The sequence below is a fragment of the Delphinapterus leucas genome, chromosome 14 (assembly GCF_059928025.1).
Source record: "Delphinapterus leucas isolate spDelLeu-1000000601 "Yukka" chromosome 14, BTC_Dleu_Yukka2, whole genome shotgun sequence".
NCBI classification, from domain to species: Eukaryota; Metazoa; Chordata; class Mammalia; order Artiodactyla; family Monodontidae; genus Delphinapterus; species Delphinapterus leucas.
The window spans coordinates 17,704,983-17,923,596 of NC_143142.1; the positions used below are offsets into that span (position 1 = coordinate 17,704,983).

Consider the following 218,614-nt stretch of genomic DNA (forward strand, 5'->3'; position numbering starts at 1 on the left):
AAGGAGCATTATAACAATGTAGATAGCCATACCAGCCGAGATCACCCAGCTTTTTAAAATATTTTTATTCTAGGAGCCTGTTTTAGTCTCTAAAGTCTTTGGGGTTTTTTTTGTTTATTTTTTTTAGCCTTTGTGTTTTTAAACTGAAGCCAAATAGAAAGACAACAGGCCAATAGTTTCGATGTGGTCACTGCCAAGATACGTACATTGAAATTGATACCGGATTTTAAGTTTTTTTTTTTCAAAGCATTTTATTTTTTTACTCTGAATTATCACGATTAGCTGTAATTAAATTTGTTAAAACAACAGAAACTCGCTTGTCCATGTTCAACAGAAAAATTGCTACTTGTGTACATGGACTTGGCACTGACATTCTAGGATGCGGTGTAGAACTCCATGGAATTTCGGCACTGGGTGAGCCTCAGAGCTCTAATCCGACTTGTCTCTGGTTTGTGAATCCCCCTTCACCTCTTCTTAACCTTTGCATCAGCAGCTGGGTCAAGGGCACTTTCTACCATCAGAGGAGACAGGCCAGCCTGGGACTGCTCTTAGTGTTAGCAAGTTTTTCCTTATCCGGGTTAAAATAAGCCCTGGAACCTACAACCCAGTGATCTCAATTTGGCTTTGGGGAAGTCGCAGACAAAAAAAGCCTCTGGGTTTTATTCTTTCAACACTCAAATTCTCAAAAGAAAAGAAATTAATAAAAGGAATGCCTAGACATTGCCAAAACAACAACTGAATTATTATAAAGGGGAGGAGAAAGCTCCAATAACCTGCTTGGAGCACATTCAAGGGTCCCACTCAATAAAAGGCTGAATTTATTAGCTACGAACCACCTTTCTGAAGAGTAGGACAGGGTAGTGATTGAACTAGCGGAAGCAATAGGGTACCATCAAGATATAAAAACCTTAGAGTACTCCCTTCCTGGAAACCTCCAAGGGTTTAGCATCCTTTTATTAAATAAGACGTATGCCAACAATTATAAGTGGCATTAGCCTCTACAGGCGCACTCCCAAAGAACCATAATACACATATCAGTCATGCTAACAAGAGCAAAAGAGATCAACGGCCAGTGTACTTTCATGATCTCCCAAAGAAAAAACCCATTCTGTCCTCCCATCTGCAGAAGCTGTGTTTAGACATCAAACAGGGGCTTCACAGCACCGTGGAACCGACATCTTAGGAAATCAGAAGTTACTTTTAGAGGTAGCATCAACCTTGGGGAGTGAATACTGGGTGAGCTTTCTGTTGAGAACTTTCTTATGAGAAAATGCCACCTGACTAGATTTTGCAATTGACAAAGCAAGAAAAAAAAATTTTTTTTAAACCTGTAAGTCTCCTGCGTGCCAGACACAGTCCAGGGTGCTGTGGCCTAGACGGGTTGTTCTAGTATAATCATTCGTGAAAAAGCACCTTGACATTTCTGCTTCAAAGATATGCCCTGTGGTTCACTACACCAGCCAGTGAATCAGGGTGGGAGAAAGAGAAGTGATTATTTATTGCTACAAATCATATATTCCTGACCATGCGCCCTTTGCCCCCTCACTACCGGAAAATTAGAACAAGCAAAGCAAAAGTCAAGAACTTAGGAAAAAGAAGAAAGAGTCATAGCCTGTAATAATATCAAGCTGCTTTCTGGTCAAACAAAGCCTGCTTTAAACTTGCTAAGTGAGTGAGTAGTTTTTAATCCTTCAATAGCAGCACAGTTCCTACACACTGCCTATGAACTGGTCTTCCCAGTTATGACTGAGTTGGTTTTAAGCTCATCAACAACATCCCAAACAAACATTTCTTACATAGCCTTGGGCACCCTAGCTCTGAACAGACCAGGCAAATAATCTACTGCTTAACTCCCAAAACTTCAGAAATACCAGCCCAAGTTGGAACATTCTCTGCTACATCAAACCAGAGAGCAAGCAGAAAAGCCATATACCTATTGTTTTTGCTCCTTTCTGCATTTCCTTTATAACCAGAGGACTGAGGAACTGTTGAGGCTTTTGGAAATCTTGCTAGCAGGGAAGCATATCCATTTGCAAAATCAGAATCGATCTGAGGCTCTCCGTAGCCAGAAGCAAATGATAAGGTGCTATATAGCCATGGAAACAGGTGAATTTCACATTCTTTCATTTAAAAAAGAAAAAAGGGTAGTATTGGCCATCTTTATGTAATTCAGTAAGATCACCTGGTACAGGTGCCCATATTTATTCAATCAGAGAATTGCCGGAGACTTGTTACAAAACAAGAATTCCCCAGCTCTTCCCTTTTATGGTTCTAATTTCACCCCAGGTGACTCTTATAATTCAGCAGGCTTGAGAAATACCATACATTTATAAAAGGGAAAATACATTAACCTAACAAAAGAAGGATTTCTGCTAAGTTACCTGGGTTTTCTGAATAACTCTAACAGTAGGCGTTTGAGTGGCAATATTGTCACCAACCAACCCTGAAGCAAAGAACTCAAAAGCTCAACTCTTTAGGGAAATGATACAGCTGCTAACCAAAAATCCCTGCAGAGAGGCCAAGTTCCTAAGGAAAAAAAGGGGGTTTTGAGGACTGCCCAGGACAAACTGAACCTCTATTTTTAAAAAATGTTTTATTTTAGTGAAAGGTCTTTGCTCTTTTTTCTCCATAGCGCATGAGTCTACAGAACTCAGATTGTCTGCCTTTTATTTTAAAAGCTTTACTGACTCCACCAGGCTTCAGAAGGGAGACTTTCTTTCCAAACCACTCTAAAGATATAAAATTATACCTGGATGAAAAGGACTGTTACTTCAAAAGGAGGTTGTCACGTCAACCCCCCACCCCTCCCACACTATTTACTGACAACTCCATTAAGGATTAACAGAAATAAACCCAAATGCTTTGAATGCTTACAACTTAACCTCTGAATTAATTGGAGGTCATTCGGGGACATTCAAAGCAATGTAAACTACACTGCTACATTAGTGACGTAGTAAACTACATTACTACAGTGTAAACTAGAACCGGTCAAAATACACATTTTCAATATATGCAGGTCGCAGAGAGATGAAAACTGAGACGTTTCATGACCATGACCTTAACTAACATCTGTAAATTACATTTTCCCCCCTAGAGACTGCAAGCTGATCTATTTTCTTCTGGCAGAGAAGAAAGGAGCGAGGGCGCCCAGGTGCTACAAGAAAACCATTCGGGACATGGATCCATGCAACGCCAAGGTCACAGCCCACCTGAGTGAAAAATGAAATCCAGGTACTGTACACTCAGCCTAGGCAGTCCCGGCTCCTTCTTGAAAGTACACAGTAGGTCGGAAAGGCTTCCCAACCACAGGTGCGGAGACGCGGTTCCCCTGCCCGCTACGGGATAAATAAACAACGTGAGGACAGCCTGGAGAAACCCAAGAAGCACTGGATGCCCGGCCTGACTCGGCCAGAGGCGCAGATTTGAGTCGAATATCCACACGCAGGGGCAGAGGCTGTTGGAGTCGCCGTGGCCTAGTTCGAATCCCCACTCTGCTCGTGCGCCCTTGTCCACTCATTACCGCCCAGGGCTTCAGTTTTCCTCTGTGCCAAAAGGGGACCATCCTCTCCCCTAAGGGGATGGTGTGAAGGATAAACGAGGCGGCAGAAATAAGCAAATAAAGGATGACTGTGACTATTATTGCTGTTGTTATTTCAAACTATTCCAATAGAGGCTCAAGAGGGAGGGAGTCGAAAATGCAAGCTTTCTCGGGGGATCAAACTAACTCAAGCCCCACTTCTAAAGCGTCTGGGGAGACCTTTGTCCGCGCTCGACCCCGCCGCCGCCCGCGGTCCGCGCCACCTTTCCCGCGGCGGGCGCGGGGCGGGGCAGCCGGCGGCGCGGGCCGGCGGCGGGGAAGGCGGGAGCGCGGGCGCACCGGCGGGCCGCGGCTCCCAACGGCTCGGCTGCGCTCCGCTGGCCGCGCGGGACCCCGAGCATCGCAGCCTCTACCACAGCCGCTGGCCCAGCCGCGCTCGCTCCGGGCCGACTCACTCTCCACGCGGGACAGGGGGGCGCGGCGCGCAGACCCGAAACGTCCCGCGCCCGGCCACCGCGCCCGGCCCACTCCCCACTCCCAACCCCCATTGGTCCCAGCAGGTGGAGGCACCCGGCGCGAGCGCTCCCGGCTCCGAGGGCTCCCACCGGCCACGCGCCGCGCCTATGCGCGCGGGCGCAACTTTCTTAAAGAGACAGGTGGCCCGAATCCGCGTCTACCTGGTGCCCCGACTCGGCCTCCTGGCCCGTCCCTCCTTTGGGGAAGAGAGGGGGCTGCAACAGATCTCCACACCACCCACCTCCTTTTCCCCTGGGCAGTGACGGATTGCAAATTTTAATGCACCCAGCATCCTTTTGCAACTTAATTCTTTTGGCCTAAATCACCCTCCCACTGCTCCTCAACGCATGCTCGCAGGCGTGCAGCTGGGGCCACTGCTGGCAAAGTTTGACGAGGGGTGTCCCTACCCCTGCACCATACCCCACCCGGAGCCACGGGGCGTGCAAGGCTCGCTGCTGCTGGGAAACGCCCGTTGCAATCCCCTTGACCCTGCCCTGTAACTGACCCTTGGGGAAAAGCCCCCCGCACAGCTACTGCGCATGCTCTGAGCTGGACAGCTCCAGAGAGGGAAATTTAAAAACGGTTCGAGCTGCGACGGCGGCCAAATTGCAGAACGCGAGGGGCGAGCGCGAGGGAGTCCCCCTCAGAAACCCCATCCCGCCCCAGGAGCGCCTGCGGCGGCGGCCCAGCGAGGATCGGCTCCAGGTACCGCCTTGCAGGGTTGGCTTTGCTCCCTCCTCCCGGGCAGTGCCCTGCATTGCGTTTCCTGGGGGGAGACCCGGGTCAGGGGCAGCGGGGGTCTGCCTCTCTTTGCCCCCCTTTTCTCCTTTCCAGGGGTCCTTGATGACTTTGGGGGCGGATCTGAGAGTCTAGTGGGTTTCTGTGTTCGTTTCAGCCTCAGAGTTTGAGAAACTTAGAGAAGATTTCTTTTAAAGGTTAAGTTTGTGTGCAGCGGGGGCTGAGGAGGTGGAGTGGGGAGTTGGATTGGGTTTCCAGCAAGGGCATGTGGCATTTTTGAAGGCATTTCCAGGGCGGGAGCCCTGCGGAGATTATTCCCTTTGCAAGTGGGAATTTGGCTCCCCCAGAGAAACATACATGACACATCAAACTGTCCTTTTTTGTTTATTTTTTCCAAAGTGGTCAAGCCGAGCCGTGGTTGAAAATACTAGGCTTGGAAGGGAATCAGGTTTTTCTGATTCCTATTTTGCAAGTCCACATTATCCAAGACTTGACATTTGGATTCTAGAGCCTTCCTCTGCCCTTCCCCCATTAATTTGAAAGAACCTGGAATTTCATTCCATTCTCTTCATTTGCTTCTAAAACCCTGTAGAATTGCCCTGGGAAAGTGACCTGTGACACCCAGGAATCCTCTAGTACTTTTTTTTCATTTATCTTTATTGGAGTACAATTGCGTTACAATTTTTTTTTTAAGTGTTCTATTAGTTGTTTGAGCTCCATCCTTCTGAATTGTGGGAAAACTATGAGTTTTCTGCCCTGTCCACATCGTTGCTGATGGGAGCTTTGTTTTCTGCTTGTCTTTTCCCCAAGGAGATGATAGAAAGTGACATCTCATCCATGATGTCAGGAATTATTCGAAACTCAGGGCAAAATCACCACCCCTCTCCACAGGAATACAGGTGAGGGCTTCAACAATAACAAATGATATCTTTTTGAATTGTTTAAAGTGTTTATGTGCTGGTTATGGTTTCTGAAATTGACCAAGAACTATGGTTACAGTAAATTCTGTGATTTTGCAGGAGAGCTAGAAGATTTTGGTTTCGAAGGTGGTCTCTCTGAGGGTGTGTGACTTGTGGCGTGGGGCAATGGGACCACTGAAAGCCTGCAGTTTTTTGTCCCCTCCTGGGTGAGAGGCTGGGCAACTGGGTAGATGTTAAGAGGGCAATAGCAGTTATTGCTTCTCCTCCAGTGGTCTTAACAGGGCTCCAGGAAATGCCCCCCAAGAAAGGAGAAAGGGCTTGTCCAAGGTCACCAGCAAAGGGAGGGAGGAGGAGAAAAAGGAAGTATCCCAGCCTCTCTCCCTTGAGCCACTGAAGGGCTGCCCTGGTTCCCAGTGCCCCACCCACAAGGCAAGTACCGTGTCCATAGGTAGAGGGGGCACAGCCCAGATTGTGGAGTGGGGACAGGACAGGGGCTGGCCTGGGAAGAGCAGGCTGTCACGTCAGCTCAGCCCTGTTTCCCCAGCGGCTGTCTGACCTCCCGGAGCCATTGCAACTCACCAGCGGTGCCTTTGGCGAAGACCGAAGCCCCCAATTAGCAGGCGGCTGCTTCCCGAGGGCTGTGAGCCTGAAGGCTGCCTTCTGAGGCCCGAATGAGGCCACACATTAAAACAAATATTTGCTGAGAGACTGCTGTGGGCGGGGCTGGGACCCCAGATGTGGGCCAGGCACACAGCAGTGTGTGGGCACCTACTGTATGCCCAGCTTGGGAGGCTGCTCAGATGAGCCCCCATTGTACAGGTGAGGAAACTGAGGCTCAGAAAAGTGAAATGGTTTTCCCAAGGTATCACAACCAAAGACCTATGGGCTTCTTTTCTGCACTGAAAGGGTTTAAATTATGGCAAGTGGGCTGGGGACAGCCTAAGGGTTAGGAGCTTGGCTCTGGAGTCAGTTAGAATCCCAGCTTCTCTGGTTGTGTGGACCTCTGAGCCTCAGTTTCCTCATCCATGAAATGGGGACAGAAATAGTACCCACTGCATAGACTTGTTAGAAAGATTAAATAACAATTTTAACTCTATCACTTGCCAACTATATGATCTTGGAAAAATCCTGGGGGTCCAGCTGTTCCTTTCCACATGGATTCAGGGCTGTTTTCTTATGTTAAACAGCATAAACAAAGGGCAGAATAACAGAATAACAACAACAACAATAATAATAGCTGGTGGTTTCTTAACCCTTTAGTACCTGCCTGCCCTGTGCCACAACCACCCTATGAGAGTAGCACTCTTGTGCCCATTTGGCAGATGAGGAAACCAAGGCTCAGCCAGATTAAGTGACCTTACAAGATGATGCAGGTAGTTATGGGGACAGTGGGAACTCGAACCCTAGGCTGTCCCACCCAGAGGGTACCATGACCACCACCCCCATGCCCCCCGGTGAAGAGCGCATGGGGTTGGAACAGAGCAAGTTCCTCCACCACCTCACAGCTGTGTGACCCTGGACAAGTCACTGCCCCTCTCTGTGCCTCAGTTTCTTCATCTGGGAAATGGAGCAATGAAAGAGCCCAGTTTGTGGGTCACTGGGAGGATCCTGTGCTTCCATCTAGAAATGGTGTTCAGCCAGGCCTGGGGTAGAGTGCTTTCTCGTGGAGGGGAGATTTTATGATTATACAGAGACTCCCCCACCCCTTCCAACCACTCCCATTTTTCTCCCTGAATAATAGCCCAGGAGAAGTTTATGGGCTTCTCATTCCCCCTCCCACATCTCCAGAGAATGACTCTGAGGACCACTCAGGCTGCTAGTGCAGCCTGGTTCCAGCCCCCTTGCAGCCCTCCATGCAGCTGCCTGCCCCTCCATCCCCAGGGGCTGAGTTTGGCCGTTAAGTCTCAATGGCTGTGTGCAGGGAGGGTGGGGGGCGTAGCAGCTGGAGGCAGCTGCCCTGTCCCCAGGGAGCTGTGGAGAGTCAGTGGCCCGGCCTAGACAGCAAATGGGCAGCAGCATCCCGGCTGCCTGGGGCTGCGGATCTCCTGAGCAATGGCTAACAACAGCTCGTGCTCAACGTGGGTTAGCTGCTTTCCCCTTGGCTCAAAACTAGGAGGGAATCCACTCTTAGGAGCACTAGGAAATAACACTAGGAGAGTTATTAAGCACTTACTGTGTGCTAACTCCTTCTTTTAGAGGTCAGATCTAACAACCTCCTTTTACAGATTGGAAAACTGAGGCCCAGAGCTGCAAAAGGAGGCAGGCTGCTAGCTCCTTGGAACTTCAGCTTCTCCCAGGGCCATGCGGCTCAGTGGTTATCATTACAGAGCCTTGTGCCGGGTGTTTATTCCCCAAACCCTCAGTCCCTCCTCTAATAAAGAAGGTGACTTTGGGCAAAAACTCTTTCCCTCTCTGGACAGTGGTTTTCTCATCAGTGAACCACAGTGCCAGGCACACAGGAGATACTTTATAAATATGCATCGGATGGAGAGATGGATGGATAAATAGCACATCCACGGAAACTCAGGGAACTTTCGCTCTCAAGTGATGACAAAGTCCTGTCCTGTGGACCAGGGCAGGCGGACACCACCTGCCTTTCCTCTTAAGCCTCCCACTGCATTGAGTGTGGGGGATGGTTTACCCCCATTCCAGAGTGGCTCCACCCATAGGTTGTAATCTCCTTGGGTGAGGGGCTCCATATGGCAGGAGCAGTGACCATCTGAGCATCTTTACAACCCTGCACCCTTCAGGGTGTTCAGGGTGGCCAGAATAGCTCCTTAGCCCGCCCTCGGACAAGGAAAGAGAGGTAGCCTTCGTGGAGTGCAGTCCTCCTTTGGGGTCTTGTGTTTCCACCCCTAGAAACATGCACACAGCATGCCCACGCACACCAAGTCCTGAGCCAAGTTCTAAAAATGAAAGAGTCTCTTTTCCAAATTCCTAATCAAATCATGTCACATTACGCTCACTCTTGGCCCAGTTGGGAATTTCTAAGCTTGCTAAAATGGCATTAGATTTTCTTTTTCCTGTAAACGGTTAGGAAAGATATTACAAATGATACGTTTGCTAAATAAACAGTTCCATGAAATGTTTAATCCCTTTTGTGTAAAGGTTGGATTGTAAACAAGAACAGTTGCTAACGATGTAACAATTTCTTACTAACCATATCTCCAGAAGGCAGGTAAAACCTCCTGGTTATAATCATAGCGGACGTGCCTCTCTGTACTGCAGGGATGCTGATCTGACACCCCACTCCCGCAGAGACAATATTTTCTTGGCAAACCCCTCCTAGTAGCCATGAAAGGTCAGAGGAAAAAAGAGAGAAATGCGGTTTGAGTACCTGCCTGGTGCCCTTTCTTACAGGTTATCTGATCTTATCCTCACAATTTCCCTTTGTGGTGGGAATTCTTATTCCATTTTACAGATGGGAAAACTGAGACACAGAGATGTGAAGTGACTTGCCCAAGGTCACAAAGCTACAAAGGGGTTGAGATAGGACTCGAACCCCAAACAGGTGTTCCTTCCACTGCACAATTGCTGTCTCAACTCTGAGAATTCCCAAGATAGGAAATAAAGGGTTAAATGTGGGCTCTGCCCTGAGAAGGCAGGAGTAGACAAGAGAGTTAAAATTAATGAGTGATCTCAGGAATCTATGCCATGGGTAGATACTAATGGCACTAGTCATTCCCGTGGATGGAAACACTGGGAGATGTTGGATTGGTCTGGGAGGGCTTCCTGGGGGAGGTGGTGTCTAAGCTGGGCAGGCAATGATAGAGATTGGGGAACACAAGATGTGTTGGAGCTGAACTGGGCTGGACTGGGGGGGGGAAATCCCTATTCCCTTTCCTACTCCAGCACGTATGGAATAAATGCCCACAGGGTGCCTGGCCCTTTGGTGGGTGCTGAACAAAATAGAGAGCCTCTCCATCCTTGCCCTCCTAGAGTGGAAAGACTAGAAACATGTATAAATGAATATACCTCATGGCAAAATGCTAAATGTTCTGCAGACACAACACAGGAAAGACCACCAGGGGTGGGGGTGACCAGGAAGAACCTCTCAGAGGAGGGAAATTTTAGGCTATGGCCAGAAACATGAGAAAGAGCCAGCTGTGAATGAGTGCATGGAACAGCATTCCGGACAGAGGGAACAGCATGTGCAAAGAGAACATAGAATGTTTGGGGAACTGAAAGATGGACAGGTTTGCTAGAGGAAAGGGGAGAAGGAAGGAAATGGCCAAGGACCAGATCATGGCAAGGAGCTCGACTCTTACTACCCCGATGGATTTTAAGGACAGTGACAAGTTCTAGTTCTAATGTCCCTTTTGAAAGGTTGCTCTGAATTCTGGGTATGAAATCCATCCATTTCACAAACACTTGCCTAGCACTCGAGCCACATACTGTACCACGTCCTGCAGTGATTTACCTACCCTGAACCAGGAAGCAGGCCGGGCCCTTTTATCACCTCTATTCTACGCCTGAGAAAACTGAGGTTCGAAGGCATTGAGTCACTTGCACAAGGACCCCCATTAGGAGTGGAGCCAGGACTGGAATCCAGGCCCCCCTGGGCTCACCCCATCCAGTGCCCTACTCTCCTGGCTCATCTTCCGTCCCTCCATGGGATTAGCTAACACGGCTGATCAATTAAGGATATTGTTAATTAATGTTATCAGCTTGGTCCCCTGGCCAGTGCAGAATGGCAGCCATGGACTCCAGTTGTATCTCACTTTGCCCAAGGCTACCACAGAATCCCCTGACCAGTGGCCCCATCACCATGGAGGCACCTTGCAGCCTGATCCTTCTAAAAATAACGTGATAATGGTTTGCCCTTCCTGCTTACGTCTTGATTTGTTTCAGCCATACTGGCAGAACATCGAGTGAAGAGGCTCCAGGGTGGGTGGTTTAAATCCCAGCTCCTTTGCTGACGTGCTGTGTGGCTGAGGGGTATCCCTTCCTCTCTCTGGGCCTCAGCCATCCCATCTACGAAATGGGCATGACAAATAGCCATCCCACAGGCCGTCAGGAGACGAGGGAGATGCAGACCTAAGAGGGCTGGCAGGAAGGTGGGCATGCCATGGGGCAGACCCCCCCTTCTTTGAATCCCTAGGTCAATTAGAAAGTTCTCTCCTTGGAGAGCGGGAACTTTGTCTGTCTGCCAGAACAGGGCCTGGCAGGTAGGAGTTCAGGAAACATTTGTGGAATGAAGCTGGTGCTTCCTGAGTGTCGGGTACTCTGCACGTTGACCTCCCCACGGAGCCCACTTTACGCTGAATCCATACTCTCTGGAGGATGTTGGCACTAATCTGAACCACTAGCACGTAATACACGTTGATGGGCTGGGCGCCCTGCCTGAACTATCTCAGTCAGTCCTTACAGCCACCAGTGAGATGTGTACAGGCGTTAGCACTCCCATTTTACAGATGAGCAAACTGAGGCTCAGAGAAGCCGATGACTGCAGACAAATCTCACAACTACTAAGTGACTGAGTGGGATTCAAAGCCAGGCCTGGTGGACCCAAGAGCCTACACTCCTAACCAACTACACTGAAATGCTGCAAAAAGAGAAACACGGGAGCCAGGGCCCAGGCTTTCTAGCTGAGATGGGCTCAGAATGTAGCATTACGGAGGGCAGGCCTGGGCCTTCTGATAAGCCCAGAACCTTTAGAGCAAAACTCATTACAGGAAACACAGGTAAAGTGATAAGCATGGAGGAAGCACTTGAGAAATGGCAGCCCCATTATTGCACTTACAAGAAGGGGTTATTACTCTGATGTCGATTTTCCCGGGGTACCGCCTGGCTCCTAACCAGGGTCTGCCACCTCTCAGACACTCCATGCTGCAACCCCCTCAGAATGGGACTGCACCCTTCAGCATCTCACTTCCCGGCAGAGGTGGGCTGCCCAGCTCCACAGTCTTCCACCCCACGTGGCCCTGCAGGGGGTGTGTCCCGGTGGCCGCCCCATGGAGATGGAAGGGGTTCAACCCCCTTGTGTTCCAGATGGGGAAACTGAGGCCTGGGGAGGGTCAGGCTGGAGGTGCTGAGGCCAGTACCTGCCGCCACTGCCAAGAGGCTGCTGAGGCTTGGCCTCACCTTTCCTATCTGTGAAAGGGGATGATGATGCCCTCTAGGGGTGTGTGTGTGGGTGTGTGTGTTAATAAGGAGAAGATGGATGTGGCCGAGCTTTGAAATGAAGTGCCTCCTGTATGGGCGGGGAGCTGCGAGTGAACCCTTTTATTCAGAAGGGGACTCTGGAGTGCTACCTAGGTCTTTTTCTTTTCTTTTTGCCCCCAATTCACTAATGAGGATACCCTGCTGGTGACAAATCCTCCACTTGGTTTGAGAAGGTTGCATGGCCAGGGGTCCCCTTTGGAACCCTTGAGGTAATAGTTTAACCTGCTTTTTCAGGTTAAACTGAAAGCAGATGCTTCATCTGATATGATGCTTAAATGAACTCTTAATGTGTTCTCAACAGCCCCCTTAGGGTAGGTGCTATTATTATTATTCCCATTTTATATGCAGGGAAACTGAGGCCCAGGGCAGGTGATGGTCATACAGCCAGGAGGAGGTCAGGCCCGGGCCCACCTGTCTTGGGGTTCACACCCGCTCCTAACCTTGGGGTGCTACTCTGCCTTCCTAGAGCCCTAGGACCAGTGGGACCCTGAGGGAACTTCTACTCTGCCAGTAATGCTTTATAGATGGGGAAACTGAGGCCTGGAGAGGGAAGGGGGCTGCCCAAGATGTTAGAACTTTGGAAATGCAACCAGGGATTTAGCTGCAGACTGCTCCCCTGAGTTACAGGGTCTTTGTATCAAAAGGAACCTTGGAGGTTGCTTAAGGCTCATCTTTCATCCAACAGGGGCCTGACAGGCCATCCCTTGGCTCCTACTTGCATGCTCCCAGGATGGAGAGCTCACTACTTCATGAGTTGCCTTATATGCAGCTCCAGTTTTTACAGAGCCCTTCCCCATAACTTCCTCACTGGTGGGTGGGTGGGGTGGAGGACCCTTTTACGCCCACATCTAATAAAACTCAAACTTCCAGGAAATCAGCTCCTTAAGTGTCCAAATCCAAATCAAATGTCCAGTTGTCTTAAGGCAAGGTAGAAACACCACAGATTGTTCCATCAAGATTGAAGAATGTTCCAGAAGGCTGCCGCCTAGTAGGATGCTTGGCGATGATGGGAATGTTCCACATTTGCACGGTCCACTATGGAAGCCATTGGCCACGTATGGGCACCAAGCACTCAAAATGTGACTGGCGTGACGAAGACACTGCATCTATCACTTTATTTAATTTTAGTGAGTTTAAATTTAAATAACCACCTGTGGCTCCCTGTGAGGCAGCGCAGTGCCTGGATTTTCTAGAACTCACAGAGCACATGTCTTCAACTGTTCCTTGTAGGGCAGGGAGAGAGGACGGTGGGGCTGTAATCAACCCAGGCTCTGGCTGGGGGACCCTAGACAGGCCTGTTTCTCCTGGGCCTCAGGGTCCCTACCTGGCAAATGGGAAGGTAGTAATGGTAACATACCTCCGTCATCAGGCTCTCGTGAGGATGACGTGAGATCAGTCACTTCCATTAGGGACAAGGTGCGCCCCAGGGGCTCACTCACCGCAGCCTGTGTCCACAGGCTGTAATAAGATTCAATATTATTTAACTATAAAATTAAATAAAATTACACTGAGTCTTTCACCCCTGCCTGGGCCCTGGGGGCAGTGGGGGTGGGACATCTAGACAGCTGGATCTGTTTGCTCACTTGTCCAATCTTTGAGTAATTATTAAGCACCCACTGTATGCCCGGCCCTGTGATGGGCTCTGGGTGTATGGCTCCTGCCAGGGTGCAAGGGTCCTGCTTTAGCATCAGCACCCAGCAGTGAACTTGGCCCCTGTCCCGGCCTCCTCTTTGCCAGACCTGGGGCCCCCCAAGATCTGGGAGTACAGCCTCTGTCCTCCCTGGGGACATCAGCCAGGTTCAGAAGGTGGAGGCTTGTGGCCCACTAAGGGGCTCCCTGGAGCTCAGAGAAATGGGGGCTCAAGTGAGGGGATGATGACAGGTCCAGAGAAGGAGAAGGGAAGGCATCCTTTGTGAAAGAAGAGAAGATACGCAGGCACAATGCAGGGTGCTGGAGGAGGTGGGAACATTTGGTACCCTGGGGCCCAGGGCCCGTCACACACTACACCCGTGTCAGAGCATGGCGTCACCTGAGCTTGACAGAAGGGTGTGGCAGGGGCCATGGCTCCCCAGCACCGGGCGTGTGGGAATTACCTGGGCGCGGGAGCATGGGTTAACTGCTTTCATCCCCTGAAAGCCTGGCTCAGTGTCTTTAAATAGTGCCGACACTGGGGACACAGGAATGATGGGTGAATGAGTGTGTGGGATGGAGACGGGTCTGCAAGAGATCTGGGGACCCTGGATGCCGCATCAGAGAGAGATGGGACAGGAGAAGAGGATGGACATTTACTAAGAGCCTCTTGTGAGTGCTTTGCCTCTGTCATTGTTACCCCACTCTGCAGAGGAGGAAACCGAGGCTCAGGAAGGTTTGGAAGCAGGTCTGATGTCACCAGGCAGGACAAGTGGGGCCAGGACTTCATCACAGGGCACCACTGACGCAATGACAGAGAGAGACAGAGAGACATACACCAGCAAGGAAAGAGTGGGAGAGAGTCAGAGCAGAGGGACGGGGGTGAGATAGGAGCGGGGGCGCGGTAGGGAGAGCGGAGGGAGCAGATGGAAGGAGCTGTGTCTCTGAAGTTTCATAGTTTCGTTCTCCTTGTAGCTTCCTCTGGAGGTGACCCTGGGTGGGGAGGCATCAGCGACATGGTGACCTGGGGCTGGCTCTCCTCACCCAGAGATACAGAAAGTGAGTAGGACAGGTCTTGGGAGATCCCAGGGCGATGGGGCTAGGTTTGCCTCTTCCTTTGCATTGCAAATATCCCATCATTTTCCAGCAGATGAGAAACCCACTCAGGAGACTGACACAGGGTGTCTCTGTCTCTGTCTCTCTCTCTCTCTCTCTCTCTCTCTCACACACACACACACACACACACACACACTCCAGGGAATAATCCCAAACCCTCGCAGATGACAGGATGGTTCACAAGCCACTTGGCCTCCACACCAGCAAGCCAGTCCCAGGCAGGGTATAAGATATTACAGCTCGTATTATCATTTGTGCCCATTTTATAGGTGGGAAAACTGAGGCTAGGGATTAAGTGCCTTTCCAAGGGCCATGGCTCAGAAGCCATGGTGGCTCCTGAACCAAGAAGTCTTTCTCTTGTCACAACTGCCAAGGATCCCATGGTTTATGCCACTTAAAATGAAGTGCTAGGAGAGCGCAGGAATGGGGCACATGGGGACACCTTGAATGAGGGGATTCTAGGCATTGGTAAGGGAGAGGTTTGGGGGACCTTTACATGCCACCGTGGAGAGGGGGCTTTGTGCCTCTTTGCAAGGGCAGAGGAGGGTGGGAGAGGAGACAGAGATGGTCAAGGCCCCGGGCCTGGCAGTGGGTATGGGACACTCCCATTTAGGCCCTAGAGCATCACCTCCTGGTTCCTGTGACACACAGTGAAGAGGTGCCTGGATGCCAGGTGAGCCTAGGGGGCAGCAGGACATAAGCCAGGCTTCAGGGCCCGCAGACTCCATCACAGAGCTCCGGGGCATCCACAGCCATCTCAGGAGACCAGCAGGGCCAGCTGGGCCATGTGCCAGACACATGGAAGCAGGCATTCTGGCCTGAACTGGAGGGGGGACCAGACCACCCTGGGATGCCTGAGGCAGCAGGGGAACAGGACCTGGCTGCCCACCCCCAGAATGAGCAGCAAACCCCCAAGAAGGGAGAACGGGGGCCAGGCCTGTGCCAAAAGTTGAACACACACTGGCTCATCTGATCCCTGCAACAACCCAGGGAGATGTGGTCTGTTCCTCTCCCATTTTCCAGATGAGAAAATGGAGGCTCAGGGGCCGGAAGTAACTTGTTTGAGGTCTCACAGACCGGGGTGGGGGGGTCATAAGGACTTGAACCCAGATCCATCCAACCAGAGCCTGAGCTGTGCCGAAGCCCCTGCCACACCCCCTCAGGGCTGTCCTCCCCCCAGAGCTTAGGGAGGCACTAAAACACAGCTTCCCAGGCCCCACAGCCCCAGGTCTGGGATGGACCTTGGACTCTGCATTTGAACCAGCCCCTGGCTGATGGTCATTCACACAGCCCCAGCTGAGAGCCCAGGACTCAGGGTGGGGTATCTGCCTGAGAGGATATCAGGTTCTCTGCCTGTGGTGCTGCAGGTACAGCCCAAGATGTCAGCAGATAGACCCGAATTCGAGTCCTGGTCACAATTTTGCTTTCACCAGTCTGGCCTCAGTTTCCCCATCTGTAAAGTGGGGCTGTCTGTTCCCTATCCCTGTCCTGAGGCTGTCTCAAGGACTCAAGGGGGCAGAGGTGCTAATGTGACCGTTTGGATGTGACAGTCACTGTCAAGCAGTTCTCTGGGTTGGTGGCCTGGCGTCAGCCTGTTTCAACTGGCCAAGCAGGCATTTAAGTAGTGCCACTATGTCCTGGGCTACAGGGTGATGGGGGGGCTCAGGGCCAGCCCTCAGCGAGCCAAGGGGCAGGATGTGGGCAGAGGGATGGCAAGGCAGGACTCACTGGCCCAGGGAGCAGTCACGATGCAGAGGGGGTCCCTGAGCTTGGGGTCTGGGTGGCAAAGACTTCCTGGAGGAGAAGGTACTCCTGGGCTAGGAAAGGCCACATGGGGAGCCAGGAGCCCCTGCCCTGGTCGTTTCCTGGAGTATGACATTGGAAGCAAACTGCCTCCTTTCTCTCGGCCTCAGTTTCCCCATGGGTCAGGTGATATCTGAGGAGACTGGCATTAAGAGGCCAGAAGACAGAGTTTGAAGGGAGCCTCCAGGGATAGGCACAGTTTGGGTGGGGGAGGAAGAGCCAAAAGGGCTTTCCTAGCATGGAGGTGGGGCCATGGGGTGCTGGGGCTGCTGCTATGAGGGAAGGGGAGGCCCAACAGGGCTTACAAACAGCAGGAAAAAAAGAAAAGAACGATCAGAAGAGCACCATTAACTCAGCCCCTACCACACGTGCAGCTGTGTGCTAAGCAGTTACATTATGTGATTCTCACTCTGGGGGAAATAAGCTCAGAGCATTTGTGAGCTCGGGACCTCAGTTTCTCCATCTGTAAAATGGGCACATCATGCAGCCCAGCATCTGGCATACAAGAAGTGCTCAGTAAGTGGAAGCCACTAGTGGTAGCTGCAGCAGGGTCAGGTCTGTGTGACCCCAGAGCCCAAAGCTTTGATGTATTTCCAGTCCCCTGAGGACTTGGCTAATATTATCATTAACATTAATATTGATATTAATGACAGCAAAGTCAGACATGGTTCCAAGTCTTTTCATGCGACTATATGTTTAACCCTCAGCATACCCTATGTGATAGGAACTATTATTTTAGCCCCACTTTACAGATCAAAAAGTGAGGCTCTGTGGTCATCCATTTACAATGCTTGGTGTCAGTTTATCTCTTGTAAAAATAAAATACAGTGCGTGTGTGTGAAAAAAAAAGTGATATGAGAGAAAAGAAAAAAAAAGGCTATAAGGTCTTTCTAAGGTTACCCAATTAACACCGTCTCTCAGTCCTTGTATTAATAGTCCACCTATTTCCTTGTGCATTAAACTTATAGTTATTTATAAATTCTTAATAATTGTTTTTGTGTAGTTCACAGCTTTCACAATCATTAGTTATTGTGGCATATTACTTTTGTAGTAATAAATATACATTGTTTAAAAAAAACAAAAACAAAAACTGAGGCTCAGAGAGGTTAAGTCAGTGGCCCAAGGGCACACAGGTAAGTGAAGTTCAGGATTAGAGCCTAGAGTCCAAGCTCTTAACCAACACATAATCTAACAGATTCACCCTGCCGCCAGAGATCCTGCTCCGTGGCGATGCCCAGGAACCTGGTGTGTTTACAAGTCCCCCACCATTCAGGGGGCTCTGATGGGCCCCCCTCTTGAGAAACCTGCCACCAGGGCCTCATTTCCACTCCTCCCTGAGGCCCCAGCGCCAGGTAGAGCGGCAAGGGCACTGGGGAGCCACAGCAGGTTACTGAGCGGGAGTGGAGCTCGTACCACCAGATGCTGGGAGGTCGGCTGGCCGTGGGGTGAGGAGGGGCCTGGGTGGGGGCTGGCCAGGCTCCCCCGACAGCGACAGCGGGCGGCACGTCAAGCCCTGCCCCTCAGCCTCACCCCATGGTCTCCACGGGCCTGACGGGACAGATGGCATCGCCCAGGCCTGGCCTGTGGCTGTCACTTGTCCAGATGAGTTATGAGTGGGTCAAATGGGCGGCAGCCGGGGGGGGCTGTAAAAACAATTGCAGGGAGACCCCAGTACAATGGGAGCCACGTGCCATGGGGGCAACAGTCGTTTGTCACACAATGGGCCGCCAGGGGAAAGCAGCCGGGCCAACTGCTGCTACGGACACGGACCAGCCGAGTTTTCAAATCGTTTCCAGGCCCTGTTTTCCTACGAGGCAGCCAATCACCGGGGCAGCCGGGTGGTCACCTGATGCCAGCTTGGTGGGCTGAGGGCCCAGGCCCGGCTACAACCGAGCAGCGGGTGCCATGGCAACGCTAATTGTGGCCCTAAAACACAAGGAAAAAGAGAGCAGGAGAGATGGGAAGGAGGGGGGAAGAGAGACAGAGTGAGGGAAGGAGAGAGAACACAGGCTTGAGGCAGCCACGCAGATGGCAGGAGGGGGTGGAGGCTGATGCCCCAGCTGGGTCCACGGTCACGTGCATGAGAAAACCACAGGCTGCATCCCTCTCTCTCTCTCTCTCTGAGGCCCCAGGACACCTAGTTTTGAAACCTGGAGTTTAGAATTTGGACGATGGGCCTCTGGGCAACAGACCAGAAGGCGCCTGGCCTGTGGGGCCGCAGGTGTGCTGGGTGTGGCGTGGGCTCCTGGCCGGTTTGCAGCCACATAACACGGACAGGATGCTGCTGTGAGGCCCAGGGCCCTGGAGCTGTGGGGCGAGCATGACTTCAAGGGCACCGGGGAGCCATGGTTACCCCAAATTGGGGTACCTGCCTGCTGTCCTCGATGGGCAGACTTTTTCTTTCATAGAAAGCTATGCTTTTGCTTGTGAATCAGTTGAGGGTTGGTGGGTGTGGGTCCTAACTGGAACCTCCAGGGGCTGCCTGGGCTCCCAGCCCCACCCCTTCCTGTTCCGTGTGGCCTTGGGCAAGTGACTCAGTGCCCTGAGCCTCAGTTTGCCCATCTGTGAAATGAGAATAATTATAGCCCCTGCCTCATCAGGTGGCTCGGGTGTTCCGTGGGTTAATACCTGTGAAGGACGTGATTCAGTACCTGGCACATAGTAAGTGCTCAACAGACATTAGTGCTTATTACTTGGGGGTAGGGACTGAGTAAGACGTGTTAAGTGAATAAAGGAAGGGAAGATTTGAGGGTGTGCGATCTGGCTGCCAAAGGGGGATCTCTGGGAGTGGGCAGATTGGAGGATTAGGGTGGCTTGGGGGAGGTGAGAGGCTAAAGGGGGTGATTCCAGAGGCAGGCGAGCCCCCCAAGAGCTGGCCTGAGCTCCCCGCCCCTGCCCGAGCTCCTGCCCCTCCCCGCAGGCTCCTGGCCGCCACCAGCGATGATGACCTTCCCGGGGACCTGCAATCACTGTCGTGGCTCACGGCCGTGGACGTGCCGAGGCTGCAGCAGGTGACGAGTGGCCGTGTGGACCTGGGTGGCCCCAGTGCGCCACACGCGCACCCAGGTAGGCGCGGGGGCGGGGTGGGGTGGCGGGGGAGGGGCGATGCCCAGCACTGCCATCCACCACTGTGTGGCCGTGGCCAGGTCACCCTCTCTCTCTCTGGGCCTCTGTTTCTTCCTCTGTAAAATGGGACTAACTCTACCTTCCCCAGGGGGATGTGGTTTGTTCATAGGCTCATCACCGCTGTGTGAGCTAAGTTTTCAGCAACAAGTAAAGACAGACCTTCCCTTACCCCTGTACATCTTGAACACCTAGAGCAAACGACAGTCTCCGGAACCAAATGCAGCCTGTGGCCTGTGGCCTTTGTGTTAAGAATGCTTTTGCATTTTTCAAGGGTTATTAAAAAACAAAGAAGACAGGTCACATGGCTGGCAAAACCTAAAGTATTTGCTGTCTGACGCTTTACAAAAGTTTATTTCATTTACCTCTAAAAAGTAAAGTAGTACTTTGAGGGGGAGGAGAGATAAATTAGGAGTTTGGGATTAACATATACACACTATCATTGATTATATATAAAATAAACAACAAGGACCTACTGTATAGCACAGGGAGCTATACTCAATATTTTGTATAACCTATAAGGGAAAAGAATATGAAAAAGGACATATATATATATATGAATCGCTTTGCTGTACACCTGAAAGTAACACAACGTTGTAAATTAACTAGGCTGCATTTTTTTTTTTTTGGTTGCACCGGGTCCTAGTGGTGGCAGGCGGGCTCCTTAGTTGTGGCCCGTGAGCTCTTAGTTGCGGCATGCATGTGGGATCTAGTTCCCTGACCAGGGATCGAACATGGGCCCCCTGCATTGGGAGCGCAGAGTCTTATCCACTGTGCCACCAGGGAAGTCCCTACGCTGCCATTTTAAAAAAATGATTATAAAAAAAAAATTTTTTTTTTAAGTACTTCGACTTCTTCCAAGAAAGTGCCGAGCTCAGGACCTGGCACACAGTAGGTGCTCAGTAAATGGCAGCTAGTTGCAGTCAAAGCAAGTGGATTAAATGTTTAGAGACACAGAAAGTGTCAAAGAAAAACAGTCAACAAAAACAATCACTGCAGTGCATGCACTAGGCAGCCTTCCTTCCCCTAGACGGAGGGTTAACTGTACACAAACACTGGGTTTGCTTCTGTCCTCTTACGAGTGGTTCTCAAGTTCCTATATTTTATAAAGCTATAGTCTTAAAATAAAACACAGATGCTACAAGCAGGAATATATTGTTCTCACAGACTTCTGTATTTCTGTGCTAAAATTAATGGAGTCAGATTTTTAGATAAGTGTAATTTTCTCTCCAGCAGACCAGGTTGTTACATCTGAATTGAATGCCTGTCAGTGATCAAAAGAAACTCAAAAAATGGACCAGAGAGAGGCTTTTGGTATTTAAAAATAAATATGCCGTGGTAATTTTCAGCCAGAAAAAAAATATCACCACAGTACATTAAAAGTACCCATAGTTGAAAAATTAATGCCTAGAAGTCAGTCTTTCTTTCTTTCTTTCTTCCTTTCCTTCCTTCCTTCCTTCCTCTGTGCTGCGTGTGGCATGTGGGAATCTTAGTTCCCCGACCAGGGATCGAACCCGCTCCCCCTGCAGTGGAGGCACAGTCCTAACCACTGGACTGCCAGGGAAGTCCCCAGGAGTATGTCTTTCATTGGACAAATTGTTCTTGGCCAAGTAGCAGGGGTCAGCAAACTTTCTATAAAGGGCCAGTAAATATTTTAGACCCTGTAACCCAGATGGTCTCTGTTGAAACTTTCCAACTTTGTCACTGATGTGCAAAACCAGCCACACACAATATGTAAGTGAATGGGTGTAGTGTGCCAATAAAACTTTATATAAAAAAACATTCTGTGGGGCTTCCCTGGTGGCGCAGTGGTTAAGAAGCCGCCTGCCAATGCAAGGGACACTGGTTCGAGCACTGGTCCAGGAAGATCCCACGTGCCGCGGAGCAACTAAGCCCATGCGCCACAACTACTGAGCCTGTGCTCTAGAGCCCATGAGCCACAACTACTGAGCCTGCGTGCCACAACTACTGAAGTCCGTGTGCCTAGAGCCCATGCTCCGCAACAAGAGAAGCCACCACAATGAGAAGCCCGTGCACCACAATGAAGAGTAGTCCCCGCTCGCCACAGCTAGAGAAAGCCCATGTGCAGCAACGAAGACCCAACACAGCCAGAAATAAGTAAATTAATTAAAAAAAAAATGCTGTGGGCCAATTTGGCCTTGTGGCCAATAGTTGTCAATCCCTGATCTAGAACCCCAAGGGACAGCTGTGTGACCTTGGGTGGGTGCCTTCCCCTCTGAACCTCCTTTCTCATCTGCAATGAAAAGATAATAAAACCGCCCTCATAGGGTGTTGTGAGGACTCGGTGCAGAAAGTACCTCGCACACAGTAGATGTTCCGTAGATGTAAACTGTGAAATAAGAAAGCCCCTTCCATCACTGCACACCTCCTGCGTGCCTGTCACTATGCCAGGTGTTTGGAGCACCGAGTCACATAAAATAAGGTCCTGGCTCTCAGGGAGCTAAGGATCTGGTCAGACAGAAGGACAAGGCAGACAGACCAAAGCACAAAAGATGAGCCCGGGTGGCAGCCAGAACTGAGGAGAGCTGAAGGCCCCAAGGCAGGATCACCTTGTACATTAGCTTTGCTGGATTGGGGGTGGCTCCCTAAAGTCAGGCTGGTGCAGTGAGAATCTGTGATAGATGCAATGTCTGTCACAGGCCCAGCACAGGAGAAGGGGTTACATCTGCTATCCCTGAGCTAATGCTTGGCAGAAGAGCAGATAGGGCCCCGCAGCTGGTAGGAACACACTCTCCACCACCATACCCAGAGAAGTAATTTGTCAAGTACCTACTATATGCCGGGCCCCAAGGGTGGGGGATGGCTCCATTCTCTGGAGGTGCCCAGGGACTGGGCTGTCCCTGCCCGCAGCCACCATTCCCCCAGCCTGGGCATCTCTGTGCTTCCTTTATCCAGGTGCCTTGGCCAGGGCAGCTGACCTGCACGTGGGAGCCGCCCCAGGTGCCCTGCTCCATGGCCCAGCTGGCATGGCCCCCCAAGGCATGCTGGGTCTGGGTCACCTGACCAACCATGGAGCCAGCGTAAGTGCCACCACAGGGGTCAGGGAGGGAGGGGGGTGTCCGACAGGGCTGGAGTCCCCCTTGACCCTCTGTCTCCTTCTCTCCCGGCCCCAGCAAATGAACCAGTTCCCTGTGGGGGGCCAGCCCACATCCAGCCTGCAGGACCCGCCACAGCTGTACTCTCCCACCTCCCAACCACAGTTCCCGCTACCCCCGGGCGTCCAGCAGGTACCGGGGGCTTGGAGGGGCCCTGGACTCAGAGGCAGACACTCCTCACTTGGACTGGCGAGGGGCTGCTCTGAGCCTCAGTTTACCTACCTGGAACATGAGAATAACATGCTTCACCACGTCACGGGGTTGTTCATTCGGCTCCCCCGAAAACCCTGCGGTGGGCGGAGACAAGATGGTCTGCTGGGGTTGTAAACCCTGCATCTGGCTCTCTGAGATGGGGTGGGGCGGGGTCATCGTGAGTGACTGATGCTCTCTCTCACCGTCTCTCTCTCTGCCACTCTTCCCCGTCCCCACCCGTGGGAAGTGCGCTCCTGTGGGCCTGTATGGTTCCCCGTTTGGGGCACGGCCTCCCTACCCCCAGCCCCGCATGGCTGTGCATTCATCTCAGGAACTGCACCCCAAACACTACCCCAAGCCCATCTATTCATACAGGTGAGGTCCAGGGGGGCTGGGACTGTGGGGACCTCAGGGAGGAGAGGGGTGAGGGCTGCCTTGAGGGCACCTCAGATAGCTGGGTGTGGTGGCCCAGGCTTCCAAGGGGGAGGTTTCGGGGAGTGGGGAACCCCCAGGTGGGACCCGTTCGTAGGAAGGACCGTCATGTGGTCAGTCAACCCCCAGGGTTGAGAACCCACCCCAGACACAGAGCCCAGCACTCCACTCTGTCACTCACAAGCTGTGTGGTCTTGGGGAAGTGGCTTGGCCTCTCTGAGCTTCAGTTCCCTCTGATGTAAAAAGTCATCAAATAATAGTATTATGTACCTCACAAGATTTTGGGGAGGGGGGTAAGCAGCCTAGTGAAAGTCTAAAGGCCCATTAGTTATGGGAAATGGATAGAAAGGAGGAAGAAAAGACAAGGTTTCTCAAACCGGTACCAATGGCTGAGCTCAGGGTCAAGGTCAGCGGATGGGAAAGACATAGGGCCAGGAAAAGGTATCAAGAGCTAACACTATGTGTAGGGGCTGGTACCAGTAGGATTAAGCAGGGCCAGCTTCCTGGTAGAGGAGGCTTAAGCTGTCAGCCTGAGATGACTTCATGCCTGGCCTGCCCCACATTTTGCCTCCAGCTGTCTGATCGCCATGGCCCTGAAGAACAGCAAGACAGGCAGCCTGCCTGTGAGCGAGATCTACAGCTTCATGAAGGAGCACTTCCCCTACTTCAAGGTGAGGGGCCCAGCCAGGGTAGGGATGTTGGAGTAGCTCTGGCCTCTCCCTGGCACTGCCAGAACCCAGGATTGGCCCCGGGCCAAACGGGACCACCCTTTTAGTCCCCTAGTTATGTCCATACACACCTGCAATGTGCACTCACACAGACATGGGCCAAGAAATCCAGAAAGAGAAGGGGGCATTTGAGCTGGGCTCTGACAGATGAAGAGGAGTTCACCATGTATCCCAAGGGGCAAAGGATAGAGGGCCAACCTAGTTATTCAGCACAGATTCAGTAAAACATAATGATGCTAAACACAGACTTGGTGAGAACCTTTGCCTCTCTGAGCCTCAGTTTCACCCTCCGTGCCTCAGTTTCCCCCTCTGTAAGCCGGGGAGGATGATACCCAGCTGGCAAGGTTAGTAAGGATCTGCATGTAAAGGCACTGGCAGCTTCTGGCACCTGGTTGACCATTAGTAAGAGAGAGACAGAGAATAAAATGAATAGGGTATGAGGTGCATCGCAATATCTGGTTACCTAACAATAAAGTACAAGCATTTATAAAAATGATCAGCATTTAATGCACTCGACCAGTTATCCACATATTAGCATCATCTTGCTTGCTTCCTGAGCGGGAGAGAAAGAGCGGGAGATCCGGCAGCCCTGGGCCTTGTCCTCATGTCTTAACCACTGCCCAGAGCTAAAGTGCAGCTGACCCATGTACAATCAGGGCATGGACCCTCCCGTTTGCCACTTTGCCCCCCTGTTCTCTTTTGTCTTCCCGACTCGAGGTTGAGCATTGGATACTGACATCGTCCCCCTGCCCCTCTAGCCCTGAGTCTGAGATCCCCAAGGAGAGAGAGGGTTCAGAGGGGCGTCCCTGCAGGGGTCTCCCACGGGCCCACTTCTCCCCACAGACGGCTCCCGACGGCTGGAAGAACTCAGTGCGACACAACCTGTCCCTGAACAAGTGCTTTGAGAAGGTGGAGAATAAGATGAGTGGCTCCTCGCGGAAGGGCTGCCTGTGGGCCTTGAACCTGGCCCGCATCGACAAGATGGAGGAGGAGATGCACAAGTGGAAGAGGAAGGACCTGGCCGCCATCCACCGGAGCATGGCCAACCCCGGTGAGGCCCAGGTGCCCCACCTCACGCACACACACACACACATCCCCTCCCGGCATCCTGCCCATCCCACAACGAGCCCAGTCACCATGCCGGGGACATGGGCGCCTGGTGACCGTCCCCCCTCCCCTCCCCTGAATACGTGTCTCCTCTCCATCCCTACGTGGTGGCTGGTCCATTGAAGGGTCTGGTCAGAAACGTGAAAAGCTGTAGAATCTCGCTAACAGCCCCAGTTTCTCCCACAGACATGTCGAACGAAACACCCATGGGAAAGCACGGCTTCCTTACCTTTCTTACCACATCAGTACAGATTCCCAAAGTAACAAAACAATAACACCCAGTGTGGGCTAGGATGTGGAGAAATCAGCATCATCGTGTACAATTGCTGGGAACGTAAGCTGTGAAACTTTTCCAGGGCCAAGTAATGTAGCGAAAGCTTGCAAACTTGGTCCTCCAATTTGGTCCACTTATTCTACTCATCAAAGATTCGATCAAAAGGTTTATGAACAAAGTTATCCATCATGAAGTGATTTCTGATAGTAAAAAATTGAAAGCAATCTAGACATCCTGCAATAGGGGATTATTTAAATAGATGTAATGTTACACCGTGCAAGTATTAGAGATAAAAATATTTTGGGAATATAAAGAAATGCTCCCAATACAATAAGTGAAAAGAGGCAGGTTATGAAGCAATATACACAGCATGGTCACATTCTAAAATGCATATATATCCACACCCATTTGTGTGTGTGTGTGTGTACATATATATACATACACACATACACACATGTATATATCTACAGACATACATGTATACACACGCACACACGGACTGGAAGAAATATACCAAAATCTTTACTGTGAATGGAGAGACCACTGATAATTTTTATATTCTTCACGTTTCTCTATTTTCCAAATCTTCTACCCTGTTCGTGAATTACTTTTAGATTAGAAAAAAAAATATTGTACCCGCTTTTTTTTTTTTTACTTAAGAGATGGAAGCTGGGGACATACAAGTGACATATGAATGGAAAGAGTGACATGGGAGGCTAATGCCACCCAGCCTTAGGAATATTTGGCCTGGCCCTGTGAATGTCATCGTGTTTGAGGTTTGAGTATCAAGGGGGATGGGAGTCTAGCTCAAAGATGAACAATTCAGTAAGATGGGGAGAAAGGCCATAGCAGGATCCAGTAGGCCCTCAGCTGAGAGCTCCTGGGTCTGGTTCGAGATCCAGGGCCCATCCTGACACATATTTGGGGTGACAGCTAGGGCAGGCCACTTCACCTTCTAAATTCCAAGTGTCCTCGTTTCTAAAATGGGTGCAACCCAAATAGATCCTGGGACCCTAGTGATCCAGTCTCAAAACTGTTGTAGTCAATGAGATACAAGCCAACAACCAAAAATAATTCAAGAGTAATTTGCGTCTTGTTCTATCCAAGAGCATTAAGGAGGATCCAAGTTTCAATCCACAGCAACGCTTCATGTCTCTTTAGCAGCAGGGAGTGGCTAGGACCCCTTGTATGTTAATAAATTTTGTCCCAATCTCGTGGGATTTGTAATCTCTGCCTTACCTCCCTCTCGTAGGGCTGTGATGAGGTTTAAGTGAAGTCCTAGAGTTACGAGATTGTCCTGTAAAACACTGTCCCCGCGGGAGGAGCCCATGTTATCTGAGACTCCTCTCACTCCTCAAAGTCCCTATGTAATCTGTGATTTCATTCCACTTTCACAACCCTGTGTACCGTGTGCGGTGCCATCTCATAGATGAAGAGGCTGAGGCCTAGAGAGTCCAGGAGGCTTGCTAAAATCACTGGGATTTGAACCCAGGCCTGGGCTGGGGCCCAGAAACTGTAGGGTGGCTTCTGATGGGTGGCCTCTCCCACTTGCCTGCAGAGGAGCTGGACAAGCTGATCTCGGACAGGCCAGAAAGCTGCCGACGCCCTGGCAAGCCAGGGGAGCCTGAGGCCCCCGTGCTGACCCATGCCACCACGGTGGCCATGGCCCACAGCTGCCTGGCCGTCTCCCAGCTCCCACCCCAGCCACTGATGACCCTGTCCCTGCAGTCGGTTCCCCTGCACCACCAGGTCCAGCCCCAGGCACATCTCACCCCAGACTCTCCTGCCCCGGCCCAGACCCCACCCCTGCACGCCCTGCCGGACCTGAGCCCCAGCCCCCTCCCCCAGCCCACCATGGGAAGGGCACCTGTGGACTTCATCAACATCAGCACCGACATGAACACCGAGGTGGACGCCCTGGACCCCAGCATCATGGACTTCGCTCTGCAGGGTGAGGCTGGAGGAAGCGGGGGAGGGGAACAGAGGGGGGAGGGGCAGGCTGGGGGAGGGGCAGCCCGAAAGGTCAGGGAGGGCAAGGGAAAGGAGGGCGGTCTGCATTTACCCCACAGCGCGTCCCTTCAGAAAACACTTCCCAACCACCTAATCCTAGCAAATTACAGCAAGCATTTAGTTAGCACTTGCGGTATACCAGGCCTTGTGCCAAGCACTTCAGAGGCATCATCCTGCAACAGTCCTGGGAGGCCACTGCCATTTCATATTCCCATTCTGCCGATGAGGGAACTGAGGCCAAGAGAAGTGAAGTCACTGGCCCGAGGTCGCCCAGCTAGTAAGTGGCAGAGCTGGGATTTCAACCTGGGCCTCTCTGACCCCAAACTTTCAACCAGTAACTGCTTCAACCTGCATGTGCCAACCTCGTGCCAGGTCACACTCTGACCCACATGGTCATCCTCAATACAGGGGGAACGAATGAATGAATGAGCAAGGGGAGTTCAGGCTTCCGTGAAGGCTCATAAGTCGTCCATTCGCTAACACTGGTGCGCCTACTGTGTGCCAGCCAACGGCCGAGAAATCCTCTGCCCTCAAGGAGTTGCGTGTCTAGTGAGGGAACTGGACAAGGTATCAGGTTAGTTAGTTAGCAAGTTAGTCAGTTATAGCTGTGAAATGGGTACGTTTGAACTGCCCTGCTTCTCCGCCTGGATTATCATGCAGTTAAAACGTGCTGGGAAAATCATGGTTTTGTCCCCTGGCTTTGATCATGATGGTACCACTTAACGAGGGCCGAGCGTTTCCCACTCATCGCCTAGTTTCAGCCTCTCAATCCTAGGCGGTGGGTTCTCTGATCATCTCATTCCCTCCCGAGGAGTCCAAGGCTCTGGGATGGTAGTGACGTTCCCAAGGACGCCCAGTGGAGAGGGAAGGGCCGGGAACGCTGGCTCCTCCATGCTGTCCTGCGACGCGTGACTTTAAACAGCACACGCGGTCTCTGCCTTAGCCCTAAGACGGCCTTCGAACTCGGGTCTGTTTGACATGAATTCTCTTGTCTTTGAAAGGGAACCTCTGGGAGGAGATCAAGGATGAGGGCTTCAGCCTGGACACACTGGGCGCCTTCGGAGACTCCCCACTGGGCTGTGAGCTGGGGGCCTCGGGCCTGACCCCCGTCTCCGGCGGCAGTGCCCAGTCCTTCCCAGACCTGCAGGTGACCGGTCTCTACAGCACCTACTCGACCCCGGACAGTGCGGCCACGCCAGCCGTCACCTCCTCCTCTCAGTACCTGGGAGCCCCGGGGAACAAGCCTATAGCCCTGCTTTGAGCCCACGACCTCGCCTGCCCCAGAACTTGGGCCCAGGAAGGATGCTCACCGAGCCGGGTGTTCCTGCAAGAAAGGCCCCTCACCCTCCCACAGGCCTCTGAACGGTCGCTGGGGCTGCTGGCCGACAGGGCAGTAGCTGCTCTCCTCCCTGACCTCCACGGGAAGTTTCTGGGGCCTCCCCAAGTCAGGAGGACAGAGGAGAGCGGACAAGCATCCCCGCCTCCCCCACTCTTGATGCTTCTCCGAGGCTTGAGATGCGAGGCCTAGCCGAGCTGAGAACAAGGTCTCTCTAGACTGCTTCCCCAGTCTGGCTCCCAAACATCCTGCAGCCCGCTTTGGGACGCATTGGTGTGCCATGCAAACACCCCAGGGGGAAGGCCTTTAATTTATTATTCCCCTAGGATGAAACACCTGCCTTAGCCTCCGGCGGACAGGCCCTGAGGCTGGGAGCGGGGCTGGCAGACCGTACAACTTCCCTTGGACTGGAGCAACTTGAACTCTGAACCAGGCACCTGCCCCGCTGGCCTCCGGGCCCCCTTCTCCCTTAGTCCATTAGGGTTTCACAGAGCGAATCCCTGGGCCATGCCGGGCACTGTGACCCTGCGAACATTTATTTATATTTATTGGAGCATGTCCAGGCCACTTCTTCAAACTCAGCCCGTGGCCCCTGGCACAAGACTCTATGGTCCCTCCCTGCAGCCCAGCGATCCTAACTCCTAAATTACCCGCGCACCACGTCTCCAACTGGCTCTTAAGCTCTTTGCAGTCTTGGGCTGCTTTTTAGAACAAGCAAGCACTTTTGATACTGTGAAACATCCTATTTTTTAAAATTAGAGACCAGATATTTTTCTAACCGTTCAGTCATGATTCGAATCTCTTGCCACGTGTACCTAAAAAGAGAGACACCCTAGTTTTGAGCGCTGGGGGCTTCAAGTCAGGATGGGAATGGGAGGAATGGCAGGGGGCTTTCTGTACTGGAATTGAAGACACCCCTGATGGAAAGAAAGTAAACTGTGAACCAGGTAAAACTTGACCCACATAGCGAGTGGGGCTGTCGAAGCCGCAATGCAGAGTATTTATGGGCACTTTTTGGCCTGTCTCACTGCCCCGTGACCTTTTTTATGTTTCTTTCCCCCCTCTTGTTGCCAGTTACTGACTTTCCAGGTGGCAGGTTCTGCAGACAGTCGGGTTAGAGGGGACCCAGGTGAGTGGGCTGGGACCAGAGGAGGTAACCAGGGATCGGCCTACAGCAGGAGCTTATACCACTGTCCTGACCAACTGGATGTTGGGTTCCTACATCTGGGAGTTCCTGAACCCGAGAGCCAGAATTTTCTGATTCATCCACAGCCACCTGGGAGGCTTGGTGTTCAGGCCTGTCTCAAAGGACCATCTCTAACTTCTTCCTAATTCTGGAACTTTCCACCAAGCATCACCATCGTTACTCACAGCTCAGTGCTGCCCGTCCGACTGGCACTGCTCAGCTGCTTTGTGTGACGTGACCCGCCCCCCGCCGATAAGATGTCTGAGTCATTAAGGAAGACGCGTGTTCGGTTGATGCCAGGACTGTACCATTGTGGTGGAGAACCGTCTTCTGTCAATAAAGGCTGAACGCAGCTCTGTGGCTTGGGTGGGTGGGTGGGTGGGGTTGACGGGGGAGGGAGGGGTAAAGGACAAGAGCACCCCTCGCCCCTCACAGCGGAGACACCCCCCTTACAGATGGGAAAACCGAGGCCCAGAGAGGGAACACTGAGCCCAGGTCTTCTGATGCCAAGTTCCCATTGTGCCAGACACTGGGAGGACTTTGTCGTTATCGGTAAAATTAGCCTGGCCGCCGGTCACCATCCCATGGTGCCAGGCTCTGGATGGGCATTCGCTTAGGCAGTGATGTGAACCCCGCTTACTGTTCAGAAGGCGAGGCTCAGAGAGGTTGGGTAGACTCGGGGTCCAGTGAAGAGGCAGGACTGAGTCGGTGTGTGCCAGGTCCAGAGCCCGAGCTCAGCAGCACTCCCCAGAGCTGGCTCTTGGTGCCCGCCTGGGGTCAGAGAAGGCAGCAAGGTGGGAGATGGGGGCACCCTTTTCAGCACCAGGCCCTGCGCCAGTCACTGCTGTAAATTAGCTCATTCCATCCTCGCTACAACCCTAAGAGGCGTGTCTTACTAGTTATTACACCCATTTTGCAGACGGAGAAACTGAGGCTCAGAGGACTAATGGAGGTGACTTGCCACCCAAGGTAACAGCAAAAGGGCATGTTAATTAGGAGTTGGTTGAACTCTTAAGCCCACCCAGGAAGGGGCTTGCAGCCTCACTGGGGAGACCAGATTCACACACATGCAACGATTAGCAAGTAGGGAAGGTAGGGGATGATGGGGCTGTGGGTGGTATCGGGAAGTGCTGAATGGGGCCCCACCTCAGTGGAGAACAGGCAGGCCGCAGGGAGGGGGTGCCTGCAGCGGCCCTGGGATGCCTTTCTCTCCCCAGCACCCCTCTTCCTCAGCTTGGCTCCAGGGTGGCCCTGTTGACTCAGGCCTGACCAATAAGAGCATCACAACCCCCGGGCATCCCCGGTGACTGACTGGGGGGCAAGTGACTCAGGCCATACTGGTCACAGCCAATAAGCATCACCTGGGGGCTTTGTAGAAGCTCTGAGACACAGGGGTGCCCTCCTCCTGGGGTGCTAAGCTGGGAGGATGGTGGCTGAGTGGCTGGATCACCACGTGGAGAGGGCTGGGGAGCCCTTTCTTGAGTCACATCCATTCCTTACCACAGGCAAATGGGGCCAGGTATGTACAGAGTCAGGGCAAAAATGCCAAGGCCACAGGGTCACAGGCTCTGGGCAAGAGCCCCAGTCACAGCCAGAACCCCACCTGTGCAGGGACCACGCCGACGCCAGAAGAAAGCATAGAGGAGAGACGGAGGAATGAGGCTTAACTGAGGGTTTCTCTGCAGTTGGCCAACTAATGGGAGAAACATACTCATTCCCACCCTTTGAGGGCCTGCCGTGTGCATCGTGGAGTTAAACGCTGCTCCGGCAGCATCTCCCTGAAACAGCACAACCAGACACCCAGCCAGTGGGGTGGTCCCATTTCCCAGATGAGAAAACTGAGTCTCAGATCATGATCGTGCAGCTTTTCTTCCCCCTCCACGAGAAATCACCCACGGTCTAACAACAAAAAGACAAATAACACTGGCTTACGAGCAGAGGGGGCTTACTCCATGCTACAATGTGCACTATGACACAGTGTATCTTATCTTTCCCTCCTACTCCCCATGGTGTAAAGCCGCCACCCCCTGTGGTGGGCAGAATAATGTCCCCCAAAGGCAGCCACATACTAATCCCCAGCACCTGTGACTATGCTACATGGCAAGGGGAATTAAGGTAGCAGATGGCATTAATGATGCTCATCAGCTACCCTTAAGCTGGGGGAGCATCCTGGATTATCCAGGTGGGCCCAACGTAATCACAGGCTCCAAGTAGAAGAGGGAAGTCAATGTCAAGCTCTGAAGATGGAACGAGGCCTCTAGAAGCTTCAAAAGGCAAGAAAACAGATTCTCCCTTAGAGCTTCTAGAAGGACTGCAGCCTTGCCAGCACCCTGATTTTAGCCCAGCGAGACCTATTTCGGACTCCTGACCTCCAGAACTGTAAGAGAATAAATTTGTGTTGTTTTTAAGCCACGGAGTTTGTGCTAATTGTTACAGCAGCCGTAGAAAACAAACACACCCCCATTTTACAGAAGAGGAAACGGAGGCTCAGAGAGGCCGAGTAGCTTACCTGTGATTAGCAAGGGGTAGAGATGGGATTCCGATGACACTCTGCTTCCCCACAGTCAATCGTCAGTCTCAGAGGGCTCAGTGGACACTGTCTACTTGCTGGTTTAAAAAGGAGCCAACGCAGTGGTTGGGAGTCCGCCTGCCGATGCAGGGGACACGGGTTCGTGCCCCGGTCCGGGAGCATCCCACATGCCGTGGAGCTGCTGGGCCCGTGAGCCATGGCCGCTGAGCCTGCGCGTCCGGAGCCTGTGCTCCGCGGCGGGAGAGGCCACAACAGTGAGAGGCCCGCGTACCGCAAAATAAATAAATAAAATAAATAAAAAGGAGCCAAAACTCTGAGGTTACGCTGCTGGGATTTAACCCTGGGTCTGCAGATCTCCTGGCCCCTTCCACGGCACCATACTGCCTGGTGTAGTGTTTGCTCCTGAAGGGCAGCTGGTGGAGGTTAGAGGAAGGATAAAAGGTCAGAAGTAGGAGATGAGGTGGTGCCTCTGGAGGATGCTGGTTGTACCGATGCCGTTCCTCTGGGTACAGATGCTGAACCTTCCATCTCCAGAGTCACAGTCCCCTGAGTGCAGGGGTAGCAGGGCAAAGACTAAGTAGGCAGCTGAAACACGGGAAACTTCATTGGCGGAAGGAAGGGAGGCAGGGCATCCGCGGGAGGAGCAACTGAGTGGGCAGCGGAAGCGGAGGCAGAGGAATTGGGAATTTACAGGCTCGCTGCTGGGGTCTGTACATCCCGCCCAAGATGTCTGAGGGATGCAAGGAGAAAGGTTCAATGTCTTTTGAGTTAAAATGGCTTCTAGGCTCCACCCAATAGGATGGCTACCATAAAAAACAACAAACAGAAAACAACATGGGTTAATGACGATGTGAACACATCAGAACCCTCGTGCAGTGACGGTGGGAATGTAAAATGGTGTAGCCCCACGGAAAACGGCGACTGTTCCTCAAACACTTAAATACAGATTCGTCACAGGACCCAGCAATTCCCCTCTGGGAATATACCCAAAAGAAAAGAAGTGAAAGTAGAGACTCGAACAGATATTTGCCATTCATGTTCACAGCAGCCCAAGTGTCCATCGATGGATGATGGATAAACAAAATGTGATCTATATACACGATGGAATTATTATTCAACCTCAAGAAGGAAGGCAATCCTGACACCTGCTACAGCATAAATGAACCTTGACGACATTATACTAAATGAAATAAGCAGGTCACAAAAAGACAAATACTGTATGATTCTACTTATATGAGGTCCCTAGAATAGCTAAGTTCAGAGAGACAGAAAGTAGACAGAATCGTAGCATCCACCTCAAAAGCTCATGGGATTGCACGGGACGAGGCCAGGGCACTGGAGGTAGCCAGTGGCCGTCACCCTGAGCATTCAGTTTAGACCCGGGCTGCCCACCCAGGCCTCTGTGCACACTCAGTGGTCTGATCCTTTCTCCCTTCCCTGGAGGCGCCTGTGCTAAGTCTCTCGAGGGAAGAAAAGTCGACCCCATCAGGGAAAGTCTGTTCAGCTGCCGGCAGACAGCAGCTTGTGTCCATGTTTGAAATTGAGCTGCAAGCATGAAGTGGTCCCCCGCTCCCCCGGTGGCCTTCGGGAGGGGAAGTCAAATCAGAGCTTTGTCTTCCTGAGATGGGGGCTTGCACAAGATCTCAGTGGTTGTCGGAGAATGGGAGTGATTCCCCAGTGAGGCGGCCTGCTTTCTCTGGTCCAAATAAGCCAAGGCCAAAGTACTTCCTTCAAAAAATTATTCATTCCACACACTTCCCGGCAGGTTCCTCCGCCCACTGTTCCTGGGTAACAGCTAGTCATCGACTTATCATCCCTCCCAAACCAGCAGGGCCTCCCCCCAACAGAAAGCATTCAGTTCCCAAAGCAGCATGGACTCTTCCCTGCCCGCTCCAGTCTCAGGATGCGACAACGGCTAATTTATCTTTCTCCCACCCCTCACTGCACCCACACCACCTTCATCGGCCAGAGCTGTCATTGGCCGATGGCCTCAAACATCCTCCAGCAGCCCAGCTTGTAGGGGCTTCCCCGGGCAACCTCGCTGGCCTCCAAGTTGGACAGGTGTAATGTCTGGTGTCCTCAAACTGCCCATCACAGCAGTGGAGGGTGGCCAACTCCCTCCCATCACTGGCACCCAGGGACAGATGGATGGGCCCAGAAGGATCGCAGGTCCTGACGCTGTGCGGCCTTCAGAGCTGGGTACTGGCGGATGCAGTGCGAAGCCCTCCCTGAGTGAATCAGTGTGGTCCTCGTGCTCCAGTCCTCGGGAACCAACTGCTCTGTCCGTCAGGGCCAGATCCCACCGACGGACATTGAGGCAAGAGGCGAAAGCGTGAAGGTGACCCGAAGGGCCCTCCAAGGCAGGTGATGGCAAGCACAGCGGTAACACCTGTGAGCAAGCTGGGCTGCGAGTTTGGAGAAGGCTTTCCTTCTCTTCTTTGTCCTCCCAACCTGGGCTGGAGGATGCCTGCCTCTTCATGCACCCTCCAGGACACGGGAGGGCTCGTCCTCTCCTCCTCGGAGGGAAGGGGCAGGCAGAGGGCTGTGAATCACATAAAAGAAGTCTCCCAATGCCCTTGAACCTACGGCTATGCAATTCTCTGCTAATGAGAGAACTAAGCCTGGTAATGGGACGTTGCTAGTGATTCACTACTAGGGGCCACATGGGGAGCAAAATACCATTTTACACTCTTTATAAAAAATCATTCATACCCTTTCCTGGGTGACTCAACAGGATCCGAATAAGCACCATTACAAAAATAGGTTTTCTCTTGTCTTGTCTCTATTTTTCTTGCTTTGTTATGCTGCTATGAGATGCTTACATCATGAGCTGGTCTCAGAGTAAAAATAATAATAAAGATTCCATGCTCTGATATAAAATGAGCCTAAAAAGAACACCTGGATCCCACAAAGCAGGCACCGGAAAGTGGCTGGAAACTGGGGTGTTTGGGTTCAATTCAATTCAGTGACGCAGCAAAATGTCTTAAGAGACAAAACACAGACTTGCCAACAATGGAGAGGAGGTGATTTCTGCTTGAAAGGGGCCACTTCTGAGCCTTTTATTGAAACAGGAGCAACTTGGGGGTCAGCAGCCTTGCAGCAGTTTTAAAAAGCAAACTCCCAAGGTGCAGGCGAGGGCCTGCAGTCAGCAGATCAGTGTGGTTTCTCTTGCCCGTGGACCTGCAAGTGGCTGGCAGGACCGGGGTCAGGTGGAGGCCGGGCTGTCCATGGTGGACAGGAGGTGAATGATCTGGGCCCGCTCGGCCGGGCTGACGTGCTGACATGTGTACACCACGGAGTCCACGGCCACCTCGGGGTTTTCTTGAACCAGGCTGCATGGGAGGGGAAAGAAGGGCGAGGTCATTCCTGCCCCTGAGTTCAATGGGCCCTACGGCAGCCCCAGATCCCTGTGCAGGGCCCCTTCCCATTCCTGGGGGAGGGCAGCCAACCACCCAGAGCTCCCAACACTCTTCCTGCTGTGGTCACTGTCACACGAGTCCTGGCTTTTGCGCTCGCTGACAAGTCCAAGAGGTGGGTGGGCAGGCGAGGCGGGCACTCACCCTCGGATGGTCTTGAGGACAGAGTCTCGCTTCAAGTACTCTATGTTCTCGCGGATGGTGGAGCGCAGCCCCTCCCCCGCCTGCCAATGCTGCTCCAGCCACTGCACCGCCGTCTGGTTGTTGTCCCACAGGTAGGCCTGGGGAGCGAACAGAGGCTGCGTCAGGGAGGGACACCCTGCCGGGCGGGGCTCCCCCTCGGGCCCCCCTTGGCCCCCGCCTGCCAGCCCACCCATCTCTGCCCCAGGCCCACCTTGACGGCCCCCTCCATCTCCATGAACCAGCGGCGCAGCATGGACTGGACGTGCACGTGGCTGAGGTCGCTGCAGGCCTGCAGGACCTCCTGCTTGACCTGGTCCTCCAGCAGCAGGCGACGCAGGCGCCAGTACAGGAAGGTGCGGGCAGTCTTCCAATCCAGGATGTCCTGCGGACAAGCCCCGGACCTGAGCCCCCAGAAACGGTGGGGCAGGGGACTCAGGAGGCTGCCGGGGCCCGGCCCTGTGCTGGGGAAGGCTCTGGGACCATTCCCATTTTACAGGCCGGGAAACTGAGGCTTGGGGAGGCGGCAGAGGCAGGACACTGCCAGGTCTCTAGGCTGCCTCTCCTGGGGAACAAACCTGGCGCCCACGTCCACCTCCAGACACAGAACATGGGCTCACCAGAGGTACGGAGGGCTTAGGTGAGGTAGGAAGGAGCACGGGACGCGGGGGGAGCAGGACTGGGGATGTCCTAGTGGGGACAGGGCAATAGGGCGGGGTTGTGATGGTCAGTGGTGGGTGAATGCAGGGTGGGAACAATGGTTCACAAATCTGGACCAGCAGTTCTAAACACACACAGAGGTTAGACTGGTGGTTCCCAAACTTGGCTACCTTGGGGATCTGAAAAAAATATATACTGATGTCTGGCTTCTCCCCACTCCCACCACCCATATTCTGATTTAATTGGTCTGGAGAGCCACCTAGGCACTAGGATTTTTCTTTGTTTTAAAGCTCCCCAGGTGATTCTAACGTGTGGCATTTGACTCATCCCAAAGCCCTGAGCCCAAATATTCTCTGTGTGTTGGAAACCAGGTGACCTTAGGATGGGCCATTCGCGCCAACCCTAGAGCTGCAGGCTCTTACAGAGATGGTACCCTTCTCCAACATCCTGCTGGGCTTGTCGTGGAGGTCGGCGAACTGCACCGCCACCTGGTGGTAGATGGGCAGCAGCAGGTCCTCCCGGGCCTTCAGCTGGCCCTCCAGCTCCTTGCGGTGCTTGTCGGAGAGCTCAGACATTCCTGCAGGCAAGGGCAAGAACCAGGGTGGGCAAGACAGGCCTCAGCTTTAACTCTGATAATGCCCAGAAGTCAAGTCGCTTGTGCAGTCTCAAAAATGCATCCAGAGTTGCAAGACAGCATTCAACACGCAACTTCAAATTTATCCCCTTTTATCAGGCCTGTTGTGCTTACAGGACACTATCAGTTACCATTTTTAATATATATGGTAAAATCGAAAAAGGGAGTATCATAAACAAGTCTATGCCAATTCGATAATTCAGATGAAATAGACCAATTCCTTGAAATACACAAACTATGAAAAGCTCACCTAAGACGAAACGGATTAAACTGAACATTCCTATATATAATAAGGAAGTTGAATTTGTAGTTAGAAACCTGCTATCAAAGATTTAAAGACATAGTGCCAATTCAAACTCAGAAAATAGGAGGAAACACTTCTCAACTCGCCCTGTGATATCAGCATTACCCTGATACCAAATCAAAGAAATTATACACCCATCATCACCATCATCATAAATCCTGTGAACTTATGACACAGATCAGTTATAAAGACACTGACACCTAACATGGACTTTTAAAGAGAATTACACCTGAAGTTACAAGTGAAACAAAGCTGTCACTCAAACAAAAATATGTCTGATGGAAAAATTCTAAAGGGTAATTTTACTACCAAAATTCTAATGTTTCTTATTCGCTCGAAATACTTCAATTATTATGTCTTGTGTGTGCCAAGAAATACATTCACTAAGGCATAGTGTATATTTTTTAATGTTAAAGGAGTTGATACACTGTATGTGAACATTTAAAATATCTCATAATTTTTGCTGCTGTGTTTTGGTATGTCTTCACTATTTTTAACATACCAGAAACCTCCAGCAATGAGAGGGCTGAGCCTCTGTTGACCTCTGAGAAGTGATTCATTTCTGACCCACTCACCTAGCTGTTCCACAAGCTTCTGGTAAATTGGGTCGATTCTTCTCATGGTCTTTACCAGATCTTTCTTCCGGTACTTAATCTCAACTGTTCCCTCTGGCTCCAGAACACTCGCTCTGAAAAAAACAGCAGCGGGGGGGTGGTGTGTGAGGTGTCCCCCAGCAAGCGACAGCCAGAGGACACGGCAGGGGGAGGCAAGACAGCCAGGAAATCTGGTGTCAGTCCTCTGCTCTTTCATTGACTCACTGTGTGACCCTTGGCAAGTCACTTCCCCTCTCTGGTCATCTGCTTCTACATCCATAGAATGAAGAACTAAACCAGCTTTTAAAATAAAGTGTTCTGGGACTTCCCTGGCGGTCCAGCGGTTCACACTCCGTGCTTCCACTGCAGGGGGCGCGGGTTTGATTCCTGGTCGGGGAACTAAGATCTCACATGCCTCATGGTGAGGCCAAAAAGTAAAAAATGGAATGGACTATTCTGAACTCTGGAAGGCCCTTTCAGCTCCAAGAGTGTATGACTTTCTCCAGAACAACATAAGCCTCGAGCTCTTCAGCCACAGTCCTTTGTGGCCTTCCTAATCTCTGCTCTCCTAGGGCCAGGGTACTGTTTCTGATCTCCTTAAAGCACACAAAGGCATACTGAGGGATCCAAGGTATGAGTGACCCTCTCATTCCCAACTCTCTCACTCACCCCTCAGGCTCCCCCTGCCCCCTTTTCTTTTGATAGCATGGAAACCCTGAGCAATACTATATGTAGCTCTGAGCTTCCTGGTGGCCAGAGTGAAAAGTTAATGATGACCCCATTCAAGGCTGTTCTCGTCCTGAGTCTTCCTGGAGGGTGATCTCAGCAGCCTTCCATGAAGGTCTAGGGCCACGGAAGGCAGGGCAGGTTTGGCTCATTTGCACCATATCACAATGCCTAACCCACCGCCTGAGACATAGGAGGTACCTAATAAATATTCATTGGATTAAGGAATGAATAAGGGAATAGACACAGGAAGAAGGTGCCTATCTATATTTTGGGCAGAACTACTCTTGAAGCCTTTAGAGTCTACACAGCATTTGGCATAGTCTTCATTTTGAAGGCACTCAAACACTGAGTTGCAAGTATTATTGTAATTATCGTTTCTGTAAGAGTTCCTGGGATGAATTCCTGATTCAAAAAAAAAAAAAGTGCCAAGAAGGTTTCTCTCCCCTGAAGAACTGGTATCCTCTCATGCAAGTATTCATTCAGTCATTTGTTTGGCCAGTATTTCCCAAGCACCCACCAGGAGTCAGGCACTGTACTGGGCCCTGGCTTATATAAAACTGAAAAAAACCCAGTCTCTACAGAAGAGCTTTGGGAGAGACTCAGAGTCTAGTAAGAACTAGATGACTGGTCATATTTCCCTTTTCATCCTGGCTGCCAGGAAGCTCAGATGCTTTGGGTCTTTCTTAATTTGATTGCAAACTTCCTTGGGAAGCAGGTGAGTGTAAGTGATGAAAGAAGAGACAATTCCTCCACCACTTCTGGGCTCCAGCCACTAATTCTACTGAGACCATCCAGTTGCACACTGGATGCTAGTTTCAGATTGGTAAAACCGGAGGCTCTCTGTCCCTTCAGAAACTCAGAACACCCCTGTGATCCTCAAGCCAGTGGCTCAAAGGTGATGGGGCCTAAGGACTGGGAGTGAGAACAAGAAAAGGCTAAGGTGGGTTGGGGGTGGTGCATCCACCTGCTCTCTTTGTCCGCGTATATTTCTATGCACAGTGGGTTGATGGAGGTGTCCATGACCGCCCAGGAGCCTCCCCGGAGCTCCGCGCAGGGCGGGATGTAGATCAGGACAGGCTGTTTGTACTTCCGGAGGCCATCCACGATGTAGGCTCCAAACTTCAGCACCTGGTCGTACATGTCTGAAAGGCAAGGCAGCCGCCCGGTGAGGTGACTGCAGGCCCCGGTCTTCGCTGTCCTGGGGTTTCTGGGAGAGCGTGGTCAGCTGGGAGGCTGTACAGCGCTACGGAAAGACTCTCACTGGGCCGAGAGGCAGGAACCGGCCCAGGCACAGATTGCTCCCTAAGTGCTCACGGGACCTTGGACGGGTCCCCCTCCCTTCCTGGGCCTCAGTGTCCGCACCTGGAAGAAGAGGCACAGAACGATTTCTAAGATTCCTTCCAGCTCTGACTCCGAGATGCACCTGGCCTGTCCCACTATTCCCAGAACAGAACCCTCCCCAACAATAACACAGGCCCTTCCCTCCTGTCCACAGGCAGACGGTCCTTATTTTCTACCAAGAGGCGTCCATCCAGTACCAGGCACCCTACATGGTAACAACAGCACCATAACAAAATCCACCATAATCACACTGAGAGTAAACACCACGTGCCAGTGATGGGCTCAGCGAGTCCTCACCTTGGCCCTTGAGTTGGTCTTATTCTTACTCCCCTCATAGAGGAAGGAAACTGCGGCTCGGAGCAGTCACCCACCGAGCAAGGATTCAGACCAGGTCTGCCGGCCCCCGTCCGGCTCTTTCCTCAACATCCCACTGATGGTCACCGTATCTTGAAATGCGCTTGGTGGCTTCAAAAGCACTTGCCTGACTGTCAGGTCACTGATGCTCACAGCAGCCCCCTGAGGAGGGCAGGCGCCTTCTCCCCATTTTACCAAGCGGGGAGGTGACAGCCCAGGTCACTGGGCAGCTTCCCGGGGCCGCCCCTGCCTCCCCTGCCACTCCTGGTGTGACCGTGACCTCTAGCAAGTCACACCAGGCACCCTCAGTTCCTCAACTGTAAAACAGGCAGCGTTACCTGAATGGCTCAGGGTTGGGGGAGCTGAGCTAAAGTGATGGTGGGACCCCGAGGGGGCTGACCTGAGTGCTGACCCCGAGGCTTCAGGGCACCCACAAGGAAGGCCACTTTACCTTTCATGCCACCGGAGAACCCCCTCCAGTTGGCAAAGATCATGAGGGGCAACTTCTCCCGGTTGAAATCCTGGATGGCCTGCGCTGTCTTGTAGGCCGAGTCTGGGAACCACACCTGGCCGGCCTGCTGGATTATCTGGAACACAGAGTGGCCTGGGTCCGATTCTTCTGTGCAAGGGCAGCCCCGGAACACGGGACGGCCACACACTTCACCCCGGAGGACAGGCAGGCTGATTTGAGTTGGCACCAAGCCAACAGCTCGTCTGTAACCCTCAGACATGTGACCCTCACGCTGCAGCCCAGGGAGGTTCCCGTTGCCCACTGACAGGCACCAAGCTAGAAGAGGCCACTGAGTGGGGTCCGAGGACCTGCCCTCTGACTTCTGAACTCCTCCCAGTATGCGGTGTGGCCCACCCTAGAAATAGCAACAGCGATGGGGGCTGGAGGTGGGAGGGATTCCTAGGGACCCGTCATCCTCTGAGGAAGACAGTGCAGAGCATATGCACCCCACAGAATGTGCTGAAGCCCGCCCAGGGCCAAGGACTCCCCTGAGTCTCTGAGCGGGAAAGACAGACGTGTGACCACCTAGGACCCACTCTTGTCAGCTGAGCCAGCCAACACAGCGGCCCCAGCAAAACTACCGTGAGATGTCACCTCACACCTGTCAGAATGGCTATCATCAAAAAGTCTACAATAACAAATGTTGGTGAGGATGTGGACGAAAGGGAACCGTCGTACGATGCTGGTGGGAATGTTAATTGGTGCAGCTACTCTGGAAAACAGTAAGGACGTTTCTCAAAAAGCTAAAAATAGAACTAGCATACAATCTGGCACTTCTACTCCTGGGTATATATCCAAAGAAAACAAAAACACTAATTTGAAAAGATATACGCACCCCAATGTTCATAGCAGCACTATTTACAATAGCCAAGACATGGAAGGAACCCAAGTGCCCACCAACAGATGAATGGATAAAGAAGATGTGGTGTATATATACACAATGGAATACTATTCAACCATTAAAAAGAATGAAATTCTGACATTTGCAGCAACGTGGACGGACCTAGAGAATATTATACTTAGTGAAATAAGTCAGAGAGAGAAAGACAAATACAGGATGATATCACTTACATGTAGAATCTAAAAAATAATACAGATGAACATATACGCAAAACAGAAACAGGCTCACAGATAGAAAACAAACTAGTGCTTACCGAAGGTGAAAGGGAAGGCGGGAGGGGCATATTAGGCGTACGGGATTAAGAGATACAAACTGCAATGTATAAAATAGATAAGCAACGAGGATCTATTGTATAGCACAGGGAACTATAGCCATTATCTTGTAATAACTTTTAACGGAGCATAATCTGTAAAAATGCTGAATCACTGTGCTGTATACCTGAAATGAATATGATAATGTAAGTACACTACACTTCAATTAAAAAAAACCAAAACAACACGAAAATAGCAGCCCCAGCTCCCTGGCCCCTAACCTTGGCCTCGGAATCCAGGTTGGCAGGGTCTGCGGGCACAACCAACTCCACTGTCCGTGTCTCTGCAGCGATCACTCCGACGGGGATCCCCCCCAGCCTGCAAGGTGGAGCACAAGGGAACTGGGGCGCTGGGCAGCATCCCAGGCAGATTCGGGGACCGGTGGGTCCAGCCAGCCCGAGCTGGTATTCTATGGGCATAGGGTCTGGGTCCTGGGTGGCCGGGATGAGGGCATACAGAAGGCAGTGCTGTTTTCAGTCTGGCAGGTTATTCTACCGGAAGGCAAAGCAGCAGCCCCAAAGCAGTGAAAAGCCTCACAAACTAGCAGGCTGGCAAGGTCCTCTGGGTGCCCTTGTTGGGGCAACAGCGGCCATGTTTGGGGGGAGGGTCAGGCAGGGACGGGGGCAGCACTGTCCACTAGAACTTTCCTTGATGATGGCCACGTTCTCCATCTGCCTGACCAGTGTGGCAGCCGCGAGCTGCACGTGACCACTGAGCATTTGGAATGTGGCAGGGACAGCGGAGGAACTGAATATGTGTCACGCTCTTTCACTGTAACTCATCTGAATTTGAACTGTCACGTGTGGCCAGCAGCTACCACGGTGGACAGCGTGGGTCCAGACACCACGTCACATCTGGAAAAGGGCTGAGGGATGCTGAGCCTGAAGGAGCTTCAGTCATGGGGAGTCCGTGGCATCGGTATCTATCACCACTTACCACTGGCTGCCCCCAGCCACATGCAGCACTTAATTACTCTCATTTACACTCCCAACAGTTGTATGAGGCAGGTTTGGGGAGAGCAGTCTTCAAATAGAGAGCTTCCTTATGGAGGGAGGAGTAGATTTCATCTCATGTTTAATAAACATATTAAAAAAAATAAAACACTTATGGAGAAGCAGCTAAGTTCCAATACTAGGCTTAGTATTTTCATAGTAATTGCAGGGAGGTAAACAATAACAACAATGACAGTGATGGGAGCTGCTACCACCTGTGGAGTGGTTATGATTTTTTAAAAGCTTTTTATTATTTATTTTTTAATGTTTTGGCTGCGTTGTGTGGCATGCGGGATCTCAGTTCCCTGACCAGGGAGCAAACCTGCGCCCCCTGCGGTGGAAGCGTGGAGTCTTCACCACTCCGCCAGGGAGCTCCTTGTTTATATTTTAAGTGCCTAACGTATGTTATCTCTTCTAATCATCACAACAGTCCTTTGGGGTGGGGGAGGTGTCGAATTATTACCCCCATTTTACAGATGAGGATGTAAAGGCCCAGAGAGGGTGAATGACAGAGCTCAGGTCCAACTCCAAACCTGGACTTGAAGCAACTACATCGTGTCAGGAATCTGAGTGGTAAATTATGAGGATGCTGCTTTGGGCTCCATATAAAGAGGAACTTTTGGGCAGCTGGAGTGATCCAAAAAGATAAGAGCTACACCACTGAGGAATGAGAGGCTCCGCTTTCAAAGCATTCAAGCATTTAAGCCTTCTGCCAGCTATGGTCTACAACAGGGGTTCCTGCCTGTGGCCCTCCTGAAACGGGAATTCACAGTTCTGACTGTCTGCGCAGTTTCCGGGGGGAGTACCACCTTCTGATTCCCAAAGGGGTCCATGGCCCCCCTGGCTAGGGAGCCCTGCCCCAGGGGCAGACACGAGGGGCAAGGGTGCTGGCCCCCAGCAAGAGGTTGGCTGAGATGCCTTCTAAAGCCACAGACAAATCCAGACTTTATGAAGAAGTTCATCATCCAGAAAACCATCCCCCCTGCCCCCCACTGGTTTTTCTTTCAGAAAATCCTGGGACCAGGAAAAAAGTGTCCCTAGGGGCCACCTAGGAGGAAAGAATCCCTGGCTTTGTACCTGGGAGTCCCAATACCTGGGGAGGCCAGGTGTGTGCTGCCTGCCCCATCCTCAGGGTTACCTTGCTCGTCCCGTGACCACGGTCTGGGCCCAGGGCACCATGATTTCCTTGAAACTGCCCTGGTCGAAGAATCCACTCTGCCAGGATCCCTTCAGGGCTGTGGGCAGAAGCGCAGAAGCCCAGGTCAGGGCTGGGTTGATAAGGGCCCCCCCTCAGCGTCCACCTGGAGGAGCTGACTGCTCTCCTGTCTCTAAGGACAGCCTGACCTTGACAGCCCAAATACCTTTTTTCCTGGAAAACTACACAGATACCGACCCTTCCCCCGCCCCCCAACACACAAAACCAGGGCTGCAAAAAATACAGCAAGTCAGGAATTCAGTCCATAAGAACATCCAACTATATACATCAACTCCTGTCAAGGCCAAACACAAGGAGACCCTAATCACAGTCTCTGCCTTTTCCTCCCAAGAGGCAAAGAGAGCTGATGGATGCCTTTGGAAGGTAGGATTTCAAGAAGGGACCACCTGCCCCAAAAAACTCATCCCTGACATGGTGGCCGCAGCTTCAAAACCATTTAACTGGGAAGAAAGTGTTCAATTTGAGAGAGAGAGAGAGAGAGAGAGAGAGAGAGAGAGAGAGAGAGAGAGAGAGAGAATGAATGTGATGATGTCAATTGCAGCCATCCCTGGAGAGGACGTGGGGCCAGGAATCCACACCACGGTGTAAATGACTGCAGTTTGGACACGAGGTGCCAGGTAGCATGAGAGATCTCAAGTTGCAGGAGTGGGAGGTTGGGCTTCTGGGAACAAAGCAGCCCAGCCTCAGGGTCTGCCTGGGGGCTGGCCCGACTAGCCGGAGAAAACTGTCAGTAATGTGTCAGGCGTTTTTTAAATCAAGATAAAGCCAGTGCTCGCAGGCGAGAGAGCCCAAGAGAAATGGCAGAGGGAGAAGCAGGGCATGGGGCTTCTTCTGCTGGCAAGGCCTGGCACGCTCCTGGCAGCACGTCCCCTGCCCCACACAGCTGGGTGGGGAGGCCAAGTTCTAAAGGGGACAGCGTGTGAAATTCTAGACTCGGGATTGTGGTAACAGGGGCGGCTCAGCTTTCCTGTTCTGGTTGCTCCGAATGTAATCAAATACTTCCAGGAGGCCTACCTGTCCCTTTGAGAGAGAGAGAGAGAGAAAGAGAAAGTGAGAGAGAAAGAATTGTGTGTGTGAAAGCATGTGGGTGCACACGGGTGTGTTTGAACATGTGTGTGCACATCTATCCATGTGAATCTGCAAACGTGGGGACAGAAGAGGCTAAGTTGCTCGTCCTGAGTAAACTCATGGAGAATTACCTTATTAGGTTTAGCCAAATAGAAAAAGAAAGAGAGAGAGAGGGAGAGAGAGAAGCAGTCTTCTCTTTGAAACCCTGATGTCACAGCACCAGAGTTTCCACCTATGTAACCACATTTGGGGAAATTTGGGGAGGGCGGCCATGACCTCTGCTACCCTTCACCTCCATCCATCAGCTCCAGAAACCGGAGGCTGTTTCCACCCCTTCTTGGTCAATAGCTCAGGAAAAGCTTAGAGAAAAATCTCCATTCCTCCACCCCCTTTGCATTCGATCTCAGGTGTATCCCTCTGAGATATCTGACCAAGTAACAGCGGTTCTATCGACACGTTCCTTTATCTCAGGTGCAGAAAAGAAGCCCCAAGACCCAGGTCTCAGGCAAAGCCCTTTAGGACTTACTTGGGTGAGGCCTTCCTGCAAGCAACCACCGGGGGTCATAGGGTGAGCGAGATGGTTGGAATTCAATCTCTCTGTCAATGGGGTCAGTGGGTGTGATGATTGGGACAGGGCTGCGATTATCCTAGAAAAGAAAGCCAGGTCTCCAACTCAGTCCTCTGTGCTTGTCAATAACGTCTGCAGCCTGCTCTTTGCCCTCCTCTCCTCCTCTGGTGGTGATGCCTGGTTACGTGACAGAAGCTCAACCCCAAATAGCTCATCACCACATTTATGAGTAACATTTGGTGAGGGGCCTAGTAAGCGCCGGGCTTTACACATCATGTCACTTAACCATCATGATAACACCCTGGGGTGGGTGCTATTGTTACTCCCATTTCACAGATGAGGAAACCGAGGCTCAGAAAGATTAAGAGATGGTCCTGAGGCCTCATTACTACGGAGGAGGAAGCCAAGAATCAAATCGAGCCTTACTGCAAAGCTTGAGGATTCTCTGTTGTCCAATGTTACCTCTTTTGATGAGAAGAAATGCCACCCTTTTTTTGTTGTTGTTGTTGAACAGCCTTTTATTCTGTTTGTTCAGGCACCAACCATCGACTATTCCCTTAGAGAATTTACAATGCCACGGAAATAGTACAGAGGTGATTTTTTTTGTAAATTAAGTATAAATTATTTCCCTGGGTATAAAGAGGATATTTAGCAATTAACTTTCTGAGTTGTGGGATTAACAAACAAAGATTTAAAAATAAATATTAAAGTTGTTGATGTTTGACATTAAAATTCAAAGCACCTTGTGTGTAAAATTCTAGCTGTATTATCTCAGAGTAATTAGTTTGCTAGTAATTGTCATACAGGATGGCATGTGCATTTTAGAGGCTTGTTTCCACTCACTTACTGGCCATATTACCTTGGACAAAGCACTGCATTTCTTTAAATCTCAATTTCCTTATCTGTAAAGTGGTAATAATAATAGCAGCTCTCCGATAGGGCTGTTGTGAGCATTTAACAACACTATGAAGATAAAGGGCTTCACATAATGGCTTTAGTAAGTGCTCAGCAAATATTAGTGATGACTCTTAAATCTTGGTCTTGGTGTAGGAGTTGTAAGAACTCTATTTTGTTTTTAACTTCATTAAATACATCATTCCACATTTAACACATGTCCACCCACACTGAAATTGCCACCTCTTTCTAAAGGATTGACAGAGAGCATCCTTACAATGGCATTAAAAAAAAAGCAAAGAACAGCAAGTACAGGGCTTGGTATCAGAGAGGGAAGGAGGGAGGAGTAAAGAAAAATTAAACCCAGACACATCTTCAATGCTCCCTGTTCCCCACACCACCTGGCAAATGAACTTGACAACAGAGTCTTCCAGGCTCTTAGCTGCAGGGGCGGATACTGCACCTTTGGCATATAGGACAGCCACTCCAGGATGGTACAAACACCCTCGAAGTCATCCGGCACGGTGACATGGGAGACACCATTGTAATGCATGATCTGCACGCCGCCCAGCTGGTTGTTGGATGTGTAAACCTCTCTGCCCAGGACCTGCTTTGACATGGCAGGGTTAGCAAGGTTCTGTTCGGAAGTCATCTCCCTCAGTGGTCCTCAACCCTGGCTGCATGTTAGAATCATCTGGGAGCTTTCAAAAGTCCCGATGCCCTGGCTGTACCCAGACCAATTGCATCAGAATCTTTGGTATTTTCTTCTTTAACTTCCAGAAAATTCCAATACGTAGCACAATTTGAGAACCAGTGATCCAGCTGACTACTCTAGTCAACTCCAAGCAAGACCCTACCTAACACTTCTGATGCAGCAGGTCTGCAGTGTGGCCTGAGAATTCGCATTTTTATGTGATCCCAGGTGATGCTGTCGATTCAGGGGCCGGACTTTGAGACCGTCAGTGGGGTTTTAGCAGATATTATGTTATGGAGGCTTTACAGCGATGTGGAAAGCATTTTAATACAGTGAAAAAAGTCGAATGAAACTGCACTCATCTGGGGTCTAACCATGTTAAGATATAAGACGAGAGGAAAATACACCAAAATTATAGTCGGAGCAAAATTACTTTTGGGGGGGTCTTTTTCCAATTTTCTGCAATGTGTAATGCCATTTTAATAATTTTTAACATTTCAAAAATATTTAAAAATTTAAATTAGAGTAATACAGAGTTAGTTCCACCAGGAGAGCCTAATATATATACATATTTTGGGGGGCTCATAAGAGGCCCATATAACTGCAAAATGGAAAAACAGCTCTTACATCAGTAGGCATGAAACTGGTTTCAGGTTGAGAAAAATCCCCCATCCGGGACACTGGGAAAGTTAAAATGACCCCTCCCCCACCCCACCCCTACATGTCCACTCCCCAGTGGCCCCTTCAAGGTCACCTTGTTGAGAGCCATTGCCCCTGTCAGGATGATGTGGGAATTCTCCACCTGGATCACTCGCTGGCCCAGCCTCACCAGGTAGGCCCCGATCCCAAGGGCTCGGCAGGTCACCTGTGGAGACAGGATCCCTCCTGCATTCCCCAGGGCCACGTGCCCCACCTCCCACAGTGGGGACAGCCCAGGGACCCGCTGGGCACCAACGGAAGCTAAGCTTGGCCACTGGCAACCTGATTGGAGGCCAAACAGCGTGACACAAGCCTTCCTTCAGGGTGCCTGACCTCGGCCTCCTAACCAGAAAGAATGGGGTTAGCAAAGAAGAGTGTTGTAAAGACAGCAGAAGTGGAATGTTCTGGTTCTTGCTTCAAGAGGCATGTCTGTGGCTCTTCTGAGCTTGGTCACTCCTGAGACATTGCAGCCGTTCACACAACCAAAGGAGGCCTAGGAGGGCGTGTGAAACTGGAAAACTCCGAGCGAGGTCTGTACCGAGTTAACAGTATTGTGTCAACGTCAATGTTGATCACGTCCGATGGTTATACTGTCATGGGGGAAGCTGGGTGATGGGTACACAGGACCTGCCTATGCTATCTCGTATCTGGTGTGTCCTAAACTATTTCAAAATAAAAAGACATACAGGCAGATCTCGTTTTATTGCACTTCACAGATATTGCCTTTTTTTTTTTTTATAACAAACTTAATGTTTCTGGCAACCCTGTGTGTCAGATGACGGTTAGCATTTTCTAGCAATAAAGGGTTTTTTAATTAAGGTGTGTACATTTAAAAAAGACATTAGTGCTATTGCACACTTAATAGACTACAATATAGTGTAAACGTAACTTTTACATGGACTGAGAAACCAAAAATTCCATGTGACGTTTATTGCTATATCCACTCTATTGCAACATTTGCTTTATGGTAGAGGTCTGGAACCAAACCTGCAACATCTCTGAGGTGTGCCTGTCTGTATATATATAAATAAAAGATACATATATGTTTATATATTTTTGGAATATATAAAGAGATACATATCTTTTTATATCCTTCAAAATAAAAATATTTTCGAATATGTAAATATACGCATAAATCTTTTTATTTTGAAATATATATGAAACATATTTAAATGACATCTAGAAAACAAGCCTTAGGAAGACACTCATGGCCAACATCTTCCACCTTGGAAGCTGAAGATACAACACTGAAGGTAAAAATCGTATCTTGAGGGACAGTTTACCGTTGAAAAGTACTATTGCTACGACTCTACCAGAAACAGAAAATATTTTTGAAAAGGCCAAACTGGGGAGCGGGAAGAGAGTCATTTAGTACCAGTTACAACCAGACAAAAGTTCTTCTAAATACTCAGTACCTTTTAAATAAGAGGTGATTGGCCCCTGATTCAAACCAACCAACTCTAACAAGGTATTTTTGAGATAACACTTCAAACTGAACCCAAACTGTGTTCTGATGCTATTAAAGAATTGCCACTGATACTGTTGGGTGTAACAGTACTGTGGTTATGTTTTTAAAAAAATTAATCTAGTAAAGATCCACATTGGGGTACTTACAGATGGAAAGATATAAGTGGAGTTTGCTTTAAAATATTCCAGAGCAGGGGGGCAGAGGGACTGGGGACATAGGAACGGTTACACGCTGATAACTGCTGGAGCTGGTGATGAGTACATAGGGCTCATTAGCAATTCTCTTTGTTTTCTTGACTATTTTAAAGTTTCTATAATAAAAAGTTGAGACGGAAAAGAAAATAGGAGGGGACTCACCAAGCTGATGGTGACAATCTCATCATAATCCAGGGAGGTCTCTCCAGCAATCATGCCTGAGCCCCTCAGGTTCTCTACGCCCAGGCCATCCTCCTTCCCAATGATATCCGTGATGACATACCTTCAAGAACCAAATGCGAGTTAAACACTGAGCTCTAGCCCAGAAAAATCCAAGGCTGATGCGTTTCCCAGGGACCCGAGGAAGGAAGGCTAAGCAAGGTGAGGGATTGGAAGGCGATAAAGCAGCCAGAGGTGAGATGAAGGCGGGGGTCTAGGCCCCTGATGACTGGCCCTAAAGTTTCTAGAAGGGCAAGTACAGCATTGATAATCATCACCCCTCCAACCAAAGATAAAGTTTGCCTATTCAGAGGCTGTCCGAGTGAAATGTCACCCCACCCTGCATTCCTCCAGGAGCAATCTAGAATAGCCTTTGGTCTACAGAGACATGGGGGTATACAAGGAGAAGCCACGTGGTTCATAATCAATCAATCAGTCAAGATTCCACGGCCATATAAGTACACTGTACAGCCTAACCCATTAGGGATTCACACGGCATTTCAGTGCATTAAATGTTCTGAGAAGGCCTGCGATAAAGATGCTTGTTGGATCTCATTTAACCCAGTGTTTCCCAAACTTATTTGACTATGGAAAATTTTCACTCCCTCCCATCCTCCCAAATCACCAACTAACATTCCAGGAAACTCAGCTTGGGAAATTCTGATTTAAATCAGAATCTGATTTTAAAAACCCACAACCCACAAGCCGGTATTGCCCTTGACGTTCTCACGAAGCAGGCCCTCCCGGCATCTTCCCAGCTCACCAAGTCACCGTTGAGTCAGTCTGGCTAATTTGGTCACAAAATGTGAACCTGCAGCTCTGGGGACACTATGGGAATCCAACCTAATTCTCCTTGCATGATGTGGTATTTTTGCGAAGGGCGTGCCTCATTTGGGGATGACAAGGATGGGCTCACCCTAAAGGATGCCCCAGGTGTCTGAGCTATCAGTGCCCCCAGTGGAGCTCCGGGGTCCCATTGTACAAACACTACCACCTGCTTGATATACTGTCACAAGCCCAGAGGCGAAGAGGCAGATTCCCCTGGGAGGAGCTGAAATTAACCACAGGCAAAATGAAGGCGCTGCCTGGTCAGTTATTTACCTGGATTCTCCTTCTTCCTCCACGTGTTTACAATGCACGGAGTTCAGGGAGCTGACTGTGGTGTAGTCTTGGGGAGTCAGGTACAGGTATTTAATTCCCTTAAAAATATATACTTCAGTAAGGCTATGAGTCCAGCTTCCTGCACTCAACAGCCACTGTTTTGTTTTAATGTCAACACTGGTTTGGGTGGGTGGGGGCGGGGGTGTTAATAACACCATGTTAATAACACAGTCACCTGTCTGATGTTAATACCATGTTAATAACAGTAATAAACTGAAGGTCTGCTCTGTGCTTTCCACTGGTCCTTACAATACAACCTCACTTTCTTCCTGGGCTCTCTGATTTAATGTTTTTTAATCATCTTTTCATTCTCTTTCCCCTACGGAGCTTTTTTTTCTTAATGCCAACCCCCCTCCCCCCCTCCCCCCCCGCCAATAAAATTTTATTGTAGGTATATTGTTTATGTGTGTATGTATGTATATATATATGTGTGTGTGTATGCTTTTTACATGAAAAGAATCATTTTTGCCCCCATGGCGGGGGCAATACCACCCCCTTGAGATTTCATGCTCCGGTTGCAAAGAATGACTCTGTCCCCTGCATTTTCACATCACAAGATGTATGCTTTTCTCTGTGCATTTTGCCTTTTATGGTAGCTGGTGTCTCTAGGTCTCCTGGATGATTTTTAAGAACTTCCTGAGGCCAGGGATTATGTTGTCATTCATATTTGCATCCTCGGTGTGCACTGCGTTCCAAGAGATGCTCAGTATGTATTAACTCTGTGTTTACATAAAAAATAACTTTTTTTCATCATTGTCCCCCTAAGGATCCCATTTAGACCTTTTTTCCTAATCGTCACCCCCTCCCATGAAATTTTACTGCCTGTTTATGTACTTTATGGATATCTATGCTGTCTACACAAAGAGCAAGAAGATTTTGTCCACCCCCTTGGAGGTGCTGTCACCCGCACAGAAAATACAACATGAGCTTAGCACAGTCACACTGCCACCCCAGCTTTATGACGTACCTTGTGGGGGTCTTCCCGGTCCACCCAAGCCACCTGGAACATGTGTTTGATCTCCTCCGCAAGGCCGATACGGGCCCCACTGTTGGCAGCGAGGTAGATTTTGGGGATGCCCTCTGCCCGGGCCATCTCGGATGCCCGCAGGTACAGAAGGTCTTCTCCAAGGCCAAAGGATCCTATCCGGAAGGTGATGTCATTGCTGATGAGGATAACGTCGCGCCCTTCTGGGTACTCAAGGGTCTTAAACCTCATTTTGAAGGCCACCATGCCCACCTGGCGAGGACACGAATGCACAAGAAAACGGGCTTGTTTCTTCAGGAGGAACTTATTTATTTATTTTTGGCCTCACTGCACAGCATGCAGGACCTAAGTACCCTGACCAGGGATTGAACCCATGTCCCCTGCAGTGGAAGTACAGGGTCTTAACCACTGGACGGCCAGGGAAGTCCCCCAGGAGGAAATTTTTTAAGGGTGATTCCGGCCAGGGGCGGGGCTCTGTGAGTTTTTTTTTTTTTTTAATTTTATTGAAGTATAGTTGATTTACAATGTTGTGTTCATTTCTCCTGTACAGCAAAGCGACTCAGTTCTTTACCTCATTTCCTCCAGGAAGTCGGTTCATCTCCACCAGCTGGCCCTGTGGGTCCAGCACTAGTTCGGTGTATGTCAGGATGTCTTTGGGGTACTTGTCCGGGGAACCCCACATTTTAAAAAGAGCCTACAGAGAGGACAGGAAAGAGAAAAACCTGAAGTCATCAGTAAGGAAGTACATTTTCTACTGCTTTCTCTCTTTTTCAATCACGAACTATTTAAAGCATACATGCAGAAAAATAAATACCCAAGCATCTATCTCATGGCTCTGTCAAATCAGAATTCTTCCACAGTAGCTTAAGATTTTTTTAAAGAAATAAGAAAAATGCAGTTGAAGTCCCTGGTGTACCCCTCCCCATCCCATTCCCATCCCTCCTCCCCGCTGCTCCCCTCAGGTAACTATTATCCTGAATTACTGTCCATCAGTCCTCTGTATGCTTTTACATTTTTATTTCATATGTGCAGACATTTAAAACATAGCATTGGGCTTCCCTGGTGGCGCAGTGGTTGGGAATCCGCCTGCCAAAGCAGGGGACACGGGTTCAAGCCCTGGTCCGGGAAGATCCCACATGCCGCGCAGCACCTAAGCCCGTGTGCCATAACTACTGAGCCTGTGCTCTAGAGCCCGCGCACCACAACTACTGAAGCCCGCGTGCCTAGAACCCAGGCTCCGCAACAAGAGAAGCCACCGCAGTGAGAAGCCCACGCACCACAACAAAAAGTAGCCCCCGCTCGCCACACTAGAGAAAGCCCGTACACAGCAACGAAGACCCAACGCGGCCAAAAACAATAAATAAAATAAAAATAAACCCCCCCAAAAAACATAGCATTATTTTGCATGACTTATACTTTAAATAATGGTATTGCACTGGACACATTCTTCCACAACTTATTTTTCCAATTCTCCAATATATTTGAGAGATTTATCCATATTGATAAATTTAGCTCTGGTTTATTCATTTTCCCTGCTGTTCAGTTTTCCATGATATGAACATATCACAATTTATTTATTCATAACCCTTTTTAGGAACATTTAGGTTTCCAATTCTACACCAACAATGCTGTAATCAACATTTTTATGGTCTTTTTTTTTTTTTTTTAATAAACACGGGTGAGTGTTTCAATGGGTGTATACCTAGGAATGAAATTGCTGGGTCATAGGGTATGTGAAAATTCAGATTTACTGGATATTGTCAAATTGTTTTACAGTTCTAGTAAGAATGTGTGAGAGCTCCTTTGCTCCATATACTTGTCCACACTTGGCTTTGGCAAATATTTTAATGTTTACCCATCTGCTGGGTGTGAAACTGTACGGTGATTTTTTTTTTTTGTACTGTGATATTGGTCGGTACTTCACTGATTATCAGTGAGGTGAGCACCTTAGAATATATTGATTGATCTTGTAAGTTTCTCTTTTTTTTGGTCAATTTCCTATTTATAACTCTTGCCCATATTTTTTATGGTTTTGCTTGTTTTTTTTTTTTTCCAACTGATTTATAAATGCTCTGTAGATAATATTGCTCTAATCCCTTGGGGGAAACAGATATTTAAACATATTCTCCCAATCTGGGGTTTGTCTTTTCTCTTTTACATAAATAACTTTAAAATTTTAACATAGTCACATTTATGGGGTTTTCCTATGCTTATGCTTTCAACTCACTCCAAGCAGTTTTAATCCTCTTGAAATTTATTTTTGTACACCAGATGAGGTAGAAATCGAAAAATTTTTTTCCCAATTAGATAAATTTCTTTGTACCTTTTAGTGAAATTTATTCCCTTGATTCAGAATCCCACCTCTGCATTCAATCAAGGTTCTGTTTCTGAGTGGGTCTGACTCTAGACTCTATTCTGTTCCATTGGTCTATTTGTTTAGCTCTGTTACAATAATATTACACACTGTAGTACGTACTACTGCTTGAAAGTAAATAATGACTTACAGGATGGCTAAGACAAGTTCTCCTGATTTTGTTCTTTTTCAGAAGTGTTTTTGCTATTCATGAACTTTTGCTTTCCCTATGAGTTTTTAAGTTGCACCAAAACTCCAGAATTATACTGAATGTATTAATTTTGGGGGAACTATTACCTTTACAATATTGAATCTTCCCATCATACATAAGCATGATATATCTCTCTATTTAGGCTTAAAGTACTTCCGTAAAGTTTCAAAATTTCCTCCATAAAGGTCTTGTATGTTTTTTGTTTGATTTATCCCTAAACTTGGAGCTGATTTTAATATTGTAAATGGCATTTTTTCCAATTAGATTTTACAATTATTGCTGGTCTATGAGAGTACAATTAAGTTTTGTATATTGCTCTTGTATCTAGCGATCTTGCTGTATTATCTAATTGGTTCCATAAATTCTCTTGGAATTCTTGTATAGGCGTTTATATCATCTATGAAAAACGTTAACTTTGCTTCCTTCTTTCTAGTCTTTATACCTTTTATTTCTTTTTCTCATATTTTTGCATTGGCCAAGAACTCTAGTAAAAAAAGTTGAATAGAAGGGGTGTTAACGGATATTTCTATCTGTACCTATCTTTAAAGCGAATACTTCTAACATTTCACCATTAGCTGCTATTAATTTTGGGTGGATGTCTTTTATCAAAATAAACAAATTCGAGGCTTCCCTGGCGGCACAGTGGTTAAGAATCCCCCTGCCAATGCTGGGGACACGGGTTTGAGCCCTGGTCCGGGAAGATCCCACATGCTGCGGAGCAACTAAGCCTATGCGTCATAACTACTGAGGGTGTGCTCTACAGCCCGCGAGCCACAACTACTGAGCCTGCGTGCCACAACTACTGAAGCCCATGTGCCTACAACCCATGCTCCGCAACAAGAGAAGCCACCACAAGGAGAAGCCTGCACACCACAACGAAGAGTAGCCCCTGCTTGCTGCAACTAGAGAAAGCCCACATGCAGCAAAGAAGACCTGATGCAGCCAGAAATAAATTTTTTTAAAAAATCCCCTTCTAGTCCTAGTTTATTAAAAGCTTTTATTATAAATAGATATTATCTTTTCAAATACATTTTTGCACCTATTGAGAAATTTAAGTTCGTTCTTAATCTATTAACGTGGTAAACTATAGACTTCCTAATACCATACAAGTTGTCACAAGATAAATACTACTTAGTCTAAATTTTTTTAAAAAAATCATTACTGGGTTTCATTTGCTAATATTTTAATTATGATTTGTGTCCGTGTTCATAAATGAGACAATAAACTTCCTTTCTCCTAATGTTCTTATCTTGGATTAATATTAAAGTAATAATAACCTGATAAAATGAGTTAATAAGAAGCATTCCCTTTGTTTTTTCTATTCTCTAAACAGTTTGTATACAAAGGGAATTATCTGTCCCTTGAAGGTTTGACAACAATTGTTGTAAAACTGTCTAGGACCAATTTTAGTAGATGGGTGTTTCTGACCTACGAATTCAATTTCATTAATGCTTTTTTTCAAATTTATTTATTTATTTATTTATGGCTGCTTTGGGTCTTCATTGCGCGTGGGCTTTCTCTAGTTGCAGCGAGCGGGGTCTACTCTTTGTTGCTGTGCACAGGCTTCTCATTGCTGTGGCTTCTCTCGTTGCGGAGCACGGGCTCTAGGCACGCAGGCTTCAGTAGTTGTGGCTTGAGGGCTCTAGAGCGCAGGCTCAGTAGTTGTGGCGCACAGGCTTAGCTGCTCCGCGGCATGTGAGATCTTCCCGGACCAGGACTCGAACCCGTGTCCCCTGCATTGGCAGGCGGATTCTTAACCACTGTGCTGCCAGGGAAGTCCCTGTCTGGGCCCAATTTTAGTAGATGGATGTTTTTGAACTATTAATTCAATTTCATTAATGCTTATAATCTATTTACATTTTCTATTTCTTCTTGAGTCAGTTTTGATAAGATATATTTTTCTCAGAAATTTTCATCTGTTTTCAAATCTATGGCTTGTCCTCTGTTTCTTTATCTAAAAGAAAGTGGATGGATTTATTCCTGATTTGTCTGTTTCTTATTCTTATGGCCTGTGACTTCTGAGGCAAAAGGATACAGACAATGACATTCTTAATTATATAAGTTTCCATTTATTAAGCATCTACTGAATACTTTACATATATTTCTTACCACAACCTGGGGAAGTAGGTAATACTATTAGCCTCATTTTACAGAGGAGGAAAGTGAGGCCCAGAGAGGTGAAGGAACTTGCCCAGGGACACACAGGAAGCAAAGGACAGATTTGGAACTCAGGCCCAGGCCTTACTGACCCTAAACAGCAGCTTTTCCTACTATCCTGCATCTCCTATGCCTAAAGTACGCTGATGATTTCCTGTGGACAGTAGAAGTCCATGATCTCAGTTTCATGAACGTCATTCACAAGGCAATGGAGAAGATGTACACAGGCACCCATATCACCAATGCCAGTGTGCTCAGTCTCCTTGAAAGGCCCTTCTACGTAAAAAAAATAAAGGCATAGAAAGCATACTTGAAGGAAATACACTAAAATGGTATTGCAGTCCTCAATGGTAGACAAGTGATTACCTATGAGTGAAATTTTATTTGCTTATTCCTATTTTTCTGTATCCAGTGTATATTTAATAATCATAAAAACATAAAACATTATTTTTTTAAGTAAACCAAAAAGTCCTCAAAGGCAGTGACCCCATCCTCTTCCTCATGGTCTATCTACCCTTAGAATGATTCCTGGCATGTAGCCAGCACTTAATATAAGCATTAAAAAGACCAGAAGGAAGTGGTAAACAATTTGTCTTTAGTACGTGGAACAAGGAGTCGCTTTTTCCTTCTTTCCACTCTCCTTTACCTTCCAAAGTTTCTATATTATATTCCTTTTTATCACTGGGATGAAATTACGTTTGTTTTAGAAAAATATACTATGAAGTCATTCTCAATATTAGCTTCTTTTCCTTCACGAATACTGTGTTCTTTAGAGTGGGGTCTTCAGAAGAGTAACTAAGGGGAATTCCCTGGTGCCCTGGTGGTTGAGACTTGGTGCTTTCACTGCCGTGGGCCCAGGTTCAATCCCTGGTCAGGGAACTAAGATCCCACAAGCCGCACAGTGTGGCCAAAAAAAAAAAAAAAAGAGTAACTAAGGATGGGGGGTGTGGATGCCAGTGGAGTCCCTAAGGGGACCCTGGGCAGTGCTGAGTCTCAGCCTCAGGACTTGCCTGCCTGAACATTTCCGGGAAGTCATACACATAGGTGGTACCCAGGGACTGGGCCTGGAATCGCTTAGCCTGGAGCAGATCCTTGGTGACGTAGGGAGTATTGATCAGCATCCCGTGCTGGGGCCCTTGTTTGTTGCCGAAGGAGTGAAACATGATCTGGACCAGAAAGAAAGAAAAACAGAGAGTGAAGAGGGCAAGTCTCAGAGAGCCACACTCCTGCCCAATTTATTTCTTCCCAGTCCTCAGTGAAAATGCAATGAGGGAATACTACTCAGCCAGAAAGAGAAAGACAAATACCATATGATATCACTTATATGTGGAATCTAACATATGACACAAAGGAACTTTTATGAAACAGAAACAGACCCACAGACATAGAGAATAGACTGGTGGTTGTGAAGGGGGAGGGTGTGTGGGAGAGGGATGGACTGGGAGTTTGGGGTTAGTAGGTGCAAGCTATTATATATAGAATGGATAAACAACAAGGTCCTAGTGTACAGCACAGGGAACTATATTCAGTATTCTGTGATAAACCATAATGAAATAGAATATTAAAAAAATAATGTGTGTATATATATGTATAACTGAATCACTCTGCTGTATAGCAGAAATTAACACAACATTGTAAATCAACTATATTTCAATAAAAAATATAATGAGGGGAAGCATAGCACGTATCACATAACAAAGTGAGTGCCCGGGAGAGTAATCTCTTCTCTGCCACTGTGGGAAACAGATGTGGAGACACAGCTCCAAAGCTATAATTGTCATACTATTAACACACACACACACACACACACACACCAAACAAACCAGAGTGCATGTAAAAATTGGTGAAACCCAAATAAGGTCTGCATTTGAGTTACTAGACTTGTCAAGACAGGAAGTGGACCAGTGTCAACTTCCTGTCTTGACAATGTCTCTGGTTAAAAAAGATGCTATCATTGGGGAAAGCTGGGTGAAGGGTACATGAGTATTCTCTGTCCTAAATTTTCTCCTCTGTGCTATTTTTGCAACTTTTTGAGAGTCTTTAAGTGTTTCAAAATAAAACGATTATATACACATACATGTAATCTACTACATGTATATATAGTAGTCAATAGGAAACTTGATTCATTTTACAAAAGTCTATTCCAAAACACGGCTGGGGAAAATACCATTTCCCTAACTGAACTAACTTGGGAACTGTATTATAATCAACCGTAATACTCCACATCTTATCCCAAACATGGTTCTAGACTGGATTAAACTTTGGATTCATTCTCCTTCCCAGAGGAATGAACAACTGGGATTCAGAAGCTAACACGTTTATCATACAACTCAGAGGAGCAGCCCCAGTCTGACACAGCAAAGCTCCCAAGTGCCATTTTAATCTACGCCTTGCTCTCCGGGCGGCCTGCCTCCACTTTGACTTGACCTCTGTGAGCCAGCCCGGCCTTACGTTTCCAGATCTGGGGTCGGTCACTTCTTTGTAGAGGCTGATGTCCAGGTAGTAGCCTGACTCGTTGGTGATGAACAGGCGGGTGGGAACGGCGCGGTCGGTGGTGGTCTGGCGGATGTTGATCTTGACCTCAGCCTGGAGCACGCGGAGTTTCCACAACCGGCTGCCGTAGCGCATCACCATGGACCGCACTGACTCCTCAATCTGCAGCATACCACAGCAATTCAATTTCAGGACCCATTCCGCGCACACTCGTAATAGTTCTAGCTCTGATTATAACAGAAGGATGAGATATACTGAATGCAAAACGCACTGCATGTATATAGCAGAGCAATACGTAGCACGTATCCATTAACTCTAAGCTGATAATAATCAAAGGTATCATGCTACGCATTTAAGCTCATTATCTCACTCTGTCCCCATAATTACTCAGAGAGGCTGGTATTTTTGTCCCGCACTGACAGATGTGGAAACTGAGGCTGGTAAGAGCTAGTGCCCCTATGTTACCCTGTCTTTCTCTCCATCACGCATCCCAAGCCTATGCATTTTCTTCTCAAGGAACTATGTGAACTGGTGGAGCTGGGGAATCAGCATGGGCCTCTGCACCCCACACATGCCAAGCTGATGGACTAGAACTTCTTTCATCCAGAATCACCACCACAGACTCTGCCTGCTCGTGAAGAACCAGCCAATGGAGAATGGCTGAGCCACAGACCTCAGGTTCTCACCCCCCTTCCCCCACCCACATGCAGCCCCCAACAGAGCCTGGAACTAGGGAGAGGACAAAATTTTGTTTTGTAAAGGACATTTTGGGCATCTGTGTCTTCCGAAACGTGAAGCGTGCCCACAGAGGGGGAACATCCTTAGGGACAGTCCTAAGGGTGGTGGCTGAGAAACGGCTCTACAATTAATCGATGGAAGGTTTGTTCTCCACCTGCAGCAAGTGAGGCTCAGACATGCACATACGCATCCTGGAGCTCAGGTCTCGAGCACCAGGAGACGATACCCTGAAGCAGGAAGGTCCCAGGGAAGGTGAACCTGGAGCCTGGTGAGAGCCCCACCCCCAGAGGTGAGACCTTAGAGGGGTCCATGATGACGGTGGGCACGAAGTTGAGGAAGATGTGGTTGCAGTCGGTGCGCACGCTGGTGTTGTTGAACGCCACCTCCAGCTCGTCCATGGCCTCCAGAAGCAGCCGCTCGCCTTCGTTCTGCAGGTACTCGAAGGAGGCTTCCTGTCAAAGGGGGAGAGGGGCAGCCGCTAGGCCAGGGGCGCAGGGCCCAGAGAGTCAAAGGGAAAGGAGAGCATCCCCCTCCTCCAAAAGGCGTGCCAGGTCAGACAGCAGAGCCCTGCCTCCAGAGGTAACGGGATGTCCAAGTCTGTCTCGTGTATTCAGCGCCTCTGTTATTTTCTGTATTCTGATGCTTTGACAGCTGGGCCTTGCTGACCCTGGAGGGACTGCCCCTCCCAGGGTTAGCCAATTCCTAGAGTTTGTAAACAACTCACCCATGAGCATGCGTTTCAGGCAAACCAACCAATCCAGACCCCACACCCCAACGACCTCCTTGTCAGGCTCTCACCCTCCAGGCCACTATCCACTGGCCCTAATCACCCCAGGGCCAGGTATCAGACAACTAGAGAGAGTCCCTATGCTCACAGCCTGCTGAAATTACTCAAGCTAGCCAGTCCCAAGCCTGCTCACCCTGCCTCACCCATTCCTTCCTGAGGAATCCACAGTAAAGGCTCCTGTCCATGTATCCCCCCTCCCTCTGCCTCCCGAGCAGCCCTGGTGCTTCCCCATGTGGCCCCCACGGCTCAGCATGCCCCCTCCTCTTGGAATCTGTGATAACAAATAAACCATCTTTTCGATCATAACTGTCTCCTGATCTGTCGGCCTTACCGTACCTGGATAATCATAAAAGCTATTAAAATATCTAGGTGACAGAGGCAGCAAAATACTGACTAGCTTAACATCCATCACTAGGGGATGTGTTAAAAAACATTACACACACAAGATACACATCCATGCAAGGGAATTGCATGAAGGAAATCATCTTCATTAACATGGAAAGAGGTCTACAGTGAAAAAAAAAAAAAAAGTCTTTAAATGATTTGTCCAGCCTGAGCTCCTATCTGTAACATTACACCTACAACCCAATCCCAATACATATATGGAATTAGGCCTAGAAAGGGTCACCAACAGGGCTGACCCCTGAATGGCAGGATTCTGGTCCTTTTCCTTAATTTTTAAAAATATTTTCAGTATTTTTTGCAATCTTCACAATATAATCATGAATTACTTTTCTAAATGCAAGAAACAATGGGACATGATCACTCACGCAATGAGCAAGTACAAAAAAATCCCCTTAACAAATCAGGATATTTCTTTTCTATCCTCCCAATTCTCTCCTCATGCAGAGAGATCTCTGTGACAGAAGGAAGAATCCACATGACGCCCCATGAAAACAGACCACTTCATTTTCCACCTCCCACTCCGTCCCCAGACTGGAGTGTCAGTCACAAGGGCAGGGCTGTGTGTGCCCTGTGCACCCTGAGATCCCCAGAAGTACAGCCCAGGGCCTGACCCAGAGCAGGATCTCAATGAAGGCAAGGGCAGCACGTGAGTGACAAGTTCAGGGGGAGAAAGAAACACCCCGTGACATCCTACCTTGGTGATCAGGTCCGAATGCCTGATGATGACGCGGATGAAGAACCTGTGGTCCGTGACCTCTGCGCCCTCTTTCACTCTGGCAGCGCCCAGGTACAAATGCATCTTGTGATTGGCGCAGGGCATAGCAGTTATGTCAAAGTTACGCAACCGGCTGAGCTCCAGCTGGAAGGCCAGGGCCGGCTCCAAGTGACGGTAAATGCGATCTTCTGCAAACTGTGGGCCGACCAGAGAGAGAAAACAGATGGACACACAGACGCAGGTGGAGTTGGACACTGGGGCTGCGTGCCTGCTTGATCCACGCCCTGTCCTGCAGATCCCTGGTGTTTGCGGGTTTAGAACTCAGGAATGAAGCATTCATGATGTCCTCTAACTGGGAGCTCAAGAGATTTGGGATTTTGCAATGGTCCAGAGGAGAGCCACGAGCATGGAACCTTGTGTTGGCATAAGCCTCTTGGCCCCAGGGGAGCCTAGCTAGTCCCCAGCACCTGCTGGCACCACCAGGCTGTTCTCTATCTGCCACCACACAGAGTATTTCTCAAGAAGTCACTAAGCCTTAGTTTCCTTGTGGAAATTGGTCCTCAGAAGGAGGCGACTGACAGTGCTGGAGACTGAAGAGAAAATGAAGAAGCTGAAGAAAGGATGCGTCTTAACTAGGAAAGTAAGGCTTTGGATAAATTAAAATACTGTTTAGTGGAGACTGGATTTGTGCTGGGAACAAGCCCGCCTGTTCTAGAATAAGGATGAGCAAACTTTTTCTTAAAAGGCCAGAGGACTGATGGAGTATACGGTCGGTCACAACCGCAGTCCACCTTCCGAATCCGCGGGTTCTGCATCCGCGGACACAACCAACTGCGGAGATTCCATCCATGGTTGGGTGAATCCACGAATGTGGAATCCGTGAACACGGAGGGCCAACTGTACTCGATTCAGCTGCTGGAGCGAGAAAGCTACAGGAGACAGTAAGTGATTAATGGGTGTGGCCTCCGTCCCAATCAAACTTTGGTTATAAAAACAGGGGGCTGGCCTGCAAGCCATAGTATGCCAACCACTGTTCTGGAAAAACATAAGAAAAAGAGGTTGGCCAAATGTCCATTGACAGATGAATGGATAAAGACGGTGTGGCACATATATGCAATGGAATATTACTCAGCCATAAAAAGGAAAGAAATTGAGTTATCTATAGTGAGGTGGATGGACCTAGAGTCTGTCATACAGAGTGAAGTAAGTCAGAAAGAGAAAAACAAATACCATATGCTAACGCATATATATGGAATCTAAAAAAACAGTACTGATGAACATAGTGGCAGGGCAGGAATAAAGACGCAGACGTAGAGAATGGACGTGAGGACACGGGGAGGGGGAAGGAAGGGTAAGCTGGGACGAAGTGAGAGAGTGGCATGGACATATATACGCTACCAAATGTAAAACAGATAGCTAGTGGGAAGCAGCCGCATAGCGCAGGGAGATCAGCTCGGTGCTCTGTGACCGCCTAGAGCAGTGGGATAGGGATGGTGGGAGGCAGGCTCAAGAGGGAGGGTATATGGGGATATATGTATACGTATGGCTGATTCACTTTGTTGCACAGTAGAAACTAACATAACATTGTAAACAATTATACTCCAATAAAGATATTAAAAAAAAAAAAAAAAAAAAAAGAGGTTGGGAGAACCGTCTTACAGAGTTACACCGGCAAGTACAAAAAGTATCCAGGTGAGACAGAAACCTGTAGTGAAGGCTGAAAGGGAGGGAAACGTGAGGTCTGAGCTCCACAGAGCAACGCAGGGCTCTCACTGGAAATACCAGCCCAGAGGAAGGCTGGAATCTACACAAAAGTTGCATGTTCTAGAATATGGGGACACCACAAGGACTAAGAACTATATTCTTGCTGAATATCAAATATCCCAGGGAAGCGAGAACCAGTTCATTGCTCTTCACCATACCTCGTCTCTTGCTCTGAATGTGAAAAACTTGGGAAATTCTTTCTGCAAAAAGAAATCCATATGAAAGACAAATCAAGCAAGACTCATTTAAATATTTATAGGCCTGTTTTGTGATTTTTAACCCTACCCAGTCCACTTCTAGAATGAATCATTTGGAAAGCCATCTCTTCTCTAGGGACTGACTTTTTTTCCACCCCAATCTACAGAGTAAACATCAAACAAATGGCACCAAGTCTTGAAGAATGCGAAAAACTCAGATGTGTTGAGAATCGGACTGACCTCTTGGGCAATCAGGAACGTAATTCTTCGGAGTCCATACTCCACAAGGATGTTTTTCTGCATTAAAAACCAAAAACACAGTGGGATCATATCTGGCCACAAAAAGGAATGATATATGTTACCACCCGGATCAACCTTGAAAGCATGCCGAGTGAAAGAGGCCAGTCCCCAAAGACCTCATAGTGTATGAAATTCCATTTATCCCATTTATAGGAAATACCCAGAACAGTACAGTCCATAGAGACAGAAAGTAGATTAGTGGTTGCCTAGGGCAGGGGAAAGGGTTTTGGGTTGAGGGAACATGGGGTGACTGCTAATGGGTATTTTGGTGGGAGTGGTGAAAATGTTCTAAAACATAATGATCATAATGATGGCTACACAACTCTATGAATACATAGTAGCCCCTTCTTATCCATGAGCTATACGTTCCAAAATCCCCAGTGGACGCCTGGAACCACGGATAGTACCAAACCCTATACATACTATGTTTTTCCCTACATATACACACTTATGATAAAGTTTAATTTATAGATTAGGCACAGTAAGAGGTTAACAATAATTATAACAAAGTAGAACAATTATAGCCATATACTGTAATAAAAGTTATGTGAATGTGGGCTCTCAAGATATTTTCCTGTACAGATTTAATGCCTTTTCCGTCTTAACTAGGCACTTATCACTCACTGTGGCCGTAATGTTTGCAATTTAGGGTGTGACAGCAAAACTAGCACGCATTTCTTTTCTCCTCCTTCACAGTTTCATGGATAGAAGACTTGGTTTTACCATAGATCTTAGCAACTCAGCATACATTTTTTTTCCTTCCTTATTAAGTCAAGAATTTTCACCTTTTCATTTAAAGGAAGCACTTGACAGCTTCTCTTCGGCATGTCCGAGTTGCCAGCATCACTTGTGCTTTGGGGGCATAATTAAGTAAGATAAGGGTGACTTAACATGAGTACCGCGATACCATGACAGTTGATGGGATAACCGAGCTGACTACTAAGTGACTAACGGGCGGCCACGCTTGGACAGAGGGATGATTCACATCCGGGCAGGACGGAGCAGGACGGCACACAACTTAAAACTTACAAATTGCTTAAACTTAAAAATTTCTGGAATTTTCCATTTAAGACTGCGGTGGACTGTGGGAAACTGAGACTGCAGAAAACAAAACTGCAGGAAAGGGGACTACTGTGCTGATAAGCACTGAATTGTACACTTTAAATGGGGGAATGGATTATATTCAGTAAAGCTATTAATATACACATACATATTACATATATAGATACATATACCTTAACATTTCATGAGCTCTTTAATGAAATTGGTGTGATGGGGCACTGCTGTATTTAAAAAAAAGAAGACGACAAGCTGAATAAAAAAGCCCGACCCAAAAAAGTACAAACCATATGCTTTAGTTTATACAAAACTCTAAAATAGACAAAACTAATCTCTACTATTAGAAGTCAGGATACTGGCTGGTTATCTCTGGCGGGGGAGACGTAGTGATGGGAAGAGGCTCAAGAAGGGGCCAGAGCATTCATTTCTTGATCTGAATGTTGGTCACACTTGGGAATTCCCTGTGCAAATTCATCAGGCTGTAAATTAATGATTTGTGCACTGCTGTGTATATTCGACTTCAGTCAAAAACTGCCCAAGGAAAGTACTAAACTGTTTTTAGTTGCTCCCTAAACGAAATAAATACTATTCTGTATAGTTCTCTGGGGAAAGGAAAAAAACCCAGAAGACCAGAAAACAAGGATATTTTTAAATTCCTCCATGTGATAAGGAAAATTACTAGGAGAAATGAATAGTCGTAGCCCATTTCAGAAAGAGGTAAGGAGACATAATCAAAAAGCACTTAACAGAATGCAGGTTGCAAAGAAAACAGGATAAACTGGAAAATGAAGAGGATTCTACTGGGAGCCTGATTACTGTTCTCAATTAAAGGTGTGCGTGAGTGTACAGGTGTGTGTATGTGTCTGCGAATGTGTACGTATGTATCTGCTTAGTGCAAAAGTTTTTAAATAACATAGAAATATGTAACATTAAAATGTCTCCCACTCTCCTGGTACGTGTATATTCTGCTAACTTTCCTCTCTTTGGTATGCTGTATATAAACACTTATTTGTACAGAGACACATACGTTTAATCTTTTCTAGTTCATGCATATCCTCCTGGGTCGATATGTAGAGAACTGTCTCCTTCCCACACACAGCCACGTTGCCCCCCATAGCACGGCTGTTCACAGGTGATTCTGACACCCCTCGGGGGAAGAACCACCAAGTACCTTGAGCATCATCTGATTTGGTTAGGGGGCAGGCAAACTGCCAACAGCTCAAACGTTGCCTTATCTAAGCCATGGGATGCCAAGCTCAAAGTCCAGTAAGGACATCAGCTCTGTTAAGAAACAGGCTAGAGGGAAATATACCAGGATTCTCACAGTCACTGCCCTGGATGGTGGGGCAAGCTTTTCAGATCCATCTGCCCCTTCAACATTTTCTACAATGTACGTCATTACACTGTTGATTAATCAATCACACAAGGCTAAGTGCGTCACTAACAATAATGTCCCTAAGCGTTCATGGCATCATCCGTGCGTTATTCACCCAACACCTCCTGCCTAGGAAGGTCCAGGCCAGGTCCTCTGAGGGACGCCAAGTCAGAGGAGGTGAGAGGTGTCCCTCCCACCAGAATAACATGGGGGATACAACACATGTACAGATAAACACACTAAAAAGCGACAGCCAAAAATTTCCAAGTGTTCTTAAAGTTGAGACCAAGTCAGGAGGGTAAAGAACTAACAGCTATACAGTGTGCCTGGCAGAGGTGATTAATTTATGAGCTTAAGTATCCCATTTTACAGATGGGAAAACTTAAGGATCAGAGAGATAAAGTAACCTGCTGGAGGTCACACAGCACCTGCCCCATAGTTCTACTACCTACACTTGCCAAGCTGCTCCACATCTGTCTACAGCTGGGGTCATTAAGCATATGTAACAGCTGTCCCTACTGCTGGGTAAGAATCCATGCCGGCAATGGACACCACATGTTTATAAAACCAACCCACAGTTATATGCATACATGGTTGTTTATGTAAGTGACTTGGGCACATGGACACCTCACCAAGAGAGCCCTTCCTCCTTCTCCAGGGACCCAGAACCAGAGGCTGCCCAGCATACCTTGGACTGAACGAATGTCCGGAAAATTGGCACCAGCTGCTCGTCCTCCAGGTAGTCTGCGTACTGGATGGCCACGTTCAGGATGTGGATCGGCTCTTCTCGGAGGCTCTGGGAGAGAAAACCAAGGGTAGGCAGTAGGAGGGCCCAGGGCCCCAGCCCGCCCCCTCCTCGCCTTGCTCCCTGCTCAGACACTCACCTTGCTGTCATCCTCGGAGTACAGGGAAGTACGGGCCTTGCTGAAGAGAGGAACGTCCTTAGGCACGTTGGCAAAGCAGGAAATGACCTCATCAAAGTTCCTGGGGGCACGGGGCAGAGAGGGAGGGCTGAGGGGCCGCTGCCCCACAAGGCAATAGGTCAGGCCCGACCCTCACTCTTTCCCAACCACCACTCTGCAAGCACATCCAAGTCTGTGCAGAATTCCTGTGGTTCCTGACTAGGTCCAAGGCACCATCGATGGGGTCTTTCCCAAAAGGGAAGGATGAACCTATGTGATTTGAGATGCTGAATAAAAGAAATGATTCCCAACACTTTGGGGGCATGGCTGGGGTCCCCCTTTTACTGGCTGGTAGACCCCTGCAACCTCATCTCACTCCTCTGAGTCAACTGAGGATGACAAAAGTAACCACGACACCTCCCAAGGCTGCTGCAAACATAGATAATCCAAGCATGCTGCATAATATACAGGACCAAGTTGAAAAAAGGGCAACGATGCTGACATTTTTGAGCACGTTATTTACATATTAACTATAGTTTAAATACAATATTTTATATGTATTATCTCATTTAATTTTCCTTGTGACCCTACGAAGTAAGTCCTTCTCTTATGCCCATTATACAGATGAGAAAACGAAGGTACAGAGAGAAATCATTTGTTCAGAGTCTTATAGTCAGGAAGCAGTGCAGAGCCAGAATTCAAGAGCAGGAGGTGCTGACACAAAAGCCCACACTTTTGATGATATTATTATTCTGTTATTATTAACTCGCTGTGCCATGTGTCTGGGCCACCCCCACCTGTGTGTGCAATGAATGGGTGGGGGTCAGGGGAAGCTCACTCAACCCCTGTGCATGGGGTGTTCTGGAGAGACTGAGCCACACTGGGTACCTGGTGAAATCCTCGAATCTCTGGAAGGCAACCATGGCCCCCATCCGCTGGGACTTGGGGGAGAAGCCACTGTCCATGAAGAGCTCCGTGCTGTGCCTCAGAAGTTCAGGGTTGGTGATGCTGATGGGTACGGCCAGCCTGCAGAGGAGTGGGAAGTAGGGGGTGAGGCAGCCACCCGTGGATCTAGCCCCAAGAGCTGTTCCTGCCCTGGAAGCTTCGGTGAGCCAGCGCCACATTAGAGCCTTCTGAAAGAGGGGGGGGGGTTTAGAATCGGGGTGGAAGGGACGGGGTAGAGCGACAGGGGCTGGGGAGTCTCATCTGATTCCTCAGGGCCTGGTATAGAGCAAGAGCTCCACACGTGAATGAATAAATGAATGAACGGTACGTGCACGCATGCAAGTCCAATTCCAACATGGTCGCCTGATAAACTCATGGTAGTGAACTCAGCCACGGAGTAAGAATGCACTCAGCGCCAATTTCTCCTGGAGAGCCCCAGCCCCCGGAGGCTGGTGAAGGGCCAGCCTTGGTTCTGAAAGACATTCCAGGCCTCTGCTCCCCTAACCCCTCCCCTCCGTCAAGCCCGCCCTACGGACAGGGCCAGAAACCAAAACTGACCCCCAGGCCAGCAGCCCACTGGAGTTTAGGTGGCCATTGCCCCCAGAACTGGCTGCACACCAGGGGCAAATTCAAATGGGTCCCCCGGGGAGTTAGGATAGGGCCCTGGAATCAAGCAAAGGAGGGGTTGCTCATCAGATGGGGGCAGAAAAGAGTCAGGCCTGAGTTGCTCTCCTGAAAAAGGGACCTACTTGCAAGGCTGGCCCTTGGCTGGCGTCCAGGAACTTGGGGTTGCCCCCATTCCCTAAATGATGAGGGAGGCTCACTGTGCCCACGTTGTTTGTCGTGTGGTCTATGCTGAGCTTTCCTTCTGGACTCTAGGATTTTGGTACATGCTCAGCAGAGGGTGCCCACGTGACCAGCTCCCTGTGAAAACCCTGGGCGCTGAGCCTGTAACCAGCTGCTGGACGACACTGCACACACACCATCACAACTCCCTGCTGGGAGAGCGAAGCATGTCCTGGGTGATTCCATCGGGGCAGGACTCTTGGGACCTTGCGCTGGCTTCCTCTGAACTTGACCCCATGGCCCTTTTCCCTTTGCTAATTGGGCTTTGTGTCTTTCATTATAATAAATCACAGTCACAAGCATGAATACACTGAATCCTGGCCATTTTCCTAGTGAATTCTAGAAACCACGGATGCTCTTGGGGACCCCCAATCCAGGTGGGGCAGGGCCTGTGTGTGCCTTCCTGTTGGATACCCCTGAAACCATCCGCCAGGTCCCCTGCTCCCAGACAGCTGAATGCAGGGGTAACACACTGGCGTGGCAGCATGGGCTGAATTCGGACCCTGTGGCTCCAGACAGACGCTGGTGCACACAGCATTTTAAATATATTCCTTATACACTGACTACCTGTCCACACTGAAAAGTTGAGGCTTGGATTTTCTTTTTAAAGTCTAGCTTTCCTGCTTCTCTTGGCAAAAACATGGAAAGGTTTGGCCTCACCAGCTACTTTTCTGGAACTAGGACAACAGCCCCTCAGGCATGGCCGTGTTCTTGAGTTCCCCCGCTCTGGCCATGCTCAGCGCCCCCTGGGCCTGGACCTAAGTCCTGCTGGCCTCTCACCTGACCTCTCCTCTGGTCTCACGACCCAGTTCACAACGTGCCTGGCTCTACAGACACAGGTGTGGAGGGTCCGGCCAGGCCCTGCTGGGCGGTGAGACCTCACCCCTCATGACCTTCCCAGAGGCCTGCAAGAGCAGGGCTGTGGAGGCAGCTGAGGCCACAGGTCCCAAGTAAGCTCCTGGCCCTCCCAGCCGACAGCAATGGCAAGGGCCTGAGACAGTCAGGGAAGCCCTCTAGGGTCCTCAACGTCTCCCTGGCTGATAATAACACCCTGTGTCTATACTGAGGGTCACAACCAATAACCTGGACAGCCGTGTAGGTTCTTGCAAGAAACAAGGCGTGAGTGACCCCCAGCCTTCAGAGGGCGGCCCCCCTTTCCTAACGGGGTTGAACTGCTATGACAATGAAATCCAAAGGGAAAGAATTCCTCCTCAGGGGCGGACAAGTTCAAAAGTTCTTACACCACCCCTCCCACAGACCCCCAAAATGATTCCAGGCCCCCAAAGAGTCAGTCCCCTTTTCTCTTGATTGGGAAAATGTCACAATTCTTTTTTTGGGGTGGGGAATAAGTCTGAATGAAATAGAGTGTGGAAGCACTAAGCATAGAGCCCGACCCACGTCATGCCATCAGACAGTAATAACAGTATCAGTCGTGATCTTCAAAGAGACCCTTAATATTCATCAACTTTCTGCATGCCAGGCACAGCCCTGAATGCTGTCTTTGCCTTACTTCACTTACTTTTCATCATGGTCTTGGACAACTCTGTCCAATAGAACTTTCTGCAATGACGGAATGTTCTAGAACCACAACGTCCAACATGGCAGCCACAAGCCACATGTGAGCTTGTGGCTAGTGCACACTTTGAATGCAGCTGGTACAACAGAGGAACTGAATTTTTAATTTAATTGTAATGCATTTTAATTTCGATATCCCACAGGTGGGCAGTGGCTACCGGAGATAAGCACTGGGCTATCTCCATTTTACAGACGAGAGAACAAAGATGGGGGGAGATGCCAGGGTGGGGAAGTGGTGCACCTGACGTCTTCCCAGCAGTCCCCAGACATCCCTGCTGGGTCCCTCCAGAAACAGGGCTACAGTGGTCAGGGAGAAAAGCAGCACAAGCTGGCCCCCCAGGTGGGTACCACTCTGTACCGGTTTGGGTGGGAGGAGGGCAGCATGAACTGGAATTCCACCACGCAGGTGCCGTCCTGGAGCTGCCGGTGCTGCAGGCTGGTTAACTCGTAGGCGATGTAGCCCCTCCGCACATAAACCTAATGAAACAGAAGCACAGCTGACGGAGTGCCCTCAACACCTGAGAAAACTCAGGCTGAAGGGTCCCAGAAACAATCTTGAAATATGATCCCTAAAGTGGTAGCTAACAGCAAATTTGCTCACTCTTCAGGATGCTACTTTCTCTGCAAAGGACCAGATAGTAAATATTTCAGGCTTTTGTGGAATATATCTTTATCACAACCACTCAATTCTGCTGTTGTAGGGACTTCCCTGGCGGTCCAGTGGTTAAGACTCCATGCTTCCACTACAGGAGGCATACATTCGTGCCACTGACAATACGTAAATGAGTGGGCGTGGCTGTGTTCCAATAAAACTTTATTTACAAAACCAGGCAGTGGGCCAGATGTGGCCCACGGACTATAGTTTGCTGACCCCTGCTCTAGAGTAACACTGTCCAACAGAAATACAACACAGGCCACGTAGGCAATTTTAAATCAATTTCAGATTTTTCCAGTTGATACTTAAAAAAAGGCAAGAGGTTAAATATAATTTTAATAATATATTTCATGTCATCCCCAATACCTAAAACATTATCATTCCAACATGTAATCAATTTTAAAAAATTAAGATTTTTGCTTTCTCCATACTGAGTCTTTGGAATCCAGTGTGGATCTTACACTTCAAGCACAGCTCAATCAGACTGGCCACACTGCAAGTGCTCAAAAGCCATGCGTGGCCAGTGGCTGCCACATTGGACCACATGGTTCTAGAGTCTAAGCATTGGGAATTTTTTTAATTGAATAGGGAAGCCAGGGACTGTGCAGCAAAAGTTAACACAGCAGGCCTAATTGCTATCCTTTGAAAGGCCTGCTTGCAAGGCTGGCCTTTTGCTAGCAACTAAGAACTCAGATTTAGGGAGGATTCCCACCATTCCCAGATAAGAATGGTTGACGTTGCCTAAACTATGCAAACAGTATGATTTATGTTGAACATGTGTTTTCTTCCTGGGAGTTTAGAATTTTGGTATGTGTCAGGCAGACAGTGCCTATGTGACCAGCCCCCAATACAACTGTGGGTGCGAAGTCTCTAATGAGCTTCTGTGGTAGACAACTTTTACATGTGTTGCCATAATTTGTTTGTCAAGGAATTAAAAGTGCCTGGAGGACCACTGGAAGCTTGTGCGTGGTGTCCTCTGGCCTTCACCCCATGAGCCCTTTCTCTCTGCTGACTGTGCTTTGTATCCTTTTGCTGTAATAAATCACAACTGTGAGCACATCTATATGCTGAGTCCTGGAGTCTTCCTAGAGAATCAGTGACCCTGGGCATGGTCTGGGAGGACCAGACACATTTTAAGCGGGGACAAAACTCTACACAACTCAAGAGGCCAAGTGAAAACCTTATGTTTACAATGCTCATCTTGAGTCGTGAAGAAAAGGTTGGATCCTATTCAATAAAACTGCCCAACCAAGTGATGGAACGTGTTAAGAAAGCATCCTAGAAAAATCACTAACAGAAATAAATGGGATTCAGCACTTTATTAAGTGGGGAAGGTGGGCTGCTGCTTTCTATCTGACTTAGGACCCCTAGACTTAGGACCCCCTAAATAGGACAGGTGTTTGGATGATGGGTGACAATGGTGATCAATACTCCCATCTGATGCTTACTCATCCTGTGAGGTCAGCATTACTATTCCTATCTAAAGTGCAAGAATCTAAGAGTCCAGAGAAGGAAAGCAACTTGCCAGAGGTCACACAGCTTGGACCTTTGCACACGCCGCTGACTGGAATCTCTCTGCTTCCCCCTCCCACAAATTCCTACTTGCTCTTCAGACGCTTTCATGTCACTTTCTCATCAAAGTCTGAGTCGAACCTCCTGGTAAGGTTAAGTACTGCTGTGCAATTCTCATCACGGCCTGCATTTTCCCTCTGTGGCCCTATCACATGTATAATTAAAGAAATACTGAGTGTGTGTTTCTCCCCAGCCAGAGAAGCTCCACTAAGGCAGAGACTATGGTTATTCTCTAATGTATCCCCAGCAGCTGGAATACAGTAGGTCTCAATAATTACTGGTGAAAACTGAAGACAGGGGGAAAACACTTGGTAGCTACTTAAGAGTTGTATTAGGTCTCACTGCTGCGAACAAAGAGTGGGGCCTGGAGTGGTTCTTGGAGTTGAAACCAGGGGAGGGGTAAAAATTGCAGGCCCAGGGACAGTGGCTGTAACATGCTTACAAGCCCAAAATGGTCTCCATGGAGACCCAGTCAACCTTCTGGCATCAGGATGGGTGACCCATGGGGTCTAAAAGATGGCAGAAGAGTGGGCACCACAGGGGACTGAGATTCCAAGTTCAGAGGGTAAAGAAATGAGGAGAAATCACCAGGGGAAGACAGTCAAGTTGAAAACACCCATCATCTCATAACTCCTTGAAAGGATTCTGAAAGAGCAGATGAAACATCGTGATGTCCTGAAATTAACCGAACACCTCTCAGCCCCTGAATTCAGGAAGACCAGAGCGGAAGCAGACAACCTGGCTCTAATCCAGGTTTTGCCACTGCTCGTGTTCATCTCTGCCTGACACACAGGGAGGTCACCTTAAACTGTCACCTAGGCTCCTTCCGGCTCTCATAGTTCCAAGTGGAAAAGTCTTTCAAAGGTATCTAAGGCAGGTGAGTTGGAAAGTTTGGATGAAGTGCCTCAGGCTTGGCCCTTGGGGGTTCATATTTAACTCTGCCTGGTCCGGAGGAGGCTAGAATGGCACACAAGATAGCAGGGCTTACCAGCAAGGACTCTGGACTAAGACAGACCTAATGTGAATCCTGGTTTTGCTACTTCCTAGCTGTGTGACCTTGAGCAAGTTGCTTCACCTCTCTGAGCCTCCGTTCTCTTCTCCGTGAGACAGGTGTAAGTAACAGGACCTACCTTGTACAGAGAATGATAAGATCACGTTTGCCAGGCACGTGGCCCAGTGTCAGGCATGTGGCAGGCGGGCAGTGGATGTTAGGACCGGCATGGTCAGTACTGGTGCTGTTACAGGGGCCTCTCTCCTACTTACCTCCAAGGATGCCATGCAGACGACTTTGTTAGCATGATAGAAGAAAGTGGGCAGGACGTCAAATATGGTCGTTTCTGAGAGTATTAATTTCTACAGGAAATGGAAGGGGGAAAAAGAAGGAAAAGGGAGTGTTAACAAGTTCTAACCAGCAGTCAGATAAGCAGGAGGGATGGGGGCAGTTAAGGAGGCTGGTCGTATTGTTATCACGAAACGTTGCCCATTTCCCAGGCCCACGAGATCTGAACATGGAGGCAGTTCTGGGGTGACTGCTCCCAGGGCTCCCAGCTCCAGATGTGGAGGGGGTGCCTGGAAGCCTGTGAATGAGGCAGATTTAGCGGGTGGGGGAGCCCTGGGAAGATGAAGCCATGACCCAACCATGTGAGTGCTCCCAGCTTCCAATAAGCTCCATCACACATGAACTTTTAACATCACACCTCCTGGGAGAGCCTTGCTGCCTGAGGCCCTGTCCATCCTGCAGGACTCAACCTCTCCCAGAGCCTCCCCTGGGCAGCCCTGGCCACACTGGACTAAACCACCGGAGTTGGCAACTGTACCCTGCACCAGAGTGCCAGCCCATCGAGGGAAGGGGTAGCCCGCTTCCCCACCCCCAGGCCCCACGTGGGCCACGGCGTATGCTCTCTGCCAAGTGGATGGATGGAGGTGGCCTCACCTTGAGGTTTTCCGGGCAGAACTGGTGGCCGTACATGTTGATAGCAGACAGGAAAATGGACTCCACCTGGTTGTGCCTCAGCTCATAGGAGGGGAGGTGGGAGGCAATCAGGACCTGCAGGGGGAGGGGACAGAGGGGCTGGGGTGAGCCATCCCCATGGGGAGGAGCCAAGGAGCGGGCCCTGCAGCAGAGGGGACATGCACGGTGGGGGCCGCGGGTGGGGAAGGACGGCACCCTGTGACATCATGCACGGTGGGGACCACGGCTGGAGACCCTACCTGCCTGGCTCTGAGGGCCACTTTGCAGTGCTTGCTTTTGCTCAGCTGAGTGAGCTCGCTGAGGATGGAGGTCAGCTCATCCGACAGGGAAGGGTCTGGGCCACAGAGCTCATCCTTTGGGGGAGAGAAACAAAATCCAAATGGCTCTCTGTTCTACCAGAAGGAAACAGGCCAGCATTCACCCTTGGCCAGGGGGTTGGGGGTGTGGCTGCCCCCGCAAACCTGCCCAGTGTGATACACATACCCTTAGCCACTCTCCACCAAGTACCCCCCTATTCATTCACTCTCCCATTCATCCACCCCAAAACATGCCCTAAATTCCTGGCATGAAGAAAAAGACAACAAAGTCTCTGCCTGCACCACTGTTAATGGCCGGCACTTATCAGGTACTTACTACGGCCGGGCAAGCAGCTAGACCCTTTCCACTCATTTCCTCAAATGCCCCCAGCCCACTGACAGGTTACTATATGATTCCCATTTTACAGATGAGGAAACTGAGGCTCGGAGAGGCAACGTGCCTTGCCCCAAGGCTACCAAGCACGTGCGAGGCAGAGCCAGATTTGAACCCAGGGCTCTCCTGTCGCTATGGCCTCTCCCTCTTTCCTCTAAACGTTGTTGCCTGACTTATGGAGCTCAGTTTCAGAGAAGAGGGATGAGGGGAAACAGAGGCAGGTATGAACAAAGAGTAAGGGCCACATGGGAGGCTTTGGTGAGGGTGTGTAAGCTACCCTCCAGGAGCCCCAGTGTGAGGGGAGCATCTAGGGCCTGGAGAGGTCAAGGGAGGCTTCCTGCAAGAGAGAAGATCTAGAGGTGGAACTTGCAGAAGAGGGAGGGATGAGGGTTCCTATGTGCATCCCTCCTCTCTGCTTCTGAACAAGGGACCTTTCTGCTGGAGACCAGGGCCGCATGTGACTGGTCTTTGCAACTCCTCTTATGCCCTAAATGCAAGAAGGGCTTGGTAATGGCTCAGAGCTTATACTCCCTCAATACCCACAAAGACAGAACAATGAATGCTGGGAATCTGAATGCCTGGGCATCACACCCCCCCCTTCCTTGCAGCAGGCCGTTCTCCAAGTGGTCACCAGGTGGTGGTGGTCACCAGGAGGTGGTGCCAGGGGTCATTCTTTTCCGCATCTGCTTCTGCATTTTCCTAATTAGAATGAGGCCACACTGTTTTTACAATCAGAAAAAAATTTTAACATAGTAATATTTCACACTTGTACATAAACACACAGCATGTCAGTGCTGAAGAAATCTCGTGGGAAATTATTCTAAGCTTTCTCTCCCTCCCAAATTCTGATTTGCTTTATCAAGTGGCGGTGGCATTAGTCTCCATCATTCCACCAGCCTGTGGCTCCAAGGATAGCACAGAACGTAGGCGCTGTCCAACAACCAGGCTAGTGGTTTTCTAAGAGAGGAAAGACTCAGGAGTTCCCTGTGGCCTAGTGGTTAGGATTCTGGGCTTTCACTGCCGTGGCCTGGGTTCAATCCCTGGTTGGGAAAGATCTTGCAAGCCGTGTGGCATGGCCAAAGATAGGAATAAAAAATAAATAAGAGAGAAAAGACTCAAGACAAGTTTTGTATGAAAAATTTTAAAATCTGGCCGCCACACTCTACACACAAAAGTCTAAAATACTCTCTCTCTTTCTTGTTAACTTATGTGAAGTGGTCCCATGGTGTATATTTTAGTTCACAGCATCATGTTTTGTTTTCTTCGTTTTGTCATTAGCAAAGTCCTATGACCACTGAATTGACATTCAGAAATGAGGTTCCCTGTAAAGACTCAAAAAAATTTCATTTCCAAGTAATCACTCAATTAACAAGTCTTTGCTCAAAATCTCTAAAGCATCAAATACCGTCAAATGCAAAGAACTCACCATTTTCTAGCAAATGGAAACAAGAGAGCCAGAAGAATAATGAATCTCACATATAACCCCCAAACCACACCTGCTACAACATTTTTAGCCTCCTTCACCAAGAAGTCCCTGGCAGTGCCCTAGGTCTCTGATCTGGGGGCCATTCCACCAGGCTGTCCTCTTCCCCAGGCCATCCTCTGATGAACATTATTTTTAAGAACTTCGCGCCCAAAAGAGAGTTATTATGTACACAAAGAGTAGCAAACAGCAGAATAACCCACAGACCCAAGCCCTGGCCTATGAACAAATGGTGAGTGGGCTGTAATAAATTATAGGCATCCTCTGTTTTACAGATACTCACACTTAAAAAGACTCCATCCAAAGAAGGTACTTTGAGAAAAGGGTTATATTATTTTAGCAATGGAATTCCCCCCAAGACTAGATATGTCCTTGGTCTTAAGTTCCCAATCCTGGCTGCATATTGCAATCACTTGGGGATCCTTCCTCCCAAATTTAATTTTTTTTTTAATTTTATTTATTTTTGGCTGCATTGGGTCTTCGTTGCTGTGCGCGGACTTTCTCTAGTTGCAGCGAGCGGGGGCTACTCTTCGTTGCAGTGTGCGGGCTTCTCACTGCGGTGGCTTCTCTTGTGGAGCACTGGCTCTAGCCACGCGGGCTTCAGTAGTTGTGGCATGCGGGCTCAGTAGTTGTGGCTCGCGGGCTTCAGTAGTTGTGGTGCATGGGCTTAGTTGCTCCGTGGCATGTGGGATCTTCCTGGACCAGGGAATGAACCCGTATCCCCTGCACTGGCAGGCAGATTCTTAACCCCTGCACCACCAGGGAAGTCCTCCAAATTTAATTTTGAAGAACTTCAAAACTACAGGAGATCAGTACATCGAAAATTATCCAGATTCAGCAATTGCTAAACTTTCACATTTGCTTTTCTAGTAAGCATACGTGCATGCCTGTACACACAAACACACTCTCTCACTCTTTTCTCTTTCTCTCTTTCAGTTGCAGACACCATGATCCTTCCCACTACTTCAGAATGTACCCCCTTGAGAAAAAAGATCTCTCCCCAGCTAACTGTAGGACTGTTAAAACACTCCAAAAATTGAACACTAAACCAATATTATTATCTAATATACAGTCCCCGTTTAAACTTCCCATTGGAGAAGCTTTCAGAAAGTACTAATGCCTGGGCCCCATCCACAGAAACCCTGAGTTAATGGACCAAGGGTGGGGCCTGGGCATCTGTATTTTTTAAAAGCTCCCCCACCCCCACCCCAGGTGGTTCTCAAGTACAGCCTGGATTAAGAGAATCTCATGCTGCATTAGGAGATTTTTAAATGATTCTTTACAAAAATATCAATATTTATGAATCCATTTTGTTAGGGTGTTAACTGCCCTATAAGCCCAGGCCCAAATCTGGCCCACTGCCCAGTTTTGTAAATAAAGTTTTATTGGCACAGAGCCACACTCATTCATTCACATATTGTCTATGGCCACTTTCACGCTACAATGGCAGGACTGAGTAGTTTCAACATAGGCTGCATGGCCAAAGCCTGAAATATTTACTCTCTGGCCCCTTCCAGAAAAAAAATCTGCCGACCCCTTCCTGCTATAAGCCAAGCCCAAGTCTCTGCTACCATCTGCTGAGCCTGCATTTTCTAAGTCACGTCAAGGAAAAAAATCTTTAGCTATAAAGGATTGCTAATTATTACCCGGTAGGAGGAGAAATAAGAACAAAGACATTCCACGCTTCACCAAGAAGGCAAAATGAAAGCCCTACCAGAAGACTCAGAATCCAATACCCCTTGACTAATCATAGCTCATGACTCTGGAGCCATGCTGTGGGTTCAAATCCCAGCTCTGCACTTATAAGCTGGGTACCCTTGGGAAAGTGATTTCACCTCTCTGTGCTCTGTCAAAGGAGGATGAGAACGGTATCGACCTCCTAGGGCTGCTTAGGGAATTAAACAAGTTAGTATTGTAAAGCACGTCAGGAGTGCCTGGCACACAGTAGGTGCTTTGTGGGTTAGTCATGATCTTCCCCAGGGGTCAACAAATCCTACCTACTGCCTAGTTTTATAAGCAAAGTTTTATTGGGACACAGCCATGCCCATTTGCTTTCACTGTGCCACAGCAGCATTGAGAGGTCAGGACAGAGACCATATCCTGGGCTAAATCTAATATATTTACTCTCTGGCCCTTTCCAGAAAAAGTCGGTGGAGCCCTGAGCTACCCCCACTCTGGGTAAAGGGTGACTTTTCTTGCTTACGATCAACATGATCACCAGCTGGTTCTTCTTGGCCACCTGCGCATGGGAGAAGATGCAGTCCAACACCTGGGACATGTCTGGTTTCAGCTGCTCCCTGAGGTTTATCACACACTTGTCATAGTGGGCTGCAGGGAGACAAAAGGCCACGTGGGGTAAGGCTCAGGGCCCCTCCTGCCCCCCTGGGCTTGTCACCAATGCTTGCGGTGGCGACTCTTGCCTTGTTGGAAATGGTGCTCAACCCGTAAATATCTTCGCAGGAGATCCAACACCACGGCCTTCATGTAGCCCCGGGTCCCACTGCGGTATCTGGGGAGGAAGGGAAGGCTGGCTTAGTGATCAACTCTACTTCCTGGGGTGCCGGAGTTATCCACAGCCAGGACTTTTATGATTTGAAAAAGGAGAAAACACTAATAAAGAAACTGGAGGCTGCTCCCTCTAATCTTTAGGCCTGGGAGGGATGTGTGAGTTAGTTCATTTGTGCTAATAACTCTGCAGGCCAGAGAGAGCAGTGACTTGCCCAAGGTCACACATCCAACGAGAGGCCAAGCCTGAGCCTTTGGATGATGCCTGCCCGTCCCCAGAGAGAAGGAGAAACACTTACAGAGTTGGGATGCTGAAAGGGGTCAGCCTTGCATGCATGGTTGAAAAGCAAAAATTTTCAATTAACCACTCAATGTATAAAGACAGATTGGAAAACAAAACAAAACAAAACTTGAAGGACATTTACCAAAAGATCCCTGTGTAAATTTCACTTCCCTTTTAAAACCAAATGGTAACCTGGATGTTCCTTAAACCATTTCCTCTTCTAAACTATTTCAGAACACAGGGAATTGAGTTTTTAAGAGAATGTGATGCTGAGTTTTAGGGAAGCTGAAAGCAGCTTCACCCCAGCATCACCAAATGGCAACAAAAGAGAGGAAGAGCCTAAAATACTCTTTTATTCAGATGTGATTTTAAAAACACACACGAACACAACATAAGACAGAGCTTTGAGATTTATATTTAACACACAAAATCCTGCTATGGAATTTGATTCGTTTATCATTTGTTCATTTCTCCTAGGCATTTCCATTGCTGAAGGATGGGTTAGCGTTAGCAGTCTAAGGGAGGCAAAGTGATCCTGCAGATCCAGCTGTGACTCTCACTTTGTGGGGAATCCAAACTCAAATCTCCTTCCTCAGCTGCGATCCTATATTGTTAGTATGAGTCCCCATGAGCCAGGGAGCGCCCTGAAAAGGACGGCATTTTCCTATAGTCCTATATCCTCTGTACCTCTGATAGTTTCTGCCACGTGGCTAACATGCGCTGAATTAATTCGCTGAAGTCTGAGAATGTTTGGATTCTGTCCTTATAGGCAAAGCTTTCTTGCTGGGTGGAGTTTTCATGCAAAAGGGCAGTTCTTTTTATCATCAGAATAGTTCTCCCTGCTCAAGAACTACTTAAGATAAAATACAAACTCTTCGCCAACTCCTCCTTTGCAAGGATCCCCCAAAACCGCAAGGATAATCTGTATAATCCTTTACAGCCTATAAAGACATCTCATCCCACTGTCTCATAATCAAAGCTACCACAAGGACTCACTATGTGTCAGCACTTTACAAAAATCAATCTGCTCATAGCTCAAAATGACTTATGGTGTGTGAAGTGTTTTTATCCCCATTTTACAGACTGGCAAACTGAGATTCACGGAGGTAAAGGGTGTTGCTTTGTTCTGCTGTTAGGAAGGGCTGTGCTGGGGCTGTAACTGGGGTATCAGACCCCAGGCACTGTCTCTCAGTTTGAGCATGCCCTTAAGATAGCACCACCCTGGGGCAATACATGGATAACTGAGTGTGATAACCACACCCCAAGGAGGGCCCAGGACTCACTTCTGGACCAGCTGCACAATGCTCTGGGTGTTCATGAAGAAGACCTCCCGATCGGCCTTCCGCTGCAGGGTGGCCGCATGGCAGTCCAGGATGGTGGCTATCTGCATGGGAAAACAGGACAGGTCACAGGCCACTCAAACCACACAATCTGGTTGCCACGCAGAAGTCACCAGAAGGACCCACCACAGGCTCCCATGGGGATCCCATTCAAAATTTTAAAATTCCAGCCCCAAAGCTCTTTGGCCCTCTGCACGCCCCACTCAAGAGGACTCAAGAGCTCAGAATGACAACAATCACATAAAGACATGCACCACATCCCTCTCCACAAATACAAATGCTCTGGGGAAAGAGGAGAAGGGAATTTCCAACCCCAGGGAGCATGAGGGTGTTGGGTATGGGGGTCCTATTTTTACAGTTAGATTTAATGCGATCGGCACATTGTCTGTGGCGACAAAAGAAACATGTAATGAAAAACTTGCATCAATAACAAATTCCCAGAAGGTCCCAACATGTATTTTTCTCAACTGGGGTCCCTGAGAGCTTTGTTTTCGTTATTTTCTAGTTGAGATAGAATTCATATACCACCATCTTCCGCCCACCTTCTTTTAAAGTGTACAATTAATTCAGCGCTTTGTAGTACATTCACAGAGCTGTGCAACCATCACCGCTATCCAATTTCAGAGCGTTTTCTTCTCCCCCAAAAGAAATCCTATAACCATTAGCAGCTACTCGCCAACCCCCCTGGCCCCAGACCCTGGCAACCACTGATCTACTTCCTCTTCTCCATGGATTTGCCAGTTCTGGATGTTTCATGTAAATGGAATCAGGCAACACGTGGTCTTTAATGATTGGTTTCTTTCACTGCGCATCACGTTTTCAAGGTTCATCCCTGGGGTAGCATGAATCAGTATTTCATTCCTTTTTATGGCCGAACGATACTCCAACCTAGAGGTTGACCTCTGGGAATAAACTGACTTACACTGACCTCGGGTGCCCCAAATTGCTGACATGTGGGTGGGGTGATGGTGGGAGGCAGCCCCTTATAACCAGGCAGAGGGCATGAAGATAAAAAAGAGATGGCTCTTCAAAATGCAGATTTCCTTTAAAACGCCTGATAAAAGCGACCCCAAAAAAGAACAAAACGAGGCCATTGTAGAATTATTAGAGATTTCTGATACTACCCGGGAATGGTTTCCATTCTTAAATAATATTATATATACGTATAGCCCCAAGACTGTCACCTTACACAAAGCAGAGGGGGAGAATCAGTACGACACACTGGCAAGGACTCACAATGTCCTCTACTGTGTCAGCCAGCGTATTTCTGGAAAACGCTCACTCTGTTGGCACCAACTGCTTACTCCTGCTCCGAAGCCGAGTTATACAGAGTGAGGCCTAATAACTGTTTATGTTCCTCTAAACAACTGTTGTTTTGGGGGAAATGCTGCGATCCCGCAGAGAAGGCGTGAAAGAAAACTCTCAGTCCCCAGCATCTTGGCTGTAAGTGGGTCTCGTGAAGCCCGATTTGATCAGAGACCGGACGTCCGCACTGATGGGGAGACAAGTTCCCAGCGGGGCTGGAGTGGGCGTGGGGGGCACCCACCTGCTGGCTGGGGAACTGGCACAGCACCGAGGTGATGTTGCTGGCATACTGGGCCATCACCCTGCGGACAGCCTTCTCCACGGGGGCGGGGATGCGGCCCGACACGCTGGTCATGATCTCCTGCAGGTCCAGCAGTGGCAGCGTTGGGTGCCGCAGGGTCATCAGGAGCTTCTGCACCCAGTCCTTCAGCTGCAGCGGGGAGCACAGAGTCGGCCCAAGGCTGTGCTGGGGGCATGGGCACAGCCGCCCACCACGGGGCGGCTGACACACTCAGCCCATCCAGGCCCCGTGCACTTGAGTGGCCAAAGATCTAGACCCAGTGGCCTGTGGAACAGTCCAGAGTAGAATGGCCCCCTGACCACAGGGGGAATGAACACCCAGTTTCCTGACCCAGGAAGGCCCCGCTCCCCTCTCCATGCATCCAAACAGCCAACCTGGTGTGGGGATAGAACACCAGGCACTGGGAAAAGCAAACATTTGTGGGACACTGGCTTTGTGCCAGACACTGTTCTAGGACCTGGATTTGCATGTTCTCATTTGATCCTCAAAGACAACCCTATGAAGTAGGAATAATCATTATTTGCATTTTCCAGTTGAGGAAACTGAAACACAGAGAGGTTAATTAAGTTACCCAAAGTCACCCAGCTAGTAGGAAGCAAAGCCAGGATGCAAACTCAGGCAGACTCAGAGACTCTTGACAGCTGCATTGCACTGCTTCCGGCTCACCCGGAAGCAGAACTGTTGATGGTCTTTGAATGGGGAGGATAATGGCACCAACCCCATAACGTGGTTGTAAGGTTTAAAAATGAAACCATGCACACACAGGCAAGTGCAAAGACTTAAAAAAATGTTGTAATTCTAGCAATTAAGCAGCATAACCTAGGGGCTAAGTGCATGGACTCTGAAGCTAGGGGGCCAGGGTTCAAGTCCCCTCTTCGCCTCTTCATGGGTGAAACCAGGCAAATTTTGTAGCCTCTCTGTGCCTCAGTTTCCTCACCTGTAAAATGGAAATAATAACAGTTCTTACCTCCTAGGTTGTTGGGACGGTGAAATGACTTAATAAGGTTCAAGTACTAAGAGTAGTAGATGGCACATAGCATGTACAGGACAAGGGCTGAGTTATCACTATGACCACCAACACTGTGATTGGCTTTTCTGGGATGGAATGTGATGTAGCACAGTTTTATAGTTACTGACGTTGAGTTTAGCAGCGTGGGTCTTTCACGGAGGTCTGAAAATTTGAGGACTTGTTTCTCTACAGACAACGGGACCCTGGGGTGATGAACAGAGTTGTGTTTCTGGACAAAGCCCTTCCTCGCTGTCTCTTTAAGAGGGTGACCCACATCGACTCCTTTCTTAACTTACTATGTGAACATTCTCAGTGTTGAGCTGAACCCAACCCCAAAAAGCAATGTCACCTTTACAACAGTTTATAATCAGAGAGAAACATACACTGATGTTTACAATGAAACTGAGGAATTTCCTGAGAATGGGTCCTTGATAGAAACAACAGAGGATGAATCATTTTCTCATTTCTTACCTCAATAAAGATCTCTGGGATCTTCTGGCTCTCATACGGACCTATGCACGTGTGTGTGATACACACCTACCCTGCACACGTGACCCACCTTGATGCTAAAAATAGGCTCCGGCAGACAGTAGCCCTTCATGATGTTCCTCAGATTTTCCAGGACACTGTGAAAAACCTGGTGCAGTTTCTCTCCGAGGATGGGCAGCGTTGGTTGGGAGGGGAGCTCTCCCGTGAATGGCTCAGCCTGATGGGACACCACAGGAGTCAGAGGTCAAGGCCACTGTGGCCTCTGAATGAGACATACAAGCCAAGGGCCAAGGCAGAGCTACCAACACACAATATACACAATACACATAATGCGGTTATCCTGAAGCCTGCGGGGGAGGGGGGGTACAGAAGAAAACATTGTATTGGAAAGTTAAAATTGCTACATTCACACCCCTGTGAGGTTTCCAAATCTTCCCCTTTACAAATGTCAGAGTCAATTATGTACCCCAAATAATTTTGGAGGGCACTAGATGTGATTAAAAAAAAATGTTCACATGTTGAGATCTGGGGAAGTCATTCTGGCTTCTACATGAGTTAACTTGAATCTCATGCTAACCAGAGCAGCCAGTTTGTAGCCAATCAAACATACACTGTACATGAGCTTTAATTATTAAAGAAAAGGGCGCACTGACCAGAAGTAAAGAATGTCCACGTTAAAAATAAAGATGAAATGCCTCCCTTCCTCGGACGCCAATGCTGGTTCTCCTTTGATGATAAGATTCCCTTCCCAGGTGCCAAGGCCATATGGACTCGCTGTGTACGTGCTGATCTGTTCTATTTTTGTGTGTGTGTGTGTGTGTGTGTGTGTGTCCTGAAACCTTGAAGGAATGTATCCCTGACTTGTTTCATGTTCTTTGTTCTGACAAGACATAAAACTGTGCTGAAAAAAATGCTCCTTGGGAGCAGTTCCTCAGAGTTATCCGAAAGGTTGTCTTTCGGGCTATGGTCCTCAGTTTGGTTCAAATAAAACTCTTTTCTATTCCTATTAAAGACTGTTTATTATTTTTGTCGACAGATGTTTTTGTTTTGCTTTGCTTTCAAACCAAGATCATCTTCCTGTTTTTTTCTATTTATTTCAGTCTCACTCGAACCCCAAAGATGAATGCCTAGCAAGGTGAAAATTTAGGAAACTGTCATGCAAGTGTACGTGTTTTTTTTTGTTTTTTTTTTTTGCGGTACGTGGGCCTCTCACTGTTGTGGCCTCTCCCGTTGCGGAGCACAGGCTCCGGACGCGCAGGCTCAGCGGCCATGGCTCACGGGCCCAGCCGCTCCATGGCATGTGGGATCTTCCCGGACCAGGGCACGAACCCGTGTCCCCTGCATCGGCAGGCGGACTCTCAACCACTGCACCATCAGGGAAGCCCGTGTACGTGCTTTTTGTAAATCATAAACATGTAGCCTTAAAGGATCCCCAAATAAAAAGCTCCCCAAAGGGGCAACACTGCCTTAATGTATCTATTCGTCTGTTAATTTATTCTACAAATATCCACTCAACACCAACTGTGGGAGGCGCTGGGACCCAGGAGCTGGGGCATGCTATTCTGCTGGCCCAGAACCCTCAGCTTCCTGTCCCTCAACTCCACTCCCAACCCTGCGGGCTTCTCTCACCCTTGAAGATTAACCGGAGGGTTTCCCCTCTCCACAATCTGCTGCTGGCTTCTCCACCTGGGCCCTCACAGCCAGCGGCCAAGCGCAGTCCCTCTGACTGCACCTACTGAGCTGAATTACAAAGGCTTATCTGCCTGTCTTTCTCACGGGCATCTGTGAGCCTCCTGACCTGTGGCTGGGCGCTGTCTCAAGAACCTAGCCCGGGAAACGTTTGCTAAAAGGAATCACAAAGCAAACACAGACCTTCCTGGTGATCTAACAAAGCTCAGTCTATTTCTAGCTTTGGGAACCCTCTAAAAAGAATAATGAAAAGAAGGAGAAGAAAACAAATGAAACTAATAGAATAGTCTGAAGAAAAGAGTCGATTTGATTTAAAAAAAAAATGCTTTTCTAGCTTTTCTTTTCTCCTGGGCATATACACTAATTATTGTAGAGAAAACAAAATTACATGCATAGATGGCAAGCCAGCTCCCCGCAGGCCTGGCTCACTCTAGGAGGGTAAGTCATGTCATGTCACGGAGACCTGACAGCTCTACATAACGCACTGGGGGGATGATGTTTGCGTCAAAGTTCACAGGAAGAACCCTTCCCCTGTAAGCGTCTGGGAGAAGGTTCTTCCAGGCAGAGGGAGCTGGCCCCAGGGGGACGGGTCTGGAGCATTACATTAAGGGAGGGGTAGTGGGGGAGGAGATGAAGCCAGGGAAGAAAGCAGGGCACAGCTCAAGGGGGGTCTTGGAGATCATCGGAAGCACATGGCTTTTATTCTAAGTGGGATGGGAAGCTGCTGAGAAGGATGTGAGCACAGGCACAGTCCTACGCCCATCGTGCTGGCTGCTGGGAGCGGGTGGTGGCGGGAGAGCCGGGGCCACAAGCCTATCTGGCTCACGGGGTAGCTGTGCCAGGTGCCACATACCGGGTGCACTTTAGAAGGGTCATCGAGGTCCAGCCTGGCCACCACACAGCCTGCTTCCAACACAGCCCCTGGGCGCTTGACGTACTTCACCCGGCCACTTTCCTGCACATTCAGGGTCATGATCATCTTCATCACCTGTTTTGCAGAAAGAAGAAATTAGATGGAGCCCACTAGGACTGGCCGGTGTCACCCCAAACTAGTAACTCTGGAGCACGGACCGTGTCATTTACATTGAATGACTCCGTGGGCAGAGTTCAAGCTGAGGGGAGAGAGGGAACCAGCATTTACACAATCTGTTGCGTACCAGGCACAGTGCTGGGCATAAATTTTTTCCATCTGCAAAGCCAGCCAGAGAGGCAGGTGCTCATTGTGCCCATTTTACAGACATGGAAACTGAGCTTTATGTCCAAAGGAAGGCCTCTCTCTTAGAAATACAGATGAATCATATGATGTAGGGTGACTGACACACACATTCCTAAAATGCGGTGCATTTTGTGACCAGCTCCGGTTTTTAAAGGCAGTGAGAAAACCCTCTGGGGAATGAAGAACATGATTACAGTACAGTCATCAGCCCCTTGAACTGGTCTGAGAGTCGGGCCGTGTGGACGTAATGAGTTTTGTTATGACGTGTGGGCTGCAGACCGACAGGACTGTCCCACCCTTTGCTCAGAAGTTCACAGCTTGGGCACCCAAGTCAGCCAGGCCTGGGATGGAACCCTGCTCCCACCCATCACTCTGTGATCTCCACACGTGCTTTCCCCTCTCTGAGCCTCAGTTTTCCCAACAGTAAAATGGGAGGAAATGACAGTCTTGCCTCACAGGGCGCTGATAAGGATGAAGCAGGATGGCACATAGTAGGAGGCCGACAAGCGTCAGCTACTACCGCTGCCATATTTTCATTACAAAAATCACTATTTTCCTGGGCAGCAGAGAATGGAGGCCGGGTTTGAATCCTGGCTTGATGTGACCTTGAGTGAGTTCCTTAGCCTGCCTGGGGCCCGTGTCTTCATGTACAAAATGGGGGTCCCATTTGTGTCCAACTTATATGATTGCTGGGAAGATTAAAGAAGGTAATTAAAGACGGATAAAATGCTTACAATAGTGCTTGCCATGCGGGAAGTGCTTTGCTTCTGTTGGCTTACCACTTTTTGGTTTTTTTTTTTTTTGCGGTACGCGGGCCTCTCACTGTTGTGGCCTCTCCCGTTGCGAAGCAACAGGCTCCGGACGCGCAGGCCCAGTGGCCATGGCTCACGGGCCCAGCCGCTCCGCGGCATGTGGGATCTTCCCGGACCAGGGCACGAACCCGTGTCCCCTGCATCGGCAGGCGGACTCTCAACCACTGCGCCACCAGGGAGGCCCGGCTTACCACTTTTTAATTGTCCGCATCATGATCGTTCATCGGTTCTTACTCACTCCTGGGGAGGTATACATTTTTGAGATTTTTTTTCCCCTTTGGATATTGCAGGGAATTGGGGCTGAACCCCACACACATGGCTCTCTTAGGAATCTGCAGATGACAGCCCAGGTGAGAGGGGAGGTCTGTTGGCTTAGGTGAAGCAGCATTGGCAGATGGCCCTCCCTGGGGGAGGGGGTGTAAGGGAGACCTGGCTGCAGCCCTACCTCCCTCCCAGGGGGCTAGCTCTGCGGTTACCTCTATCTCAGCATAGCTGCCCCCAGCCTCGATGTGTTCCCCGTCCTCCACCATGTACTGTATCAGCTTCCCCGCCGAAGGGGCTCTCAGGACCGTGGGATCATTCTCCTTCTCAAACACACACGTCTTGTTGCCGATGGTGATTCGGTAACTGGAGAGAGAAGGAGTGGGGAAGTGGTGGGGAGGCTGGGGAGGACCGTCGACCCAGGTGCCCGAGTCAGGGTTTCGACAGCCTCTTCCCTTCCTAAAGGCAGCCGGGAGCATCACCCTGTGTGTGGTTTGAGGGACTTACTCCATTTTTCCCAAATGGTAGCATTTGACAGTTACCTCAGAGACTTTGGGAGTGAGCTGGGTGGGACCCTTTACTGGCTGAAAACTAGTTCCTTTTCCTGACATAATTCCACCAGGCCCTGGCATAGAGAAAGCAATCAATCACTATTATTCAGTAGATACTGACCCACTGAAAGCCTTCACCTTAGAATTGGGAAGAGCATGCCTCATGGATGGAGCTTATCATCATCTTGAACATTCTTGGCAGATAGAACACGGGTTAAAAAGAGGTAAAAAAAATACCGATCTGGGATGAATCTAGTCCACCTTCTTCCATCGAGAATTCGGAAGGGAATCTAACTGGAGCTTTTTCAGGCACGGGGCCTCTGGAACCCCACTCCTCCCCATCTTATTCTCTTGGTCGGGGGGGGGGGTCTTTGCTGCCTTTCCGTGGGGGTGGGCGGGTCTGTTTCATCGTGTGAGCTCAGGGTGGTCAGACACGCTGGACCAGGAGGACACGCGATGCCCCCGTGCAAAGTGCTTCCGGATCATCCCGCCCTCCACCCATCCAGACACAGAGCAAGCTTTCCTGCCGCCGTCTGCTCGTTCGATGTGTCTCTTCCCCCACAGACTCCATGAGTCATGACCACGGCTGTATCCTAACACCTAGCGCGGCATCCGGCGTAAGCAGATGCTCAGTAAACAGCCCCTTCCCTAATCGGACGACCTCATCTTCTCCAAGCCTTGATCTGATGGGTGTGGACACTGCAGCTCAGACCCGGAGCCTCTGGCACTCAGCACACACCTTGCAGGCCCTGGAGCTGGGAGTCACGTCCCATTCGGCTCTGAATCCTCCCAAGTCACTAGAAAAGGGCCCCCTGGGAGCCTCCCAGAAATGCCTGCCAGCTGCATGGAATTCCAGCCGAGAGATTAACCTCTCCAGGAGCCCCAGAACGTTCCAGAGAAGGTGCCTTAGCTAAGACCCTCAGACCTGCAGGGGAGAGCTGGCTCTGTGTGCCCTCCACGACCACACACCTGTCGACCTCCTCCTTCAGGTACGTGGTGTAGCTGCTGCCACTGTAGGACAGCAGCAGCCCCCCGTCGTTCAGCCGGTGGGCGTCGATCTCGATGTGACAGCCGTTCATGATGAGGACGAACATGGTTGGAGACTGCCGGGCCACCTGTGGGGACAGTTCAATGTCCCCACCTGAAATGAGGATGCCTGCTTGACCCTGTGCCCCCAGAGCACCGCCTGGCCCCCCGACCACAAGCAAAGGCTAGTGTCCACAGCGGGAGTGCTGGGGTGGACACCTCACGTCTCAAGGCCCAGCCCTCGCTCACCCCAAGGGAGCAGCGACGGGGAGGGAGCCCGGGGTCAGCGAGCCACACCTGCGCTGTGGGTGGGCTAGTGGCTGCCGGCCGCAGGTGTAGCCCCAGGCCGGGCATCACTGTCCATTGTGTGCCCTTGAGGGCTGGGGGCTTTCTTCTGATCCTGTCTCCAAGCAGGGTTGCCCTGGGAGCCAGGGAGATAGGGGTCTTGCTCTGGGTGAGGCAGACCTGGGGCCTCCATCAGTGGCCTGGACGTGGACTTGGGCTCTGCCCGCTAGACCTGGCCCTGCCCAGGGGCACACAATGGATCTGGGACACTGGAAGGAGACATATACGGCCAGGCCCTGGCCTCAGCTCTGCATTTCAATCTGAAATACCAGCCCCACCTGGCCCTCAGTTCAAAGTATGTGCTGTCTCTCAGAAAACTAACACCCTAAAGAGCCCTCAACCTCTAAAATATATATATAGTGACAAAAGATGGCAAGAAATAGAGGAATATTTATTGCCACGTTATTTATGGGAAAACCTAGAATCAAACGAGCTCTCCAACAGTGGGTGCTGCCATGGAATGTTCTAGACTGCACTGTCAAATATGGTAGCCCCTAGCCAGATGTTCAAATGTAAGTTAATTAAAATTAAATGAAAGATAGAATTCAGCTCCTCAGTTACACTCGCCACATTTCAAGCACTCCATAGCCCCAGGTGGCCCATACTGGACAGAGCAGATTTAGAACATTTCCATACCTGCGGAAAGTACCATTGGACCGTGCTGCAGACTCTAAACTGATGTTAGGAAAACTTGCTAATAACAGGGGGAAACTATAGGCCATGACAATATCAAAGCAGTAAAAACATTTGCACTATGATCTTAACTTTATAAAAGCAATGCATAAGGAAAAAAATAACTGAAAAGAAGTCTGCTAAAACGTCTGAACCCGGGCCACAGCAGTGAAAGCCAGAATCCTAACCACTAGACCACCAGGGAACTCCCCCATGGTGGACTGTTTTTCTGACGCTTCATGCTTGTTTGCTGTTTTGAAATTTTCTGCAACGGGCATGTGTCATATTTAAAATCAAGTTGAGGGGACCCAGGTCCCCAAAGGTAGCCAGGAAGCATCAGAGGCAAAAGGGAAGCGATTTTACACACGTTACGTGGATAACACACTCGTTTGGCTGAACGAAGCCTGAGAATCTCCAAAGTTGAAAGTTCAATGTATGCTCAGCAATGTTAAAAATCAAGTAAGAGAAAATAAAAATTCTGTTACATTTTCCATGGAATGTGAGGCTGGGAAGTGCTGGGGAGGCCCTGGCTTCCCAGGGACACATCGCTCCAAAGGTCACCCCAACTTGGACCCGGGGGGCTCACCCTGTGCTCACACATCTCAAACATTCTTTGATACTCTGCTGAATTGGCCTGGGACGGCTCAGGACGGGTAACTAGATATTTCCAACAGAGAAGAGCAACCCTAACAAGCTCCAGGGATGCCGGTGATAGACCCGGAAGCAGTCAGAAATCCACACATTGATTCTCGGTGCAGAGACGCTGGACAAAGCCAGTCTCACAGCCCTGGGAAGTGCACCCAGACGCTCTGCTCTTGAGCAGTGGTCTGGCTCACACTGTGTAAGGGGTTGAATTATGTCCCCCCAAATTCAAGTCCTCCCTGAAACCTCAGCTTGTGACCTTAATGGAAATAGGGTCTTTGCAGATGTAGTTAGTTAAGGAGGGGTTGTGCCGGATTAGGCTGAACCCTAAATCCAGTCTGACTGGTGTTCTTGTAAGAGAAGAGACCCAGAGAGACAGGCACAGAAGGATGAGGATGTGAAGACAGACAGACAGACACAGACACACTCAGAGAAGGTGGCCGTACAAAGCCAGAGACTGGTAGAGACTGGAGTGACAACCTACAAGCTAAGGAACACCAAGGACTGCCCACAACTACCAGAAGCTAGGAATGCATGCTCCCTGGGAGCCTTCAAAGAGACCATGGCCCAGCCAACACCTTGATTTTGGACTTCCGGCCTCCAGAACTGAGAGACTATAAATTTCTGTTGTTTGAAGTGACACCTGTTTATGGGACTTCATTACGGCAGCCACGGGAAACCAACACATGCTCTAACGTGCCTTGTGTGCGTGGCTCAAGCCTACGGGTTCTGGAATCCAAACACCTTAGATTTCAAGGTCACGGGACTGCACGGGGAGTCCTGGGACCAAGCATGAGAAAATCCACTGCAGGGATGGCCCACTGCAGAAATAAAACTCCCTTGAGCCACCAGAGTGTGGGAGACATCTAACAGGGAACTTTACCTTGAGGATGTATTTAACGCCTCCGTAGATTAATTCTACATCCACAATGTTCAGCAGAGAGTCTGCAGGGAGGACCTGGCCCCTGAGAGAGAAGACAGACCTGTGGTCAGTTTGGGAGTGACCAAGAACTCTGCAGCCATCCATCCCCTGGATATGAAAATCCACCCACTCTTTGCCTCTTCTAACTATCAACACACCTGATTGATAAAAGGCAAGGAATGGAGAGTCCCAAGGAACCTGACATCCCTTAGAACTTAAGGAAACTGCTCTTGCTACAGGATGTGACATTTCAAAAAGGCTCCTCTAAGAAGCAATAACCATATTGCTTCTTCTTGAAAAAATTCCTTATGTGGGAATTCTGCCACCCGCTTATGAAAGAAACGAATGCACGGATTGTGATTCTATTACCATTCAAAAGCATATTATCCAAGCACTAAGAACTTTCGCCCTTCTAGTTCCCTTTCAGTAGTTTCCTTTGCCTACCACAGTGGTTTTCAAGGTGGGGTCTGCCTCTACCCCGAGGACATCTGGCAATATCTGGAGACATACTTGATTGTTCTGACTTCCAGGGGGAGAGGGGATGCTATGGATGGGACCAGGGATGCTGCTAACTTCCTACCCTGTCCCACAGAACAGCCCTCACCACAAAAGATGACCCAGCCCAAAAGGTCAGTGGTGCTGAGGTTGGGAAACCCTGGTCTATCCCAAGAGGGAGCTCCTGGCCACTTCCACAGGGTCCATTTCACTGGTCATCTGATTCAGGTGAGGGTCTGGGAAAGGACCATTTGTAGAGGTGACCTACAACCTGCTTTGCTTCTCAAATCCACCTCCTCCTCTCTGGACTCCTGAGTGTTACGACGTACCTTGCACAGGTCAGCACGAATAAGCACACCGCTGTCTATAGGATGGTGGCTGCGTTGGCCTTGAGTATCCCTCCCCTCCCGCCCCCTACCCCAGCGTCTTCTAGGGCAGCCCAGGTTTATCCAAGGAATTCTACAGAGGCAAGCACGTAGGAGAGGTTCACTAATTGCTTGGTGATGGATTTACACCCAAATAAAGCGTGTTTCTGTCTTACTTGCCACCAGCACATATCCCAAGACGGGAAAGGAAGTACCCATGGGCCCCACCTTTCCAGCGAGTGTAAGAAATCCGTCATGCAGGTCCTGAACATCGAGTCGGCCACGTTCAAGGCTCCGCACACCACCCCGAGCATGATATCCGGCTTCTCGGCCTGGGAGAGACTCTGCACATCAGTATCCACAGTGACCAAAGCCACGGGGAGCCAGGAGGGCTCCAGGACCCCCAGGGGAGACACGTGCAGCTCCCCACCTGCACTTTCTCGGCGATGAGATTATCCAACCAGCTGGTGTCAATGTCGTTGTTCTGGAAGCTCTCGGTCTCCAGGACGTTGGTGAGATATTCCACGGTGGTCCTGAAGTCGCCCCGGATGGAGAGTTCCTTCAAAGCCACCACCATGTTCCTTGAGGGGAAGGCACACGGATTGTTTTCCCAATTAACGTACACGTCATCAGAGTTCTAGAGTGGTTTCCAGTGAGTCAGAACCGCACAGAAGTTTAGGGAGGGCCCTGAGTCAGACGGCTTGGGGCAATGTCAGCTCCAGCATTGACTGGTACAGCAAATCTTGGGCCAGTGGCTTACATGCCTGGGCCTCAGTTTCCTCATCTGGAAGGTGGGGGAATAACCCTGCCTTCACACAGATGCTTGGGGATTAAAATGAGACAGTCTGTATAAAGCACATGGTCACTGATCAATAAACCTTAACTGCTATGAAATGATTTATTACAGTGATTATAATTGTTATTAACCATGCCAGTTGCTCTGACTCCCTCTCCCGCTGGACCTATCAAAATCCCGCAGTGTCCCAAGAACGAGCCGCTCTTTACCTGTCCACACAGCTGTCCAGTGTGCCTGGGTTGCACAAGTAGGTGGCTAACACCGGTGCCCCCCTCTGGGCATGGCGGTCACCAGCCCACACGTGCTTGGCTGTAACCACCTCCAGTTTCCCAGAGGGGCTGCCTCCCCCCAAACAGGGTGTCCAGTCCAAAGGGCAGAAACCTCCACTCTCCATGAAATCATAGGGAGAAAGTTATGGGGAAAGGCACCAGAGGAAGAGGAGGCATAGGAACCCTTCCTGGGAGAGGAGAGCTTTCACACCAGTTACGATGCTCCTGCATGCTTCCAGCAGGTGTGACAAAGGGGCCACGAGACCCCAGCGGGAGGGTGAGAAAATGAAGACGCAGTGAGGTTAAATGAGGGTGTCAAAGAGGCTACTGCAAGTTAGGTGTGGGACCCGAACCTGCATCTACAGGCTGAGCCACTGGATTCAAAGGTGACCAACTTGTCCCGGTTGGCTCAGGACTTCCCCAGTTTTAGCACTGAGAAATCCCACATCCCAGGAAACACTCAGTCCTGGGAAAACAGGGACAGTTGATCCCCCTCTTGGACACTGACAACAATAAGAGCTGGAATTTTTCCTTCCTATTCTGCTGAAGTGATTACTGGCCACTCACAGTGTGGGACAAGCCACAGATCCCTTCACTCAGAGACAGCTGGGCTGGCTGACCACCATCCCACCTTTTATTAATCCTTATTTGCTCCAAGCGTCTCAATTTTTCACTGATTAAGATGAATTACTCAAAGCTGGCAAAGAAACTCTCTCCCTCAAAAGCAGCAAACTCCATTTAATTCATGGCTAAGTGCCCCAGCCCAGAGATTTAAATGCTTTTCAAATGAAATGTCTTTCACTCTAAAAGACACCTCCACAAGAATGTTTAATTTTACAAACTGAACTGGTGTTTACCTTTTTGTTCCCAGGTCAAGGCAGGAGAAATGTTAAGATGAGGGGGTTTTGATCGCTAATTTTTAGGGAAATGCAAATCAAAACGTAGTGAGGTACTACTAATCAAAACTACAGTGAGGTACCACCTCACATGGGTCAGAATGGCCATCATTAAACAGTCTACAAATAACAAATGCTAGAGAGGGTGTGGAGAAAAGGGAAACCCTCCTACACTGTTGGTGGGAATGTAAGTTGGTGCAGCCACTGTGGAAAACAGTATGGAGGTTCCTCAGAAAACTAAAAATAAAATTACTATAAGATCTAGCAATCCCACTCCCGGGCATATATCTGGACAAAACTCCAATTTAAAAAGATACATGGGGCTTCCCTTGTGGCGCAGTGGTTGAGAGTCCGCCTGCCGATGCAGGGGACACGGGTTCGTGCCCCGGTCCGGGAAGATCCCACAGGGGCCCGTGAGCCATGGCCGCTGAGCCTGCACATCCAGAGCCTGTGCTCCACAACGGGAGAGGCCACAACAGTGAGAGGCCCGCGTACCGCAAAAAAAAAAAAAATAAAATAAAATAAAATAGGATCTGCTCCCCATCTCCTAAAGTGCTGCTACATCTGAAGCAGCAGGTTAATTTTTAGTTTCTCAAAGGGAGGGAGGGAGGGAAGGAAGGGAGGCAGGGAGATACTGACGAAATGGCCTCTTCCCGGTTCTCTCCCCAGGAGAAGCAGTGCCCAAACTGGGAATCGGCAAATTCATGTAAGCCTCCAGTGGCAGCCACGCTGAAATAGCCCCACACGTTCTTGCTGCTGCGGAAATTCAACTCCTGGACCGTCCCAGAGCTCGGCTTAAACCCCTGGAGCCCAGGCAGAAAAAGCAAAATGGAAGAAATAGTTACTCCAAATATATTTTCATCAGAATTAAATCCTAGGAAAACCCAAGAGCCCCGCCCCCCCACACCCAAGAGCTTAGCGTGATGAATAAAACACTGATACTTCTCACTAGGGGTGCAGGTGTTTCCAGGTGAGCATGTCACTGTGTGTCATTTTTACTTAGAAAAAAAAAAAAAGTCAAAAAACCACCACCAAGTGGGACCGGTGATCACTGATGGAGCTGAGCGAAGGTACATACTGATTTTAAATGTTTGCCATTGTTGATAATAAAAAGTGTAAATAAAAGAGGAGTTGGCAGGATTTCCCTGGTGGTCCAGTGGTTAAGACTCCATGCTTCCACTGCAGGGGCCACGGGTTCAATCCCTGGTCAGGGAGCTAAGATCCCACATGCTGTGCAGCACAGCCAAAAAAAAAAAAAAAAGAGGAGTTGGGTTTCCAATTCCAGATTATGAAAATTTCAGCAGGTAAGGAAATCCAGTGTTAGCCCTTGTTGATGCTAACACACACATAATTCCCTTTGAGGGGATGACCCATCCCCTTCTGAGTATAACTGTGGTAAAGGGGGGGATGGGTTGGATCCTCTTGCTGGGATTAGAACTCTTGAAGCTTGTGATGGAGGCATTCGTTTTGGCAGACATGCCTGGAGGCAAGAGATGGAAAGTTTCAGGTGCCTGGGCTATTTCTACACGTGATCCTCCATCCTCCCAGGCACCTGTGAACAAGGCATCAACCCTCTGAAAATTTCCCCTTTTGCTTGTCCACCATCAGAACTGACTGTTCGCCTGTAGCCAAAGATCCCAAACTAATACAGTCACTGTAGTTTAAAATTCTTTCATTAAAAAGGTGGGGGTGGGGTGAGAGGACTTCCCTGGTGCCGCAGTGGTTAAGAATCAGCCTGCCAATGCAGGGGACACGGGTTCGAGCCCTGGTCCGGGAAGATCCCACATGCCGCAGAGCAACTAAGCCCGTGCGCCACAACTACTAAGCCTGTGCTCTAGAGCCCACGTGCCACAACTACTGAAGCCCGCGAGCCTAGAGCCCGTGCTCTGCAACAAGAGAAGCCACCACAATGAGAAGCCCGCGCACCGCAATGAAGAGTAGCCCCTGCTCTCCACAACTAGAGGAAGCCCAGGCACAGCAACGAAGATCCAATGCAGCCGAAAATAAATAAATAAATTTATTTACCAAAAAAAAAAAGGTGGGGGGGGGTAAAAATAAAAAAACCCAAACCTCTCTTATCCCAAATTTCTTAAATGTAGTTATTAAACAACTAAATTGTGGTAGGTTATGGAGATTATGTGACCATCAACTGTCAGTAAGCATGTAAACTTGATAGATGCCAGCTGGTTGGTATCTTAAGGCACAAGTAGGAACAAGTCACATAGGGACTCCTTAGAATGAACCAGATTGTATGTTGCAGCAAAAAGTTCATGGGGCCAGAAATCCAAGGGCCTGTGCTCTAAACTTGCCTGTTTGTCCCAAAGATGGACGTGGTCTATAAAGTCCACCAGTGGGCCTTGGCCATGGCCTCACCAAGTCCCGGGTGTGAAGGTGGTCACCCCAACCTCTCGAGCTGTAATGTGGGGTCACAATGCCCAGCGGCAGGGCTGTCATGTAACTGACATATGAAGGCATCTGCCTGGTACCTGGGACACATCACATGTGGATAAACTGTGGCATGTCCCTTCCCGCATCCCTGCGTCCTCGCCTATAAACTGTGAACCCGGATATCTCAACAGGCTAAGGTTCTGGGTCTGCCACACGCTGAGAGGTCGGAGATGGTGGAAACTCAGGGCCCTCAGACTTGCCTCATCTGGGTTTTCGCTGGTGATTCTGGCCGCAATGACGTGGCCTCGGGCGATGGGAGGGTTGGAAGGGGTCTCAAAAGAAATGGGCGTCACCCCCCATGGGGACTCTCCATACAGAAGCCGGATATCCTTCAGCCGGTGCAGAGGCACGCCCATGGCGATCTGCAATCAAGAAATCCGTCCCAAAAGAGGGTCAGTCCCCAAACGTGGAGGCCAGTGCTAGAGGCGATGCAGGTGGTGGTAGGGGGTGAATGATTTCAGATATACTGAGCTCCTCCTGTGCCCACCAGACCGGGCGACATGGTGGCAGGAGAGGCACGGAGAGAGAAAGACAGATGGCTTGACCCTGCCCCCAAGGAGTGAACTGTGTCGCTGGGAAAAGAAGCGACAGTCACAGAACAACATCGCAAGCATCAAATAAAAGTTACAGATCCTTAGCGCTGTGGAAGGAGTTGGGGAATGGTGGTGTACAGCTGCAGAGTCAAAGAAGGTTTTGTGAAGGACACAAGGAAAGCTGGGCTGGAGGACCGAGTGAAAAACAGACAGTGACGGACACCAAGTGAACCAAAAGATCAAACTGAATCTGCTGGGTCTTTGGATGTGACACACTAAAAGGGACCCAATGGCACCTGTGTAATATCCTGCCAAAGTGTTTAAGTGACTTCCAGCAGGAAGAAATGACCAGGCAAATTCAAATGGAGGGACATTCTGCCTGAACACTTCACAAATGTCAACATCCAGGACAAAAAAATAAGACTGGGGAACGGTTCCAGATTAAAGAGATTAGGAGACATGAAAATGGAAAGGGATGTATGGGTCCTGGATTGGATCCTGGACTTGAAAAACAAAGGACAGCAACAAATTATTGGGACAACAGGGAAAACTTTCATGTAGACAGTAAGTAACATTAGATAGGTAAGTGAAGGGTGTCAAAGCTCTATTTCTGGAGTGGGGCGATCCTATCACGGTATTATTCCCAGGAGGTTCTTATCTGAAAGAGTTAGAGGCAAAGTGGCATGAAGTTCAAGCCAAAACATCTCTCAAAAGGTTGAGCGAAGAAAAAACAAAAATTATACAAAAACACAAATAGAGAGAGAGGAAGCAAATGTGGTCAGATGCTAACAAGTGGTGGACCGAGGTGCAGGGTATGGGTGTTAATTGTATTATTTTTGCAACTTTTCTGAAATTTTTCAAACTGAAAAAAATAAACAAAATTAAAAATGGAATAAAAACTCTGGGAGGATTTTTAAGAAATTAAAGTTAAATTCTAATTAAATCAAAGTAAAACTAATTAAATTAAATTTTCAGTTAATTAAATTTAATCAAAATTTAAATTTTTAAAAATTTAAAAGAAATTTTCAAGAAAGAAAGAAAGGGAGGAAGGAAGGAGATATTAGTTAAAAAATTAAAGAGTTTCTATTAATGCAAGAGTTCCTAACTCTGGGTGACATGTTCTTAGCAGGGGTGAGCCCAAGAGGGCAAACACTTGTTGTTGGGGGTGAAAATAATCTTACTCTTTCTATGTACAGGCAGACCTTGGAGATATTGGGGGTTCAATTCCGACCACCACAATAAAGAGAATATTGCAATAAAGCAAGTCACACAAATTTTTTGGATTCCCAGCACATATAAAAGTTCCATTTACACTATACTGTAGCCTATTAAGTGTGCGATAGCAGTATGTCTGAAAGAACAATGTGCGTACCTTAAATAAAAAATACTTTATTGCTAAAAAATGCTAATCATCACCTGAGCCTTCAGAGAGTCTTAATCTTTTTGCTAGTGGAGGGTTTGAAATATTGCAAGAATTAGCAAAATGTGACACAGACACGAAACAAGCAAATGCTGTTGGAAAAATGGCACCATTATAACTTGCTCAACACAGGTTGCCACAAAACTTCAATTTGTAAAAAACAAAAAAACAAACAAAAAATGCAATAAAGCAAAGTGCAATGAAACAAGGTATGCCTGTATAACGCACAGCTATATCTACAGTATCCAAACCGATATACAGTATATCTGTGATATTAACATTTCATAGGGGAGAAATTAGGGGCGGAAATGTCTAACAGGGCTCCATGAGGAGGCTGTGATGATAAAAAGGTCTATGAATGGGTACTGGGGAGGTCTACAAATGCTCCCAAATTGTATAAAATAGATTTTTCCAGGGTGAAGGGCCATGGCTTTTGCCAGTTTCTCCAAGGGCTATATGGCCAGACGAAGGTGACAAACCACTGCATGGCTCTCCGTGCTACCCACACATTAAAACAGTCACTCCCCAGGACACCAGCCAAGAGACGAGCAGGGAGGTCTAATCTGAGCAGGACAGGGGATCCCCACTCTGGGCAGAAGAAGCCCCAGGGTTCGGAGCCCATTTCCTTGCCTGTAGCTGGGCGGCCGGCAGGTTGACATCGGCGATCATTTCTGTGCAGGGATGTTCCACCTGCAGGCGGGGATTCAGCTCCAAGAAGTGGAAGCTGCCATCCTGGCTGTAGAGGTATTCAACGGTCCCCGCACTCACGTAGCCCACGGTCTTGGCCAGGCGCACGGCACACTGCAGAGAGACGGAGGTGGGCGAGGGGCTTCCAGCGGTTTTCTCGGGGAAAACGTACTAGCTCCCTCACTAAAGGCAGGCTGAGGACCTGCTGTGTGTAAACTACCTTGGAACCTCTGAGATCGTACTCCAGTAACCCCGTGTGAGGCTGAAATCATCTCCACGATGGGCCCCCCCACGCCAATTGGTCTCCTCTTGGACACCCACCCCACTTTGGCAACTTGGACTCTTGAGAGCTCTTGATGGTTCTGAGCTGAGATGCCTCCCCCCGAACTCCCCAGAGCCCACCTGCTCCATGATCTCGAACACGGCTGGCGTGGCAATGGTGGCCGGCGCCTCCTCTATGATCTTCTGATGCCTCCGCTGGATGGAACAGTCGCGCCCAAACAAGGACACGGCGTTCCCATACTGGTCAGCGAGGAGCTGGACCTCCAGGTGATGGGCGTGCTGGGCCAGCTTCATGAGAAAGACTGGGGAGCCGGGGATCTCGCTCTGCACCTGGGGGGGACGGCAGGGTGGCTGGCTCCTCCCTGGGGAAGCAGGGCTGGAGCAGGAAGTTCTCCAAAGGGGGCGCAAAACGATGGCAGGGATGCCCGCGGTTTTGCCGATCTTTCAGTTTTACCTCCCTCAAAGACATTACATTCTCGTGGTTTTTAAGTCAAATATGTGAAAATACATAATGCAGAAACTGAAATTCTGCAACAACATCTCCTAAGGATAATATGCTGTTAAGAGTTGGGTACAAATTGGTTTTCTTCTATGCGTACAGAGAAAATGTTTCTTGAAACAAAAATAGAACCAAAACACACTACTCTGTAGGCTTCTCTTCCTCCCACTTAATTCACTCTCTCAGCCAGCTCTCCTCGGTGGAACCTACAGACCGACTTACTCCATACTTTTAACATCTGAAAGGCATTGTCTCATAGGCATGCTGTCCAGAGACCCTTAAAAATGAGGTAAAAATAAGTGTTCACATGGAATTATTTCTAAGACAAATTCTTTGTAAGAGCAAGTTGCAATAACACATGGGATGATCCCACCTATGTGAAAAATAATAAAACAGAATTATATGAAGGTCTATGTAAAAGTCTATACTACAGTAAAAGTACTGGAAAGAAACCCGGTGGCTAACAGGGGTTACATCTGAGAAGGGGCAAGGGGTTGAGAGGTGATGTTGCGAAAGGGACCTTTCCTTTTTCATTCGTAACGTATTACTGAATTGCCTGAATGTTGACACCGAGAATATTTTCATATCGAACTCATGTAATTAAAAAAAGGAAGCTTGGGGGAGGCTCTGCATGCAGTTGGGGAACAGGGGGGTATATGGGAACTCTGTCCTTTCCACTTAATTTTGCTGTGAATTAAAAACTACCCTAAAGAGTAAAGCCTGTTTTTTAAAAAAGAAAGAAAAAAGCTTTAAAATCTGTACAACCCCTAAATGCAAGGTAGGATCCAGGACTGGATCCTGAAACAGAAAGGGGATATTAGTGGGGAGAAGTGGGGTGATTCAAATCAAGTCTGGAGTTCACTTGACAGACATGGATTAATGAAATTAATCTCTTAGTTGTGACAATCATGGTACTGTTACAAAAGATGTTAACAACAGGGGAAAGGAGGTGAAGGGTAGATGGGGACTCTGTACTGCTGTTGCAACTTTCCTGAAAACATAAATTCTTCCCCCCCAAATACTCCCAAACCAGCACACCCCGATGGGGACATGTGGTAGTAAAACCACTACTTTATATAATACTCACACATGGCCCACAGCTGTATAAACGGTAAACCTTTAGAGAACGCAATTTACTGGTATTTGTCAGTGCATGTAAAGTACATGCTATTTAACTAAATCCTTCTTCCCCCACGGTCTTTACCCAAGAAAATAATTCAGAAGAAGGAAAAAAAGCTAAATATTATTTATAGTATTAAATACCATATTATACTATAGTGGAACTGTGCATAATAATGAAAATGGAAGCAAGCTTCACATTTCACAAAAAAGGAAATGTTTGATAAAGAAGACAATGGCCACATAGGGAATGCTGTGCAATCGTCAGAATAACTATAAGGACTGGACAGGGTAAAACTGTTTATGATCCACAATTTGAAATTTTTTAAACGTAGAACAAAATATTGTGTAGGCCAAAGACAACTCTTTAAAATATACATGTGAATATTTTGTAATAACCTATAATAGGAAAGAATGTGAAAAAGAAGAGATATATATGTATAACTGGATCACTTCGCTGTACACCTGAAACATCGTAAATCACTATACTTCAATAAAAAACTAAAAATTTAAAAAATAAAATAAATTAAATATACACGTGAGCAAGGTCTACAAGAAAGCCTAGAAATATTAAAATAGTTGGGTTAAGAACGGGAAGATTACCGGTATGAATTTTTATAAACATTGCCAACAATGGGCATAATGGGTTTTTCTTCAATCTATAGTTAGGTCACCTTTTAAAAAAATTTTTAATTGAAGTATAGTTGATTTACTATATCATGTATGTTTCAAGTGTACAGCACAGCAATTCAGTGTTTTTTGTGTTTTTTATTTTATTTTTGGCTGCGTTGGGTCTTCGTTGATGCGCACAGACTTTCTCTAGCTGTGGCGAGCGGGGGCTACTCGTTGTGGTGCGCGGGCTTCTCATTGCGGCAACCTCTATTGTTCTGGAGCACGGGCTCTAGGTGCACAGGCTTCAGTAGTTGTGGCGCACAGGCTTAGTTGCTCCGCGGCATGTGGGATCTTCCCGGACCAGGGCTTGAACCCGTGTCCCCTGCATTGGCAGGTGGATTCTTAACCACTGTGCCACCAGAGAAGCCTAACTCAGTTTTATATATACATTTTTTTCTTTTTCAGATTCTTTTCCCTTATAGGTTATTACATAATATTAAGTATAGTTCCCATGCTATACAGTAGGCCCTTGTTGGTTATCTATTTTATACGTAATAATGTGTATATGTTAATCGCAGCCTCCTAATTTATCCCTTCCCCCACCCACTGCGTATAATGTTTTAAAAGTGGAAAACCAGCTACAAATAAGTAAATATACGATTCGTTCAGACAATAAAAATCAATTGTCTAGCAATGTTAGAAATATTGAAACTGCTAAAATGTACAAACTATCCCATCTCTCGATAGACAAATATAGACACAAACAGATATTCTCACAAACAGATACCTCTGAAATCCTTTAGAGACACACTGATTCATAGAATCAAACCATCTAAAGGAAATAGTGTACAGATCAACAAAAACCTTGGACTTCTGCGAGTAAAAATGTATACATTTGTTTTGCAACACAACACAGCAATATTGCAGCTCCCGCAAGTGTCCTCTTGATTGTGACACAATAATGTTAGTGGAAAGAATCTGGTGGCCACCAACTGAATAAACACAATTCCCAAAGACACATGGAAAAATACGCAGCGCAAACAGCTCACTTGTCTGAAAAGTATTGGGAAGTCCTCAGCAGTCTCCACCTTCCGGATGCCTTTCCCTCCACCGCCTTCAGAAGCTTTGATCATCAAGGGAAAACCAATTTTTTCTGCTGCCTGGGGGCAAAGGACAAACAGACCACTTTAGAGGTTTCCGCTTCTACCAGGATGATGAGAAGGTTCTGGCACCTGACCCCCCAGGAGCGTTTACCTCCAAGCCCTCATCGACATCTTTCACGCAACCATCGTTGTAAATGTACTCTGGGACGCTGATCCTTTGCCCCTGCTGCAGACTCTCTTCTGTCCACTCCACCGTCAGACCTGGAGGGTCACAAAGAAAACTGAATCTTCCCCAAAAGAGCATAGACACAACACAGAAACACAGGGCCTCTTCCCACCAAAGCCACTCTAGACCTGGCCTCTGGACCAGCAGAATTCAGACACAGCCCTTCAGCTTCCTGCAGTGGATTTTAATTTCCTTAAGGACTGACTCAACCCTGAATGGGAAACCAAGCTTAAGAAAATTCAGACTGAGTCTACCAAGAACAGCCATATTAACCTGAATCCAAAAAAATCCCAACTCCAGCTCTACCCTATGGAGTCATTCGTATGTGAATCATTACTTTCCAAAACCCTGTGAAGATTAAAAAAAAAAAAAAAAAACAGAAACAAACTTTTCATTCTAAAATTAAAATTCAATCTTTGGAGGAAAAAAAATCAAACTGAATAAGAAACTCTTGAGATGTTTTTCCTGTTTATTTTTTTAATTTATCCTAGAAATTCCACTTTTAGGAATTTATCCTAAGGACGTGATTAAAATGGACATAGAGAGTTAGGTACAGGACTATCAAAGCTTTTAATATTTTCAAAATTAGAAAAAAATTCATCGGAAACAACCTAAATGTATAGCTATAGAGGATTGTTAAGTCAATTACAGTACATCTGTATAATATAGTCCTATGCAGGCATTTTAAATGTTGTAAAGTGTATTTACTGACATAGAAAGATTAGTGAGAAAAAACAAGTCACAAACTATTAAATGTAAGAGGTCTGGTTTTTTAAAGGATGTGCCTAGAAAAAAGGCTGGAACAATATAACAAATGATCAAAACCGGGTCAGTCGATTATAAAGGATTTCTATTTCTTTTTCTGTACTTCTCCTAGTTTCTAAGTTGTCTACAATGACATAGGACCACTTTCATGATCATTTAAAAATTTTTTAATGAAAGAATTAAAAAACTATACTCCTGTCACCCCCTCTGCTCACATTAGCAAGATTGGGCCCAGGAGTTCCCCCGAAGTGAGGTTCAGGGTCCCTTACCGCTTCCGCTCCAGGGCAGCGTTGGGATCTGCAGCGTCTGGGCCACGATGGTGGAGGCAATCTTGTCTCCTAGTGCCCACATGGCCTCGCTGGGAGGGCCTGAGGGATTGGGGCAAAGGGGAAGGCAGACTCAAGTCAGCCACAAGGCCCAGGAAGCCAGGTGCCAACCAGGTGCACAAAGAAAAGTCCCCAAGTCCCAGCTTCCAAGGATTTAACATCAAGTTGGGGAAGAAAAAATCTATTAGTCTGCTACTTTACCAGTCAACTTTCAATACATGTGGAATGTAAACATGATTTACAACCTAAGCTCTGTGGCCTATACAAAGTTCACTAGCAAAAAGCTAGACCAAGGGGGCAAGCCAGCACCCCAAAACACTAGACCATGCAAACTTTTTCTATAACGAGCCATAAGCAATACGTAAATGAATGGGCACGGCCGTGTTTCAATAAAACTTTATTTACAAAAGCAGGCAGTAGGCCAGATTTGGCCTGGGCTGTAGGTGGCTGGCTCTGCGGCTGGACCATCAATCTCCAGAATTAAACATGAGAGATAATGAGAGTCCCATGTGACAGCCAATCAGAGGTCATGGACAAAGAATACATCAGCGAGCACAGGTCACCAGGCAGACCCTTAGGTGAATATCAGGTATTGACTTAGCACCAAGCTGCTTTATATGCGAGTCTGGGTTGTGGGCCCAGAGATAAGGAGCAGCAATAGGGATTTATTGGGGATGGTAAATGATTCCCATCACACGTAACAGATAGTGTAACTGAGCAAAGTTTACAAATTTCAAATCCAAATCCTGAAACAAACAGACGCCATAGACAATAAGTATCATTTTACCTAATAAGTAGTAGAGATGATAGGCTCTGGTCCCAGGGGGTGAGGGCATTCCAAAGGTCTGAGAACAGCCCAAGAAAAGGTGTGGCCTTATCAGAAAGGTTTCCAAACCTAGTTAGAAATCTGAACATGACTGGTATCTCAGTGCCAACAGGAACACCAGCAGAGGGTTCTGCTTGCCCGGCATTATTCTGCTGTGGTAACCATGGTAATGGCTCCTATTTCCCTGGGCTGGCCGACCTATCCACGTGACCTCCCACCCCTGGATTCATTTGCTCCTGACCATGAAAGTGTGATGTGGGGATATCAAACTGGTCCCCTCCTTATAGGGCTGTATTAAAGAGAATCTGACCCACCGAGCATCCCATCAACACCCCAATTCCCACGCATCTGATGGAGGCGCACTCTACCTAAGAAAGCAATCTCGTGCTTGTGCAGGAGCTCCGGAAGTTTGGGGTTTTCAGAAGCATGGCCCCAGCCAGCCCACACCGCCTGCAAACACAAAGAGGCATGAACAAAGGTCTTTCTTCAAGAACCCACCTACCATCACACCCCAGAAGCTCTTTGCTGGGTCACGTCAGCCCGGGATTTCAGGGTCTCCTAGGACCCAGCTCCTCCATCCCTTCCAAACTGTGTTATCAGGTTGCTCCAGAGCTCAGGGCATCACCCCCGCCGTGGGTAGACTGGGGTGTCCCATCTGACTTACCTGCACGGGGATCCTCTTGGCAATGTCCACAATCAGCTCCACGTTGGCATAATTGTTGTTGTTGGGCCCTCCTGGGACGGGGACGTACTGATCTGCCATCTTGATATACTCTGGGATTAAACAGGAGAGAAAAGAAAAGCAGGGCTGGGCTTCCCTGGTGGCGCAGTGGTTAAGAGTCCACTTGCTGATGCAGGGGACACGGGTTCGTGCCCCGGTCCGGGAGGATCCCACATGCCGTGGAGCGGCTGGGCCCGTGAGCCATGGCCGCTGAGCCTGCGCGTCTGGAGCACCGCAACGGGAGAGGCCACAACAGGGAGAGGCCCGCGTAACCGCAAAAAAAAAAAAAAAAAAAAAAAAAAAGAAGGGCTGAGAGACTGAAGTCGAGGACAGAACATCTGCAGGATGCAACCCCGCACCACTACTGAAAGGATAACCATGAAGATTCTAGGGCAACAATGGACAAATGTATATGACAGCTCAAAGAAAAGTGAGTATGACTTTAATCATGTGAAAATATATGTGTATCTGGGGACTTCCCTGGCGGTCCATGGGTGTCTGGACAAGGCCTGGAAGGCAACAAAAAAGAAGGAAACAAGCTATCAAGATAGTCGGATCAGAGGTGGGTTTAAAAAATTCTTTTTTTTTTAATTTTTGGCCTTGCCACACGGCTTGTGGGATCTCAGTTCCCCGACCAGGGACTGAACCCAGGCCACGGCAGTGAAAGCCTGGAATTCTAACCACTAGGCCACCAGGGAACTCCCTAAAAATTCTTATTTAAGGTTTATTTTAATATTGTTTAGCCATTAAACAATACAATGTTTGTTTTTAATCATGGTAAAAAACAAAACAAAACAGGGCTTCCCTGGTGGCGCAGTGGTTGAGAGTCCGCCTGCCGATGCAGGGGACACGGGTTTGTGGCCCGGTCTGGGAGGATCCCACATGCCGCGGAGCGGCTGGGCCCGTGAGCCATGGCCTCTGAGCCTGCGCGTCCGGAACCTGTGTTCCGCAACGGGAGAGGCCACAACAGTGAGAGGCCCGCGTACCCCAAAACAACAAAACAAAACAAAAAAAACAACACATAACAAAATTTACCATCTAATCATTTTTGAAGTGTACAGATCAGTACTGTCGAGTATTCACATTGTTGTGAAACAAATCTCCAGAACTTTTTCATCTCACGCATCTCAAACTCGATACCCATAAAATGACAATTCCCCATCCCCCTCCCCGAAGCCCCTGGCAACCACCATTCTACTTTCTGTCTCTATGAATCTGACTACTCTCGGTGTCCCATATAAGTGGAATCATAGAGCATTTGACTGGCTTATTTCACTGAGCATAATGTCCTCAAGGTTCATCCCTGCTGTAACATGAGACAGGATTTCCTTCCTTTTCAAAGCTGAATACAATACAATGTTTTGATTTAAAAATATTCATGTTCTTTAAAACCAGAATCCCACTTCTAGAAATATGTTCTAAGAAAACACTCATCGACGAGGCCAAAGGCTGATGTAAGAGGGTGTTCACGGGGCAGTGTTTTGAACTGTGAAAAGCTAGACTCAATCAAAAGTCGGGAGTTGGTACATCTGTACTATGAAATTCTTGAAGACCTGAAAAGAAATGATGTCGAACTTTATGTGCAGACTTGGAAAGAAACTCGAGAGCCATGCTTCCTTCCGGGCCCACCGGCCTCTGATGTTTACCCAACACGTTGTGCTGGTGACTGGAGAGGTCCCAGAGATTATAAAGCGAGAAGTCAGACCATGACCCTCTCCTCACTGAATTTTACTATCATGTTGGAGAAGATAAACAAGAGACAGACATGATAACTACAGGGTGTGAACAGCACCGGGGCTCTCTGACAGGGCTGCCCCGGAGGACTATGAGACCCAAGTCATGCGTGGAGGGGTGGAGACCTGCTGTACAAAGAGCTTCGGGGAAGCACTGCCAGCAGAAGGTCCAGAACATTCCAAGCCTCTGCAACAGGAAAGAGCGAGGCCAAAACTGATGAGGCCAGTGTGACTGGACCCAGGGATGGATGTCTAGAGGCGGGAGATGGGGCTCCAGGAGGCCAGCAGGGGCCAAGTCATGTGGGCCTTAATTGGCCTGAGTGAGGTTCTGGAATTTTAGCCTGAGCACAATGGGAGACCCAACAGCCTAAGGCTGTGGACTCAGCCCAGGGTTTCAATCCCGCCTGCATCACCTACTGGTTGTATGACCCTGGGCAAGTGAGTTACACCCTCATGCCTCGATTATCTCATCTGTAAAATGGGGCTAACAAGGAAACCTGTCCTCACTGTAGTGAGCAAAAAGGAGGCCACGTCTGTGCAGAGCAGAGCCGAGGGCCTGAACTCTGGGGAGGCTCGGGGGGCTGAGATAGCTGGTGCTGGACACAGGAGGGGGCTGATGGGACCTGAGCTGTGTTTTTAAAAGATCTGTTTGGCTGCTGTGTGCAGGGTCTGTAAAGGGATACAATTGTTCAGAGAAAAAAGCAAATTGTCCAATAGTTATTAACAGAATGATCAATGGTAATAGACATGGAGAGGTAAAGAAATAGAAAAATGAAGGAATGATTGAAAAACAGTACATACAAGTGCAAGAAGAAAACATATGGAGGAAGAAACACCAACCTACTGTAAACGTTTCTCAAAGGCGAGATTTCCGCTTTGCATGTTAACCATTGGCATTTTTATAAGACATATGGGTCACTCTTGTTGTCAGCAGAAATTTTAATTAAATAAAGAAAGGGGAAATAAATACGAGCTCAGGAGAGGTACCCTGCAATGTTGTTTGGGGTCCAGGATGGACTTGGCCCAGGTGGGGTGAAGGAGGTGAGCGCAGGTAAGGACGCGGGGACGTGGCAGAGGGGAAGAAAGTCAGGGCCCAAGTATCAATACCTGCGTTGGCTTTGAGGTCCTCGGGGGTTACCAAGACTACAAACCGGATGGCCCGCTCATTTCGGAACATCTCATAGGCCCACCTGCGGATGGAGCGCATACATTTCACGGCGGCGATACCATTGTTGGCGATGAGCACCTGGACAGGGGAAAACGAGGGAGGGGCCAGAGTTGCACATCTACCTGTGCTGGAGGCCAAGTGCTACCCCAGGGTTCATCTCACCTCTGTGAGCCTCCCATGGCACCTCTTCGTAGTTCTATGGCACTCAGCCCAGCACAGAGCAGGTACTTAAAGTCTGCTGGATGCATGAATGGATGACCCAATGGATGGATGGTTGAATGGATGATGGGAGGATGGATGACCAGGTGGATGGACGGATGGATTAATGATTTTTGATTCCTCTGTTTGGCACCATCATGTTCATGTAACATTTCTTGAGCATTTAGTATGTACCAAGCTACAGTACAGTGTATTTTACCAGCACCATTTCATTTCAACCTCACAACAGCCCTTTGAAAGAGGTTGTATTTGTATCACTATTTGGGGTTAAAGACACTAAAACCCAGAGGAGTTAAGGCACTTGCCCAAGATCAAACAGCTAGTAAGTGGCAGAGCTGGCACTCGTGGGCCCTCCACAGTATGACCTATGCTCTGAGCTGTCCCCGGTGGCTGCTTCTGTGTCCAGAAGGTTAAAGGTCCCAGATTTGGGAAGGAAGAAAGGCAGTGAGGCTGGCTGTCCCCAGCAACAGAGGGGTCCTAGTTTCAGTTCTCACTGTGTTGTGAACTTGCTGTGTGGCCTTAGGCAGATCCCTTCCCACTCTGTGCTTCATCTTCATATGAGGAGCTCAGACTGGTAAACCTCATGGTTTGGTCTCTATAAAACCAAGCTCTAGTTTTCTTGTTAAAAAAAAAAAAATTAGGTGTATAGATTCAAAGCTCCAACTTCTGTACCAAGTCCATAATTTTAAGGTCCTTCCATCTCTGACTAATCTTCATGATGGCCCTGAAGGACAAGTCCCATTGGAGATTTTGGATGTGATCGCCTCTATTTTACAGAAGGGAATGCGAGCCCAGACATCACATCCCGCGAGTGGCCACCGTAGTTTTTGCGTTCCTTTACCCCTTTCAAAAATGCCTCCCATGAATGATGATAGAACGGCTGGGCTATGGCTTCCTCAACCTAATTATCAGATCAAGGCTTTGGGGCGGGGCGGGTGGGGGTCGTGTGGGTGTGTGCATTTTCAGCCAGGGAGACTGGTGGCAGCCAGGTTGGGGGACCTATATGAGTCTCTGTGGCTCAATGCCGTACTTAGGATGCTGGGGTGAGGGCATGGGCTCTGGTTTCAAATTCCAGCTCTGCCACTGATTAGCTGTGAGACCCAGGCAAGCCACTTCCTCTGTCTGGGCCTCAGTTTCCTCATCTGTAAAGTAATACCCACTGACAACGCTGTGGGGATGGTTAAATGAGACACAACAATGTAAGCAGTTAACAGGATGCCTGGCCCAGGGGAGACCCTCAGTCAATGGTAGCTGCCGCGATTGTTGTTGTTATCATCATTATCACCACCCTCGAATAAAATGGAAAAGCAAAAGGCTTTCAGTCAAACTGAGCTGGGTTCAAGTCCTGACTTCAGCACTTACTACCTACGTGACTTTGGACAACCAATGTCGGATCCCTGAGCTCTAGTTTCTCCGTGAATACGACGGGAATGATCAAACAGCACGAGGTCAAGGGCCTTTACCAGCTAGAACAGGAAACAGTGTGAAAAGCCTTCACAAACCACCAATTTTAGCTGTTTCCTTCCGTCCCTGTCATTCTAGTATCTGGGTCTGCTCTCCTGTAAGGAGCTATACCCCTCGAGAGGGCAGGGCTGGGTTTTAGGCTCCCCTCCTAGAAACCCAGAAAGCAGCCCCCTGCACGAAGGGTCTTTGCCTCCCCACCCTTCTCAGAGGCCCCAGTCTCCTCCTCTGTGACGTGGGGTCACGCACCTGTCACTTAAGCTGTCATGAGGGTGAAAAGCTGATGAACCCCAGCGCCCAGCCCTTCGCAAGCGCTCACAAAGGGGCAGGACTTTTTCTCTGCAGCCTGAGGCTGGTTGGCCCACCTCACCCCACACCGAGTGCCGGGATCCCATCTGTACCTTCTCGATGACCCGATCCCCCCCAAAGCGCACGACGAACTCGGCAGGGGAAGCCACAGTAAAGTCTCTGTGCAGGTCCGGCTTCTTCTGTTCTCGGCCTCTTCTCACCAGGTGGAGTCCGGACATGCTGGGCCTGCCAGGGAACAGGACTGACGCATGAGCAAGCAGGTCTGGGATGCTCGGGGAGGGGGTCGGGCACCCGGCAGCTATGAAATGCACATCCACAGAGAAGCTAAAGCCCACCAGACCCCTGCTGCTTTGCAGTCCCTCTTCGGGGAGCCTGAAACACTTTACGAGGAGACTCGAGAGGTCAGATCACAAATGAAGTAGGAACGACGCCCTGACCTGCTCCAAGCTGCACGATCAGATTTTTCATCTTAGAGTCATTCTTACTTTATACGCCCATAATTTAGGAGCTCAAATAATACAAAAAAGCTTAGAACAGGGGTGCAAGTTTATGATCAGGGAAGTTCCCACATTCTAATACTTTACACTTGTTAAACAGTTTGTAACTTTCATGTGCTTTTCTGTACGTGTATATCAAATTTTTTGAAAAAACTGAAAACAAAAAAATGTATAACAAATAGAGGGTCCTTGCCCCATCCCCCTCTAGAACCCCACCCCAGAGGAAATCACGTTTGACTCTTTCTGGCATTTACACATCTCCACGGTTCTGAACAATATGTGTACATTACCTCGTGAGTCATCCATTTAAGACACCATCCATCTATGAACTTCTTATCTTGACAGATGTGGAATTAGTGCTCTTAAGCAGCCATCCCATCTGCTCCCCTTTCCCCAACCTCTCAATACAGGTATACTGCAATTTGGTAAATTCAGTATTTGGTGTTTTATGAGTCTGGGATCATTATTCACAGGTGAGGGGCTGTGGTATACCAGATGTTCCTTTTTTTTTTTCCTGTAGTGATTTTTTTTCATTGACTTGGTTTTCCTTGTATCTGTCGCTAATTCATCTCACTCCTCAGCCTCTTAGTACACGTAAGATAATTGATCAGTTCCATTGTTTTCCATGGACCACATCATTCCTGAAGGCCTCGACTCTCCTTTCATCCAGACGCTGTTCTCTAAACCCCTAGGCAACCATCAACTGGGACTTCCCTTCACTGGCATCCTTAGGATTCCCTTTGCCTTTCCTTGGGGTTTGATCCTGAATGAGGGACCACATGGCTCCCTCTTTCTTGATGGACTCCCGTGTTTTGCTGGGGTATATCTGCCAGTAGTTTCATCCAGTTAAAAAGATGGTACAATGGCAGGACACATGACAATAACGCCCCCAACATGCCTGTCTTATCCTGACTGCATAGGGTTCCCTTGCCACTATCACCTCGGAGACTCCTTTTGGCTCTCTTGGATCCCTTTTTTCTGTCCTCCATGTCTTGCTCCTCTTTGGTTTACTCTCTTGTTTCAATGGAAGACATCCTTCAGTAGCTTTCTAAGAAAAGGTGTTCAGGGGAGTAAACGTTTTGTGGCCTTGCATGTTCTAAAACTGTCTTCCTCTGCCATCACATTGGACCCGATCATTTGGCTGTGCATGGAATTCTAAGAGGGAAAACCTTCTCCTTTAGAATTTTGGAAGCCTTATGTCACTGTTGTTGTGGCTTCCAAGAATGCTAGAACCAGAGCCATGATGATCCTTGATCCTTTTGTAGGTGACCTGTTTTTTCATAACCAGAAGCTTATAGGATCTTCTCTTTGCCCCAGTATTCTACAATTTTAGGGGTGATTTTAGTGATGCGCTGAGGTGTGTGCCTACTTCCATCAGTAAGGCTGGGAAGCTGTCAGGCTCCTTCAATCTAGAAACTGAGGTCTGGGAATTTATCTTCAAATATGTCCTTGGTGGGCTTCCCTGGTGGCGCAGTGGTTGAGACTCTGCCTGCCGATGCAGACGACACGGGTTCGTGCCCCGGTCCGGGAAGATCCCACATGCCGCAGAGCGGCTAAGCCCATGAGCCATGGCCGCTGAGGCTGCGCATCCGGAGCCTGTGCTCCGCAACAGGAGAGGCCACAACAGTGAGAAGCCCGCATACCGGGAAAAAAAAAAAAAATGTCCTTGGTGACTTCCCTGCCTCTTTTTTCTCCATTCTCTCCTATTACCTGGATGTTGAAATTCCTGGACTGCCCACTAGTTTATGTATTTTTCCCCTCTCCTATTTTCTCTCTCTTTTCTTCTACCTTCTGGGTGATTCCCTCAGCCTTATCTCCTAACTGTTCAGTGGAGTTTTTAACATCTAAGAGCTTGGTTTTGGTCTGTCAATATCCCCTTTTCTATACATCCTGTTCCTATGTGTATAATATCCTCCCTGCCCCTGATGAGGGTATTTATGATAGCTTCTCCAAGTTCTCTTCTCCTGATGTGGTTTCTGTTTCTCCCACGTTTCCTGTGTCCCCTTTGTTGGTATGTTTGGGGCCTGCCTTCCATCTTAGAAACTGCACCCAAATGTTTCATAAGCTATGGTTGCTTCCTCATGACCAAGAGCAGGAACTAGAGGGCTGATGAGAAGTACTGAGCATGTGCTGGGGTCACTAGACCCTGACCTCAATGCAGGGTGATCTGGGAGGACTGTGTGTTGGGGAACCCCAAGTATTTTTAGAGTCATCCTCCCTGGCTGGTCCAATTCCCCCAGTAAGGAAAAGTTTTGGGGTCTTCTGCCTGGAGGATAAAGGTTGGCCAGGAGCCTAGGGACCAGGGGGAAGTGGGAGAAGTGTTGGGACAGGTCTGGGGGGCAGGGCAGCTTTCAGGATTCAGCACGCACACAGCACCCATCCTCCGGTTTGGGACACTGGCTCCATAGTGCCCATCGGTCTCCAGCCCAAAGACCCTCTGCCTTTCCCTCTCCAGAGATCAAACCGCCTGCCTGCTACTGGGGTGGAAGTGGGAAGCTCCCAGCCACCTGGAGCAGATGGGGGGTCTGGGATTCTTTCACCCAATCCTTCTCATGTAGATGCTCCCAGACGTGGAGGCACCCAATCCCTGCGCCTTCTGGGGTACAGGTTCTCAGCTTCCCTCACTGCTGCCTTACGGCTCAGCCGTCTTGGTTCTGCTCAGCCAGTGGCTGCTTGTTCTTCTGCTTTTCTGGCTTCCAAAATGTTGCTGCTAACTTCCCCTCCTGTTCTTCCAGGGCTTGATGGGTTTCCAGCTCTTTAAGAATATCTCTGCTGGGCTTCCCTGGTGGCGCAGTGGTTGGGAGTCCGCCTGCCGATGCAGGGGACACGGGTTCGTGCCCCGGTCCGAGAAGATCCCACATGCCGCGGAGCGGCTGGGCCCGTGAGCCATGGCCGCTGAGCCTGTGCTCCGCCACGGGAGAGGCCGCGACAGTGAGAGGCCCGCGTATGGAAGAAAAAAAAAAAAGAAAATCTCTGCTGTCATTTGGTGGGGTTTTCACAGGTGCAGAATCAGGCATTCAGCCCACTCTCTCAACCCGGAAATGGGCTATTCAAGCAGGGAGATAGCCACCTGCCAAGCCACCTGCCAGGCATTAAGTTAGAGGTTCGCCACCCAGGGGTGCATCCAGCAACTGTGTCACCAGGCATTTTGGGAGGCTGGGGCTGAGTGGGTTTGGGGGGCCAAAAGTTTTGGTGAAGAACTGATAGACCCAGGACTTCCCTGGTGGTCCAGTGGCTAAGACTCCGTGCTCCCAATGCAGGGGGCCCGGGTTCGATCCCTAGTCAGGGAACTAGATCCCACATGCTGCAACTAGGAGTTCGCATCCTGCGACAAAAGATCCCACACGCGGCAACGAAGATCCCACGTGCCGCAACTAAGACCCGGCGCAGCCAAATAAATAAATATTTGGGGAAAAAAAAAAAAAGAACTGATAGACCCTAAGGAACACTGCCAGCATGTCACTGGGAAAAGCAAAGCTGGAAGCCAATAAGCCACTGTAGGGAGAGAAAGCCCAGTTTACAGATGGGCAAACTGAGGTCCCGTCAGCCAAAGGGAATCACCCAGCAAGTCAGCGGGACTGGGGCTCTTTCCATCACACCAGGAAATGCTGGGTGTGGGCATTTTCTGTTGTATAAAGTCTATCCATGCAGGACAGTTCCCCGTGGGAAAAGCCTTCTACAAACCTGCAGTCTGTCCCTCTCACCCCCACCCCAACCCAAGCCCTGCCTATCAGAAATGAAAAAACGGACTTGTTGGCCAGGAAACAAAACCAGAAATGAATGACAGAAACCGATAATGATGCTATGCCACCACAGGATTTGTATTTTCAATTAAGACTGTCTCCGTTCAACAAGGCTTATGCATGTTGTCCGAAAGAACAAACAAATGAACAAATGATTTCCAGCCCCTGAACTGGCCTTCCTGCCTCCCACAAACTGCAAGCAGCTTTTCTTCTAAAACCTCCTAGGACTGAACTGCTGAAACGAAACAGGACTTAGCAAAGGACTCTGAAAGTCAATATCATCTTACAAATATGAACAGTGCTTTCATTATAATTACATTCCATTAACCAACAAGCAGTTCAGTTTGTTTTTAAGAACTTTCTTTCTTTCTTTTTTTTTTTTTTGCGGTACGCGGGCCTCTCACTGTTGTGATCTCTCCCGCTGCGGAGCACAGGCTCCGGACGCACAGGCTCAGAGGCATGTGGGATCTTCCCGGACCGGGGCACGAACCGGTGTCCCCTGCAACGGCAGGCGGACTCTCAACCACTGCGCCACCAGGGAAGCCCAAGAACTTTATTTTCGTTATTTCTTTAGAAAACAGGCATTCGGCCTGAGGGCCATCGTTTGCAGACCCCTGATCTAGGGAAATAGATACCAAAATGTTAAGAGCAGCTTTCTCAAAGTGGTTGAATTATGGGTGGTTTCTGTTTTCTCCTCTTTGCCTATCTTTGTTAAATCTTCTGCCATGATATATTATTTTCAGTAAGAAGAAAAAGCTATTAACTTTGTAATAGGGATGCTGAAAGCCATGGTCATTTTGGTATCCATTCAGTAAGGCACTCAGTATCCTCCACTGTAAAATGAGGATAATAACATGTACCTCATTGGATTGAGAGGATTAAATAAGCTCATATCAATACATAGAAAGTAAAAGATGGCATGTGGCACACAGTAAACTCTATATTATTTCAATGCAGTGATTCCAGGAGGATCAGGGGCTACTGATCTCCCAATCTAACCAAGAACGGCATCAGGCCACTCCTCTGCCCATGGCCTCCTCCCCAACCATCCACCCTCCCCACTCTGTCCGTGGTCTTCCCCAACTGGCTGGCTTGATCCTGTGGCTTCAGAAAGTCTGAGACATCCCACTTTTATACACGCAACATTAAAACTCAGCAATTTGACCTAAAGAGCAACAAAGAAAAACTCAACCATTAGACAAACACCATTCTGTGGCCTGGGAAAAACCATTCACGGCGCCATTTTGACTTCAAAACTGGTGACACAGCCCCTCCACCAGAAGGGTCCCAAACCCATCCCAGCAAAGTACACGGGTGAACACACAATGCTGGTGTGGCTTTGCTTCAGTGGGGCCAGCCTGAGGCTACTGGCTATTTTTATCTGTTTTTGATGAAGTTGGAGGCCAATCAACATTGGCTCTGGGGGACTGACCTTTGGCTGGTATTCGTTCCAAGGCAAGTGTGGAGGCTGAAATATTCCACGGTGACTGGAAGTGGCTTCAGGTGCGGTCAACTACACAACAGAGCTGTCAGCCAAACACCCAACACCATCAGCTGCCCAGGCATGAGACCAGGCAGGACTGCACTGGGAAGGAAGGAATAAACATCCTCAAATGTCACCATAGATTGGGCACAGGGGGGCTCCTCCCTGAATCCCCACAGCCTTATGCAGGGGAGACCATCATCTCCTGCTCACGATGAAGAAACGGAGGCTCAGAGGGGCCCACTGACCTCAAGTCACACAGCTGGCAAGTGGCAGAGCTGGGCTTCCAATCCAATTCTATCTGACCCCCGGGATCTAATTTCAAGGCACAAAGCTATCTGAGATAAATGGAAGTAACTCTGTGGTCTGGACTTTCAAAAACAAGCACTTAACATTTGAGAGACAATATGGTAATCCGGGGTTCTCAACTGGGTGCAACTTTGCTCCCTTGGGGACGCACAGCACTGTTGGCAGCCATTTTTGGTCATCACAGAGTGGAGTGTACTCCTGGCATCTAGTGGATAAAAAGCCCGGATGCCACTCAACACCCTGCAAAGCCCAGGACAGCCCTCAACAAAGAATTACAGGGCCCCAAATGTGAACAGTGCCACAAGTGAGAAAGCCCAGTAGACTAGAACCGTCCTCCCAGGCTTTGAATCCAAAATCTACTACTTATGACCTGTGTAATCTTGGGAAAGTTGCTTCAATATTCTGTGCCTTGCCTCCCTGATAGGATGTGAATATTTATAATATGAATAGGATCTGCCGCCTAGAGCACGTGTCCAGGGTTCACCACTGGGCCCGGCCTGCAGGAAAGAGCTTTAGCTGAGGTGCCTCTCTGCACGGGAGCCAGTATAAAAGCCCCAGTGTGAGGCCACCAGGCTAGGGCCCTGGCATTAACCAGCTCTTAAATCACTTACCCTACCATTTATTTCATAAAACAGGGATGGTCACTGCTCTGAGCTGATGCCCTGATGGAAGTAAAGGCCTTACTATTATCACCCAGCAAGTAAGCAAGAAAGGACATTGCATAGCCCAGGAAAGGTCGATAGCTTTGAACTCATCTTTGGACCCCCAGATAAGTGGATGCTTGGAAATTTCTCAGGCCAACTGCCCCCTCGGTGCCTCCAGAGATGGCCACTTTGGCTGGGCCAGGGGTCAGCAAACTAGGGCCCAAGGGCCAAATTCAGTCTGTCACCTGCTTCTGTACCTCCCACAAACTAATAAAGGTTTTTACATTTTTGAATGGTTGAAAAAGAATCGTACCTTGTGACATGTGCAAATTATATGAAATTCAAATTTCAGTGTCTGTAAATCATGACTGGAATACACTCAGGCCCATTCAATTACACATTGCCTGTGGGAGCTGGGGCAGTAAAAGGCAGGGCTGAGTAGATGTGACAGAGACCATACTGTCACAATGCCGAAAAGATTGATTATTTGGCTCTTTATGAAAAGTTTGCAGGGCTTCCCTGGTTGCGCAGTGGTTGAGAGTCCGCCTGCCAATGCAGGGGACGTGGGTTCGTGCCCTGGTCCGGGAAGATCCCACATGCCACTGAGTGGCTGGGCCCGTGAGCCATGGGTACTGAGCCTGCGTGTCCGGAGCCTGTGCTCCGCAACGGGAGAGGCTACAACAGTGAGAGGCCCACGTAACGCAAAAAAAAACCAAAAACTTTGCAGACTTTGGTTTTTCAAAAGCCCCTCAGGAAATTCTAATGTGTATGACATAGGAGTGAGACTACCCACAGATCAACAACCAACATTTCAACATGGGCAGCGGGCCTCGGTCCTGAGCAGGATTCCCTCGGCAGTGACATCATAACGGGATATTGTGGGGCTCACTGAAGACCAGACTCTTCTGCCTTCCGGTCCTCAACTTTATTTCATCCCAACAGAGACTCAAGTCTCTTCTTGAGCTGTCCTCCAACCACTCCGACCCACATTCACTTCTCTGTTCTCTGAACTCTGGCCCTGTTTGCACACCAAGGAATGCTGGCCAGCACTTGGGACCTTGCCTTCCTATTATTTCTGGTTCCTTAGTAGATGGTCCAGGCCTCCAGGATAGGATCCCAAATGCCTCTTAACTGCATAGGCCTCTTTTGCAACAGAATTCTGTCATCACTGTTATCACTTGTGCAAATGTTTGTGCTGACTCAGGACCGCACCCACGGCCCTGAGTGTGAGGCATAAGAACCCCTGGAAAGGCCAATTAGAATCAGCCCCATTGACAGAGGAGGAAACCGGGGTTCAAAGGGTTGATGGCACTTTTCAAGGCTACAGAGCTCAGCGGCAGAGTGCGGCTGTCTATCTCCATCTTTTTAGCGACTTTAAGCTAAGAGAGGAGCCATGCAGTGACCCAATAAAGCATCTTCATATTATTATATATACAGTGATCACATGGTCTGAACTTGCCGGGACAATTCCAATTTCATGCAAGTTCATTCTTTTGGATTACAGTGGTTTGTGTCGGGGCTTCCCTGGTGGAGCAGCAGTTAAGAATCCGCCTACCCATGCAGGGGACATGGGTTCAAGCCCGGCCTGGGAAGACCCCACATGCCGCAGAGCAACTAAGCCCACGAGCCACAACTACTGAGCCCACGCGCCACAACTACTGAAGCCCATGCGTCTAGAGACTGTTCTCTGCAACAGAAGAGAAGCTGCCGCAATGAGAAGCCCGCGCGCCACAACGAAGAGCAGCCCCCCCTCACCGCAACTAGAGAAAGCCCACGTGTGACAACAAAGACCCAATGCAGCCAAAAATAAATAAATGAAAATAAATTTTAAAAAATAAAGTGGTTTGTGAAAGCTATTCTTTTGGATTAAAGTGTACAATTAAATGTGATTCAAGAGTTATAGGTTAAACTTTTTGTGTTAATAGTTTTATAGATCAGAAAAAATGTATCCTTTGTAGACCACGTGGCCTGCTTTCGTTCCTGTAAGACTTGAGGGTTTTGGCCAGATGGGTTAGATTAAGGCTCCAAATGTGGAAGGAATGTGACTACCATGCTCCACAAAAAACTTAGTGCACAAGAATGACTGTGATTCAAATCTGGGACCCCTATCCTTCTGTGGGCCCTTTGCTCAGACATGCTCTGAGCACTCCAAGGAGGGTGCCCCTGAAGGCTCTGTTAGTCTCCTCTGCGGAAAAACCAAAAACACTGGAGGGTCAGCCTCCCTCCTGGTGGGCTGGCCACACATCTGGGTCTCTTGCCCTCTCTGAACCCTGCATCCGAGAAACTAAACAACCACTGAGGCCCTTCTGGCTCTAAGAGTCTTCACTTCCCTGGCACGCTCACCAGCCACAGTAACTAGTTACCAGTCGAGTCCTTTAGTCTTCTGACTAGTCCAACATTAGGAAGGGCTTACATTTTGAAAGAGTCTATTCAAGCACATTATGCATTAAAACCTGGCTGCCCATGAAGAGCCCTTTGGGCAAGAGCCTGAGCGGAATCCCCGTTACGCTATCACCAGCACTGACACCCTCAGTTTCCTCATCTGTAAAATGGAGATGACAGCACCCACTGAGTGTCCCATGGTGCTGTCGTAAATATGGCATGAGATCACACGTACAAAGTGTTCAGCCTGGCATCCTGAAAGCACCCCATGAAGGGTAGCAGTTAATTACTGTTACTCCCATGGGCCTTGAATTTGAATTACTAAGAAAACACCTGCTTCCCCCATTAGATCAAGAGTTCCTAGGGACTTCCCTGGTGGTCCAGTGGTTAAGACTCCATGCTCCCAATGCAGGGGGCCCAGGTTCGATCCCTGGTCGGGGAACTAAGATCCCACATGCCACAACTAGAGAGGCCCGCGCGCTGCAAAAACGAGCCCACAAGCCACAAAAAAAGAGCCCACAAGCTGCAACAAAGACCCAGCACAGCCAAAATAAATAAATTAAAAAAAAAAAAAAAAAGAGTTCCTAAAAGGCAGAGGTCATGTTTCCCAAACAGTTCTGTGTCCCTTTCTGGTTCCAGATGCAGGCCTTACACTCAGGAGATAGTCAGGTAATGTTTATGGACCAGATGGATACATCCTGGGAAAAGAACAAATGATAGGGAGAGGCTTAGCTACAAGGCTGTTCTTCACTGTGTTAGTTATAATAACAAAAAGGGAGAAAGAGCCCAAATATCCACTCTCTGTAGGAGACTGTTTATCAATTTTAAAGTGTATCCATTTAAAGGAACACTATGGACCCCTAGAATGCACCATGTGGAACAAGCGTTGGCAAATGCTTTCTGTAAAGGACCAGACAGTAAATACTTTAGGTTTTGGAGTCCATTCAGTCTCTATTCCACTACTAAATACTGCCCTTGAAGCACAAAAGCAGCCATAGATGATACATAACGTGGCTATGTTTCAGTAAAACCTTATTTGTAGACATTGAAATCTGAACTTCATGTAATTTTCACATCTCACTAAATAGTAGCCTTCTTTTGAATTTTTTCAACTGTCTTTTTTCTTTTTCTTTTTCCGCCGTGCCGCGCTGCTTGCAGGATCTTAGTTCCCTGACCAGGAATTGAACTCAGGCTGCTACAGTGAAAGCGTCCTAACTGCTGGACCGCCAGGGAATTCCCTGATTTTTTTTCAACCATTTAAAAGTTAAAAACTGGGACTTCCCTGGTGGCACAGTGGTTAAGAATCCACCCGCCAATGCAGCGGACACGGGTTCAATCCCTAGTCCGGGAAGATCCCCCATGCCGTGGAGCAGCTAAGCCGCTGCGCCCAACTACCGAGCCTACGTTCTAGAGCCTGCGAGCCACAACTACTGAGCCTGCGCGCCTAGAGCCCGTGCTCTGCAACAAAGATAAGCTGCCGCAATGCGAAGCCCGCGCACCACAATGAAGAGTAGCTCCACTCGCAGCAACTAGAGAGAAAAACCTGCGCGAAGCAACAAAGACCCAGCACAGCCAAAAAACATATAAATAAGTAAGTAAGTTACAAACTATTCTTTGCTTGCAGGCCACACAAAAACAGGCTGTGGGCCACAGTGAGCTGAGTCCACTGGTAGACTACTTAATGCCCAGTGAAAGAGCAAGTTACAACATAGTATGTTCTGTATGATTCGAGTTCATAAATTAAAGCATACCTGCACCAAAAATAAAAAAAGGCTGAAAGACTATACAGCAGCTGTTAATAAAGATCAAATGGAGGAGAGGGGTATGGGTGAGTTTGTTCTTCCTTTTTGCTTATCTATAATTTTCTGAATTTTCAACAACAAACACAGTTAGCAACACTTCGGTAACCTTAAAAAATGCAATAAAATGAAGACAAAAAAAAAAAAAAGAAATGAAATGAAGCAGAGCTAAGAAGGGCTCAGGCACAGAAATGCCTACACTTAAACTGCTCAGAAAATAACCGTAAGTGGGATGCCTGCCCAAGGGTACGTGGATTCGCCCCGGGCTTCACGATCACCAGGCTTCAAAACGACCTGCCATCAGGCAACCATCACCTTTATCGAGGCTAAGGGGAGGAGGAGGGGGAAAGCGCGGGCCCAGCCAGCCAGCCAACCTTGAGGCACCTGTGCGCTCCCGAGAGGACTTCTCCAATCAACATCACTGCCAAATCTGGCAACCACCTGCACCGTCAAGACCAGCTAGAGTTTGTGAGGCAGGCTCCATCTCCCCAGCTGCCAAACTGAAGCCGGCCTTTCTTCGGCTGGGGGCGGGGAGTGGCGGGTGGGAGGGACCCTGCAGGAGTTTATAAAAATAACTTGCTGTACACCTGAAACTAACACAACATTGTAAGTCAATTATCCCCCAATAAAATTTTTTTTAAAAAAAGATAACAACGGTCATTAAAGTTGAAGTCTTACTTACTTTACTTTGCGATCGGGGAAACAGACCTTGCCCTTGGCGGGACTCATGTTGACCCTCCCGCCGCCCACCAGGCTCCTGCTCGGATACACAGCATGCACCCCCTACCCCTGTGAGGCAGACCCCTGTCCCGGGGCCCAGCCAGGTAGCGACAGGGAGGCGGAAGCGCGGTCCTAGAGCGCCTCGGGCCGGGCGGCGCACCACCCTGCAGAAGCCCAACTCGGCGCAGGTCTTCCTCCATCCCGAAAGGCGTCCTGGCCTCCTGTCTCCGGAGCAGACGCGCCCGCCCAGGCCCCGCCCCGACCAAGCGGACCCCGCCTCCCTAGAGGTCCCGCCCCCTGACCGGGCCCCGCCTCCTGTCCCGGGACAGGACACGGACCCCGCCATCTCCCACACCGGGTCCCGCCTCCCCCCCACCCCGCCCCGGACCAGCCAGTAGCGCAGCCACCGCTGACCTTGGGCGCCGGGAGAGTGTGGCCCGAGACTTTAAGAAACCTCTTGGCACCCCAGCTCCCCGGACTGGAGTAGAACAATTCCAGGATGGCATACCCCCCTACAGACTGGCAGCTGGGAAAAACTTGCAAGCAATTCACGTGCTGGAATACGCACACAATAGGGAAGTGGTGGAAAATATGGGTTATTTAAAATGTGAGTCAGATGTCACCACGGTGCCTGGTAAAAGCCCCTGCAGTCAACTTTTGGCTTCCAATTTCCGGTTTTTGCTTATTCTTTCACCTATACTTCCAGGGACGTGTCTGCTCCATGCCTCCCCTGCCCTCAGTGAGCTTCTAGCACACACTTGGAACCACCTGGGTCCCCAGCTAAAATAAGGGCCTCCAAGACAGGAAAGACGCAGCTGCCCTGTGACCCTAAGTAAGTTTCCTTCTGATAAGGTATTTACAGAGTGTTCTTCGGTGCCTCTGTCTCATTTAATCGTCGCAGCAGTCTTACTGTTTTATTTCCGTAATACAGATAAGGAAAGAAGACGCAGAGATGTCTATCGCCCAAGGCGCCACAGCTGGCGACTTGAACCCAGGCAGTCTGATTCCAGTTAGAATGAGTGAATGAATGAATGCTTCTCCAAGTAGTTATAATAAATAAAAAGGACCCGACACACTGCCTAGCAAGCATTGCAATAGTAGTAAATGTAGCTTATGTGGATAGCAAACCCGAAAAATCAGAAATAAAATAAATGCAAAGGAATTCTCTTCTAAAGGCACAGCTAGGGCCACACATCCAGGGGGCGCCATCCAGGCGGCCACAAAGTGAACAGTAACCTTTCCCTGGAGTCGTGTAAGCAGCCTTGCCTGAGGGCACTGGTTAGCTGGTTAGTCCTCTAACTATACATTCAACAACATTTCAACAATAATTTTAAAATATATATATTCAATATCTTGTAATAATCTATAATGGAAAAAATACGGAAAAGAGTATATATATGTATATGTATAACTGAATCACTTTGCTGTACCCCTGAAACTAACATAATATTGTAAATCAACTATACTTCAACAACAACAAAAAATTTTTTTCATAAATAAAACAGATGAACAAAATTCTTAGTTCTTCAGAGTTTCCAGAAGCTTCTTCATGGCTTTATCTTTTTTATTTTTGCGGTATGCAGGCCTCTCACTGTTGTGGCCTCTCCCGTTGCGGGGCACAGGCTCCGGACGCGCAGGCTCAGCGGCCATGGCTCACGGGCCCAGCCGCTCCGCGGCATGTGGGATCTTCGCGGACCGGGGCACGAACCCGTGTCCCCTGCATCGGCAGGCGGACTCTCAACCACTGCGCCACCAGGGAAGCTCTTCGTGGCTTTATCTTTAGTCCCTCCAAAAAAGAAAAAAACCTGCCGTAGGCTGATTTTTTTTTTTTTTTTTAAGTTTCAAATAAAAACCCAAAAGTACTCATGACCCAAATGGCCCACACTTCCATGTAACCACCTCAAAACAGGAAAAACAATTAAAATCAGGAAATGAAGGTATTTCAAAACACCCTACCCTACCCCAAGTCAGTTAGGCTCTTCAGTTTACTCACGTTTTTCTAGATATTTACTCTCTATTGACAAACCCGAATACTCATTGACACTGGATATTTCAACTTCTCTGCTTTGCATCGTATCCTTCTATCAGAGAGCTTGACCTGCCTCTTCAGTCCATCTTCCTCTGTGGACACAGGTTGCTATATCTTAAAGGTGTATGCCCGGTGGGGCTTGGAAATAGCCGTGGCCACATATAAGAACTTTGGGAGATGCCCATTCAAATGATGGCAACTGAAGGATGGACTGGGAGTTTGGGATTAGTAGATGCAAACTATTATACATTGAATGGATAAACAACTAGGTCCTACTGTATAGTGCAGGAAACTATATTCAACATCCTGAGATAAACAACAATGAAAAAGAATGTATAAATATATGTATGAGTCACTCTGCTGTAGAGCAGAAATTAACACAACATTGTAAATCAAGTATACTTCAATTTAAAAAAGAAAAGCAAATGATGGCAACCGAGGCAGCCTCTGGGCTGTCCACTCCCAGCACTTCTGCTCTCATGATCTCTGCACCCTTCTGAGGTAGACACTGATGTTATCCCCCTTCAACAGAGGAGGAAACTGCAGCGGAGAGGGCATGGGACTGTTCTGAGATCTGAACCCAGACCTGTCTAACCCTCCACACAAAAGCAAAGACTATGAGAGCCACAAAGGACTTAGAGCATCCAGTCCAGCCATGGAGAGGGTAGGTGACAATCCCACGAATGCACAGCTGAAGGCTGCCTGATAAACTGCCTCATCTCCTCACGCTTCCCATTTATAGAAAGAACAAGTTAGGAGGAGGGCGGAGGTACTTTTTCTGGGGCCCAGGTTAGGCGGCAGCATCAACACTGGGAGTTTGAAGACCACTTCCTGATCTGCATCTGCTGAGGGTCTGGGTTTGAATGGCTTAAGGGCCTATGATATCTTGTTGGGAGGCCTCAGACAGACCCCTGCACCTCTCTGGGTTTCAGCTTCTTATCTAGGAAGTGAGATGACTGATTTGCTTTTTCCTCCCCGTAATTTTTATACTGTTTTATTATTAAACATTGTTAAAACTTCTTATAACAATGATATTTACAGCAGAAAGTTAGAGAATGCAGAAGAAAATTTAGATGACTCATAAGTGTACCACATAATTAGACAACTATTACTATAGTTAGACAATGATTACTATTTGGAGACATTCCTTACAGTCTCTCCAGCCACACACACACACACACACACACACACACACACACACACACACATTTATTAAGGATGAGTATTATGCACCAGGGAATATTCTCAGCACATGACATACATGTGCCCACAATCCCTTACTAGAAATTCCCAGGGCCCAATGTATTTTAGAATTTGGAAATTTTTCTAGGAAGGTAAAGCCTTATGTGGCACATTATGGGGTTAATATTTCACCAGCAGAAGGCATAAATATTCACACAAAATGGGACAAGACTATAAATAACTTTGCATCAAGGCAGGTTTTGCTAGTGAGGTCACTGCCAACTTACAAACTTAGGTTTCAGAACTTTAAATTTCAGGACTGCAGTTGCGTGATCCTGAATGCGTCCCATCCCACTCGATCCACATACGCACCCCACAGGGTAGGATTATCAGGGTTACGGGAGAGTAAGAGGCGGCTTTGAACCTGGTGTCTTAGCCCAGGTCCAACGTGTACTAACCACTTGGCTGCTTGCTAAACGTGTGGGATTGCCGTGTAACCTTCATTTCACAATACGTGAGCAGCTATTTTGCTATTATACATCATGGGATGTTCTCATCCGCTCTGTTTTGAAAGGTTGCATGGAAATTCCCACCCTGGGGGACTGCTTCCAAGTCCAAAGAAAGACCAAGTTCCAACTCCTGGTTTGAGATGAACCCAAAAGGAAAGAGACGGGAGGGAAGCCCTGAGCAGACAGCACAGTCACTGAATCTGTAATCAATCTATAATCGTAGCCAGCCCTTGTCCAGTTGGAAAATGGAAGGGAAGTGTGAGGTTGCATAACTGGATTAAAGGGAGAAGAAACATTTGAAATTGGAGTTTCACCTCAGAACCAGTCTACAAATCACAAGATTTATACAAAAAGGATTTTATGAAAACAGAAATTCTACTGCTTCTAAAGAGGGACAACAAAACGCCTAGTCATCTGTTCATCCATCCATCCATCCACCAACCCATCCGTCCATCCACCCATCCATCCATTTATTCATTCATTCATTCATTCATCCCCAGACTCATTCACAAAGTGTCTTGCTTGCCCCAGGAATTCAGAATTCTGTCTTTGGCAGGTTTGGGTTGCTTGTTTCATTCACGCATTTGGTGAGTATTTCTTCAAAGTCTACCATGAACCCACACTAGGCTAGGCAGTGGAGAAAAGCGGAGACCCCAAAAATATGGCCCTGTTTTCATGGAGCTTGTGGTCCAATGCAGGAGACAGGTAACAACCAAGTAAACAAATAAAGAAACTAAAGACATGATCTCAAGGAGCGATTAAGTTTTCACGACACATCAGGGTGATCGATCAAGAAACTAGGGGCACGTGGGCAATACTGTAAAGGTGGGCCTTGACTCCCTGGAGATCCTTCCACATGGGATTCTTGTGCCAGGTCATTAGAAACAGCGAACACATGCGAGTCCCCTCCATCAGAGGCCCCTGACTCGGGGACTCAGCTAGGGCTGGAAATGTTCTAATGGAAATACCAGGATTTTGGGAAGCACCAGCAGAACCACCTGAGTTGCCCCGGTACTAAAGTTCAAAATCCTCAACTTTGAAAAGCACATGTATTGGGGGCAAAAGAACTGTGTGCCCTGTGAGCTTTCAGGGGTCTGGTCCAGCCTCCTCATGCTGCAGATGAGGCATTGGAGGCTCAGAGAGGGGAAGAGGCCTACCCAAGGTCACACAGCACATTGGCCCTCCCTGTGCCCATCACCCCACAATGCACCTTCATCTCTATGTTTCGGTGCCTCTGGTTTATAAAATCCAAGATCCTTCTACCCCTCCCCCAGTCCTTTGCTGGGACAAGGCAGGAAAAATGATTCACCTACAATGCTAAGTTTTATGCAATGAACATACAAGGGCAGAAAACTCACTTCTTGTTTTGGCCCACAGCCATATGCAAAGATAGGCTCTCAGTTAAGTATCGTTTACCTTTATAAATTTGCCAGTCCAGAAAAGCTGTTTTTTTAAGAACAAACCAGCAAAGACCCCTCAAAATAGTAGTGGAAGACAGGGAGAAGAAACTTGGGAGTCTTCCCCCCGCCCTACCATTTTAATCTACCATTTATTAAGTGCTTTATTCTCTTGCTAAGCACCTTAGAAATATGAGTTGATTTAATCTTCAGAACTTTCTTGGAATCCAAGACTCAGGAGAAAATAATAATGTAACATTTATTATTTTGGCAAGCCTATTTGCTTGATAAGTTCTTAATTAGCACCAGTAGGAAGAATTCACACAGTTGTTTCCTTTTTATCAATTAGGGCTGGGTCTGTGCCATACAAGACAACAGCCACCAGCCACGAGGCTATTTAAATTTAAATTAATTAAAACTTAAATTTAAAATTCAGTTCTGGGAATTCCCTGGCAGTCCAGTGGTTAGGACTCTGCACTTTCATTGCTGAGGACGTGGGTTCGATCCCTGGTCAGGGAACTAAGATCCCACAAGCTATGCAGTGCAGCCAAAGACAAACAAACAAATAAATAAATAAATAAAATTCAGCTCTTTAGCCACACTAGCCACATTTCAAGTGCTCAATAGTCACATATGATGAGTGGCTGCCATACTGAACAGCAGAGTTCTAGAACATTCCATCCTGGAACATCCCAATGTGGCAGAGAGTTCTGTTGGACTGCTCTGTTCTGGCTTGAAAGTTGCCTCTTCCAAGAGCTCTTCCCTGACCCGACCACATCTTTCTAAAACATCCCCACAGGTATTTCTTCTGTAGCCTGTTTCCTTCCTGGCGTTGAACATACTTGGAAACTATCTTATCAGTTTACCTGTTTATTTGTACATTTCCTATCTCCCTGCTAGGACTCTGCATCTTGTTTCTTGCTGGAGCCAGTGTGGTAAATGTATCTCACCATTCCTCCTCCTTAGATGCCACTTAGCAACCCCTCACTGGACATCCACATCTAACATAATTTCTGATGCTTTTTCATTTGGGTGAATTGGTTTAATAAACTGTTTTTCCCTAATCCCTGCTGAAACCGTCATAATGAGGGAAAGAAGGGTCTGGAAGGAAGAGAACGTTGGAGATTACTGGAGAACACACTGTGACACAGTGGAATGAATCCTGCTGTCCAACAGATCTGGCCTCGAAACTTCGCTCTGCCACTTCCTAGCTGCATGATCTTGGAAAAGGTACTTTGCCTCTTTTTTTTTTTAACCATTTTTAAAAATTGAAGTACAGTAGATTTACTGTGTTGTGTTAGTTTCAGGTGTGCAGCAAAGTGATTACACACACACACATATATATATATTCTTTTTCAGATTCTTTTCCATTATAGGTTATTACAATATACTTAGTATCATTCCCTGTGCTATACAGTAGGTCCTTGCTGTTTATCTGTTTTATATATAGTAGTGTGTGTATGTTAATCTCAAACTTCTAATTTATATCCCCCCCGCTATCCCCTTTGCTAGCCATAAGTTTGTTTTCTATGTCTGTGTGTCTGTTTCTCTTTTGTAAATAAGGTCATTTGTATCATTTTTTTAGATTCCACATATAAGTGATATCATATGGTATTTGTCTTTTTCTGTCTGACTTACTTCACTTAGTATGATAATCTCTAGGTCCATCCATGTTGCTGCAAATGGCATTATTTCATTATTTTTTAAAGCTGAGTAGTATTTATTTCACCTCTCGGAGCCTCAGTTTTCTGATCTGTAAAATAGGGATCCACCACCAGCCTTGTACCATTGTTATACAGGATAAATGGGTAATTTATATAAACTGTAGGTAGAAGAGGGGTAGGTAGAAGTGGGGAAGCTATGGGTGAATTCGAGTGCTGGGTGAAGTGGGTGCTGGTGGGAAAGGAGCTGGGGAGGAATGTACTGCTTACTGAGCACCTACTGTATACCAAGCTCTGTGCATACTTTATAAACATTATCCGATTTAACCCTTCAGAATTTTACAGATGAGGGACCGGGGCCAGGAGAGGCGATGTGCCACGCCCAAGGTCACACAGTGCGGGGTGGCAGAGCCAGGGTGGTACTCAACTCTGACGTCTGACTGTTCCTTTAACCCTTCCAGAAACTCAAAACAGTCTTCCCCTAAAGATCATCAGTATAGGGAATATCTGCATTTTTCTCTTTTTTCTATCTCCAATTTCCAGTAACCAGGGTTAAAAATGTTCCAGCCACCATGGTCACCGGGAACATGGTGCCTTTGTAAGAGCCCATGTCCTAGTCCAGGTTTTCCTCATTTTAGCAGAGAGCGTGCAAGAGCTGCTTAAAGGAAGAGACAAGATTCCACTCCCAGGGCAGAAGAACAGACTGGAAGCAGGAACAAACACTAGAACACAGCAGAGGTTCTTTCCCGCTGGCAAAGTCATGGTTGGTGGCTCTTTTGTACTCTCTGCTCTCCCATATTTTCCATGTTTTCTACCCGGAATTACCGTATTCCATTTGTAATTTGGGACTGGGGGGTGGCAAAGTCTGATAACAAGAACAACAGAAATGAAGCCACTGACTACACTCCTGGGACAGTCCCACCTGTGATGGACCTGTAGGTATTTGTTTCCAACAATCAGTCTGATGGATGTGTAATAGTATTTGAATTTCTGCCCTTTTTTTTTGGCCGTGCCGCATGGCTTGTGGGATCTTAGTTCCTTGACCAGGGATTGAATCCAGGCCCTCGGCAGTGAGAGTGCAGAGTCTTAACCACTGGACAGCCAGGGGATTCCCTTGAATTTCTGCTGTTAAGGCATCACTGGGGGAAGGCATGTTTTACAGTTGTTAATTACCTATTGGATGAATGAACAAATGAACGAACAAGTAAATGAATGTCTCATCAGGAGTCAGGGAAACTGTCCCTCCCTTTGGGTTCCCATCATTGCTCTGGCTCTTGCCAACCTGAGCTCATTCTGCTTAAATTATAACTAGTTGTTGCATACAAGGTCATCCTCCCCAGCCAGACCGCGATCTTCTAGAAAGCCAGTTTCCTGGCCTGGGGCCCTGTACACGCAGTAGATGCTCAATAAATGACTTTGATAGGAGGGAGGGAAGGAAGCAGGGAGGCTCATGTCTTCTGCTTGTCACATAGCTACCCTCGCAGGTAGCTTGGCTGAGCAGGGAAGGGTGTGGACCCCACCCTAACTCTGCGCCTCCTGGTTACGAGGACAGAGGGTACGTTACCTTATAGCGGGGACAGGGGTCTCAGTCTCGCTTGCGGTCTGAGCAGCCTCCAGGGACAGTGTCCCCAGGCTGGCTCGGCTGCCCTTCCGGGAAGATTCTCTGAACGAGCCAGTGCCAGAGTCCTCATCGGAAGAGTTGTCGTCAAAAGAGCCCAGGATGAAGTTGGTCATCAGTTGCCTCTTGATGTACGCCCGCCTCCTGTCTTCTTTGGAGAGGGTCCTGACTCGCTGGCCCTGGGGTCTGGCTAGCACGGACGGGCCACTGGTATTTGGGGTCTCCAGGCCTTCGTTCTCTGTCCCGTTGGCTTGGCGTGCTGGGAAGGGGTCATTGGAGGAAAGGGGGTTTCCTTGGGGATTCTGCAGCAGGGGTGGCTGGGAGTTTCTTTGCTGGCAGGCGTCTTTGGGACCTTTGTGGGATGCTGGCTCAGCCTGGTCAGGGGTCTCTGGCAGAGAGCTGCTGCTGCAATTTTCCTGCAGTGGCTCCCTGGAGCTGTCTGAGGCTGGAAGGGGCTCCTGACTTGTGATGAAGCTCACCTTCAATTTACTCTTGGTGACTTGCTTGGAGTCCGTCATTTTCCCCCAGCTTTTTAACCAGGAAAAGATCAGGCAGGAGAAAATCAGATAAGATAGAAAAAGAAGCAGGATCATTCACAAAATCTGTAAGGGAACAAGAGAGACGTTTTAGGATTTATGTAATCGTGTTATCTAGCTCTTAAAGGAGGTGGTGGTGAGAGCCAGTTAAGGTTCTGTGTATTCGGCTGAGAGAGCTGGAGGGGAAAAGCACTAGACAGGGAGCAGAGAAGGGGTGCTCCTCCCGGCTTACATGCTCTGTGGTCTGCGGCATGTTTCTTTTTTTTAAGATTTTTTTTTTTTTGATGTGGACCATTTTCAAAGTCTTTATTGAATTTGTTACTATATTGCTTCTGTTTCATGTTTTGGTTTTATGGCCACGAGGCATGTGGGACCTCAGCTCCCCGACCAGGGATCAGACCTGCACCCCCTTCATTGGAAGGCAAAGTCTTAACCACTGGACTGCCAGGGAAGTCCCTGGGACATGTTTCTTAACCTCTCTGGATCTCAGTTTCCCACCTCTAAATAAACTAACACACACTCACCATAAATCATAAACATGCATGTGAGAGAGAACTAAATGAGATCAGGTACATTAAAAGACTCTGTCAGAGCATCATTAATCATAATATCCCCAGAGCGGAAACAATCTAAATGCCCAATAACTGATGAATGGATAGACAAGATGGGGTCTATCCATACAGTGGAATATTGTTCAGCCACAAAAAGGAATGAACCACTGGTACATGCTACAACATGGATGAATTTGAAAACACCATGCTAAGTGAAAGAAGCCAGTCCCCAAAGACCACATATTGTATGATTCCATGTATTTAGATAATATGCCCAGATTAGGCAAATTCATAGAGATGGAAAGATCAGTGGTTGCCTGGGGCTAATGGGATGGGGGTGAAAGCTAAAGGGTACAGGGTTTCTGTCTGGAGTGATGAAAATGTTCCAAAACTGATTGTGGTGATGGTTGTACAACTCTTTGAATAGACTAAAAACCATTGAATTTTGCGCTTTACGTGAGTCAAACAGTATATGAGTTATATCTCAACAAAGCTTATCTTAAAAAAAGACTTCATTATATTCCAATTTGTAGATGAAAAGGATTGTTGGCTTCTATGATCGTCATCTCCATCACTACCAGGATCATCAGTGTCACTGTATTATTATCACAATCATCATCACGGTCTTGGAAAGAGGAATGGGCACCTTGTCGTATTTTCTTTGTAGCGCTAGTACACCTGATGCAGGTATGCTCATAGCTAGAATGAAAGTTCAGCAAGACCAAGGAGGGTCTGTTCTGTTCCAGGGCCTAGAACAGCACCTGGTACAGAGTGAGAGCTTAACAATGGACAAAAATTCATTTTGTTGAATACATGAATTCAGATATTCCGATTTCTAACCCATGCCTCTGACCACCACACTAACTCTACCCTATTAATGAACAGGTAATTATTATTTGCAGGAAATAGTTTAAAAAGCAAACAAATGAAAACGCAACCTGAACGTATTGAGATTTCTGACCCAATTTTGCCATAATTATCCAGTAGAAGCATTAAAAAAGCGGGACCAGGGCTTCCCTGGTGGCGCAGTAGTTAAGAATCTGCCTGCCAATGCAGGGGACACGGGTTTGAGCTCTGGTCTGGGAAGATCCCACATGCCGCAACTAAGCTCGTGCGCCACAACTACTGAGCCTGTGCTCTAGAGTCCGCGAGCCACAACTACTGAACCCACGTGCTACAACTACTGAAGCCCACGCGCTCTAGAGCCCGTGCTCCGCAGCAAGAGAAGCCACCGCAATGAGAAGGCTGCACACCGCAACGAAGAGTAGCCCCCACTCACCACAACTAGAGAAAGTGAGCGCGCAGCAACAAAGACCCAACGCAGCCAAAAATAAATAAATTAAAAAAAAAAAGGAGGACCACAAAACTCAAGCTTATCACTTTAGTATCTAAAAGGCATTTTCTTTTTATTTATTTATTTATCTATTTATTTAGTTGCACCGGTCTTAGTTACGGCAGGCGGGCTCCTTAGTTGTGGCATGCAAACTCTTAGTTCCAGCATGTGAACTGTTAGTTGCGGCATGCATGTGGGATCTAGTTCCCTGACCAGGGATCGAACCCAGGCCCCCTGTATTGGGAACACAGAGTCTTAACCACTGTGCCACCAGGGAAGTCCTGCATTTTCTTTTTAAATTTCAATACAACACTCTTAAGGGAAGTGGAAAGTTCTCAAGATTTCCCAGAACTACATGATCCAAGTACTTCTTGCACAGTTTGGGCAACAGAATTTGCTGAAATGTTGTCAGGGGTATTTTCTAGGTAATACACAGGGTCAGGAGATTTTTTTCTTTTAAGATCATCAAGTTTCCTTTTAAAAAAAAGTCAGTCAAGGGTTTGTTCAGTATCAATGAACAAACCACATTAATAGAACAAAGGGTCAGGAGATTTTTTTCTTTTGAGATCATCAAGTTTCCTTTTAAAAAAAAGTTAGTCGAGGGGTTGTTCAATATCAATGAACAAACCATATTAATAGAACAAAGGGAAAAAACACATGATCCTCTCAAAGAACACAGAAAAAGCATTTGACAAAAATCCAACACCCTTGGGAATTCCCTGATGGACCAGTGGCTAGGAACCTGCGGTTTCACAGCCAAGGACCCGGGTTCAATCCCTGGTTGGGGAACTAAGATCCCACAAGCTGCACAGCACAGCCAAAAAAAAAAAAAAAAAATCCAACATCCATTAATAACAACATTCAGAAAAGTAGGAATAGGAAAGAACTTCAAAAGAATAAGGCACATTAATGAAGAAAAACCACAGAAAATATATACTCAATGTTGAAAGATGGGAAGCTTTCCCCTAAGATCTGGAACAAGACAAGGATGCCCACTTTCACCACTGCTATTCAACATCATACTGAAAGTCCTAGCCAGAGCAATTAAACAAGAAAAAGAAATAAAACGCATCCAAATTGAAAAGACATAAAATCATTTCTATTCACAGGCGACATGATTCTTTATATAGAAAATCCTAAAGGACCACCAAAAAGCACTAATAGAGGTAATAAATTAAGTAGTTGGTGGCTACAAGATCAATATGCAAAAATCAGTTGTTTCTATACACCAACAATGAACAATCTGAAAAGGAAATTAAGAAAATAACTCCATTTATAATCACATCCAGAAGAATAAAATATCTAGGAATAAATTTAATCAAGAAGGTGAAAGACCTATAGACTGAAAACTATGAAACATTGCTGAAAGAAATTAAAGAAGACCTAAATAGGGGCTTCCCTGGTGGTGCAGTGGTTGAGAGTCCGCCTGCCGATGCAGGGGACACGGGTTCGTACCCCGGTCTGGGAAGATCCCACATGCCGTGGAGCGGCTGGGCCAGTGAGCCATGGCCGCTGAGCCTGCGCGTCCGGAGCCTGTGCTCCGCAACGAGAGAGGCCACAGCGCTGAGAGGCCCGCGTACCGCAAAAAAAAAAAAAAAAGACCTAAATAAATGGCAAGACATCCCATCCTCATGGATTGGAAGACTTACTATTGCTAGGATGGCCACGCTACCCAAAGCAATCTACAGATTCATATGGCACTGCAAGGGGCCCCAAATAGCCAAAGCAATGTTAAAAAAAAACAAAACAAATTAGAGGACTCACACTTTCCAATTTCAAAATTTACTACAAAACTATAGTCAGTGTGGTATTAGAATAAAGACAGACATATAGGGGCTTCCCTGGTGCGCAGTGGTTGAGAGTCCGCCTGCTGATGCAGGGGACACAGGTTCGTGCCCCTGTCTGGGAAGATCCCACATGCCGCGGAGCGGCTGGGCCCGTGAGCCATGGCCTCTGGGCCTGCGCATCCAGTGCCTGTGCTCCGCAACGGGAGAGGCCACAACAGTGAGAGGCCTGCATACCACAAAAAAAAAAAAAAAGGATCAACGACCTAAATACAAGAGCTAAAACCATAAAACGCTTAGAAGAAAACACAGGGGTAAATCTTCATGATCTTGGAGTTGGCAATGGATTTTTAGATATGACACCAAAAGCATGAGCAACAAACTTAAAAATAGATAAATCAGACTCATCAAAATTAAAAACTTCTGTGCACCAAAGGGCATTATCAATAAAGTGAAAAAACAATATACAGAATGGGAGAAGATTTTTACAAACCATATATCTGGTAAGGGTCTAGTATCCAGAACACATAAAGAACTCTTACAATTCAGCAACCAAAAGACAGACAACCTGATTTTAAAACGAGCAAAGAACTTGAATTGAAATTTCTCCCAAGAAGATATACAAAGAGCTCATGAAAACATGAATCCTTAGTAATTACGGAAATGCAAATCAAAACTACAATGTACCACTTCACACCCACTAGGATGAAAGAAGCAAGGGAGGGAGGGAGGGAGGGAGCGAGGGAGGAAGGAAGGAAGGAAGGAAGGAAAAGAAAGAGGGAGGGAGGGGGGAGGGAGGGAAGAAGGGAGAAAGAAAGGAGGAAAGACAATATCAAGTGTTGGTGAGAATGTGGAGAAGTTGTAAGTTACTAGGGGGAATGTAAAATAATTCAACTGCTATGGAAAATGGTTTGGGGGTTCCTCAAAAAGTTGACCATAGAATTACTACACAACCTGGGGATTTTACTCCTAGGCATATCCCAAAAGAATTGAAAACAAGGACAAACAAATACATAAACACACGTGTTCACAGCGGCACCCCAACTTTCTGACGCTCAAGCCTTGTTCCTACTTCTGGGTTTCTCAGTCAGTGCACTACTGACATTTGGGGCTGGATAACTCTTTGTGGTGGGGGCTATCCTGTGCATTGTTGGATATCGAGCAGCATCCCTGGCCTCTACCCACTTGATGCCAGTAGCACCCTCCCCCCTCTCAGCTGTGACAACCAAAACTACCTCCAGACATTGACAAATGTCCCTGGGGGGTAAAATTGCCCTCATATGAGAACCCCTGGTCTTAACTCCTATACCTCTGCACTCCTTCCCCCCTGCTTCTAGACTGTGAGATGGAAGCTTCTGGGGAAAAGGTGTATTTCTTACTCATCTCTTGCATACAGTAAGTTCTCAAGACAAGTTTAAAAAGCACCAGCAAGAAAGGTCAGAGTCCTGAAATTACTGACTCACACGTGTTCTCTGGTAATTGACAGATGGCATTGCCAAAAATGGTGCAAAGGCTATCCTGGCTTTACTGGAAGTTCGAAAGCTTAAAGCCCTACATCCTCCCCAAGCAGGAGGTTATGGTAGTGCATAAAGTTATTCAAGACTGTGCCAACTAGCCACTTCCCCCCTCACACCCTCTGCTGGCCACATGGGCCAAGTGCTTTCACAGCTCCACTGCCCACCCCCTGCAAGTCAGCCAGTGGGTACAGACCTCCACCATGGAAACAGCCTGTTCACTGGTCTTCCCTGGCCAACTCAGAGACCTTTGGAAACACAGACCAATTGTCACTCATTTCTGGATCCTTGTGCCCAGGCTAGTAGTGCTTGGTGCATAGTAGGTGCTCAAAAAGTATGTACCGAATGAATGATAAATCCATGCACACCCACTGAGCACCAACAGATGGCTTGAGGCAGGCAGGAATTTTGGTTTCAGGATCTCATTTCTGAAGCTGCATTCAGGAACACCAGGGGAACAAGCTGGGTGTCTCCATGGCAGTTCTGAAGTAGAGTGCCAAGCAGAAGACCTCATACAAATGTGGCCAATTTTAGGTACACTTTAAATGTACACATTGGAAATTCTGAGAAATAAGAAATACTAAGTGCATTACATTGAAATGCTGAGCTTCCCCCTACCCTAAATAGAAAAATACTTGAGTTATTGCTGAGGAAATAAAAGAGAAAAAATATGCTACAGTGGTTCAGAGTTTGGGAACCCTGAGAATGAATACTTTACATTGATTTCCATTGGAAAACCAATCAAACTATGCGGTTTTGCATAACACAAGCACTTTGGGAACTTGCTGGCTGGATGAATGGATGGCGGATGGGGACTGTGGGTGGAAGGATAGATAGGTGGTGCTTGGAGAGGGGTTGAGTGGATGGCCAGGTGGGCAAGATGGCGAGACACATGCATGGTAAGCAATTGAGGGTTGGTGGGTGAAGTTACCAAGCTCTAAATTGGAAGTTTTAATGAATGGAGGGACTGGCAATTCTCCCCAGTTCAGCCCCCTCCCTCACTCGACAAATCCTTTATGATCTGCTGTTATTCTGATAGGAGCCAGTGGGTCAAACATCCCAAACCTACCTTGCAGAGGTTACCCGCACAAAAAACCTCAGGGTCTTTCCCTTTTCTTGGCAATGTGATGATGGTGGACCCACAGGCCACCACATGAGAACTTTTCCCAAGTAAGTACATAGAGACAAATGGGGAACTCTCTGAGAAAGCTCCCAAAGAAACCCTCTGAGCCTCAGTTTCCTCGTCTGTAAAATGGGGATGCTGAGTCTTGCCCCCTTTACCTGTCTCACAGTTGCTCTTCAAATAACCTATATAGCATTGTGTCAATGCTATCAGAAGCATCAAAAAGCCACCAAGTGCCTTCAAGCTTCCAATCCTCAGAACAACTTGGTGGATCTTACGATTGCTATGGTCTTTATTACAGTCCCATTTTACAGTTCGGTAAACTGTGGCTCAGAGAAGTTCGGTTCCTTGACTTTGCTCACATCCAGGCCCAGTGCTCATACCTTTCCCACTGCTCCACCATTGAAACTGGATAAAAATAAATTCCATAAAGCGGAGGGCGTTCCCACAAGCACCTGGCTACGACCCTAAAATCAGATACCTGGCTGTGTACCTGGAGGGTGGAGCCAGATGTGCACAGTGGTCTAGAAGGAGCACTGTGCATGTGGTTCAAATCCACAGACAGTCAAGGCCAGAGAAGTCCTTCCAGTGAACCCTGTGGACATGCCATGCTGAGCTGCTGCCCTTTGCTGAAACAACCCAGCTGACCTGAAAACCCAGCGAGGGCCGAAGCTATTTTTGTTTGTTGCAAACCGAACTCAAGCAACAGCTGCCTGGTGCCAGAGCAATCGTGGCCCTGACGGTAACGAATGCAGGAAACTGCTCGCTTCCAGCAGGTGCTGGCTGGCAGCCAAGCAAGGGCTGGAGAGGGATGGGGGTCGGGAGTTTGCTCTCCAGCCACCTGCCTCCAACACAGCCACCCATACCTGGCCTGGCCTTTGAGGGGCAGAGGAGGGCAGAATGTCAGCATTAAACCAGCCATCCTGTTCCCCACTCGGTCGTTTCCTCCCACCAAGATGAACTCCCGATTGCTCGCTGCCACTTACCGCCCCTGTGGTCACGGCCACCGGCTCCATTCTCATGTGGGTCTGACAGGCTCCCACAGGGTGCCTGACGGAACTGGGGCCGTGGAGTGTCACCTTTCAGCAGGAGGCTGGTGTCATGCATCAGTCCATGGGGAGGAGTTTGGACCAGCTCACAATGGACACGAGTGAGTTTTCCCCCAAGTCAGGCGCCCTTATCTGTCATCCACCAATATAAGCCATTTGCCAAGGTCCTCGCCCTTCCCCCTCCCCCAGCTTCAAGCTCAAGTACTTAAGAGGCTGTGTATACTCTCTGGCCCACAGGGCCACCTCCCCCTGGCTTGCCACACTCCTGGACTTAGAGCCTACTTAGCTGCTCGTGTGATCAGCCACCCCCTTGCCCAACGCTGAGCCTCTAGAGTTTGTTTGTTTTTAAACATCTTTATTGGAGTGTAACTGCTTTACAATGGTGTGTTAGTTTCTGCTTTATAACAAAGTGAATCAGTTATACATATACATATGTCCCCATATCTCCTCCCTCTTGCATCTCCCTCCCACCCTCCCTATCCCACCCCTCTAGGTGGTCACAAGGCACTGTGCTGATCTCCCTGTGCTATGCATAGTGTTTTAAACAAACACTCCCATAATCACGCCAGCCTCCTGTTCCCATGTGTTCATCTGTAAGACACCTGCTAGAAGGGGAGCATGAGTCCCAGCAGAACCTGGGTTTGGCCAAGGTGATATTGATGGAAAGAGAAGCAAAAGCATCAGGACGAAGTTCGAGGACCCTCTGGCTGGCAGGCGACGGTGCAACGACGTTTTGCAAATTCGGAGATCATTAAAGTGATAGAGGAAGCTATGCCGGGCCGCCAGTGTGGTCAAAGCTGCCAGGTGGATACTTCAACCTGCACTCCAGTCCACAGGGCAGGGGGCATCACAGGTCACCCTGCGTTCCCCAAAAAGCCACTTAGCCTCCAACCTGCAGCCTAAGAGGGGGACACTTGGCGTGTCCAGTGTCCTTGCTTTGTAGGTGAGCAGAGGCCAGAGGTCACATGTGAAGTTAACGACACAGCCGTGACTAGCACCAAGGTCCCCTGCTCCAGGCCTGTGTGGGGTGATATTCACAGTAAAGAGCCACTGTCGGGCTTCCCTGGTGGTGCAGTGGTTGAGAGTCCACCTGCCGATGCAGGGGACACGGGTTCGTGCCCCGGTCCGGGAAGATCCCACATGCCGCGGAGCGGCTGGGCCCGTGAGCCATGGCCGCTGAGCCTGTGCGTCCGGAGCCTGTGCTCCGCAACGGGAGAGGCCACAGCAATGAGAGGCCCGCGTACTGCAAAAAAAAAAAAGAGCCACTGTCCTTGGGTACCTTGTTGGGTGCCCTGATCTGGGTTCTCACATCAGCTCTGCTGCAGAGCCGGGATGGAGTTCTATGCTATGCAAAGCAGCATAAGGACGCAGCTCCAAGATGGAGTTCTCGACAGTCCAAAGTGGTCACCCATGCAGGGCGCTGAGCACAGGGCCAGGCGCAGGTCATCTTAGCGATCGTCATTAGCGATCTGAGCTGAGAGCCTCAGGCAAGATAAGTCACCGCGTGGTGACACCCTGCTACCCACAGAGTGTTGCCTCGGCTAAATCATGTCCCCTCTCTGAACCTCAGTTTCCCCATCTACTGGGTTGGCCAAAAAGTTCGTTCAGGTTTTTCCGTAAGATGTTAGAAGAGGAGGGAGAATCCCCAGCCTCACCCACCTCATAGGATTACTGGCAGGATCAACCAAGATCTGTATGGTCGCTAAACACCACCTTCCCCTTCCTGGTGAGCCAGAACGGAAAAGCGGCTGGTGATGGTGAGTAAGGGTCCTCTTCCACCAAGGGACAGAAGTGGATTCACGTGGGTGGGGGCACCCGTCCGACACTGGTCAGGTGCCTGGATGGGACAGGCAGATACATCAGAAACAGTCCTTGGACTCACTTCAGCTTTTCAGCCCCGCAGGGCAGGTGCTTTCCCAAAGGGGAGGCATCTCTGGGGCTTCAGCAGCCTGTGTCAGGCTGAGTTAAATTCTGTAAATTAAATTCTGTCTGTTTCCTGATCAGTGGAGATGGTCCTGAGAAGTGTGTGTGTGTGTGTGTGTGTGTGTGTGTGACTTTTTATGTTATTCAGAGAGAGGATTTTCTTAAATGCCAATACAGGGGTTAAAAAATGGAAGAAAGGGGACTTCCCTGGTGGTGCAGTGGTTAAGAATCCACCTGCCAATGCAAGGAACACGGGTTCGAGCCCTGGTCCGGGAAGATCCCACATGCCATGGAGCAACTAAGCCCGTGCACCACAACTACTGAGCCTGCGCTCTAGAGCCTGCGAACCACAACTACTGAAGCCTGCGTGCCTAGAGCCCATGCTCTGCAACAAGAGAAGCCACCGCAATGAGAAGCCCATGCACCGCATCGAAGAGTAGCCCCCGTGCGCCACAACTAGAGAAAATCCGCATGCAGCAACAAAGACTCAGTGCAGCCAAATAAGTAAATAAATAAATTTTAAAAAATTTTTAAAAAGGAAGAAAGAAATAGAATCTATACGAAAAAATAAAACTAATAAATGAGTTTAGAAAAAAAAAAGGGGGAAGAAAGGATAAGTTAAGGAGAAGAGGGTAGTAGGCGAAGGAGGTTATCCCTCTAATAAATCGGAGGGAGTGTTTTCCTGCCACCAGCATTTTCTGGTGCTAAGAGCTTCACACACATGATCTCATCAACTCCCTGCAGCCCCTGCAAGAGGTCCCGCTTCTTCCTCCCCTGTTATAGGCTTCATCACTCCCCAGGTTCACACTTTTAGGACCCAGGTGGCCTCCCTTTGTAGCCCACACTCCTAATCTTCACGCCCTCTGCTCTCTGTGCAGAATTTCCTTCTATAAACCCTGAGAAAGGTCCTAAATCAGCGGACCTGAGAAGTGAGTGTCAGGGGGTACTGCTTGGTTTCTTAGAGCCACGGGTTTGTTTTTAAATCTCTGAGTCCACTCCCCGAAGAAACTAAAATGCAAACAAGAAATAAGTAACAAAACTACTTCTCTAGCCTTGGGGTTTTTCTCCTGGGAAAGGCTTTGGGGGAAACAGGAGAGTTCAATCCAAAGGAAAAAAAAAAAAAGCTTTTCAAATCACGATTTAGCCACCACGCAGTGGTTAAGAATCCACCTGCCAATTCAGGGGACACAGGTTCGAGCTGTGGACCGGGAAAATCCCACATGCTACAGAGCAACTAAGCCCGTGAGGCACACCTGCTGAGCCTGCTACTAGAGCCCGCGAGCCACAACTACTGAGCCCACGTGCTGCAACTACTGAAGCCCGCATGCCTAGAGTCCGTGCTCCACAAGAGAAGCCACCGCAGTGAGAAGCCCGCGCACCGCAACGAAGAGTGGCCCACGCTCGCCGTAACTAGAGAAATCCCACGCGCAGCAACAAAGACCCAACACAGACATAAATAAATAAATAAAATAAAGATAGGGATCCGGCCAAAGTTACTAAACCAGGAGCAGCGATTAGCAAATTGGTTCTATTGTGAAGGATAGTCATTTGTTTTCTTTAGTATTTTGGCATCTGAAGAAGAAATATGACAACATTTCGGGTGACAGGAGAGGGAGGTGTAGCTCCCTAAAAACTGAGAGACTCGAGAGGTCACACACCCCGTGTAATCTAAAAACGTCACCTTCCCCTGCAATTATGGCTGAGGGCATTGGTACAAGGTCATGATTCCTTACCCCAGAGGAACCAATCAATGCTCAGAGACAGGAAGAGAATTGCAACCCTCACCTCTAAGAACAGATTCTGTTCTCTGTTATTCTTTAACTACAAACATTAACTAATAAATAACAACAAATACACCTCCCATTATAATGAGCACCTTGCATTCAGGATCTCATTTACCCCTCACAGCATCCCTACAAGGGAAGTACTATTCTTATCCTGTTTCACAGACCAGGCATGAGAATCCAACCAGGCGTTGAGAATCCAATGCCCAGAGAGGGGAAGTGAATTTCCCAAAGTCACACAGCTTTGGAGGTAGATAGAATCCAGCCCTGCTCTGCCTGGCTCCAAAGCCTAGATTGATAAGAGGTGGAGGTGAGCAGACTATTGATTCAATTGATTAACAGGCTACCGTCTTGGATGGGGGGAATCAGAAGCCTGAAAGAGACCCAGGGAGGGTCAGCAGTTCTGAGACTTATCACCTGTCAGAACATCTAGGTCTCTGGAAAATTTTCAGCGAATACTGAAAAGCCTAAAGTAAGCCTAAAATAAAAGCCTTTAGAGTAAGCCTAAAATATCTACAACCACTTGATCCTAGAATCGAGCAGGTATGCAGCCTCAGGGGCCACCGATTTGAGAACAGCTTCCAGTAGGAAAACACATTTGAGAAAAGTCTGTGAATTTCAGTTCTCCCCCAGTTCAGAAAAGGTTCAGATACCACAAGTCCCAGGGTCCTCCAGGACTGCTGACCTAGAAAGGGGCACTTCCTCGGTGCCTGTCGCATTGCAGGTGCTTGATTAACACCTGGGGAGCCAAGCCAAGCTTTTGATAGGGTTGACCTGTGCGGGGGCCCAGCCCGAACGGTTCCAGATTGGCCCCTGCCTCGAAGAAATGTAAGAGGAGCGGGTCCCCCGCCTCCAATGGAAAACTTACTCTGCTGTCTCAAAGGCCTATAGGGCTCATATGTTCCGAGCCTGTCTCACTTGAGTCATCCCTGTAGAAACTGCCGAAGTCAAGTGTCCCACACGCCTGAGGTCCTGGTCCCCTGCCACCTTTGCAGATGGAATTCTACCCTCCTTCCCCTCTATTCTTTCTGTGCTGGGAATTTGCGTTCTTCAACCATCACTCGTTCACCGGCGGGTAAGTACTGGGCACCTGCCAGGCATGGTGCTGACTGCCATAGATACGGGCCAAACAGTGCAGGAATGGTCCTGCCCACGCAGGGTTTACAGTCTCATGGGGAAGCAAGTAAGATCATGGAGGACTGTAAGGGCACGACCAGGAGAATCACCACAAAGGACAAGCGCTTGAAGAGCCAGTAACAGAGGCCCCGGTCTGGGTCTGCAAGGGAAAGCTTTCTCAGGAGTATCTCTGCTGAGACGGAGGGAGTGTGATTTCATCAGGCGAAGGTGCCAGGGCAGGAAGGAGGAGGAATAGTGTTGGAGACAGACGGAGCAGGAGATACAGAAGCCTGGAATCGGGAGGAGACAGAACCTCTCCAAGAACCCCACAGTCGGCCTGGCCCTGAGAAAACAGTGAGGTGGGTGTGGGGCAGCAGACAGGGATGGAGACTGAGGCAGGGCCATGAGATGCTTAAGGGAGTCAAAGCTCCTTCTTGGAGCTATGGAGGGACAGCTACAGCGTGGGAGCCGAGAGCACATGCTACAGTCCGGCCGCCTGGGGTGGGATCTTGGCTGTGCCACCTACAAGCAGAGCGGTTAACCCGAGCCTTAGTTTCCCCAGCCCCAGCAGCCCACCGGGGCGATTAAATGCACTCACACAGGTAGATTGCTTAGGCTGGCATACATGAAGCAGGCAACCGGGAGGAGCTGCCGTGATTGCTAGAGCAGCAGTGCTGACGGTCCCTGCCTTGGGGACCAGGGATCTTATGCAACACTTTCCCCTGATGTCGAGCTGTTATGTGATGGGCACCTCTTCCACCTGTTGCCCTGGCTCTGCCGGCTGAGGGCCTCCACCCGGGCTAGTCCAGGGCAGGGCCATTGCAGCATCCAGACTGAAAGGCAGTGGTGTAACTCAGGAGGAGGCGTCCTCCTCCCCATTGGAGCCATACACCACCCTGGGGATAGCGGCTCCCTTCCAAGGCTGCCCCAGAGCTTCCTGCCAGCTTTGGAAATCTGGTTGCAAACGTCGGAGCAGAATCGACTGAGCCCCAAGGATGATTTGCTCCCTAAAAAGAAGCAACCTCTCCTCTGTCCAGACCGAAAAGCAAAAATGGCTGTAGATACAGAATCAGAGAATCTGGGGATTCAAGCCCTGGTGCCATCACAAGGAAAATCTTTAATGGTTTGTATTTGACTCTTGGGACCTCAACTTCCCAGTTTTGAAAACATGCCAACCTCATGGGGCTCCTGCAAAGACTGAATAATGAGAATGCTTGGGAGAGCTCGTAGGTTGTGTGGAGAGCAGTAGCAGTAGCAGTCTCGAGGGCCACTTCCTGCTAAGGTACAGCGACACAGAAAGGTCAAGGGGCAGGGAGAGGGTCTGAGGGATGGCCCAGCCCTTGGGACGCCCCCACACACCGGAATCTCAGTTTACAGTCTCATGAAGTGTAAGCAGGTCGGCCTCACTGATGGATCAAGTTTTGTGCCAACAATTAATGTAGGTCATTTTTTTTTTTTTTTTTTTTTTGCGGTACGCGGGCCTCTCACTGTTGTGGCCTCTCCCGTTGCGGAGCACAGGCTCCGGACGCGCAGGCTCAGCGGCCATGGCTCACGGGCCCAGCCGCTCCGCGGCATGTGGGATCTTCCCGGACCGGGGCACGAACCTGCGTCCCCTGCATCGGCAAGCGGACTCTCAACCACTGCGCCACCAGGGAAGCCCAATCTAGGTCATTTTGGAGTTTGAAACTAAGACCCCTATGGGCAGCACAGTGTATTGGTTGGAGCACAGGATCTGGAGGCGCTAGATTCTGCATTTCCTGTGTGACCTTGAGCAACTTTCCTCGCCTCTCTGAGCCTTGGTTTTCTTGAGGATTCAGTGGGGATGGTTAGAATGCCTTCCTCATAGTTTTGGTGAGGTTTCAATTCACTAATACATAAACAATGCAAATCATGAAAGAATGTTTCATTTATTCATTTAACATTGGTTGCACTTTCCATGATGTATCAAGCCTTGTGCTAAGGGCTTTACCTAAGATCAAGTTCAAGCCACTGTTATCTCTCACATGGACCATTGCACCAGCCTCCTAACCCATCTGGCTGCCCCTGTCATGTCCCTCCAGTCCACTGTGCACAGAGAAACTGCAGGGAGCGTGTAAAATGTTCACAGGCTTCCCTAGTGTCCAGATTATGATTTCTAAGTATATTTCCTACTAAAAGGAACCAAGACCCCTTGGAGAAATGGCTGACTCCAGGGCTGGGGCAGAAATGGAAACACAGAAGGCACCACGTGAATGGGCTTCCCTGCCAAAGAAAAGATATTTGGGGCCGAAAAAAGATGACAACTGCAGTGGATTGAAATACATCAAATATATTTTCGAAATCATGAGGTCATAATGTTACTGAAAACAAACACAAAAACGACCTCATTGACACATTGGAAGGTTGCCATGGCACCACTTATTACTTTGGAAACTGACTTACAAAATAAGGGGTGTAATCAAGCATTTATCCTGCCTTTCCTATAGGAAAAGACCCTGTATATTTCAAGGTTACCAAACGGTGGGTGAAAGTTTTAAGTTATAGCTAATAAACGCAGAAGGATTGGTAGAGGTAGAAAACCACCATCCACAATCAGCAATGAAATAAAATGTTTTAGGCTCCGACCATCAGTGGCTTGTAAAACCATCTGGTGAAAGGTTGATGGGGATTTTCGCAGTGGAGATCAGGCTGCCATCCCCAAACTCTGTGATGAGTCAACATCACTAAAAGTGGGATGACTATGGAGAGGGTGTGGAGAAAAGGGAACCCTCTTGCACTGTTGGTGGGAATGTAAACTGATACAGGTACTATGGAGAACAGTGTGGAGGTTCCTTAAAAAACTAAAAATAGAACTACCATATGACCCAGCAACCCCACTACTGGGCATATACCCAGAGAAAACCATAATTCAAAAAGACACATGCACCCCAATGTTCATTGCAGCACTATTTACAATAGCCAGGTCACGGAAGCAACCTAAATGCCCATCGACAGACGAACAGATAAAGAAGATGTGGTACATATATACAGTGGAATATTAGTCATAAAAAGGAACGAAATTGGGTCATTTGTAGAGACACGGATGGACCTAGAGACTATCATATAGAGTGAAGTCAGTCAGAAAGAGAAAAACAAATATCGTATATTAACACATATATGTGGAATCTAGAAAAATGGTACAGATGAACTGGTTTACAAGGCAGAAATAGAGACGCAGATGTAGAGAACAAATATATGGACACCAAGGGAGGAAAGCTGGAGCGGGGGGGATGAATTGCGAGATTGAGACTGACATATATACACTAATATGTATAAAATAGATAACTAATAAGAACATGCTCTATAAAAAAAATAAATAAAATAAAAATTTTAAAAAAAAGTGGGATGACTAGACATTCTGTTCTAGTCATGTGACATGACACAATGCACTGGATTTGGACCTGAGTTGATTCAAACCTCTAGACTTAATACTTATTAAGAGGGACAGAGGATGAGCTCCCTGGTGGCCTAGTGGTTGGATTCTGGGCTTTCACTACCATGGCCTGGGCTCAATCCCTGGTCGAGGAACTGAAATCCCGCAAGCCGCATAGTGCGGCCAAAAAAAAAAAAAAAGAGGGACAGAGGAACGCGCTAAAAGACACTTGGAGGAAGCTCAATCAGCCAAATCCAGGATGGGGAGAATTCTACAGGACAAATGACTCCATTTCTTCAATAAGTAACTGGCATTTAATAATGGTGAAAAAAAATAAATAATGGTGGTGATTATTGTAGATTAAAAGAGACAATAGGACGTTTTGTGGGTCCCAGTTTGAACAAAACAACCTCGAAGACACCTCTGAGACAACTGGAAGACACTGAGCATGAGCTGGATACTAGATTAAGGAAAGAGCATTAATTGTGCTGGAGGTACGGGACTTCCCTGGTGGTCCAGTGGGTAAGACTCTGCGCTCCCAATGCAGGGGGCCTGGGTTTGATCCCTGGTCGGGGAACTAGATCCCACTTGCATGCTGCAACTAAGAGTCCGTATGCCCCAACTAAGAAGCCCGCATGCTGCAACTAAAAGATGCCGCATGCCACAACTAAAAAGATCCTGTGTGCTGCAGCTAAGACCCAGCACAGCCTAAATAAATAAATAAATAATGGTGCTGGAGGTAGATAATCATGGCAATGGCTTTTTAAAAATGTCCTTATAGGGCTACCCTGGTGGCACGGTGGTTAAGAATCCGCCTGCCAATGCAGGGGACACCGGTTCGAGCCCTGGTCTGCGAAGATCCCACATGCCATGGAGCAACTAAGCCTGTGCACCACAACTACTGAGCCTGCGCTCTAGAGCCCACGAGCCACGACTACTGAAGCCCGCACGCCTAGAGCCCGTTGCTCCATGACAAGAGAAGCCACCGCAATGAGAAGACCGTGCACCGCAACAAAGAGTAGTCCCCGCTCGAGGAAACTAGAGAAAGCCTGCGCACAGCAACGAAGACCCAACGCAGCCACAAATAAATAAATAAATAAATTTTAGAAGTCCTCATCTCTTTTAGAGATATGTACTAAGTATTTATCTGGCTCTGAGATTTGCTTGAAAATACTCCAGAAAAACAGAACTCGAGCTACTGATATGCACACTGAAGTATTCAGGGGGAAAGGCACTGATGTTTGCAATTTATAAGAAATGTGTAATTCCCTGATCGGGGAACTAAGATCCTGCATGCCGCGTGGTGTGGCCAAAAAGAAAAAAAAAAGAAATGTGTAAAAAGTGTAGGTAGAGGGCTTCCCTGGTGGCGCAGTGGTTGAGAGTCCACCTGCTGATGCAGGGGACACGGGTTCGTGCCCCGGTCCGGGAAGATCCCACATGCCGCGGAGCGGCTGGGCCCGTGAGCCATGGCCACTGAGCCTGCGCGTCCAGAGCCTGTGCTCCGCAACGGGAGAGGCCACAACAGCTAGAGGCCCGCGTACCGCAAAAAAAAAAAAAAAGTGTAGGTAGAGAAACAGACATGTGACCAAGCAAATAGAGTAAATCGGGTTTTTAAAAAATTTTTTTAAAATTAATTTATTTTTGGCTGTGTTGGATCTCTGTTTTTGTGCGTGGGCTTCCTCTAGTTGCGGCGAGTGGGGGCTACTCTTCGTTGCAGTGCTCGGGCTTCTCATTGCGGTGGCTTCTCTTGTTGTGGAGCACGGGCTCTAGGCACGCGGGCTTCAGTAGTTGTGGCTCGCGGCCTCTAGAGCACAGGCGCAGTAGTTGTGGTGCAGGGGCTTAGTTGCTCCGCGTCATGTGAGATCTTCCCGGACCAGGGCTCGAACCCGTGTCCCCTGCACTGGCAGGCGGATTCTTAGCCACTGAGCCACCAGGGAAGTCCTGAGTAAATTGTTAATGGCAGAATCTAAGTGGTGGGTTTATGGGTGCTTGCTGTAAAATTCTTTCAACGTTGTTGTATGTCTGAAAATGTTCATAATAAAATGTTGGGAGGAAAAATACAGGGGAAAAGGTGTATGTGTGACTAGGAGAAACTAGAAGAGCAGAAAGTCGATAGTTATTGAAGGTGGGTGGTGAATATGTAGCAGCTTGTTGTGCTATTCACTCTACCTCTGAATGTGTTTTTCAAAAAGGTTAATTTTCTATACTAAAAAGTTTAAAAACACATAAAGCAAGATGTAAGGCACCCAGCCTGCTGGTTAGAACCTCAGTACCAGTAGTTAATACTTACTAATACTATGTGTCAGGTTCTGTACTGAGCATTTTCTTTCATTTTTTTTTTCTTTTCTTTTTTTTTAATTGAAGTGTAGTTGATTTACAATGTTGTGTTAGTTTCCGGTGTACAGCAAAGTGAATTGGTTATATATATATATATAAACTGATTATATATAATCAGTTTATATATATATATACAGACATAAAGGAAGGGATGTCAATTATATAATTATATAAGGATGTCAATTATATAATCAGTTATATATATATTCTTTTTTATTAAAGGTTATTACAAGATACTGAATATACTTCCCTGTGCTATACAGTAGGCCCTTGTTCTTTATTTATTCTCTATATAGTACACATCCCAAACTCTTAATTTATCCCTCCCCCACCTTTCCCCTTTGGTAACCATGTTTTCTATGTCTGTGAGCCTATTCGTTTTGTAAATAAGTTCACTTCTATCATTTTTTTAGATTCCACATATAAGTGATATCATATGATATTTGTCTTCATCTGACTTACTTCACTTAGTTTTAAAATCTCTAGGTCCATCCGTGTTGCTGCAGATGGCATTATTTCACTCTTTTTATAGGTACCACATCTTTTATTTTTTAATAGAGCTTTATTGGAGTATAACTGCTTCACAATACTGTGTTAGTTTCTGTTGTACACCAAAGTGAATCAGCCATATGCATACACATGTCCCCATGTCCCCTCCCTCTTGTGTCTCCCTCCCTCCCACCCTCCCTATCCCACCCCTCCAGGCGGTCACAAAGCACCCAGCTGATATCCCTGTGCTATGCGGCTGCTTCCCACTAGCTAACTATTTACAATAGCCAGGACATGGAACCAACCTAAATGTACCACATCTTCTTTATCCAACCTTTGTCAGTGAACATTTAGGTTGCTTCCATGTCTTAGCTATTGTAAATAGTGCTGCTTCAAACATTGGGGTGCATGGATCTTTTCGAATTAGAGTTTTCATCTTTTCTGGATATATGCCTTGTACTGGGCATTTTCTAATCATGACCTCACTCTGCCCTGTGAGATCAGTGTCACCAGAAGCCATATTTTATTGAGGAAGAAACTCAGGGTTAGAGAAGTTAAGCTCGCCCAAGGGGACTTCCCCAGTGGCACAGTGGTTAAGAATCCGCCTGCCAATGCAGGAGCCACGGGTTCGAGCCCTGGTCCGGGAAGATCCCACATGCCGCAGAGCAACTAAGCCTGTGTGCCACAACTACTGAGCCTGCATGCCACAACTACTGAGCACACATGCCACAACTACTGAAGCCCATGCTCCGCAACAAGAGAAGTCACCACAATGAGAAGCCCGCTCGCTGCAACTAGAGAAAGCCTGTGCACAGCAACGAAGACCCAAGCCAAAAAACAAAAAAAACTCACCCAAGGTCATGCTGGCAGTGAGCAGCTGAACTGAACTTGCACTGCTTCCCATGGTCCACGTGGCCCTGGTGATCTGGCCACAGTGGTCCCCTTCAGTCCCAGAGGCGTTGGCCCATGTTCTGGAATGCTCTTCCCTTCCCTGCCTCCTTCCGCCTCCTGGCATGGTTATCTCTTGCTCCTTTATTTTTGTCTTTGGCTCCAGCGTTCCCCCGCTAGACTTGCCCTGACCCCCTATGGGTCTGTCTTATTCTCTATGACACATCCCTTCCCTTGTCAATTATCACCTGCTGAAATGATACCATATTTTCACTCATACTCTCATCCATCTGCCCCAGTGGCATGTAAGCTTCCTGAGGACAAGGACCAGCTTTGTCTTGCTCTCCGCTCCCCAGTGCAGTGCCTCACACACGGAAGGATTGGTAAGTACCTCTTGGACGCATGGATACCCGCACCTGGCTCAGGTGTGTCTGGTCGCCCAGCCCTCCTGCCTCCCAGCCCAGTCCTCCTGCCCCAAAGGTGTGAGTGCCAAGTTGAGGCGCGGGGCAACCACCTGGACAGGCACCCTTCTCCCCCTCCCTGTGATATAAGGGACTGCAGGAGATAGAACACCTAGAATGCCCAGCATCTGCTCTGCGCCCTCCCGGCACTCATCACAGCGTGCAGTTGTGTGTGAGGTCACTGTTACGTGCATACCTGTCTCCCCGCCTTGAAAGTCAATTCTGGGAGGGTAGCCGGGGCCTGAAACCCAAGTCTACCCAGGTTTAATCTTTCCCCACCCACCCCTTTCCTAGCAAGCAGGCATCTGAAAAAATGACTCTGGAAATAGGGCTCTTCGGTAGATCCGGTGTAGACACAGCGGGAGGAACGTAAGCAGTTCTTCGAGAAACCAATGAAATTGTTGAATAATAATGAAGGCTAAATTTGTTGCACACTTACTACCTACCAGGCATTATGCTGCGTAGTTTACATTTGTCATCCCTTTAAAGGTCTGCAAAAACTCTACGAAGGATGCACTCCTGCCTTGCGAATGGAGACGAGGTGCAGAGCGGGAGTCTGTTGCCCAAGGTCACATCATCAAGTGGCAGGTCGGGGACCCGAGGTGGGCTGTCCAGCTGCTGTGTGTGCGTGTGTGTGTGTGTGTGCACGCGCACATGTGCTTTCTCCATCCCTCCTCCTATACCCAGCTCCACCCAAAGCTGAGTCAGCGCAATCATCTGTTAGCAGGTCTCCCTGTTCCACTCCACCCAGAGCACTGGGAGCCTGAGCTCCGTATACTCCACACTCACACACACACACACACAGCCTTTGAACGCTGCTCAGGAGTTCAAGCCTGGAATCTTATCCTTCCACGATCCTGCCTCCCAGGATTCTTGAAAGGAAGGGAGGAAGGCATTAAATTGTTCCATGCTTCTCAAGAGGCGGCTGTGCAGTACAAAACACAGTCCCCATCCTTGTCAAATCCCAAAGTCACATCCTGGAGGGTCCCACTGCCCGTGAGCCCAGGAAAGGCTCTGACAAGTCCTGCTGGAAAGGGTCTGGGTTCCCCACAGGCAGCCCAATGTTTCCTGAACTGCTTGGAACCAGAGGAGTTTTTCCATGTTGCACCGGTTATTCCACAGCAGGAGGGCTCCGAAAGCCCCACTTTATTGGGAGTGTGGAAATAAGAGAGCACAGCTTTCCTTATAACAGAGTGGAGGAAGCCTGCTAAGAGAGGTGTTTCCAACAACAGATTATTCTAGTTAGTACTGGAGCCTGCGACTGATTTACTTCTAAATAGAAAGGAGGGTGCATTCAAGGTTTCCCTCTAATATCACTGCCACTCATGATTTAATTTGATTTGAACAGGTGGCGCTTTAGTGAGTCCAACAGGACTGGCACAAAACCCCGCAAGAATGTGCTTGTTTTCCTGGGGCCCCAGCACAGGTCGGGGTGGCTAAATGTGTGCTGGGTGCCCCAGGGGGGCAGAGAGTGGGACTTCTGATGTGGGAGTGACCTGGGTGGAGGCTCTGACATTTGTCATCTGACTGACCTGAGCCTGTCACCAAAATTCTCCAAACCTTGGTTTCCTGCTGTGAAGAGGAGTAAATAATATCTCCTTACCAGGAGTGTCCTTGTGGGTGAACACCTGGCACATGCCAACCACTCAGTAATCCATACCTCGGTTTCCTTGCTGTACCCAGCAGCCCTGGGTCCCTAGAATAATGGAACATAGACTATCTTCCTGGAGAACCATCTTACTCTATGGTAATAAGCTTACTGTTATAATAACAAAGAGATCTATTAAAACAGAATGTGAACTGTACATGATGTTTCCAGATAAAATGCAAGATTTCTGACCATGCTTCCAGGCTTCCCCAAGGAACAGATAACACTCTCCTCCGAAGTAAGATCCCTGAGTCAAAATACGGAGGAAGCTTTAGAATAAGGTATCCCAACGTTTCTATGGGGATAAGACTTTGAGGAAACTCCATTTCAAAAGATTAAAATGTTTATTTCCCCATAAAGATCAAGTATCTTGGAATTCCTTGGTGGTGCAGTGGTTAAGAATCCACCTGCCAATGCAGGAGCCACAGGTTCGAGCCCTGGTTCGGGAAGATCCCACATGCCGCAGAGCAACTATGCTTGTGTGCCACAACTACTGAGCCTGAGCTCTAGAGCCCACGAGCCACAACTACTGAGCCCATGTACCACAACTACTGAAGCCTGTGTGCCTAGAGCCCGTGCTCCACAACAAGATAAGCCACCACAATGAGAAGCCCGCTCGCTGCAACTAGAGAAGGCCCGTGCACAGCAACGAAGACCCAACGCAGCCAAAAATAAATAAATAAATTTATTTTTTAAAAAAAGATCAAGTATCTCATACAACCTCATAGTCTAAATTCTGTCTCAGATCTGAAGGTTACTAGAGTCTGAGGGAGTTCACATGACACCAGAGCAGGAGCAAATAAAACTCTTTTGCATGAATATAAAACGCCTTCCGAGAGCTCTTCAAATAACGTCACGATCTGGGGATGTTTGCACCTCTGACCACCTGACTTAGGATTGGCTGGGTCTTTCCATTTAAAATCTGGAGAAGTCAGTAAAGAAATCACATCTTGTAAAGATCCCCCAAGACACTGTTAGAAGGAAAAATTATTTAGAAAACAATGTCTATACCTTTCAGCTTTTAAATTGAAAGACCTGCTTCCCGGGAACTCCCCCTCAGTCCTGCCTGTTTATGTTAAAATAACAGTAATGATTGACGTGAGAGATATGATTACGCACACAGTGAATGCCCAGAACAAAACGTCTGAAGGAAACAAGTCCTGGGAAGCTTTATACCAAACTGTGCCTTGTAAAAGATGAGGGGATAGTGCCTCCCAGGAGGAGGAGGGACAGACAGAGGACGGTTCACGAAGACGCCTCATTTTACTTTGTGCTGCTTCAAGGCTTTTACTCTGTACTACGCTTCTTAAAAATGAAAGAAAATTGTGTCTTTCTAGCAACAGAGGACCACCAGAAATGCTTTACTCTCAGAGTCTGCTTTTAAAAAAAAAAAAGAATAACAGTCTGAGAGATTGGACATCTATAAGAAACAGAATTCTCTTCTTCTTTTTTTTTTTTTTTTTTTGCGGTACACGGGCCTCTCACTGTTGTGGCCTCTCCCGTTGCGGAGCACAGGCTCCGGACGCACAGGCTCAGCGGCCATGGCTCATGGGCCCAGCGGCTCCGCGGCATGTGGGATCCTCCCGGGCCGGGGCACGAACCTGCGTCCCCTGCATCGGCAGGCGGACTCTCAACCACTGCGCCACCAGGGAAGCCCCAGAATTCTCTTCTTGAAGACAGAAGCTTTGGGGGCCAAAATCTCCCAGAATTGCCTTGTAGGTAAAACTAAAGCCTAAACTATTTTGGTGTGTGGAGCTGATGAAAGTTTGCACAGGGATCCCCAGCAACATAACCATTTACAGAAGCAAAGAAAAGGTCCTTCATCTACATTACATTTTGAGCCCTTTACATCAGCTTCCCGCAAACAGCCGCGCCTCTGTGCCCGCATGCAAGCCTCTGTCCAGGGGCTGCCCTCACTATGTGTTAAATTCCTATTCACATGGATGCTGGCTGAATGGTCAGTGACCCCAGGGAGGGGAGGAACTCACTTACCACTATCTCTCCACCTTTTCTCCCGTGTCCTCTCAATTGTGCGTTCAGGCTGAGGTTTTCCGGGTTCCCTGTGAGCCGAGGACCTGCATCTCAGCCAGCTAGTTGCTCACTGCCGTGACTGTAAATGTCACTTTTAGATTAACTGGCCCCTGCCATTTAAAAATATCCCCAGAGCGCTTAACTTTCAAGACTCTGAAGAGGAGGCATAACCCAGGTGAAATGGGAGCAGTTCTGCCTCCCTCCTTTTAATCCCATCACTCGCTTTATTTCAAAATCCCTAGATATCTAAGCCACGGCGCAGCTAAAGTCCAAAGTCATTCTGGCCCTCCTGTGACATGCTGAAAATTAACCCCATGCAGGTTGTTGGGTGTTTGAGAAATGGCTTCTGGAACAAGCCCACAGTGAAGGCTTGAATGGGTTAAGATGATCGTTATCAAAAACTCTTCTGGCTCCTCTCCCCGGAAGAGATTTTGTAAAAACCTCTCCAGGAAGATGCCACTTGATGAAATGTTTCCTATTTTTCGGGACTTGTGGGGGAAAAAGAAACAAAACAGCTCCGTTCCCAGCCAGGGTCAGCTGGCTCTCGCTCAGGCTGGCGGGGAAGACAGAAATCCAGCCTATGCCACAGTGACAGAGTGTTCTACAGCTCGAGGAGAGCCCGAGGCATGTAGGATAAAGGTCACGTCCAGGTCCAAGCCAGAGCAGGGAAAGCAGAGGCCACACAAAAGGGCATTGCAACAACCGATGGGAACATACTGTATATCACAGGGAACTCTACCTGATGCACTGTGGTAACCTAAATGGGAGGGAAGTCCAAAAGGGAGGGGATATCTGTACGTGTATGGCTGATGAATTTTGTTGTGCAGTGGAGGCTAACACAACATTGTAAAGCAACCATACTCCAATAAAAATTTTTTTTAAAGTGGGGGTGGCATTGCATTGTGCTCCAAGAAAAGCTAAGGGGGACCGCAGTTCAGTGGCTTGGCAAGTGGAAAAATCTGTAAGGGCCCTGAACTGATGCAAAAATGATTTCAATAGTGACTGTGCAGGTGCAGCCTTCACCATGCCAGAGCAACTTCATTTCTGGGCTTGTTTTCCAAGAAAGAAGAGTTATCAAATAGTGGACTTCTTGGAATTTTCTTCATTGGACTTGTAAGCGGGAAGCATATTTCTCACCTGCTGCCGTGTCCTCTTGGAGCCTGGGTATCACAGCGGGAGCCTGGGAGAGCAGCACATGTGTTTTATAGGAGCTGGGGATGAAATAATGCAGCTCGAGGACTCAGCCGATGACGGTGCTTAGATTATTTATCAAGCCTACTTCACTCTAGAGTAGCTCATACAATCCTTCAGAAGAAGCATCTCTCAAAATATAGACATGGTCTCCTATGTCTCTGGGGAGAGCCATCTGTGACTCAGGGAAATTTCGTTAACACTCCATCGAAAATCCCTCCTCGATGACTCCAAATAATTGTGATCTGGGCAGAGTGTCAGGAGTGGTAATGCTATTGGGATTTGAAATCAGGTTGACTTGAGTTTGAATCCTTGCTCTGTCACCTGTGGCTTTGGGCAAATAGCCAAGCCTGTTTCTTCATCTAATTACTTCACCACGTGGTTGAGAAAATTAAACGAAATGGTGTGCACTGAACTTCTAGCATGGTGGCTTGCTCATAACAGGCACTTAATATTTTTTTTTAATGAAATTCCTTATTCTCAAAAGACTAGAAACACTTCCCCCTCCTGTTCCACACACACAAAGAACTCCTTCTGTGGCTCAGTTCTCCCTGGACACTCTGTTTATGGCATAGCATTTTCTAGAAGCCAGATCCCCCCTTCATCACCCCAAACACCACTAACTGAGAGGGACACAAGGACACAGGAAGTACACAATTGAGGAGCAATGTATTGATCTCTGGGGATGCCCCTCTCACGAATATCTGCATTTCCAAACATACTTCAGAAATTTAAAAACTGGTTCCCACTGAGATCAAACAAGGTCATTTACCAGGACCCTCCTTCAAGTAGCCCAGAGCCCCCACCAGTTCTTTCTTGTACACCTTGAAGCTTTGACAAGGATGAAAAGCCACTGTCACACACACAGACACCGAAAAGTTTGCTTCTCCAATCCAAAACTCTTAAGGCTTTTTATACCAGGAGCAAACTGAAGCCAAAGAGGAATTTTAAGAGGGAGAGAATGTATTGTCTAATAATGAAAGCATACCCACAACATGCTACAGTTTAAAAAAAAAAATTCCCACTCCTTGTCCTTGCCCCACTGGACTTAAGTCACAAACAAGATAGTAGCTTTCACACGATTAATTTATAACTTAGGGTTCCCAGAACAACGTTTTGCATAACTGAATGTCTCGTGTTTCCAAAAGCCCTCAGCAGATAGATACTACTCTCCTTGCCTGAGAAGGGAATCATTTGTTGGCTGGGCTCTCACAGGCTCCCACAGCAAGCCACGCGGAACTGGCCAGGCAGTGGGAGGACGCAACAGATGGGCCCCATCACTGCTGCCATCTGAGTGGAAGTACTAGAGCAGGGAGCCAAAATCTACGGCCCGTGTTGCCTGTTTTCCTATGGCTCCCGGGCTAAGAGTGGTTTTTACATTTGTTAAATGCTTTATAAAAAAAATCAAAAGATTGTGACACTCACAAATCATATTAAATGCGAACTGCAGTGTCCATAAAGTTTTATTGGAACACAGCCACACCATTCATTTACATTTTGTACGTGTAAATGAAGAGTTGAGTATTTCCCAGAGACGGGATGACTGCAAAGCCTAAAATATTTACTATCTGACCCTTCATAGAAAAAGTATGCTGATCCCTGCTCTACAAAGCCAAGACTGCCTTTGTGAAAATTAGTAAGAGGAAACCGCAACTGAAATTGGAAGGCCTGTAGAGGGAGCTCTCACACCCTCCCATTCCTCATCAATTACCCCAAACAGGAAGACATCAATTACAGATCCCAACCAGAAGAGACATACCTAGCACTCCCAAATACAACTACTTTACTACTCCAGCAGGAGGAAGATTTTCTTCCCGCCCGGTAACAAGCCCAGCCAATGGAAATGGCCACAGCTCAGCCAATGAGAAGCTGTTATCACCTGAACTTTTACTTTCCTCCAATGAACTTTCATTTTTCTCGTGTTGATTTCCTTGTCCCACCTTCCTTTCTATAAAAACCTGCCGTTTTGTACAACTTAAGTTCTCTCTCTGCTTGCTAGATGAGATGCTGTCCGATTTGTGAATCATTTAATAAAGCCAATTAGATCTTCAAATTTACTCAGTTTAAATTTGTTTTATAACAGATTGGTGGCAGTGAGGGGATCCAAAGCAAACTCCTGATGACATTCGGGGACAATGAGCAATGGTTTGCGTTCACTGTCTTTCTTGCCGTTTGCGAGGGCCATTGGTAAGTTCCCCTCTGTTTGGGCTCCACCCTCTTTGCGTTCAAGCTCGCAACCCCATTGGCTTTCCTTTACAGGGCAGGTCATCTTGAGCTGGCAGATGGTTCTACCTGAAGCTAAGTCCCTAGCCTTTAAGACCACAATTTCCCAGATGGAAAAATCCCAGCCCTTCAACTCCCTTCTGGATTCCACTTTGGGAACTGCTAACAGTTTAGTCTACAATTCCCCATTTATTTGGAATCCTCCCCCAGATTCCACCTTGGGAACTCCTGGTAGCAGATGCAGCTCATTTGTTTGGAATCAACCCACAGTCCTCATTCTTTGGGGCCTGGAGGTTAAACCCTTTCCCCACTCCCCAGATTATTAGTGAGGCTCCAAGAAACCCAAAGACTTAGCTAAAAGAAACAGATCCTTTATATCCAAAGAGGTGAGCTCACCACCTTCCAACACACCTGCTTATTTTGTCTAAGAACTGTGGTCCCAGAAGCTGTAGATATCTACAAAAATGGCAAAGTCTTAATAAAGACTACATAGAATTACAATGGCCATCCTGGGGAATGTTCCAGTCAGACAAGATTCTTCATTTAAGAAATACGCTAGATAAAAAAAAAAAAAAAAAAAAATACGCTAGAGAGAAAGGGATCCCAAGTTGAACAAACAGATGGGACACCTATTTCAAATGGTATGCGGAAGCTACCAAAATGCTTCAGGATTCCAAAATAGTTTCACTGGAAGATTCATTGCAAAAGGATAATTAAAACAATTAAAGATGCAAAAGTATTTAAAACAACACCTAGGCCTCCCCCTTTTCACCCTCTTAGCAGTTCATTATCAAAACATTGGCCCAGGGACTTCCCTGGTGGTCCAGTGGTTAAGACTCCGAGCTCCCAACGCAGGGGGCCCAGGTTCACTTCCCTGGTCAGGGAACTAGATCCCGCATGCCGCAACAAAGCTCCCGAGTACCCCAAATAAATAAATATATAAATATTAAAAAGAAAAAACACTGGCAGAGAACTTGATGTCTCAGTTGTAATCACCTGGGACAGTGGGAAAGTGGTTGTCCTTAAAACTTCATGCAAATTCTTCAACATCAACTTAAATGCCCCCATATGGGCGCCTACCAAAGTTGACGGGACGCTGAGGGATTTTCTGGTAAACTGCTGTGTTATTCCCTTTAACAGCCAAGGGGAAACTACAAATACAACTCATGTTCGCACTGCCAGTAGTATTTATTGTTTGCCCTGGCTAAATCTTGACAAGATGTTTGAAAGGATTCAATAACTTTATGATCAGAAAAGTGGAAGCTGATATTCAGAGCCTGATGTAATTTTTTTAGGCTCCTCCCCTAAGTTAAAATGAACTGTGTACCCAGAGAGAAAGAAACAGTCCAACAATAAGTGGAGGGGTCTGTCCATCCTTTTTGCCAATCCCCAAACCTCCCCTATTGTAATAGATCAGGACATTATAGAACTGTCCTGCACAAAAGAAGGAAAACTTATAATCTGTTTCCATCTGTTTATATATTTGTGTACATGTATATAAAGGTATCTAGATAGATATATAGAGATAAATAGGTAGATATAGATATTAAATGTGAGATATTTTTCTACTTCCGGATGGTATTGCTAAAATTATTTTGTAAAAGAGCTCTATTTAGTTGGTTTGAAGGTCAAGCACTTTTAAAGATTGGGCATTCTAAATTCTCAGAAAAATAGAAACTAACCCAAATGCCTCATGTGATCTGGGATAATCTTCAGTAAATAAAAGCTAGTTTAAGTTTGTTGGCTTAAATAAAACAGGCATGTCTTTAGAGTTTTTAGCATTAAATATAATACTTTTATTCTACCTAGGCTTACAAATTTGTCAAGAAAAATAACTCGGTATGATGAAATTTTCATAAGTAATCTAAACATAACTGCTAAGGGCAAGCAAATTAAATAAATGTAAGATAAAAGGTTTTTTAGGTGAACTTTTCAGATAAGTTTCACAAATCTTTCCGGCAACCTGAAACTTTAGAATTTTGCTAAGTTAAGTTAAATGATAGAAACTTATTGAATATATGGATCATTCCCATGTAAGATAAAATATTGAATATTAATTACTGATCATAGGTTTATCTGCTTTTGAATTCCCACTGCAGAGAAACGAAGTGGATCTATTAGTAAACATGTTTTAAGCCACACCAAAAAGCATGTTTCTATAAACTATTAAAAGTATTTATAAATTTGCCAAGCCACAGAATGCTAATATTAAAGACAGTTCATAATTACTTCTTAGTTTTCACTAAAAATTAAAGATTTCTCAGGGCTAAAAATTCTAACATATGTTATTGAAACTACTAGAAATAATAAGGGAAACAACCCTGTATGCAAGGAAAGGATGTGTTTTGGGTAAGAAAAGGCATGAAGAATAAAGATGCATTTCTGTTAAGGGAAGTGAGAGTAATTTTGTCTAAACTAGAACTTCTGCTTATGAAGGACAAATTTACCTTCTGTAGTCAAGTGGTTTAAAATTTGGATTGCTACCAGAAGGGTTCTGGAAATAGGCTTCAATATTATGTAAAATTAAAGCTTAATTTTCTTTCATCTGCTGAAAGAACAAGTTTTCTGGAATTGTTGATCTGCTCCTGATAAAAGATTGTAAAACCTTTCTCTTTAAAAGTAATTTGCCTAGAAAGCAAAGATTTTGTGTTTTACCACAGTGATCTCCTGTGCTCTTTGTCATCAGGTCCTTGGTTCCTCAGGAAAACTGAGTCTTCTTAATATTAAAAGAGCTAAAGTTTTGCTAACACCTGTATAACCTTCTATATTTTCCTGTTAATTTTATTTTTGTCACTTTGGTTAAATAACTAAGTAATGTTTTACAGTAACCTGTGATCCTATCTATGCAGTGTTTTTAAACCTTTTTTTTTTTTCCATATTTTTAACAAGCTTCCCCAAATCAAATTCTAAATGAAGTCTTTTTGACCTGGAAGAAACTTTGGGATTTTCCCACAGGGCCCCTGGAACTTACCAAAATATTTGTTAAACTAATTAGGCTTATTTGATATGTTAAATTACACGAGAAGCACTGTCAAACAAGAAATAGTACTAAACATTTTTTTTTTAATATTTATTTGGCTGCACCAGGTCCTAATGGCGGCATTAGGGATCTTCATTGCCGTGTGTGGGATCTTCGTCGTGGCGTGTGGGATCTTTAGTTGCGGCATGCAGGCTCTTAGGTGCGGCATGCGGGATCTAGTTCCCTGACCAGAGATCAAACCTGGGCCCCATGCATTGGGAGTACAGAGTCTTAACTGCTGGACCACCAGGGAAGTCCCCACTAAGCTTTTTCTATGTTGTGTTTGTACAGGTATGTAAGTGTTCCAGAAATTGTGTGAAATTCCTAGAAATCTGATAGGACCTGGTACAATGATTATCACTTGTAATTCTAGTTATTATCTTAAAATGTTGTATGACATCCTCTGGGACCCCAATAGAAAATGGGCAACAAGTAAACGATCTTCTTATTGCTATTCTCTTACTTTCTGAAATTGCTGTCATCAAAATTAAGACTCACACTAAAAGGACTGAACCTGAGTATCAGGGAAATGTCCTGGATGACTCATTCAAAGGCAACAGCAACAGAATCTATAAAGACTGTTAACACATGTGGATGCAATCCGTTCTGCTTCTGCAAAAAATCATCCCTCACTGCCAGACTTCTGCCATCCTGATGTCCTTGTAAAATGGCAATGGTCTGCTCCTGAATCAGAGAAATTAAGGTGGGTAAACAATGGCTGTAAACTAAATGAATGGTCAGGGCTCTTGGAAACCCAAGACGGCTGTCTGGTTCTTCCTGGAACCCTGGCAAATCCCTTTTTTTATTTTTCGTTTGTGTTTACATTCCTTCATCCACCATTGTACATTTAAGATGACTCAAATTATGAATCACCATTGGTGGGGAGACGTCTACAAAACTGCAAAAAACAGACTACCAACGATTCTGATCTGCCAGGTCCATAATCCTGGAAAAAATATTCTTGCTCCTGGAGCCCTGAGACCCTTGAACACCTGCAGCTGGACTTCATTCAACTGCCACTTGGCCTGGCTCCACCCTAGAAGTAATTTCAATGGAATCCCAAATGCCACTGTGTTTAAATTGTTCCAAGGGCCCGTTTTATAAAGTGAGAGTACTAAGCCCACCTAACCTTGTTCTTTGCTTCAATCTAACCCGACCCTGGGATGGGAAAATGAGGTCTCTCGAGTATCTATATAAGAAACTCTGTGGGGCAGCCAATGTAATCAGGCCATTTGTAAGCTTATTGACATACCCATGTATTTAGACAGCCTTTCAATATGTAATAATACAGTATACGAGCCTTGGTTGAATGATGCTAATGCCTCTGTAACAATGAACGGGTCCATAGATACTGTCACTTACGCAGGAGCCTTATGCACACCTCCTGGCTACATCTTTGTATGTGCAGGTTTTGGTTTAGAACCATCTTTATGGTTCTGTGTAAAGATGGTTTTGTTATGTTGTTTTAAATTCTGCTCTGCATACTTGTTCAGTTTTCTACCTCCTGTTTGTTGGACCTTAGTGAAAACGATGTGCTTAATGAGGTGATGCTAGCTCAGCGCTTTGAGATGATTTCCAACGCTTACAACCTTGACAAAATACAGACTTGGGATAAGAAATGCCTGCGAGTTCTCCCTACTACTGTCTCTTGTTACTCAAATGTGGCCTCAGGCAGTTTCTGGTCGGTGCACTTTCCCTCCAGTGTGGGACATGACACCCAGAAAAGGTCTTTCCTGGCACCGAGGAGTGAAGGCTGAATTTGGAAAGCCTGTCTCTGGATCAGTGATGCTTTTCGAGGAAGATCTTGATCAAAAGGCGGTAAATGAAAATTAATAAAAGGAAACCTCAACTAAAACTGGAGTTGCGAGGGCCTGGAGAGGAAGCTCTTATGCCCTCTGGTAACTGACTCTGGTCGGATGCCCCAAAGTGTCAATCACAAACCCCAATGAGAAGCCACTGTCACTTGGACTGACTCTCCTCCAATGAACTTTCATTTTTTTCGATGATTTCCTTGTTCCACCCTCCTTTCTACAAATGCCTTCCACCCCTCAGAGTATGTCTCTGCTAGATGAGATGGTGCTTGACTCATGAATCTTTTAATGATGCCAATTAGATCTTCATTTACTCAGCTGAACTTTTTAACACCTTTTACACATCTCTGCATACCCAGTGACCCACTGCTATAATCATAGCAAATCTGAAAACACGTGAAAAAAAGTTACAACTACACAGCTAAAAGTTCATCAAAATTAACCTTGTTTCTAAAAAATCAGTGATCGAATTTGTATTTCTTTTTCGGGGGCGGGGGTGGTCATAGACCATTTAAGATGCTGCTCTGTGTTCTGTTTAAAGTGTCACTACACTTCCAAGGTTCAATATAATTTCTTAAAAAATTAGTTTGCAGGGGCTTCCCTGGTGGCGCAGTGGTTGAGCGTCCGCCTGCCGATGCAGGGGACACGGGTTTGTGCCCCGGTCCAGGAAGATCCCACATGCCGCGGAGCGGCTGGGCCCGTGAGCCATGGCCGCTGAGCCTGCGCGTCCGGAGCCTGTGCTCTGCAACGGGAGGGGCCACGGCAGTGAGGGGCCCGCGTAACTCAAAAAAAAAAAAAAAATTAGTTTGCTTTTCAATTATCTGTGGTACCTCAGAGCTTTCTGCTTCCTCCCTACTCACAGCACTGCATTAGGAGATCGGTGTTAAAACCTCACTGATAAACATTCTTCTCTCACTTCTTCTTTGGATAAAGGGAATCCGTTGGAACGCTTAGTGGAGGACCCCAAAGTTACCAGAGGGAAAACTGCAAATGCATCTTCGTGCTGATTTTGCACAATGTGGGATCATAAACCCTTCTTTTCAGACATGAGAAAACTGAGGCCCAGAGGGGAAGTAATCTTCTCAAGCAAGTTTCCAAATCCCTGCCCTCCTAAGAAACGTGTTAGACTGGACGTTCTCACTGGATGCGGCCCTTCTCGCGCACTTAAACACGAGCACCCGCGTTCCCAAGGCTTCTTTATTCTTTTTGCTCCCTTCATCAGACAGCAGGGGACACCGACCTTTTCTCTGGATGTTCCACCCCAGCTACTGGAGCCAAGTGCTGCCAGGTCAGTGGGCCACCATCAGGGGGTCTTCCCAGTGCCTTGGCCTCACACCTCAAGCCCAGAGAAGAGTCTGGAAAATTAGCTGAGGGAGGGTGGGGGGAAGCTGCCCTCGCACTGTTGCAGGGCTTGGCAGTACACGCAGCCATGGTGAGCATGCCAAGATCCGTGGAGAAATGCTTTTTCCAGTCCGAAGTGGCTCCTTTAGGGTCCCAGCAGACCCCGACACCGTTCAGCCCCCATACCCCCTCCACAGCGCCCTCGCCGACTCCTGCGCGCGCCCCTCCCGGGAACCCGGCCCAGGGCTTACCGAGGCCTGGCGCGGAGGGGCGGGGGGAAGGGGGAAGGAGGAAGGGTGGCACGGAGGCGGCCCTTCCGGCCCACACTGGTTGTCTTGGCGACCGCGGGCCGCCCCAAGCCAAGAGCAGCCTGAAGGGCGTCCGCCCAGGGCCCAGAAGGAGCAGGTACCCAGCGAAACTTCAACAATCTTTTATTTCCAAACTCTCGCGGGGTTAACCCTTTAACCCAGCTAACAGCAAAACAGCGCTCTAACGGCATCTGGGATGGAGGTGCACACCTAATAAAGACTGCCTCTTAAAAAAGGATTAAAAAATATATATATGTACACATCTGCGTTAAGTATCTTTTTTAAAAAAGCAAAATTCACCAGTGTTGCCGAAAAAAAATCCCAAAGTGATTTCAGTCTAACCGCACCCCTACCCCCCACACACGAAAAAACATTGGCAGTGTATGCTGGCACAAGCCCCAGACGAGATGCAGCTAGGAAAAAAAGCATCTTTCCTCTTAAAAAAAAACAAAAACGTTTCTCCTCCTTTCTGTTCAACCTCCATACCTTATTCCCAGAAACACCCAAAGAATTACATAACTAATTGCATAGACTAGACCCAGTTCACTTTCCCCAGCCTCCAGAAGTGAAAGTTCACACCAAGGATGGTTCCTTAGCAATTTTTGCCAGTACGACGGTCAGGAACTCGATCCCTAATTTCTGGGAACTTGCAAAAACCTCAGGCTTCCTGAGGGCTCCGTGAAAGATCACGGGCCAGTGTACCTGACCAAGACTGGAACGCCAGGCTGGGTAAAGAAAGGGGGCCTTTCCAAATAAAAACACCCAACACCACAAAACCTAAAGTCTAACCTGCCAGGTAAAAACAAGTAGAAGCTGGCTGTACCAAAAAGGTGCTTATCTCCTCCCTGCTTGAAAGTAATAACAAAGGGGAACAGAGTCCAGAGTATTTGACCTCATCTCCCTTCCAAGAACCTTGACCCACAGGCAGCATATTCCAGGCCAGAGGTCCCAGGGAGATTTTTGTGCTTCTGGCCAGGTAAAGCTGCTCCCAGGCTGCCTGGTTCACTGCTGCTCCTCGGAAAATGTGTGCCCTTGTGCAGGGTGCTGAAGAATTAGGAGGGAAATTGTTTTTTGACTTTGACTTCGTAAATGACAGATACTTCAATCACAGCTTCTAGAAAACCACTCAAAGACCCCTGACCCCCAAGGGTCAAGGTCACAGATCCTTCCAGTTGATGGGCTCTTTGCCGGACTTCTGCAGCAGCTCATTGGTTTTAGAGAAATGCCTGCATCCGAAGAACCCCCTGTACACCGAAAACGGCGAGGGATGCGCGGTCTGCAGCACGTGGTGCCGCTTCTGAAAGAGGAGGAGACGGGGAGTGAGATTGTGGGGACACTCTCAGGACTTTAAAAAAAAAACCACTCTGGCTGTGGCGCTTTCTGTCAGCTCTGCCGCTCCCCTGTGACCGCTCTAAATTCGCCCACTTTCCTCACGGTGTTTGGTTTACTTGCAGCATCCACACAGGTCCGTGCGTTCATCCTCCACTGGTTGGTAGAGCCACTACCTGGGCTAGGCCCTAAGGATGCAGAGCACCCGTCTCTGCCCTCCAATGGGCACTCTCGATAGGACTCGTAGGTGCCCTTGTCCTATGACCCAGCAGTCCCACTGCTGAGACTGTTACTTGGTAAAGGACACCATGATGCACACATCTCCACAAAGATGCAGGCATGAGGAGGTGCACGGCTCCTATCAGGTAAAACCTACTATAAATCCAGTGTTATGCAACAGATTACAAATATTTTTCTAAACTTCTGTTAACACAACACCACACAGCTACTAGAAGAACAAGATCAAGCTACATCTGCTGACACAGGGAGACCTCTAAAATATGTCAAGGGGGAAAAAAAAAGCAAGAAAAAGTGATAAATGCATTAAATTAAAAAAAATTCTTTGGTAGGGGGGATAAGACCCAAGACACTATTTATAGTAGTTCCTTTAGGTGAAAGATTGTACCTTTCTATGCTGTTTGCATTATCTCACCACCAAAATAGAATACTTAAAATTTTTTAAAATGTCAACTGTAGTTAACGTAGGAAGATTCTGGACCATTTTTGCTTTCTTCTTTATTCTTTCCTGTATTTAAATAAAAATCACCCAACAGGGCTTCCCTGGTGGTGCAGTGGTTAAGAATCTGCCTGCCAATGCAGGGGACACAGGTTCGAGCCCTGGTCCAGGAAGATCCCACATGCCGTGGAGCAGCTAAGCCCGAGCGCCACAACTACTGAGCCTGCGCTCTAGAGCCCACAAGCCACAACTAGAGAAAACCCGCACGCAGCAATGAAGACCCAACGCAGCCAAAAATAAGTAAAAATTAAAAAAAAAAAAAATCACCCAACAAATAATCGTATTTCAAGATACCCCTGCCTTCAAGGCTGGGTTGAGGAGGGGCCATCAGTGAAGCCGGGCAGCCCAGTGTGGGTCAGGGCATGGAACCCCTGGCCCTGCCACTCAGCACTGGCGCAGCCCCAGGGAAGTCACTGACCCTCCCTAGGCCACAGGTCACTTTTCACCTGTGGACTGGAAGTTAACAGCAGTGTCAGCTCAGGAAGATCCCGTGAAGAACAAAAGATGGGTCGTGCGCGCAGAGCATCCCGGGAAGGGATGCAGGCCAGGTGCTCAGCACAGGGTACAGCATATGGGGCAGGCCCCTGAACACGAGAGCTGTGTGCATTATAAAGGACCAGTCAGCCAGCCTCCAGGGAAGGAAAAGACCTCTACATGCTGGACAGAGGAAGCAGGACGTTCAAAGGCAGGCAGGGGAGTAGGGAGCGGGGAGAAGTCCAGGTGGTTCAGGGGGCCTGGAGTTCACAGAGGGTGACAGGCAGGCCGGGGCCGTGCCCAGACCCCAGCTCATGAGCCCAGGTTGAGGGCTTCCAAGGAGAAGGCGTCTGAACGCTCTGCTCTGGGCAAGATGAGATGGGGCTGACCTGAGGCTAAGTTGGGCAGGTGGTGGGGTGGCTGAGAAGAAAGTCTGTGTATGACTGGTTGCAGGAGGTGGGGATAGATACAAAGGGTGGAGAGGGGGAAGGAGAGGGGGAAAGAAAGGGAGGGGTCAAGAATGATATGCGATTTCTGGTTGGGCAACTGGGTAGACAGCGGTCCTTTTTATCCTTGGGCATCCAGGGGCCCAAGTTTAGTGAGGGATGGACGAGGAAAGGAGAATGGGAAAATGTTGCATTTGATGTGCTTTCAGGTCCCTAGTAAGGCAGCAGCTGAATATATAGGTCTAGTGCTCAGGAGACACCCCGGGTTACAGATGTGCAACTTGGTTTTTAATGGTCAATCTACCAGTTTTTTTTTTTTTTTTTTGGTTGCACCATGCAGCATGCAGGATCCTAGTTCCCCAACCAGGGATCGAACCCAGGCCCTCTGCAATGGAAGCACGGAGTCCCAACCGCTGGACCGCCAGGGAAGTCTGGTTTTTAATGGTCAAGCTACTTTAACAACTGTTTACTTTCAAACTGAACCATTATTAAGATTACAGATACACTGAGTAAGGGCGCTTCTGACCACAAACCTCCCTAAGACACAGACTGGAAATCACTCCCACACACACTTCATTACCGAGATAATCAGATCTTAGCAGTTAGTTCGTTCATGCCAGGTTTTATTCCTACTATTCCCTTCACGAAAAGAAAAACACCTCAAAACATCCTGTTCATTCACAGAGAACCTTTAGAGAAAGCAGCTCTTCCATCTGACCTACACGCCCCCTTGCTGCTTGCATCCATGTGTATAAAGACACTGGACGGGGCTTCCCTGGTGGCGCAGTGGTTGAGAGTCCGCCTGCCGATGCAGGGGACACGGGTTCATGCCCCCGTCCGGGAAGATCCCACATGCCACGGAGTGGCTGGGCCCGTGAGCCATGGCCACCGAGCCTGCGCGTCCGGAGCCTGTGCCCCGCAACGGGAGAGGCCACAGCAGTGAGAGGCCCACGTACTGCAAAAAAAAAAAGACACTGGCCGGAGATGTCAGACAGTAAAGCCCAGTGCCTACCCGAGGCCAAGAAGAGTTGGAACGGATGGGGACTGGGAGGGGAGGCCTTGAAATCCTTTAGTTTCTAACCATGTGAATCTACTACCTTAAAAAAGGAAAAAAGGCCTAAATTATGAAATAAAGGTAGAACTCCACTTAAGGGAAAATGGAGGAGATAACTGACATGTGAGTCAAGTCTCTAAAGCTGATGGCTGGCTTGGAACCCTGCCACCCTCGCCCGTGGGCTGGGCAGGCCTCCCCACGGGCCCGCCCAGGTGAGCTGGCTGCTTGGATCAGAGTCCGAAGCTCTATTCACCGCAAGTGGGCAAGTGACCTCGCCTCCCTGAGCCCCAGTACAAAGCAGGGTCAGCGTATCCCTCCCACCCCCAATAGCCTGCGTCGAGGTCAGGAGAGATGCTGTGTGAAAAGTGCTGGACTTGCTCCTGACACCTGTTTGCACGTATCTGATACACCATAAGCTACTGCCATGTCGCCTCGGTTCATCCCTTTACCTCACTTATGACGTGTTTATGCTATGATTTCTCCCCCCACTCTCACCGCCCAATTCAGTGCCTCCCAGTAGCCCAAGCTAAACACTCCTCCTTCCCGTCTCCCTCCCTCCCAGCCCCATGCCCCCTCCTCCCCTTGCCAGTCTCCTTCATACCAGCATCACCTCCAGTCCGGTCACAGGCATCCCAGAGAGAAATGCCAGTGCTCAGCACAGAGGGGAGGCAGGATTAGGATGGTTTTAGGACGGGGTTTAAGGGGATGAGGCAGGGCATTCAAGGATGACTTCTGGTTTTTAATCTCAGCAACCAAGTACACGCAGGTGGGTCGGGGGAGGATGCGGTGGGGTGGGCAGAGACTGAAGAGCTGGGTTGGTGTCGGGGACCAGCAACCAGGGCCCAGGTTTAATAATTATCGCTGACGGTGTTTTCATGGGGGGAGGTTACACTTGCGATTAAGTGGAACTCTTCATGTTTTCCATATACCCTCAAACTTGTTGAAAGCAAGAGACTTACCTCGCTCATCATCTACTGCATCGTTTGTTACATGAATGGAACCTGGGGACGTGTGTTACCTTTCTGTGTCTGCAGCAAGTTTATGCCAGTGTTACCAACTGCATCTAAGCAGAAGCTGGCCAGCTGCTCTCCTCATACACAACTAATCATTTCGTCTGAGTTCTGTTCAATTTTCTTTCTTTCCTTTTTTTTTTTTGGCTGCGCTGTGTGGCATGCAGGATCTTAGTTCCCTGACCAGGGATAGAACCTGTGCCCCTGCGTTGGGAGCACGGACTCTTAACCCCTGGACCGCCAGGGAAGTCCCTGAATTCTGTTCAGTTTTCGATGGGAAACCTAATCCTAATTATCACAGTTTTAAGGGAAAATAAGCTTCATTTTAGGACATGATCTTTCTAGGACCACATAAAGGGACTGCTAGAATTCTCTAACCTGTTTAAAAAAAAAAAAAACCCAAAACATACCCTATCAATGGCACTGCCTTTCTTCTGAGCATAAGAGCCCCAGAGCAGGAAGACAAGACCGTTCGAGTTCTGATTGAGCCAGGACACAACAGCATCGGTGAACTGCTCCCAACCTCTCTCTTTATGAGAATTGGCCTGATGCGCCCGGACGGTGAGGACGGCGTTGAGCAGGAGAACACCTGCGAGCACACAGCGAAGGAGGTTCAAGGGGGGCTGAAACGTGGAATCTAAGATTCGACACAAATGAACATATCTACGAAACAAACTGACTCACAGATAACAGAGAACGGACTTGTGCTTGTCATGGGGGGGGATGAGGGAGGGATGGACTGGAAGTTTGGGGTTAACAGATGCAAACTATTATATATAGGATGTACAGCACAGAAAACTCTTCAATATCCTTTGATAAACCGTAATTAAAAAGAATATGAAAAAGTATATGTATATGTATAATGGAATCACTTTGCTGTACAGCAGAAATTAACATTGTAAATCAACTATACTTCAATAAAATTAAAAGAAAAAAAAAGGGGGAGGCTGAAACGAGTTGGCCTAAACACCCAATAATGGGCTCAACACATGACGAAACCACCCCGAGATGTAAGCTGGTGCAGCCACCTGAAATCAGGTGGTGGAGAAAGCATTAGGACGTGACCAGCTGGTGCCTCTGTGTGAGATTCATTTTCACCTCTGCACTTTCAAGACCGAACTTCTGAGTTTGCAACAGTGACCGTGCATTATATCCATCATCAGAAAGAATTGTTTAAAAAAATATACCCTGGGCTTCCCTGGTGGCACAGTGGTTGAGAGTCCGCCTGCCAATGCAGGGGATACGGGTTCGTGCCCCGGTCCAGGAAGATCCCACATGCCGTAGAGCGGCTGGGCCCGTGAGCCATGGCCGCTGAGCCTTCATGTCCGGAGCCTGTGCTCCGTAACAGGAGAGGCCACAACAGTGAGACGCCCGCATACCACACACACAAAAAAGAAAAAATACCCTAACTGATATGAAATAACCCTGGAAAGTAACACAAGGAGGCCAAGACGTTTCACTGAAACAAAAATCTCACTGCAAGGAAAGAGCAGATATTCTTTCCTTATCCTGATTATAGTTTGTTAAAAAAGGAGAAAGACGTCCCACAGATAGGTATTAAACACACAAAACATAACCCGTGTGTCAAAATGAGAAAACTTGAGGCCACCTTCTGAATGGTCGAAGTTGAGTGGTTCAACGTAAAATATGAATGACAAGGAACCAACTTTTCCCTTTCATGCTATGATTAAAACATGAAAAACACTGGCTGCAGGATAAAAGCGAGATACATTTTTTTTCACTAGATTAGATTACTGGTTTATTACAAAGGATATTAAAGGATGCAGTCAAGTCGGATGAAGAGGTGCAAAGGGCAAGACAGAGGGAAAGGGCACGTGGCTTCCATGCCCTCTCTCAGCTTGCCTCTCTCTCCAATCTCCATGCGTGCACCAACCCAGAAGCTCTCCAAATATCATCCTTTGGGGGTTTTATGGAGGCTTCATTACATAAGCATGATTGATTAAATCACTGGCCACTGGCAATGGATTCAACCTCCAGCCCATCTCCTCTCCCTGGATATCAGGGGGTGGTGAGATACATTCTTTGACTGACAAAACCTTAGCCATTTTATTAGAGCTCTCTGGTTCTTCACGGGTATCTTTTAAAAATATAAGCAAGCTAGACAGAAAAGACAGTTGAAATCCATCCAAAACACATCTAGCAGTGGCTGGTTTACCTTGCCTGGCCCATCCGGATAAATCTCCATGACCAGGATGAACAAAACCATCTATGTCTGTAGACAGTTCTTTATAAATGTTTTCCAAACTGAAAGCAAGCCAGAAGAAAAACAAACAAAAAGACAGAATCTTAAGCACAATTCGGAAAGTCCAGGACCCTCCAGCACACACGCGAGTTAGTCTGCAAAGCCAGCCCTCGCGGGGGGGGCGGACAACAGGACGCACTGCACTGATTCATGGGAAACGCTGCCCTTCCTTTAGACAGGCACACCTGCCAAACGCCTTTACTTCGGTCAGTGCTTGGGTTTAAGGAAGAGAACTTTGGAAAACCTAAGCAAATTAGCCCAGGAGTTACCACCCCACTCCCAAGTGATGGATTTAGTTTATACCTTTAATGTTCATTATTTGTAAATGATATGTAAAATCCTCCAAGGCAGGGGTTCTTAACCAGGCATGATATGGCCGCACAAGGGACTGCTGAAAACGTCTGAAGACACTTTTCATTGTCACAAATGGGGTGGGGATGGGGCGTGCTGCTGGCATCTCGAGGCCAAGGGTGCTGCTAAACATCTTACCACGCACACGGCAGCCCCCCGACCACAAAAACCCAGCCCCACATGTCAGTAGTGCAGAAACTGAGAAATCCCGCTCCAAAGGCTAGTGACGGTCCCACAAACAGGTGCACCTGTAATTTGAAAGTGATCACAATTGGAGCTGAGCCACCTGTAAAGCCTGCGTACCTGGGCGGGGGTGGCACGGGCCTTTGAACACTAAAGCAGAGCCCATGAGCTTGATTGGGTCCGTGATATGGATCCTGTCCCAGGACGACAACCTTCACCTGTGAACACCAGATGGCGAGGATCAAACACTATAGTACAGGCAGTCTGAACGGACACCTTGGCTGGCTGATAACTTATACAAAAGACTCCTTATACTATGAGGACAAGGGCAGGCCCCCCTCCCGGCCCAACTAAGAGCCCCCAGAAGGGAGCAGGTGACTTGAAACCATCACTGCATTACCCAGTTATCCTTCCCTCAGTCACCTGCTGCAGTGCCCCCTCCCTTCTCTGACCCACGTGTTTGAAACAAGCTGGGGTCAACTTTGCTTTCATCCCCTTCGTTTTTCAAATTACAAAAGGAAATACGCCCTTGTCACAAGTACGTCCATCCAGAAATATATCAAGATCTCCCGGTCATCCCTACCCCGTCCTGATCCAACCATTTATAATCACCTATTGATATATAATGAGGGTCATTGTACTCATCGCCCTACATTTCTGTGTTTCTCACATCATACACTGTAGGCCTCCTTTAAGTCAACAGAGCTCAGCTGTTGATGGGCAGTCAGCTGGTTTCCCAGTTTTTTCCCTTAAAAAAATAATGCAGTAAACATCCTACTACATGTATCTTTACATACTGCTGCTTTCATTTCTATGGAATAGATTCAGAAGAGTGGAGTTGCTGGTCACAGTATTAAGTGTATTTAAAATTTTCATCGACATATGCCAAATTGCTTTTCCACGAGCTGAAGAAACTCCAGTTGCCCAGCAGCAGCATATGAAGGAGCCTGCTCCCCTGGACGGGTACGCCGCGGAGACACCGTGGGTTCAGCTCCAGACTGTCTCATTAAGCAAACATCGCGATAAAACAAGTGACGTAAATTTTTTGGTCTCCTAGCGCATACACGATATGGTAGTCTATTAAGTGTGCAATTGCATGTCAAAAAAAAGTACGTATCTTAATTAGAAAGTACTTTATTGCTTAAAAAATGCTAACCATCATCTGACAATGAAAGGTCGCCACAAACCTTCGATTTGTAAAAATCGCTGGACCTGCGAAGCGCAATAAAACAAGGTCTGCCTGTGTCCTCTTAAGGGATGGAACCAGAGGAGAATGAGGTCACTGTCACCGTCAGTGGTGTGAAAATACTACTAGGCCTTTTGATCGGGTGCCCGCCCACCCACCTCTCTTCATTCCCACACTTTTGCCGTGTTCCTTCTTAAGACTCTCCTTCCGTAGCCAACATACACTTTATCCTTCAAAATCCAGCTTCAGACGTTCCCACAATCAGGCAGCTTTCATGGGCCTCTCCATTCCTCCGGTTGGTACTCACACTGCCCCTGGCATATTCCCCAACATGAAGCAACCTGTCCGAGCGGGGAAGCTTTCCAGTTCTGGTCCCGGATAAGGACCTCAGAGGAGCCAGGTAACATCCCCTACCCTCCACATGCTCATTGGCAAAGAAGCCCCACCGGGCCATCTGATCCTCAGAAGTCTCATGCACTTTTCTTAGTCTTTCTTTACAATATTGCTCATTGGTACTCAAAACAGGACATACTTCAAACAAGGGGCAAACTAGTACTGAATTTAATAGGACTTGTTTTTTTTAAGCTTCATAAACAAGGAGGTGCGTTCGAAGTGCCTGCTCTGAAATGAAAACTGTGAAGTCTGCTAAGTATTAGGAGCGTCAGCCTTATCACGATGGCTTCTTCAGCAATTTCACTTCTCTTTGATTTAACAGGTGCTTATTAAATCACGGGATTCCTACCCTCAGCTTACAAAATCAGTAAGGCAAAAGGAGAACAAAAAAATGGAACACCTCCAATGCAAGCAGATACTAAAACCCCACATCACAAAGGAAACCCACATCACAAATATAGTGGGGGACAGGCCTCCTTCCGGGAGGTGCCAGAGATGCCTCTAGTTGGTTTTCAAAAGACAGAAGTAAGGAGAGGGTCACCGCCCTGTCCAGCTCCAAAGGAGGAGAATGGAAGGTGGAGGTGAGGCTGGGAAGCAGGAAGTGGCCGTATTCACCCTCAGCTTTCATAGTTTGCACCGTGGGAAGCCACAAACAAGCTTCTGACAGCGAGCAGCCATTGTATATACACTGAACCAAAGCAAAGGAATCTGTTAACAGGAGATGTGTTCAGGCCACAAGTCAAGAGTTTGAAAGCATCAACGGTAAAGGATGGTGTGGTCAGACAGAAAGAACACTGAGCCGCAAGTCAAGGTGGGACCCCCGACAACCACTTGAAAAAGACTTAACTGCTTCGTGCCTCAGTTTCCTCACCACCACACTTTACCTCTCACGGGCATGGGGTTGGTTTAAGGATAAAATAAAATACAAGTGAGAGCATACAGACCCACGGTTTACATACATACTTTTCTTTTTTTGCTTTATGAACGGCACACAGTAAAAGTTAAACAGGGTATGTACAGGCTAAAATACGGCCCGCCAAACCTCACAATTTCAGTATTTTATTTATTACTGAATTATGGACAGTGGCTTAACTCCAGTGTCCCTAATTAAAAACTACCATTTGAGTCCTACTCCCCTTTTAGTAAAATTCATCCACAACTTGTACTTACATCTCTTATGTCACACATTTGGGTCCATGTGAAGACTTGCTGCGGGGGTGGGTAAACAGTGTAATGTTTTCTTTCTTCTGCAACAAATCCCATAAGCTGATGTAAAGATAAACTAGATTTACAATCAGATTCTCACTGGAAAGCATAAGAATTCAATAAGAAAGCTTCTAATGCAAGCTACTGGAAGAGCTTTTAGCTAGCTCTTTGCCAAGTTTTATCTCCAAATTCTGCGTAAAAATCAACAGTTCCCCTCCCGACATTTTAATTCCCTTCTCCTTTCTTTGGGCTGCGTCAAAGTTGATTGGCCTGACAGCCTTGATTTCCTGCGGGTGCTAACCCCTCCCTCTTTTGTTTAAAGGGCAGGTTTCATTCAGTCGGGTTTGTGGTTTTACCAGGCCACTCTTTCCTTGGGAGCAGACTAAACAAACGGGTTAAAAGAAGCTATGAGGGCTTCCCTGGTGGCGCAGTGGTTCAGAGTCCGCCTGCCGATGCAGGGGACACGGGTTCCTGCCCCGATCCTGGAAGATCCCACATGCCGCGGAGCGGCTGGGCCCGTGAGCCATGGCCGCTGAGCCCGTGAGCCATGGCCGCTGAGCCTGCGCTCCGCGATGGGAGAGGCCACAACAGTGAGAGGCCCGCGTACCGCAAAAAAAAAAAAAAAAAAAAAAAAAAAAAGAAGCTATGATATCACCTCATAGTCTTTTAAAAATCTTAAACTGGGCAGATTCAAAACATCATGGCTGTATGTTGAAGGAGGGAAAGTAGGAGCTCACGAAAGCAATATCCTATAAACGTGGGCTTGGCCTGCTATATTTACAAGTGCCCGCAGTCTCCAACTTTACCTTAATAAAATATGGTTTCCCGAACTCCCCGCTGAGGTGCTTCTTCCAACTCTCACCAAAACCTACAGGCACATTGCGCGCTGCGAGTCTGAGCAGTGCGGCGGCTTTGTTCCTCTGGATGCGGACCAACTGCTCGGGGCTCAGTGGCGACGAGGGCGGCGTGCCGGGCTCCTCCTGCCCAGCCCGGATCTTCTTGGCGGGGCTGGCCTGCAAGCGGTCCCCGCAGAAACGGGTCACGAGCTGCAGCGCACCTCTCCCGGGAGCCCGCAGCTTCCGTCCCCAACCCAACAGCCCAGGGTAGAGGACACCCATTCTTGGGGTTTCAGCCCCGCTCGGCAGGCTCGTACAAAACCGGACTCTGGAAACCCAGGGCTGATCCCAGTCCGGCACTAACAGGCCGCTGCCCCAAATTTCGAGTTTGGTACCAAAACAGGGCAGGAAAAAAGTCTGTGAGCAAGGCCCGCAGCGCCTCGCTAGGGGTTCGCGGAGAAGGGGCCCAGCACCCAGGGCCCCGCCCCGCGGGTCCCGCCACTAGCGTCCCCACGTGGTCTTTTCGCGGCAAAAACCCTCCCCTCCAGGACCCACCCCCCTCCCTCCTCTGATTGGAGGGTGAGCCGGGCCCCTCGCCTCTGATTGGCGCCGTGGGCCCCGAGGTTCGCCTCCATTGGCTGACCCCTCAGCATGGCCGCCGATGAGGCGCCACGGCGGCTGTTTTGAACACGTGGAGGCCCCAGTTTACCCAGTCAGCCCCATGTTCCAGCAACCCCTCGGTCGCGCGGGGTCCGCCGCCCTCCTCGCCCTCTTCGCCCTCCTCACCCTCCCTTCCCCCTGACCCCCGGCCCCACGAGCGGTCCCCGCCGCGCCTTACCGCCTCATCCCCGCTCTCAGCTACCGCCGCCACGCCGTTCCACTGCTCGGCCGGCTCGGAGCTGCAGGCACGTCGCTTCCTGGAGGGGCTCGGGGAGAAGAAGGAGTAGAGGGTCTTCTGGCCAATCATCCTGGAGCCGAGGAGGGAGCGAACGCGCGCTGCCCGGGGACCCGCGAGCTTGGCGCTAGCCGCGGCGGTCAGCAATTGGCGCCAAGCAACCCGCGCATGCTCCGACCGGGGGGGTGTGGGCGAGGGGGCAGCGGAGGTCCTAGTGCGCATGTGTGGGAGGGGCCGCTGGGTAAGGTCCCTGAGGCGAAGTGGGGCTCAGAAAGGTCTTTAGAGCGGGCGGGGTTCCTTAGGTCGGTTCACTCAGATGTTTACTCTTTCATTCATTCTTCTCACCCATCATACCTCTGCCTTGGGCAAGTCCCTCCACCTCTCAGCCTGTGAAAGAACTTAAAAGTACCCGCCCCGTGGGTTTTTTTGTGGGAGTGAAATTAGCTTTAAAATAGTAATTGTTAAAAAAAAAAAAAAAAGTAATTGTTTTGCTTTTAGTTGTCCAATTTTCACGACCTGTTTTACTGACGACAAACCAAGGTCTAGAAGCCTAACCTGTAAGGTTTGGGGGAGACTTTAACAGAGGTCATTAAGGTTAAACTCCAAACTAGTCATCCTCTGAAAGACATCCCCATACACCTGGGATTCTTCCCCTCTCCCTCCCTCCCCACATCCAAACTGTGGACAGGTCCTCTTGGGTTCATCTCCATAATAAAGCCCAAATTCAAATGCTGTTCTCAATCTCCGGTCTACTAACTACAGTCCCAGCGGGTCTTCTCTTTTCCTACCTAATCATCTTTTTGAAATGTAAATTACACCATAATAATCCCCAGGTTAAAATCCTATAGCTTCCAAATATGTTTGGAATAAAATCCTTGCTTCTACATACATACAGATGGTCAACAGGCACAGGAAAAGATGCTCAACATCTCTAATTATTAGAGAAATGCAAATTAAAACTACAATGAGGTATCACCTCACACCAGTCAGAATGGCCATCATTAAAGTGTCTACAAGTAGTAAATGCTGGAGATGGTGTGGAGAAAAAGGACCCCTCCTACACTGTTGGTGGGAATGTAAATTGGTGCAGCCACTATGGAGACCAGTATGGAGGTTCCCTAAAGAAACTAAAAATAAAGTTATCATATGATCCAACAATCCCACTCCTGGGCATATATAGGGAAAAAACTCTAATTCGAAAAGGTATATGCGCCCCAATGTTCATAGCAGCACTATTTACAATAGCCAAGACATGGAAGCAACCTAAACGTCCATTGACAGATAAATGGATAAAGAAGCTGTGGTATATACACAAATGGAATATTAGCCGTAACAAAGAACAAAATAATGCCATCTGCAGCAACATGGATGGACCTAGAGATTATCATACTAAGTGAAGTCAGAGAAAGACAAATATCATATCACATATGTGGAATCTAAAAACATGATAGAAATAAACGTATTTACAAAACAGAAATAGATTCACAGACATAGAAAACAAATTTATGGTTACCAGAGGGGATGGGGCAGAGATAAATTAGGAGTTTGGGGTTAACATGTACACAGTACTATATATGAAATAGATAAACAACAAGGATCTACTGTATAGCACAGGGAACTATATTCAATGGAACCTATAATGGAAAATAATCCGAAAAAAGAATATATGTATATATGTATAACTGAATCACTTTGCGGTACACCTGAAACTAACACAACATTGTAAATTAACTATACTTCAACTTTTAAAAATGGTTTTAAAAAAAATCCCTGCTTCCTACCAGTTGGCAAGGCTGCTTCACCCTCTCACGGAAGCCCAGCTGCTGTGACATGATGAGTCTGGTTCTCAGCACAGTCACCAGGCATACCCAGCTGTCCCTTGTGTGGTCTTACACCTTGCATGCACTGTCCCCCTGCCTGGAAAACCTCAGGTCTCAGCTCGAGACCCTGCCTCTGAAGGGCCTTCTCCTCCTGCCCCACTTTCTAGCAGGTCACTCTATTTACAGCTTCTGTACTATCTAAGATGATCTTATTGGGACTTCCCTGGAGGTCCAGTGATTAAGGCTCTGCGCTTCCACTGCAGGGCACATGAGTTTGATCCCCGGTCAGGGAACTAAGATCCCGCATGCCTTGTGGTGTGGCCAAAATAAAATAAAATAATCTTATTTATTCTCTCCTTGTTTATTTCTGTCTCCATCTCCAACACGTAACCTGGGTGAGGGCAGGGACTTGATTCTGTTACTGTTGTGTTCCAGCGCCTAGGACAAGGAGCTTGATGTGTAAGAAGAAGAGATGTTCATAATTTAAAATTATTTTTAAAATAAGAAAATAAAAGCCACTGTGAAAAAGTTTGGCAGCTTTGTATAAAGTGACACATACTCTTACCATGTGCCCCTGTGATCCCACTCCTACGTATTTACCCAAGTGAAATTGGACTCTATATTCACATGAGAGCTTGTACATGAATAGATATAGTGACCTTATTTGTATTTTCCCCAAACTGGAAACAACCCAAATGCCCCTCAAGTGGCAAGCGGGTGGACAAATTGTAGGGCATGAGTACAAGGGCAGCTTACTCAGCAATAAAAAGGAATAAACTGATACGAACAACATGGATACATCTTAAAAGCTTTAGGCTAAGTGAAAGAAGCCAGACACAAAGCCTATATATTGTATCATTTCATTTACAAGAAATTCTGGAAAAGGTAAAACTCTAGGGACAGAAAACACATCAGTGGTTGCCAGGGGCTGGGTAAGGGGGTGAGTTGATAACTAGGAGATTTGGGGGAATTTTATGGGATGATAGAATTCTAGATCTTGATTGTGGTGTGGTCACACAACTGTTTACCTTTGTCAAAATCTGCAGAGCTGGACGCTAAGAAGATTCAAAACAAAGCCCCCAACCTCTTTTCATTCCATTGGCCAAGAGAGAGAGTAAATAAAAATTGGTGATAATAAAAGCTGACATTTGTTTGAAGCACAGAAGCCCTTCTCACACATCCTCTCATTTACTCCTCATGGTGTTCTCATGGCATAGGTTTTGTAGTCCCCACTGTTTAGAGAAGGCAGTTCAAGCCCAGAAGGGTTAAGTGACCTGTAGGAGCCACACAGCTACAGTTGAGGAGACAGAAATGGAAGTTACGTGGTCTGATTGCAGAATTCGTGCTCCTATCTGCGACAATATGCTGGTTGGCCCAACTCCCTGTCAGGAAACGAAATTAATCCCCAGGGAGAGATGATACCGAACAACAGCTGCCAAACCATCGGGGACCCTGCACTGCTGCGGAACAAATAACGTTACCCAGAAATACGGCGGTGCTTGCAACACGCCCGGAGGGCCAACAGGCGGCGCCCGGAGGCCGCCCACCGCTTTGTTTTGCAGATTTGCCTGGATTTTCTCCAGTTCGCGGCTGAAATCTACCCGGAAGCAGTTCTGTGGAGGGGGTAAGTGTTTCCTCTTTCCCGCAGGACCTTTCTCCAGTGTCTGGGAGAAGCGGAGCTTCGCGGGAGCTGAGATTTTAAAGAGACCCCTAGGCGCCACCCACCCCCCGCACGTGTTACAATTCTTATTTTCTATCAGAATTCGGCGTGCTGGTGTATGACTACGTTTAACCGTTTTTACATTTAGATTCAGAATCTTGTCCGTGTAAGGATCGCAATACTTACCTGTTTTAATACTTGCGTGGGAGGCCGGCCAGTTATCTACCCCCCACCCGCCAGCCTGTCCTTTGCAGGGTGGAAGGGAGAGAGAGACGTGCTTTTCTGGGTGACTTTGAGGAAACCTCTCCCCCTCTCAGTGTGTCAGTTTCCCCATATGTAAAGTGAGGGTTTGGGTTGCAGTTTCCAAGTTTGCCATTGGCGTGCGAATTCCGGGGGGTGGGTGTTTCTTTAAAACTTCGGATATTTGCGGGTGGAGGGCAGGCACACGTGGGTGTTGCAAGCTAGGCAGCTGATTCTAATACCTACCCAGGTGTGGGAGGGATCCTTCCAGCTTTAACCTCCTCTTACTTCCTTTATAGGACATGGTGTTAAACTTTAAAATGGGAACTTAAAAACTGGAGGAATGCCACTGTGAGACCACTTTGCAGAGTGGATTTTGGCATTTGGGACAGAGCCTGGGCAATCTCTCTCTCTCTCTTGGCCTGGCCACTGGCTACCAGGTGTTTGCTTTGTGGAGACTAGATGGACAGATTCCTGGTGAAGGGGGCTGTCAGGGGCCTTATGGGAAAGAGGGGGCAAGAGCAGACCGGAGGAGGCCCAGCAGGGTCGGCAGAAGAGGAGGGGACCAGCAGGAAAAAGCCCAGGACAGCAGCCCCGGGGAATGGGGTCCACTCGGCAGGCCTCAGCTGGAGGCACATTGCAGCCGAGGGCCTGGACTGCGATTACACAGTCCTGTTTGGCAAGGCCGAAGCAGATGAGATTTTCCAAGAGTTGGAGAAAGAAGTGGAATATTTTACAGGTAAGCAGGGGACGGTGGGGTGTGTGTGGAAGGCTTGTTGGATAAAACTAGTGGTCCGTGTTTAGGGAAATCTGAACCCAGGAGCCATTAATTACAGATGAGTTTGTTAATTGACTGAACACATATTCCGGGCACCTCTGGGCCAAGCAACTTGCTGGGTGCTTGGGATACAGACTTAATAACAGGGACCTCCTGTCCGCTGAGAGCGGAGAGATGGTAAATTACCAGGTAATTCCTATGCACGAGGTTCTCAGCATCACCTGGAGGACTTTGTTGCTTGTGAGAACGCCATGGCTTGCCCTGCCCCTGTAGTCTAGTGTCTAGAGTTTCCGGGTGCTGCTGATCCGGGGACCACACACTGAGAACCGCTGCAATGTGGCAGAGCACAGGGACGGGGAGATGTAGAAATGCCCACGGGAGACCCAGCCTCCATCCTGAGCTGAATTAGCACCATCTTCCATCGATGCCCTTTGTCCCCACAGTTGGCAAAATCACCGTGCTAGCGTGTAACCTGACTTCATTTTGCTCCAATTTCAGCCTCTATATTACGGTTGTAGTGAGCAATTAAGTTAGGGTGTTTTTATAAAAAACTTGGACTAGGGCTGTGTATCTCCAAGTGTCGGACAAGAATCACTGTCCTTACATGAACGTTTTGGACGAGCCACAATGATTTTTGAGGAGGGGGTCCCTGGTCGGGGTATTAGATGTTATTCCTCTTTTACTTCCTTTTCTGAATACTCAGGGAGTGTGGATTGTCTGAGGCGCTGCTATGTTTCCCCTGCACAGGTGCGCTGGCCAGGATCCAGGTGTTTGGGAAGTGGCACAATGTCCCAAGGAAGCAGGCGACGTATGGTGACACTGGGCTGACCTACACCTTTTCAGGCCTTACTCTGTCTCCAAAGCCCTGGGTCCCTGTCCTAGAGCGCATCCGGGATCGCATTTCTGTAGTGACTGGACAGAACTTCAACTTCGTGCTTGTCAACAGGTGACCCCCTAACTGTTTGTACCTTTTACTTTTTAGGACAGTGGACTGAATTCTATAAACCTGTCTCTTCCAAAAAGAAGAGTTTAGGATTCCACCGTACTTTACTCATTTGTACAACAAATAACTCTTCAGTGTAGTTAGGGGAGTAGTAGTGGAACATAAGCAATTAGTCTTTATGGAGCTCTCACCATGGCGGGAGTGAGAGGCCGCAAACTGATGAACAGGTGAACAAGATAACTTCAGACGTTGATAAGTGTCTCGTAGAAAGTTAAACAGGCTGATCTAAGAACGGCTGGGAGGAAGGAGTCTGGGTTTCTCAACAGCAACGCTCCTGATGCTTTGGGCCAGATAATCCTCTTCCTGGGGCTGACCTGTGCATTGCAGGATGTTGGGGAGCATCCCTAGCCTCCACCCACCAGATGCCAGTACCACCCTGTGAATGAAAAACGTTGCCTGCCATAGCATCCAACAAAGGATGCGGAGCCATCAAGCCCCTGTAGCCCTGAGGGAACTCAGGATGGAGACATACCCATTGCCAAGCCCTCAGCCCCTGCAGCCACCACCAGTGTGCCCCCTGAGGGGACTCAGGATGGGAAAGGACAGGATACTGGCCCCAGAGGGCTGAGGTGCATCGCAAAGGAATGATTTCAGTGAGCCCAGACTGTCCCATACACAGAAAGGCACTAAATTCATTAGCTCGAGATGTCTGGTTTTCTTTTAATTATCAGTAATCTTTTGATGTTCTAATGATTGTCGGCTCCCCCCTTACCTCTTCGGAGCAGTCCCCCAGAGCTGGCTGAGAGGCTGCCTCCTTTTAGACTGTGCATTTTTTTCAGGGGTCCCTTTGGTCAGAGCAACCAGAATGTCTCCAGACATCGCCTAGTGCCCCCTGGGGGGCAGAGTCACCCTGGTTGAGAACTCTGGGTTTAAGGGAAGATGGTTAGAGGAGGGTTCACGGAGGGGTGACGCCCGAGCTGATAGCTAAACCAAGAGAGAGTGGGAGCCACACAGGCACCTGGAGGGAGAGCAGAGGGAGCTTGGAGTGTCTCGAGTGGAAATCCCGCTGGTGGTGCTGGAAAGCAGTGATGAGCTCAGAGGCCGGCGGGGGCCAGACTGTGCGAGGAATACGGGTTTTAAGTGTAGGGAGAAACCGTCTTACGCGATGAAGGTTTACACATACGAACCCTGCGGGAGAACTCTAAGACTTGTGTTTGGCCTCTGTTGGTGTGCTTTGTTTGTTTGATGGCTTGTGGGATCTTAGTTTCCTGACCAGGGATCAAACCTGGGCCCCCGGCAGTGGAAGCGCAGAGTCCTAACCATTGGACCGCCAGGGAATTCCTTACTGGTTTTAAAGCGTGTGATCAAAGAGGGCTGATAACAAAGTGAAAGGCTTGCCTCATCTGTGGACCAGATGTAGCCCTCCAGCCGCTGCAGAAACCTGTGCTCGTGGCACTGTTTCCCTGCAGGCAAACGAGGGCTCTGGGTGTGGGTGTGTTTCCACAGAGGGCTGTTCTGTGAACTCTGCTTGTTTTCTCACTGCAGGTACAAAGACGGCCGTGACCACATTGGTGAGCACAGAGATGATGAGAGAGAGCTGGCTCCTGGGAGCCCCATCGCCTCTGTCTCCTTTGGGGCTTGCAGAGACTTCTTCTTCCGGCATAAGGATTCCCGGGGGAAGCACCCCTCCCGGAGGCTGGGGGTGGTCAGGCTCCAGCTGGCCCACGGAAGCTTACTTATGATGAACCACCCAACCAACACTCACTGGTACCACAGTCTCCCCGTCCGAAAGAATGTTCTGGCTCCCCGGGTCAACCTGACATTTCGGAAAATCCTGCCTATTACAAAGTAAAAACGTTTTTAACAGCTAGTACTTCTGTTAGTTCCTTCCTTCTCTACTCCAAGAGGGAGCTGGCATTTCCTTTACCAACAGGGAACATGGAAAAGGTTGAACCCAAGCGCAGGGCTTCTTACATACAGTGCCGAACTCAGAAAGAGGATGTTTGTATCGAGTCGGTGAATTATGAAAGAAGACCAGTTGATTTTTTTCCTAACAAAATGATTCTTTTATTGCTATAATACACAGCAGATACAAAAGGTACCTTTAGCAAAAACATAAATCAGCAGTTATTATGGCATAAACTACGAGTTTAACTTCGGTTTTTGCAAAAAGAAGCGACTTTGTAAATAACTTAAAGCTAGAAGTAAGAGTGTTTGGCTGCTACTTAATGCCTAATGATTTACAAAAAATGAGAAAGTCACCTTTAAGTCAGGGGAAGAGACTTTGCACGGAGATCATTCACATTTACAACTGTGGCTCAATCCCTCCGACCAAAGATCTGCTTACAACTGAACGCTAAAAGGATGAGCCCCGTTCATCTCTCTTTAACGGCAGATTGCAAAGCGTAAGCAGTGGCAGAGCAGCAGTTGCTCCAAGCTACAACTTTGCCAGGCAGGTTAAAGTCACGTGATTGAGCATTTGTTTCCCCCAGACCGCGGGTACCACGGGGACGTGCCTTTCACCGTCAAAGCCGGGGTCTGTAAGAAGTCGGGAAGGGACGTCTGCCATGAACAGACCAGAAGCTTTGTGTGGCTCCTTTCTCCCTGAGGTGTGTGGCCTGGAGAACTTCACAGTCCGTTCTGTCAATAGCAAGAGTTCCGAGTCCTCAGGATGCACGCTGGGCCTGGGGGAATGGGGATCACCTGGGCCTCTAGCGCTTTCAGCTGACACCAAGGCCTTGTCTGGAAGTGTCTGCCAGCTGGTCCCCACCAGGGGAAGCACAGTCCTCAGCCTGACCTCAGGTGACCTTTTGGACACGTCTGATTCCAAATCTTATCTCTGAAGAGTCAGTGCATTTGTTTTTTGTTTTAAATAAAAGAGCCTAGCTAAAACATAGATACCCCTGTGTCATCAAAATTCCTTCGGCCCTGGGCTGCCTTCATTAGACTTACCTGAAGAGAGGGGAGGATGCCCAAGAGAGGCCTTTTGTATGAGGCTACTGGAAACGAATACATTTAGAATATGGACCTAGAACAGAATGACAGTACTAGATATCAGCCATAATTTTATGTTCAAAAAGTTTTTTAAACTTCTTTTTTGTGGGAAGGGCTGGACTTGGATGGTCATGGAATCTAACTCATCACTTTACAGATGAGGAAACTGAGGTCCAGAGAGGCAGCAGCCCCAAGGTCAGTGCCCTTCTTTCAGAATCCAGCTCTCCAATGGAGGCCAGGATTGTCTTTCTGACACAGCCCCCGGCTCCACCTGTAAACCTCAGGAGCTCTTCATGGGCAATAAATAAATAGATGAGAATAGCTGTCCACCGTGGGGTCCTTGTGTGAGAAAGGGTTTTCTACAGAGCGGAGGAGTCCTAGGTGTGGCACACAGGCCACCGAGTTCTGGCTGTTCACACAGTTATATAATATGCGATAATCACACCTCGGAGTCCAGGATACAAAAGATAACAGCAAAGAGAAAGCTGGTCACTTGTAACTGACAAAGTAGAGAAAGAATTTCCCCGAGGGGCGGATTTGGCACATGAGCTTTTACTACATATAAAGAATCGAAAGCTTAGAAAAAGACATATAAAAAGGGAAGGCGGGTGTGCATCAGGCGTCTTTTAAGTGTTCTGTTGCTCTCTGTTCGGTAACTTTGGAAGGTACAGAGCTTTTCAGAAACTGCTTATATGATGCCCAGATGAGGTGTGTTTTCCAGGAGGGACATGCTACGAGAGCAACTGAGAGTGAAAGGCACTTCTTCGAAGTTGTTGCCTTTAGTAATTTCACTAATTCAACCATTTTTATGGGACTGCTTATTAAAAATAAAAGATCTATGCTGAAACTCTGGAGGATCAGACAAAGTTAACTCCCCTCTGAGAACACCTAATGTATCAATCTAAAAACGGTGGCTTCTGGAGTCTGGTTTCTTTTAATTACCTGGATCAGGTGAGTGACAAGACACGCTCTAGACACAATGACTGCTTTCCTAGCCCGGCACCGCTGCCCTGGTACGCACGGGCAGAGCTGTGCGGGGAGCCTGACCTCGTTTGAATCGGGGCCACCAGCTCCTGTGTGGAGCCTGCTCTTAGAACACGCCAGAAGGCTGCAGGACTCTAGTGGGGCTGCTTGCACGTACACACCACAGCACACACGCACACGCACACACACACAGCTTGGACGGAGCCATCAGCTCTAGCTTCGGGGCCAGGGCAGAGTCATTCTTCAGACTTGCACTCCTGACTCTGGTGCTGCATCTTGGAAAGAACACGCTCGTAAAACAGCAGGTAGGCGCTGGAGGACAGCACCTCCTGCAGGCTGGCCTTGCGGACGGTGTCGTCAGAAATCCACAGCCACTGGTTGCTGGTGGAGAGAGGGTTCTTGGCCGAAGGTGGGGACCGTCGGTAGGTCACGAAGTGTCCCGAGTGCATGTCTCCGTGGTGGACAACAACTGCCACCAGCTGGAAGAGGTACGTGGAGGAGCTGAACGGTAGGAACAAATGCCAGTGGTTTACAAATACAACAAGGAAGGTTTAGAGGCAAAGCAAAGAGGAGGGCTTCCCTGGTGGCACAGTGGATGAGCGTCCGCCTGCCGATGCAGGGGACACGGGTTCGTGCCCTGGTCCGGGAAGATCCCACATGACGCGGAGCGGCTGGGCCCGTGAGCCATGGCCACTGGGCCTGCGCCTCCAGAGCCTGTGCTCCGCAACGGGAGAGGCCACAACAGTGACAGGCCCGCGTACCGCAAAAAAAAAAAAGCAAAGAGTAAAAAATCCTAGGTGTTCAACAATAGGGGACTGACACAATGGTCAGCTATACAACTGAATACACAATTCAGCTATACAACTGAATACTATGCAACCACTGAAATAGAGACCTGTATTTACTGGCCTGGTAAACTGTCCATTCTTTGAGTGTATGTACGTTGTGTAGTATATGCATGCACACACACACACACACACAGCTTTACAGGTGGAAGACAAAGATTTAACTGGTGATCTATCTTTAGGTGGTGTCCCCAAAACTTTTAAAATTTCTTTCTTTATATTCTATGTACATACTTTCATACATATGTACATGTATACACACATACACATAACATTTACATTTTATGGACTTTATAATTCTTATTTTTAAAGCCATCAGTGAATGAGGCATATGCGTCTAAAAAGTGGCTCACCTGTAGTCAGGAACAGCTGGGAGGGGGAAGGCCATCGGGGTTGGCAGCGTGGGCAAGAAGGATGGGGAGCAGGTGCCGTTCATGAAAATCTGTGTTTTGGGGCCCCCCGGGTGACTCCGAACTGCAAGAGAAAAAGGCCGAAGGCAATGAAAGTGAGCAGCAGCTTTGGGTAAACAAGACATGGTTTGGATTAGCTTGAAATTTAACTCCCCAGTAAGGCTACAGAGGAAAAACAGACACGTGATTTTGTCCTATGCTGATTCATAAAACTTCCTTTTTGTCTCTGCCTGTTTTAATCCCCAAATAGGAAAAATGTACCCAGCTCCTAGCCTCCTGCTCACTTTGACAACTCTGTGAGTCTTTGAGATTCCCAGCCCTGTTTGCTAAAGACCTGCACCCCTGCCAGGGAGAAGAGGAAGCCAGGGCAAGGAGGTCCTGGATTTAAAACTGGGCCCTCTTCCCACCCCAGCTGCTCCCAATGTTAAACTATTGACCTTTTGAGAAAGGACAAAGCTCGGTCTCCCTGTGAATGATGTCCTGCCACACAAATGGATGTAGGAAAGAATAATGGTAGTAAGGGGTGTTAGGTGGGGAAAGTCTGGGGTGCAGGGAAGACAGTCCTGGCACACAGGTGGCGAGTTCAGGCTTGGAGCCTTGAAAGTCGGTGAGTTTTCCTCATTTACAAAGAACTGAACATATTACATACAACACCTTTATAAAACTGTCCCAACAGGGCTTCCCTGGTGGCGCAGTGGTTAAGAATCTGCCTGCCAATGCAGCGGACACAGGTTCGAGCCCTGGTCTGGGAAGATCCCACATGCCGCAGAGCAACTAGGCCCATGAGCCACAACTACCGAGCCCGCGCGTCTGGAGCCTGTGCTCCACAGCAAGAGAGGCCGCAACAGTGAGAGGCCCGCGCACCGCGATGAAGAGTGGCCCCTGCTCGCCACAACTAGAGAAAGCCCTCGCACAGAAACGAAGACCCAACACAGCCAAAAACAAATAAATTAAAAAAAAAACAAAAAAAACTGTCCCAACACTTCATTCCAGTACCAGATCCCCCATCTGTTGTTTGCCCCTGGACCAATCAGCCTCTGGGAGCCTCAGTTTTCTCTTCAGTGAGACAGAGTGATAATAGCTACCTGGCTTCACTGGGACCCGATCAATAATTAGCTTCAAGGGAGGATGGTAATGGGATCAGACAAAAAGCAATTCAGCAAAGAAGTATCAACCCAAATAAGATGTTCAGGGATCTTCAGCCAGGACATTCCTCCCCACAGTTCCTGTCTAAACGAGGTGACTGTACTGGGGAGAAGAAAAGAGAAGAAATTCACTGGAATGAGTTGAGCCAATTATTGTTTAGTCAGAAGACCAGAAAGCAACCTTTTGCTTTCCTGCCTATAGTTTTTCATTTGTCAGAGAGTTTTTAAAAACTAGACATCTCATGACTGTATCATTTAAACCTCTTTTACAAAACCTTTCCCTTCCCACCCCCAATCCTGCTGTTCTCAAGAATTTAAGCAGCCGTTGGGTGAGCCTGGCCCTTGTGGCACAAGGAACCCGCAAATTCCAGCTGCGTTGGCCCCTCGGGCAGGCACCTGGCTTGGGGGCTGCCGGCCCGTCTTGCAGCTCCAGCGCAGGCCCTGCCTTCTCGTGCAGCTCGGGGCTGCGGTGAACGGGTTTGTGTCCGAGCAGGTGATACTTGTAGATGTCCATCATCAGGAACTCGTTGAACTGCACGTGCTCGTGCCGCTTCAGGGGTGTGCCGTGGCTGGACCAGCTCAGCCGCTGGAGATGGATGCACAGACACTGGGGGAGCTGCGGGTGGGAGAGACGGAAAGAGCCGTGGGTTGGGAGCGGGACCCGGGGGGCCCTCGGGAGCAGAGCCGGCCAGGCATGCGGCATGGGCTCACCTTCCCTAGTTTTAACTGTTTGACAAACGTGGTCCTCTGGTGTTCCACCTTCTCGCCATTCAGCGTCCCTTTTGCTTCAATCTGAAATCAAGGAAACATCTCTCTGCAGCAATTCTTTTTGGTTTTTTTTTTTTTTTTTTTTTTTGGCAGCGTTGTGCAGCTTGCAGGATCTTAGTTCCCCGACCAGGGATCGAACCCACACCCTCGGCAATGAAAGCGCCGAGTCCTAACCACTGGACCGCTAGGGAAGTCCCTCTGCAGAAATTCTTGAAACAGGACCCCTAGGGACAGCTGTGGGTCAGGCTGGCGTTACAAGTGCATTCACTGGGCACTTGACGTCCACCTGCTGAAGGAACTCAGCCGCCCAATTATCTGTGAGTTGTCTTCACTCTTTTAGTCATTAACTAATGGTGACCGTGGAGGCAAAAGAAGTAAAGAGGCCGCACTGAAACTGACACTAGCATGTCATTTGTTTCGTTCTGTGTCTTCAAAATTTCTGGCCCCCACAGTTCCTCTTAATTCAGAGGGTGATGTTTAATTGCTCGGGGGAGTCGGCCAGGTCGCTCAGCTGAGGCAGATGTGAAAAAGGCGGGTGCGGAGGGAACTGCAGTGAATTGGAGTGGGCCTGTCCCACCTCAAAAGATGGCATTCAAATTTTTTTCTTTAAACATTTTGTGGATGAAACCAAACTCATCTGGGAAAAAGATTTGGTCCGTGGGCTGCCAATTTCCTCAGCAACTTAGATGGATGTGGCTGTGGCTGCAGAGAGCCTCTGGGGGTAGTCGGCAGAGCTCAGGGCCGGCGGTGTGGGAAGCGCTGTATCAGGACACGTGGGCCGGCTCAGGAAATGGCACTTGGGGTTAAAGCCATACCTTCGTACAGTTGTCACATACGACATCCCGCACGGATTCCGACGAGATGAAGTGGTGAAGGCAGTGGTCCAGGGTCAGTGGATGACCCTACAGCACAAGAAGAACATTCATGGTTACAATTCAAGGAGAGCTAGACTGAAACTGTTAACAGTGTGAAGCCCAGAGCTTTATTCTGCTTAGGCAGGCAGTGAAGCTTCACAGACACAACTGGGTGTTTCCTGAACAAATGGGGAGCCCAGAGCATCTTGGATTTGCTCTTATGGATAGATTCAAGGGTATGAGGACATAACACTGCAGAAAATTATGGGCTTCCATGTTCTTGTAGATAGCTTTGAATTTGAGATTAATGTGTGTGTGTGTGTGTGTGTGTGTGTGTGTGTGTTCAAAAAAGCCAAAATTTCTGCAGCAAGAGAGAAAATGCCCACCTTCTCCCCCCAAGACAGGCCATGGTACCACAGATTAAAACTAAGATGGGTTCAACCAACCATGTGTCTGAGTCATGTGTAGTAGCTGAGCTACACGAAATGTCTCAAAGCCCTTTCAGATTCAAATGTCTCCAAAACAGACCCCAAGTAAACCACAGATCAGTACATACCCATGTGGCAGCTGGAATACTTAGTGAAAGGCTATCGAAGGTATCAAATCGAACGGGACTCTGAAACACATATTGCAGAAAAACCAAAAAGGACTTAGGTTCAATTCAAAGCTTTATAGATGGGAAGATATACGCCTATAAAACAGTTTAATATTTACATGCCCAACAGTAACATAGTCAAACATAATGTACTTACCTAGAAGCAAATTCTATTAAGAACAACCTTGTAAACGTAAGAACTACAATAATACTAAAGGATATCTTGGAAAAACTATACAATAGCATACCTGTCCCAGCAATTTTGGGATTTTTATCCTAAGGAAATAACCATGGATAATAAAACTACAAGGATGTGGTTATCACAGCATCATTTATGACGGCAAAATGTGAATGGGTGAAAATTCTAGGGGGTGATTAAATAAATTATATCATATCCATATATTATAGAATGGAATACTATATTAAAAATAGTGCAGTAGAGGGGCTTCCCTGGTGGCGCAGTGGTTGAGAGCCCACCTGCCGATGCAGGGGACACGGATTCATGCCCTGGTCCGGGAAGATCCCACATGCCGCGGAGTGGCTGGGCCCGTGAGCCATGGCCGCTGAGCTTGCGCGTCTGGAGCCTGTGCTCCGCAACGGGAGAGGCCACAGCAGTGAGAGGCCCGCGTACCACAAAAAAAAAAAAAAAAAAAAAAAAAATAGTGTAGTAGAACTACACATAATTATATGGAAAGATGTGCATGTTATATGCATGTTATATTATTAACTGCAAAAAAAGCCCCAAAACAACAAATGATAAAACAGGGTTAAGAGGTCCTGCTTTCGGACTTCCCTGGTGGTGCAGTGGTTAAGAATCTGTCTGCCAATGCAGGGAACACAGGTTCAAGCCCTGGTCCGGGAAGATCACACAGGCCGTGGAGTAACTAAGCCCATGTGCCACATCTACTAAGCCTGCGCTGTAGAGCCCGTGCTCCACAACAAGAGAAGCCACCGCAATGAGAAGCCCGCGCACTGCAACGAAGAGTAGCCCCCGCTCACCACAACTAGAGAAAGCCCGCATGCAGCAACGAAGACCCAACACAGCCAAAAATAAATACATAAATAAATAAATTTATTTAAAAAAAAAAAAAGAGTTCCTGCTTTCGATTACAGCACAGTAGGTTGGCTAAACTAACTCTCCTTGACATAACAATTGTAAAATCTGGACCAAAACAAAACAAATTGAACAACTGGAGGGCTACCAAAAGCAGGCAGAAATGGAGAAGTCAATTCGTGGAGAAAAAGGACCTCGGTGGGGGAGATTTGCTATGTGTGGCTTCTTTGCCTGAGGGTCCCCCCTAATCCATGCAGTTCAGTGTTGGGTGGGAAAAAGCAGCAGTCTTACAGAATTAAGGTATCAGGAGACAGAGTTCAGGGCTGGTACAGAGGCTGGAGGAAATCCCAGAAAGAGAGGAGCCAGGAGAGGATAGGCCCTACAATCTGTGTATGAGCCCTGCCTGATTCCATGGCTGATCCCTAAAGCGCACAGACACGGAAGAGACTCCAGGGACTCAGCAAGAAGCTGCGGCTGGAGGCTGAGAAAACTGAGCAGAGATTCTGCCGCCCAGTGTTGGAGAGGGGGGGTTTGGAGTTTAAGCTCAGCCAAGGCAACTGCCTGCTAGAACAGAATTCATTATTTCTCAGAGAGACATACCAGAATCCAGAGTCTCTTCTACAGTGTCAATATTAAAAAATTACTAGACACACAGTACAAAGAAAGAAGAAAAGTGTGACCCATGGTGTGTAGGGAAGAGGAGGTGAGGACCTGGATGGTGCAATTAGCACAAGGACCCTAAAGGAGTATATTATAAATATGCCCAAGGACATAAAGGAAGAGAGAGTTATTCAGATCTAGCGGAGGACAAATAGAGGATCTCAGGAGAGAAATGGAAATTATAGAGAACCGAAAGAAATCTATAATTAAAAGGAACAATAACTAAAATGAAAAATTCACTGGACAAGCAAACAGAGATTGAAGATGGGAAAGACAGTCAGGAAATTTGAAGATAGGTCAATAGAAATTATCTAAATTGAAGGACACGGAGGAGAAAGACTGAAGAAAAAAGAACCAGGCCTCAGTGACCTGTGGGACGATATCAAATGGACTAACAAGTCGAGAAAGGGGCATACATTTTTTTGAAAAACATAGTGGCCAAAAAAATGTTCAAAGTTGGTGACAAGCATAAATGTACATAAATGTAACCAAACCAAAACAACAGCAACACTGTCAACCCAAAATTCTATACACAGCCGAACCAGTCTTCAAAAAGAAGAAGGGCAAAACAAAACCATTTTTATATAAATGAAATCTACGTGAATTTGTCAACAGACCTGCAAGAAATGTTAAAGGAATATTTTTAGACTGAAGGGAAAAAAATATCAAATGGACCTGGATCTACAGAAGGCACTGAGGAATACTGAAAATGGTAAACGTGAAATTTTTTTCTTTTAATTTCTTTTAAACACATATAACTGTTTAGAGTAAAAATTTTTATGACAGTGTTGTGGGGTTTATAATGTATGTACACGTAAATAATATATACGACAAAGCACAAAAGATGGGGTAACAGAACTATACTTTCATAATGTTCCTACATTTTACACAAAGGAATATGATATTAACTCTAAATAAACTGTGATAAGTTAACACTGCATGATGTAATGACACACACACAAATGTAAAAAAAATGTAGCTAAAAAGCTAACAGAGGAATTACAATGGAATACTAAAAAGTATTCAATTAACCCAAAAGAAGGGAGGAATGGAGGAACAGGGAAACAAAAACTATATGAGACAAGTAGAAAACCAACGGTAAAACAGCAGACCTAAATCCACCCTATAAATACCTACGTTAAATGTAAATGGACTAAACACACCGAATAAAAAGGCAGATAGGAAGCTGGATAAAAAGGCAAGACCCGATTATATGCTCTCTACAAAAGCCACACTTTAAATACAAAGACAAAAGATAGGTCAAAAATAAGAGCACAGAAAGAGACATACCATAGAAACACTAGTTAGATGGAAACTAAACAGACAAAATAGACTTCCAGACAAGGAGTCTTACTAGAGATAAGGAGGGACATTTTATCACGACAGTAAGAGTCAACTCATCATAATTAATTCATGTGTATGTGCCTAACAGCAAAGTCTCAAAAGAAATTCAGCAAAAATAGAACTAAAGAAATAAAAAGAAACAAATTCTAGCAAACACTTAAGGAAAAAGCAATACCAATATTACCCAAAGACCTTGAGGAAATAGAGGCAGGAATACTTCCCAGCTAATTTTATGAGGCTAGCATAACCCTTATAATAAAACCTGAGAAAGACATTACAAGAAAATCATAAACATGAAACACGAATAGCCTTCAGAAAATGTTAGCAAACCAAATCTAGTAATATATAAAAAGAATGACATCACAATAAAATGAAATTTATCCCAGAAACACAAAGGTAGTTTAACATTAGAAAAATCAATCACTGTAATTCACCATATTAACAGAATAAAAGAAAAAAAAAAGATCATCTCAATATATGTAAAAAAGTAAGACAAAATCCAATTATTAGTCATGATAAAAACTCTCAGCAAACTAGGAATAGAAAAGAACTTTCTCAGTGTGATAAAAGGAGAATATAAAAACTCAAAGATAACATCATACTTAATTACGAAACACCAAATATTTGTTTCTTAAGATTTGAAACAAGGCAAAAGTGGAAAAAACCCAATGTCCATCCGCTGATGAATGGATAAACAAAATGTGATCTATCCATACAATGGAATATTATTTGGTAATATTTGGTAATAAACAGGAATGAAGTACTGATACATGATACAACATGTGGAAGAACCCTGAAAACATTATGCTGAGTGAAAGAAGCTAGTCTCAAAGCACCATATGATTCCATTTATATGAAACGTCCAGAATAGACAAACTATATAGAGACAGAAAGTAGATTAGTGGTTTCCTAGGGCTGACAGAGTGTGGGGAGAAATGAGAAATGACTGCTAACGGGTACAGGGGTGGTTTTTTTGTGTGTGCGGGAGCAAGGGGTGGGTGATGAAAAATATTCTAAAACTGACTGAGGTGACAGTTGTACAATTCTCTATTTTTGCATCATGCTCAAAATTTTGCATAATAAAAATTTTAAATCTCAAAAGCAAAACACACACACACACACACACCAAAAAACCAGCCCTAGAATCTGTTGTGTTCACCATGGGTATAGACCCAACCTTAGGACTCAAAACCCTGCCAATCACAATGGGTCTGCTGCTCTTGGTACAGAAGATGCCATCTGAGAATCAACTGATATGTCAGCACTGACCAAGGGGGGGCAGTGGGTCCACCAAGCCTACAGACCCCAGAAAAATCACAGAAGCCAGACACCAATGTCAGTCCTCATGCTCTGGATCCTTCATGAATCTTTTTTTTTTTTTTTTTTTTTTTTTGCGGTACGCGGGCCTCTCACTGTTGTGGCCCCTCCCGTTGCGGAGCACAGGCTCTGGAGGCGCAGGCCCAGCGGCCATGGCTCACGGGCCCAGCTGCTCCACGGCATGTGGGATCTTCCCGGACCGGGGCATGAACCCGTGTCCCCTGCATCGCCAGGCGGACTCTCAACCACTGCGCCACCAGGGAAGCCCCATGAATCTTAAATAAAACCTTGCCAGAAAATATCAAGTATTGGTATTGTATTTACCTGGTGCTCACAGTGTTTGCAGACCATGTTACTAGTAAGTCTTCCATGAAAAGGATGCTGGGACTTCCAGTGGCTGGATGTGGGATGAGGTGACCCTGGAATACAGAACACCTTTGGATAGGCCACCTCTAGCCCTCTGGCACCAACCTCAAAATTCACCCCCCTTCTTAGTATGTGGTAGACACACCTTCTTTAGGAAAAAAAAAAAAAAAGTTCCTGAAAAGGACACTGAAAGAGGTTCCCTTATTGAAATCCATCAAAAACACAACCAGTTCCCTTCACAGGAGAATTTACACAGGTCCTTAAATGTGGTTTCTATATAATAGGCACAGCCACATTTAAAAAAGAAATTTGTGTTTGATAATGTCTTTTTACAAACATTGTTTCAAATGTTTGAGATGTCACAAGAATGATACCACTGGTGAACATTCCATAAAGTGAGATAAACCTCTGAAATCATCAGAATAAGCAAGTTCTGAAAAACGCGAGCTTTGGGGGGGATAGGATGGGGGCTAGCGGAATAAACACAGCAGCGTGGTGTGCTAGTCGGAACCACGGGCTCCAGGTCAGGCCAGCCTGGGCTGGGTCCTGGCTTTGCTTATTAGCCACGTGACCAGAGCCAGAGACTTCATCCCGGTAAGCCTCAGTTTGCTGGAAATGGGGATAATTATGACCCCACTATCCTCCACACCCCAACTTCATAGAGCTGTTGGGAGGCTTAAGTGAGATATTACGGTGCCTGGCACACGGTATGGACCCAAAAGAGAATTGTTCTCATTACTACCAGTGTGCAAAGGAATTGATACGTCATTTTTTTTTAAGTGTTAAGAAAACAATAATTTCCTTCCAAGGAGGAAGGGATCATTTGCAGGAATAGTTGGCCAAAGTGTAAATGCTGAGGACACAGCAGCTTCAGCTTATTAAGTGCACCAGAGGACCAATTCAAGAAGGTAAAGAAAAACCCTAGTTTGAGGGAGAAATAAGTCCGCTCAGAGGAAACTGAGCAGGGCTCGGGTGTGATGGAACAGTTCAAGATGTTCACCAGGGGGACAGTTTAAAACTGTTCCCAAAACACAGGTTCCTCTCAAGTACACACACTCCAAGTCAGAATGGGTGTCACCAGAAAAAACATTATTTTTAGAAAACATAAAGCAAATTATTGTCATTTCTAAAAAGTACACATCTCACGTGTTACAGTTCAATGGAAAATGACTACCTCTGGTGTGGCAGGTGATCTGTCTGGGAGTCATTTCTGACTGCTGCTGTAGGGGACGAAAAAGAGAGAGGCTGAAAACCCTACTGCAATCTCTCTGATCAGCCACCCTCACCCCACTCCCTAATCTCACAAGTTTCTGTGCTGACTGCACAGTTCAAAATCAACTTTATTTATTTATATATTTCTTTACTTTTAGGCCATGCCGCTCGGCACGTGGGATCTTAGCTCCCCGACCAGGGATCGAACCCGAGCCCTCTGCCTTAGAAGCACGGAGGCTTAACCACTGGACCACCAGGGAAGTCCCTCAAAGTCAACTTTAAACCAAGCTTCCTAAAAGGGGCCTAATTATGCTCTCTGGTTGGTTACTGTACCTGTTCCTTCACCAAATGCAATTGAACATACTGCCTCTCTGGAATACTCCCCCCCTTTTACCAATTAACTTTTATCAACTCCCTAACATTTATAATGTGCCAGAGAAATAAATAAGATTCATTTAGCATTCCTGTGGCTCCTTGTTCTCCTGTATTAAATGGGGGGGGGGCGGAAATACATTCTTTCATCTCAAGCCCAACACAGATTGCAGCAGGGAATCGTTTTTAAGAGCTCGACATCCCTAACCAAAGTCACCAATTGCCAAGTGTGACATTTAAGACCCTCCCCCAGCCTCATCCCACTACTGGGTTTTTATCGAATCTTACTTTTGAGTTTAAAGTTACACGAAAATTACACTTGTATTCCCTGTACCTGTTTGATATGCACAGACCACATTCATTGTATCGAGAGCGTTAATGGTTTACCTCTAGGGAATGCACGTCAAACAGATGTGTGACCCGGGGCTGGTGGTCCCGCTCATCCTCCAAAGACGAGGTAATGACATGGAATAACTCATGAGCGTCCTGTCAAAGGGCAAAGCATTCTTCAGAGCGGCCCGAAGAGGCCGCGGCAACGTCAGAACCACCCCTGTGTGGACCACCAGGAAGACCCCCTATGGCTAAGGTGGGCAGAATTTGCTTCCCACCATCTCAAGGCCCAGTGCGTTAAATGGAAATGGTTACATCCTAGACATTTTCACCAGTAAAGGCCCTCAAGTGAGAGGCCCAAGGAGAGAGAGAAGGAACGAATGCTGGGTGGGCAGGCTTCACGCTGATCCGAGCCATCTCTGAGCCTGTTTTAGCTTTACTGAGAGGGCTCTGACCTCTGCTCTACCTGACTACTGTTTTGTTTTCACTGTGGTAAAACACTCATCCAATTTAAGCTTTTTAAGTGTACAGCTCATTGGCATTAAGCACATTCACACTTGTGCTCCCATCACCACCGTCCATCTTCAGAACTTTTTTCGTCTTCCCAAATGGAAACTCCACGCCCACCAAACACCAACTCCCCAATCCCCCGCGCCCCTCGGCACCCACCGCTCTGCTCTGCTGTCTATGGGTTCCGCTTATATCCTCAGGTAAGCGGAATCACACCGTATCTGTCCTTTTGTGACTGACTTGTTTCACTTAGCACCATATGCCGATTCAGCTATGACGTAGCACAGAATTCCCTTCCTTTCAAAGGCTGAGTAATACTCCACTATGCACACCTATCACATCTTGTTTATCCATCAGCCATCCATGGGCAGGTGAGCTGCTTCCGCCTTTCAGCTGTCGTGAATGATGCTGCTGTGAACCGGGCTACACAAAATATCTGAGTCCCTGCTTTCAGCTCTTACAGGCGTACACCCAGAGCAGAATTGCTGCCTCATGTGGCAGGGGACTATTTTTTAAGGATCAACTCAAACGCCCCTCTCCCCAAAAGCCAAAGCCACCCCGACTCTCCTGGGATGGGCAGCCCGTCCCCCCTGAACTCTGATGCGGCTGATACTCACTGGGCTGCCACTCTTGGCTCCGTCCACAGTCACCAGAGTGATCTGTTTCTAAAGGCAAATGACTTTTCTCTTCTGCTTTCAACCTCCCGATGGCCTCAACTGCTGCAGTGAACGGCTCCCTTCTTAGCTGGCTGGCCAGCCCTGACACGCCCCGGCCCTAGAACCTTCTCCCCTCCCTGCCGCGCCCCAGCCCCTGGCCTTCTCTTGCTCCCTGAATGTGCCAAGCCGGCTCCCACCTCAGACCTGGGTCTTTCCCGCGCCCGGGTCTTCACGCCTTCACGCGGCCGCCTCTCTCTCATCCTTCAGGGCTCCTCAGGGAACCCTCCGTCACCAGCCCTCCCTGACCTAACCTCACCCCCGGCCATTCAGCAGCGGCCCCACAGGCTCTCCCTCCAAACCACCCGCTGAATCCCTGAGGTCTCTCCACTGCCCTGCCTCAGCCCCAGCCTGAGCTGGACCCTCCCCGGCCTGGGTGTCTGCACGCCGCCAGCTTTCCTCTCTGCTCCCGTCCTGCCCCCCTGCACCCCTCCTGTACACAGAGGCCGGCGTGGTCCTGTTCACATGTTAGGTCCGGCCAAAGCGGTCCCCTGCCAATGCTCCGAGTGGCTCCCCCTGCACGCAGAGCAGAAGCCCAGCTCCAGCCCTCGGCCTCCCAGGCCCTGCAGTCCCCACAGCCCCCTCTCCTCCACTGCTTGCCCTGCCCTTCCTGCCCTTCTCAACTCTGTGTCCTTGCAGCTGCTTGAGGCTTTTGCCCTGGCTCTGCTCCTCCGGCTGGCACGCTGCGCCCACAGCACCCCGGGCCTCGCTCCTCTTTAGACTCCAGGTCTCAGCTGAAACCTCAGGTCTCTAGAGAAGCCGCCCCCTCTAAAGGAGTCCCCCTGCCGCTTTCCTCTCACCGCCAGTCCTCCCGCACTTTCTCACATCACCTTCTTAGCACATGTTAAAGTTACCTGTGGGTGGTCTGCAGCCCCACCCTCACTACACCGCGAGCTCCTTGAGCACAGGGCCCCTGCAAGTCACGCTCGATACTACCACCCAGCGCCCTCAGCAGGCCCTTCCCGAGGTCGGCGTTCAATAAGCATCTGTTGCACATGTAAATGAATCCCCTCTGAGGCTGTGACCAGCAGTTGGCGAGAGAGTGATGGAGAGTCCAAGGTAAGTAAGGCGAGGCTCTTGCCCTCAGGGACTCACAACCCAGGGGCAGACATGGCAGCCTCGCTACTATCTAGCAGTGCAATGCTATGGCCCTGTTATGACCAGTGAGCCCTGGACATGGAGCTGAGGGAGGATCATCTCTTCCTGCAAGGCTCGGGGAGCCTTGACAGACCAGGCATCTGGGCCAGCCCATGAAGCATGAGCAAGGGTTCACCACAGAGAAAAATCCCAAGACAGGATGGAGTCGGATCCAAAACCTATTCTGTCACCGTCAGCCATGTGATTACTTGGCCTTGAGAAAAGGAACAGTATCGCAGAAGAGCTGAAGAGCAGCCACTTTAGCGCCGGACTGGCTTGAATCCTGGCTCTGTCACTCAAATAGCTGTGTGACTTTGGGCAAGTCACTTGGCTGCTCTGAACCTCAGTGTTCTCATCTGTAAAATGGGGATAGTAACAGTAACTCCTTACAGGGCTGTGGTGAGGATTCAATCAGATAATTCACATACCTGGCCCAAAGCACCCCACAGCTCTAGCTTTAGACACTGAAAAGTGGTTGGATGACCAGATCATTAATAGTGAAGGTGTGGACAAGGCCCCATGCTAGATACTCTGGGTACCTTCAAAGAGGAACAGAACCAGAGACAGACAGACATGCTTTCTCCTTCCCATACATACTACGGCACTCTGCGGCTCAGTGTCAGACACTGGAAATACTCCCCAGGAGCAACTGGGACTTAAGTGGGTCCTTGACAGAAGAGCAGGACTTAGAAAAGGAATGTGGGCAAAGAATGTCGCCTGTCATATCAGTAAACAAAGGACGTTGCTGGCCACCAAAGCATCAGCTCCTGCAGCCGCTCCCTACTGTGTCCTCTGAGGGGATTCAAGATGGAGAAAAGCAGGATACCGGCCCTAGACAGCTAAGGGGCATCTCGAAGGAATGATTTCAATGAACTCAGACACTTGCATCTTCCCTTACACAGAAAAATGCTAAATTCATTAACTTGACATGTCTGTTTTTTCTTAATTAACAGTAATCTTCTTTTGTTCTGACTACCTGTTTTTGTTTTTGTTGATTTTGCAAACACTTGATATATCCTGCTCCTCCCTTACCTCTTGGGAGCAGTCCCTCAGAGCTATCTGAGAGGCTGCCTCCCGGGCTTAAGTCCTCAGGACGTCTGTCAAATAAAACCTAATTCTCAACTTTGAGGCTGTGCATTTTTTTTTCAGCCGACAGGTATCTGATATTAAGGACTAAATCTCAGTCACTGTCTCAGTTTAGAGAAATGTAAAATGTAGCTAAATAATTCCAGTTACCAGAGGAGGGTTTAAAAAGTATTCTCTAAATGGAAAAATATTTCAACATATAATGGATCAGTCGAGAAGCACTGTTAAGAAAGTATAGGATACTCTCAACGTCGTGTTTAAGAAGTAACACATACATGGCTTCAGATGGAAGTGGAAACAGAGATCATCTCTAAAGAAGAGGGGAGAGAGGAAGCCTTCCCGCCTCACTTCTCCGTTTTTACATGCCTCCTGCTTCAGCCCCACAGTTTTGGGAGCCCAGGGGCTCTGGTCCAGGGGCTCCCTGGGGGAGGCAGAAGCAGCCAACCCAACGCTGGCCAGGGCCAGCCAGGAAATGTGGCGGCGGGGATGGACCGCCGGAAGTGTACACCAACGGAAGTGGAAGTTTTGGTCCCTAGAGCTTCACTCTCTCAGCCTCAGCCTCGTCCTCTGGGGAAGAGGAGGAGGGTGGCCAGTACCAAAGAAGACAAGGAAGCTGTAGTCGTGGAAAAGGGGGGTGGGAGTGGCTGGAGGAAGGCCCTGGGACTGCATATGACAGCTGCTCAAGGTTTGCGGCCACTTTAAGCCAGCTTCCGAAGACTGATTTTTTTTTAATGAAGGTATAGTCTAGAAAAGAGTCTCACCCAAACCTCTGAGCCTCTAAGGTAAAGCCACCTGCTTCTCTCTAATAGGCCCCAGATGTCCCCACCATCCACTGAAATGCAAAGTCACTCAGGAACTAAAAAGATTTTCCCTCTTTGGCAGCTGTGTGCTCACGCTCTATCCTGTGAACCTTCCCTCTCCCCTGATTGCGAGAGCAGGAATAAAGTTCACAATCTGGTCTCGGGACACTAAGGCTGTCTAAAATGTCACAGAAATGTCCACGCAGGTCAGACAACTGCAAGGTCAATGCTGGCGTTTATTCTTCCCGCTGCAGCAATGCAGCTGTTTCTGGAGCTCAGGCCCCACCTCATTAGCGGGAAAGATTCTCCAAGGAAACCTGCTTTGAATGTTGTGTTCACCTGCTCTTCAAACGAAGAGATCTGCCATCTGTACATTCTTAAGACGTCCAACAAGCAGCTTGCATCCAAGACCTCTTCATCAGTGACTTCTTGGCAGGATAAAGCTGGGAACGAAAAAGGTAGCACGGTTATTAAGTGAACCAGCATGACAACCAACCAGAAAAGCTGCACAGCACAGCGTGTCAGAGCTAATTAATAACGTAAGGGCTGTAAAATTCGCCTTGGAATCGTGTCTCTTTCATTATTCTTCCTTGTAGTCTTACCCAGTGCTTCGTACACTAGCAGACACTTCGTGTTTGTCGAATGAAGGTAATGTTTCATGAGGCTGTACCATTTAAATGAAGTAATTGACTTTCAGATATCTGAATTACTATCATCAATATAGATTTACTGTTGCAGGATTTGTAGTGAATACAATGATTTTAACTCACAACTCTGAGGGACAGGGGGGCCTTTAAACAACCAGCCTTTAAACAACCATCTGGTCCAACCCTACACTCACCGCCCTAACCCCTCTCTACAGGACTCTCTCCTGTGGCCATAAGGCCTTCTCTTGGATTTGTTTGCATTTGAGTTTCTGATTATCACCGCAAAGCATCAAGCTCTATGAGGCAGCCTGAAATGGTCTTCTGAGTGGTTTACTTTTCAATCAAGGTAGAATCAAGCCTAATAGACAAAAATAAAAGTCTGATGGGCTTATGAATTTATATTACAATTACATCTAGATGGGGGTTGGCAAACTTTTTCTGTAAGGGGTCAGCTAGTAAACATTTTAGGCTTTGCAGGTGTCTGTAGCAACTACTCATCTCTGCCCATGTAGCACAAAAAGCAGCCATAGGCGACAGATAAGTAATATGTAATATTACATATTACATAAATAATATGTAATATTACATATTACATAGATAATATGTAAACAAATGACCATGGCTGTGTTTCAATAAAACTTTATTCACAAAAACAGGCGGTGGGACTTCCCTGGTGGTGCAGTGGTTAAGAATCCGCCTGCCAATGCAGGGGACATGGGTTCGAGCCCTGGTCCGGGAAGATCCCACATGCCACGGAACAACTAAGCCCGTGAGCCACAACTACTGAAGTCCGCGCACCTAGAGCCTGCGCTCCACAACGAGAAGCCACTGCAATGAGAAGCCCGCGCACCGCTACTAAGAGTAGCCCCCGCTCGCCGCAACTATAGAAAGCCCATGCGCAGCAACAAAGACCCAATGCAGCCAAAAATAAATAAATAAAGTTATTAAAAAAAAAAACAGGCGGTAGGCCAAATTTGGCCCAAGGGCCATAGTTCGTTAATTCCTGATCTTGACCACCCCCCGTCCCACAGCATATTATGGACCAGTATATCACACTGGGCCAGTGCTGCTAGTGCAGAGGAGACAAAAATACAGCAGCCTGCCCTCTCAGTGCAGTTTCTGGGAGCTCAGTGATTCTCCAGATAAACTAAGCCAGCCTGTTTCTCCTCCTTGATTTGCAGTCAGGGAACTTGAGAGATAGCTCTGAATACTTCAGACTCTGACTCTGGAGGGTCTGAACACTGCCAACGCCACCCCTCTCAGAACATGGCTGGTGCCGTGGGTGGTGACCTGCGGTGGAGAAGCAGCAGCGTTGGCAGCCAGTAGCCAGTCATCAGTGCAAAATAAACCCTGAGGTCAGACCTTTACCCTCCAGTATGAAGGAGACCCGTCAGGAGAGGTCCTGTTCCTTCCTTCTTCCTCCTACATTCCGAGGCAGCCCTTCTGTTAGCTTTTACCCTCCCAAGGAAAATCTGAATGTCCCCTTCAGCCCAATTTTGCCTAAAATGCTGTGTGGCAATGTGGCAATGTCTACTAATTTTCATATCCTACAATCCAGCAGTATGACTTTCCCAGGATCTACCTCAGGAAAAGAGGTGCCTATGTGCACGATGGGCATGTACAAGGATGTTCACTGCAGCCTGTTTATGTAGACAAGGCACCGGAAGCAAATGGCTAATTAAACCGGGATATCTTGCGATTATGGATGCTATGCAGCTGTAAAGGTGTGTGACGTTTGTAAATCACATGTTTGATAAGGGCTTGAGTCCCAAAATATATAAGGAACTCCTAAAACTCAACAACAACAAAAATACAGAAAACCAAATTAAAAAATGGACAAAAGATCTGAATAGACGTTTCATAAAAAAAACACAAAAACCCCTAGAAATGGCCAATAAACACATGAAAAGGTGCTCAACATAACCTATGATTAGGGAAATGCAAATCAACACCACAATGAGATATCACTTTCACACTCATCAAAAAGACAAGGGGCTTCCCTGGTGGCGCAGTGGTTCAGAGTCCGCCTGCCGATGCAGGGGACACGGGTTCATGCCCCGGTCCGGGAAGAACCCACATGCCGCGGAGCGGCTGGGCCCGTGAGCCATGGCCGCTGAGCCTGCGCGTCTGGAGCCTGTGCTCCGCAACGGGAGGGGCCACAACAGTGAGAGGCCCGCGTACCGCAAAAAAAAAAAAAAAAGACAATAACAAGTGCTGGTGAGGATGTGGAGAGCTGGAACATCTGTGCACTGCTGGTGGGAATGTAACATGCCAAGGCTGCTGTGGAATGCAGTATGGTGATTCCTCAAAATAGTAAACAGAATTACCATTTGATCCAGCAATTCCACTTCTGGGTCTATACCCCCCAAAGTTAAAAGCACGGGCTTGAACAGATATCTGTATACCAGTCTCCACAGCAGCATTATTCACAATGGCCAAAAGGTGGAAACAACCCAAGCATCCACTGACCTATAAATGGATAAACAAAATGTAGTGTGTATATACATACATATACACACACAGCGGAATATTACTCACATCCAGCCTTAAAAAGGAGTGAAATTCTGACACATGCTACAATGTGGATGAACCTCAAGGACATTATGCTAAGTGAAACAAACCAGACATAAAAGGACAAATATTGTATGATTCCACTTAAATAGGGTACATAGTCAAACTCATAGAGACAGAAAATAGAATAGTAGTTACCAGGGTCTGGGGGTAGTGGAAACTGGAAAGTTATTGTTTAATGGATACAGAGTTGCAACACGGGAAGATGCAAGCTTTCTGGAGATGAATAGTGGTCATGGTTGCACAACAATGTGAATATACTTAATACTACAGAACTGTTTACTTGAAAATGGTTATGGTGGTAAGTTTTACATTATGAATATTTTACCTCAAATATTTATTTATTTATTTATTATTTGTTTATTTATTTTAATTTTGGCTGCATGTGGCCTTCGTTTCTGCACACGGGCTTTCTCTAGTTGTGGAGAGCGGGGGCTACTCTTCGTTGTGGTGCGCGGGTTTCTCATCGCAGTGGTTTCTCTTGTTGTGGAGCACGGGCTCTAGGCACGCGGGCTTCAGTAGTTGTGGTGCACGGGCTTAGTTGCTCTGTGGCATGTGGGATCTTCCCGGACCAGGGCTCAAACCCGTGTCCCCTGCATTGGCAGGCAGATTCTTAACCACTGCGCCACCAGGGAAGCCCCTTCACCTCAATTTTTAAAAATGGGCAAAGGATATGAGTTGGCAGTTCACAGAAGACAAAATACATGAGACCAGTAAACTCACAAAAAGAAAAAAAAAACGGTGAATGAGGCAGAGCTACAAGTAATGAAATGGCCATTTTTCTAATACATATCATGTTATTTGGTCATAAACAAACAAAACAATATATCATTTCTGTGGGTATTTAGAAACATAGTTAAATGCACAGAAAGTGGTTTGGAAGGTTACACTTATCTTTTACTTTTGGGAAGGAAGGAAGGGAGCGGGTAGTGATAAAGAGAATTTTAGCCTTATTTGTAATGCTTTAATTTTTCAACAAGAAGAATTTACTCATGAATTGCTTATATAATGAAAAACTATTTCTAAAAACCAAGATAAAAGACACTGAGAAGCAGAAGCAGAGAAGGAAGAATATAATGGGAGGACAACACCTAACCCTACATTATGACACCTATGTGGACGTGTCAGTTCTTCACACAGTCTTTGGGATGGTATGTTTTTTTTTTCAACAGGGCAGTAAAAGAAATTACTTTCAAGTTGCCTCTTCTTTTTTTTTCAAGTTGCCTCTTATACAGAAGAGCAGAACTTACTTTTCATACAGGTTTCTGTGTCAAGCTGAGATCATACCTCAGTGAAGCAATATTTAGCTGAGTGTTTTTAAAATCCAATTTTTTTTCTGACTGTGTAATACACACTTATTATTGAAAGTTTTTTTTTCATGTTTTTAAACTGTCACCTGCACCATGCCAAAATAGCCATGGCTAACATTTTGGCTTTTTCTGTCCAGCCTTTATCTGTGGAAATTTTTGCTTTGGCTGAAGTAAAATTATACCATATTTCGTACCCCACTCTTTCAAACTTAATAGGATAGCCTATGCCCTCTCCCAAATTAAAAACAAAACAAACATTTCATAAAGATGATTCTTAATGGCTATGCAACATTCCATTGATTGCTTAATCATTCTACTGCTGGATAACCATATTCTTTCCTTTTTCCCCCCCTTACCACTAGGTGTTGGAGATCTTTGCACATATAGTCGGCCATCCATACCCACTGGTTCAGCATCCTCAGATTCAACCAAGGATTGAAAATACTAAGGAAGGGAACCCTGGCGGTCCACTGGTTAAGACTCCGCGCTTCCACTGCCAGGGGCCCAGGTTCAATCCCTAGTCGGGGAACTAAGATCCCGCTGCACAGTGCAGCCCCCAAAAAAGAAAATACTCAGGAAAACAAATTCCAGAAAGTTCCCCAAAGCAAAATTTGAATTTGCCAGGCACCGGCAACTACTGACGTAGCATTTACATTGGATCAGGTATTATAAGTAGCATAGAGATGATTTAAAGCTTATGGGAGGATGTGCAGAGGTTATACACAAACACTACACCATTTCATATAAGGGACTTGAGCATCTGCAGACTTTGGTATCTGCGTGTGGGGTGGTCCAGATGCTACAGGAGGAAACCCAGCTCTACAGTCAAAAAAAGTGGTTTCAAAATGAAGTTAGATTGGTGGCTTCCTAAAACCTTTACCAAGCCCGTGCACACTGTGACTCTCCAAGCTCGGGGCCAGTATTGGGCCATTCCCACACTTGTTTGCCCTGAGAACTCCACTGCAGGCTAGTGTAAATCATCATCCACCAATTACTTGGTCAAACGGTACTGAACATTTTGCAAGCTATTACTGTGTGGTTCCACTGTTTTCCAGAAAGGCTGCCCCAAGTTACGCCACCACCAGCATTTATGGACGTGTCACCCAACAGCTAGCTGGTCAGGATTGTGGATTTTCCAATCTTTGCTGACAGGCCAAAAAATGGTACCTCACTATTATGTTATTTATATTTCTTTGATGATGGCCAAATTGCTTATTTTGTTTGTTAGATGCATTCTGTATCTATCTCAATACAATCTGTATTATGTCTTTTGTGAATTACCTTACTTCCTAGGCTAAGACACTTTTTGTTTTTAAACTTTGATGTTTGTGAAACCAGAGTACTTCTTACAGTCAAAATGCTTAAATGGAAGTGGATTTTTCTCCTTCCCTAAAAAGCTGTTACTAAACTGACAAGTTTTAAAATAAACGATTACAGCTTTGATTTTAAAAAAAAACACCTGTCTCTAACTATTGGGCCCTTAGTGCTTTTATCATAATGATAGGTATGATCTTTTTCTACATAAAGGCCATTAACCTTTTGCCTGCCATCTGGGCTGCTGCTCTGAAAATGCACAGCACGCCCTTTACATTTCCAGGTAGGTACCTTTCAAGAGATGCAACAGTGTCAAGGACAAGCGCTGGTGTTGGGGGGACTCCTCCTGACCCCTGGTGTACTGGGTGGTGAACTCTTCCAGCCACTTGATGAAGGTGGGGCAGGCAGACAGGCCTTGCAGCAGGGAGTTCATGAAGCAGGTGTTCCCCAGGTTGACAAGGCCAGGCACAAGCCCTAAAAAAGTGGGGGGAACAAGAGAACAGCGCATCGCATTGGACCATCTCCTTTATCTTCTCCCATTTGGGACCCAGAATTCCTGCACCGTGGCCTTGGATTGAAAACCCCTACCTCAGAAAGTCCTCATCCACAGAGAGCTGGGGGCCAGGCATCCTGTCCTAGCCGAGGCCCAGTCCTACCACTGCTCCTTCAGGAGACCGTAAGCCGCAGAAGGACAAGTCCGGGCCGCGTGTGACTACTGAAATGCACCAGAGTGTCTGGCACAGCCTGGTTTCCATTGAATGTTCAGAAACACTTAGTAACCTCTCTCTCTCTTTCTCTCCCTCACTCTCTCTCTTCTTTGTTAAGAAAGCAATGTTTCTCACAACAGAAGGAAACAATTGTTCTGTTCCTGTTCCCCAGGACAATGATTTTGTTCTTATAATCAGTGGGAAAGACACCACTACTGCCATTCTGATCAGTCCTTCTGCAAAGAGATCAACAAAATCTGACATACTTCCCTCTTCCGCTGAAATTAAAAAACAAAAACAAACAAAAAAAACTTTTTATTATGAGAGCTCTCAAACATGCACAAAAGAAGAGTAGATATCTAATGAACCCCAGTTACAACCATCCCCAGAATTAACAGTGATCAACATTTTGCTACACCTGTCCCTTTTATGTATTTATTTATTTTGGCTGAATTTTAATCAATATAAGTAGAGCAACACTGACAAAGGGGGGCATTTTTAAAAATAAGGAAATAGATTTTTGTGTTAGTGAAGAAACAAACTTGAAACATTTACTAGTGACTAGCAGCTATTCAGTGAAAGCACAAAGGCGTCACTCTATTAGGCAGCTGTACAACTGAAAAACACAATGGCCATAGCAATGAGAACACTTAGACAATCAAGCCACTTGAAATTTTTCATTACGAAGCATGTCTCAAACTCATGACCTTAGTGCGGGTGAAATATAAATCTTTTTACTACGGGGTATAACATAATGAGTCATTAAAATTAACTTCTGTTTAAAAGAAAGTACTACTGACAAAATTGAAGATACAAGAGAACCAAAAATGTCTTCCCCTTTCTGTACTGTTTTTAAACAATAAGAGTTTGGGTCCAGTCTATAGACCATGATCCAAAGGCTTCATTCTTACCTTTTCTACGCTTCTTTCTTTCTGTAATGGGACCCCAAATAACATATATTCCTGCTGCTAGCGCAGCGGCAATTCCACCTATAACACCCCAGTTCTTCATGAGTTTATATCTAAAAAAGAAAATAAGTTTACTGTCTTTCCTCATCACAAATGCAATATGTGTATATACAGGTACAGGTACACAGAAATAACATTTCATCAAAATAACCACTGTCCTGCCAAATACCTAGCTTTCAGATTAAAGTAATATACAGTATAGGATTATGTCTTGAAAATCAGCACATTTAGACATTAGGATTTGAAACCTAAGTCAGAGCACAACCTCCCCAGAGCCCCACCGGCCAGGGCTTTCCTCCTGCTCTGCCTCTCATTCTGCTGCCATACCGGTCGCCACCCCGGCCACAGCCAAGCTCCCACCCCAGGGCCTCTGCACTGCGTTCCCTCTGCCTCAGATGCTGTTTCCCCAGGTCCCACTGCTTGGCTCACTCCCTCCCCCTCCCTTCACTTCTAACAAACTACTAGAACCTGCACTCGTGGCCCTTTTACCCAGTTCTATGTTTTCTTTTTACCACAGAGCTCACCACCTTCCAACCTAACTTTCATTTATTCACCACGTTTATTTTCGGTCTCCCGCAACTGAAATGCAAAGTCCCCACGGGCAGGGATCTTTGTTTTACACACTAACATATCCCAAGTGTTTCCAAGTATTTAGATCACATAGTAGGTTCTTGATAATACTTATTGAATGACTGGGACCTGGAGAAATATAGAAATGGATTTATCTTTTAGGTTATTAAACGGGGTAAGGGAGAGGCATACAATAGTATAAAAGATCTTCTAAATATTTATTATATTACAGTTTTCTTCATTTGAGGCTTGACTCGAATACTGAAGTTATTCTTTTACTACAAATAAAGAAATTTCATCAGTAACTTAAAACACTGTCTTCATACACAGTTATGTATTTCCACTAAATAAGGCAACCAATATATGTACCTACATGTATCTGTGCAATATATACCTATATATATGTGTTAGCTACATATATGTGTGTGTGTGTATGTTTAAAATATTCTTATCCCCATGTGTGGATCATGTGAATATTGTTTTGACCTCAACTCAGTCAACATTAACTCAGGGAAGAGCCACTGGTAATACTAGTAACTCTGTCTACAACAACCAACATTTTTCCAGTGTCATGGCTGATGTGATACACAACTGATGACTGAATTTCAATTAAATCTTTGTTCTCCCAAGACAGTGGCGGTAGAATGCGCACAGAACTTGGTTAAGAAAGTAGAATTCCATAATCTGGTTCAGTTCTGGTACTGCTATTCCCTATGGTGTCACTGCACCTTCTAAGCCTCAGCTTCCTCATCTGTACAATGGGGACAATTGTGAGACCTACCTTACAGAATTATTGTAAAGACTGAATAGGTGCTAATGCATGGGGTGCATAGTAAGAGCTTAACAAATATTAGCTGCTGCAATTATCAAGTATTATAATCTCAGCTTCATTCATGAAAGTTATTCTTGAAGTTTCTTAATGCAACATTGTGCTGACTTTTACACAATAGGTATATTCACGTGAGGCCACGTGGATCTGAACTCATGTCTGTTGGGCTGCCAAGTCTGTGCTTCAAACCAGGAAGCTCATGGGGAAATTGAAGGACAGACTGTCAAAAGGATGGGAGAGAGGGCCTGCCTAGGTCCTAAGTAGGGCATGGATAAAAAACCCAGGGCCAACTCTGGAAACTCCACAACACGAGGAGAGTAGTGGGGCCTGGGAGTGAAAAGATCTGGCTTCTCCCCGCAGCTCTGCTATCAGCTCAGCTGTAGGACCACAGGCATGGCCACTGCAAGGCCCGTGTCCCAACTACAGAATGGGGGCACTGGACAGGATCGCCACTGAGGACTTCCAACCCTGGGATGATAAGCTCTTTAGACTGCTCCAGTTCCAGAGGGAGGAAGCTGACCTGAGCAATGGGTCTCAGTCATTTAGGGTCACGAAGGGGGCTTGGGCGGAGGGACGGAGCCACACTGCTCAGCTCTGAAGCCTAGAGCCCGAGGGAGGGTGGATAAGACAAGGGACATAGGGACACTGACAGGGTTGAGAACCCGTACTATTGGGGGTCCTAGCAGGAATGTGGGATCTTAACAGGACTGGGAGCCTTAACAGGTTAAGGGGTCCTGATTGGTTTGGGTGCCCTTGCAAGATAAGAAGCCACTAATTAGATTAGGGACCCATACAGACTAAGGGATCCCTGGCAAAAGTGTGTGCGGGGGTGTGACACGAAGACGGGTACTGACAAAGTGCGGGTGGGGGGCGCTAGCAAGCCCGCGGCACTTTACAGGGTTGTGAGAACCATGGCAGGACTGGGGAGCTTGACAGGTTGGGGAACCCTAGCAGGCCAGGTACTGACATGACTAGGGAGCCCAGAAGGATTGGGGGTATCTTGAAAGGATGAAGGGGTACGGTAAGGCCTGCGAGGCGCTGAGAGCTCCGAGGGGGCCATTGACAAGGCTGAGGATCCCTGCAAATTCTGGGGACAATGACAGGATTACAGGAGGCACTGGCAGGCGGAGGAGGGGGGTGGAGGGGGCACTGATAAAACTGGGAGCGCCAGCACAATTGGGGAGTGCCGACAGAATCGCCGTTGCCTGGAGGCCCTGGAGGCCCATCGCCCTTCCCGCCCCAAGGCCTGGGCCTCCAACACTTCGGGACGCAGAAACCTCTGGAATGCTCACTCCGGCCCCTGGGGACCCTTACTAGGGCGTGAAAGGGCCGCCACAGGCCAGCCTCGGTACCCTGGTTCCTCTGGTCCCGGCCTCCCCGGCCGTCCCGCCCCCCAAAGCTCACCTGACGGCCGCCCCGGTCCGTAGGAATCGCTGGATGGCCCTGTCGGCCGCGGTCATCGCCGCCTCAGCCCGGCAGCTCAGCATCGCGGCTGCGCGGGAGGCCTGCCGCCACCCCCGCCGCGATCTCCGCGGCCGGACCCAGGGCTGCGGGGACTCCCGACACGGCGGAACCCGCGGCCAAAGTCCCAGCTCCTCCGGGGAAGGTACACAGAAGGACGGGCTCCCGGAAGAAACGGAAGTGGTTCTCGCCGGAGGACTGGAGTCGACGGACCACCGCCTTGTTTTTCTTTTTCCCCCTTAGTCACGGGCGTCTTCGGCGGTTACTAAGGGAGACCGTGCGGCCCGGGGTCGTTTGGTTTTCAAGTTTTGCTCGGGCCCTGTACATAGTTACACATATCCCATTTGCAGAAGGGGCCCTGGGTCATTTTTATTTTTCGGTGTAAAGAGGGCGACCCCCGCCTGAAAACGGGATCACAACTTGGCCACCGTTAGTTATAATTGTCGTCGGAGTGGAAATGGATCGCAGAGGAAGGGCCTTTAATGAGCATGTGGCACATCTCTGACGACACCTATAGAGAAACCGAGCGAGACCTTTAATAATAACAGCCACCAAACTTATTGTTTACTTAAATGCATTGCTAAGTAAGTCACATGCATTATTCATATTCAGTCTTCACAGTTTTTACATCCCAGGAAATACAAGAAATTTAGAGAAAAAGTCTTTTGACACAGCTTGTAAGTGGTGGAAAAAAGTTTGGCAGGCAAGTCTGTGTGTCTCCAGAATAGCAGTGTCCAATAGAAATATATGGAAGTAAACATTTTAAATTTTCTAGTAGCCACATTAAAGTGAAAAACAACAGATAAAATTAATTTTATCAATATCTTTTACTTGACCCAATGTGTCCAAAATATTGTCATTTATATGGAAAAATTAATGAGATAATTTACATTCTTCTTCTGTACTAAGTACCTCTCAATTTGAACCAGTCGTTTTTCATGTACTCTATAGTCACAAGTGGCCAGCAGCTACTGCACTGGACAGCACTGGAGCCAGAGAGGATTTGCCCTCCCTTTTAATCACTTCCCCCAACTCCAGAGCAAGTAGTTGCAACTGCTTTAGTAAGGAAATCAAAGTTCTAGCTCAGTGGTTCTCAGAGTTTTTGGTCTCAGGACCCCTTTATACGCTTATAAATTATAGAGAGTTTTGTTTAAGTGGATTATACCTAACTATACTTATACTATTAAAAATTAAAATTGAGGAATATGGAGAATCCTGACTCATACACTGGGTTTCACACTTTCCTTGCTGTAAACATAATAATTGAAACCGCTTGCCAAACACTTGCTAGCAGCTAGATCCCTGTGCTAAGTACCTACGTGCACTGTCCTATTTCATCCTCTCCACAACCCCACCAAGTAGGTTCTATTAAAATCTCCACTTCAGGGGCTTCCCTGGTGGTGCAGTGGTTGAGAATCTGCCTGCCAATGCAGGGAACACGGGTTTGAGCCCTGGTCCGGGAAGATCCCACATGCTGCGGAACAACTAAGCCCGTGTGCCACAACTACTGAAGCCCGCGTGCCTAGACCCTGTGCGCCACAACAAGAGAAACCACCGCAATGAGAGACCTGTGCACTGCAACAAAGAGTAGCCCCCACTCGCCACAACTAGAGAAAGCCCACGCACAGCAACGAAGACCCAACACAGCCAAAAATAAAAACAAATAATTAATTTTTTAAAAAGATGACTTGCTAGAAAGTTGTGTTACATGTGCATAAGGTATAATGTATTAAAAAAAACTCCACTTCACAGAATAGGAAAGCCCAGAGAAGTAAAATGACTTGGCCAAGGTCACACAACTGGTTTGTGACCAGACAGGATGTCAGGCAGATCTGTGTGGATCTAAGGTCTGTGTCTTAGGCTGGACACTTCTGCCTCAGACTTGAGTCCATCAAGATGGGACCATTACTACCCCACACTGTGATCAGTACTCCACATTGTGTTGGTTTCAAGTACCCACTTGGGCACATGGTCTTGATTCCAGCTGGGGTAGTTAGGAAGGAAGCATAACTGGTTCTTACACCTTTGAAAAGATGCTCCACCTTACTTGGTAATAAAAGAAATGCAAATTAAAACTCCAATCAGAAAACATTTTTTCCACCCATCAGATTGACAAAGCATGAAAAATACAATACACAGTGATGGTAAGTATATGGGGAAACAGACACTCTTGGGCATCCCTGTGGGAGAGTAAATGGGTGCCATCTTCACCCTGGGCAATTTGGACTATTTACAAAAATGACAAATCTGCATACTCTGTGACCTACATATTTATCACACACACATAAGAATAAAGATATTTATTGCAGCATTGCTGCTAATAATAAAAGACTAGAAGCATCTAAATACCTAGAAAAATTATAGTAATCCCGTGTAGTGGAGTACTATGTGCTATGAAAATAATGCACCAGCTCTTGTGTACTAATAAGGGAGACTCTAAGATGTGTTGTTAAGGGAAAACAGTAAGGTGCAGGGCAATGGAAGAGAATGCTATTATTTGTGTGAGAATAAGATTAAGTGCTTATAAATATAGAGATAATTAAGAAACTGGGGACACTGCTGGCCTCTGGTAAGGGAACTGTGTGACTGAGGCCACCTTTTGTCCTTTGAGAATTTTGTGCTATGTGCATGCATTATTATTCAAAAAATAATTAAAAATTTTAAACTTGAAAAGCATCATCAAAACACAGGGGAAATATAGCATCAAAATTGTTACTCCTTCTGGTAAAAAATGCTCATTAGAAGCTCATTAAAAGTGAAAAAACAGGCCACCCAATAGGATAAATATGATTCCAAATTTGTAAGAAGACGTCTATGTATGTGTCCCTGCATCAAAAAATGGCTGGAAAGCTATACCCCCCAAATGGTAACTCTGGTTATCTCTTTGTGGTAGATTAGTAGTAAGTTTTAGTTTCTTCTGAATGCTTTTCTATGTTGTCTGAGTTTCTACCGTGATCATTTATTTCTCTCATAATTAGAAACATTTTTAAGAGATGACTATATAAGTCTATCTTTCTTTATGCAGTAGTTCTGAATTGTTGCAGCCTTTGTAACTCAAACCCTCCTTTTCTGATTGATCTCCAATCTCCAGAGAGATCCTAAAATCAGCTTTTCAGCTTGCTTTACCTCTCAGATCCTCACAATAAACCCGCCTTTAAGCCTTCTTGGGAGCTCTTCAATATAAATCCTTTATAAAAATAATTGATTTGCAATAAGTAATTGTGGGAATTATTACCTAATTTATATGGTTGATCAGTTCATATTTCACATACATTCGTTTTCTTAAATCAGCAAGCCCATGCAAGTTTCCAAGAACTTGGATATGGTTTTTTGCATGTCTCCTCCTATTTGATGTTACTTTTTATGTTGTCAAACAGTGCCTGGATTCCTTTTTTACTTTCCAGTAAGAATGAGATTAGCTTAAAAGTCACTTCCTCCTGTTCAGACAGAAGCCCTGTAAGACTTTAGCCCATTGCTTCCCAGAACATCTGATCATAACATCTTAAAAGTCACAATTATTTATTTTTCTAATCAGGAAGGACCTTAACCGAAGAGGCCATGAGAGGCCAGCTCATCTGACTCGTGAGGAAACTGAGGCCCAGAAGAGTTAATTGATAACAGAATTAACTTCTGCCATCAGTTAAACTAGTCACCCCATTTCCTGGCAGAGACTCTTGTGTTTTTTCTCTACTGTCTTTTCTGAGAGTTTCAAACATGGGGAACAATACAGAAGGGAAGCTGAGTGTAGTAGCCAGCCTCCAAGATATGCCCCAAAGACCCCCTTATATCCTGGATTCATATCCCACATCAAATAAGGCTGACATGTGTAACCAAAAGATTATTGTGATAAGGACAGTATGTAAATTTTAAGGCCAGGTCATAAAAGACATTCTCACATCAACTTTGCTTTCTCTTGGACCACTTACTTTGGGAGAAGCCACTAACCATGTTAGCTGTGAAGATGCTCAGGAGAGGATCTTCTTATGGAGAAGTCTACTTGTCAAAGAACTGAAGCCTCCTGCCAACAGTCATCACCAACTTACCAACCATGTGAGTCCGCCATCTTGAAAGTGGACCTTCCTGTCTCATTCGAGTCTTCATATGAGACTGCAGCCCTGGCTGATATCTGTCTGCAACCTCATGAGAGACCCTGAGCTACAACCACCCAGATAACCTGCTTCTGGATTCCTGACCTACAGAAACTGTGCAAGATAATAATTGTTAATATTTTTCGAAGATGCTAAGTTTTGGGGTAATTTGTTATGCAGCTATAGATAACTAAGACACTAGGAGCAATGTTCCTCAAAATGTGGGCCTTACACGGCTTAGCTCAAAAATCCCCTGACTTCCTGGTTAAAAGTGTAGGCTCCTGGCTCCATCCCAGCCAAATGGATCAGAATGTATCAGTGTGATGCCCATAAATCTGCATTTTGACAAGCTTCAGCTATTTGGATAGCATCCTAAAATTTTTTGGCCATATCCAGACGTCACCTTTACTTTTAATTTAATTTTCTTTTTGTCTGTAGAAGTCACTTTATTTTCTTTTCATTTTATTTTTTTATTGGCGTATAATTGCTTTACAATGTTGTGTTAGTTTCTGCTGTACAATGAAGTAAATCAGCTGTATGTATACATATATCCCCTCCCTCTTGAACCTCCCTCACATTGCCCCCATCCCACCCATCCAGGTCATCACAGAGCACCGAGCTGAGCTTCCTGTGCT

The 218,614-nt window shown here is 47.7% G+C and overlaps 5 protein-coding genes across 17 annotated transcripts; 2 read left to right on the forward strand and 3 right to left on the reverse strand.

Moving 5' to 3' along the window:
• Nucleotides 1-5,602: 5,602 nt before the first annotated feature.
• On the forward strand, nt 5,603-28,794 carry FOXN4 (forkhead box N4). Its single transcript, XM_089894602.1, has 8 exons — nt 5,603-5,691; nt 19,346-19,491; nt 22,465-22,796; nt 23,104-23,231; nt 23,863-23,959; nt 24,860-25,067; nt 26,956-27,348; nt 28,409-28,794. The coding sequence occupies exons 1-8, from the start codon at nt 5,606-5,608 to the stop codon at nt 28,666-28,668; spliced, it is 1,650 nt and encodes a 549-aa protein (XP_089750728.1). The 5' UTR covers nt 5,603-5,605; the 3' UTR covers nt 28,669-28,794.
• Nucleotides 28,795-35,461: 6,667 nt separating this feature from the next.
• Nucleotides 35,462-176,900, reverse strand: ACACB (acetyl-CoA carboxylase beta). 7 transcript variants are annotated; one of them, XM_022551013.3, is made up of 53 exons: nt 176,811-176,900; nt 132,311-132,966; nt 112,484-112,616; nt 110,342-110,480; nt 107,445-107,554; nt 107,149-107,230; nt 105,898-105,996; nt 104,789-104,898; nt 104,584-104,694; nt 101,425-101,634; nt 100,966-101,136; nt 98,583-98,744; nt 96,574-96,737; nt 94,404-94,554; nt 94,202-94,305; nt 93,075-93,156; nt 90,476-90,621; nt 89,171-89,321; nt 87,520-87,654; nt 85,048-85,194; nt 83,420-83,608; nt 81,817-81,917; nt 80,166-80,254; nt 79,949-80,073; nt 75,812-75,925; nt 75,534-75,647; nt 74,864-74,953; nt 71,732-71,850; nt 68,896-69,033; nt 67,990-68,089; nt 67,794-67,901; nt 64,612-64,668; nt 64,333-64,374; nt 62,390-62,605; nt 60,800-60,955; nt 59,724-59,927; nt 58,283-58,438; nt 53,123-53,245; nt 52,534-52,803; nt 51,507-51,604; nt 50,349-50,469; nt 48,580-48,690; nt 47,595-47,738; nt 46,196-46,316; nt 44,524-44,620; nt 42,615-42,711; nt 41,122-41,257; nt 39,940-40,117; nt 38,229-38,341; nt 37,138-37,292; nt 36,270-36,440; nt 36,020-36,156; nt 35,462-35,791 (listed from the first exon to the last, which is right to left on the reverse strand). In XM_022551013.3, exons 2-53 carry the CDS (start codon nt 132,955-132,957, stop codon nt 35,665-35,667), a joined length of 7,371 nt encoding a protein of 2,456 aa, XP_022406721.2. In that variant the 5' UTR covers nt 132,958-132,966; nt 176,811-176,900; the 3' UTR covers nt 35,462-35,664. The 7 variants fall into 7 exon arrangements, with proteins under 7 accessions (XP_022406721.2, XP_089750722.1, XP_022406723.2 ...); XM_089894596.1 differs by lacking the exon at nt 176,811-176,900 and adding an exon at nt 171,675-171,764; XM_022551015.3 differs by lacking the exons at nt 132,311-132,966; nt 176,811-176,900 and adding exons at nt 118,064-118,216; nt 123,931-124,220.
• Nucleotides 155,615-178,725, reverse strand: UNG (uracil DNA glycosylase). Its single transcript, XM_022551016.3, has 7 exons — nt 178,521-178,725; nt 177,653-177,859; nt 176,811-176,906; nt 174,182-174,279; nt 173,441-173,529; nt 171,675-171,853; nt 155,615-167,512 (listed from the first exon to the last, which is right to left on the reverse strand). The coding sequence occupies exons 1-7, from the start codon at nt 178,647-178,649 to the stop codon at nt 167,372-167,374; spliced, it is 939 nt and encodes a 312-aa protein (XP_022406724.2). The 5' UTR covers nt 178,650-178,725; the 3' UTR covers nt 155,615-167,371.
• Nucleotides 178,726-182,004: 3,279 nt separating this feature from the next.
• Nucleotides 182,005-185,979, forward strand: ALKBH2 (alkB homolog 2, alpha-ketoglutarate dependent dioxygenase). The gene is made up of 3 exons (XM_089894601.1): nt 182,005-183,036; nt 183,823-184,021; nt 185,564-185,979. The coding sequence occupies exons 1-3, from the start codon at nt 182,760-182,762 to the stop codon at nt 185,868-185,870; spliced, it is 783 nt and encodes a 260-aa protein (XP_089750727.1). The 5' UTR covers nt 182,005-182,759; the 3' UTR covers nt 185,871-185,979.
• USP30 (ubiquitin specific peptidase 30) lies at nt 185,592-214,054 on the reverse strand. Of its 7 annotated transcripts, none has more exons than XM_022550800.3 (13): nt 213,835-214,054; nt 210,975-211,084; nt 209,648-209,830; nt 203,854-203,957; nt 199,326-199,424; nt 198,529-198,574; nt 197,313-197,407; nt 192,575-192,634; nt 191,980-192,066; nt 191,108-191,188; nt 190,793-191,012; nt 189,195-189,315; nt 185,593-188,497 (listed from the first exon to the last, which is right to left on the reverse strand). In XM_022550800.3, exons 1-13 carry the CDS (start codon nt 213,915-213,917, stop codon nt 188,233-188,235), a joined length of 1,554 nt encoding a protein of 517 aa, XP_022406508.2. In that variant the 5' UTR covers nt 213,918-214,054; the 3' UTR covers nt 185,593-188,232. The 7 variants fall into 7 exon arrangements, 6 of the variants coding, with proteins under 6 accessions (XP_022406507.2, XP_030620189.2, XP_022406508.2 ...); XM_030764330.2 differs by lacking the exon at nt 213,835-214,054 and adding an exon at nt 209,945-210,341 and having other exon boundaries at nt 210,975-213,823; XM_022550799.2 differs by lacking the exon at nt 213,835-214,054 and having other exon boundaries at nt 185,592-188,497; nt 198,529-198,571; nt 210,975-213,823.
• Between the last annotated feature and the right edge of the window lie 4,560 nt (nt 214,055-218,614).

Excerpts from the sequence above, each read along its gene's own strand:
- FOXN4 (XM_089894602.1), top strand. The coding sequence starts at position 5,606 with ATGATAGAAAGTGACATCTCATCCATGATGTCAGGAATTATTCGAAAC. Across the intron at positions 23,232-23,862 it reads AAGCCCATCTATTCATACAG|CTGTCTGATCGCCATGGCCC; the intron begins GTGAGGTCCAGG and ends TTTTGCCTCCAG. Across the intron at positions 23,960-24,859 it reads AGCACTTCCCCTACTTCAAG|ACGGCTCCCGACGGCTGGAA; the intron begins GTGAGGGGCCCA and ends TTCTCCCCACAG.
- USP30 (XM_022550798.2), bottom strand. The coding sequence starts at position 211,173 with ATGAAATGTTATTTCTGTGTACCTGTACCTGTATATACACATATTGCA. Across the intron at positions 192,067-192,574 it reads GTATTCCAGCTGCCACATGG|GGTCATCCACTGACCCTGGA; the intron begins GTATGTACTGAT and ends CTTGTGCTGTAG. Across the intron at positions 191,013-191,107 it reads AACAGTTAAAACTAGGGAAG|CTCCCCCAGTGTCTGTGCAT; the intron begins GTGAGCCCATGC and ends TCCCACCCGCAG.
- UNG (XM_022551016.3), bottom strand. The coding sequence starts at position 178,649 with ATGATTGGCCAGAAGACCCTCTACTCCTTCTTCTCCCCGAGCCCCTCC. Across the intron at positions 173,530-174,181 it reads CCCGTGCCACCCCCGCCCAG|TTTGGAAAACATTTATAAAG; the intron begins GTACGCAGGCTT and ends GCTTGCTTTCAG. Across the intron at positions 171,854-173,440 it reads ATCCGGATGGGCCAGGCAAG|GTGTTCTCCTGCTCAACGCC; the intron begins GTAAACCAGCCA and ends GTGTGCTCGCAG.
- ACACB (XM_022551013.3), bottom strand. The coding sequence starts at position 132,957 with ATGATCCTGCTTCTTTTTCTATCTTATCTGATTTTCTCCTGCCTGATC. Across the intron at positions 62,606-64,332 it reads CATTCAGAGCAAGAGACGAG|TTTGCAGAAGATCGCATTTA; the intron begins GTATGGTGAAGA and ends GTCGGCCCACAG. Across the intron at positions 59,928-60,799 it reads TCATCATGGACCCCTCTAAG|ATTGAGGAGTCAGTGCGGTC; the intron begins GTCTCACCTCTG and ends GGTATGCTGCAG.
- ALKBH2 (XM_089894601.1), top strand. The coding sequence starts at position 182,760 with ATGGACAGATTCCTGGTGAAGGGGGCTGTCAGGGGCCTTATGGGAAAG. Across the intron at positions 183,037-183,822 it reads AGAAGTGGAATATTTTACAG|GTGCGCTGGCCAGGATCCAG; the intron begins GTAAGCAGGGGA and ends TCCCCTGCACAG. Across the intron at positions 184,022-185,563 it reads AACTTCGTGCTTGTCAACAG|GTACAAAGACGGCCGTGACC; the intron begins GTGACCCCCTAA and ends TTCTCACTGCAG.